At 36.0% G+C, this 247,354-nt stretch overlaps 1 protein-coding gene and 1 pseudogene across 1 annotated transcript; both read left to right on the top strand.

The window, feature by feature from the left end:
• The first annotated feature begins 14,374 nt into the window (after positions 1 to 14,374).
• LOC130542880 (transforming acidic coiled-coil-containing protein 3-like) lies at positions 14,375 to 32,427 on the top strand (annotated as a pseudogene).
• A 78,872-nt stretch (positions 32,428 to 111,299) lies between these two features.
• Positions 111,300 to 244,859, top strand: CNGB3 (cyclic nucleotide gated channel subunit beta 3). Its single transcript, XM_026495793.1, has 18 exons — positions 111,300 to 111,410; positions 114,833 to 114,914; positions 122,422 to 122,548; positions 161,312 to 161,466; positions 163,691 to 163,843; positions 164,801 to 165,009; positions 171,610 to 171,660; positions 176,771 to 176,857; positions 180,629 to 180,693; positions 181,435 to 181,557; positions 190,608 to 190,749; positions 194,344 to 194,503; positions 195,767 to 195,864; positions 215,373 to 215,456; positions 221,769 to 221,887; positions 241,928 to 242,074; positions 242,266 to 242,440; positions 244,599 to 244,859. The coding sequence occupies exons 1-18, from the start codon at positions 111,300 to 111,302 to the stop codon at positions 244,857 to 244,859; spliced, it is 2,349 nt and encodes a 782-aa protein (XP_026351578.1).
• Positions 244,860 to 247,354: the final 2,495 nt, after the last annotated feature.

Below are 247,354 nucleotides of genomic sequence, written 5' to 3'. Positions count from 1 at the left end.
GCCATATAGATAGGTCTTATTTTTTTATCCATTCTGACACCTTATGTCTTTTGATTGGAGCATTTTGTCCATTTACATTCAAAGTAATTATTGATAGATATGTTATTTATTGCCATTTTATTACTTGTTTCATCATTATTTCTGGAGATTTTTTCTGATCTTTTCTTATCTTTGTCACTTTTGGTCTCTCCTTTGCATGCAGAGAGTCCCCTTTAATATTTCTTGCAAGGCTGTTTTAGTAGTCATACACTCCTTTAGTTTTGTTTTTTTGTTGTTGTTGTTGTTTTTATTTTTTATTTTTTTGGTCTAGGAAACTCTTACTCTGAATGATAACCTTGCTGGACAGAGTATTCTTGGCTGCAGGTTTTTCCCAGTCAGCACATGACTCTCCCTGCTGGCTTGCCAAGTTTCTGTTGAGAAATCTCCAGCCAGCCTTATGGGTTTCCCCTTGTAATTTAAGGACTTCTTTTATCTTGCTGCTTTTAAGACTTTTTTTTCTTTATAACTATATTTTGCAAATTTAACTACGATATGTCTTAGTGTTGGCCTGCTTCTGTTGATTTTGATGGGAGCTTTCTGTGCCTCCTGGATTTGGATGTCTGTTTCCTTCCCAGATGAGGGAAGTTTTCTGCTATTATTTTTGAAATAAGTTTCCCGTCCCCTTTTCTCTCTCTTCTTCTGGGACTCCTATAATATGAATGCTATTATGTTTGATGGAGTCACTGCATTCCCTAGGTCTATTCTCATGTTCCATAATTCTTCTTTCTGTCTTGTTTAGCTTCATTATTTTCCATTATTTTGTCTTCTAGGTCACTAATTCATTCCTCTGCTTCTTCCAGCCTGCTGTTCAGGGCATCAAGCCAATCTTGTTTATTTCATTCTTCAGGACCCTTTGCTCAATTCATCCCACAAACAGAACTGGTTAACTATTAAATCGTCTTAAATACCCCAGAAATCAACTGAAGATTGACAGAACTAACTCCACAAGTGAAGGGAGAGAAGAGGCCACATCAAAGAAGGTAGGAAGTGTGGAGATGTGGTTTAGGGGAGAAACAGATTATGAGTGCTGCAGAGGGGAGGGAGCCATGGTTGCAGAGAAGGGTGAGAGAGAAAAAGAGAGAGAGAAGCACACAGTGGAACACAGAAGGAATACATTTCCCCAAAGCCATTGGCTTGGAAAACGACAGGGGCTGAATTTTGTAAGTCCTTAAAACCAGCAAGGCTTAAAGCCTGGAGTCTTAAAGGTCAGCAGCCTTGGCTGGGATAGAGCCTGGAGGACACTGCCTTGCTCCAGGAGAAAAGATAGGCAAACAACCCAGGGGCAGATAACATGGAGGCAGCGATCTGAAGAATGTCTGGGGCACACAGTGAGGAGATCATTCGCTCTTCTTGGAGGGCATCCCTGAGATGAAGCATTCATGGAGACACCCCTCCAGGAACAAAGTAGCTGGCTGATGCCATTTCCCTCACCCACCCCTGCAGCATAAACATAGAGCTACCTGCCAGAAGCAGAAGAGCATTGACACTGGCTGCTTAACTTGCTTACACTAACCTCCAGTCCCCTGTGCTCTGGCAGGATTGCCCTTCTCAGCCAAGCTTGCCTCAGTCCCAGTGCAGTGGGCTCCTCCCCCAGAAGACTGGCACAAGTTGGCCAAAACACAATAACAGAGCACACACAGCACACACCAGAGACACGCCCTGAAGCACCAGGCCTTGGGTACTACATGACCTCTTCTTCATAATGCCTTTACTTTCAGGAGCAGGACACATAGCTGGCTTTTCTAACAGAAAGAAGTCAGAGCCTTAAACAAAATGCCAAGACAGAGGAATTTATCCCAAATAAAAGAACGAGAAAAGGCCACAGCCAGAGATCTAAATGAAACAGATATAAGTAACATGCCTAATGGAGAATTTAAAGCAGCTATCATAAGGATACTCACTGGGCTTGAGAAATAATAGAAGACATCAATGAGACCCTTCCCAGACATTTAGGTGCTCCTCCATTAGGCTTCTATTGCATTTGCACAAAATTCCAACACAAAGCTTATGTTATTTCATCATGTATACTTCTCGCTGCAGTACTAGACTGATTCCTCCTTAAGAAAAGTACCTTGTCATCAGCACCTACTGTTTATTTAACCTTGTATCTACAAGGCAAAGCATAACTCCTGGGACATATTAAGGACTCAATAAACATCTACTGAATGATCAATTGATTAAATGATTGAATATTAGGAAGTAGAGAGTTAATCATTCAGCACTTCTGAATTATATTTAGTCCTTCTCTAGTCCATCTGAAGCTGACTGAAATAAATATCAGAAAGGAGACAGATGCAAAAATTCTGAAGAAAAAAAAAATCATTCTTCAACATACCTGAGTAGTAGATTATTCCTCTAAAATTTTCCTTTAAGAATTGCTTTACAGGTAAGTTAGGTATTTTGGAGGCTTATTAGGTAATCAGTACTATCTTCACTTTTCATAGAACGTGATTTACTTAATTATTTACTCATATTTACCCATTAATGACTCATGAATATGAGTCAGTAAGAAGAACAACAAATGTCCTGTCAGTAGAGTTCTCGGTTATAAGCAATAGAAATAAATTCTAATTTAAAATAAAAGCAATTGATGGGAAATGTATTAGGAAGATCACAACGGGAAGTGGGCAGGGGGCTAAGAGGCAACAAGGAAAGGCAGCAGAAACCAAAGAGCAGTTGTGAGCATATAACGTTCTGATTACTCCACTGTTACTTCAACTACTCTTCCATTCTGGCATTACTTGCTTGTATTTTAAAGTTCTCCAAGTGGCCAATCAACCTGGCTTAGGTTCACAAGCCCATCAGTTAGCAGGGCGAGGGAGGTCCTCAATACTTCTGCCTTCATAGGGGGAGACTATTACCAGTATTACCTCCCAACAAGAATACACATGATGAAGAGGGAAAATTCCACAAAACAAAGACAGGGTGCTGTTAAGAAAGGAAATTAATGTTAGCCAGTCAGAAAAGTTACAAATATTCCCCATGAATATGCATTATATTATATGCAAAGCTGTCTTCAAAAAACTGAAGAGACATCAAAGATAAACCAGATATGAATCCTGCCATTAAGAAACTTACAGTCACAGTTGCTTTAGAATCACACTAAATCACTATACCCTGAAAAAATGAGGTCAATATATTGGGTTGAACTGTATGTAATTACTAATATTCAATCATTTTTCACTTATAAAAATGGCAATTTAACACGAGTCAACCTAAAACTTAGGCTAACCAAAAATAAACCATTAAATTATCAAATCCTAAGAGTTCACAGGCAGCTTATCGTTTGTTTTTATCCCCATAACAATTCTTCTCAAATTTATAAAAAATAGCATAAATTGAATGTGCATTGAGTGTTTGACAGCACTAACCTCTATTTACCCAAACATTCACCTTTATTTCTTTTACCTAAGTACTAGGATTTCAGTAGTACCTGCAGACTCAAAACAAAATAATTTTGTGGCATGTTTTATATTTGACACTATTAAAATGAGTACATTTTAATGGGTGAAAATTAACATAGAGAATAGAAAGTAGACTATATGGCTAATGAGAATTAGCATTAGTCCAAGAGGAAAAAATTTTACAACCACTATATAAATAAATTGAATAGCTTTGAAGACAATTATCATGCAAAATGATTGTGCTAGATGCTCAAGTTAGAGTAATATATTCAGAATAATAAGCAAGAAATATTTCTTTTCAAGAAAAGTACATAACTATAAATAGGAGAACAAATAGGAATCCAAAACACAAAAGTATTGTGTTGTATCAGGGATTAGCAACCTTCTAAAATGTGCGCCAAAATTTCAAGCCCTACTCTTCAGGTTCTTCAGGATCATGGAGAAGACGGTTACCATGCCAACTTATTGTAACAATGTTTCCATGCCAACTCAAATGATAACTAGTAAAAAGGGTGTTATTTTTCCAATTCTCTCCTTAAGGTAGCTCCTTCAAGCAGTGAACAGTGAACTAATCAAGTGTGGGAAACGTACTTGAAGATGCCTGCCCTTCTCCAACCTCAGTGGTAAGACCAGATAAGTTTGACTCTGAATGAGTTTTAGGGATGTATTTGATGCTGCATAACTCTCTGATGTGATTCAGTATCGGATTTACTGAGCTACAGAGTATCATTGTGATTTGAAAGAATTAATGCAACTTCTCATATACTCAATTTATTCTCAGAAACTTTAAATTGGGAGTGGGGGGAGAGGAGAAAATTCCAAAAAATTTATATATTTATGCATTGGGTTGTAAATATTTTACAGTACTGAATTTCTTCTTTTTCAGTATTTTAAGGATGAACTTTGGGTTTGTGTCAAGAATCCCCAAGACCACACTTAGCCTTGATGATTTGCTAGAAAGATCACCAGACTCAGAAAATAAACTTACATTGATGGTTCATTATAGCAAAAAGATGTCAACTGACATCAGCAAAGGGAACAGGGTTATGGTGCAAACTCCAAGAGAAACCAGACACAAGTATCCAGGTATCCTCTCTCAGTGGAATCACATGGATACATTCAATTCTCCCAGCAAGTGTGTGAAAATGTGTGCCAAACACTGTCAACCGGAGAAGCTCACCTGAGCCTTAGAGTTCAAGGGGCTTAGTGGGGGCAGTAACATAGGCATGTGGTACTTGCTTGCGTGACTGACCTCAGCTACTTAGACTCCAGCCCCTCACAAAGCACAAGTGTTTATCATAAATCACATTGTTTACATAAATTAGATGATCAAACTGTTACCTCAAGGACTAGGGACTTATGCATACAAAAACACTTACCAGGCAAAATATTCCAAAAACTCAGAGCTCATCTCCCAAGAACTGATCAAGGGTCAGTCCTGAAGACAAGCTTTTCTTCTGAATGTGCAGAATTTGAGCAACCCTGGCCTTCTAAGTTAACCCTTTCTTGTTCACATGGCAGATTGTTAATAGTTCTATAAAATCTATCTCCTTTTCTTATACGGTAATAATTTTATCTGAGCACATAGCAAAACAGTTAGAAACTACATCTTCCATCCTTCATTGCAGCTACTCATGACCATGTGATTAAGTTCTCTACAATAGGTTTTATGTAAATCCCACCCTACTGCCTAAAGGAGATTTGCTTCCCTGGGGCTTTCTTTGTTTACTCATTCCTGTGTGAACAGATGATGGGTCAAAAACCCAGCTTCAACCTATGACCCAGAAATTCTGTAACATATTAAATAGCATATCACAAGAAATTCTCACACCTGTCCATAAGGGGACATACACAAAGATGTTCATCAAGCATTGTTTGAGGCAGCAGCAAACTGGAAGCAATCTAGTGTCTGTCACTGGAAGAACAAATAAGCCAAATATGGTAGATTCACACCAATTAGGGTGATACTCAAAATATGTAACACATTTCATAACACCAGCCCCAGCCAGTCAAAATGAGTATCAGCCTCAGCAGTAAAGCAGTGTCCTAGAGACCTCCCACTTCCACACCCCCCCAAAAAAGAGGGCTCCATGTTAACCCTGTAGATGCTGGATTGTGGACAGATCCAAAGATCTAGTGAAGGAGCCCTCAGGAAACCCTAAGTAGAGACTATTTAACAATCCACATAAAGTCATTTCTATATTTTAATAACTTTTATGAAGATACACACATATGTCTAAAAAACAGCTACACGGAGTACTAGGCATTGGTTAGAATAAGTAAACTACAGAGTCACGTTGCAACATAGATAAAAAATAAGAAATAAAATTAGATGCATAGAAGAAAACCATTTAAATTAAATATATTTGCACCAACAGTACTCATTTTATAAGAACACATAAACAAAAGACACAATTTATTTGCACTTATTACATGAGCAGAGGAAAATGGCAAAAGGAATGGGGACGAAGGGAAAAAAATAAACAAGAGGGGGCTTTTTGTAGATGAATGATGATAATATCCAAAATATTCCATTTACAACTAAACTTTCTCTGAGTCCAACAAATGCAGTCAGCCCCTCTCTACAAATTTCCTTGTGTTAATGAACTTATGCAAAAGAAAATAACTGGATCAAAAGAAAACTTCTGCCTAGATAACTTGTTTCTACCAAAAGCAAAAATTGTTTTTAAAACTTAGTTCATAGGACAGAGACAACTTATCAAGGAATTGATAATATTCTTGATTATTAAGAATCCCATCCCATCTTCTTTGTGGGACGAGTTTTAATGAAGATGGGATGGGATGAGTTTTAAATGATAGGTAAGATTTCAACTGAAGAACACAGGATTTCTGACAAAGAAAAGAACAAACAAAAAAAGCATATGGGTGGAAAGCCTGAGGTGATGGGAAGTGGGAATAAAATGAGAAAGCAAATAGGATGCACGAAAAAGAATAGTGAGAAATATAACTGTGAAAATAGGTTTCAAACCTTCCAGAATTAGAAGGGTTATGGATGCTAGGTAAAGAATTCTGAAGAAAATGAGAAGCAATTGAATTTTGTAGTTGTTGTTATTGTTATTAGCATGAGTATTACTTACGTATGGGGAGGGGGGCTGTGCTTTAGAAGAATTAATCCTGCAGCTTTGTTTAGAATAGCTCAAAGGGAGGGGTTCTAAAGCGGAAAAAAACAGTTTGAAGAGGTAGGATTTCAGAATCAGTCACCCCAAAATGTGTCACTTTTGCATACAGATCAGTTTGAACTGAAAACAATAAAAGCCCAAAAGACTCAGGAAGAAACTTTGACCTTCTCCCAACTGTCTAAAAGAATTTAGATAGAGAACCTACTCTAGGAAGAGAGCTATCACCGTAGATAAATACAGTATAATATTAACTAGAATAGTGGACAGAAAGAAATTAAGCAAAGTCTATTGGTTAAAATTCCTTTCTGTGTCCCATTGTTTCTGTATGGCCCAGCAAACATTTGTTTACCAAATATGAACTCCTTTTCATCTTCCTGTGATTTGCTTTCCTTCCCTTTGAAATCCCAGCCCACACCCCTTTCTTCTTAGTTTGGGATGACATATATATCTCATTTTGCCTGTCTTTGGAATCTCACTTTTATGGGATTCTCATATGTACAAAATTAAATTTGATTTTCTCCTGTTAATCTTTTTCATATCAATTTGATTCTTAGACCAACCAGAAGCTTGAAGGATACAGTAAAATTTTTCCTCCCCAGCAAAGACAATTACAATAATTCAGACACGAGATCATGAAAATTTCCTCCTGGACAGCACGATCAGAAAGAAGACAGACATGGGGGGGGTAGAATTGACTATTTGACTGGTTGGAAGAGAATTTTGAAGGTAAAGGAGTTGAAAGGACTCAGTTTTGATGTTTGAAAGATAGAAACTATTGTTTTTCCCAGAAATAAGAGATGGAGAACCACAATTATTATAGTAAAGGAAAAAAGAGAAAGAGAAAGGATATTAATTTTAGGTGTTTAAAAACCCTTAAGGGAAAGAATTTTTGATATGCAAAATGTGAGCATATTTCTAGGCCAAGTAAGAGGGAATGATTAAAGATGAAAATTCAAGACGGCAATATTTTAACATAAGGTCCTAAAGGAAAACCAAAAGAAAATCATGACCTTGGTAAGTAGTAAGGAAATGTCTTCCAGCCTGGCTAGATGAATATATAAAGAATTATATTTGTTCTTTTGTTATGGAAATGTCTCTGGTACCTTAAAAATTTTTTGTCTCCTTGCAACCTAGAAACAAGGTCACAGCCTAAACCTGCCATTATTTTCAAATAGTGAATTGTTAGAATGCTGAGGTGATTTCAAGGAGGACTGAGGCAGGACTACTGCCCAATCTTGATGGTTTGGTTATGCATTATGTGTGTACAAATCTAAGAGGAAGGTCTACAGACACTCCTACCTTGTTGAATGGCTATGCACTTTGATTTGGGAGGGAATCATGTACTCCCTCTAAGCAATAATTATTTCTAGCATAATTTGAATTTGGATAACAAAGTAAATTCTATCATCTTTTAACTGTTATTTACTCACTAAGAAACCTGAAATAGTTTTCCCCAATTTCACTGATAAACAACAACAGTACAATAATGGATATGCGGATATTATAAGTGAGAAATGAAATGAGATTTGCCATTCTAATCCAGAAGCATTTTTCACTTGAAAACAAATAAATTATTTGACATAGCTGGGGGATACATTTCAGAGAGTATAACTAGTACAACATGAAGATTTGCAACCATGATTCTAAAACTCATTAAATCTTTTATTTCTCTCAGGTACAAAAGTGATTTTATAATAAAAAACCATATTTCCCAAAGTGTTTAGAGATTTTAGAAGGTAATTTACACAAAAACTATTTTCAAAGGGAATTTTTTGCAAACAAAGTCATAAATTGATTATTTTAAGTCCCTCTCCATTCCCTCCTAATGGGCACATATAGTGACATCTGAAACACCAATGCGATATATTTTTCATTTTGTTCATTTTCACTTTGATGCTGTACTCCTCAGGAGTAAGTGATGAAGACTGTGAAGAGTAATGTGTTAAAGTTCCCATGATCACCTACAATCATTTGAAAATTTATTCTACTGAACAATTATTTCTTTCCTTCAAATTACCTCAAGGCCATAATTCTGAGCCAAGTATGTATTGAGCATGTGTTATTTGCCAGACATTGTGCTGTGTTAATTAATTATAGTCCTGTAGGTTTGGAATTATAATGATTACATGATATGGGGATAGGAGTTATCAACTTATTTTCATACTTCACAGATATTTTTTCTATCTCTATTCTACTCTGTAGGCTAAATTTCCATACCACTTTCCCCACAATTCAAATTCATCTTTCATATAACAGTAATATTTCCAAAACATAAATTTGATGATTTTTTTTCATGGCTTAAAATTCATCAGTAACTCTTTTTATCACATGGATTAAAGTCAAAACTCTTGATTTGCTTTCCAGGTTTATTTTTCACTCTTTCCACCTCCTTCTTCATCTTTTTCGTCTGGCCTTCCCTCTTCTTCTTCCTTCCACTCCCTTCCCCTCTTCCTCCCTGCTGCCTCCTCCTCCTTCACCTTCTTCTTCAACTTCTTCTTCCTTTTAAAACAAGGAGTTCCTCCTAGATTTTACAGTGTCCAGAGCAGTCAACGCACTTCCATGTCTCCATATCTTTTCTAACAGTCTCCTCTATCCAAGATTTTTTCCTTACCCCCATCTGTATCCCTGACTAGCACTACCTAATAACCCTCATCCTACCCTATACCTTACCTTAGGCTGGACTGGCAAAGATATATCTTCCTGTGAAGACTCATTTCAAGAATTTATCTCATAAAAACTTTCTTCTCAGGAAACTCCTACCACACTTCCAACCATTACCACTTGTATTCTGATATAATTATTATTTACCTTTACTTTCTTTATTTCTCTAATCAGATCTGTCTTATGGAATCTCTGAAATTCAATCACACTTGTCTTTTAGACTGTAATATCTTTAGAAGAGGGATAATATGAAGAAGACCTGGCTTATTGTAAGTGTTCAATAAATGTTAATTGAAATGAATAAATAAATACTAGATCTATCCTATTTAGAGTAGTCTATTCGTCCTAGGGACTAAATTTTTAACTTTGAAAGTAGAATAAATTTCCCTTTGATTTTTTTCCCCACTTTAAGAGATCTAGAGTGGTGATGTATTTATCACATAAAAAGATGCTATGGAAAGAGCAGTAAAATTCAGTGATTTGGAGTTGAAGTTCTGCAGTCTTATAAAACTGGATTTGACTCCTAGCTCAATGGTTTTCTGCCCATATAACATTGGGTATATTTTTAAACTCTTGAAGATTTTGTTTCCCCATCTCTTAAATAGGGATAATAAAAGCACCACTTTCACAAGGTTGCTGAAGGTTGAATGAAGATGAAGGTTGAGTAAGATGATGCATCTAAAGGCTGGCTACAGAAACTTGAACAGAGAAAGTACTAGTCAGTTTTAGCTATAGTTACATATTATCACTACTACCAGAGATACTAAAAATGGAATCCAATTTTAACTATCCAGCTCCAGCCTATTCTTCTGGTTAATTCATGCATTGCAAGCTGTGGTCTTCTCCTTTTTCTTCAACCTTAGTCACTTAACATAGGGACTTTCAGTGTCCAGAATACTTTCATGAGAGGCTATGTGATGAGAGCACAGCCACAACCATTGTGCTGTGGACAAGGGACAAAGCCTTTTAAGCAATCTTGTTAAAAATATTAGTAATCCTGGAACCTTAGTCACCATACTGATAAAGTGTATTCCATGACACTTTTCTGGAATATAGGATAAATGACTGGATGGATGCATAGCTCTGCTTTACTTTTTCTGAGTTAACTTTCTACTTGTGACACTCTGGAGGCTTTTGAATTTTTATTAAGGTGATAATGATTCTATGTTTTTAAAAAGGATGTGGTCTTGGGGCGCCTGGGTGGCGCAGTCATTGAGCATCTGCCTTCGACTCAGGGCGTGATCCCGGTGTTCTGGGATCGAGCCCCACATCAGGCTCCTCTGCTGGGAGCCTGCTTCTTCCTCTCCCACTCCCCTGCTTGTGTTCCCTCTCTCGCTGGCTGTCTCTTTCTGTCAAATAAATAAATAAAATCTTTTAAAAAAATTAAAATAAAAAAAAATAAATAAAAAGGATGTGGTCTTTATAAATCATATTTCATGACTTATTTCTGTTTTCTCTACTTCTCTTCCTCTGCATTGACTCTAAAGTCCATTTGTACACCTTACCATAACTGACCCACTCCCAAATAACCCCCATACAAAAATATATACCCCTAATAATTGAGGAGAAAAGTGGATTCACTTTTTGCTTTATTTCACGCACTTAAAAATACCTTTACATTAGATAATAGAGTTGATGATAATTATTTTTTAATCAAAAGATATTCAATTTCAAAATAGATTTTCCATGAAAATTAAGAAAAGCCAAAGGGTAATTAGAATTTCTTATTGCATTTCTATTACAGACTATTTCTGTCTTCATGTACCTGGATGTGATGCTCTTTAAGATCTGTTCGTTTATAGAAAAGTAATGAAAGTAATAAATAAAAATAGTCAAAGTAATAAATTTAAGAGTAAAAATCTAATATATGCCAACTGAATGTCTAAATTGTGACTTAGTGAGGCTCAAAATTCCCCCCAAATTTCATGTTTAGTAGCACTACAAAGGAAATTATAGTCTAAAGCTGACAAGTGTACTGTTGATACATTTTTTTAACTTAATAATTCAATATACCAGAGTGCTTTAAGAGATTAATCATTTCTACTTAATTTTATATGTGTAATTTCTTTTTTTATGACTGTGTTCAATTATTGTGTGGCAGCAATAAATATACTTTGGCTCAAAAGACCATCAAAAAGTTGCCAAAATTGGATGCTTTTAATATGAACAATTGCATTTTCTCATCCTCTTCCTGAATACTAAGCTATAAAACTTGAAAATGTTATTATAGGATATAAAAGAATTCTCGTAACTTCAGTGAATGTAGAGAGCAGAACAGGGCCTTATTCATAATATACGTTCAACAAAAGTGTATTAAATTGGATCTAGGTTTTCAAATATTTTGTTTTGAATAAAAATAACTAAATCATACATGAATTAACTCTTTATGCTGAATTCTAAAAACACAATTCCAGATGAGTTATTCACCTTGAAAATTCTCTACTGTAAGTATATTTACCTCATCCGCATACTAGGGGCAAAACCAACAGATACACAGTAGTTGCCCCTTATCTATAGGAGATATGTTTCAAGACACCCAGTAGATGTACTAAGGTAAAGAATGTAGGCATTGTGTTATAGCATGAGGCTACTACTGACCTTCTGGCCATATGCCTACAGTTGACTGCTGGTAACTGAGTCTATGAAAAGAGAAACCAGATAATGGGGGGACTACTGTATTCAAGTTCCTTTTTGTCTCCTGATAAAAAGGCATGAGAGGACTTTCGAACCACAGTAGTGTGCTAGAAAATTCTACTTTCCTTAGGAACTATGTAGATAACAGATATATCTCTGTCCCCAAGAAACAATACAAACTTAGTAACAAACCAGAAGAGAATAGATGGAGACTGAAGTGGACCTTCATGGTGCCAACTTATTTTAAGTCCAATTTTCTGCATTCCCAGGATCCCTTATACCTAAGGCATAACCATGTGGCCTAAATTTTGCCAATCAAATGTACCATATGGAGTTGGGTTTGTAATTTAGCAGTGAAAGACAGTTATAGTTTGTATAACCCATACATTAAAATGTGTAAGATTAATCACTTAAATTACAAAAAAAACTTTTGAAATCATGGCAAATAAATACCTTAAGCAAATGACAAAATGGATTAAAGTGTGCAATATATATGATAAATAAAACACTAATTTTTAATATTCAAAAGCTCACATTAATAAGACGAAAAGATAATATAAACAGATAATAGCCCTCTCCCACCCCCAAGTAAAAATGAAATTTTGAAAAGCCAATAAGCTCAGGGGAAAATGCTCAGCCTCATTCATACATAAAGAAAGTGAAATCAAAATAACGAGATACTATTTTTCATCTGTCACATTAGTAAAGATGTTAAAGTTTGATGATACCGAGTACAGACCAAGATATGGGAAGCAAGGGGCTTTCATTCACTATTGATAACAACGTAAATTAGCATGGCCTTTGGAGAGGAAATTTGGCAATATCTATCACAAACTTTAGCATATGTCAAAGCCATATCACCATTCCAATCCATTCACCAATCCACCACCAGCCATTCACCAATTCCAAGAATTTACCCAAAGATAATCTTGCAAAATTTCATGAAAATATCTAAAAGGATATTCACCACAAGATTACTTTCCATTAGCCAAAAAAAAGAAAAGAAAAAGAAAAATCTAAATTTTTAAAGTATGAAAGCATTTCTTAAAATAATGGTAATCCATGGAAAAGAACAGCCTGAAATCATTACAAAGAATGAATGTGATTTACAATTAGCATAAGAGATATTTCCAGGATTAAATATTAAACGAAAGGAAGCATAGTGCACATACAGCATTGTCTCTTTGGTAAGCATTTTAAAGGATATTCACTAGCTGGTTGCCTCTGGTGACAGACTGTACTTTAAGTTTTCAACCATACCTTGTATCACAGTTACTCTTCTGACACGTGACTTTGCCACACCACTATCAAGAGGTGGAGTCTAAACACCATAGCCCCCTCCTTGAATCTGTACTCCTTAAGTGATTTGCTGTTGAACAATACTGCAGTGTAACTGTGACTTCTGAGGCGCTGTCAGGAAAGACCATAAAACTTCCACCTGTCTCTAGCTATACTTGCTCTCCTATGACCCCTGTTCTGATGCTCTATCTCATTCTCTCTCTCTCAGTCTCACACACACACCAGAAAATCATACGCTGCAGAAAGAAAATGTGCCACCCAAGAACACAGCCAAGGCTATAAAGATGACTTTTCAGACATCTCTCCAGGAGCACAAAAACACAGGATTTTAAGCAGCAAACTTGAGGCTTGTTTGCTCTGGAAGACACCACTGGATTAGAAATTTTTCATCAAATCTGGACCCAGAAGGAGAACTAAAGTTCACCAAGGAAGTGCACACCAAAACAACCAAAGGAATTCTCCAGAAACCAGCAGTGACCAATGCGGACTCCCCTCCAGGGGATGTAAGACCGGCCTCCGAAGACAGGGGTTCCAGTGGGCCTGCCTGGTCTCCCCTGGCTGGCCTGGATCCCTCAAGCTTTCCCCAGACTCTGGGGAGTCTTGAAATCCAAGCGGCATCTCCAGGCGAATGTCTTGCAGCCCTGAGCAAGGCTTGGAGGAAAATATTCATATTCCTTAGAAAAGCATTACATCCACCTCCTTAATCCTATTAGACCTTACAGGGGTTGGAGCCCCAAGAAAGAACAGAGGACCCTGACAGGGCTGCTCCTGGAAGCTCACACCAGGTCTCTGTTTCTTAGGCCGGGGCCACTGAGGCCGCGCGCCTACCGGTGCTCTCCCTGATCCAGCGAGCGCAGACCTGCCCTGAGGACGCTTCTGGCCCTGGAACACCGCCCAGGAGGGCCCTCAGAAGGATGGGAGGGGCCACGTCTCCAAGTCCTCAGAAGAAAGAAGCCAACAGCCAAATGGCCACCTCTTCGAGGAGCAGGCCATAAGGCTAGAATTTGACTGCTTTGACCTCGCCGCCAGCAAAGAGCCACCCCCATCATGAAAACTGCAAAAGAGACCCTGCCTCAATCCACTGCCTCGAGGAAACGAGACGGCAGGCGAGGGAGGAAAAGGCCCCCTGAGGAGGTGGGCTAGGGTCCCGTTTCCGCTCCCCGGGGGATCTTACAAAACTGCAGTGGGACAAGCTGGATGACCCACACTTTAACCTGTCAGGAGGTGGTGGAGAAGGCGGGCCCCAAGGACGCCCCTAGTGCGGGCCAACCAGGCCTACGGTTGAGCAAACAGTGTGGTGACTGGAGCGGAAGAAGACTCACCTCCCAGCAAGTCGGTGCTTTCAGCCTCAGCGGATGGTACTTCCAGGGTGCAGACTGCTCTAGGGCCTCGGCAGCCACGGGCGAGGAGGGACCGCCAGTCTTCCCGCGCTGGGGCTCCCACCAGCCTTCCCGCCGAGAGCCGCACGCTGCGCGGGCTCAGCCGATGCCCCGCCTCCTCAGCGGGGGTCAGCGCTTGCCGCGCTGGGAAGGGATCAGCGCTTGCGGGGAACCCGCTGAGGTTCTAGGCACTAAGGCTGAGGTAGATAAACTGGAGCAGTTTGGGACTTCCTTGTTTAAAGAGTCGCCTTTGAAGAAACAGTCTTTATACCTCAAGGTCGACCCGCTCCCGAAGGACAGCCCTTAGAGACAGGCGTCGGTGGTGCCTGAGACAAGTAGCGCGCACCATGCGGTCGCACCTTTCTCAAGAACTTTCCTGAGGCAAAGCTGGTGGAATTTGATTACTTACAAGTTTCAAATCTTCCCGTGTGTCCTCCAACCCGTGTGTTCTCAGGCCTGGGAGTTTGGTGCTGCCCATGGTACCCATCGTGAACGAGCTGAAGTACAGCCAGAGGACCTGGACACAGCAGTGGAAGCGACACAAAAGGAGTACCCATTTCTGAAAAGCAAGTGTGAGGAGCTGCGCCTGAAGAACTTGAAGATGGCGGACAACACTGATGGGCTTGAGGGGATCCTGCACCAGGCATTAGAAGCGGCACAAAAACAAGGAATTTGCTAAAGCCGAAATCCAAAAGATTCTTCTTTTTCTTTCTTTTTTTTTTTTCTTTTTTTTTAAACCATTCAACCCGTACTTTACTTGGTGGTTTCTCATGAAAGATACATTTAAATGTGGTAAAGCGTGTGTGTTTCAGTTCGGGTGTCTGTACAAATCTGACTGGAAGGACCGTAAGGCTGTTACAGAAGCCTCTGCCGTGGTCTTGCAAAGACCCTCCCCTCGCATTCGGGAGATAGTTTCAGTCTCCAAATACTGCTGAGGTCATTCCTATGCCGAGTAAAACTTGTACCGCCTCTTTACCAAAGAAAATAGTCCTTCAATTTGAGCATTCGGAAACATGTCCAGAACAGCAGAAAACTTAAGGTAAACTTATTTTTTTTTTAAAGATTTTATTTATTTATTTGACCGAGATAGAGACAGCCAGCGAGAGAGGGAACACAAGCAGGGGGAGTGGGAGAGGAAGAAGCGGGCTCATAATGGAGGAGCCTGATGTGGGGCTCGATCCCACAACGCCGGGATTACGCCCTGAGCGGAAGGCAGACGCTTAACCGCTGTGCCACCCAGGCGCCCCTAAGGTAAACTTATTTTTAAACAGTATGTTAGTTACTTTTTTTTTTTGGCAAATCAATACCTCTATTTTTAATTCTTTTTTTTTTTTTCCCATTCCCAACTGCCTTTATTTGCTTACTGAAGTATAACTGACGTGACATTAGTTTCAGATGTATGTAATAGTTCAATATTCATATATATTGTAAAATGATCACCACCGTAAATACAGCTAACAACCATCACCATACACAGTTAATTTTTTTTCTTGTGATGAGAACTTTCTAGATCCACTCTCCTAGATAATTTCAAATATGCAGTGCAGTACTATAGTCACCATGCTGTACATTATATCCCCATTACTTATTTATTTCGTAAGTGGAAATTTGTACCTTTGGACCACGTTCACTCATTTCAGCCACCCACGTGCCCCTCTCTCAGGCAACCACCCATCTTTTCTCTATATCCATGAGCTCAGAGGTTATTTTTAGATTATATATAAAAATGAGATCATATGGTATTTATCTTTTTTCTGTCTGAATTATTTCATTTAGCATAATACCCTCATGTCCATCCATATTGTTGTGGATGGCAATATTTCATTATTTTCTATGGCTGAATAATATTCCATTACATATATATAAACACATTTTCTTTATCCATTCATCAAAGGACATTTTAGGTCGTTTTCATGCCACAGCTATTGTAAATAATGCTGCAGTGAACATAGGAGTACATATGTGTTTTCAAATTAGTGTTTCTGTTTTTGTCAGATAAATACCCAGAGTGGAATTGCTGGATTATATGGTAATTCTATTTTTTACTTTTTGAGGAAATCCTATACTATTTTAAATAGTGACTGCTCCAATTTACATTCCCAACAACAGTGCAAAAGTGCTCCCATTTCTCCACACCCTCACCAACACTTGTTATTTGTCTTTTTGGTAATAGCCATTCTAACAGGTGTGAAGTGATCTATGCTGGGGTTTTGATTTGCAGTTTCCTGATGATTAGTGATGTTGAGCATCTTTTCATGTACTGGTGGGTCATTTGTATGTCCCCTTTTGAAAAATGTCTGTTTACCTGCAAATACAGAGAACAAATTGAATGTTGCTAGAGGAGAGGGTGTCAGAGGATGGGTAAAATGGGTGAATGGGATTGGGAGTTATAGGCTTCCAGTTATGGAATGAAGAAGTCACGGGAATAAAAGCCATAGGGAATATAGTCAATGATACTGTAATAGCATTATATGGTGACAGATGGCAGCTACAGTTGTGATGAGCAGAGCATAACATAGAGAAGCTGAATCACTATGGTGTGCACCTTAAACTGATGTAACATTGTGTGTCAAATATACTTTAAAAAATTAAAAGAAGAAGAAAAGAAAAACGTCTATTCAGATACTCTGCCCATTTTTAATTGGATTATTTGGTTGTTGTTGTTGTTGACTTGTATGAGTTCTTTATATGTTTTGGATATTAGCCCCTTTTCAATATCTGATTTAAAAATATTTTCTCCTTTTCCATAGATTGCCTTTTCATTTTGTTGATGGTTTCCTTTGCTGCACAAAGCTTTTTTTAGCTTGATGCAACCCCACTTGTTTATTTGTTTTTTGTTGCCTTTGTTCTTGGTTCAAATCCAAAAAGCGTTGCCAACACTAATGTCAAGGAGCTTACTGCTTATGTTTTCTTCAATGAGATTTAAGGTTTCAGGTCTCATATTCAAGTTTTTAATGCATTTTAAGTTAATGTCTGTGTATGATGCAAAATAGTGGTCTCTTTTCATTCTTTTGCATGTGGCTATCCGGCTTTCCCATCACCATTTATTAAAAAGACTCTTTCCCCATTATATAATCTTGTCTCCTTTGTCACAAATTAATTGACCATATATGTTTGGGTTTGTTCCTGGGTTATCTATTCTGCATTGAATCTGCAGATTGCTTTGGGTAGTATGGGCATTTTAACAATATTTATTCTTCTAATCCATGAGCACAGAATGTCTTTCCATTTATTTGTGTCTTCAATTTCTTTCATCGATGTCTTATAATTTTCAGTTTACTGGTCTTTTCACCACCTTGGTTAAATTTATTGCCAAGTATTTTATTTGTTTTGATGAAATTGTAAATGGAATTGTTTTTTTAATTTTTCTGATAGTTCATTTGTAGTGTCTAGGAATGCTACAAATTTTTGTATGTTGATTTTGAATCTTTCCACTTTACTGAATGCATTTATTAGTTCCAACAATTTTTTTAGTGAAGTCTTTAGGTCTTCTCTATATTTAATATCATGTCATCTACAAATAGTGACAGTATTTCTTCTTCCTTTCCAATTTGGATGTCTTTTATTTGTTTTTCTTATATAATTGCTCTGGCTAGGAATATAAGTGGTTATACTGAAATAGTATTATGATCAAGAATGGGCATGCTTGTTTTGTTTCTGATCTTAGAGAAAAAGTTTTTAGCTTTTCACGGTTGAATATAATGTTAGCTGGGGGCGCCTGGGTGGCACAGCGGTTGGGCGTCTGCCTTCGGCTCAGGGCGTGATCCCGGCGTTGTGGGATCGAGCCCCACATCAGGCTCTTCCGCTGTGAGCCTGCTTCTTCCTCTCCCATTCCCCCTGCTTGTGTTCACTCTCTCGCTGGCTGTCTCTATCTCTGTAGAGTGAATAAATAAAATCTTTAAAAAAAAATAATAATAATGTTAGCTGTAAGCTTGTCATAAAAGGCCTTTACTATGCTGAGGTATGTTTTCTCTGTTCCCACTTTGTTGAGAGTTTTTATGAAAAATGGATTTTGAATTTTGGCAAATGCTTTTTCTGAATCTGTTGAGATAATCATATAATTTTTATCCTTCATTTTGTTAATGTGGTTTAGCACATTAATTGATTTGCAGATGTTGACCTTTCCTTGCATACTTGGAATAAATCCCACTTGATTATGCTCTATGATTCTTTCAATGTATTGTTGAATTTCACTTGCTGGTATTTAGTGGAGGGTTTTTGCAGCTATGTTCATCAGGGATATTGGCCTGTAATTTTCTTTTCTTGTGGAGTCCTTGTCTGGTTTCGTTTCAGGGTAATGCTGGCTTCATAAAATGAGTTTGAAAATTTTCCCTCCTCTTCTATGTTTTGGAAGGGTTTAAGAAGAATTGGTACTAATTCTCCTTTGAATGTTTGGTAGAATTCATCAGTGAAACTGTCTGATCCTAGACTTTTGCTTATTGGGAGGTTTTTGATTACTGATTCAATCTCCTTCCTAGTAATCAGTCTGTTCAGATTTTCTAGTTTTTCCATGATTCAGTCCTGGAAGGTTGTATGTTTCTAGGAATTAATCCATTTTCTCTAGGCTGCCCCATGTGTCGCAAGGTAATTGTTCATAGTACTCTTATGATTCTTTGTATTTCTTTGTTTGTTTTTGCAATTTTATTGAGATTTAATTGACATACAATACTGTGTAGTTTTTATTTTTTCATCATGATAAGTGTACTCATAAATCCCTATCACGTATTTCACCATCCCTCCCCAACCTGATTCTTTCTATTTCTGATACGAAATCTAACGTCTCCTCTTTCATATTTGATTTTATTTATTTGGTTCCTCTCTCTCTTTTTTTTCTTGGTGAGTCTAGCTTAAAGTTTATCTATTTTGTTTATCTTTTCAGAGAACTAGGTCTTAGGGCACCTGGGTGGCTCAGCCATTAAGCATCTGCCTTCAGCTCAGGTCATAATCCCAGGGTACTGGGATCAAGCCCCACATCGGGCTCCCTGCTTCGGCGGGAAGCCTGCTTCTCCCTTTCACACTCCCTTTGCTTGTGTTCCCTCTCTCACTATCTCTCTCTGTCAAATAAATAAACAAAATCTTAAAAAAAAAGAAGAACTAGGTCTTAGTTTCACTGATCTTTTCTGTTGTTTTGTTTTTTTAAGCCTCTATTGCATTTATTTCCACTCTGATATTTGTTATTTCCTTTTACTAACTTTGGGTTTACCTGTTATTTTTTTATAGTACCTCAGTACTATATCATTGTGGGTTCAGTTCCCAAAAAAGCAAATATCATGCTAAAGTCAGATGAATAATTTGTTTCCCAGTGTATATAAAATTTATGTTTACACTATACTGTAGACTATTAAGTAAGCAATATAATTATGTGTAAACACAATATTGTACATGCCTTAATTAAAAAACATTTTATTGCTAAAAATGCTAACCATCATCTAAGCTTTCAGTGAGTCATGATCTTTTTGCTGGTGGAGGGTCTTGCCCAGATGTTCATGGCTGCTGACTGATGGGGGTGCTGGTTGCTGAAGGTTGGATGACTTAAAATAAGACAACACTGAAGTTTGCCACATTGCATTAGCTCTTAACAAGTCAGACTTCCCTTTGAAGCTTTGAAGCCAGCCATTGACTTCTCCTCTCTAGCTATAAAAGTCCTAGCTGGTATCTACTTCCAATATATGGCTATTTCATCTACAATTGAAAATCTGTTGTTTGGAGTAGCTGCCTTCATTAGTTATCTTAGCTGGATCTTCTTGATAACTTGACACAGCTTCTACATCAATACTTGCTGCTTCACCTTGCTCTTTTATGTTATGGAGCTGACTTCTTTCCTTAAACCTCACAAACCAACTTCCATTGGCCTCACACTTTTTTTCTATAGCTTCCTCACCTCTCTTCAGCCTTCTTAAAATTGAATAGAGTTAGGGCCCTGCTCTGGACTAAGCTGTAGTTTAAGGAAATGTTGTGGTTGTTTTGATCTTCTAACCAGACCACTCAAACTTTCTCCATATCAGTGATAAGGCTGTTTTGCTTTCTCATCGTTCATGTGTTCACTGGAGTAGCATTTTTAATTTCCTTCAAGAACTTTTCCTTTGCATTTACAGCTTGGCTAACTGACCCAGGAGGTCTAGCTTTCAGCCTTTCTTGGCTTTCAACATGCCTTTCTCACTAAGTTTAATTATTCTTAGCTTTTAATTTCAAGTGAGAAACATGTGACTCTCCCTTTCATTTGAACACTTAGAGGCTATTGTAGGTTTATAAACTGGCCTAATTCCAGTATTGTTGTGTCACATGGAATAGGGAGGGCAAGAGATGGGGAAACAGCCAGATGGTGGAGCAATCAGAACAGACACAACATTTATCATGTTCGCTGTGTTATATGGGCACGGTTCATAACACCACAAAACAATTACAGTAGTAACACCAAAGATCACTGATATGATTACCATGACAAATATAATAATAATGAAAAAGTTTGAAATATTGTGAGAATTACCAAAACGTGACACAGAGACACAAAGTGAGCAAATGCTGTTAGCAAAATGCTACTGCTTGACACCAGGTTGCCAGAAAACTTCAATTTGTTAAAAACATAATATCTGCAAAGCCCAATGAAGTAAAGCACAATAGAACAAGGTATACCTGATGACAATGTATGGAGAACCACTGTCCACCTACATGTACTTTTTATAAAGCTTTCTTAAAGTAGATTTGCATTAATTATGCTTCAAACGCTTCAAATAAAAGGGTTCTAAAACAGAAACCATAGCAGTTCATTGGAAAAGTATTACAGAAGGTACAATACAGCAAATAAAAATTACGTTATAATAATTATTGAACTTTAGGAATAATCTGAAATGGTCTGCTGCTTTGGTATATTTAACATATGTGTATATATATACAGTCTGATATTCATTGTGCATTTTAAATGTTTTCTGCCATTGCTTTCTTTTTGTTTTTTTATTTATACTGTGATGCATTTGATGTGTTTGTTTCTGGTCATTGCTAGGTTATCCAGATAAATTTTGAAGAATTTGATCTGGAGATTGGCTATGATACCTTGACAATTGGTGATGGGGTGAAGTTGCAGACTCCAGGACAGTGCTCCAAATGTAAGTTCTTAGTGTTTCATTCTTGACTTCACCTCTCAGGTCTTTATGAAATTTAACCCTTTTTCTTCCATCAGTTCCTCCCACTACCACCAATAGAAGTATACAAACTTAGTTATCAGCTTACATATAGTATATTTATCAGTCCTTCCTCAATGAGGCTTAAGGTATTTGATCCAAACACAATTTCTTAGAATCCATTGCCAGGTAGGAGCCCACTGGAAATGGAAGCCTAGAGTGAAATTGCAGAGTGCTTGATTGGGTGTTGTTTTGGAAAACACTTTTGCCCCCACAGAATTAAAGGTACGCTGAAAAGGGGTACCTGGCTGGCTCAGTTGCTAGAGCATGAGACTCTTATTCGCCATGTTGGGTGTAGAGATGACTTAAAAATAAAATCTTTAAAAGAAAAAAGAAAAAAGGTAGACTGGAAATTCAAGTATAAATTTGATCCTAGAGACTCTGATACTGGTGGTGGGGGCTACTTACTCACTGGCAGCAAAATCATACCTAGCCATCAAGAACTGAAGTTGGGAGTTTTTCAGTGGTTTGACATTTGACATAGTTAGCAATGAACCGCTCTCAGAGCTGAGGTAATTAAAATATACTAAATATGGTTCTTAATGCAAACTAAAAGAGTGAACGTATTTGAAAAAAGGAAAATGTTAAGAACTTATTTACTGCCCAGTTCTTGGACTATTCATTCCAATAATCTGTATATGATAGTGGCATGAACAGATGTTACAGGGGGGCTATATTGTTTTCTCTGCTGTGTACCTCAAAAACTTAGAGTATGGTTTCTCTCAGAATTCCCTTCATAACTGTTGATGTGCAATTCAGGCTCTGTCAACCTGATTTTTGCATCACAGTTCCTGGTCCACTTTGTTAAAATGTAGAATTCTGGACCCCCTAAGAGACTTATTGAATCAGTATTTCTGGGCTTTGGAACCAAAAATCCACACATTTTTTATCTTTCTCTAATTTGATACAAATACCTAAAAATAGAGGAATTTTGATAATATTTGAATATTTTTCCACATTCCTTGACATTATACAATATATGAAAGATATTTACCCACTGGGATAAAGGATTGGGGAACAGAGTCAAAATCCATGAAATCAATTTTTTAAACTTATGGTTGACATACAATATTATATTAGATTCAGGTGTACAACATAGTAATTCAGTAATTCAATATATTACAAAGTGCTCACCAGGATAAATGTGGTTACCATCTGTCACTTGTTTATACCACCCGCTGCACTCCCTACACTGGCAACTACCAGCTTGCTCTTTATCTTTGTGAGTCTGTTTCTGTTGTGTTTCATACATTTGCTTTGTTTTTTAGTTTTCATGTATAAGTAAAATCATATGGTATTTGTCTTATTTATTCTGATTTATTTCATTTAGCATAATGCCCTCTGGGTTCACCCATGTTATTGTGAATAGCAAGATTTCATTCTTTTTTATGGCTGAGTAGTATTCCATTGTATATATACTACATTTTCTTTATCCATGGAGAACCTATGCCCTCTCTAAAGGGAGCAGAAGATAGTTCCAGCCAATTTTTGCTATGTGATAATCCAGGCCTAGGGTTGCCAGTTTGTCAAAAGAAACCACAAATTCAGATTTTTAATATGTAATTTTCAGTTATTTTAAACACTTCCCTAAAACAAGTAAAAAAAATCTGATCAAATTAGCTCTGTGGCTTGCAATTTTTAATACAATATTACAATATAATGAAATCCAAACAATCAGGTATAAAACCACAAGGAAGTCTAGGAGGAACTATAGATTAGTTTGGAAGCTATTAGTCCAGTATAGTGAAATATCTACTGGCTCATCATCCAGATAAAAATGATGAGCTTTTTTAGCGAGAGGAGGTGTTAAAAATGAAGTCACAAAACAATTTGAGTTACGTAACCAAACATGTAGAGCATGTAAAATACTAGCCCTTTTTATCCACCATACCTTAAGAAGCACAGAATGGAATTGTAGTTGGCTCAGAGATAGACAACTAGTTGTGGTTGAGCAATGATAATCCATGTTGCAGGGGGTGGAGAGAGGTTGAAATTGAAGTCAAGTGTGCATTAAAATAAGAAAGAAGAACAGGTTTGGAGGAGTTGTTATAGTTTTTGTTTTCATCCTGAAAAAATGAGAACTAAAAGGGAATACTATTGGGGCCTACTATGTATACATAAGGTAATAAATAAATTCCTAGAAAAATGAAATAATAACACACATAAATACAATCCCATTGTTTTTTCATTATAAAATTAACCAAACAAAATTTCTCTTTCAAATTGCCATAGAATTTTGAAAGACTTACTCCAGTTTCTATACTTAATCACATTGGAGGCTGGAAACTAGTCTAGAATCTCAAAGCATTAAGTGGGGTAGGATGCAGGTGCCAGCCAGGCACATCTCTGGGCAAGAGCTGAGCTACAGAAAAGTCAGAGGAGGACCTCTACAGGAAAGAGAGCAGGAAAGGGCCCTATCTTGCCCAGGTTTAAAAACAATATTATATAAGTGGCATGGTAAATTACCAAAAAAATTATTTTTAAAAACCCATTCGAAGGGAATTTATTCTTATTTATTTTTTAGTTTTAATTGCAGTATAATTAACATATAATTTATGTTAGTTTCAGGTATACAATATAGTGATTCAACAATTCTATATTTTACTCAGTATTTATCATGGTAAGTGTACTCATAATCCCCTTTACCTGTCTCACCCATCCCCCACAAACCTCCATTCTAGTTACCATCTGTTTGTTCTCTGTATGTAAAAGTCTGGGGGGTTTTTGTTTGTTTGTCTCTTTTATTCTTTGTTCATTTGTTTTGCTTCTTAAATTCCACATATGAGTGAAATCATATATTTGTCTTTCTCTGATTGACTTATTTCACTTAATATTATACTCTCTAGATCCATCCATGTTTTTGCAAATGACAAGATCTCACTCTTTTTGTGGCTCAGTAAAATTCCAGTGTGTGTGTGTGTGTGTGTGTGTGTGTGTGTGTGTATGTATCACAATCACATCTTCTTTATACATTCATCGGTTGATGGACACGTGTGTTGCTTTCATAATTTGGCTATTGTAAAAACTCCTGCAATAAACATAAGGTTGCATATATCTTTTTTAATTAGTGTTTTTTATATTCTCTGAGTAAATACCCCATAGTGGAATTACTGGATTATATGGTAATTCTATTTGTAAGTTTTTGAGGAACCTCCACATTGTTTTCCACAGTAGCTGAACCAGTTTGCCTTCCCACCAACAGTGCACAATTGTTCCTTTTTCTCCACATTCTCACCAACGTTTCTTGTGCCTTGTGTTTTTTATTTTAACCAGTCTGACAGGTGTGAGGGGATATCTCATTGTGCTTTTGATTTGCATTTCCCTGATGATGATGTTGAGCATCTTTTCATGTGTCTGTTGGCCATCTGTATGTCTTTCTTAGAGAAATCTGTTCGTGTCTGTTCATGTCTTCAGCCACTTTTAAATTGGATTATTTATTTTTTGAGTGTTGAGTTGTATAAGTTCTTTATGAATTTTGGATACTAACCCTTTATTGGATATGTCATTTGCAAATATCTTCTCCTATTCCGTAGGTTGTCTTTTTAGTATGGTTGATTGTTTCCCTCACTGTGACTATGCAGAAGCTTTTTATTTTGATGTAGTCCCAATTGTTTATTTTTGCTTTTGTTTCCCTGTCTCAGGATATATGTCTAGAAAAATGTTGCTGTGGCTAATGTCAGAGATATTACTGTCTGTGCTCTCTTCTAGGACTTTTATGGTTTCAGGTCTCACATTTACGTCTTTCATCCATTTTGAATTTATTTTTGTGTATGGTTTAAGAAAGTGGTCCAGGTACAGCATCTTGCTGTCCTGTTTTCCCCACACCATTTGTTGAAGAGACTGCCCTTTTCCTGTTGCATATTCTTGCCTCCTTTGTCAAAGATTAATTGACCATATAATAGTGGATTTATTTCTGGATTTTCTATTCTGTTCCATTGAGCTATGTGTCAGTTTTTGTGCCAGAAACATACTGTTTTGATTACTTCAGCTTTGTAGTATATCTTGAAACCCGGGATTGTGATACCTCCAGTTTCGTTCTTCTTTTTCAAGATTGCTTTGGCTATTTGGGGTCTTTTGTGGTTCCATACAAATTTAGGATTGTTTGTCCCAGTTCTATGACAAATGTTGGTATTTTGAAAGGGATTGCATTAAATCTGTAGATTGCTTTGGTAGTATGGACATTTTAACAGTATTTGTTCTCCAATCCATGAGCATGGAATATCTTTCCATTTGGTGTCATCTTCAGTTTATTTCATCAGTGTTTTATAGTTTTCAAAATACAGGTTTTTCACCTCAGTTAATTTTAGTCCAAGGTATTTTATTATTTTGGTGCAATTGCAAATGGGATTGTTTTCTTAATTTCTCTTTCTACTACTTCATTATTAGTTTATAGAAAGAAATGCAACAGATTTCTGAATATTGATTTTGTATACTGTGGCCTTACTGAATTCATTTATCAGTTCTAGTAGTTTTTTGTTGGAATCTTTAGAGTTTTCTGTATATGGTATTATGCTATCTGCAAACAGTGACAGTTATTTCTTCTTCTTACCAATTTGGATGCCTTTTATTTCTTTTTGTTGTCTGATTGCTCTAACTAGGACTTACAGTACTATGTTGAATAAAAGTGGTGATAAAGGACATCCTTGTCTTGTTTCTGTCCTTTGAGGAAAAACTCTCAGTTCTTCACTATTGAGTTTGGTGTCCATTGTGGATTTTTCATGTATGTTGAGGTGTGTTGTGATATGTTCCTTCTATTATGTTGAGGTATGTTCACTTTAAACCTACTTTGCTGAGAGTTTTTATCATGAATGGATGTTGTACTTCGTCAAGTGATTTTTCTGCATCTATTGAAATGATCATATGGTTTTATCCTTTCTCTTATTGACGTGATCTATCATGTTGATTGATTTATGATTATTGAATCACCCTTAAATCCCAGGACTACATCCCACTTGATTGTGAATGATTTTTTTAATGTATTGTTAGATTCAGGTTGCTAAATTTTGTTGAGGATTTTTGCATCTATGTTCATCAGAGATATTGGCCTGTAGTTCTCTTTTTTTGTGGTGTCCCTATCTGGTTTTGGTATCAGGGTAATGCTGGCCTTATAGAATGAATTTGGAAGTTTGGAATAGTTTGAGAAAAATAAATATTAACTCTTTTTAAAACGTTTGGTGGAATTCACCTGTGGAACCATCTGGTCCTGGACTTTTGTTTGTTGGGAGTTTTTTGATTACTGATCCAATTTGATTGCTAGTAAGTAGTCTGTCAAATTTTCTATTTCTTCCTGATTCAATTTTGGGAACTTATATATTTTAGGAATTTATCCATTTCTTCTAGTTTATCCAGTTTGTTGACATATAATTTTTTTTCATAATATACTGTCATAATCCTTTGTATTTCTCTGGTGTCAGTTCTCATTTGTGATTTTGTTTATTTGAGTCCTCTTTCTCTTTCTAATGAGTCTGGCTAAAGGTTTCTTAATTTTTTTGTGTGTGTTCCAAGAACCAGTTCCTGGTTTCATTGATTTGTTCTATTGTTTTTGGTTTCTATTTCATTTACTTCTGCTCTAATCCTTATTATTTCCTTCTTTCTACTGGCTTTGGGTTTTGTTTCTTCTTCTTTTTCCAGCTTCTTTAGGTACAAGGTTAGGTTGTTTATTTGAGATTTTTCTTGCTTCTTGAGGTAGACCTGTGTTGCTATAAACTTTTCTCTTAGAACAGCTTTTGTTGCATTCCCAAAGATTTTGGACCATTGTGTTTTCATTTTCATTTGTCTCCATGTATTGATTTCCTCTTTGATTTCTTGGTTGATCCATTCATTGTTTAGTAGCATGTTTATTTAACCTCCATATATTTGTGTCCTTTCCAGACTTTCTTCTTGTGGTTGATTCCTGGTATCAATTTTTTTGAAATTATTGAGACATGTTTTGACTTCACATATGATCTGTTCTGGAGAATGTTCCATGTGTACTTGAAAAGAATGTATATTCCACTATATTAGGATGAAATGTTCTGAATGTATCTGTTACATCCGTCTGGTCCAAAGTGTCATTCAAAGACACTCTTTCCCTATTGATTTTCTGTTTAGATGACCCATCCATTGATGTAAGTGGGGTGTTAAAGTCCCTCACAATTATCGTATTACTATCGATTACTTTATGTTTGTTATTAACTTTTATGTAACTGGTCCTCCTGTGTTGGTGCATATATATTTACAATCGTTATATCTTCTTGTTAGAGTGTTCCCTTTATGATTATGTAGTGTCCTTTGTCTCTTGTTACAGTCTGTTTAAAAGTCTATTTTATCCAAAGTAAGCATTGCTACCTTGGCTTTCTTTTCACTTCTATTTGCATGATAAATGCTTTTCCGTCCCTTCATTTTCAATAAGCATGTGTCCTTATGTCTGAAATGAGTCTCCGTAAGTAAAATATTAGATGGTCCTTGTTTTTTTTAATCCATCCATCATCCTGTGTCTCTTAATTGGAGCATTTAGTCCATTTACATTCAAAGTAATTATTGATTAGTACATACTTCTTGCCATTTTGCTGATTGTTTTATGGTTGTTTTTGTAGTTTTCTCTGTTCCTTTCTTCTCTTGTTCTCTTCTCTCATGGTTTTCTGGCATTCTTTAGTCATATACTTGGATTCCTTTCTATTTATTTTTTGCATATCTATTACCAGTTTTTGATTTGTGGTTACCTTTAGGTTTATACATAACATCTTATGTATACAGCATTCTATATTAGGTTGATGGTTGCTTAAGTCTGAGCCCATTTTGAAAGCACTAAATTTTTATTCCTCTTCCCCTCAGGTTTTAGGTATATGGTGCCACACTTTAAATCCTTTTATTTTGTGAATCCCTTGACTGATTTTTATAGATATACTTACTTTACTGCTTTTATGCTTCCTACTTTTCTTATTCCTGCGTATGGTCTTTCCTTTTCACTCAGAGTCCACTTTAGCTGTGCACTTTCTCCATGGGGATGTTTGTTGTACTATCTCTTTAAGAGTGGGGACTCAGTTTCCTAACACCCTCTGGCTCTCCAGAGCCATTTTTAAAGTTCCAGGTGTTAAGCCCCACTGACTGTAAGAACTCAGGAAGTTAGGCCCTCTGGTTTTCAAAGCCAAATGTCATGGGGATTTGTCTTCCCAGTGCAGGTCCCCTGTGCCTAGGAGGCCTGGTGCAGGATCTGCTCCTCTCCCATCTCTATGCATTCCTCCCTCCTGCAGACAGGGAGGGAGTTTGGCTCCCAGCCATGTCTCTTCCCTTAAAAGCCTATCTGTCATGGCCTCTTTTCTATATTTAGCTGTGGAGAGTCTGTTATACAAGTCTTCAGGTCTTCTTTTTTTGTTTATTTACTCTGATGTTGGTGTTATCCTGATATGTCCTTGGGACAGGGTGAGCCTAGGATCCTCCTACTCTGCCATCTTCCCCAGAAGTCCAAAGGGAATTTATTTTAAATAATGCTCAACAAGTAAAACTAGTCTCCATTTAGACATCTTATTTAGCAATCTGTTCTTTCATCTGCAAACTCCTTTCTGTGTTTTTCTTGTTTGATCCATGTGCTAGAGAATCATTTTGGGCACCAAAATTATTTTTTTAAATAAATTTATTTTAAAAGATCAAATTTTTGAAAGTCAGGAAACAGTAAAAAATGGAAAATATATTCATTTAACAGAAAGCCATATAATATCATCATATATGAAAGTATTCTATAAGAGGATGAATTCAGCCCATATTAAATTTTATAAGTCCTGATTAATTTAATAAACACAGAGTGTATCATTGTGATAAGTATTTAACCAGGTATGAAACATTCCAATCTATTCTATTTAGGTCATAGGACTGAATTAAGCATTGGAAAAAGATAATGTTTTTGTTTCTCATTTTCTCTCAGTATTTAGATTCTAAAAGATAAAATCAATTATTATATTCTAGTCCATAAAAAATGTAGTCCATAAAGTCATAGTATATTCAACAGCAAAATAATCCTCTAAAAAAGTATTAATTATAAAAGGTTGTTCAAAAATAACTCACACAGTTTGTTTCCCTGAAGTACAAAGCATATAGTTTTTGCAATTCAGTAATCAAAAATAATTTAAGTGTGCTACATCTCTTCATCTTGACATTTTGGCTCCAGAGAAACACTCATGAAAAAGTTATCAGCAATAAAATTATTAAGTAATAGGCAATGCACAATAATTGAGTATCACATACAGTACTAAGTTCTCCATGTTGTTTTATCAGATGAAAGTTCCTAAAATAATGTAAATTTAAGCTGTAAACTTAAATTCACCCTCAGAGATTTGTTGCTTCTGCGATTGCTTTCCCAGTATCCTTTGTCCATTTGTAGCATTTTCTCTCTCACTCTCATTCTTGTTCATTTTCTCTCCAATGGAGTTATTTGGAGGTCATTTCCCCCCATTTTGAAACAGTATGTTTCATTCCTGGCAACTTTGTGGTGGTGTGGTGACAGGCATCAATAGAGATCAGAATGTGAACTTGACCAGTTGATAATTCAGATAATGGATTTCAGCCATTATGCTATTATCTTTTAAAGGCTGTTACAAGAAATTTAACTTCTCACAGATTCTTTTCTATGTGCTATTTTCACACTTAAGCATAAATTCAACTGCTGTTGGAAATGGATATAATAAATTTGAGAGAACTAACTGTAATGATAGTGCAATTACTGGCATTGAATTCACGTCCAGCCCTCATTTCATCTGCAAAAAGAAGATGTTGATTTGTCCACTCTTGTCATCTTTGTAGCATCAAACTAAGATGATTAGAAATGCACTCTGTCAGGACACCTATGGGGCTCAGTCAGTTGGGCATCTGCCTTTGGCTCAGGTCATGATCCCGGGGTCCTGGGATTGGGTCCCACATAGGGCTCCTTGCTCAGCAGGGAGTCTGCTTCTCCCTCCTCCCCTCACCTCACTCGTGCTCTCTCTCACTCTCTGTCTCTCTCTCAAATAAATAAGCAAAATCTAAGAAAGAAAGAGAAAGAAAGAAAGAAAGAAAGAAAGAAAGAAAGAAAGAAACTCTGTCAAGCATGTGTTCTCTTTTCTTTTCCTGCCTTTCCTCTCATATTTTGTTGTTCCATTATTGGATCCATGGTAACACTGGAAAGAATAAGCAAAAACTTGCAAAATAACACATGAAAAAAGATGTCTTCCATTCCTAAGATACCCCTGGCAATTTTATTAGTATTCATTGATATTGGATGATATTATATTTGAACAAGCAAAAACTGGGGTGCCAGGCAAGGGTATAAACTCCTTTCTGGGAATCACTATTGCTCCAAGCTGTAGCAAGGCAGAGAGAGCAACCAAGGACTCTGTCCACTGGCCTCCATTACCCGAGAACACCTTCTTAGGCCCCTAGCTGAACGGCAAACCAGAAAAAACCTGCCCTCAAGCCAAAGCTCCGCGAGAAACAGATAGGCCTCTTTCATAGAAAGACAGATGCAGTGCCCTGGGGGTTAGTCTACCAAGAACTGTCTCTCCAAGTATTACAGTCTCATAGGATTCAGGATTCCCAAGTTCCTCTGGTCTCTAGAGCAGGGTGATTAAGGGGTGTCCTATGGGTGGCAAGCACAAAACCTAAGGCACAAGATGCATGTAAAAGCTCCCCACTGGGAGTTGCTGTTACTCTGGAGCACTGCAGAGGGAGAGCTTGAAGATCATACCCAACAACTAAAATGAACATATAGATGCCACTCACTAGGAGAAAGAAAAAAAATTTTTAATTTAAAAAGAGAAGATGGAGCTTGCCAGCTAGAGCACAAAGATGGCACCTACCAGCTGAAAAGAGGCAGAGGGGAAGCATATAGATGGTGCCCACAGGAACAAAGAGAAAAAAAGAAATGACACCCACTGAGTGAGGCAAAGTGAAAACATAGATGGAGTCAGTAGGCTCCTAGAATGTGTGCTAAATTAGATGCTTGCCCCTCAGGCCAACAATTTAATATTAGCAAATGAGCCTCATTTATGTATGGGCACCTCTTGATCAGCTGCTTCTATGCTGGGCCCTGGGGCAGGTGAGCCCAAGTGCACAAACCCATTAAGAGTCATTTATCAGGTTGTTATAGCTTTGTGGGTACCATGGATGTGAGCCTCAGTGGATTTCAAAGTTAGACGTTTTGGGGTTTCATGTCTCAGGTACAGGGGTGCCCAATGTGGAGTTCAATCTGCTTTGATGTGGAGCTTCTTTCATTTTCCAGATGTATAGGAGTTTCTCAGACAGGTTTTAGGGTTTTTTTCAGAGGAATTTGTTCCATATGTAGCTGCAGATTCAGTGTGTCCATGGGAACAGGTGTTCCCTGGATCCTTCTCCATCATCATTTTGAGCTAGAACCTCTCCAAATCCAAAAGGTACTTAAAGAAAAAGATGAACTGACTGCAGATGTAAACTCCATGGAAAAATTTTTCTCTGACCTCTTTAAGTGGTTTGAGAACAGAAGGAGGTAATCAAAGGCTTCCACATAAAGAATCACTGAAGATGTGTACTGAGGATTAAATAGTAAGAATTGAAAAGGAAGGCCAGAGATACCAAGTGCTAAATAAAGGCCCACACAGAAAAGAAACTCAAGCTGGCAAATGAGGACACCACTCAGTACTGGAGCAAGGCCCAAAATGAGGTTATGGCCTTCCAGGTGAGCCTGAAGAAGAAGGAGATGCACATCTAACTCTCTGAAGAAGACTAAAGAAACCAATGAGCTGACCACAATCTGTGACAACCTCATTTCCTAGATGAGAAGATCTGACATGGAAGTCCCTGATCAGTACCCATCCTCCCTCCTGTTTTTCTGTCTGCCTAACTCTGTTACAAGGGTTCATGTCCTTTCTTCTCTTAACCCCAACTTATTTTTAAACTAGATTGCTTTAAAAAGAAAACTAAATAAAGTTTCCTCTAAGTTAAAGAGAGAGAAAGAGAGGGCACTTCTGTGCAGGTGTTCTGGTCAACAGTCTCAGCTGAGACCTGCCTATGTGACATTCCAGCTCAGGTTCCTGAAACACGAATAGAGAAGTCTCCAGAATATTTCAGTCCCCAGCTTTTCAAATATTCCCAGCTGACACATTAGACAGTATGTAGACAAGCTTTTCTCACAGTGACTTCTCCGCATTCTTCATACACAGAACCAGTGAGCATGATAAAATGATAGTTGTTTTAAACCACAGAATTTTGGAGCAGTTATGCAATAGTAGATAACCAGAATGCTTCCCCAACATCCTTCTCCCATTTTTCATTTTCCAGATGTCCTCAGTTCATTTGGGTTCCATGTCATTTCGGATAACTGAGCTGTCCCCCAGCTCCAAGTGTGAAATATGTGATACAGGGTAATCCAATTGGCAGTGCTATTCCTCTAGCTACAGAGACTAGTTCACACAAGTGCACATGAATTAAGCCAGACTCTAATATTCAGGATGACTATTAAAAGTGTTGGAATTTTCTATAATAGGTGTTTTCCTTGTTGACAGTTTGGACTTCCTGGAGTTAATTTGTTTTTTCAATCACGAGGGAAACCAATCTGAAAATAAAGTCAATACATGGAAGAAAAGAGAGTTGAGAACCCCAAAAACTCAGACTTGGTGCCCTGATGACATCATTTTTAATTAAACTCTTCCCTTAAATTTGTTCTTCTGGATATTTTTGTTATATACTCTCCCTTTATTATTTAATCAAGTTTTGGTTGGGCTTTCTGTTGCTTGCAACCAAAAGCATTGTAAACCTTCTATGTAAAAACCTAAATTTTTTTCTGAAAAGAGTCATGGTAGTGGCTACCATGGATGAAAGAACTGAGAAGGAGGGAAGCTTTTATTTTTTATCTTATACCTTTTCGTACATTTGAATTATCTAACAATGTGCACCAATTACTTTTTTCCCCCACATCAACAGGAATCATCCAGATGGTGAAATAGGCCTTTTTTTTTGGTTTTGCTCATCATATTTTTCTGTATGATATCCAGCCATTTTCATATGATCCATAAGTTACTCCCTCCTATAACATAAAAAGGTATTGAGTTCTTACTATGCTGGGTAATTTCATATCTATTACCTCTTTTCACGCTCACAAAAAGTCCAGTGTTTAATCCCTACTATCTCCAGGCAGAGTAGGAAAATGAAGCTGAGAGCTATTCAGGAATTTGCCAAAGATGACAAAACAAGTTAAGTGGTAAAATTAGTATTTAGCTAGTGGTAAATCAAGGTCTGCCTAATACCATAGTCAATGCTTATACCTGCCTCACCATCAGTGATTCAAGTGCTTGTCTAACTAATATTTGAATATTCTATCCTAGGATAAACCTGTCAGCCTTTCTTCATGTTGAAAACCATCAAAAATTAGTTATCTCTCTGTTAATTTCACCTACTGAGAAAAGTTTTTTGGGGTTTTTTGGGTGGTTGTTTTTTTTCTGACTATGCTGAACAACCTAATCCCTCATCTGGGTAGTTTTCTTTTAAATATTTGAAGACAGTTATCATGGCCACCCTTAATAGTTCCCTACATGTCCCACCATATCCATGCTTACCCACAAATATATACATGCACGGCATATATATATATATACACACAAACACACCCAAAACATTCTTTCCCTAATATCTTTAAATTCTATCAGATCATCTATCCTTAAAGCTACCTTTTTCCATTTTCTCACCATTGTGATCCCACTATGTTGTATCCTCTCACCCTTTTAAAACTAAACAAGGCTGAGCACCTGGGTGGCTCAGTCAGTTAAGCGTCTGCCTTTGGCTCAGATCATGATCCTAGGGTCGTGGGATCGAGTCCTGCATTGGGCTCCCTGCTCAGCGGGGAGTCTGCTTCTCCCTCTGCCCCTCCCCTCTGCCTCTGCCCCTCCCACCTGTTTGTGCTCTCTCTGTTGCTCTCTCTCAAATAAATAAATAAAATCTTTAAAGAGAAAGAACTAAATAAAGTCTGCAAAGTGTAAGTGGTTTTCCCAAGGACACAGCGCTACCTATTGATTGAATACAGGAAGTCTGACTACTGGTTTCTTACGGATCAATACCAATATTCCTCATCAGGCACAGTCCACATAGTTCTTATTAATGGTATTTATGTGTATTTTTTCTCACTCAGACAGATAGATACATAGATAAGTAGGCAAACAGATCACTATTTTGATATCCTTTTAATATATTAGCAGCTTTGGATGAAAATCCAACTATAGAAGATTAGGATGAATATTTGAGGCCAGAGACTAAAAACTTAGAATGCTTACCAATGTGATAGAATAAATAACAATTGGGATTTTTTAAGTGCCATGACAGACATTTCAAAGAAACAGTGTATCTAAATCAGCCTGTATTTAGTTGTGAGTTGGAAACAATTCCTGGCTAAGAACATATGCCCAGTTTAGAATTATGCATTTCTCTTCCAGAGAGCATTTCACAAGAAAGTTTTAGCATTTCCATCGTCAGAGTCTATGAAAAAAATGGTATCTGGGAAAATTGCACAGATGCCAATAAAGAGGCAACAACATAAGCCCATATTCAGGCTCTGGCTCTGTGCAGAAAGAGAAATTGTGCATTGGAAAGAGACAGATCATCATATAACATCTACCTTAGCTCTCGCTTGCTCTCAACAATGCACATAATATAGTCCCATAGTACCCACCCTCCAACTTTCACTCCCCTTTCCTTGCAACCCACCTGCTTCCTACACATACCCTTTATAACCCTACAGACACACATCATATATGTATGGGAATTTTACCCACTCATCCACAACCATCTCTATGATCCCTAAATAGAAGTCTTCCTTCTATTTAACAATATAATGGTTATAATTTGCATTGTGTTCACTAAGTGTAATAAGAGAGGATTAACCAATGAAAGGACCAGGTGACCCCTCTTAATTATTTTTGCTTCTTTCTCTAGCCCTCCCTGATACACTGTCTATGGAATGAGGTCACAGGACAATGATATACATAATGCATTCCCTCAGACCATCCTCCTTTAAACAGACTTCCATTAGGAGATTCTGTCTTCCAGCTTTCTTCAGTCATCCGTACACCAGTCTTATTTCCTTATAAAGTCTTAAATCATTTCCTTTCAGTTTTTTTCCTTGATAGTATTCGAGGCTTCACTGCCTAAAAATAACAGATCATTATTCTGCTCCAATCCTTGATGTCTTGGTTATACTTTAAAAAATGCACTTAAAAATAGTTTATTAGCATGTGCCATAAAGAGTAATGTTCCTACTCTAATTGGTACTGCAGGGATTTTCCTCTTTCAGTCATTTAAAATATTACATCTTAAATATTCTTACTATGACTCTGAGCAGAAAAACTGTTTATCTCCAGATTATCCAGGGCCTACCTTATTTCCTACCCACGTCATTGCAAGAGTTGTGAACTTTGTCATCTCGTTAAGTATAAATTCTTTGTTTCATGGAAACATTTTCCTATAGTTGGTGATAATTAATAGGTTCCTTATATAAAGTACCATAAGCTTGTGTACATTACCCTGGAGTTACGCACAACTTCATAAAATCCCAGACATATGTGAAACTTACTTGAACATACTGACTACTTTACTTGGTCTTATTCTGACTCATAACATGTCATTGTTTACGTCAGAGTTCATAAATCTTACTTTATTTGGAAAAGGTGATTCATATACAAGTCTCAACTGATTGAATAAAAACAATATAGTAGAGAACAAAACTGCATGTGTTTTTGTTATATACATTTTCTTTTGATGGTAGTAAATTACTACAAATGGATTTTCATGTTTCAACTTAATAAATTGCAGCAGCCCATTATTGTGTACATTTAGACAAGGCTACTGTGAAACTATGAAACAGCCACATATTTTTGAGACCCCAAATAGTATGTATTAAGTTTAAACTCAGGAGAGTAATATTTGCCCATCTTTAACCCTGAAGCTTAGAACTTCACTTAGTTAAGCTTTCAGTTATATGCCCAATTAGTAAGAAGTAAACCCCATTCACCTAATATATACTGAGCATATACTATAAGAAAGACATCTATATAGAATATCTAATTGTGGTCTAAACAGACTATTAAGACTGACCGGGTAATTTTTTTTCACATAAATAGTCATTATTCCACACTTTCTTATGATTAGATCCTATCTGCTTGACCCTCTCATGTTTCTATTTCTAGAATCCTCTCAGTAATCAAAATACTATTAATAACAGAAGAGCTTAAATTGAGTCTTCCAAGATGAAGAGTACATTATTAGTGTCAAGTATAGAAAATTCTAGTATTGAATTGATTGAGAAAAATCTAAAACAAAGAATTTTAATCCATTAAAGTAAGGCCACAAGATTAAAGAAAAAGAAATTTTCAGTACAGGTATAAACATATGTGACAATACTGGACAGATGTTTAAATGTTAGGCTGCTTCCTTGAGCAGATGCATCATTCACTGTTCTATTTCAGTAAGCAGGGAACATCGTAATGAAATAAACAGACACATTTGGCAACAAGAGACCATCATTTTTATGAATTATATTTTTTGAAGATGGGACATTTTAAAGGACTTTGCTGCAATACATCATCGTACCTGGTGTAAATTTATTATGTGTTCTGTTTTTCAAAATTGACTAAATCAAATCAAGTTTCAGGGAGATGAAATGAACTTGATGAAAAGCTGTTTCTGAATCTTTGAAGGGGTTTCAGCTTTTTTTTTTATCAAGGCAAATCTGTCTTGTAGCATGTTAATGTAAATTATGGTAGTGAATGTCATATCTCCATCTGCTCCAACAATCTGTTAAAATACACAATTCTTTTCTAGGGAAAAGAGTTTATAATCTTTTAGCATATTGTTATCAATACCCCTCCTGAATAAAATACCTCTTGGCAAAATCTGTTCTTCACCAATGACCTAATTCCCTGTCCTGGCAGAATTTCTTGGTGATATCGCCAGAAGCATATAAATATTTCTTCTCTATTCCTAGAAAGAGTTTTATCAACTCTTGATAACACTCTCCATCCTGTGTGCATCCATCCACATCAATGCAGCAGACACTGCATTTAGAAATCACCATGGGAGCTAGTTCTTCAGAATATTCACTTTGGAAAACAGGGAAAGAAGTCAAAGGGAAAAACAGAGCCCTTAATCACAGCAAGCGTGGACTTAGAGCATCCTTGGAGTTTAGTTTCTGAAAGCACCAGCATTGGTTTGATAGAAAGAGCCCATCCCGAGAATTTAGGAGGTTTGGTGGCGCTGCTGCTTTCTACAGAGAGCTTGTACAAGTTACTTAACATTCAAAGTTTCATTTCCTTCATCTCTAATACCAGTATCTACATCAATGAACAAGTGAAATCTTTTGTGAGAGTACCTTATAAAGTTCTTTAGAGATATTAGTTATTTAATGTAAGACAACCATACTTCTCTTTTTCCTATTAACATTAGAGAATACAAATCTGTACATTATTTTCACATGCTGTGTTTTTAAGCCCTAATTTAAATTTCAAAAAATAAATAAAACATAGTAACTAGCATTTTAGAATATTAAATTGGAAGACATCTTTAGGAGCATTTAACTCCTTCATCTTAAAGAACTTTTTAAAAATGATTATCAGAAAAGTTAAATGCTTTGACACTGATCTTAGTGCAGTGATTATTTAAAATTGGGCTAAAATATCTTATTATAAAACTATATTAAGGTCAGAATGTTTTGCTTTTCATAAAAGAACACTTCATTGTATATACATTTGTATATTGCATTTATACTTACAGGTAATTTAAGATTTTACTGAGAAAATGTGTTGGGCTACTCAGGGTAAGACTCAGCTAGATGACACTGGGACTGGTACTGAGAAAAATAAACATACTGTCTGTCTTCAAGGTACTATATAAGGGGAAGAAAACAAATCAAAAATTACTGTTTCTTATAAAACTAAACATACTCTTACCATGCAATCCAGCAATCACAATCCTTTTTAATTTTCCAAAGAAGGTGAAAACTTATGTCCACAGAAGAACCTGCATACAAATGTTAATAGCAACTTTATTCAAACTTGGAATTTGGAAGCAACCAAGATGTCCTTTAGTGGATGAGTGGATAAATAAACTGTGGCCCATCCAGACAATGGAATGTTATTCAATACTAAATAGAAATGAGCTATCAAGCCATGAAAACAAGCCGTGAAACATGGAGGAAACTTAAAAGCATATTACTGTTTGAAACAAGTCAATCTGAAAAGACTACATACTATATGATATTAATTATATAATATCTGTAAGAGACAAAAGTATGGAGACAGGGAAAAGATCAGTAGTTGCTAGGTGTTAAGGAGGAAGGGGAGATTAATAGGCAGAGCACAAAGAATTTTTAGGGCAGTGAAACTACTCTGCATGATACAATAATGACAAATACATATCATTATACATTTGTCCAAACCCATAGAATGTACACCAGAAGTGAACCACAATGTAAACTATGGACTTCAAGTGATAATGACATGTCAGGGTAGGTTCACCAGTTGTAACGAATGCACCACTCTGGTGGAGGATGCTGATAATGGAGGAGTATTTGCATGTGTGGGCAGAGAATATGTAGGAAATCTCTGTACCATTGTTGTAAACCTAAAATTGCTCTTAAAAAATACTTTTAAAAAATCATAAGTCATGGGCACAGCAAGGACCATAATAAATATGTATAACACACTAAGGTTTACAAGAAGAGAAACAAATCACATCCCAATTTATTATTTCTCAACTATTAGTAACTGTTGACAACCCATTCCTTGTAGATTTGTGTAGAAGATTGTGTATATCCTTTCTTGTGGACCTAATTGGCCTTTGATTCACTTTTTAATGATCCTGAATATACGGATTTTTCAGGACAACTTCTCCTTTGAATTCTCTCTTCTCCCCCCCAGGTAGAAGTCACTGATGGCATTCTGGCCATATTACCATTACAGCATTTATCAATCACAGCATATGGCAACTATTGGTGTATTCATGTCTCCCCTCTAAACTGTGAGATCCATGAAAAGGGAAAAGATTGTCTTCTCTGGCTGGGGATTTCGTCATGCTGCCATCCCCTTCCTTGCTCTTTATGCAAATCGCATGGAGTCTGTAACCAAGAGACTCCAAGAAATGTTTGTCCAATCAATTTAAGTGCTTTAAAGTGACAGTGAAATGAAAGGGTTGAAACATGCCTTCTACAAAGAAACACAGTTTAATAATGAAAGTAGTCAAAGTTGCTCTTCTGTAGGAAGACAGTTTTGACTACATCGATCAGTGACTAAATTCCAAGCTTCCAACCCCTTCAAGCATTGTAGGAACAATGCCATAAACAGTGCACAAACTAACTGAAAATGGAACAAAGGAACTTGTAATTCAAAGTTAAAGTGAGGGGATGAGGAATTTTGTTCTCTTTGGGAAAATTAGACATACAGGTCTGTTTCTCTACATTGACTTAGTCAACAGTGTCACTCCCTATATTAGATTACACATCTCTTCATTGATTGCTACATGCCAACAACACCCTGAATTAAAATGAAAACAAAAAACCTTGAATTTGCAGATTAAACAATGATTTTTAAAGATTGAAAATTTTATATAGGAACAGACATCTCTCCAAAGAAGACATACAGATGACCAACACGCATATGAAAAGATGCTCAACATCACTCATCATCAGGGAAATGCAAATGAAACCCACAATGGGATATCACTACACACCTGTCAGAATGGCGAAAATCAAAAATTCAAGAAAGAAATAATGCAGAGGAAAAGGAGCTCTTGTGCATTGTGGGTGGCAATGCAAACTGGTGCAGCCACTGTGGAAAAGAGTATGGTGGTTCCTCAGAAAATTAAAAATAGAATTACCTTACCATCCAGGAATCACACTACTGAGTATTTACCCAAAGAATATAAAAACACTAATTCTAAGATATATATGCACCCTTGTGTTTCCTGCAGCATTATTTACAATAGCCAAACTGTGGAAGCAGCCCAAGTGTTCATCAACAGATGAATGAATAAAGAAAATGTGGTGTGTGTGTGTGTATATATATATAATGGAATATTATTCAGCCATAAAAAAGAATAAAATCTTACTATTTACAACAACATGGATGGATCTAGTGAGTATAATGATAAGCGAAATAAGCCAGTCAGAGAAAGAAAAATACCATATGATTCCACTCATTTGTGGAATTTATGAAACAAACGAACAAAGAAAAAAAGAGAGACAAACCAAAAAACAAACTCTTAACTATAGAAAACAAACAGATGGGGGGCACCTGGGTGGCACAGCGGTTAAAGCGTCTGCATTCAGCTCAGGGCATGATCCCAGCGTTATGGGATCGAGCCCCACATCAGGCTCCTCCGCTAGGAGCCTGCTTCTTCCTCTCCCGCTCCCCCTGCTTGTGTTCCCTCTCTAGCTGGCTGTCTCTATCTCTGTCGAATAAATAAATAAAATCTTAAAAAAAAAAAAAAAGAAAAGAAAACAAACAGATGGTTACCAGAGGGGAAGTGGGTGGGGGATGGGGAAAGTGGATGGAGGTGATTAAGAGCAAACTTATCTTGATGAGCACTGAGTGATATATGGAATTATTGAATCGTATATTGTATACCTGAAACTAATATAACTAACTGTATGTTAACTACACTAGAATTTATTAAAGTTATAAATAAATAAATACAAACTACTTTGAAAAATGAAATAAAAATTGAAAATTTTAAGAAGAAACATTAAAATATATTTTATTCTCACATTTCTATTAATAAAAATTTTAAAGACACTATAATATCAAGCCTTGAAAATATGCATTTTGGGAATTTGTTTATTGTTCATTTTAAGGACATTTTAAAAGTGTATTTGTCCGCAAATGCACATTATACTTTAAGAACAAGAGCTAACATGTAACATAAATATGGAAGATTTAAAAGAATACATTTTATAGGAAAAACTAGAAACATTACACATAAGCTATTGCAAGCTGTCATGAGGATGTATATATGGTTTTAGCTGCATTGCGAAAGCAAGGTTTTACTCAGAAAACATGATAGACCTGCCTGTGTTGTTGAGAAATGTGTGTCAATGAGCATTAAGAGACACTCTTGGAGATTTGCTGCACAACAAAGCACATAAGTGCACATTCATAAAGAAAAGCTTTCTGGCAACACATTATAAATCCTCTCCTAAACTTTTGATGTTTTCAGATACAGTATGGCTTTTTGATCTTTATCAAAAAAAAAAAAGTGCATTTTGAGTTCTGTGCCCCCAAACCCACCTAACTTGTATAATAAACTCTATTCATTTTAAAAAGCAAAAGAAAACACATTCTTGAAGTTCAGAGAATGTATCCCTCACTTATTCCTAGTTCTTTTGTGTTGATTATTCTTATATAAACTCTTCTCAGAAAAAGAAAAATTAGGATCATTCACATGTGATATTTAGAATTTTTAGAAAATAGGTATCAAAGTCTTTGCTTAAACTTGAATACAAATTTCACTTTTTAAATTCACTGACGGAAGACTCAGGAAAAAATTAAAAATCAAAAGAAATCATAAAATTTAAACCCTAAATAAATAACAATTTTAATCAACCATGACTGAATACCAAAGTGGGAAAAAAAAGAATTATTGCATTTTCCTCCATGTCCAGAAGTTCATGAAGGAATATTTTAATTGAGGTCAGAGAAAGTTTGAAAGCTGTGGCCTGACTACAGAAAACCCGTCTTTTCAGTTTCCTAAAATGTGAAGCTGGAGCCATTAACTGCATAGGCACTGATCCTCCTTGCTCAGGTACATATGGAGAGAAAGAAGAACTTCAGCATAACAGGGGCAACAGTCAATTTGAGCAGAATATCATCAACAAAATCACACCAAATTAGAGTTCATATTGTTTGCACTAACTGATATTTAGGAATTGAAGATGAGCTCAAGATAAATAACTCAAACAAAAAATTCTTTGGACTGCATACATACAATCTTATGGAATCAAGATGATTAAAGGAAATCTGAACAGAATGTAGTCTTTAAAAACAATGCCTGTTTCATCACAATTTTGCAGAATTGACCCAAATTACTCTGGATGGCTGTTTGGAATAGTTGTTGCCAATATGGACTGTATATGTAAAAATGTTATAATGTGCTTCCTGAGTTATTTTCTTATTTCAGAATTCCCAGGTTCACTGATTAACAGAAGCTAAAAAGCTAATCAAAATAATCTAAAATTTCCATTCCAAAAATATATGTAATAGACTGTTTTATGTTACACAAGCAGAGGATAGATATTAAAAGATGATAGATCAGATAGAGAGAGAGAGATATGGGAGGTATATATCACTCATAAATTTATTTTTTCTTGTTTCCATTTTTTTATTTTAATTCCAGTGTAGTGAACATACAGTGTTATATTAGTTTCAGGTATACAATATAGCGATTCAACAATTCCATGTATTACGCAGTGCTCATCAAGAGAAGTGTACTCTTAGTCCCCTTCACCTATTTCACCCATCCTCTTACCCACCTCCCCTCTAGTAACCATCTGTTTGTTCTCTATAGTTAAGAGTCTGGTTTTTTTTTTTGGTTTGTCTCTTTTTTTTCCTTTGTTCATTTGTTTTGTTTCTTAAATTCCACATATGAGTGAAATTATATGGTATTTGTCTTTCTGTGACTGTGTTATTTTGCTTAGCATTATACTCTTTAGATCCATCCATGTTGTTGCAAATGGTCAGATTTTATTCTTTTTATGGCTGAACAATATTCCATTGTGTGTGTATATATACACACATACATATCACATCTTCTTTATCCATTCATCTGATCTGTTAATGGACAGTTGGGATGGACTTAAATTTTTAAAAAATATCTAAAAACATATCAAGAAACATGTAGCAGGATATGAACATTCATCTTGTTTTAATATGAAAACTTAATTTTTCTTTTTATGTCTACTACATTGGAAAAATAAAGTAATTAATTTCTCCTCAACTCCTGACAGAGTTGAAAGCTTTTGCCTCTTTTGACCTCTAGTTTTCGTTTACTAATAATTCAAACTTAATGGGTTTTCAGTATCTATTGGAAAAAAATTTAAAGAGTATGAAAGGATTGGAGTGACAGAGGATTGGGGAAGGAAATTGTGACCAAGAAGGTATAAGGAATAGAATCTGAAGGGAAAATGAACAAGTTTACCTTTGGAGTTTACCAGGTGGGGCCCTGTGAATCACAGAATTCATCCCAGAGAAGTTGCCCAGAGTAAGAATGGCTACTACCAAAGAGGAGTCTAATCTTCTGGACCAAGAAACAGTTACCCTGTTTCAATTGCTCAGTCTTTACCTGTTACCCGTTTCTCAGTCAGAACCTCCCACCGCGTGCTCCCTCTGGATGTTCAACCATCAGTGCTCGAGAGCACTTCACTCTGTACATAAGCAATACCTCACTTATTGACTGCCCATTGGGTGACACTGTACATGACAAGACTTCATTTGGTTTCCTAATTATGCCATATGGCTAGCCACCTTTATGCCCTAAAACATTGTTAAACCCAAAAATGCAAGGGATCTGGAAACCTAGCCAAGTCTTCACACAGACACCAGGAGGGTCTTAACAAGCCCAATCTCTCCAAGCTGAGACATGATTATTGTTGCTACCTTTAACATATTGATGTGAAAATTAAATTAAATATCCTTTAAACTTTCCTTAATGAGACAGATGACACTTCAGGACTTTCCTCTCTCAGAGATTAATCAACACTTCCACAAATATATATTAACTACTTAGTTTCATTATGGCACCATAAAAGATGCTGGATAATACAAAATTGCTCCACTGAAAGATGAAAGACAACAAATACACTTGAGAATGTTAAACTGCACAAACCAGTTTATTATGTGTTAAATGACTACCACCAACTTAAAAAAAGTGCTGTTGAAGTTTAGAAAGCTTTATGGATTAGAGTATTCAAGATAGACTTGAGAAAATGATGGAATTTTAATTGGGCCTTGAAGAATAAATCATATTGGAGAAGGTAGAGAGAGGAAAAGGTTATTATAAGTTAAGAAAAGACAAGAATAGTTTGTCTCATCGTGAATCTAGATTGCATACCATTGAAAATAACTTAATAAAATAACTTAAATAACAAATAAAGGCTTCAAGCTGCAAGTCCAGTTGTATATCAGATGACTTCAAATGACTCTAATGAACTAATAATGAGTCATAATTGATCATCTACTATGGCCAGACATCATACAAGTCACCTACTTTTTGCCAAATATAGTGTTCACTACTCAGGACATACATGTGAACAAAGATAGCCACAGTTCCACCCCTGTAGCCACTGTGAAAAACAGTATGGAGTTTCTTCAAGAAATTAAAAATAGAAATACTGTACTATCCCCTATTCCACTACTGGGTATTTGCCCAAAGAAAATGAAAACACTAATTGAAAAAGACATGTGCACCCATATGTTTACCACAGCATTATTTACAATAGCCAAGATATGGAAGCACCTAACTGTCTACTTATCTACCAATAAATGAATGGATAAGGAAAAGTGGTACACACACACACACAGATACACACACACAGTGGAGTATTACTCAGTCATAAAAAAGAAGGAGATCTTTTCTGTTGTTGCAGATCTTGCCATTAGCAACAACATGGATGGACCTAGAGGGCATTATGCTAAGTAAAATAAATCAGACAGAGACAGACCTATACCATATGATTTCACTTATATGTGGAACCTAAAGAACAAAACAAATGAACAAACAAAACACACACAAACAAAAGCAGAAACAGAACCACAAATACAGAGAACAATTGGTGGTTGCCAGAGGAGAGGACAATGGGGACTGGAAAAAAAGGGTGATGGGGAGTGGGAGATACAGGCTTTCAGTTATAGAATAAATAAGTGATGGAGATGAAAAGCACAGCATAGGGAATATAGTCAGTGGTATTACAATAGCATTGTATGGTGACAGATGGTAGCTACAAGTGTGGTGAGCATGGCATAAGGTATAGACTCACTGTATATCTAAAACTAATGTAATATTGTGTGTCAACTACACTTCATTAAAAAAAAATACAGGTTCAGGTGAGACTGAGAAAAATCAATAACCTGTCACACCACTGAGAACAGAACAGAGAACATTTTAATTCAGGACCAAGTGACCCAAAGCTTCACATTCACTATAGAGCAGTGTCTTTTGTGGCAGTGGAAAAGTGACTGTACTTAAGGTAACAGAGGAGGAAAACGTTGGTTCCAAGGGTTTAAGGAATATAGACAGGAATTTCAGTTCAATGGGTTTCTGTACAAATGCCCCAAATCAGGCTGGCCTGCTTTTCAGATGGAAATTTAATCAAAGACTGAATTGCTGTATGCCTGGAGTACTGTAGGGAGAATACTTGCACTGGAGGTCCCTTTCAACTTTGGAAGTCAGTTAAACCATAATTTTCTTCTATGGGTAATATAATTACTGAACTAAGTAAACATTGATGATCCACACATAAAGAGATGTATAATAAAATTATTTTTAAAAATAATAAGGAATATGGCCTTTACTCTAAAAGGACTGGGTGTTTATCTAATATCATTGGTCTTTTTATTGATCATATTATTTCTAAAGTCTTCCAACCAATTCTTACCCGAAAGCTTTTTTGTTGATTATTCCACTTCAACATTATCAAATCACAGGGAAATTTGAAACATTTGGCTTCCTTAAGCAGTTTTTAAATGCTCAGCATAGTCTATATCAAATTAGTATTCAACATCATTTCTTCAAAACCTTAAATTAAGACTTGATTTTAATTACCTCTCAATTACATCTTGCACCACTCCTGTGAGTTAGCTATTTTGAAGGAAGTGAAGCTGCCTGGAAGAATTAGATTTTAAAATGCAATATGACAACTTTAGACTTAACTTCTGTTTCAATTATGAAATGGTTTTCCAAAACAAGACAACTTCATATAATGTTTTTATTGCATACCTATCACTTGCCACCTCAGATTTCCACATGTATCTGTGACTTTTTCAAACACAGTATATAGAAAACAGTAAGGAATCATTAGCTGTCAGATATATGCCCCACATAGAACTAGATAAAGTACAAGACACAAGGACCTCTGCATCACTGTTTATGTGTAGTTGCAAAGACCTCAAAATAGGAAAAAAAATCATAAATGTTACCCACTTAGATTTTTATGAATTTATAATTTGATCACCCCCTTTTAACTGGCTTCAAAATTTTTCCCAGTGAACAGAGTTTTCTATTACATTTAAACTTATTCTTAAAAAAATAAACTTATCCCTAATGAAGCAAACATGCAAAACAATAGTGAAAATAATGATGATGATGATAGTGATAACAGCTACCTACCATGTTCCAAGTACAGTTATAAGCATTTAATCCTCACAACAACTCTATGGGAAGATTCTATTGTTCTTCACTATCTTATAGATGAGGAAACTGAGGCACATAGATTTCATAACCAGTGAAAAATAGGACCCACATTCTAATTCTGGTAGTGGAGTCCCAAACTTATGTTTTAGGCAATTATGTTATTAATATCAGTATTTTCTGCCTTTGTCTTAGAAATAAACAGATGACTCCCTCACACCATGCCTCCAACTTTGAATAAAGAGGACTAACTTCTCTAAGATACAACGCTGTGCGTACACTGATGGTTTAATAAAGACAGACAACTAATCAGGGTATCATATTTGCAGAAAATAAAGCAAGAGATGTAGATAAGCAAGATCCATAGTGAACATGGAGCTTCTGATATTAAAACACTACTGAACCTTTCTCATCTTAGAAATTATCCAGAACAAGGAGGAAAAAAAAACCCTGAAACACAACACCTTATGTCTTAAAGTAGGAGATACCCAGGGATTAACAAAAACAGAGCACACAGGCTAGCTGTGGGAGCATCTCCAAAATGGCTTGTCATTAAAGGGAAGCTGGAAGTAGAGATGGATGAGGAATCACACAGGCGGGCTGTATTGTCAAGAAATAGTCTGTTGGTGAGACAGGAAGAAAGAGACACGATCATGAATAACCCTGTAGCTGCCAATTTAGATGACTGGTAGGAAGTAAAGACTATAAAATGCTTCACTCGCACACATGCTTATAACAAGAGCTTCTACCAATATAAAAGACCACCTTGGCACCTTTCTCTTACTAAATCTTGGAAAGTATGTAGTCCAAGTAGAACCCATCTCTTTGAACAAAATGAATAATAATATGCCAGGACCTTGTTCAAGATTTTTCCTATCATACCAAAAGAAAATAAGAGGAGTAAAAGAGCAAGAGAAATGAGTTAACTTCGCCAGTAAAATACCAGTAAGAAGCAAATGAAAATTGTAGTCATCAGTGTCACTGTGAATTTTTTAAAGATTTTTTTTTTTTTTTTGACAGAGAGAGAGCACAAGCAGGGAGAGCAGGAGAGGGAGAAGGAGGCTCCCTGCTAAGCAGGGAGCACAACACAGGGCTGGATCCCAGGACCCTGAGATCACGACCCAAGCTAAAGGCAGACACCCAACCTACAGAGCCACCCAGGCACCCCACCATAAATTTTTTAAATAAAAATTCAAACCAAAAAGACTTGAGCTCTGGGGAAAAATCATAGGAAAACAGAATAAGGTAAAACTTGCTGTGGCTGAACTTAGAAAGAAAGTGGGGAAAAAAACAGAAATGAGGTCCATGTGGGAAGTACACTTAGTAAATATTCTTGCAAACACAGTAATGGATATGGAAGGCAGGATAGGGAAAGGAAAGCAAAATGAGATGAAAATTAGTAAATTAAATCAATAGGGAAAACTATACATATGAAGGTGAAATGAAATTCCAATATATACAAAATTGATATTGATTTAAGAAAAGAAATCTATCATAACGGTAAGGAAAAATAAAAGATTTGGTTTAAGAAAATTACCCAGAAATTTGGAATTATTTATATCTAAAGCTTCACAGGACACTGAATATCTCAGGGCAAGGGTGGGGGGAATGCACACAAAAAGTCCAACACCAAAGCATCTCTTAGTTAAGCTCCTAATTTTCATTATCTTTTATGGTTGGGAGTGGGGGAAGGAGGAGTCATTAAATCTGAAAAATGCAATACTTATACTTGAAGCCTGAAAATAAGGAAAAGGATAAATGTAAAAATGAAGAAAAGTGTTACTATTAATTAAAATCAGGTATGGAAAGGAAAGATTCTAAGGTGAGAAAACGCAAAAATATAATTATTTTATCATTAATAAATCCTCCACTTAGAGAATTAAGTGTATTATATAAATTTGCAGTTAGAAATGTACCTATTAAAAGAAAATCACTAACTACAAATAAATAATTACAAATTAGAAATGACATAACACAAGAAAGCAGCAAAACAAATTTAATATTGCAAATTTCAAAAACAAACAAAAGTATAAAATATAAAAAAATACAATAATATGATAAAGTACAAAACACCAAACATATCTTTTATGGTAGTGGACAAAATTCACCTATTAATTTGACCATAGAGACCCCTAAAATAACTCAGGAGGTAGAAATAAAAAGGTAAAGAGGTATATACAAAACAAAATTTAAAAAAAAACAGATGTCAATTATTTTTATATGAAGCACACGTATACAAAAGCATAAACCACATGAAGAAACATGCTCTATAAGAAAATGCACAATCCACAGTGCAGAATTAATTATGATCAAATAACAAAGCACTAATATTTACAAAACAAAAAGTATACGATATATAAGGAGAAATAGCCAAATGCATTTGTAGGAGGAATATTAATTGACCTCTCCCGTCCTTGATACATGACGTAGACAAATAATAAGTAAAAATACAGGAATCCTAAAGAACATAATTGATAATGTAGCATGTGATCACTGTGTATTCAACCCTTACATCATGAAAAAAGAGAATATACCTACTTTCTACATGTCTGTGGAACATTAACATTTGTTCTTTAATAGGCAAAAAGAACTCAATAAGCTCCAAAAAGTAGAAAGAGTAAAGGTAACATACTTTTAATCACAAAACAATAAAACTAGAAATTAATAATAAACCAGAAAATAAAAACATACCCCCTGATTTTTAAAAAACTAAGTCAAAATGGAAATAAAAATAAACTGCAAGACATCTACAGAATAGTAATAAGGAAACTAACTTGTATTAGAAATTATGTGATAAAGCTATGGTGACAGGAAGATTCATAGCCTTAAATACTTATACTTGAAAAAAGGAAGAACAAAAATTAATAAATACCCAATTAAAGAACCTAGGCAAAAATTAAGCAAGGAAACAAACATAATGATACCAGAAGGAAAAAACTGATAAAAATTAAAATATAAATTAAAGGATTCCAAGAAGTAATTCTTTGGAGGGAGGCACCTTTTAGCAGGCTGTTAGATAAACTAATGAAGGAAGGAAAGAGAAAAAATAAATACAAAGGGCACACAAAAGCACAAAATGAGAATTTATTAACAGGAAGAAGACTCAAAGACAGGATTAGAGGCTACTTCCCTGTATTTGAAATCCTGTACAAAATGGATGATATTCTAGGGGCATATAAATTAGTGAAACTAGTCTCGATGTGGTATCTTCAGGATATTGGTAGTTGAGTGCATTCAATACCAAGTCACTAACATGCCTCACTTTTTAAGAAATCTAACAAGTTAATGTAGCACATGTTGCAGAGGCCCCATTCTAGAAGTTTACAAAGTAACCAGTCTCCAACACTAAACAGTTAGTTATCAGGCAAAATAATATTTCCAAGAAACAACCCTTAATTGTGCCAAAGACCCCAGCAGACATTCACCAGCATTTGAGGGAAGGATAAGACCTACAGATTATCTTGCTTTCCACCTTGCCACAAGATGCCAGTCAGTTTAGGCCAATTGTTCAGAATCTAAGAACTGTAAACTTAAATTCAATTGGGAAAAAGCTCTCAGCTGTTTAATTTAGGCCCTAAATATTTACCATGCTGTCGACACTTTGCATATTGTCACTTCTCTCAAAGAATGGTATTTGAAATATTAACGTTCTCTCATGACACTGGAGAAATTTACGATGGTGGCAGTTTCATCACCTGCTCTAATTTGAGGTTCCTTTCTTTCATAACCAGCACATGCACAATTTAATAAATTCTATTGCTCCTGGCAATAAGATTGTCAGGCAATGACAATTAAACCTAATACCTAACTAGTGCTTGGAAGGCATGAAAAATTCAGCTGCCTTATGGGTTTGCAGTTGAACATTTGTTATTTTTCCTTTTCCTTTGTCTGAATATGTTTTCCAGACCATTAGCAGAAATAGAGGGAGCTTACGCTATGGCAACCTGAACAACTGAAGAGTAAATACTAGATACCTCTGTTTTTATGAAAGAAACAAAATAATGTCTATTTCTACATGCTCAGTCTCAGCATCCCACTAATTTGCTTGTCATTCCTCACTTCTGTTCTCCTCAGCTCTTTCCTACACCAAAATCTTAGAATTTTAGAAGTGTAAAGTGTGTTCAGAGAACAAAGATAACATTGAAAAGAAGGGACCTATGGAAAAGCACAGAATGTAAGCTTCAGGAAGGTAGAGATTGTTGTCTGTTTCTTTCACTGGATAGTCACAATGCCTAGAACATCCCTGGTATATAGTAGGGGCTCAGTAAATATTTATTGAATTAATGAATAAAAATTGAGATGTTTGAAAAGAGTAGATGATAGAAATAAGGTGATTTCCAGTTCAACAAATTTCTCCCCAGCTCCAAACTAATCAAAGAGAGAAAGGAAATTATAAAGATTTCAAATCCTAAATGGTGTATTGCTAAAAATATTCACACTTGTAGCATAAATATTTGATTTAATATTTTATGGTATCATTGTAAGGCTGGTAGAGAAAATTCAAAAAGTGCCCCCACTATAACCAATGTTCCCCAAAAATATGTTTGGCTATTACTGAAAATTCATTTTTAATTTTATGGAAATTTAACATTCACCCTTATAGATAACCACAATTATCAGTGACCATAGGTCTTCCTTTAACTTGCTCTTTTTTCCCCTCAAGAAAATATTCTTTTTCTCTCAGTAGTGAAGAGAACTCAAGAAAGAAATGAACATTGGTAAAAATGTAACTATTTTCTGCCTATATCATTTTTCTTAAGCTTGTAATAAAACATCTTCATATTTCTTTTTTTAAAGATATTTCTAAGAACGGTAATTATATATGTAAACCTGCAGTATTATTTCAATGAAACAATGTGTTCACATTTATAAATATATATAAAATGGTTTTTTACAGTTTATAAATTATGTAAAAAACATATAGAAAATATATAGAAAAATATATAGAAAAATATTTCTAGGGCTGATAAAATTTCATTTTATCCAAGTGATGTTATTTCTTTGAATGACATGTTTACCATACTATGCTACATTTAACACAATATGTAAAGACACAATTATAAAAGTTGTTTCTAAGAATGTTAGTTGTACATATGAAAAAAATATATAACTTCTTCATAGTTTGTCCTTTAATACTATGTTGAACATTTACAACCTATTAATATGTTACTGACCATAATTTCAGTCTTTGATTCATTGTCTTTGATTACTACCAGGGAAAAATTTGTTGAGATTATATAGGAGTTAACATTAATTTTTTCTAGCCAATCTTCAGAGGTAACTTTAAAAAAGTAATCATCTTGCTAGATATATATATTTGGTTTATAAAAATGACCATTTTTTCTAAAAAATATCAATAGATGGAGTCTTGATAGCAATCTTCCATTGTTCCATATTCGTTTTAGTTGTAAGTTAATTCTTCTTATGTACCTTTTCAAGACTGATTTAAAGTTTTTTTTTTTTTTATTTTAACTCCAGTATAATTAACATACAGTGTTATATTACTTTCAGGTGTAATTTAGAATTTTTTTGAATGAAGCTTTAACTTTGAGCAAAACCTCCTCAAAATCTATACCATAAGAAATGTCCTGTTCTTTTCTTTAGTAGATTTGGGAAGGGCATGATTTTGGTCATAAAAAAGAAAAAAATATATTTTCCCCTTGTTTAATATTTGTCCTCATATGCTTTCTAAAAAGTTAATATAGATTAGATTTACTTTCATAGGCATAATGATTTATGAATGATAGAATTTAAAATTTTCCTAAATTGAACATCAAATGTCTTAAAACCAGTAAAGTCATGATTTCTTTGCCAAAATGAAGTTTTTTAAAAGGTCTTTTGTTTCATTACATAAGGTTTCTCGAATTAAGTCTGCCTATTCAAAATGCCTAAATTTGACCCATAGCATAATCATTTTTCCTTAAAATAAATGTTCAATTAAATAATATCTTTAATTGCTATCAATTTTTTATTTTCTATTTTTAGTATCCATATTTCCAAATTTTTGAGAATATATTATTTTTAATGAAAAAGTTGTAAGATTAATAAAATTAATGTGATGTCATTTATCTATTATGAATTAAATATAATAGATTTTAAATATAACTAAATATCAAATTGAAGTACTTTTAGAATTATAATTTCATCTGACATAAAGTGAAAAATAAGATAATTAGGATAAATTGAAATGTTTCAAATGGCTACTAAGTTCTTCTCAAACAATTCTTTAAAAACTAAAATTTTCTTCCTTGAAAGATGCAATTAAACAACTTTATTTTAAAGTGCCTATAAAGTTGGTTTGCAGTATATCCAAGATGTGGCCTTTGTAAATATCGTAAATTTTAGAAAATGATACATTGTTTAGTAACTAGTTTTAAAGTACTTGAAATTGTGAAAATAAACATTTCCAGAGGCAAAACAAGTAATGAAATAGAAGTTTTGGAAAGATGTTGCACACACAAACTGATTTATATCCAAATAAGAAAAAAATCTCTTACAACACAGGCTATGAAAAGCAGACTTTGGGATTATTTCTATTTTTTTTCATCACTACACACTAAGGCGAAAATATTTTTGTAACTTCTTTGTATTGCTGCTTGTATATAAATTATGCAACAGCTTAGAAAAAGGTGGAACCCAAATTCCTAAACTGGATCTATGAATACACAGAAAAAATTGAAGAAATATGTAAGAGATTTTTTTAAACAATCTAACTAGAAGTAAATTTTGAACTCAATTATTTTAGAAAAGTTCTTCAAATTGGGTTCTTTTTAATTATACAAATAGACTTTTACATCTGTGTTGCAACATAATATTGCCATCCAAAAAAATGACCTATGAAGCATGTAGTGAAAAATATATATGTACATAAGCAATATATTTAGAGCTAAATAAAAGTATTTTCTGACTTTTAGTAGGTTACGATATTAAGTATATATTACTATGTTATTGGAACTTTCAATATATCAGAAATACAGCAGATAATGTTCAATTAATACATGGTGAAAAATATTTCATATATAAATATTCTCCTAATCAGAAGAAACTAACCAACCAGAAGTCCAAATTTTCAAAAACTGTAGTAATTAAAAGAAAACATATAATACTCTATAATGCTACATAACTAGGATGTTAATAAATTGGATAAAATTAAGAGAAGACTTACTGAAAGTTTCAAGTCAAGGGTAAAAATCATTCCATAAAATTTATGTTTCAAAAAAATGAATACTTTCAGTTTGGACAAAGGAAGACCAAAAAGTTAATTTTAATAATTAATGATTAAAAAGAGCCTGATCAAAATGAGCAATACCCTTAAAGGAATAGGTAGAGTGATTGTTAACTTTTTCACCAAATTCTGATGTATTCAAGCCCCAGTAAACTCTCCCCCAGAGACTGAAAGAAAAAGCTTTTGAGGAAAGAGTTAATCAAGTGTCATATTGAAGAAACGATTTGCACCAAAATTTGATTCAATCTAAAAATTGATCAATAAGAATTTAGAGGCTAAATCTTTGTGGATTATTAAAGAAAGCAAGAAATGTTTGGAGCCAAATCTGAACTTCCTAATAAAAATAAAAAGAAAAAAGATAAAAAAAAATCCTCTCCAACAAAGTGTCTTTTTTAACAAACATCTGTCTTCTTTTAATAGTATCTTTTCTATTTACTAAGTTAGTTTTTATAAAGGATGAAATCAAAATATATCCCTAGTCACTGAATAGCCTTATCCACAACTATTAAGTAAGGTTCATAATTTTGAAAATATCACTTAAAATAAACACTTCAACCATAAGTTTTTAAAGGTTAGGGTCATGTACTTGGCACAGAGAAGGAGCTAAAGTTTAATTATAAAATATCTTATAAACCTACAGTTTCATTTCCCCATCCAAAACATCTAGACTTAAAATAATTTCTGCACAGCATTTATATATTATAAATTATTCTAAGTCTGTATCTAAAATATCTTTAATCTTTGGCTAAAAATATTTTTATGTAAATCTACCTCCTTTTTTAGTGTGCTTAAAAGGGAAATCTGATTCTGTTTACATAAATTCTCTTAGAGTCTGTTCTTCCAAGAAGGGCATCCCTACACAGCTATACTTTTTTTTTTTTCATCAGCAAATGTAAGGTAGGAAAAAAAAAATCGTGAGGTAGGTAGGTAAAGTATTGTAGAACTTACTTCTTCATTTGTATTTACAATTTTCATTTAGGTTTTTCTGATTAGCCTCTGGCAGCAGGATGTAAGTACCATGTGGTATAGATCATTTCTGTTTCCATATGATTCTTTTAACAAATGGTGCTCCTACTATTTCAAAACCATTTATTAATCCAGCTCAGTTATCCAAACTAATATATTTCTAGAACAAATATAGTAGACTCAAATTTTGGCCTTATGAGGTAAATCCAGATTTTTCCTGCTATTTCTAAAAATTAAACAACTAAAGATAAATGTTATTTTCATTCACAACTCTTCAATCATAAAATTTCCTTGCTGATCATGAAAAGGCTAACTCTCTTTTTTTTAAAAGATGCTCTTTGCTAATGGAAATCTGTAGAAAAATATAGCAATTCACAATTTCTACTTCTTGGGACTCCTCTGACAATGAACAGAGCTAGTATTTTTTTCCCTCCTCTTCTTACTACTTTAACCATTAATGAACTCACTATTAAAATAATGGGTTTTAAAAAAAATTAATTAGAAGTTAAGACTTGTTTCTTTCCTCCTTTTATGTATTTTTTCCTCTCTTCTATCTCTCTTTTTTCCTCTGTGCCCTCCTTAATCTTCTTTTCAATATGATGTATTGGTAAGAAGTTATTAAGTGATTAAATTGCAAAAGGTCATAGGTTTTGGTTGGTTTACAGAAAAGTTAATCATCATCCTTTTCCTCTCTCTTTTTTTCCCTGAAATAAACACACATAAATACACACAAACAATATATTGGTCAAGGTCCTAGCAGGAAACAGATGATACATTCAGAAAGTATAAATAGTCCTCAAAGGAACTCATTGCCTTATTGTAATATCAATGTATTAGGACAGATGGTAGCTACAATTGTGTTGAACATAACATAATGTATAAACTTGTCAAATCACTATGTTGTACACCTGAAACTAATATAGCAGTGTGTGTCAGCTACATTCAAATAAGAAAAAAAAAGGGAGGGACTCATTGACAGTATGCAGGCAGGGTTAAGGGAATCCAGGGACCAACCCAGAAGAAAACCATTATCCAAGGAGTTCTGAAAGAGTAAAAGGAGAATTCTTGTTATTTGAACTTGGTGAGATCTATTACCATACAAATAAGACTAATAGAAGCAATTTCCAATAGGGTAAAGGAAGAGATAGTCACAGACAGAGCTTCCATGGGATGAGAAAATGGGGTAAGGAGGAAATCAATACTCCAACCTTTCTCTTCCATTCTTCCAGTCTTGCCAATGGGAGACCATTGGCTAAACCAAATAAAAGCTACAGGGCAAAGGAGCTCAGAAGAGGTGGTACTTGGAGTTTAGTCTACAGGGATTCTAGGTCAGGTAGAGAAGAGTAGAAAGTCTTTAGACGAGAGGGGAAGGGCCAAATTCTAACACTCACCGACACACACATAAACTCACACACTACTTTTCCTGTTCTTATAGTTCATACATTCAATTCATAAGTTACCACAAGTTGGTGGAGAAATGGCTTGATATTTTAGAAAGGGTAAGAAAAGTTCCAGTTTTGTTTCAAATAGCAAGCTGTCATCAAATTCCATTTCTGTGATCCTTGTTCATTATCTAGGAATGTGAAATACCTTCCTTCTTGCATAGAGATGATCTGTGTTGCGGAAACATTTCCTTTGCTTAGGAGTTTTTAAAATACCATTCTACATTGATGGTTTAGTATCCCAGTGTCCAGGAAAATGGACATTTTACCAGTTATTCTTTACATCATTGTATTAATAACCACAGTTTTAGTAACTATCTTTTTTCCCAGGCAGCATATTTATAAATTTGCTTGTGTTACCTAATACAACATTTAAAACAGCTCTATGAGGGAAGAAGTAAGAATTTTTAGGACATATTTTTAGGAAAAAAAATTTAGGGAAGAATTGACATTCAGAGGTTAAGTAATTCTTCCAAGGTCATCGTGCTAGTAATGGTGGAGCAAATGATTCAAACTCCAAACTTTTCAATCCCAAAGCCTGTTTGTTCCTTAATATATTGCACCGCCTCTCCTTGGATCCCAATTTTTCTTCTTAGTTTACATTTTGATTTAAGAGGCCTAGCACTCAAACAACACCCAAATTGCACTGCGGCAAAGTGGAGGGTACGTTCTTAATATTAAAGCTCTTATTCAGAATAATCTCCATGTATACACTTTTACACATACTTACCAATTTACACAGAAAATCATTCACTCAAAACCCTTCACGAGCATATTAGCATAACAATATTCAATTTATTTTTTACCAAAGCAGTCATTCACAGAGTCAGTTTTTCTTAACAACTCGTATTATTAGGACTGCTTAGTTTATCTTATTGGAAAGTCCATTACTAGTTATGATAATAATCATTCACTGATAGTAATGACAAATGACGTACACCATTGAGAGAAAAGAGTATGGTTATAGGGAAGCCAGGTGGAAAGCTACTGCAAGGGTCTGGATTAGAGAGATGCTGATAATAGTAACAGAAAGGAAAGGATGAATATGAGCAGGGCTGGAGGTCCTGCTGTAAAGAGAAAATGTGGGGTCACTTGTTCAAAAAAGCAGAGGGAAATGGAACTAAAGTACAGTTAAGGTACTTAAGCATAAAACTTTTTCTTCTATAGTTTTTCTTTGAGTCTGGCATAGTTGTTTTTATTTATATGTGCCATAACTTTACATGCATTTAATACCCATAATAATCACAACTTTGATTATTCCAGGGTTTGTTTGGGGTTTTTTTGTTTTTGTTTTTGCTTTGTTTTGTTTTGTTTTTTGTTTTTAGGGGGTTTTTTGCCTTTTGCAAAAGACAATTTACTGAAGCTTTGGTCTGATGAAGAAGTCAATGCTATTTGCAACTGCTGGTTTCAATAGCCACTTGGAAACTCTTGTCTCTTTTCAGGAAACTTGTCTTTTAAAATATATTTCTTCTATATAATACCACTTAGTATTGCTATTTCTAGAAGGATTGTGGGTTATTTTATTCAAAGTAAAGGATAGATAGATTCAAAGTAAGTGAAAGATATATTCAAAGAATGATAGATAAGGCAAGGGTTGCATATGTATGTATTTCAAATTTAAACTTGGTACATTTTCCTTTCCTTATAAAGCACTTCTTAAATAATAAGTGAGAATTTCACAAGTATGTCTCATGAGTGAAATGAATTAGAAGAAATCCACACTTCACACTTGAAAAACCCCAGCTTATCTAACTGCACACTCCAATGAAGCTGATTTGAGTGGGGAGTTGTTTTTGAAGTTCATGGAAATATTTAGGGCAGAATGCCAAGTATAAAATATGTCCTAAGTTTCATCATTGGAGCCTAGACAATCAAACTAAAAATATTGGCAATTAATTACTTATTTATAGGGTGCTATTAAATTTTCTATATCCATGGTTACAAATTTTGAACTCAATTTCCCAGTCCATTGGAAGAGAGCCAGTTTGTTCTTTTATGGCATATGGATTGGGGCAGCAGGGGGATTGGGATAAAAGTGTTTCCCTCTCATGCAGTGATTTCTAAAACTTCTTCAATGATTATAGTAATGTGACTGAGTTGTAGGGAGAGGTTCATAGTAACAACTATAATGTTTCTGCCCAGATGTTCTCCCAGTTGCAGAGCTCTAAAATCAACTACAACCTAACATCAGTGGCAACTTAAGCAATTCTAAAAACTGGATAAAACTAAAAGGGCATAGTAAGAATCTGGAAAGCCTGCTGTCACCTTTAATTTATATTTTATTTTTCTAATAATAATGGTGATGATGAATGATAAGAATGATCATTTACTAAACACCTGACATGTGCTAGAGACATTGCTAGATGTTTTATTGTCTTATTTAATTTACATAACAATATTAAAAATTATATATATGATTCTGCAATGAAGATAGGGATGCTGAGGCTTAGAAAGGTTAAGAAAATTTTCAAAGTTGTGAAATGGAAGAGAAAGAAGACAGAGAGTCAGCAAAGTAGATCTTTGCAACCCTGGAGCCATATTGGCAAATTCTGATCCTCCCTCTGGCTGCTGAAATTTTGTACCGACTGTTCTCTTGGCCTAAAATATTCTCCAACCAACTTTTCCTACAGAGGAGTCTTTCTCATTGTTGAGAAATGTTTTTCGAGACAGAGTTCTTTCTTCACCTATGGTATCCTCTTCTGTTGTATCTAATCACCTTGCTTATTGTCCATGGTGTACTTATCAGAGTCTGTGATTATCTCAATTTTTTTTACTTGGGAAATGTCCATTTCTACCTCTTAAATGAAAGCTTCATGAAGCCTGGGACTTTACCTTTCTTTTTTCTCTTGTATTTCTAGAACTGAGCATACTTCTTGATACATAATAAATGCTCAGTAAATGTTTATTGAATGAATGACTGAGTCCTGACAGAAAAATATCTAAAAGTATGGATGGCCTTTAAAGCTAAGACAATGAAAGCCCCTACCCAGAATTTCAAACTCATAGGTTGTTCACATGCAAGGTAGGTGAAATACACAAAGTAAAGAGGATGGCTGAACAAAAAGCTGGGTTTTCTTGAACTACCCTGTCAACTAGCTTGATAATTATGGAAGTCAGTCTTCTGTTTGTAGGATTATCTAACCATGTATATGTGAGAGGAGAAGACTGAAGTTTCACACCACAAGAAAGATTTATTCATTGCATGAGCATTTATTCCCCAAAATGAAGCTCCCATGTCAGGCTGTATAGCAGTTGACCAGGTGAGTGAGTAGCAAGCAGAAATTCTTCTGCTCCCCTAGGCTCACTCCTACCCATATTTGGTCTCCCAGTTATAAGCCTCATGAGCTCACCTGTTTGAGCCATCACCCATATGATTCAATTCAGGATCGGGATACATTTAAAGAAGTATGATCCAAACAGGAAAATAATATTACTAACATTAATAATTAATAAAGCACAATTTCAGTCTCTACTCATGTCTTTCAAAGGGCATTAAAGGAATACAGGTCATATTCCACACTAATCCTTTTTATCCCCCCTTTTTTTCACCCTCCCTACACACTCCTGTTTATCAATCCCTCTCCCTACCCCAAATTTTCCTACTCTGTCTGCTACCTAGATCGCCTGTGTAGTGTTTACAAATACTGCTCCCTAACAATATGGGCCAGGGAAAGTGATAGACTATGATCAGGATAACGTCAGTGGATTGTATCCTATTTACAATTTATCACACCACAAAAGTACAATTTTCCTTCCAATAACAACAATGGAAGGATATTGTTTATTTCCCTCCCTATTTATAGATATCTGTATGGGTAATCCATTATCTTTTCTTGTGACTCCTTCCTAAAGCCACTAGGAAATGGTATTTTCTCTGGGAAATAAAACATGTTTAACTTCCACATGTTGATAGCATTGAAATGTGTAGATTATTAAATATTTGCAAAGGAAGGTAATAATCAAAGGCAAGAAAATAGTATTATTTCTAGAAAAAGAACTTTTACTTTCCCTCAAGTGTCAGTAGTTCTGTATTTGCTACCATAAAGGTTTTTGAGGTATGTGTCATATTTAGATAACTATCACTGGCACAAGCAAAGAAAAATCATACACCTATAAATTACAGGAGTAATCTATTTCAGAGTTCTGATCCCTAAAGCTAGTCTCTTCCCAAAGCAAATGGAATAGTTTTTTAAAATGATTTGCATTCACCATGCCTTCCTTTCAAAAATAAAATTCTTTCAAGCCAAGATATCTCCCTGAGGTGGGTTTTTGTCAGAGTATAGCCACAGCATTTCTTTATATGAAGAATTTTTCAAATGATCTAAATTCCATGTTCTCTCCTACAGGATATTCTGATAAATAATTCCTCAAACTACTCTTCTTGGAAAAATCAGAGCTGTATTTTGCATACCTGAGGTACATACTCAAACCACCAGATAAATAATGAGTAAAAGACGCAGGATGATTTTTTTTTAATTAATAGAATCTAAAATAGGGGCGCCTGGGTGGCACAGCGGTTAAGCGTCTGCCTTCGTTGGCTCAGGGCGTGATCCCGGCGTTATGGGATCGAGCCCCCACGTCAGGCTCTTCCGCTATGAGCCTGCTTCTTCCTCTCCCACTCCCCCTGCTTGTGTTCCCTCTCTCGCTGGCTGTCTCTCTCTGTCAAATAAATAAATAAAATCTTTAAAAAAAAGTAAAATCTAAAAAAATTGGTGAAAGTGAAGGAATTAAAAGCTTTGGAAATCCTTATGTACTGGATTGCCTTTAGAATGTTGGCACCATTTCTACCCACCTGCCCCATGCTGTCCTTGGTATTGAAGAAGCTAGAAGCCTGGAAGCTACAATTCCTCAAAATTCTTGTCAGCAGGGTTCCAAGTTAGAATGTGCCAGCCAGAAGGCACTTACCTGAGATTTGAGAGGCAAAAAGAGAGGCAGAAACCATACTCTTGTTTCTCCGTTGGAAGCAGACAAAACCACAGATTGATGGGCTTCAGCAAAAAGGATATTTTGCATGTGCCTCTGGGTGTTTCACCTAGCTCAGTTTTTGGAGGCAGCTATAAACATAACCAGTGTTTCCTATGATTCTGGAGACTTTCTGAAAACTACAACACCTGAGAGTAAATGGCACTATTCTGACTTTCATTTTTCCAACCCTGCCAGTGGTTTCAAAAACATCTCATTACCTTATTATCTAATTTAATTTATTGAATTAATTTAATTCACTTATCATCTAATTTATCGAATCCTTTTCTGCTTGAGGGATCTTGAGTGGTTTTGTTTTCCCAACCAAACTTTGGACAGTACATGCTATAATTTGCTAAGATGGTGTATAGCTTTTAGCAGATTTTATAAGATTGAAGAAAAATTAATGGAAATGTGTCCTTAATTTTATGATTTGATTAAGTCAGCTAATCTTGGGTAGCAGTATTATGTGTTCTATTGCTGGCTCAGTTGAAGTGCTACTCAAATACAAAGGTATTGGCACTTACTATATTCACTGTGCTCTTTTTTTCCTGCCAAATAAACAGAAAAAGGAGAAAATGTCATGGCTCTTGCCCTCCCGATGTACAAAAACTAATAAGGGAAGTAATAATAATATAAATTTAAAAAACAGTAACCAAAATAAAACAGAACATCCCATGTCAGAGAAAAGATGATTCACCTTTCCTCCTTTTCACCCATCGATCCCATTTCATCCCATCCTCTTTATTGGTAAATGAACTACGTGGCAGTCTCTAATGGAAGCTTTTAGTGGGATAGCAGGTTTTCTAAAGGCAAAGAGGAACAAGCCAAAGCACACAGAATAGGGTAAGAAAGTGGACTGGGAAAAAGAAAAAACAAAAACAAAAACAGATAAGTGGATTGAAATTCTTACCCTTGAAGTCTAAGAAAGCCCAAATGTTGCAAAATATCAGAATGGCATTAAACTGGGACTCTGGAAGCCTGATTTTGATCTCATTTCTGCTACTAAATTTGGTTTTTTATCACTGGCCCTTTTTGAGCCTTCAGCTTATTGTCAGTAAAATTATGGCTTGGATTTGATTATACCAAGATCCATTCCAGCTCTAACATTGAGGCATTAGAACAACAATCCATCTGGGGTGTGTGGGATCTTTCTCCCACTTCTTCCAATATTTTCGAGGCAGCCTCAGAATTCCCCTGGACACCTAGCAATGTCCCATTAAACGCTGATTTTTAAAGTCCAAAAAGACATGTCAGTTTTTATAATTCAGATATTGAGCTTTTGAATTATCACATGCAATCAAAAAGAATAAAAGAATAAATTATTTTTGTGCATCTGAGGCAAAATCATCCTGATCCACTGCATCTGATTCAGGAGGAAAACTCCCTCACTGCTACTCACTACCTTTTAAATGTACAGAAAGCAGGAAAGACATTTTTCAGAGTTCTCCCAGAGCTCCACCATGGGGATAAGGATTAACTCTATTTCCTTATAAAACATAGGAACATACCCTTATCTTTAAATATGCAACCATCTAAATTTGGGGACTTTTTCTTATGAATATTTAAGTAATCAGTAAGTAGTAGTAATCATTTTCATTTTATAATTAAAGTAGATGGGTCTTATTTTTAATTTAGGGTGGGTTTTTCCCCCTCTGTTAGGCAATCACAGCAATTCTTGATGAATGTGTTCTTTATCTGGTAAGAAACGTCTACCAAAATAAAAAGTCACTGCTTTGGAAAAAAAAATTTAGTGGATTAAATCATGCAAAAATTTTTGACTAGTATAATTAAGATGATGTATAATTTTTTTTTAATTTCTGTACTATGGATATACAAGCCAAAATATGTAATATTAGCATACACACCTGCATGAATTCAATTCAGTGCAAAATATAAGTATTAAATTGCCTTGCATTCATGAAAGAACCCATTCCTGAATCCAAGTCCACCTTCGCTTTTACTACATTTCCCACTCACTCCAATACCTGTTCTTGGGCACTCTACCTGCAAATTAAACATTTAAATAAATATACACTCTTAAAAAAAAGATTTTATTTATTTGAGAGAGAGAGAGTGAGCAAGAGAGAGCATAGCACAAGTGGGGGGAAAGGGCAGAGGGAGAGTGAGAAGCAGACTCCCTGCTGAGCAGGGAGACAGAGGAAGGGCTCAATCCTGGGACTCCATCCAGGATCAGGATCTGACCCCAAGGCAGACTGAGCCACCCAGGCACCCCTGTACTCTTTGTATATGCATCCATTCTAACCTGCAGCAGGAATTTGTCTTTACCTTAAAAAATAGTTGAGCAGATGAATTATTAATGACTTTTTTCTGTGCTGGGAACAGTTAGTTCTAAACTAACTGTTCTAAAAATCAGGACAATGGCCTCTGGAGTAGGCTGCAGTTTGTACTTAGAAGCAGATGATTGGTAGAGGGACTGTCAGTCCCTCCTACTCTTTGATTCTATGCCTGTTGGTTTGGCATGAAGGGGCTACTTCTTTCAGCACAATATTAAGTTCCATCATTTACTGTGTCTGCTATTCGGTGCTTATCACACCATATTGTACCTGTTGAATACCTTGTAATTGTTGAATACCTTATGCCTGTTGTACTCTTTGAGAACAGACACCACACCGAACACGTTTGTCTCCTCAACACTAGTATAGCTCTTTGCACATAGTGGTATTCTAGACTAAATAACTCTTCTTCATCAATATAAAGATTGCCTAAAATTTGGCTCAAAATAAACCACCCCATCTGTCACTGCTTTTTCTCTGCTTCCCTGAATTTCTCAAACATAGCATTTAAAATGAAGCATTTGTCAAGTCTTCCAGGCACAGGACATGAATTATTTTTGTTAACCGTCTCCCTATCACTAACAGTTATTGGATGGCAAGGAGTAGTTATGTTGGAGAGTTAAGGGACATGTACCTGAAAAGGTATATTAGAGTTAATACATGTCAAAAGCAATGATAAATTCATGTTCCCCCTGATCCTTTTGATTGGTTTTATCAAGTAGTTTCCTTGAAATATGTTGTGGAATTTGTTTTCTTTTTTCAATTATTTCACCAGTTCTTTTGGTATCATATATTCTGAATGAGATATAAAGTGACATCACAAAAAGGTCATGAATTTCAGAGTCCAAAATGCCTTGGGTCAACTCAGTCTCAGCCACTTACATCCATTCATTAAATATACTTCTGACCATCTGCTTGGCCCTGAGCTAATCATCAGGCAAATAATGATAACTAGAACATGATTCCTGTTTTCAAAAAGTTTGAAATCGGGACACCTGGGTAGCACAGTCGTTAGGCGTCTGCCTTAGGCTCAGGGCGTGATCCCGGAGTTCCGGGATCGAGTCCCACATCGGGCTCCTCTGCTGGGAGCCTGCTTCTTCCTCTCCCACTCCCCCTGCTTGTGTTCCCTCTCTAGCTGGGTATCTCTGTCAAATAAATAAATAAATAATCTTTAAAAAAAAAAGTTTGAAATCAAGAAGTGATAGGAGAGGCATAACAATGTAAAAGCAATACGTAGAGCTACAAAGGGAAAGCACATGAAATTTTAGAAACATACAGGAAGTGAGCTTAAATATGTGGGGAGCCGATGATGCAATATGTGGAATGTGCTTTGTAAACTAAAAGTTCCATGCAAAGATGAGTCATTGTACTTCTAGCCTTAGTTTAACATTAGTTTAAAAACATAGAACATGTTAAAGCGGAGGTGATCAGAAGAATCAGGAGATGGTGTAAATATCTTCCTTCGATCCTTGTATCCAAAAATTCTGAAGAGTATTTGAAAAACTTCCACTTTGTCTACAATATCTGCCGATGCTTACCAACCAGGGAGTCTCTAACTTTATTCAGAAACTATAGAGTACTAAATAAGTTATAAATATTATATCAAATACAAATTATTGAATAACTGGTTTGATTTACCTTAACAACCCAAATGAAATAGTTTAAGGCAGTAATTGACACTAATGTTTCCATTTATTTTCCAACAAAAAAAATTTTTTTTAATATCTGTGGAAGAAAATGAATTATAAAACACATATCAAATAAAATATTCTTCCTGAGAAAATGTTGTGTATAGCAATCAGGAGTCAGGTCAGAAATCCAGAAGCCAGTCTAGGTTCATGCAGAAATAAATTTAATAAAATGAATAAGAGGCTTACAAAAACCAGTTCAAGGGTTGGGGCAGCACAGGCCAGGGAAAACTTCTGCTGGTTTTCGGGGAATCACGAAGTACAAGCTTATAGACCACTACCACCACCACCAGTGAGCTCAGCTGCCTGAAGCCTCAAAGTAGGTGATTCACAGGAGGATGCTGGGAAACTGCTGGCAGGATTTCATATATGCCCATCTGCTGAAGCCCATGAACCTGCCTGCAGGAGCAATAATGGCTTCTGCTTCTCTTCTGCCTTCCAAATCTTGCACAAGAGCCTCTCATGGGTGAAATCTAATCCAGAACCCTGCTGGCACAGTCTCGGAAAAATGTTGTTACCAAGAATTCAGGGGAAAGGAGAGGAGGGGGAAAATGGTGCTGAGTTTCCATCAGACCATCTGGCACACATCTCTTAAATTTCAACACTCTCGCTTATTAAGAATAATTTTCCCAAGTTCATATTTTTAGTAATTTATAAAATTAGCCCTTGCCCTGTTTCTCATTCTGTGACACCCTATGAAGTTTATCCACATAAGTTACTCCCTTCTTTTCTCTCTTTCTGGACTTATTGGGGAGAAAAAAGAATAGTCAAGATAAAATTACATTTCCAGGGAATGCACCAGAATGGAAACAATATTTAAGTGCCCTAACAACCTGATCTAGACAAATTAATAAATGCTCAGTAAATTTTCCCTCTCCCATAATTTTATCCAGAAACTCCTAATAAAGCTTTCAATAATATTAAACTTCACTCAAATAAATAATTTGTTATGTTTAGAACAGTTAGTCAAATTTTAAAAATTGATAGCACACTGTAGTATATATTAACATTTAACATCCTATAGTAGTCATGAAAAATAAAAATACAATGTGAGATTAAACATGAGAAGGTGGCACAGTCGTTAAGCGTCTGTCTTCGGCTCAGGGCGTGATCCTGGAGGTCTGGGATTGAGCCCCACATCAGGCTTCTCCACTAGGAGCCTGCTTCTTCCTCTCCCACTCCCCCTGCTTGTGTTCCCTCTCTCTCTGGCTGTCTCTCTCTGTCAAATAAATAAATAAAATCTTAAAAAATAAATAAATAAACATGAGTAGGTGTTGCTTTCTAGAGCCACATTATCTAGATTCAGGCCCAGTTCTAATACTAATCATAGTGTCAGTTGACAAGTTATCTGGTCTCTCCAGGCCTCAGTTTTCTCATCTGCAATACTGAAAGGATGAAATGAGTTAATATCCTTAGAGTTTTAAGAACCATGCCTGGCTCATAGAAAGCCTTTGGTAAATGCTTCCTATGTGATTCACAGAAGCAAATTTGCCATATCTTTTCTTGGATCATTTCATTTAACAAAAATTTATTAACATTTCTATATGCCAGACACTTTTGTAGATCATGGTAATAAAATGGTATTGAAGATAAAGACTCTACCATTCTAAAATAGAAAAAAATTAAACAATAATATGTCAAGAGCAGTAAGCACTAGTTAGAAAAAATAAAACAGGTTAAGGGGATAAAAATCATGAAGGCTCTATTTCTAATGGAATCATCAGGAAGGCTTTTCAGAAAAGATAATATTTGATCAAGATTTAAATGAAGTAAGGAATTAGGCCATTCCAATATATATAGGTGAAGAATGTTCTGAAGCAGTAGCAAGTGCAGAGTCACTAAAGGAGGAATGTACTTGGTGTACTCAAGAAGCAACATATTGGTCAGTGTGGCTAGAGTAGTGTGAGTAGCAGGGAAAGAACTGGCAGATGAGGTTGGAGACACAGTCGGGCAAGGCCTGGTCAAGGATTATACAAGTGAGGCATCAGGGTGTAGGAACTTAAGAGGGAATACCAAAATGGCATCCCTAACCTCACCATAGTCCCTGACATCAGCCAAAGAAGCCAGATAATGCAGAATCTTCTAAGCCATTGTAAGACTTTCAGACTTTAAGTTCAAAGCCTTTACCAGGCCTACAATTTACTGCGTGGGTCTGGCTACTCCTCCAAAGATATCTTCTACTGCTATTCTTTGCACCCTCCATTCCAGTCACCCTGGCATTCCCCTAGATCTTCAAACATACCAACCACACTTCTACCTGCACTTCCTATTTTTCCTACATGAAGAGAGCCAGAGTTCACTCTCTTGCTTCCCTCAGGTCTCATTTCAAACATTATCTTCTGAGAAGTCTTCCCTCCATCCCATCTAAAATACCAGCTTCTTGCTTCTACTCTTATTCTCTATCCACTGCTCTGTTCTATTTTTCTCCATGGCAGTTACCACCATCAGATACTGTGTGTGTGTGTGTGTGTGTGTGTGTGTGTGTGTGTGTGTGTGTAATATATAATATATATATAGTATTTTGTTGCATTTTATTTATTTATATATATACTTATTTTATATTTTATATATGTGTGTGTGTATATATATATAGTATATATTGTATTTTAATTTGTTATGTATGAATCCCTCAATCCCCAATGTTAGCTTGTGGCGACACTTGGTCTGTTTTGTTCCCTGTGGTATCCCCAGTGCCCAGGACCTCCCTAGCACTTAGTAAGTGCACAGTATTTGTTCAGTGAAGCAATATGAAAGAGGAACTAAGCGACTATTTCAAAGCATGAAAAGATAACCAATGTGGCTAGACTCACTAGGAAGACCTGTTTGCTAGGATTAAAGGACATAGTCAACATAACTTGTTGAGGTACCCAGTCTATTCAATTGACAACAGATTATTTCAAGTCAGAATTAGTCTCAGACTTTCAGAATGAGGTCAAGTCAATAATGTAGTATATACTAGACATACACGAATATACTAGACTATATATAATCAGGCATACGTGAAAACAATGAGTCAGCCCCACCCCACCCCCACCCAAACCCACAAATGGGTTATGCAGGCCTGCTGTTTGGACTGGAAAACAAATAACATACTGGAGAGGGCAGTCTTTGCAGTTGGAAAGTTTAGATTTCATCTTGAATTCTGCCATACCTACCAGTGTGGTCAGCTAGGTCATCTTCCCTTCCTTCTTCCTTTCTTTTCTTTCCCTTCCTTCATTTGACTCCTATTTATGGAATGCTTACTTTGAACCAGGAATTTCGCTGGGTGCAAAGAGAGTGCATAGAGTGGGGAAGGGAAGGAACACTGAGCAGAGTGTTTGAAGGGAAGGGCATTGCATATTGAGAGAGAATAAGAAATGTCAGGAAAGCAGGAAAGAACAGAGCCTGTGCAAATTATAACTAGCAGGTCTCTATAACTGGCCCAATAACTTGTACTTCAGGAGTATATGTTCAGGTCCCAGAGAAAAAGAATATGAAAAGTGAGGAAAGAATGCTAACAGTTAAGGTGAAGGAATAGCAGGGGATATCCACAAGGGAAACAAGTACTTAACACTCAGAGAACAATGAGAACTAAGAGGTCATGTCAACAAGCAAGCAATTAGGGGGGGAAAGTAAGATAAAGAGTACAAATATACCCAGTAATGATTGGGCTGAAAAATACCCATCAGACAAGACAACTAAGAACTGCAGAAAAATAAAGGAAGCAGAAGTCAGATTACATTAAGGTGAGGGAGAAAGACACCAGATATCCTTGAGCAACAGTTAATTCATCTATTGAATATGGAAAAGAATACTCATCAGGTGGGATGCTGTGGTACCTGAAATAGAAATAGATGATAGATAGATGCATAGATAGATAGATAAGAGAGAAAGGGAAAAGAAAGAGGGGGGAGGAAGAGAAGAGGAGAGGAGAGATTATTGATTGTAGAAACACACAATTGGCACACAGATACCTAATATATAGAAATGTTAAACATATTATCCCTTATGGAGATTGAATTCACTTCAAAAATGCCATTGTTGGGGCACCTGGGTGGCTCGGTCAGTTAAATGTCTGCCTTCAGCTTGGGTCATGATCCCAGGGTCCTAGGATTGAGCCCCATGTTAGGCTCCCAACTCAGCAGGGACCCCTGCTTCTCCCTCTCCCCCTGCTCGTTCTCTCTTTCTCTCTCTCAGATAAACATAAAATAGTTTTTTAAATGCCATTGTTTTGACCCCATGCTCACCAAGTAATTTGTTTTAAGCCTCGGTTTATTTATACATTGGTCTGAACAAGGTGCCTCTTCATTCATTGCTGTATTTATTACCTTTAGTTTTCATTCCTATTGCCCTCACTTCTCATAGGTATCCAATCTAATATGGTTGATGATTATCTTTTTATTTGTATGTGTAAAACATGCAATGTCTTGGGGTGTCTGGGTGGCTCAGTCAGTGCCTGGGTGGCTGAGTCTGCCTTCGACTCAGGTCATGATCCCTGGGTCCTGGGATGGAGCGTGTCCGGCTTCCTGCTCAACGGGAAGCCTGCTTCTCCCTCTCACACTCCCCTTGCTTGTGTTCCCTCTCTCTCTCTCAATCTCTCAATCTCTCAATCTCTCTCTGTGTCAAATAAATATGCTCTCTCTCTTGCTCAGTCTGTCTCTCAAATAAATAAAATCTTAAAAAAAAAAAAGTATGCCTCAAAACCCAATGACTGGTATCCTTAATATGAAGGCCTTGTGAATACACTATTGAAGAAAGGCCATGTGATGATGGAGGCCAAGATAGGAGCATTGCAGCTATAAACCCAGTAATGTCAGGGATTTTTGGCAAACACCAACAGCCGGGAGAGAGGCATGGAACAGATTCTCCCTTAGAACATCCAGAGAGAACCACCTTGCTGATTTTGGCCTTGATTTTGGATTTCTGGCCTGCTGAACTGTAATAGAATAAGTTTCTGCTATTTTAAGCCACCCAGTTTGTGTTACTTTGTTATGCCAGCGCTAAGGAAGTAATACAGTAGATAATCACACTGTCTGTAAATAATGACAGTTGCATTTCTCTCCTACCCATCTTTACAATTCACTTATTTTGCTTTTGCTTTATTTATAGTATTTGTCAGAACATCCACTATTGTGTACAACAGTGGCAGTGATAATAGGAATCTTCATCTCATTCCTGATTAAGTATGCTTACAATAAGAATTTGGTATATAACCTCTCCAAATTAAAAAAATTCTCTTCTATTCCTTGTCTTCTAAGGATATTATAATAGAATTTATCGGTGTGTCATTCTGCAATTTTAAGATAGCTATGATTTGTTACCTTTGGTCAAGTAATGCATAAATTAAATTTTTAGATTTTTTTATATATTGAGACATTCATGTATTCCTAGATAAATTCTGCTTTGTACTGTATTATTTTTATATACTTTTGAGTTCAGATGGCTAAGGTTCACATCTGTATTTGTATTAAAATAGGCATTTTTCTTGTACTATTATTACCCAATTTTAGAATCAAGCTTAGTAACCTAACTATATAAGTAGGCTTGGCAAATTTTGCAACTTCTTATATTTCGGGGAAAAGTTATAAGTTTGGAATTAATTTCTTTTTGAAAGACGAGTAGAATTTTGGTCCAGGAGTCTTTGGGGTTTGATTCGTTTTGTTTTGTTTTGTTTTGTTTTGTTTTGTTTTGAGAGTAAATATATATTCATTATTTTTTGCCATGAAAGATAAGGAAATTAAAGCCATTTTATTACCTTACATTTTACCAGTAATCATTTGCTTAGTCCTTTAGCTTGCCCATTTGTGAATTCCTTTTTTTTTTCAGCAAGTTTTCTTTTTTATTTTTTCTGTTTCTTTGAATTTTTTTTAAATTTAAATTCTAGTTAGTTGACATACAGTTCAATATTGGTTGCAGGAATACAGTTCAGTGTTTCATCATTTACATGTGCTCATCATCGCAAGTGCCCTCCTTAATACCCATCACCCATCAATCCCATCCCCCTATCCACCTCCCTCCATGTTTGTTCTCTGTAGTTAAGAGTCTCTCATGATTTGTTTCCCTCTCTCTTCCCCCCACCCCAAGTGTTCGTCTGGGTCCAGGAGTCTTTGAATACCATTTCAATTTCTTTACATGTTTATTAGTTTATTCAATTTTTTATTTCTTCCACTTTTGTGGCATTTTATGTTTTTTTCAAATATATGTATGTATTTGAAATCTAATATTTAAATAATATATTTAAAATCCAATATGAAATGTATGAAGTTCATATTGGACTTTCAGTTGATTGGAATATAGCTACTTTAATATTCTTTTATTTTTTAATCTGTTGGATTATAACTTTTCCCTTTTCATTCTGTATTTTATTTGCTTGTCATTTTCTTTTTTTTTTTCCTGTATCAATCTTGCCAGAGGTCTTCATATCTTATTAATCATTTCAAAGGCCTGTTTTGGATTTAGTTAATCTTCACTATTATTCCTGATGGTGTTATTTTTGTACTGTATTTCACAGATCTCTGCCCTTTATTATTTCTTTCCTTCTTGCATATTCAAGTTTACTGTATCGCTCTATTTCTAACTTCATGAGTTGAACACTTAGCTGGTTTGTTTTTAATCTTTCTCATTTTCTGATAAAATTGTTAAAGTTATAAATCTCCCACTCCCTTGTGCTGATTTAGCTATTTCTTACAAGAGGGGGAAAAATGGTGTAATGTGTGTCTATGTGGAGCTTGTCTCTGGGCAAGAATGTGCCAGTGAAGGGCTGCCAGTATGCAAGACATCTCCCAGACCCTCATCATCAACAATCAAATATCATTAATGTAAAGTACAGCAGGACATGAACTAGGGAGTGGAAAAGTAAAAAAGAATTAGGGTTACCCATTCATGTTGGTGGATAAATGGGGAGAGAAGCAAGCTGGAGGCAAAACTGATACTGATTCTGTCTTCTAGATCCTAGGATTTTGGTCAATAGAGCCACTAGTTCTTACGGGATAGTTCTTCTTGTTATAGACTCAGTTAATTGTTTCATTGGTCTAGCTACTTTCTTTTCCTCCCATTCCATGATCTGCACATGTCTTCTGATTTCTAATGAGATTCAGTGAGCCCTTATTATATGCCAAGCCCTGTGTTAATCATTGGGGAAATAATATTGTAAGAGATTAATAGTCTTTGCCCTCATACTGTTAAGTCTGTAACATCTAGAGTACCAGCTATGCTTTCTTAAATATCTTATTTCTGAGAAAACATTTGAATTCTTATTAATTTTCCTGTATTCAAAAAAAGACTTTCTCTGTTCTTACAATAAGCCCTATAATGTTTTAAAGTTACATTGAATGGGATTCCTTCCCTCATAACTAAATGAATGGTTAAATGTTTTAATAGGGTAGGAAGTGCTAATTTGCTGAGTCAGGCAGCAGGTGGATCAGGGTGCTAGTTACTACAATAGAAAATATATAAAGAGCAGTGATTTGGGGGAAGAAAACTAGTTCAGGTTTTTACACTTGAGTTTGTGAGGGTTTTTTTTAAATGAAATCCAAATAGAAATGTATAAGTGCAGGTCATTAGATCTATAGGTCTCAACCTCAGAGGAAAAATTTAAGCTGGAGGACGAAACTTTGGAGTCACATTCCAATAGACATCCATTAAGGACATAGGAATGGATCCTCTCACCCAGGAGAACTATACAGAATAAGAGCACAGTGCCAACACTGTCTGTTCTTCCAGGCTAACAGTACTAGTACTCACTTTCCATTTCCTACAAACTTGATAGATGGCTAGTCAGTATTTATTGTGTCTCATCTCTTTCTGTGCTTCCTTCTGCCTTAAGCTAAATAAAATTGATGTATTGAAAGATCATCTGAATTCTATTTATCTCCAATTAAAGTGACTATATTGTTCAACTTCTTTTTAATATGCAAACTGAGCAATTTTTTTCTTGGTATTCCCAAATCTGCAATCCTCTGGCTTTTGTTTAGTTTACAGTGAATCTTTATTGAGGGCTTACTGTATGCCTAGCACTGTTCTAGATATTAGAAATATAGTAGCAAAAAAGGAAAAAACAGATAATGTCCCTGCTAGAGTGGAGCTTACATTCTCCCAATTTTCTGATCTGTCCTCCATTTAGTCTCTGGATTTGCTTCTTCATCAAAATGTAGATGTGATATATAGATCTTTCATCCTTTTTTTTCTTCTAACAACTTTGATTGCTAAACCAACTATCATTATATATTTCCAAATCTGCCTCTAGTTGTTACCTTGTTTCAAAATCTCTGGACCAAAGTCAAGCAAAAGCAATTAATTCTGTAAAGTATTTTACTATTTACAAAAAAAAAACACAAATATAATGAATATGATCATCCTTCTTTTAAAAATTAACAAACCGAGGTATAGTAACTTCCCTAAAGTAACATATATGTTAAGTGAAAGAGCCAAATAATAAGCATAAGTTTTCAGTCGTTAAAATCGGTGTTTGTACTATTATTCTATTTTAAACAGATTGCCTCATAAGAGTATCAAACTTAAAATATTTAAACCAAATGTATTAAATCCACCCTTTGGAATATTTCTCCTATGAACATCAGAGCCATTTTCATACCTTCTCCTCCCTCACACTACATAAAACTATATAAATTTCTTTAAATGTTCTACAGTCTTACATCTATTCCCGCTATCTGACTTCACTGACATTGTCCTTGTTCATGCCCTCATTACCTTTCTTGGTGCCACCCACTCATAGAAACAAACCCATCTAATCAATACCATCACTGCTTTCCCTACGAACAATGATACAGACTTTGTCACCATTTTCCTACCTTGCCCAAGATACACACCTCTATATCTTTGCCCAAGCTGACCTTTCATTTCTTCTTCAGGTATTCATTGAGCACCTATTATGTTCCAAGCCCTGCCTCCTAGGTGCTGGAGCTCAGATTGTAGTAATAGTCACTGCTGAAGTTTATTGAATGTTTATTTTGCGCAAATGTTATCCCACTAATCTTCCCCAAAAGCATATAAATTAGATAATATTACTACTGTTTTTCTATTCTTTAGATAAGAAACTGAGATTTTAAGAGTTTATGGGGTTGGACTATGTGGTCAGAACAGAAAAAGCCTAAATTTGAACCCTATCTGTCTAAATCTAACATCCTCACACTGAATCCTATGCTATAAAACCCCTCTCCCTAATACTCCTTTTATCTGCCTACTGGGAGTCTTGTCCTTCCTTAAAAATATGGCTCAAATCTTGACTAATCCAGGAAATCTTTCCTAATCAGAACCAAATTCATCTTATCCCCTTAATACTTCCAGAATACTTTCTTGTAATATTTCTCCATTATAAACTGCTTTTTATTAGTGTTTGCTATATCCACATGAGCATAACCCTAGTGCATAAATTATGAGGCCCTGCAGGAAAATGACCATGTTCTGTTTATATTTATATTAGAGCAAAAAGTTGAAGAATGTATGTATAGTATGGGCTAAATAGGTGGGAGAGTTTTAATACACACACACACACACACACACACACACACATCATGAAGAGCTTGCAAGAAGAATCCATACACTTTTAGATGCGGAAATATTTCACAGTATACTTAAATCCAGTCATTTCAAAATATGTTATTAAAATAACAGATGTAGGATATTTATCAAAACCAGAAATTATTATTTGGAGGAAAATAATCCTTCAATAAGTATGGAAGTTCAGAAAGGGAGGAAAAAAGCATTTTACCATTGACTTATGACATACCATAATTGCTATGGTATGAACTAGATATTTGCCAATAATTCCATATGATTATATTAGTTTCAAGATTGAACAGCTTTCAAAATCTGATCTTTATTCTTTGGTCCTAACACAATCTTCTCAAGTTTAAAGGTCAAGTTTAGAATGGTTAATAGCTTCAGATTACCCTAAGGAAGAAAACACACAGCAGGTATGTTTCAGAGTCTTGTCCAAGCCCAGGTGAGAATTTCAGGTTTGTGGCAAGAGTCCTTGGGGTTGATTTCCTTAAATCTGTATAAGTGGTAAAGAAGACTATCCCATCTTATATTATTGCTGTCATCACACTTTAACCTAAAAGTTGAGTACAACTTATTTTCTGGTGTGTCTTGTATACAGGCAACATACAATTAATCCCTGAACCCTTTTTTTCTCCACACTTTTTAATCCCTCATTTGTGTAAACACAATCCAATAATCAAAGTTCAAGGACTTGTTTTAGTAAGTTTCCATTTCATGGAAAATTGTTCAACATTAAGGAATTTGTTTAACCAATTTGTTAAATCCATACAATGTATATGGCATTGGAAATAAGGTTGTGGTCTAATATTTACTGACACAGAACAATGTTCATGACATGTTATTATTAAATGAAAAAGCAGTGAAGTATGGACAGTGTGACCTCAAGTATAGCTATTTATCAATAGATATCTATACTGATATCTACCCATATGAAGAGAGAAATTTAAAAACTCAAGTTTTTATAGCAATTGTCTCTAAAGAGGAGAATCCAAAATTAGTTATAGCCCTTTCTACTTGCCTATATTTCTTATATGCACATGTGTTTCTGTACTAAACATGCTTTTGAATTCACCTTACATACTGTTTATTTAAAAAGCCCTATTGCAAAGATGCCCACTTTGTGCCTTGTGAACAGCTATTTTTTTTAGATGTTAATTTAGTTCCAAATGAAACAGAAGTAAAAGTATGTTTTTGGCATTATGCCAAAATCTCAGAAAGGCCTAATGTCCCGTAACCTTGTAATTGTACAACAGAAATATTTTAAAGGCATCTTTCCAGAGGGCCAGGTGAATGCAGTAGTGTAACATTACACGTTAAGGTAAGCAAATGACATCTAAATAGGATCCCTGTGATACTCAGATAAGATCTCATCCAGTGTTTCAAAACAGTAACGATTTGGACTGAAATAAATCTGCCTAACTCTTTAATGAATATAATTACAATAAATCCACACTTTTCAAATTCTGAATTTCACATATCTTGATTTTTGTTGTTTCATTTTGTTTTGTTAATTTTTAACTATTCCAGTTCTGCTCTCTAAAATGTTTGCTATTCAAGTTCCACCTGAAACTAACTAATATGATTTTTATAGTGACAGGCTTTAAATATTCATGACAAAAGAACAGGAGTCTCAGTGTCAATGCAGAATAAAGAAGTATTGGCAAAGTTCAGACAACATGAGAGCTTAAAGGAATATATCTCTTTGATATCGTGGCACATTTCAGCTTCCCAAGAAGCTACAGGTTACTCAAGGTAGATGCAAGCAACCCATCTCTTATTTTCACTCTCTACTGAAAGAAAAAAACACAAATTTTTTCTTTCTTTGATGAATAAGAGCCCTGAGGCTTATAGAACCTTGTTCATAAAATGGGTATGGATTTTCCCCCAGTAATTGATTACTCTAAAAATAAAAATACCTGAAGAAAAAATTAATGATCAGGGATTATACATTCAATCTAAGAAAAATAATCTAGTAAATAGTGTAGGCATACCTTGGAGATACTGTAGTTTCAGTTCCAGACCACTACAATAAAGTGAATATCACAACAAAGTGAGACAAATTTCTGTTTCCCTATGTATAGAAAAGCTAAAATAAAACTACACGTTAGCCATTAAGTGTGCAATACTATTATGTCTTAAAACAATGTACATACCTTAATTTAAAAACACTTTATTGCTGAAATATGCTAAACATCATCTGAGCTTTCAGTGACTCGTAAACTTTTTGCTCCTAGAGGGTCTTGCCTGATGTTAATGACTACTAACTGATCAGGGTGGTGGTTGCTGAAGGTTAGGGTGTCTATGGCAATTTGCTAAAAGAAGGCAGCAATGAAGTTCACCACATTCTACCCACAGTAGAACTTCGTTCACAATTGGAGTCAGTTTTCTCAAACCCTGCCATTGCTTTATCAACTAAGCTTATGAAATATTCCAAATCCTTTGTTTTCATTTATATAATCTTCACAGTATAAAACACTTTCTCTACTCATCCATAAGAAGCAACTCCTCATCCACTCAACTTTTACCATGAGATTGCAGCAATTCAATCACATATTCAGGCTACACTCCTAATTCTAGTTCTCTTGCTATTTCTACCACTTCTGCAGTTACTTCCTCCACTGTAGTTTTAAACCCCTCAAAGTCATCGTGAGGGAATAGAGAATCAACTCTCAAACTCCTCTTCATGTTGATATTTTGACCTCTTCCAATGAATCAAGAATGTTTTTAATGGCATCTAGAATGGTAACTCCTTTCCAGAAGGTTTTCAGTTTACTTTGCCCAGATCCATCACAAGGATCATTAGTTATAGCAACTATAGCCTTATAAAATGTATTTCTCAAATAATGACTTTAGTAATAATAATCATAACAATAATAATGCAGTCAGAATTACTCCTTGATCCATGGGCTGCAGAATGGATGTTGTGTTAGCAGGCAAAAAAACATTAATTTCTTATTATACTTCTTCATTAGAGCTCTTGGATGACCAGGTACATTGTCAATGAGCAGTAGTATTTTGAAAGGAATCTGTCTAGTAGTTCTCAACAGTGGGCTTAAAATATTCAATAAACCATGCTGTAGGAGTGCCTGCATGGCTCAGTCGGTTAAGTGTCTGCCTTCGGCTCAGGTCATAATCCCAGGGCCCTGGGATTGAGCCCTGCATTGGGCTCCCTGCTCAGCCGGGAGCCTGCTTCTCTCTCTGCCTCTTCTCCCACCCCCCCGCTCATGCTCACACTTGCTCTCTCTCTCTCTCTCTCTCTCTCTCTCTCTGTGTCTGAAATAAATAAATAAAATCTTAAAAAAAAAAAAAAAACATGTTGTAGACAGATATGCCGTCATCCAGGCTTTGTTGTTCCATTTATAGAACATTGACAGAATAGACCTAACATAATTCTTAAGGGCTGTAGGATTTTTCAGAATGGTCTATGAGCACTGGCTTCAACTTAAAGTCACCAGCTACACTATCCCCTAACAGGAGAGTCAGCCTGTCCTTTTACAGTTTGAAGCTAGGCATTGACTTCTCCAATCTAGCTATGAAAGTCCTAGATGTCATCATCTTCCAATATATGGCTGTTTCATCTAACATTGAAAATATGTTGTTTGTGTAGCCACCTTCATTAATTATCTTAACTAGATCTTCTGGATAACTTACTATGTCTTCTATATCAATACTTTCTGTTTCACCTTGCACTTTTTTATTATAGACATATCTTCTTTCCTTAAACCCAGTTTCCTTAAACTACATTCATACTTTTCTTCTGCAGCTTCCTTGCTTCTCTCAACCTTCTTAGAATTGAAGAGAGTGAGGGCCCTGCTCTGAATTAGGCTGTGGTTTAAGGGAATGTTGTGGTTGGTTTGATCTTCTATCCAGACCACTCAAATTTTCTGCATATCAACAATAAAGCTGTTTTGATTTCTCATCATTCATGTGTTCACCAGAGTAACATTTTTAATTTCCTTTAAGAACTTGCTTTTGCATTCACAACTTAGCTAACTTTTTGGCATAAGTGGCCTAGGTTTCTATCTCAGCTTTTGACATGCCTTTCTCATTAAGATTAATCAACCCTATCATTTAAGTGAGAGACATGCAGTTCTTCCTTTCACTTAAACACTTAGAGGCCATTGCAGGGTTGCTGATTGGCCTAATTACAATATTATTGTGTCTCAGGGAATAGGGAAACCTCAGGAAAGGAAGAGAGATGGGGAAAGGATGGTCTGTGCAGCAATCAGAACACACCCAACATTTATTGATTCAGTTTGCCACCTTATATGGGCCTGGTTCATGGCACCCCAAAACAATTACAGTAGTAAGATCACAAATCACCATAACCAATATAATAATATGAAATATTTTGAAATATTGTGAGAATTACCAAAATATGACACAGAGACATGAAATGAGCAAATGCTGTTTGGAAATTGGCACCTATAGATTTTTTTTAAAGATTTTATTTATTTATTTGACAGAGAGAGACAGCCAGCGAGAGAGGGAACACAAGCAGGGGGAGTGGCAGAGGAAGAAGCAGGCTCCCAGTGGAGAAGCCTGATGTGGGGCTCGATCCCAGAACGCCGGGATCACGCCCTGAGCCTAAGGCAGACGCTTAACAACTGCGCCACCCAGGCGCCCCTGGCACCTATAGATTTGTTCTAAACAAGCTTGCCATAAACCTTCAATTTGTAAAGAAAGGAGTATCTATGAAGTACAATAAAGTAAGCCCAATAAAATGAGCTATGCTTGTATATGGGTTGCCTTTCAGCATGAATATTATACTAAAGATTTTGAAAGACATACTAAAGTTCAGAAGGATATATTTCCCATCAATACATGACTACAGGCTAAATTTGCCCAAAAATGTTACAGAATTTCAATGAGCAAGGCATTTGGTAAGACGTAGGGGGGAAAGATGACTGTATGAAAATTAAATATGGAGGCATTTAAGATCTGGAAACTTTCATGTGGATCAATTTGGATTGTCCTGTGTTCAATATTCCAACTCTTTAATACCTTAACTATATAATAGCCCCAAACTATTTGAGAATTTACCAGAAAAAAATATGGAGTGAGCAATGCAACAATTCTGAATTAGGCTAAATTTATATCCCTATTTTACTCCAGCCAAATTAATTTGACCAGGTGTTTACCTCTGACCTTGAACCCTGAGTCACTCTATGAGATTAACAACTGACAATACCTGATGGAATTGGTGACAATGCAAATATCAAATGTAAGAAGCTCACCCAAAGAGCCATGGAGAGTCTGGAGAAGTGAGACCTATGACTACAAGAATGTAGGGGAATTTGTTATTGCTGTTTTGAGGATGAATACTAAAAGAAATATTTTTACAAAATGAGATCACTGGCTCTGAAGACATAGGCTTGATCTATCATCCTGAAGTCTCCCCAGTTCTGTTGTCTATTCCTATCTCTGCAGAGTTCAAGAGCTCTCATCCTCTATACATAAGTCTAAACTTGTAATCTCAACCCCTTTACCATCTACTTTGTTTCAGGACAAAAGGAATGAAGAAGCAAAGGGTAGGAAAGACTCTAGTGTTTAACAAAATAATTGCTGTATTTCATTAAGCCTAAAGCATACTCATCTTGTTCATATTTTCATATCTCTGAAAGTGAGATATGTCATTTTATAAAAACTGTAGGCCAGGGATCATGAACTTAATTGTTCATTTGTTCATACTGTTATTGCTTCAACTGAATTATGTGTAGTATTGGTAGAAGTGTAATTATAAAGTGTCTTCAAAAAATTAGACTATAATTCATCCTTGAAGCTAAGTTATTATGTGTGCAGAAAGACATAAAAAAAAGAGAATTGGGAAAATGATTAAGTAAATAATCACTGTTGGAGAAATGATGGCAAGTCCATATTTTCTTGCAAAGGAACAACCATCAACGGTATAGCAATTAAGAAAAGAAGAATCCCACAAGTGGATAAAGCCATGATGCATGGTAATGCCTCTCTAACTTGAGTCACCTAGGGATCTTGTTAAACATGCAGATTCTGATTGAGTGAGTCAGGGGTGGGGCTAGAGACATTGCATTTCTTTTTTTTTTTTTTTTTAAGATTTCTTTTTTATTTATTTGACAGAGACACAGCAAGAGAGGGAACACAAGCAGGGGGAGTGGAAGGGGGAGAAGCAGGCTTCCAGCTGAGCAGGGAGCCCGATGTGGGGCTCGATCCCAAGACCCTGGGATCGTGACCTGAGCTGAAGGCAGATGCTTAATGACTGAGCCACCTAGGCGCCCTAGAGACATTACATTTCTAACAAGTTCCCAGGTGATGCTGTTGTTGCAAGGTGCTGAAGAATTATCTCTTCACATCACAAGCAATGCAAATGAAGGTAGGATTAATAGCTGATTCCCTCTAAATAAATGTAAAAAAATTCAAAGCAATGAGAGACTGGCATGATTAATCTGTATGTTGCATAGAACTACCAGGAGTCAGAAACTTCTTGCTGACTTTGAAGAGAAGACCTTACCTCCCAGCTACTAAGGATTCAATGGAGGAAAGAAGTGGAACTATGAGTATAGTCAATTAGGAAAAGACCAGAATCAAAACATATAAAATGGCTATCAGTAGAGAACTTTTTTTTTTATTTTATTTTTTATTATGTTCAGTTAGCCAGCATATAGTACATTATAAGGTTTTGATGTAGTGTTCAATGATTCATTAGTTGCATATAACACGCAGTGCAGTAGAGCATAAAAACTGCATAAAAATACTGCATCATCAGTGCTTTTGATGGCACTAATGGTGATATTGTATTGAAGACATGCCTGTCAATGGCTCTATTTTGAAAAGTGATTTAGAAGAATAGGGTTCTGTGTGTGAAGACATTTAAAATATTTTAATCAGTCTATCTTTCTATTTCCTTTTAGATATGGACAAGAGTGATTTAATATTTTTTTAATTTATGTTTAAGTGAGTCTTAAAGTATTTTTTTTCTATAAATATCAAGTAAATTCTAAGTGCTGTAGCATTATATCATAACAGGCAGAGTTTTTTTTGCCAGGCACTATAATATATTTTTTTTTCACTAATGATGGCCTGGATTTGATAAAACACAACAGAAGGCCAACATCTTACCTTCACAAGCAAACACACACACATTCACGCGTGCACATGCACAGGTACACAACATTAAAATTATACTTTTAAAATAAAATGAAAGTATAGGAATCAATATACAATAAATTAGAGTGATTTTCTATAAAAACAATAATATTTCACCCTAAAAAATCTGTAAATTGGTGCCTGGGGAGTCTGGTAAATTTCAGATTACATTCACTGAGATTAGTATATAGCCTCTGCAGACAAAGACTATTAAAATATATTATCAAATAAACTGTATTGTCTGTAACATAAAGAAAAAATATATTAACAAAAAGGAAATGATCAAGAGAAAGAATAAGAAGGGGTCTCTAAAGAGAAAGCATCCCAGACAATCCAGAGGAGGGCATATCCTGATTTTAGAAATAAGTACCCAATCCCTTTCACAAATACTCACCAAGTGAAGATGTAATAGACATTTTGATCATTCAATTTATTCCCCTTGGACTGGCTCCATGCTCACCAAGTATCCTTCTGATTATAATTTGTCTTTTCTTTTGCTGAAAGGAAAGAGAATTCACTCATACCAATGCAAATATTCCACTACCTAAAAGTTAGATATTTAAAATTATGAGTTAATAAAAACTCTGGACAACACACCAGTCCCTTAGGGATTTGGTTTGGTAAGAATGCCCACAGGATGTCACGTAAGGGCAAGCTTGAAGAATTAATTTCTGGGCCTGCAGAGCTGAGAACCAGACTCAGTAACGTGATGACCTTATCAAATAATGATTCTGACCTTGTCTAAGCTGCCAGCTGGCTTTCCAAGTGTTTACTTCCCTAACTGAAACAATTACTATAATTCACATAACAAAAAAAAATCAGAAAAGAAGTAGGAGACTAGATTTTATATACACCACTTCTTAACTCCTGATTTATTCCCCAGAAGTATTTTCTTAATCAAAATCTATTTTGTTTTCCAACATTTTAGGTTTATTAACCAAAATATTATAAGGATATTAGTAGATGGAAAATAACTCATAATTTCCATACAAGCTTTATTGAAGGAAAATGCAGAATAAAGCTTTACTATGCAGCCTTATCTAAACCAAATCCATTAGTGTGGACTTACAACGGACGTATTGAGAACTTATCTAATAATATAGGCAGATTAGATAGGTAAAATAGAGAAATAAATGTAAAATATAACATACCAATACTAGTTTTCAAAAAGGGTGAAAAAACATTTAGACAGTCTAATATTTAGCAACAATGACTTCCTGGGACGTACCCTAAGCTAATGAAATCAGGATTTCTGAGGGGTAAAGCCATATTTCATGCTTAAAAAATTTTTTTAATAAAAGCTCAGCTTGCAGAGTTTAAATAAAAGTGATGGGTGTACTCCAGACCTGCACGTAGTCCATCATTAGATGATACATTGATGAATAACTTTAAGGCTTAAGAGTTCCTCTTATGGATTCGTGAATCTCACTGCAACATGGGGATCAACAGCATAGACATGGAGCCACACTACCTGGATTCAGACCTCACTTCAGCCTTCCTGTGCCTCAGATGTACCTCATCTATAAAATAATAATACCTACCGCAGAAAGTGGTATGGAGATTAAATGAGCTCATATACATGTGTGTATGTGTATCTATACATATAGATATACATATACATCTATATGTATAGATACACACATGTGTATATATAGCATCTAGAACAGTCCCTGGCATGTGGTAAATGCCAAATAAACATTTGCTATTATTATCATCTCAACTGTGTATAACTCACAGGAGCCTTCTCTAGTGTCACAGTAGCATCTTGGCTCCTCTCAAAATGTCTCCATTGATCTCTGATCGTCCCAAAAGTAGCACATCGTAATCAAGGCTGTCAGCACCACTAGTTCATCCTACTTCCTCCTTGTAAGTTATCCCCTGCTCTGGCTTTTCCCTTGTCCATGTGCACCACCCACAAAACTGCTTATTTCTTCTTACTGCCTCACTCTGCCATTGCAGTTCATGACAACTGCACTGTCCTTACCTTGGATATGGGTGGACTGTATATTCTCAAGGTTAGCAAATTTATATGTGGAGTCATGCAGACTTTATTCCCTGGGTCCCAGCATAGTGCTGTTTGTTCCAGAGTCTGACAGATCCCCCTGCACAGAGTAGATTCTGTCCCTTCCAGTCAACCAGATGATCACCTCCACTTTTACACACATTCCCCATTTTCCTTTTTCTTTTTATTTTATTATTGGGGAGGGGAGGTAAGCTTTCCCTCAACCAAAATCTCTTCTTATTGTTAAAAAACAAAACCTATGCATCTGAACAAATTAGTTAACAAATGGCAAGTGTTATGGTTAGAGTGTGGAGATGGGGATTGATGTGATTTCTACATAGTAGAAGTCTAAGAATTTGAAAACTTTTCTTTTGTTAACATGTTATTTCATAATTATTATAACATTATAAATAATACCTAATAATAATACCTATTTTTTTATTATCTAGTTTTAATTTTATGAGAAAAAGTTGAGGGTAAGCAAACAAACCCTACCAAATGAATTTGACTAGGAATGGTGATTAATTTTGAAATTTCATTTAGATGGCTTCTCTAGGCAATCAAAGATCAGAACCCAGGAGCCACACAGGATTTAGCCATGCAGGAGCCACAAAAAACTGGGATACAAGGAGATTGTGCCCTTAGTATAAGAGTGAACTGTTAGAGAAAAGAACTGTTAGAGAAAAATATTATTTATGACACTTTAAAATGGTAAGGCAGACTTTATTGAAGGGAACTATTATAATAGATATAGGGGCTACTGCAGGGGGATTTTGCAGTAATGGAGAAAGATTGAGCACAACTCCAAATACAACGAGGAAAAGTGGGATTTTTATACCCAAGGAGCAGAGTAGCATCTTGGTAGGTAGAGAATAACTGATCTAACAAGAGTCTTGCTGAAGACTGTCCAGAGTGATCCCCCTGGGGACAGTGAAGGATGAGAAAGATGATCAGATATCCAGTATGGGGGATTCTGGCTAATCTGACTTAGAACCCTTGCTAAAATTGGGTTCTTGAGAACATGCCCACAGACAGCATGGTTGAAAAAGAACTCAGAAGAGCCTGACTGAAAATTGGTCAAGGAGAGTCTTTGTCAGTCTCAGAAGTGGAGCAGCTCATGTCTAGAACTTTTGTTCAAACTCCAGTCACTAGAATCATCCAAAGAACTCAAACTTTGAGCTTAGTTAGAATGGTCCAGGACAGATGCAAAGCAAAAGCAAATCCTTTCTAAAACAAGATAACTTCATCGGGTACTGAAATTATTCCTGCAAAGTATTGTTCAAATACAAGGAACAGCATACAGATAACCAAGAATAGCACAAAGATAATGAGAAAACTAGATTCCATGAGCAAGAAACAGCAAAACTGAGAAACAATAAACAGACCCACAAAGACTTCAGTCATGAACTATGTGTAGAAAATAGTTAGCAGAGCAGGCCTGACTGCTGTCTTTTGATAGTCCTGCTTACAGTGTTGGTTCTTGGCTGATGTCTGGGGATTTGGATTTCAGGAAGGTTTCCACCACCAATAATTGATTAGAGTACCCTACTGTGCCCACACTGTGCAAACAATATGGTTTATGCTGAACTCCTGTTCGCTCTGGGAGTCTGGGTATGTGCCATGCACAGAGTGCCCATGTGATCATCCCCCAATAAAAGCTCTGAATGATGTATCTCTAGTGAACCTCCCTAGTTGACAATGTTCCATATGTTGTCACAACTCATTGCTGGGGAGGTTAAACTCATCTTGTGTTTCTCTACTGGGAGAGATCCCTTGAAGCTTGCACTTATCTTCCTCTGGACCACCTCCGTGCACCTTTTCGCTTTGCTAATTTTGCTCTGCGTCCTTTCACTGTGAAAATCTTAGCCATGAATAGAAGTAGGTGATGAAACCTTAGAGTCCTCCTACGAAATCACTGAGCTGAGGGGTGGTCTTGGGGCCCTCCAACACAGACTATAGAACCCCTGTGCTCATAATGATAACAAAAATACAAATTTAAGGATATCTATAGGGAAAAGGGAAATATAAAAATCGACCTAGGAGACTTGAAAAAAGAATACTATTGAACTTCTTAAATTAAAATTCAATAAACAAAATTATAATGTTGGTGGTTCAGTTTAAACACAGATAAGACAGCTGAAAATGGAATTTGCAAACTGATGATGACACACTTAATTAGTTTTAAAACAAATATTTTCCACTTTAAAATCTTTGAAATTGTAGGCATTTTACATCAATGTGATAAGAAAACATTTTTCATAATTTATTTCTCTTAAAATCAATGGTGTCAGCCTGAAACTCATAGTTATATGTCAATCATATCTCAGTAAAAAAAATCAGTGGTGTCTGATTTGATGAGATACAGTAAGTCAAAAGAATTTATCTAGAATTCAATACAAGAAAAAATGAAATGGAAAATACAGAGAGAAGGAAACCTTGATTTTTTTAATGAGACGAATCAAAAGAGGCAAAAGAAAGAATAAAGCAAAACAGGAACAATACCAGAAAAGATATGGCTGGGAGTTTTCCAGACATGATGAAAATCACTATTAATTACCTATTGCTACATAACAAATTACCCTAAAATGTGGCTTAAACAACAAAATTTACTGTTTTTTCAAAAATAAGATCAGAAATCCAGAAGTGACTTAGATGGGTGATTCTAGCACAGTGCTTTACATGAGGTTGCAATTAAGACATCTGCTAGAGCTGGAGTCATCTGAAAGCTTGACTGGGCTAGAGGATCTCCTTCCAGAATCAGTAGCATGGCTGTTGGCAGGAAGTTTCAATTCCTCATCACATGGGCCTGTCAAAAGGGCTGCTCACAATATAGCACAATATGGCATTTTCCCCAGAGGAGATGATTCAAGAGAAAACAAGAGTGGGATGGAGAGAGGAGCCAAGACCTAATCTTGGAAGTGACATACAATGACTTCTGCCATGTTCTATTGGCTACATGAACCAATCCTGATAAATTTGGGAGGGGACTACATAAGGGCATGAATGCCAGCAGGCAGCAATCACTGGGATGTAGTCTGTTACAGACACTAATTCAGATTTAAGATGCCCAACAAATCTCATAATAAGAAATGAAAAGAAGTACATACCTAGACACCTCATGGTAAAGCTACAAAAAACAAATATGAGATAGAAAATCTTTAAAACAGGCAGAGAAAAAAGATTATCTTCAAAGGGGCAAACTTTAGAGTGAGAGGTGACTTTTCAACAGCAATATTAGAATCCATGGGATGATAATCTTTCAATCTGCCAAAATAATGTACCTAGAAAAACTTTCCTCAAGAATGTAGGTTAAATAAAGACATTTTTAAATAAGAAAATGAGAGGATTTGCCTCAGTAAACTATCATGAAAGAAATTTCAATAAAGGTACTTCAGGTGAAGAGAAAGTTATGTCAGATTACAGGTCTAAGATGCAGGAAGAAATGAAGGGCCAAATATGATGAATTGTGCATGTAAATCAGAAAGAACTTTGACTACATAAAATAATAATAAGACTAATGTTTCATTGGGCTTTAGCAAGAAGATAAGAGATCAAAAAATAACAACATTTATGTCATGAAGAGAGTAATTGAAGTTAAATGTTCTAAAGTCTTTGAGTTGTCTTAGAGAGGAGTGAAGGTATTATGTATTAAAGTTCGACAGATTAAAGATAAATGAAGGAATTTTTAAAGTAACCACAAAATGAATAGAAACAAGGTGGATATCATCCAAACCATTAGTGGGAGAAAAAAAGAAGTAATAAAAAATAGTTGTTAAAGAAGATAAGAAGGTGTATGGATATAATAAGGAGGAAGGGGTGATGGGAATAGTGAGAGACTTATAGGTAATAAGAGAGTACATTGCTTTTAGATAATTAAAAAACAATAATAAGGAAGACTAAAATGTAGTCTGCTTTTTATTCTCATTATACACTAACAATGCTAAATAATAATCTTCAGTACCACTTACCACCAGAACAGGCTGCTCCCACCACACCCCTTCTCCTTGGCAAAAATTAGTAAATGAATAAACAGAACAAGCAGGTCAAACGGCAGACCTGACTGCTGTCATTTTGTACATTTGGTGAGACGAGACATTTAAACCTATTATACTGATAATTTACATTAAATATAAATGCACTAAATGGTCCAGATAAAAACTATTAGACTGGCTAAAAAATAATATCCAACTACTGTATATGCTGTTTATAGAAGATGCATCCAAAACATGATACAGATAGTTGGAAATATGAAAAAGGAAAATATACACTATGCTAAGTAAAAACAGAAAAGAAAAAAAGCTAGTGCAGCAATATTAATATCAGGTAAAATATACTTTAAAGCAAAAGCATTAGCAGACATAGATGAAGATGCTAAGGAAAGTTTTTTAATTCACCAATAAGATAAAATTGTAATATGTCCGTACCTAATTAATATTGGATCAAAATATAGAAACCATAAATTAACAGATCTATGATGGCTAATAAGTCAACAATCACAGTAAGGGATTTTATGTATTTGGTTTTTTTTTAAGTAAGATATAGAAGATGTGAACATGGTTAACAAATTTGGCCTAATAGATGTATAGAATACTATGCTCAATAAATGAATATATGGTTTCATACAACATATCATTTTGTTTATATAATGTTCAAACACGGCAAAATTATGATTCAGAAATGCATACAAATGTGGGAAAACTAAAGAAAAATAGAAAAGGATTATGATAAAAGTCAGGAAAGTAGTTACTTCAGGTAGGATGGTGGAGGAATAGAGGGATATCTGGAAGGGACAAATGGGTGAGTGCCGGGAATGGCCAGCAATCCTTGTACCAATGGATGAAAAATTACTCCAGACTTTACTGTGAAAGACAGGAGAAGGCAAGGGGGTCAATGCTCAGAGACAAAAAACCTTTACTCTTCTTTCGTCTCACCTTTATTCATGCTTCAGAGTTATTATAAATCTTTATTACTCTGTCTCAAGCAAGTGATGTGTGGCAAGGGATCGTAACAGAAAATAGAAGAGTCTGATTACGGGAAAAATACAATGTGCTGATCAGCTTGTTCTACGAGTTCTGCTAAACATAGCTTTCTCTTGGATCACAGAGCGGCTGTTCGGGCTAGGAAAGCTTCCGGGGAAGGTAACTCCCCGCGGCATTCCTATGGCAGAGTGGTCATGCAGGCCTCAGTATTCCAAAGGCCTACGCCCTTCTCGGAAAACTTCCATCGCCCCCAGCGGCCTACATGTTACATTTTAAGCAAGCCTGGTATTATGGATGATTTCATGCTCTACATTAACCCCAAAAGGTGAGGTCTTCTGGGTTCTGCAGTGTTCTATTCAGAACACTGTCAGTGTTGATTCGGTTTTCATAGATATTTACTTTATAATTATGTGTCAAATTTTTATGCATGTATATATATACTTCACATATAAAAGTGATTTACATTAAAGAAGACAAGGAAATATGGAGGCCAAGAAAATATAAGTAACTTGCTAGAAAACAATACTTATTGAACTAGGATTATAACCTAGACATTTTCATTCCCAAACTCTTCTGCAAACTCTTTTTCTCTTACTTTCCTAAAGTAAAGCCATAAAAGTCTTTCCCCCAAAATCGAACTTTTTTTACAGTCTCCACCAGTCATTTTGTACAAAGTAGCCATATGAAAATGTGCCTACCTTCTCCTTGTTTGGCTTCAAGCAATTAATGAAATTAATAGCACATCTAAAGAAACTACACTTCAGACACAGAGGAGCAGACTGTGTGAAGGCAATTACCTGATCTGTCTCCCTTCTCCTATATATTTTTTTATCTTTATTTTTAATTGAAGTATAGTTGACATACAATATTATCTTAGTTTCAAGTGTACAGCATCATACAGCACTGGACAATTATATACCTTACAAAATGCTCACCACAATAAGTGTAATTACTGTCACTATACAAAGTCCCCTCTCCCGTATTGATTCCAAGTCCCTTCTATTTCTCAGAACCATCTATACTTACAAGCCAAAGTACCATATTAAAAAAAGATCAGATATTCTACCCAGTTGGAAAACTGATTAAAATTGTTCTTTTAGCTACAGATTAATGACTGTGTTTAAGACATACAAAGAGTTAAAATAATCTGCCAGCATAAAATCAGACTGAGGGGCAGAAAATTATTAGAGCAGATTATTAAAATTTTCTCTTTCTGTAGAACATAACACTATGATGAAATAAAGCAGGCTGAGTGAATAAGGTTGCTCGTCAAATTGTACCAAATAATTTTTATTTGGGTGTAAAAGAGAGCTCATCTATATATAGAATTTTATCTAAAAATTATTATATGGCAACCCCTTGTAGATGGTTCTTTCTTTTATTGTAACTAGAGGTTTTTTTTTTTAATAGGCCATTTAGGGGTGGAAGGAACCATTGATCATTGTAGAACTGTAACTAATAGTTAAGTTTCTAAAGTTTTCTGGGGCACCTAGATGGCTCAGTCATTAAGCCTCTGCCTGAGGCTCGGGTCATGATCCCAGGGTCATGGGATCCAGCTGGGCATTGGTCTCCCTGCTCATCGGGGAGTCTGCTTTTCCCTCTCCCTTTGCCCCTCCCCCTGCTTGTGCTCTGTCTCTTTCTCAAATAAATAAATAAAAAATCTTTAAAAAAAAAGATTCTAATATTTTATTAAAATAATCATGCCAGGGATGGCAAATTCTGGGCACTGAAGCCACAACCCCTCTCCTTCCAAACACAAGACAAATGCCACTTCTCTGCCCCAGAATCCTTCTCAAACAAGTACTCTGAGCAGCCACCATCCATCTATTGGAGTTAGCACAGGAGTGAAAACCTATTAAACAACTATTTAAATTTATCCCTTAAAGAACATGCCATGCAAAATAATGTGTAGAAATACAGAATGCTACTTCATTAAAATATTGTAGTATAAGAGTGTAGAAGAAAAAGCAGGGACTTTGGAGACTAAGTGCCCTGGGGATGAATCCTGGCTCCGTCCTTAATTTACCCATGGCTTTGGCAAACCACTCCTCCTCTTCAAAAAAAAAAAAAGGAATGATCATTGTTTTTGTAAAACAAGAAGAAGAAGAAGAAGAAGAAGAAGAAGAAGAAGAAGAAGAAGAAGAAGAAGAAAGAAAGAAAAAAAAGAAAGAAGGAAGGAAGGAAGGAAGGAAGGAAGGAAGGAAGGAAAGAAAGAAAGAAAGAAAGAAAGAAAGAAAGAAAGAAAGAAAGAAAGAAAGAAAGAAAGAAAGAAAGAAAGAAAGAAAATGATTTTTAAAGTCCAGAAACATAATAGGGGTTCATTACGTGGTGACTAGTACTCTTATAGTGAAAAGATCATAGATTCTTAATCAGGCAGACCTAAATTCAAATCCTGACTGTTCCTCTACTGTGAGTTTAGGTAAGTTATTTACTCTCCATCTGCTTCCTCATAGGCAAAAGAAAGAAAATAACTGCCTTGATGGGTTGTTTTGTAAGAATCAGTGCCAATATGTGGAAATTGCCTAGAAATTGGTCAAAGTGGGGCGCCTGGGTGGCTGTTGGTTAAGCATCTGCTTTCGGCTCAGGTCATGATCCCAGGGTCCTGGGATGAGTCCCACATTGGGCTCCCTGCGCAGCCAGAAGCCTGCTTCTCCCTCTCCCTCTGCCCGTCCCCCCTGTTCGTGTGTGTGCTCCTCTCTCTCTCTCACTCTTGCTCTCACTCTCAAATAAATAAATAAAAATCTTTTAAAAATAAATAAATAAATCGTTCAAAGCTTGACCAATGATAGTTTCTATTTTTCTAACATCCCTGTTGTTATTATAATTCTTCCCTCCTCTCCAAAATAAAAAAACAATATCAAAAATAATTGAGGGGATGGATGCCAAACTGTTGATGAGGTAAGGGTAAAGGTGGGGAGGGAGAGAGCTTGGAGAGCTCTCAATATCTACAATTGGTATTTAGGTATTGTTTGAATTTCCCAGCTCTTGATTTATATCTGAAATGAAAAAGTAGTATATATTAAAACTTTAAAAATATGAAAGCTTATTAACTTTATCCACAAAGAATTTTTCAAATATTGATTCAACCATAATAAAATAAAACTGCAAATGATTGGGACACAGCTTAGTGTTTGAGTGTTTGCCATCATTGTATTATTTTCATGTTACATTATTAGAGAAGTTAAAACCTCAACAAAATGTACACACACACACACACACACACACACACGCACTTTACCTAGATTGAGATGGGAACCTATCTTTAGTCCCTCTTTACTCCTAAATTTAGAACAAAGCATGATCTATATTTTGCTTATTTTAAAGTAATTCTTTTTTAAATTATCAAGATAGGTACTAATCATCATTTCTCATATTGTAGACCATGTTTTAGACAAAATTTTGAGACCTTCCTCATTATTCCCCAGCATTTCTTTAAAGAATAAAATTAATTAATTACATTAAATTGTAGCCCAAAACCGACCTGATGGCTTGTCAGCAACTTTGGAATGACTTCTTAAATAACCCAGGCTGGCTTTTCTTTCAACAACGAACTTTAGGCGCACCTAGGTGGCTCAGTCATTAAGTGTCGCCTTCGGCTCAGGTCGTGATCCCAGGGTCCTGGGATCAAGCCCCGCATCGGGCTCCCTGCTCAACGGGAAGCCTGCTTCTCCCTCTCCCACTCCCCCTGCTGGTGTTCCCTCTCTCACTGTGTCTCTCTCTATCCAATAAATAAATAAAATCTTTAAAAAAAAAACTTTAGTCTGTCCTTAACCCCACCTATACTGGAATTTAAATTTGAAGGGGAGGGATTTTAAAACTATATTTAAAGTATAAAGCCATATGGAATGTTCTGGATACATGTCCTCGCATTACATTCTTCCAAAATTTAGTGGAAATTGTTCCTGTTCCGTACATATAATAGCCATAGAAATGGTCATTTTGTGCACCATTACCTGCCCTCAAGGAATGGGTGTCTGCCAATGACAATTAGGTCAATCAGTGACCCAAAATTTTGGATCTGGAAATCACTCTGTCTCTAAGAGTCTGAATTATAACATATTGGCTTCCAGGTGTTGTTGGCAGCCAATTTCTGTTATGTAGACTGAGGAGCAAGAGAAAGAAAAACTTGTAAGATGTATAGATGAGACTCAGAGAAGATTGAGACTTTGAAGAACCCTGAGGGCAAGACAGCACTCTCCCTGGAATCTATGTGTCATTCCCATACCTCTTTAATAAGTTCCCCTTTGTGCTTAAATTAGTTTGAGTTGGGATTCTCTTACATGACATCAAAGGAACATTAACTAATATAAAAATGATAACAGTTCCTAATATACCCATAATAGGTTTATTTCCATTTTCTAAAATTTTCTGAAAACTTATTCCAGCCAGCCTTTCCTTTTGCTACTTAGTTTTTTAAATTGAAACTGTTATAAATTCCATAACTGGACTTGATAGTCTTACTTAACTACCTCTTTACAAATTACTTTGCGTAGGTGTTTTCTGCAAAGAAAGAAAGAAAGAAAGAAAAAGAAAAAAATATGTTTAGAAAAATGAATATATAAAGCAACTTGATGAATAGAAATTTTGATATAGATTACCAAAAAAATGCTGTTATTGTTTTCCTATCAAAAGGTAAAGTGTACCTTTCTATCTATTGAAACTGGGTTGAACATGTAACTTACACAATGGGATATTACCAAAAGTGTTACAAAAGACAGAAGAGAGCTTACATGTAGAGGCTTGATTTCTTGCTGAGACCACCATATAAAAGAGCCTAAACAAAGTAGAGAATGACAGGCCAAATGAAAGAGGATCAACAAAGCTAGGTCAACATCCCACCAACCACCAGACTATGAGTGGGGCCATCCTAAATCAACCAACTGCTAATGTCAACTGATGGGCCTGCTCACAACAGATGCATGAGATCAGCCAACATGGCCCACAAAATCATGATATAGATTAAATGGTTGTGGTTCTAAGGCACTAACTGTTAAGGTGATTTTTTTATGCAGTAATGGATAGCTAATGCAGAGATTTAAGCTGTTTTCCTTATAGTGCAAAAGAACAAATTCTAAAGGATTGACCAAGCTTCATTTAAATTCAGCTCAGTCTCTTAAAATTTACAATCCTCTTTCCCCTGCCTGGAATGCCCCCCCCGAACACCTTCATGCAGCTGAGCCCCTCCCTCCCTCACTCCCGACAAGTTTCTACTTAACCTTCAAAAATCAGCTTCTGGGAAACTTTCTGAAAACATCATGCAACAAATAAATAAATTGTTCCATCCTTTGTGCTATTCCTTCATAGTATACATACCTTTATTGTAGTATTAGTGTCATTGTGTATCTATTCCAACTTTCTTACTCTCTGTCTCCACTAGGATGTGAACCCCTCAAGTCCAGAACTTTGTCTGATTAATCCAGACCTAGAATGATGGCTCAAAGTAGAAAGCACTCAATGTAGATATAGATATAGCTCGTAGTACTTTATTGAATTATAATTAATATACAATAAAATACATAAATTATCAAATGTAGACTCCGTTACATTTTGACAAATATAATAGACCCATGTAAGCATCACCCATATCAAGGTATAGTAGTACATAGAGCATTCCCATCATTCCAGAAAGCTCCCTCCTGTTCCTTTCCAATCAGTTCTCCCCATACTCTCAAACCCACCCCACCACTTAGCATAGATTAGTTTTGTCTGTTTTATCACTTCATATAAATAAAAATCAATTTTGTATTATTTTTTGTCTGGCTTCTTTCTCTCAATACAATGGTTTTAGACTATATTCATGTTGTTGCATGTATCAGTTGTCTGTTCCTTTTGACAGCTTCCAAATATTCCTTTATATGAATAGGACACAATTTTAATTTTAAGTTTTTATTTAAGTTCCACTTAGTTAACATACAATATAATATTAATTTCAGATGTACAATTTAGTGATTCAACAATTCCATGCAACACCGGGTGCTCATCACAAGTGCCCTCCTTAATCCCCATCACCTATTTAACCTGTCTTCCGACCCACCTCCCCTCTGGTAACCATCAGTTTGTTCTTCATAGTTAAGAGTGTTTCTTGGTTTGCCTTTCTCTTTTTTTCCCTGTGTTCATCTGTTTTATTTCTTAAATTCCACATATGAGTGAGATCATATGATAATCATCTTTCTCTGCCTAACTTATTTCACTTAGCATAATACCCTCTAGTTCCATCCATGTCACTACAAATGGCAAGATTTCATTCTTTTTTATGGCTGAGTAATAATCCATTATATATGTTGTCTATATATGTATTATAAATAAATATATATTTTTTCTATGTTTCCTTCTCTGTGCAGAAGCTTTTTATTTTGATGTAATCCCAACAGTTCATTTTCACTTTTATCTCCCTTGCCTCAGCAGGCATATCTAGAAAAAATGTTAATACAGCCAAAGAAGTTATCACCTGTGCTCTCTTCTATGATTTTTATGGTTTCAGGTCTCACTAAGGTTAGATCTTTAATCCACTTTGAATTTTTGTTTATGGCATAAGAAAGTGGTCTAGTTTCCTTCTTCTGCATGTTGCTGTCCAGTTTTCTGAACATTTGTTTCAAAGACATTCTTCTGGGGCGCCTGGGTGGCTCAGTCATTAGGCGGCTGCCTTCGGCTCAGGGCATGGTCCCAGAGTCCTGGGATTGAGCCCCACATCAGGCTTCTCCGCTGGGAGCCTGCTTCCTCTCCCACTCCCTCTGCCTGTGTTCCCTCTCTCGTTGGCTGTCTCTCTCTCTCTGTCAAATAAATAAATAAAATCTTTAAAAAAAGAGAGAAAAAGAGATTCTTCTTCTCATTGGATAGTCTTTCCTGCTTTGTGGAAGATTAATTGGCCAAATAGTTGTGGGTTCATTTCTGGGTTTTCTAATCTGTTCTATTGATCTATGTGTCTATTTTTGTCCCAGTATTATACTGTTTTGATTACTGCAGCTTTGTAATATAACTTGAAGTCCAGAGTTGTGATGCCTCCAGCTTTGCTTTTCTTTTTCAAGGTTGCTTTGGCTATTAGGGTTCTTCTATGGTTCCATACAAATTTTAGGATTGTTTGTTCTAGCTCTGTGCAAAATGCTGTTGGTATTTTGATAAGGATTGCATTAAACGTGTAGATTGTTTTGGGTAGTATAATTTTAACTATCTTGATCATCAACATTTGGGTTGTTTCCAATTTTGAGCTAATTATGAATAAAGCTACTCTAAACATTACCATACAAGTCTTTATGTGGACATAAGCATTCATTTCTCTTGGGTCTGTTTCTAGGAGTGGAAATGTTGAGCCACAGAGTAGATATGTGTTAGCTACATTAGAAACTGACAAACAGTTTTCTAAAGTTGGTGTAATATTTACGTTCCCATCAGTAATGTGTAAGAATGTCCATTTGTTCCATAGCAATTCTGGTGAGTAGGCAATGGTATTTCATTGTGGTCTCAATATGTGTTTATAGAATAAGTTACTGGTCCTCCATAATAAATACTAAGCAAGTCTTGGTGAAAATAATGTTAAAATAATTACCCTGATATAACAACAAAAGTTAACAAGATTATCAACTAAGCAGTTTTGTGTGTGTGTGTGTGTGTGTGTGTGTGTGTGTATACACATAACATAACCTATTTTTAGCATTCTTGATATACAGTGCTCAATTTATGCTAATATAAATTTTTAACCTATTATTTATAATTATCATTAAAAGTTCTATTGTTAGGGCGCCTGAGTGACTCAGTCATTTGAGTGTTGGACTCTTGGTTTTGGCTCAGGTCACGATGCTGGGGCCTTGAGATCACGCCCTGTGTCAGGCTCTGTTCTCAGTAGGGAGCCTGCTTGAGGATTCTCTCCCTCTGCCCAGACCCACTCTCTCTTGAATAAATAAGTAAATGTTTCTATTGTCAATTATTTTTAAAGTTATAGATCACTATCATAAACATATCATTTAATTGTCAAAAGATTTTTATGGAAGGGGATACTAAAAAGAAGTCATGTCCTTTTTAGTATCTCCTTTTTATACACAACTTGTAGTATCCATACAGTTAGTAAGTGCTGGACTTTAATCTTCAATTCACGTTCTCTAATTTCAAATACTTTATTTTCCCTGATAAGTCAACTGGGCGTCTTTCTAATGATTCATGTTGATATATTTCAACTTCATTCAAATAATAAATATATTAAATATCAAAATATCTTAGAGAAAGTGAGCTCATTGTTATAGATTTCCATAATAATACAAATAAGTTTCTTTCTGGGACACCACCTAGGAACAGAGGATTGGATTAGTTCACATTCATAAATACTTTAGTTACAATTGTTCTGTGAAATCAGGAAGGGGCATAACAAAAACTTTACATAAGTGAAATTACATAGCTGGTAGTATACTACAGAGATATAGCTGGTAGTATACTACAGAAATATAGCTGGTAGTATACTACAGAAATAAAGTGAGGTGGAGAATTTAGAAAGTATGTTATGAATTAAATGCTATGAATTTAGAAAGTATTTATGAATTAAATGCAGTAATTTATCTCGGATAATATACATCCCCACAAGAAGATTCATTTAATAATTTATCATACAGATTTACTAGTAATGATCAAAATTTTCTATGTCTGACTATGTAGAGACAGTTTGCAACCACTTTTTAAAATTACATACTGTTTTAAATGTAAGCTATTTTCACTGAATATTCAAATTAAAATAGAGTTTAAGTTAAAATACATTTGCAAATCTTAGGTATAATTATGTAATTAATTAGGGTGTTTTTTAACCCTTCCCCATTAATATATTTAGCTATTTAACAGGACATATTGGATGTCTATGTATTACAAAGCATTGCGAGGACTCAAAATGGATGAATTATATTCCCTGCATCTAGATACTTAACACTATTCATCTGCATTCCTGTATTCTCCACTAAGCTGTGAGACAGAAGTCTCAATTTGTACATCTCCAGTGGTCATTAGATAAGCTCACAGAGCACTATAGTTTTGACATCAGAGTCCCAGCTTTGCAGTTTGTTAACTATGCAACTTTGGGCAAATTACTTGACTTCTTTAAGTTTCAGGTTTTTTTGTCTGAATATTGGGGCCAATAATGAAAACTGTCTGATAAGAAATTATGAGCAGTAGGTGAAATAATGCATATAATGTAACTGGCTTTCAATGTCTCTTATTATTATGTTTATAAAATCATCTAATGACTGAATAAGAATACATGAATCAACATATAGATGACCGTAAGCATAATATATGGCAATATCCAATAAATGATATATGAGTGACAAAACAATATTTGAAAAATTCTTGACCTCCAAACTCAACTGTAAGCATAAGAGAGTCAGTGTAGGATTTAGACTTGTACTACCTGAGAGATTTGATTAAACTTTTCCAAAATATTAATTTGACAAGGATATATAAAGTTGACGATGTCATCCTATGGAAAGATAAACTGGTACTTTTTTAAACTGTCAAGATTATGAAAGACAGGAAAAGACAGACTCATTCCAGATAGAAAGACACTTCTGAAGAGTCATGACAATTAAAAGCAACACATGATCCCTTATTGGATCCTGGATCAAAAAGGGAAAAGGGACATGGCTGAGAAAATTTAAATAGAGTATGTGGATTGAATTGAATGTCATATCATATATGTTGAATCCCTGATTTGGAGGTTTGAGTGGCAGCCATATAAGAGAATGTCCTTGTTTGGGAAACACACGTTGGAATACTTCGGAGTGATAGAGCATCGTGTTTGCAGCTTGCTCTCAAATGGTTCAGGAAATGACTAATGATAATTAGCATATATAGAGAGAGACAGTGAGACAGAGAGGGAACAAATGTGGTAAAATGTGATCCTACTGGGGAATCTTAATGAAGCAGATACTGATTTCTTTGAAGTGTTTTTGTAACTTTCCTGTAAATTTTAAATTATTTCAAAATAAGTTACTTCTTAAAATTTCTAACAAGTGCATTAGTATGTTCATCATCAGAGATATTTATAAATCAATTTCAGAACTAAATTCAATGAGGGGCGCCTGGGTGGCTCAGTCATTAAGCGTCTGCCTTCGACTCAGGGATTGATCCCAGCGGTCTGGGATCGAACCCCACATCGGGCTCCTCTGCTGGGAGCCTGCTTCTTCCTCTCCCACTCCTCCTGCTTGTGTTCTCTCTCTCGCTGGCTGTCTCTCTCTCTGTTAAATAAATAAAATATTAAAAAAAAAAAAAAAGGAAGGTGCTGTGACCACCACCCTCCTTTAAAAAAAAAAAAGAATAAATTCAATGAAACCAGTAACTTTGATATTACAGAAAAATATGGACAACATTGCTCAAAACATCTGCTCTGCTGGACTCCTCAATGTCTTTTGGGGGTGGGTTTCTGCCTCCCCCCACACATGTGGACTAGGCATCTGGACTCCAAATGCATTGCTTGCAGCTTCTTCTAGCTAACCCAGAAGTTATTACAACAGTAAAGCATTCTCTAAGTTTTTAGATATGGTGGCGAAATGAGATTAAAGAAGAAAGTATAAGGAGCAGAAGTTGTAAAGAAAGAATCCAAGAAACAAGCAACTAGTTCATATAATAAGTATAAGAGAGGAAATAAAGAAATGATAATGCCTTCAGCAAAACAGCAATTTCGGAAGAGCTACTAGATTGGTAGTAAAGAAGATAAATTTATTTTTAAGTAGGTTGATCATAAAATAATTACAAGACATTCCAAATTAAACATCCAGCAGGCTGTAGGAAACTTGAGGCTAAAACCCAAGGATGAAATAGATTCTGGCTTCTAAATAAAGAACTAATAATAATTCTCAGATTTTCAATTTCTATATTTTACATTCGTCTCTCAACCTAAGAGATCAACAAGGTTTTCACCATTGGCAAATTTGAGTGTTGAAAAGTAATAACATTCTCATGTTGGGTCAAGGATTAATATATTTGCCTCATATATATGGGCTTTTATTGTTGAGATAACCAACAACTATTATTGATAAACCAAAAATCACTTTGATTAGGTTGGATGTATTTTTTATTAGAACCAAGAACAATCTATAATAGCTCAGAAATTCCTAAAATATTAGGTTCAGATCATCGATAAATTTAGAATATAGAAAAAAAATCCAGTTAAAAGTGGCTTAGCTAGAAAGCTAATTATATATAGACAATCTTCTTTACAAATCATACCGTTAATCTCCTTATATAACAGATCATGAGGTTTAATTAACTGAAGTGCTTTCAGTTAGCTCACTAGATGATAAAAAATAAACAAATAAACAATGCTAGTCCATAATTGGAAGCAAATACTGAAGCAGGCTAATCAACTTTTCAAAATAATGTAAAAGAATGAGGAAACTTCCCATGGTTACCCCGTCCATATTCACGTAACAGATCCATCATGACCTGATTACTGTTTATAATATACTAACATAAGGATTTTTTCAAAACATTTATTCTATTAGTAACAGTCTAAACCAATATAGCATTCATTAGTCACAGATGCCACTAGTTATTAACAATTTCCTGAAGGCATTTTTACCCTTAATATCTGTTACATTCACTGCTCATGCATTTTAATTATAAATTAAAATCAATGCAAATATTATAATCAGAGAAACAGAGAACATTTCTAAATGAAACACTATATTTAAAATCACTTTAGTTTTAGAAATTCTTCATATTAGCTGAGTTGTATTACATCTAGTCACATTACACCTGCAAGTGACTGAAAAAAAAAATCTAAATACTCTAAATTTGTCATAAAATCACGCTGGCAAATATTTCTAGAGTGTTATACATATTGTATGATGGAAAATTTCCTCTAAGTATACATTGCTATAAATCCACTTTGTAAGACCATTAAATATTCAATGTCATCAAGTCAAGAAAAATGAATATATTTGGAAGTCTCTTTGGATATTTTTTTGAACTTAGTGTTTTGCTAATCCTACAAAAATGAAAGGAACATAAAATCAGTGTCCTTGGTCCCTTTTGGAAATGATATGTACTATGACATATTTACTATAAAGAAAATCATGTATATATTTCATATTTATTGTTAATATTCAACAACAGTTTAACAAATCTTTGTTACATGGCTACTAAGGCACTATGCTAACCACATTAACTGTCATTTACTATAATACCTTAATTAACTGGATGTTGTTTCTGTGTCTGGAATGTCCTGCCTTTCCACATCTACTCAGTGAATTCCTCCCTTCAGATCTATCATGAGCATTAACTCCTCTGTGGAGCTTTACTCTCCATTTACTGTCTACTCACACTTAGGCAGACTTGGTCACCTACTCTTTGGTGCTAATACAACTTTACTCGCTTCCACTATAGAAGTTAAATTGTGATTGCGGGGTTTTTTTTGAAGATTATTTATTTATTTGAGAGAGAGAGAGAGCGCGCCCACAAGTGGGGGTGGGGGAAGAGGGAGAGAGAGAAGCAGACTCTCCGCTGAGCAGGGAGGCTGCTGCAGGGCTCCATCCCAGGAAACTGAGATCATGACCTGAGCCAAAGTCAGATGCTTAACTGACTGAACCACCCAGGTACCCCAAATTGTGATTGTTTATACATCTTCTCTCTCAAGAATGTGAATGTATCCAGGATAGGCACCATGTGTTGGTCATCTCTACATACCCCACAACAGCAAGAAAAGCACCTGAAACATAGTAAGAGCTCAAATGTTTACAGCTCCAAAACATTATATGCTTTAGTAAGCAGAGTATTTTAAATTTTAGTGCTCTCCAGAAACACAACTTGTTTTATTCAATTAATTAATTAATAAATATTTGTTGAGCACTAAACTTACATAGGATACTTTTTATAAGTCATATATTCAATTGCTTATGTAATTGTTCCCAAATCCTTAAGAGTTTGTTACTCTAGCTTCCGTTTTACAGAGGAGAACTAAAACTGGGTTCACAGGTAACCTGACAACATGCCCAGTGCTTTTTCCTCTAAAGTCTTACAGCTGAAAAAAAATGCTCATAATTTATCTACTTTCCTGCCTTACTGAGTTGAATATAATGTGCTCAATTCAGTGAATTCTTCAGGAATTAGCCAGCGTTCAGGCTTATTATCAGTTTATTCTCTCCTCCAAAAGTAGAACTCCCCCTGACAAAACCTGGGGGAAAAACCAACTTCAGGTTTGTTTGAAGTTATTGCTTGAGATTATCTACTATGAACCAGTTGTTCTTTTTATAACTCAGTAGTTTCTCTTATTGAAATAATCCAATATTCAGATTAAATGTAATTCAGAGGAATCTCAGAGAATTATTTAAATGTCACTTTCTTTAGGAGATGTAGGAAAAAGTATAACCTTTAGTTTGTTTCCAGTAGTCTGCCAGATAAAAAGAACTTTCCAGCCCATGCCCCCTCCCAGAAGCAGAGAAGATCATGATTTGAGAATTACTAGAAAGACTTCCCCCTCCAAAATCACCTGCCAATGGCAATGTCTGAAATCCCACCACTAAAGTTCCTTCAAAGGAAGTTAGCATTTCTCAAACTTGATTCCTATTAATTAGAAATTTTATTATGTATCCTCCAGCAGTTACTTGAATAATTTCATAGGAATGATGTAGAAATATGTTCAAGCCTGAAACTAGATATAAACTAACTTATACCTTTTATATACCATAAAACTAAAATCTATTTGTAAACCTAACGTAAAACAAAAATCAGTAAGATTAAAGCAAACAACATTAGTCTACCCCACTCCCAGCCTAAAACAAAGTCTTGTATACAATGACTACTGATTTAAAAAAATGAGGCCATAACATCTCTATTCCTTCAGGGAGGTTTTCTCCACTTCTTACATTCTGCCTCTACCATAGAGAACCTCTTTACTCTTTTTTTTCTTCTTTTTGTAGAGAAAGAGTGAGTGTGCATGCTGGGGGGCCATGCCTAGGGGGAAGAAGGAGAGAAAGAATCCCAAGGAGGCTCCACACCCAGTGCAAAGCCTGTAGTGGGGCTCAATCCCACGATCCTGAGATTATGACCCGAGCCAAAATCAAGAGTTGCACACCCAACCAACTGAGCCACCCAAATGCCCCCAAGAACCTTTTTACTTTTAATCCATAGCTAAGATATGGTCTGAACCATCATGCTCTCAACATTCATTCAGTCATGGGGTAACTAGAATATGCACAAGGGATATGAAGGTGGCCAGAGTATAGCCTCTGCCTGAAGGAGCTTCTTACACTCTGAAAGGAAAAGCAGATCTAGAAATGTTTATAAAATGAGAAATGATAAAGTGGGGATGTGTGTATGACACAAGATACAATAGGAGCAACAAAGAAGGGAGAAAATATTTGCAAATGATACATCTGATGAAGGGTTAGTGTCCAAAATATATAAAGAACTTACACAACTCAACACCAAAAAATACAAATAATCCAATTTAAAAATGGGCAGAAGAAATAAACAGATATTTCTCCAAAGAAGACATCCAGATGCCCAAGAGAAACATGAAAAGATGCTCAACATCACTATATAAACACCTTCTGAAACAAGGAGAAAAAAGGCAGGAGAAGGAAATGCCCAGCTTAAACTAAATAGACAAGAAGTGGAACAGCATTACAGACAGGCTAATAGTGCATATAAGCAAAGATAGGAATGGGGTAAGGAAAAGCAGAGTAATTCAAGTTACCATAAATAATTCATTATGGCAAAAGCCGAGAGTGGCAAAAGCTGAGAAGTAGACGTTACAGGTGAAACCTGAGATGTAGACAAGAGTTGATCATGAAGAGCCTGGAATGTCATGGTTAGGAGTTTAGATGTTATGCCATTTAAAGCAGGAGTTTAGAAGCTTAACTGACTCAGCAGAAGGAGTTGCTGAAGGCTTTCAGTTAGACATATGATCAGATTTATATTGAAGAATGATTGCTTTTACATGGTAGTGTTTAACACACACTATTGCAGAAATGTAGGAACTTTATACAAAAAATTTAGAGTGCTCTTGATGAAATTCCAGTACCCACTTCACGCAGAGTAAGAAACCCTCTTCTTTCCCTTGTCTTCTTGCTGGCTGGAGAGATCCTCTAACACAACAACACAGAATCACAGAATTTAGAGTTAGAAGGAAACTTAACTATTACTTTGCCCGATCGTATCATTTCCAGGATAAGGCAAGAGATTTGACTTATCGCACACATCTATTCAGTGGAAAAGAAAGAGCCAAAAATTTATGTCTCTCATTCCAGAATTCTTTCCAGTTGTCCATTTTCTGAACTTTGAGACCACTGATACAAAGTGAAAGTATTCATCTGTAATTTTAATGCCTGTGTTAATACCATTCTATTGACATAAAGTAAGTTGTTGGAGGAATTTTAAATAAGTTATAAAGGTGCATGAATTAAAATCTATAACACTTTTCTTTTGACCTAAGGGTTGAGTTGTCAAAGCAGACTTCCCAGAATCATAAAGTTTACCTAATACCAAACTTTGTTAATTATTCAATGGATACTGGTCACCATCAGGCATAGCCATTTTTTGGGAAAACTCAAAACCACCAGACACAGCATCCCAAACTCTTTGTTTTCTCCTGCAGTAGGCACATTTTGACTTTGGATGTATAAGGAGTCTTTGAGTATTGTATTCAAAAGCATTTCTCACAAAAGGAAAATGGCTTGATGTGAGGACATTTCCATTTCATACTCCCTCTCCCTCCCCCAATCACCAACTGGCCATGTCACATAAACTTATAAATTCCAGGTTTATTTGTAACAAGCAATCTAGAGAGACCAAAACTGTCCTACTAAACACATTTCATATATAGAAACTCTCTGGTATCTTTCCACTAGTAAATTCTATGAGCAGGTTTACAAGGAAGTCTGATGAGGCCATTTACTCCTCTCAGGGTCCCAGGAAGGGAGGGAATTAGTCGCAAGTCTGCTGCCTAAGTTAAAAATGTAATCAACTATAGGATTAGAAGATTATCTGAGAAATTCCTAAAATGATTACATGTATATTTAATATTTCATTCAGAATTATTTCTGAAGCAACAATGTGACCAAAAAGAAAACTCTGTCTTTTAAGACAAAGAATACCCATTTTTTTAACAAAAATAAATAATTTTGTATTTCCAGGATATACAAGTCAAATCATACAGCCTATCAAGTTATTTATAATGTAAGGTTTTTTTAATTAAATGACTGAATCTAAAATTAAAGCTTCTAATTTCTTTTAAAAATCGGTAGGGGACTTGTGATTTTGGTAATATGGAAAACTGAATTAAAATTCATCCTTGACAAGTACTTAAATTTTTTTTCTCCATTCACTCTAGCAAATATACTTTGAAATGCATAACCAGCATCTAAGGAAATCCCCAGTTTTCAAAAATACAGAGAGAAGAAGTATTTAATGAGTTAACTCAGCCTCCCTGGGTGTAGGGGATGTGGAGGGTAGTCTTGGTGCTCAAAGGCTTCGGTTTTCATTGGAAAGTGCACAAAATAAGTGGTCCCTTTAAAAACAAAATAAAAACAAAGACAAGATCCCCTTAAAAGAACTGCATCCTTGGTGAACTGACAAAAAAAATTCATCCAACAGCCCAGAATATTAAGAAAGTTTATCTAGGCTCTGGGTAGGAAAATAAAGTTCCCTTAAGTTTTTTTTTTTAATTGAGGCAAAATTGGTATATAACATTTCATAACTTTCAGATGTACAACATTATAATTCAATATCTGTATGCACTACAATGTGATCACCACCAAAAGCCTAGTTATCATTGATCACCATACGGTTGACCCCCTTCACCCTTTTCATCCACCCTCAAACCTCCTTCCCCTCTGGTACCATCAATCTGTTCTCTGTATCTATGAGTTTGTTTTTGTATTGTTCTTTTCATTTGTTTGTTTCTCCTTAGCAATTCTTTTAATTTTTTGAAGATTTTATTTATTTATTTGACAGAAAGAGAAAGAGCACAAGCAGGGGAAGTGGCAGGCAGAGAAAGAGGGAGAAGCAGGCTCCCCATTGAGCAAAGAGCCCGATGCAGGGCTCGATCCCAAGACCCTCAATCCCAGGACCCTGGGATCATGACTTGAGGCAAAGGGAGAAGCTTAACTGACTCAGCCACCCAGGCGCCCCATCCCCTTAACAATTCTTAATGTTGAAACTGTGCCTCACAGGTTTCAGATTCAAATTTACATACACAGAAAAAGTAGAATAAGCAGATTTTTTAGCAATGTAGAAATAACCAACAGAAATAACTATAGTTAACAATACTGTATTGTGTACTTGAAAGTTGCTATGAGAGTAGAACTTAAATGCTCTCACCATTACAACAACCAAATGGTATTAATGTGAGGTGAAGGATGCTTTAACTAATATTATTGCAGTAAATGTTTCACAATACATACATTTATCAAATTATTGTACTGTACACCTTAAACTTGTACAGTGTTATATGCCAATTATATATCAATAAAGTTGGGAAAAAATAAGTTTTAGTTAATTTCTGAAATAAGGCAAATTAAGGAATAAGCTTCCACCAATAATTAGTGCTGGACATTGACAATTCCTTCTCAAAATATTCAAGTATTTTTATGCTCCAACTACAGTCATGGATTTTTTATTTTAAGGTAACATTTTTGCATTTATAGAAAAAGTTTATATTACCCAGGAAAAACAGGTAAAATTTAATTAATTCATTAAATTTTTCCAGATTCTAATGTTTCAGGTGTCCTTGGAACTCAGTGTAGCAAGCAACTTCACTTTATATATTTTCATATAACACCCAGTGCACCATGCAATATACACAAATAATGAATCATGGAACATTACATCAAAAACTAAGGATATACTGTATGGTGACTAACATAACAAAATAAAAATTATTATAATAAAAAATAAATAAATAAATAAAAGTATTTTCAGAACATGGAAAGGGCACTTTCTATTATGTAAATTACTTTAATTTTAAGAGAGCAGAACAAATTTCTGTAAGTGACATTCATTTTAGCATTTTTTTTAAATGTTCAATATTTTTTAAAAAGCTAACCGGTTAAAGTATAATATCATGATGTGATATTGTGTATTGTAAAAGGACATTGAATCCTGACTGTTCAACTGGGTCTTTGAGATGTTTGTCAAGAAGAATCTATTGAAGATAAGAATTGGTTGTTCACAGATATTTGTATGTTTAAACCTACAAGAGATGGATTGTGAAGAATAACTTAGTTTATGATGAAAAGTAGCCATTTCAATGCTCTTATTGCTATTATTGGATGGCACATAGAGTAAAAATGTGCAGACAACCAGGGATTATCTTGTTTCCTCATCCCTCCAATTGATAATTGTCTATATTTTAATAATCAAAATGTCATTAAGGTCTTACATTGGGGTATCCCTGCATCTACTGGATATGTCACTACCAGGATGGAAATGAGAGATCCATGACTCTCCTAGAGACTATGATTGCCACCTTTCTTTTCTACCCTCTGCTTTGACCGTAGAATTCCAAAAAGGAGATGAGGTCTTCACCAAAATTTCATAGACCTCCAATGTAATCATTGATGAAATGTCCCTCAAACAAATTTTTGAGTTTTTTGGAAAGTGATTTTGGCTAACAGTCAAATTGTGAAAGAAATAATAGGATATTCTACATTTCTGGCTAAAATGGTATAGATGCAATGAAAAGATCCAGCATTAGGTGACAAGGTGATACCAGAAGTGGCATAGCAAAAGGTTCTGATGATAAAGACCTTTCCATCTATCTTTTGGGGAAAAGACACAGATGCAGAAAAACATTTAGTGAATGAAGCAACATATCATGGTGCTATGTATTGAAGACACATGTAAATGTAAATGCTGCAGGTATAATATATTTAATTAGGTCTGACTTAGATACAAGTGAGAACTAAGTTGTCAGGTATCTTAAAGGGCTTTCAATTAAATTCTGATCAGCAGAGGAGGCATCACAACTCTGGATTTCAAGTTATATTACAAAGCTGCAGTAATCAAAACAGTATGATACTGGGACAAAAATAGACACATAGATCAATAGAACAGATTAGAAAACCCAGAAATGAACCCACAGCTATTTAGCCAATTAATCTTCCACAAAGCAGGAAAGAATATCCAATGGGAGGGGCGCCTGGGTGGCGCAGTCGTTAAGCATCTGCCTTCAGCTCAGGGCATGATCCCAGCGTTCAGGGATCAAGCCCCACATCAGGCTCCTCCGCTAGGAGCCTGCTTTTTCCTCTCCCACTCCCCCTGCTTGTGTTCCCTCTGTCCCTGGCTGTCTCTGTCAAATAAATAAATAAAATCTTTAAAAAAAAAAAAGACTATCCAATGGGAAAAAGAATGTCTCTTGAACAGATGGTTTTCAGAAAACTGGACAACAACATGCAGAAGAATGAAACTAGACCACCTTCTAACACCGTAAACAAATATTCAAAGTGGATTAAAGATCTTACTGTGAGACCTGAAAGCATAAAAATCCTAGAAGAGAGCACAGGCAATAACTTCTTTGACATTGGCCATATCAACATTTTTCTAGATATGCCTCCTGAGGCAAGGGAGATAAAAGTAAAAATGAACTGTTGGGACCACACCAAAACAAAAAGCTTATGCACAGTGAAGGAAACAATCAACAATCTGAAAAATGGTTAATATCTAAAATATGTAAAGAACCTATAAAACTCAGCACCCAGAAAATGAATAATCCAGTTAAAAAATGGGCAGAAGACATGAATAGACATTTTTCAAAGAAGACATCCAGATGGCCAACAGACACATGAAAAGATGCTCAACATCACTCATCATTAGGGAAATGCAAATCAAAACTATAATGAGATGTCAATTCACACCTGTCAGAACGGCTAAAATCAACAGCACAAGAAAAGACAGGTATTGGCGAGGATGCAGAAAAAGGGGAACTATCTTGCACTGTTGGTGGGAATATAAACTGGTGCAGCCACTCTGGAAAACAATATGGAGCTTCCTCAAAAAGTTAAAAATAGAACTACCCACCCATCTAGCAATTGCATTACTGGATATATACCCAAAGAACACAAAAATTCTAATTCAAAGCGATGCATGCATCCTGATATTTATAGCAGCATTATCTACAATAGCCAAATAATGGAAACAGTGCAGGTGTCCCTTGACTGACGAATGGATAAAGAAGATGTGGTACACACACACACACACACACACACACACACACACACACACACACTGTAATATTATATTGCTCAGCCATAAAAAAGAATGAAGTCTTGCCATTTGCAATGACATGGATAGAGCTAGAGAATTATGCTAAGCAAAATAAGTCAGTCAAAGAAAGAAAAATACCATATAATTTCACTCCTATGTGGAATTTAAGAAGCAAAACAAATGAACAAAGGGACAAAAAAAGAGAGAGAGAGGCAAACCAGGAAACAAACTCAGGTATCAAGAACAAACTGATGGTTACTAGAGGGTAGGTGGGTGGGGGGATGGATTAAATGGATGACAGGGATTAAGGAGTGCACTTGTTGTGATGAGCACTGGGTGTTGTATGGGTGTTGAATTGCTATATTGTGCACCTGAGACTAATAGTACACGGTATGTTAACTAACTGGAATTTAAATAAAAATTTAAAAAAAAATTTTTAATTTTATTTAGCAGAGACTTGAGTTTGTATTCTATATAAAGGTGATGTGGGAATAAAATAAGTCTCCTCCTTCAAAAGGTTTAACTTTATTGGTTCAGAAAAAAGTATCCATGGTGCAGTAAAATATTTTTTAACAATTTATGAAATCAATAATCCAATGGAATTATCTAGGCTTATAAAACTAGAAATCACATATGTAACTTATATGATATTCCAGTGATTTGTGAGAAAACTGTAAACTTGTAAGAAGTTTTAGAACAAATTGCTTCTGAGCAATGAAATACATATCCTCTAAACTGTTTTTATCAAATATACTGTCTCTGTTACGGGTTGAATTATATTTTCTCAAAAATTCATATTGAAGTCCTAATCCCCAGGACCTCAGAATATGACTGCATTTGAGTTAGGGTCTTTAAAGAGGTAATTAAGTTATAATAAGCTCATTGAGGTGGGCCTTAATCTAGTATGACTGGCATCCTTTAAGAAGAAGGAATTGGGACACAAACCTGACCAAGGTGAAGACAAAGTGAAGACACAGGGAGAAGATAGCCCTCTACAAGCCAAAGAGACTTAGAGTATTTCCCTCCCTCGTGACCCTCAGAAGAAACCAACCTTACTGACACTTTGATCTAGGACATTAATAATTCTTCCAAAACTGTGATAAATAAATGTCTGTTGTTTAAGTCACCCAGTCTGTGGTAATTTGCTGTGGCAACCCTAGCAAACTAACATACTCTTTGCTTAATTCTAATATAATCATTATTATGAATCTGAGATGAACATTTAGGCTATTGGGAATGCAAAGCCTCATTTTCTCATTTTCCACTATGGTTTCTAAGAGTTCCATTAATCTGATCAATTAATAAAGCACTTATGAAAAAAACACCAGAAGGACAGAAAAAGGAAAAAAAAATAGTTGTCTCATGGTGTAGGGCCAGAGAGGGGAACTTTGGGGGAATGAACTGTTCCTTATATTAAAAGTCCTTATGCACATAGTATTTTTTAATTATTTTCATGTTACTTTGATTAAATTAGATAGATGGAGATGGGTAGGTGGGTAATTAGAAAAGAAAAATAAATAAACCAATGGGCAATGTGATCACGTTTAAACAATTCAAATCAACAATGAAGTTTTGTTTAATCCTCCACTTATAAACTATTCTCAGGGGCATTTTGACTCTTTAAAGTTCATAAGCAGAATTCAAATCACCCAAGCAAAAGTAATTGGCTGCTTTTAAGCCAAAGCCCTGACTAGCTACAGCGTTGCCTCTAGGAATTAACGAGAACAAAATCCCGATTAAACAACTAATTGGCTTGTCTACTAATGAAAAGAAAAACAAAGTACGTTGCTGTACCTTGAGACAAAGTCGTAAAAACAGAAGTTTTCAGAACCACCTCAGAGAAAATGCTTAAATCGTTGACAATAAAATCCAACAAGGTGAAGCCTAGCGAAGGGAACGATGAGAATAAACGAGGTCCTGACCCAAGCAATCAGCTTCAGCAATCCAAAAGACAGGTATGCTACATTCCTAAATCAGTCTTGATTATCATCATTTTTTGTCTAGTGATGGATTTTTGTCCAGTGTTTTAATATATACTTTGGTGTGTAAGATTGCTTTGCTGTTTCACCTGCTACCATTTGGGTCATGCTATTTGTCTTTGGAGTTTTATCCACATTGTTTTATATATACTAGATATATTTGCTTTATTTTTTGTATATTTGCTTTAAAACAGATTAATAAATGTTTAGAAGACTACATTAGGAGTTGGAAAAGCCAAGTAAGACTTCTCATTGCTGATTTACATTTCTACATAATCTAAAATGAAATAATTTCTCAACTATTAAATAGGCTATATGAATTAGTTTAAACAAAGAATGTCAAGCATCCTGGCTGTGGTAAACTACAGTTTAACAGTAAGTGCTCTAGACTAGGAGTTCTTGAAAAGGGAACAGTTTTGCCACCCAGGACAATTGACAATGTATGGAGTTATTTTTGGTTGTCACAGCTCAGGGGTAGAGAAGTTACTTGCATCTAGTGAGTACAGACCAGAGATGCTGCTAGACATCCTAGAATGTACAGGGCAGCCCTTCACAATATAGAATTATCCAGTTCAAAATTTCAATACTGCCGAAGTGGAGGAACCCTGCTCTAGATAAGTATTTTTCATAAGTTCTAGGTCTACTCATCTGTAAAATGAAGATAATACCTGCTTCGTAGCCTTGTTGTATAAACTAGAGACAGTATATCTAAAGTGCATAGTAGAACCTTCCCAAATGGCTATTATTATTATTATTATAAGTAATTTGTGTTTATATGACAGATTTAAGTTCAAAGTGATAATTATATGATCAATATTCACTTACAACTATCTATAGAACAATTTTCATAAATTACTGACTAGATTTACCTTAAAGTGTTACGTAAGATTTTTAGAGCAATAATTATCTTCCCATCTAAAAGAATTGGATGAAAGATGTCAAGCACAAGCAGGAGAGTACCTCAGGGACTAAAAAGCATGGTCTAATGATTCAGGTTTAAATGAGCCTAGAGTATAGAAAACACCAAGATTACTTAGCATTGGCCCTGGAAAATTTGCCTTTCATTTCTGATTAACATTGACTGTGTTTGCAATGGAGAGCAGATACGGAGGATGTGCTTAACAATGCTTCATGAGAGTGCCCTTGACTTCTTTCTAATTCTCATTCTAAAATAAATAATCCTACACTTTGAAATTATTTATATGTTTAAAAACTCATGGGATATCACAAATATTGAACTGGGTATTTTCCTTCAGCTAGTCTTGTGATTCTTGCTGGGAAAGTCACTACAATGATATCTAACCCCTGCCTATCATGATTATTTTTCAACAGAGCACATAAAAATAACTAATACATTATTCTCTCAGAGAAAGTAATAGCTAACAATAATTACTATGTGCCAGGCAAGGTGCTGTCCTCTTCCGTACTATTGTATTAAATCTTCAGAATAACCATGAGACCTGTTATAATTTGCTGCTTACACACAGCTAACAACTGGCAAAGCTTGGACTGGAACCCCGTTCTGACTTCAGCACCTGAGGGCAAATCTCTAGGCTATACTTCTTCAGAACAAATGAATATTAGTTGAATCAACTTTCTAAATACTCTACTTGCAGGATAAAGGAATGTTAGCGAGAAGGCAAAAAGAACAAAAACTCCTTATAGAGTTTTCTTTCCTTCAGAAACAATAATACTGGAGAAGTACTAGAAACAAGTAGAACAATTCTTGTGTATATCCCATAACATTCCGACGGTACTAATTTATGGATGTTAACATGAATTCTTCTGGCATCACATTGTATCTTAAAAGGCATATTCTGGGAAATTATTTGTGTCTACTCTTTAGATTAATAACACGTTGGCAGAGGAAGTAGTTATTCTCTAGTTTCAAATATGCTAAATATTAAAAATGACAGAAAGTTAAAACCATTTTTTATCCACAGAATATAATGTTTTAAAATGGCATTTAAACAAGTTTCTGAAATACAAATAGATGATTTGAGGCCTATAGGAAGATATTCAGGAATGAATAAATCAATTTGCATTGTTCTTTTAAAGTGTCATTTAAAGGGTTAGTTCTCAACCAAAATATCATAGGTGACTTCCATTTGTCAATAACCAATAAATCAAAATCTGTAAACTCAGACTAATCCAGAATAAGACACCATTCACATAAATCTACATTTGTATACATAAAAAGGCTATGATGAAAATTGTTTGAATAGCATCATAATATAATGTAAAAGTACTTAATTGAATTCAGAAGGCTTTACCAGTACTTCATAATATATCCAGGGATCCATATCTTTGTAGCTACTTAATCAATTTCCTACTCAATAACATAAGAATAATAGTAGCTGTCTTGCCGAACACATATGGTTACTGTCAGTCTTAAATTAAATCATCTGATTAATTTATTTTCCAGTTTAAAATGTTCCTGACATACAGTGCCTATAAGTAATGTCAAACTCCACATCAAGGCTTATGAGACTCTCAAGGCCCTTGTCCCTGCCTATTTAGCTAGGCTTATTTTCTCATACTCTTTCCCACTAAACCACTTCTACTTTAGTCTCCCCCAACCTGTATAAGAGTCACACCTTGAAGTTTTGGTCAACAGGCATGCTCTGCCTGGAATATTTTCCATGCCCTGTTCATCCAAAAAAAAAAAAAAAATCTTGATTTGTAATAGTCTTCTCCCTTTCCTTCTACTCCAGTGGAATTGACCACACCATATTTATGCCCTGTTCTATCCTCTACAGACATTGTCTCATCACCTATAACACTTCCTTGCATTTACATTTTTGTGTGTTTGTTTCCCCTACTAGACTGTGAACAGCTTGGAAGCCAACATTTCTGTGTTCTAACCTTATACCTTATTTCACTCTGTCCCCATAGGAACATCCTCAGATATACACTGACCACATCCAGTGAGACATACATACATTTCAAAGGAAAGCTTAGATGCTCAGACAAATGACGAGGTAAAGGCAAATGAAGTTTAAGAGAAGAATAGAGCTCTGAATTAAGAAACCAGACCACTTTCCTCTCTCCATCACTTTAAGTTCTACTACTAAAGACATAGACCAGGACCAATACTAGGGCTGTGGGGAGTGAAGACTGAAATTGGGAGGAACATGTGCCAGGGAGATGCAGCAGCCACACTGACAAAAGGAGAGTACCTGAGGCCAGCAAGCTGTGAAGGTCAGGGCTGATTATCCAATAGTAGAGCCAAGAGTATTCATTTAAGTACAAGAATTATCATTTGTAGTATACCTGAAACAAATGATAAACTTTAATGATTGGCCTGATCACTGAATGAAAAACTCTGTGTTTTATTTTACATTTAAATTTATTTTATGTAAATACGTGGTGTATAATCTTTATTTTGTTTCTTAAAGAGAGAAAACAAAAGTGAAAAGAAATCTCTCCAAACCAAGATGACTCCCGTCACATTTGAAGAGTCACACACCAAAATACAAGGTCAGAACCCAATCTATTGGGAAAAAAATCTATAAAGTAATGCATATCTCTCTGAAATGTGTTACCTTGACTAGGTGAATCACCTGGTAAATCATACCTGAGTTACCTTAAAGATCTGAATGTTTATAAAAACATTATTTCTTCATTCAGTCACTTACTCAATAGATGCATTTTTGTTACCTACTATGTGCCAGGCATTGGTCTATGGACTGGAGACACAGTAGCAAACAGTATGGGCCAAGTCTGTGTTAACATAGGCATATAATGAACAATATAATTTCAGATAAATGTTAAAAAATGAAATTGATGTGTATTGTACATGTTTAAGGTTTCAATGCTCAGACCTCTGCTCTTCTTCCTTTAAACTCTCTCCATTAGAAATCGCATCTATTCCTAAGGCTACCATAACTCATCCCTGTATCAGTGATTCCATAGCAGATCCAATTCCTTTTTTAAGACCCTATCCAATATTTTCTGAGTAACCACTGGACATATACACCTGTATGTTCTGCTACCATTCTGTTTTACTATGAGTTATTTTATAATAGCGATGGTTTCAAATCAACAGTTCTTCTCACATAAAAATACAACCTTAATGGTATGAAACCAAGGATCACATCTTTGGGATGACAAGTTTATTCTTATCCTTGTTATACTTTTTTCAAAGTGTATTTGTAAGCTTAATTTTTCATAGCTGGTAATAAAAACTCTTGTGGAAGCTTCATTTAACAGAGAAGCTTTTTGAGTGGAAAGGAAAAAAATAGTTTCATTTAAATCTGCAGACTTAGCATGTCTTCAAAGGCTTTAATAGGAATAACAGTTATATTTAAGATATTTTGTTTTGAAAAAGCAAAATTATTAGTGTTTAAAGATAGTCTTTTATATGTGCTTGGTATTTTTATATTCTTCACTTCAAAACATGCAGGTGCAATGTCACAATATCTGCAGATGTTGATTTCTGATTATAGAACTCTTATCTTCTGCAGAGCTGGTTTAATTTTTATCCGCCATGGAAATGAAGAACATGATACATTTTGGATTCAAATAAAAAATAACTTTCTAAAGTCCTCTTTTGATTATAATCATCTTTTTGGGCTTCCACTTCACTTATAGTACATTAAATCCTTCTTTAAAAAATGTTTTGGTACCAGTAGAGGATATGTAAATGACTTCTCCAATAGTTTATGATACTGTAAGGTGACTTAGTGTGGAAATGGATCAGAGTTAGGTGCCCATAGCTAGTATGGTATGGTAGGTTGAATAATGGCTCCTCAAAGACATCCATACTGTGATCCCTAAAAACTATGAATTTGTTACATGAGGGGGAAAAATGCTGATGTTATTAAGTTAAGGATCGTGGTATGGGAAGATTATCCAGAAGGCCTCAATATAATCAAGGGGTTCTTATAGGAAGAAGGCAGGAGGGTCAAAGGCAGAAGAAGATGGGGTGATGCAATCTGAATATGGAGAAAGGGACACACACCAAGGAACACAGGCAGCCTCTGTAAGCTGAAGAACAAACCAGTGTTGTTCTAAGCCTTTCAGCTTGTTTGCTACAGCAAGAGAAAACTAATCTATATGGCTTTAAAATACCCTGTACTTCAACTAATGAATCATCGAGCCTTACATCGGAAACCGGGGATGTACTGTATGGTGACTAACATAATATAATAAAATAAAAAAAATAAAAAATAAAAAAATAAAATACCCTGTACTTAAAAAAGTAACAAAAAAGACATAAGAAATTGAGTTTTGCTTCAATCAATAACATAAATTCAGTATATCGGAAGTATATTGTACTAGAAAGAGCACTGGTTTTGGAGTTCGACACGCTTGGATTCAAATTATATCTCTACCACTTAATAGCTTTGAGTGGCCTTAGTCAAGATAGTTGACATCTCTGAGTCTCAGTTTGCTTGTCTATAAAATAAGGATAATACTGTCATCAATCTTCTAGGTTGTGGGTACAAATTAAATTAGTTAATACATGTAGAACATTTAGCACGGAGGTTGATAAATTCCAACGTTGAGAGAAGTCAGATAATGTAAATGAGGATCATGCATGCCCTGTCTAAAAAGGCCAGAGGCCACTCAGCCAACCAATCACTGCCATGTGGGGATGAGAGGCAAGTGCTGCCAAACATTGAGAGAGACTGCAAATACAGATTTTAATTTGAAATCTCCCAATTTTTAAATGTCGACTTTTTAAAATGTTTGAATACTCTCTTCTTAAATCACTGAAATAAAAACTGACTGCAGCATTTCTCTCTGCAGTCTACCCTGGACTGCTCTCACTCCCATCTACTCATTTCCCAGTCTAAATTCCAGAGAGAATGGTCTGACTGACTTAGATAACAAACATCATTCCCACTGGGCACAGCCTATAACCCAAATCACCAGCCAGCTGTGGACTGACCACCTTCTTTAGGTCAGGTGCCCATCTGTGTGCACAATCAATAACCATTCCTGTGTATAATACAGAACAGAGCTGTCTTGCTAAAGATGAAGAGGCAAGGAGAGCTGATCAGCTAGGAGAAGTTAAGCATAGAGATTATTCTTTGTTTTAAATATCAAACAGAAGACCACACTCTTAACTGCAAAACTTCCTCAGTTTCCGCCTATTTTATAAACTGAAAAGAAACTCAAGCTAATGTGGATTGGATGTTTTTTATTTTTATTTTTAATTTTTCTGATAAAATGCCATATATTTTATAGTTTGCATGATTTAAATATATCTGCACAATTCAATTAAATCAAACTATGCTTTTAGGCTTTTTTTCTGCTACAGAATATAGCTATTTGTAAGAAGTTGCATTCTGGTTTCCTGATTCCTGAAACACTGTTAAGTAAATAAAATCTCCTGCATGTCTCATATGTGTCAATACTGTGCAGATCTGAAAGAGTTAATATATTTTTTTTTAAAAAAAGATAATTTACCCCAGTCGGGCTAGTGGAACACTTTGTGTTTATATTACATTTTTCTTAAATGGAGTCTTTATCTAATCCTCACAGAAATCCCCATGACACAAGTATTTCTCATTTTATGGATGAGGAAACTATTATAGAAAAGCACCTTATCCATAGTCACCCAGAGAATTAGTGATGTAAGGATTAGAGTTCTGTGTTTAGTACCCAACACCACTAACTCACCACACTCCTTAATCCATGGACATAAAATGTATTTTCTAGATAATTAATCCCAGTTCAAAAGTACCTGAAACTAAGCATGACATTAAGAGAGGACAGGATCCTTCATCCTGACACAGTACCAAAGCTACCTTAGATGGATCTGTATTTTTTGTTTGTTGATTTATTCATTACTTTACTTGTGATGATGTATCTTAAATTTTTTTTAAAAAACTGCCTAAATATAAAAATCCTTTCAGGACTTTCTGGCACTTAACGCTGACTAGAGGACTTCTAACCTCTGACCCAATGCAAGGACTCCGTCTTACCTCCCTTAATGCAGTCTCCAGCATCTGCTTGCATACCTTTCGCTGCCTCACAAAGCCATATGTTTCACTATTAGACAAGTTTAGTTGTTAGAATGTTTGGGATTTTGTCTGTCTGTTTTGTAAATCCCATTGATGGATCTTTCTTCTGCCTTCTGGTATATATGAACTAAGTCTTTTCTATGCAACAGCTCTGCAAAGAATTTGAAATAACTGCTATGTCTCTAGTTGGTCTTTGGTACTTTAGCTAAAGACCCCAAGTTCCTTAACCATTCCTTATGAGATGGTTTCCGGAACTCTCACCTACTCTGATTTCTTCTCCTCTGGATTTTTTATAGTTTTCATGAGCATTTCTAATGTACAGTATTACATTTTTCAAATTCTGTGGCATGTTAGGGCATTCCTTCAGGTTCCATTTTATACGTGTCACTATAACATTTGTCAGCTTCCTCCATGCCATTTGACAATCCACAAAGATATCATAAAATTTCAAGTATGGTCAAATTGCTATAATTAAAATTATTGTAAGAACACTATATATTCCAGTAACTACAAAATTAAACACAGGCTGAGTCAAAAATACAATCTTGAGAACCAGAGAATAATCATAAATTATACACTCTTAAAACTGTGTTATTCATCATTTTATTCCAAACGTTCATTCATTAAGATGAAAATGATAGTGTCATTTATGCATGTAATCAAAGTACTTAGGCTTAGTTTTTGTTAATTCACCTAACACCTGATTACTCAGATATTGTTGGTATCTAATAAAAGGAGGTTTGTTTTTGAGACAGAACCCACAATGTATTTGGGGTTTTAAGAGTTAGAAATCCAACCAAATGATATTATCACCCACATCAAACATTCCAACAAATGAAAGCATTTTCAAGTCTTTTCCTTTTTATATCCATCTAAAAAAAGCCAACTGAACCAACACCTGTCTAATTCACAACCTTATTCCCAATTAGGGAACCCAATTAGGTTCTTTGGATTCCTCCTTTTCCAGCAATTATTTAGTGCCACTGATAAAATGTGGAAGGTTAATGGCTTTCTGCATCACTTATTTCCTCACTTGAAGACAGAAGCAGATGTTTCACACCTGCACAGGTCTCTACAATGCGCTGCTACAAGGGGGCCAAACAGTCTGAAACGGTATTACGGAGGTCCAGGGTGAGACGCTGCCAGGCCAAAGACAGAATCAGCCAGGTGTGTGGAGGGCAAATTCAATACTCATTCTTGCACATCCAATAAAAGCAACCATATCAGAACACTTTAATTCCAGATTTTTCTATCTGCCGTGGGCACACATTCCAGGGCAGAATTTGACTAAGTGTACTGATGAGATCTGGCAATTGCTACACGATGTGCAAAGAGCACAGTTGGCAGAAAAGATATACACTATTCATTTGGGCAGCCACAAAAGAGGGAATCCTGCTGTCCATGTGTGAAGCTGGGGAAAACTACAGTGTGAGGTTGACAAAAATTCACCCAGATGCCAGACCAAGATTTGCAGTGTATTTTAGATTTCTTTCGTGATGAGGATGATGCAAACAATCTGACCATCTGTTCCCACAAACAAATAACATGCTGCATGGATAAAAAGACACCCACACTGACTATAGTTGACAGTGATCCTTTTGTTTTAAGTTCTCATGAGTATGTTTAAAGTTGTTCTGCTTTGAATCCAAGAATGGGCAATAACTGGTTTCTTATCTTCACCAACGAGCTGTGATTAAGGATTTATTTTGTAATTAAAATGCTTATCCACAAAGCAAATTAGGCTGGAATTAATTTTTAAATAGCCAACACTTGCCATAGTAAAGGCAGTGTCATTTTAGAAGGGGTTGGTAATGTCTAGAAAAGATCTGGTAAGGTACAAGGATCTAATTAGAGTTAGTTTAATCCAAATGTTATGATGATAAACAGAAATTCCTTATTAGAAGGGAAGAAAAGAACTGTTACAGAATAGTCAGTCATTTAATTGGTACTAGCAGAAAAGTAATACTGTAAATGTAATGCATATGCTATAGCTTGAATGAGTAATGGAAGTATGTGATGCAGCTTATATTCACATGCTTTTATAAGAAATGGTCAATAAAAGCCTCTTAAGAAATACTCTGTTTTACAGATTCTGCTTGTTTTATATATTTAGGAGGGATTTTTTTATGATTCTTTTTCTCTTATTTCATGCTCTATTTCAATACTAATTTAGGGGCAGGGATGCAAGTGCTCCTAGAAAAATATGTGAACACAATGGTTCATAACCCTTTTTTGGCCCAGACTTCTTTGAGGAGCTCATGTTAACCTTAAATCCTCTCCATGTAAAAAATGTATATGCATCATACAGTCTCAAAAGTTCCAGTCCATGAGTGTACTAGACATCTGTGGCCAGAGGTTAAGAACTCTGCTTTAAAAGATCTTAAAGTAATTACCCCAGTGTTTGTAGACATAGGAAAAAAATTTGGCTGTCACTTTCCTAGGCAGCAATGTAGTATAATGTTAGAGATCTGAAAAATGATTTTTTTTTTTTTTTTTTGGTTAAGGAGAAATGGGAAAATATGGCTTGACCCAAATACATAGGGAAAATAGGTTCTTCTCTCTTATTTCTACCAAAAGCCTCTTAGTACAAAATGACATATTGAAAATGCAATTTTTTTACTCTGAAATCTGTTCAATACTGATAAGCTCACTAGTGTACCACATGTGCTTGTATAAAAGGGACCCTATCCTGCACTCTCAGTAAGATTCCATACACGTGGAAACATTTCATCTGGAATATAGTCTTTAGACACAGACTCCAAGGACATGATTATAGTAATGGTCCTTTGTATCCTAAGTAAAGTTAGGAATTTGGAGGTTTTTCATTTAAAGCTACTACTGTGGTTTCTATCTTTTAGCTAAAATTACTATAGTTCCTAAATAAATGTACGTAGGAGATACATAATGAAGAAACTTGTTTTCGGAAATCCAGAGGTTTAAGCTTTCTTAGTCATAGACTTTTTAAAACTCTCAGTAGTGAGTCCATTTTATGATTCCCTTTATTCCTGAAACATGTTCCTGAAAAGTTTTGTACACTGGAAGATTTTAGATGGATCATAGGAATTTTCATATTAAAGGACTTACATGGTAAAAACTTTTGTGAAAGTGAGTGATCACACCCATGATTTATCATTTTTGTGAATCCAGATTTTCAATACGGGATTGGCTTAAGTTTTTTCAATTATAGTTTATTACAAAAAATAAAAGTTACGATTTGAGCATTGATTCTAATTTCCTAAGCACAGTGCATCCAATTAAAAATAAATTAGAAACTGTGGACAATGAATAACTATTAAATTTTGTTCATTCTATTTCTTTGCTCCTTCTATATTTTCCTTTTACATTAGGCCATTTACTTTCATTAAAATCTTCTCTATAATCCAAATACTTACCAGTGAATTGATTATTCTCTTTGTACACTACAATTTAAACTATATTAATTAGAAATTGTATTTGTAGGCTTGAAGGGAAAATTTTAATTTTTGGACTGAAAATTAAGCTAATACATATTAGCTTGCATTGCTTATTCAAAAAGGATGTCATAGCTAAAGATGGTCAAACCAAAAACAAAAATTGGTTTCACTAAAAAATTAGAATGCAAAATTCTAAAATAATGTCAATGATATCACTTCTGCCTGTTTTATTTTTCTGAATTTTATGAGACTTCAGTTTCAGCCACAAATTATGAATAATACTTTGCAGAACTGAAAAGGGCCTTTTGAATGATTATTCCTTATTAATCTCAGCTTTGCTAGTTTCTAAGAGAAATATGCTATATGAACCTTTTGTTACATAATACACCAACTCTAAGTATACTTTTTATGAGCCTGAAGATATCTACAAGGTAACTTCTCCTGCATAAGGTCCTACTTTGTTTTAGCAGAAATCCTAGAGGAGGCATTCCTAAGACTGTTTTAGAGAAGCAAGCAGCGTCTCTGTAATTTATGCTGTCCAATATGGCTTATCAAGAGTGGCATATATTCTTCTGTGTATATGTTGTTTCCTTTCCATAGATGAAATCTCCGAGAAAAATTCGCTCAAAGATCTGACCACAAACCCTGACCATCAAAATCTGACAGAATCAAAAGGAATACTTCCAGAGCAGAAAGAAATGGAAACTGGGAAAGAAGTCGTAGTCAGGTAAGAATCCAATAAAACACATAATACACGTTAGATATATTGCTCAGCCTGCACTGAAGAAATCAAATGCTTATTCCCTACTTTAGCTGAGCAAAGGTCAGGACAACAGTAGTCACATAACACAGAGGAACTGGCTGGAAGTTAAAGCTGGTTTCTTCTATCCAGTTCACTCTTCCTTACTAGCTAGTCCTGGCCACTAACCAGGATCTCTAGGCAGCTGTTTGGCTATAGGCCAAATCACACTAGCAAAAACATGGCAGTCACATGCCTGAGTCATTAATATCATCATGGAAACAGCCTACATATTTACTAGGCATGAATTTTAAAAAGAAGGAATTGAAGACAACATATGATTCTTCTCCGAGTTCACAAAGAAAGTCATTCCAATTCTGTAAATATTTTATTGTTTAATTATTATTTCCTTTCATCTTCTAAAGAAAGTGTGGCATGATAACCAAGAATAATTACAGAAACAGGTAATCTGTATGCCACTGAAGGAATACAGTTTTATAAACATTTTCCACAAAATTATTGGAAATATCACAAAAGAGATGACAATTTCAATGTGAATCAGTGAATCCACAATAAAACACAACTAGGAGCCCCTTCATTTTGCCACTTCTTGGCATGCTATTATGTGCCCGCTGATCCAATTTGAATTGCTTAATTATAGTTAATATAATTGCAATAGGCTTATGAAACAATAAAAGCATACTCTTATTTAACAGGCAAAAAGAGTTGTCATTTAAAAAGAAATTAGAAGTTATCTATTCCTCCCCCCAAATCCCTCTCCGCACTTCTTTCTCAGCAGCTCCTCCACTGTTAAATGATGTGCTGCCAATAGGAGTTATAGTGATAATCTACAACCCAATGTATTGCAGGATGAACGATAGGCATCAGAAAGAGAAAGTGCATTTTCAGTAAATACAAATTTGGCTATATATAAAATTAAACAAGAGCTCACTCTACCACATGCATACATGTAAAAAGCTGTTTGACAAAAATTAAACCTGACATACTATTTAGGTAGAAAGAGTTTAAACATGAAACTCTGGGACAAAGACTAAAATCTTACAACTGAGCTAAGTAATTATTTATATTATTTGTATAACTATTGGTATTTATAGAATGATTTGCAGTAATTTTAGGTCATTATTATCTTTACAGATAAGCAGCCAAGGCACAAGGAGGTTAATTAGTTTGCCTATAGTAATAGGGTCAGCTCAGCCAAGATTGGACTGCACAAGACTCAAATTCCTCAGTGGAACTTTTTCCTCCCTCTCATCAATACACTTACTTTAATCAACGGCTTAAACTTCTGAACCAATCTCTATTTCTACCATTTATTTTAATATACTTTATTTTTTGTAATAACCAATGGTGATAGGTATGTTTTCAAAGGACTGAAGTAAAAGCCATAGCTAACATTTTAGGGATATATTCCTCTTAACCCAAATCCATTTCCAGTATTGTACTTTTCTGAAATATGAAAATGGAAAACTTTCAATTACCCAGAAAGTGGGTCAATCAGCATATCTCAAAAACACAAAACTCCTTGACATTACCTCTAAGACCATGCCTGGTCTGTCTCTTCCCCTACCTTCCTTTCCCTCTACTCCAGTCACACTGGCCCTATTTCAGTCTCTTGTACCTGTGAATTGATTTTTCTCTGGAATAATTGATTATTCTTTCTGCAATATAGGCAGCAAAGTGGCTTGAGAATTATTGACAAACTGAGTACATCCAAATTAGCTTAAAACTCTTACTTTATTGTTAGATGGCTGGTCACACTTTTCCCCAAGAATGAGTGAAAAACAGCTGCATTGAAGGAGCAACTTTAAAGGGTCACTAGAAGTTCCAGTGTCACTTTTGACTAATATGGGAATCCTAATGTCCCAATACCATGTACAACTTACCAAGGCCTTCCTGTTTTGATTTCATAGGCATTAATAGTATCATATCTAGAATCCTAGACAGCAGGGTTTTTATACATCACTAGAAAATATCAATTATAAAATAACTTCCAATTGACAGTGCTATTTCACAGTACTCTCAATGAGTAAAGATCACTTTGGTATTTGCAGTTATTAAAAATCAACGTCTTTAACCTTGAGCAAGCCAGGTTTTAAAAAGTTTCTTTTTTCTAGAAAAACATTAAGGATTTGATTGATTGCAGGCAATAGATGCTTGTGCGTGGCTGCTTCTCACCTCAATTTTTGAATTTGCAAAAAGTTATTTATAAATAAAATTTAAAGTAGATTTCTTGCTTTAAGTGCATTTACATTATCTTCTGCCTTAAGCCCTGTATTGAATAGGGATTATGTGTCCAGGCTGATCAATAAATATTGAAGAGAATGCATGTCATAGATTTTGTTGTCTCTGTGTGTGAAGCACAGTTTGATATTATTGATTATACCTTTAATTTCTGTCATATTCAGAAGATGGGCAGAGATGGATACCAAGAGAACTAACAGTATATATATACTGTACTATGTATACTATAGTATATATAGTAAATCTGTAGGTATATATTATATAACAGATTTTTATGTAAAGAATTGGATCACATGATTATGGAGGCTGAGAAGTCCCAATATCTTCAGTCAGCAAAGCTAGAGGCCCAAGAGAGGAAATGGTGTAGTTCTAGCCTGAATATGAAGGCCTAAGAACCAGAACTGCAGGTGTAGTTCCAGTGCAAAAGCTGGCTGACTTACGACCAAGAAAGAACCAAAGTTTCAGTTTGAGTCTGAGGGCAAAAAGAGGTCATGTCCCAACCTGCAAACTGGAAGAGATTTCTAAACATAACCCAACTATGCTGGCAAGCCAATCGTGGACTTACAGTTCCCAGATCTGTAAGAAATAAATTTCTGTTGTTTACATAGCACCCAGTCCCTAATACTTTGTTACAGCAGCCTGAACTAAGACATCACCAACCCAGCCCCAAACTCTTTAACATAGAACCTTTGTAATGTTCCCTTGTGACAAGGGTCTCAAATGTTGTTTTGTAAGGATAAAAGAGTATAGATATGCGTTTAAGCCAAATTCAGATATTATGTCTATTTAGCTATTTATATAAACACAAAAAGGTGAGTAAAGTTTATATTATTATTATAAAGATGTAAATTCATAAAATAAAAATCACTTCTGTGATTTTTTTCATCCAGCCTTCAATAAGATTCTAAATAAAACCTAAAACTAATTTTCTAGCCATAGTAATAATATTTATCTCAAATACATGTCAGCCCAGGAGGAGATATTTTTCAAGATATCCAAGTATTACATGTCCACAGTTCTGGCTGGAATCCGTTTATATTAAACTAGCTTTCTTTCTTTTATCCTTTCTTTTTATATCCTTTCACAACATTTTCTAAATTGTCTATCCAGGGAAAAGAAATTCTTTGCAAATCTTCCCTGAAAAAAAGCAACCAATTCATTATCTTGTCAGATGAATCATTTAGCTTCTGAAAGACATGAGGTTCACCCCTGGAAGGTCCCATTGATGCTATTTGTCCATTACCAAGAAAAACGGCCTGTTTCTGGCATTCCATCTCAGCACATTCTTATTTTTTAATATAAAAAAGTATATTTTGATGGACACTAATGAATAGCAAGCAAAAGAAGATGTGTTTTGCCTGGAAACATCAAATAGCTATGTCTGGTAAAGGAGACAGAGTTGAATGGCTGATAGGTTAAGTGGTTAAATGATGAACAAGCAAGTGAGTGAAACGTTCAGAGTCCGTGACTGGGATGCACTGCAAGACTGACTTTTACAGTGTAGTATATGACTCTTCATCACCATTGCTACCCATAATGCCAAGAAGGAAGGTTATTTCTATGAATAGTCTTCTTTGTTCATAATAGCAATCAGTCTCTATTTGGGTGGTTTTAAAATAGGCAATCATTTCACAGCAGGAACAATGAGGACAGAATAGAATTCAGAATCTTATCAGCACTCATAAACACTGCCGTTTGTTGTCTTGTAGCTAGAAAAAGCAAGAATCACTGCAGTAAAGATGCTTAAAAATCCATATGTGATTTTATAGTTGAAATAGAAAAGGAACGTCAGCTATCGAGTTTACCAAAATAAAATACAATTTATACTTGAATAATTTAAAAGCTTGTAAAAAAAGGAAGTCAGTTACATATTTACCAAGTTTATGTAATGCATAATAAAAATGATGCACTATTACTTTAAGCCCCAAATTAAAATTTTCCTCTGTGGTAAGAAATACCTTTATATTTAAGCATTGTAGACACTTTTAAAAACAGATTGGCATCTGTTTTAATAATGATTGCTAGCTACTATTTCCTAGCAATATGGCAGACTAAACATTTATAGAAAATTCTATGGGGAGACTATAATTAAAAATACTAGATAAAATATAAAACCTACATTTGAATTCATGCCTGAGCTTGTGGGAAATAATTCTATTGTTAGAAAGTTTCATGGATTGGTGTTTACTCTGAGAATTTATTCCAAACTTTTATGGCCGAGATCTGAGTTAAAATGTTTAATCAATGAGACAAAACCTGGGGTTAAACTACATATGAGGACAGGTTGGAGACTCCTCCATAAAACTAGAATTCTAAAGGGTAACTCACTGGAAGGTAAACTATCCTCCAGAGAGAAATAGTCTTTGTTTTTGTCCTGGCTCTGAGTGGAGAAAAAGGAAAGAAATTTTAAATGGGGAGAGGAAAAGAGAGAGAAAAGAAGAGGAGAGGAGAGAAGGAAGGGGAGGGGACAAAAAGGAAGGAAAGGAAGAGAAAGAAAGGGAAGGAAAGAAAAAGAATTCTTAGCCATAAGCATTATTCAAATACATCTGGAACCAGAATTCCTGTGACATCTGTATCCTAGAAAAAAAGATTGAGGCTAAAATAAAATATTTTAAATGGTTAGGTTTAAGAACTGACATATCTGCCAAAAACAACAACAAAATTTGGAAGGAAATAGTCTTTAAAACTATGTCTCAAAGTATCCACACAGATAAAGTTCTAATGAACATGAATTCACTATCAACAAGATACATGAGGAAACAAATCACTGTGAACAATACAGCAGAAACAATAAACTTCAACATTAGACTTTTAATATTTGCAGATGGTAAAATGATCAAAAACAGCACATAAAATAATGGCATCATTTGGGGTATATTGGGGCACCTGGGTGGCTCAGTCAGTTGAGCTTCCCACTCTTGGTTTCTGCTCAGGTCATGATCTCATGGGTAGTGAGATCGAGCCCCAAATCAGGCTCCAAGCTCAGTAGGGAGTCTGCTTCTCCCTCTCCCTCTGCCCCTCCCCCCACTCTCACTCTCTCTTTTTAAAATAGATATATAAATCTTTTAAAAATAAGTGTATTAAATATATTTAAAGAAATGGATGAGAAGATTGAAAATACGGCAAGGGAACAAGAAATTGTCAGAAAAGCAAGGCATTTTTGCAATTGAACTAAGCAGAACATGCAGAAATGAAAAATATAATCCCTAAAATTAGGAAGTCAGTGAGCCAGACAGATTAGACAAAGTCGAAGAGTCAGTAAAGTGGATGATAGATCTGAGGAAATCACTAGAACTGTACCATGGAGAGAAAAAGATGGAAAAATATAAGAGAGAGATTAAGAAGCAGGGAGGGAGCGTGAGAAGGCACAAAATGCATATAGTCAGAATTCTAGGAGATAATAAATCAAATGGTGGAGAATCCATATTCAAAGAGGGAATACAACTGAAGAAAGACAGTAATGTTCAGATTCTGTAAACCAAATGAATATAAATCAGCATAAATAAAATTAATTAATCCTAAATATATTCTAGTAAAATTAAATAGTAAAATTAAAAGTGCAAAAGACAAAAAAAAATGTATTTAACTTAGCCAGAAAGAAAATACAGACTACCTAAAATAGGAGAAGTAAACTAATATCTGACTTCTCAACAGTAACAATGAAAACCAGTAGACAGTAGAATGACTTTATCAAGATTCTAAAAGTAATCTAGAATTCTATACCTGGCAAATTATTCAAAAATAAGGGTAAAATATAGATATTTTCAGTCCAACAAAAATGAAGGGAGTTTAGAAAAATTTCGTGTACTGCAGAGAAAAGAAAAATGATCTAAGAAGGAAAGACTCGAATTGGATTAGTCAAGTATCAATCAGGAAAAAAGAGTTTATTCTAAATATTTCAAGATGAAAGAAATTAAATACAAGAAATGTGGTAGTGTAAAAATTGTTGTAAGGAAGTGTGGAAGAGCAAAGTTCAAAGGTGGAGATTCCAACACGGAAATTAGGTAAGTGCAGAAAGCAGCAGCCACAGCTTCCCCATGAATTCAAAACTGGAGACTAGCAGTAGAAAATAGAGTCCGAACAAGGTTCAAGAAGCAACTGATGCTTCTGGGGAAGTATGCTCTAGTTTTCTGCCAGATAAAAACTGAATTGTGCTTTCCTTTCAACTTCCAAATCTCCTACAAATGTCTGTCATTGGTGGAATCTAAATCAGAACGCTCCTGACAAGGAATTCTCAATAATAAGGTTCTCAGGCTTTCAGCCACTCTCAGTAACATGAGAGAATGTAAAAAGGAACAGAAATGCTATTGCCTGAAAATAAACTATCCAGCACAGAGATTCAAAAAGTGAGCAAAGAAAATGCAAGCATGTGGATAAATAGAAAAAGTTATACCATAAAATAATCATAATAATGTCTAAATTGGGGGTAAAAAATTGTGATAGAATTAACTATACCCTCTACAGTGAGGTGATTGGCATACAACAGAATTAAGAGTTTGACTAATTTTAGAACTTCTTAATTAAATGTATATGTTAAAACATTTTGAAAAAACCTAAATTAGTTGAAGCAAAGTATTTAACCTCCATATGCTAAATTTATATGGTTTTAGTACCAAAGATAGTAGATGAGAGAGAGAGAAAGGACACAAGCAATTCTTTCAATTAGAAAATGAAATTGAGGGGGCGCCTGGGTAGCGCAGTCGTTAAAGCGTCTGCCTTTGGCTCAGGGCGTGATCCTGGCGTACCGGGATCGAGTCCCACATCAGGCTCCTCTGCTATGAGCCTGCTTCTTCCTCTCCCACTCCCCCTGCTGTGTTCCCTCTCTCGCTGGCTGTCTCTCTCTGTCAAATAAATAAATAAAATCTTTAAAAAAAAAAAAATGAAATTGATAATTCCATACTCCTAGAGAGAGTGATTTTAAAATACTTCTTTTTGTTTATTAATAGAGCAAATATTTTAAAAGTCATTAAAGATATGCTGTCTTTGAACAACACAATTAACAAATTAAATCTAAAGGACATTTACAGAACCCTTATATCCATTCTTTAGTAACTATTTCTTCAGTAACTGAAGAATGCAGCTGCTTTAAGTTTACATAAAACATTACAAAAATTCATGAGATACTATGCCAAGGTACACTTTCAAATCTTCCAGGAGCTCTTTAAAAATACAAATGTTTGCATTCTATCCCCAGTAATTCTGACTTCATTGGTCTGGAGTGGGTCCCAGACATTAGTATGTCTGAAAACCTCCTCAGGTGATTCTATTATATATCCGGGATAGAGATACTATTCACTAGAATATGAAGTTGGTCTCACAAATTTTAAAGATTTTATATCATATTGAGTATATTTTCTAACCACATTGCAAAGTTAGAAGTTAACTTAAAAAAATAAAATTTGAAGAAAAATCTCACATAATTAAAATTTGAATCACCCTTTTAAGTGACCTCCGGGTCAACAAAGAAGTCATGAGTGAAATAAGAAAATACTCAGGAATGGGTTGCCTGAGTAGTACAGTTGGTTAAGCGACTGACTCTTGGTTTTGGCTGAAGTTGTGATCTCAAGGTCCTTAGATCAGGCCCTGTGATGGGCTCCGCGCTCAGCCTGAATCTGTTTAAGACTCTCTCTCTCCTGGGGTGCCTGGGTGGCTCAGTCAGTCAGGCATCTGCCTTCTGCTCAGATCATGATCCCAGGGTCCTGGGATCTAGCCCCACATTGGGCTCCCTGCTCAGGAGGGAGTATGCCTCTCGTTCCCCATCTGCCTCTCTCCCTGTTCACTCTCTCTCTCTCACTCATGTTCTCTCCCTTAAATAAATAAATAAATAAAATCTTTTTTTTCATTTTAACTTTATTTTTCTTTAACTTTATTTTAACTTTATTTCTTTTAATTTTTATTATGATATGTTAGTCACCATACAGTACATCATTAGCTTTTGATATAGTGTTCCATGATTCATTGTTTGTGTATAACACCCAGTGCTCCATGCAATTTGTGCCCTTCTTAATACCTTTCACCAGGCTAGCCCATCTCCCCACTCCCCCTCCCCTCTAAAACCCTCAGTTTGTTTCCTGGAGTCCATAGTCTCTCATGGTTCATCTCCCCTTCTGATTCCCCCCCCCTTCATTTTTCCCTTCCTTCTCCTAAAGATCTCCCTACTATTCCTTATGTTCCACAAATAAGTGAAAGCATATGATGATTGTCTTTCTCTGCTTGACTTATTTCACTTAGCATAATCTCCTCCAGTTCCATCCATGTTGATGCAAATGTTGGGTAATCATCCGTTCTGATGGCTGAGTAATATTCCATTGCATATATGGACCACATCTTCTTTATCCATTCATCTGTTGAAGGGCATCTTGGCTCCTTCTACAGTTTGGCTATTGTGGACATTGCTGCTATAAACATTGGAGTGTATATGGCCCTTCTCTTCACTACATCTGTATCTTTGGGGTGTCAGGTATTTTTGTTTTGCTTTTCTATTTTGGGCTTTTTCCTTTTTCTTTATTTTTTTAACTAGAAAATTTGATTATAAAGTTCACTTGGAAGAAAAAACAAAAATGGCCAGGAAGACCCTGAAAAATAATAGTAATAGAGGTAGCATTAGTTCTACCAGATGCTAAAATCTTTTTTAAATCTCTGTAATTAAAAAAAAAAGTGTGGTATTGGCACATGAATAGATAAACCAATAGAATAGAATAGAAGATACAGACATAGATTTAACTGCATGTAAAAATGTAGTTTCTGATAAAGTCAGTATCTAAAATCAGCACAAAAATGATAGATTTAAATAAGTGATATTAGAGTAACTGGATAGTCCTATGGAAAAAAACTAAAATTGGATCTGTCCCTCATGCTACACATGAGGATAAAAAAGACTTTGCATTTTTTAAAAAAAATCATAAGCAAAAGAAAAAAAATCTAAATATCCATTGCTACTTTCTGGGGGGATTAATCATTTTATTTTGGGATTGATGACAGGCATTTAAATTTTGTTTTGCATTAAGATACTTTAAGATTGTTAATGACTCAATCAACTTGATATCTTTGTGGTATGTCACTACCTTAATTTCATTTTCCTCTTTTCAAAATGTAATACCAAAAGTACAATGTACTTAATTAATAGTATAGAGTAAACCAATACATCATGTAATCCCAGGAGTAAAACAATGATCCTGATACTCAGTACGGTGCACTCTGAAGGTCCATCTTTACCTCAAGAAAAAAAAGTGATTATTAGCAGTGTATATATAAGCATATATTATAAATAATATTCATATATTATGCATATATTATGCAAATACATATAAGTGTATATTTGGTGGTGAATTACTTGCTAGAGATTCCATCTGTGCTTTCTACTCTAAAGTCATTAATAATGCTGCCAGAAATGAGATATGGTATGCCAAGATGAAACAGGCTAGTATCAGAAACAGCAAGAGTAATTTACTGATAGGTGGTTAGACATGAGTCAGCAGACAAAAGACAAAAATTTTGTGAGTATGCATAATAGCCTTGAGAGAGGAACAAGACTACAGACACAGTTTGTGGTCCTGTTTTAAATTATTTTCACAATTTATCATGGAGAGACAACAAATTAGTTGCCTGTTACCATAGAAAACCAGAGCAGATAAAACTTGTGTCTACTTTCTTCTTCTTGGCATAGAAAGAAGGAAATTAGACAATCTTATATTGTTTTATGACACCTAAGTTATGACTGCTTAAAAATGGGTATTCATTTTTACCTAGCAAAATGAAGGGAACCATAGGATGATTGATGCATTGATTGAAATTTTTGAAAATTTGCAAGTGGACAAATTCTGATTACTAGGAAGAAAGGAAGGCCCATGAATAAAAAACACTGCAGATATGGAAACAAGTCAAGCCTAACGATAAAAGAGACAGGAGAGAAGGGGCTAGTGAGGTGAACTTGAGTACACCTAGAGTTTCTTCCTTACTACAAAGAGCCAATTTGAGAGTTGCCACGTGGAAAAGTGCGTCCAATGATGCCAGTATCATCTGATGTTGTTTTTTTTCCCCAGAAAACCCCAAATTCTAGAAGTCCATACCTTGAATACTACCAAAATAAATTGAAATTCTTTTGAACTATAGGCCATAAAAACACAGCTATAGGTAATCGGTTTACCGTCTCTGCTTGGAAATAGTAGATTGGTTCTAAACAAGGTCACTGTTAAAAAATATAATTCCATCATAGAATTAGAAGTGTGGTCTATAGGAAAAACATTCATTAATGCTGTTTCCAGTGTAAAGCACTTAATAAAGGATAGAATCAAAACTATAAGAAGAATATTTTGTGTCTTTAACAAATTTATTGCATTTATTTCAAGTACTGTTTTTATTGTTAATTTTTGGATTTGGGTTTATATTGTAGTCTTTTTTAGATATTTTATTTTATGTATCTCTGTCTGACATAATTTAATAAGCAGTCTTCCATGTGACTAGCATGTTTTTGTAGCCAATCTCTTTAATGCATTTATAATAGTTCGAATATGCATCAATAGCAAGAGCTTAGAAAAGTGGTTTGATTGATTCTGTTTGAAAGTTAATTGACTGATGGAGGCTGGAAGATCTGCTTAAAATAGGTAAAATGGAAGCTCCCCATTGAGAGAGAATAAATGGAAGACTCACTGTGTTTCTTAAAATCTTTATCCCCTTGGGAAGAAGAAAGGGATTTGTCTACCTGGACTGGCATTAGCAGGAGGCAAGAACAAAATGAGGGGAAAGGAGTAGAGACTGAGGGGATGATACCTCCCTACCAGATGACAGCAGCAGACAAAAGAGTTGAAAGAAAAGAAAGAGATTTCCACCTAGTGAGAGAGAGTTTCAGGCATGGGAAGTGGCAAAACTGGCACATTGATTTGCAGCATATAGATTTTCAAGAAGCAGCAAAAACGCCATGCGGGTGAGTTAAGAGAAGCAACCTAAAGTAAGCTGGCCTGTGGGGGGAGTCAGGATGGGGAAGCTTATCAGACTCTCCCATACTTTCTTCTCCTTTTCTGAGCAAGGAAGGGCCTTGAATGTTTCGCATGTCAGCAAACAAAGGTATGCCTTACGTATTTACTAGAGTGAGGCAATTGCCAGAAGGACAATTTTATCTCAAAATTTTATCTCAAATGTTTAGCACAGGATCTAGCATCTAGCAAAGATAACTGCTTTGTGAATAAAACATTGTGGTTTTCTCTACTTCAAGTAGATTCCTGGAAGGGGAATCACAAAGTGAAATACATACGTATGTTTCAATTCTGATGGAATTTTTATGAGTACAGTTTTTGCCTTAAAATTGTCCACATTTTAAATATAGGAATCTTTTCAAATATGTCTCTCTTTCCTACCCATGAAATGCTTAACCGTTCTTCCTTAAATGGAAGGTAATGTTTTTATTTATTGTTATCTTCTAGCATCCCATAGTGCCTGGACAGTTTGTTAGATAATATAGTAAAACGTGAAACTGAGGGTTTAAGTGTCTAATAATTCTATACCAATAAATGTTCACCCTAATGCTGCTGAGACAAGTAACAGTCTAACAACTAGTTTGTGTGCCAGCTGTCAGCTAGGTAAATTGTTTCTACGCATTCTGATGATTCATTTCATTGTGGTTGTTGATATGCAATTGTTCACCCGTGCCTTTATTTGAGCATCCAGCTCACAGAAACAGGACTCTTTGAGCACAGCCAAGCACTAGTTATTGTAAGACATTGACAGACATAGAGTAACAACTATGTTTTATAGGAAAAAGCAGCAAGGGGATAAGTTGACAAAATAAGAGCGATCAGAAGAGAAATTCCACATCTCTTCCACCACCAACTGTAACAGGTGTCAGGGTCTGTATCTGTAGCCATTTATTCAGCCTTTGCTCTTATCACAACATACGAGCTGAACATATTTGTATCTAAGGCCAACTCCTTCACTTTGTGCTCATCCCCTTTCCTCTACTCACTGACATATCTCCCAACAATTACTTCCTTTCTCTTCTGCAACATCTGATTTTTTTCTTTCTGTTGGATTATTTTTATAAGCATATAAACATGTTGTGGCATTCCTCACATTTAAATAATAGCAACAAAATGCCTCCCTTAGCTCCAACATGAGCAGCCAGCTATTGTCCTATTTCTCTTCCTGCCTTTACAGCAAATCTCAGTTACCCATACTCATTTTTTCTACTTCTTCTCCTCCCATGTTCTCTTGAACCTGTAATCAGAATTTGATTCCTTCATTCCAATAGCTTTTACCTACTTTTATGAAAGTTTTTACTGGTTTTGTCCACCTTTACCAAAGTCAACAATGCCCTTTACACTGCCAAAGCCAATGGCCATTTGTTAGCTCTACTTTTTTCGAACCATTGGCAGCAATCCACAGTTGATCCCTCACTCCATCCTTGAGACACTCTCTTCATTTGGCTTCCCAGGTACCATTTTCTCTGACTGATGCCCTATCTCACTGGCCTCTTTTCTCCATCTCCCAGCCTCTAAACTTTGAAGACTGCAAGCCCAATCTTCAGGCCCCTTCTCTGCTCTACCTACATACCCTTAGTATCTAATTTTATCTGGTACGATGACTTCAAGCAACACTGACACGCTGATGACTCCCAAATCTATAGTTTTAGTCCAATCTCTCTCCAGAACACCAATTTGAATTCCAATTGCCTACTTAATATCTCTACTTCAGTGTCTATTTAGACATGTCAAAATGTACATGTCCAAAATCAACTCTTAATTTTTTTCACCTTTTCCAAACCTGTTCCTCCTGAAGCCTTCATTATGTTAGTATAAGGCATCTTCATTCTTCCATTTGCTCATGCCAAAAATTCACCTGTTCTTTCTCTTATGCACTACAGCCAATCCAGTAGCAAATTATGTTGGCTCTTTCTTTGGGGTATAATCAGAATTTTATCACATCTCAGCACATCCACTACTACCCTAGTCATTCATCTCTTAGTAGCTGTTACAATATCCTCCTAACCATTCACCTAGCTTCTATTCTTTGTCCCTCTATGGTTTATATTCAACACAGTAGCCCAGGTGATGATGTTAAAATGTAAATCATCCCTTTCTCCTCCAGATCCTCTAATGGTTTCCCATACAACATTGAGTAAAAGCTGAAGTTTCCACAATGGCCCACAGGGCTCAACAGTATCTGCCTCACAGGCTACCCCTGCTTCTCTGACCCTAGATCCCACCACTTTACCCTCTCTCTGTGGCCCAACCACACCAGAACAATCTTTCCTCAGATATCTACATAACTTCCTCCTTACTTCTTTCAGTGTTTCTTCTTAAATGTCACTTTATTGGAGGGGCCTCCCCTAACCACTATAGAAAATAGCAGTCCGTTTCACTCTCCATCTCCCTTACCCTGATTTGTCTTTCTCTGTAGCATTTATCATCACCTGACATACTCTGTATTTTTAAAATGTGTATATTTCTACCTACCCCTTATAAAGGTTGTAAGTTACTTGAGGGAAAGGCTTCATTATGTTTACTTCTAAATTTATAAATATATGCTAAATGACTGAATGGGATCTCCAAATTATATAATTTTGGAGGGAAGCTACGGTTTTTCCCATGAATTTGTGACTTCATTTTAAATTCATAAATTTAAAATATTATAAAGTTAATTTATGTAGCTGCATATCTTTTTCTATTAATATATTTGATTAAATTCCATGTCTTATTTCACAATTGTTTTTATCACAAAATACCACCAAGTCTTTTCCAAAGGCTCATAGCAAATTCACAATTTAATGTGCTTTTAAGCTCTTTGGGGTCAATAACAAAATTGAACCCTCATGCTTTAACTGATTCCACAAGTATAAGTGTATGAAATAGAAGTTACACATTCGATTTCCTCTCTGCAATTGTTGGTTTCACTTGCAATCATTCTAATGACTCATGTGATAACCAGATTTGGAGAAAGCACTGTAATCAGGAGGTGATTGCACTAGGTGTTTACCTCAGAGTCTAGGACGTGATTTAAGACTTGAGTGAAAGGAAAACGATGGTTTAAATCTGGACTTCAGTAGGCATCAGGCCACATAACGAAAGCACCAAACAGTGGAACACAGTAAGCCTTCTATTCAGTGCAAAGCTAATTGAAGAAAGGTTTTGCTTCCCCCAAAAATTAATATACAAATGGTGGCCACATGGAAGGGCTCTCAAGACTGTTGCACTTTTACCCACTTGGAACTCAGTGCAGTGCTTTTCTCGCACTAATGAGCAATGCCTTTACTCACATGCTTTTAAAATTAGAATCAGAGGTATTTTTTAAAGTAATGAATGTTTTGCTTAAACCATACCAACATGTGTTTTGAAAGGAACTGGAAATGTAACATATGGTTCACGTAGACTTAAATAGGCCTTGTTCAGACATTAATCTGAGAAGAGGGGCTGTTTGCCTAGTCGGCCTCCTTAGGCAGAGTGATCTTTACTCAATCAATCCAATCTCCTTATATCAGATATTTGATTTTCATAGGACCTAAAAAAGTACTGCATTCCCTATTTATAAAGACAAGTTTAAAAACATTCACTGAGGAATATAAACCACAATATGAAAGGAACTTCTTATTCTGATTCTTAACAACTAATTTTATAAGAAACTACAATTAAAATAACAAACTTAGATCTGTTAGTGTAGGACCTCTAGGACCTCAGTAAAGAAAATTCTCAAATTAATAATCTTCCTCATCAGTGACTGGGTGAAATGTAGCCAGGTATAACAACAAGTTTCTGTCTTGGTTTCTACGGATCAGCATCTGGTTCTGCATCACCCACTGTTCCTATTCCCTATCTCACTATGTCCATCCCATTTGGATCTACTCCACGCTTAGAGGCAAATACAAATTTAGCAGCCCCAGCAACTTATCTTCTCACTGCCCACCCTGAGACCAAAGCCTCCAACACCATGTGTAAACTATATGTGGCTCCATCCCAGAAGCTCAAAGTATAACTCTTCTCTGAATCCTTATGTATTCACATTGGGTATGTCCCTGATATCCAGTCTTTTCCTCAGTATTTGGATTTGATTTTTGTTTTGTTTTGTTTTGTATGTAGCACCTCTTCTACTTGCAACCAGAAAAGGTTTTCTGCTTTTAAGGGCTTACATGATTAAATTGGGCCCCACTGGGATAATCTCCCATTTTAAAGTATATAACCTGCAAAGTTCTTTTTGCTATTAACATAACATATCCACAGGTTCCAAAGATAAGAGTGTGGACATCTTTGGAGGGGCCACCTTTTACTTTTATTCACACCTGAGGTTTATTCAATCTGAAAAATTTAAATAGTTACTGACCCATAGTGTAATTTTGGCAGATAAATTCAGCAAAAGACTGAACAAAACTTGAACAATAAAAATAAAAACTTCCCAAGACTTGAGTTTTAATTGGCCAAAGGAAAAAGCTGCCTACTCACTGACATAAATACATATGAGAATTCTACTCAAAGTGAAATATTGGCAAAGGACTTCAGCAGATAATTAGAATTCTTAGGCAATTCTCTCCTTCCGAGATGCTTTTTGAAAAGTGTGGGGAGGGGCTTATTGCCTGTGGATAGCTTTAAATGCTTGGACATGGCCTAATTTAACTTAATTCCAAATTTAATTTTTAACTCTAACCTGTCCTTAAAGGTAGCTGCTAATACCACGTTCTAGTTCCAGGGTTGCCAGTGAACCCTGAATGAAAGAGAACTACTACCTCCCTGCCATTTTCTCATACAGATGACCCCCCATATTGAAAAGCAAAGATGGCGTTTTGAAAGTCACTCATGGTTTTTAAACTCCCAATATTAAAAATAACACTTAGATGCAAGGTAGGCCTATGGAATACAATTTACTTAGAACAGAGCTGCTTGAAAAGAACTATAGAACTAATCTGTGAGAAATTGTATTCTGAGTTCCAGTTTGGAACACATCACAGCTATAGTGCCCCTGACGTGGAGCTCACTGTGTCAACTCCCACAATGGATCAAATCAGCTAGAGATCAATCTGCTAGAGAGAAACCTCCAAGTCCTTGATGTGGTTTCCAAAGCCTGGGCACAAAGTCTTTCAGAGCAATGCCCACAAGGAAGTGGCAAAAGCTACAAGGCTTTGGAGATGAGGAGCTGCATGAGGCAGAACTTGTCACATAGGCAGCCTAGTCTCTAGTGATTTACATCTTTCTATTCTTCTCAACCAGCACTTTCCACTGGCTCCATCAGTGCCTTATAGCTAAGTTTTCAGCATCCCTTGCTAACAATATAGAAAAATGCAGTCTAATGGATTTTTCTTCCCCCTCTGTCCCTATCATAAACACAATCCTTTAATAATTTGCAATAAGTTTTGACTTATAGAAACAATATGAAATATTATTTTTATAGTGTTTTTTGTTTTTCATAGTATATTTTACATCTGTCCACTGTGGCAAATTTGAACAACTAGCATAAAAGGAAAGTAAAAATCATTCATAATCCAACACTCAGATATATTTTTCGACTCACTCTTTGTTGAATGAGTGAATCATAGGGTAAGACCAGAACGAGGCTTTACTTAGTTGTACAAGCTCCACGGCAGTATGCAACAGTCTGCTCAGCACTGGCTCCTACTGTGCATAGACTGCTGAACCAAAGCATGGATTAAGTTAAGAAAAAGAGGAACAGCAGCAGTCAGTCACAACAAAACTTGAACTTGGTTCAGAGCTGCCTTTGAGCCCTGTCAAGTTTTGTAGCCATAAACATGCACTTACACTGCCCTCTAGTGCCCTCCCACTAGATGTAATGCAGCAGTATACATTATTGAAATAATTGTAAAGCTGAAAAGAGATCAAAGGGAAACAATGACCAAGGGGTAGAAGAAATGATAGAAAAGAAATTCAGTTGTGTACACTCATTTAATTCCTATAATGGAAAAATAAATTATCAGAAAGCTCTTATTTTCTTCTTCCCAGCCTATCCCCGTCCCCATCTCTCCTTACCAATACAATACACACGTTTTCCATTCTGCCCATGCCTGCAAGTGAAAGGGAATGGATCTCTGTAATAAAACTATGAGTTAAGAATTTTATATTATTTGTAAATATTTGGATATATGTGACAGATAAATTAGGCTTGCTTGAAATAGGAATCTGATTAATAGGAAAAGAAGAACACAGCAAAGGAAAATAAAGATGACATCATAAATCACAAGAAAATGAAAGATTATTCAAAGAATTATATTAGGTGGTGAACTATTTGAAAAAAAAAGAGTATGTTTGGGTCCTCTCATCAGGCCAAGGAGCCAAGTAGATTTCAGGCAAAAGAAACTTCAAACAAAATTAATTTTTGAAAATTTAAATTAATCTTTATCAAATACATGAAGAACTGTCTGAGCTAGAAAATGTGGTAATTCAACTAAACAAAAATTAAAACTTCTTTCTATGTTAAATAAACAAAAATGTTTGCATATATATAACATATGAAATGTTCATACAAAGAGATAAGAAAAAGAATATAACCTCAAACCAGCAATTAACAAGTGAAAAGAGTGACTTACAAGTAAATGTGAAACCATTCACCTGCAGAGTAACCAAAATCTGCTAATTAAAATTATATGCCATTGTTCCGCCTACCAAATTAGCAGAAATGTTGTTAGATGAATTTCCAATATAGAAAAGACAGGGTAAAATAGACATTCTCAAAATTTTATGACTCACCCTTAGAAAAACAATCAACATGTATCAGAATTCTTAGAAGTAGCCATACCCCAGAATATTCAGTGCTACCATTTAGGGGAATTTATTTTAAGGAAATGTCCTTAAATCTGTAAAAAGCTTCATGGTCAAAGATGATATTGCAAGATTATCTGTAATAATACAAAATGTATAAGCATCTTAAATGATAGAAGAATATGGAGAAGCCTTACAAATTGCACTACTGCAGATGGGATTACAGAATCACTGATCTTCTCAGCCCTCAAAGATAATAACAGGGTCTGTCTCCATGACCAGACCGCCAGAGCAGTTGCCACTGGCCTCAAGCTTCATCTATTCACCTCAGCCTGTCTTAAAAATACTCATTTTCCAGGGGCGCCTGGGTAGCGCAGTCGTTAAGCGTCTGCCTTCGGCTCAGGGCGTGATCCCAGCGTTCTGGGATCGAGCCCCACATCAGGCTCCTCCACTAGGAGGCTGCTTCTTCCTCTCCCACTCCCCCTGCTTGTGTTCCCTCTCTCGCTGGCTGTCTCTCTGTCAAATAAATAAATAAAATCTTAAAAAAAAAAAAATACTCATTTTCCAGTGTGCCATGATATGAAAAAAGATTAGAAAGAATTTTACAGTATATACATTAAATATGGTTATTATGTAACCATTAAAATGTTTACAAGGAAATTCTAATTTTATAAAAATGTTATATTATTAATAATAAAAAGGAGAATAGAGATTTGTACATATCACCTAATCTCAAATGTTTTTCAACCTGTATACAGAACAAGAATTTAAATAATACACCAAAATGTTAATAATGATTTTCTTTCACTAGTATACCTAAAACTCCAATTGTTTTTTCTTCATTTTTCTGTATTTTCTGAGTCCTCAATAATAACTTATGTAGTTATTTCTAACAATTAAAAATAATTTAAGGTTTTTAACTGTAAAATACATAACAAGGAATACAAAAAATACTGCAGGGGAATGACCATTTCCAACTGATTATCTATTGAATAATTTTTTTTTAAATCTACCATGAAATGGCATGATAGCAATTGTCCAGTAAGAGAGCGATTTTAGATAATACACTATTATACTATGATCTTCTTATTTTTCCAGTCTTTTAAATTACCTCAAGAAGTCAACAGAGGATCTATCCTGAAAGACTGGATAAGTACCTATCTAGACACAGTGCAGAAAGTATTCTTATTTAAGTAGAATTGGATTAGAAGACTCTGAGATGTCCTTCAAAGCTTACCTTCTGCACCTGAAATACATCTAGGGCTCTAACACTAAGAATAATCCATAATTTATAAAAATTAGTAGATATGGTCTACATGGCCATACATGTATAAATATAAAATTAATAAATAGTAATAAGTATTTATTTATAAATATAATAATTTCTAAATAAATAATAAAAATTTATTAAAAGTATGGATTATTCTTAGTGTTAGAGCCCTAGATGTATTTCAGGAAATGCTTCAACATTGAAATAAATGAAATCCCATGAATTCTATAATAGTACCAATGTTGACATATTTTGTCATTTTAGACTTAAAATTTGAAGTTCCAGTTGCACTCTGTTTCCTTCCACTTGCCAGAGACTTTTCTATAGCCAGTGAACATCTGAATCTAAAAGAAAAGAGGGATAGATATTCTGTGCATAAACTATGATTTAGATAATTATTAGCTCATGGCTGGTAAAGTGGAAAAAATTCATTTTCGTAGATTATGAAAATATAAAAAAAATGAAGCATTCTTTCCAGGCTGAGGAGGCAGGGATTTTAGTAGAGCCTAGGATTCAATATTTGAAATATTTTTTTATATTTTAAATTACATTGAAAATGACAATTATCTGGAAGCTAATAATCCAGATTTGGAAACACTCCTTCACTTTTAGTATACCAATCCATCTACTTTGAGGCTTTACTGGTTTTGAGTTGTACCATAACCTGAAGGCTTTGGAGGTGGGGAGAGAAAAAGAACTAGAATTTAAACAATTTAATCTTGTTAATTTAACTGAGAGTTTTTTGTAAATAGAAAATAGCATTAAAGATATGTCCTACACTAAGAAAAATTTCCAGAATTTTTACTACAACTACTTGTTGAAGTTGAAACTAGCTGAAAATATTTATTCATGGAAATTCTCTAGTGGTAAATTTCCATATGGTCCGTTAAATGGTGCTGAGTATGTAAGTGTTTGAAAATGGCAAACAATATACTTTAATAATTTCCAAGATGTTATATAAATGTCCTAGACGGAGCTGAGTTAATCACTGACAAATTTTTTAAAATAGCACAAAGAATTTCAGATGATTATATTAAAGTGAAATAATTCTGTAAAAATATATATATATTGCTTCTCATAGAATATTGCTCTTATTCTGTAGTAATTAGTTATGGAAATGCTTAGACCTCCTTTTTTTGAAGATGAAATAAAAATTTATAGCAATTAAGTGTCTTTGTATTACAAAAGCAAGAAATTGAACATGTTAAAAAATTTTGTGAATATCTTGCTATTTTATTTGGCTTCATTTGGATTGAAAGGGAAAAGGAAGAAGGAAGGAAGGAAGGAAGGAAGAAAGGAAGGAAGGAAGGAAGGAAGGAAAGGAGGGAGGAAGGGAAGGTCATGAGAATTGTACAAGAAAATACCCCATAACAGAAAAACTCCAACAACCCTATAAATTTAGCAAAAGAGATTTAACAAAATGAGATTTGAAAATATGGAAAATTAAATTCTATCCAAACTCACAGCAGTTTTCAAACAATGAAAGACTTGAAAGCTTTCAGTAGTTCTTCCTTTTATTGATTGTTGTGGAGGTGAGGACAACCTGAGTTGTCCTGAGTAAGCATCATATATAATATTCAATAAGAATCAATAAGTATTAATAAATGGTCTATCAAAAATGGTACTCACATACAGTATTTTGACATTCAGTAGTCTTAATTCTGCTGTTTATTTGTAAAATAAGAGCCAATTAATTTATAATTAAATTATTAATAATTATACCAGTATAAGATAATGAAGATTATTTTTAAATTCTGTTACAATTTCTAATATGAGAAAATGTATTAATTTTCAAAGAGGAGTATGATTTAGAATTTGGAAACTGGATCACACAGTTTTACATGAATCCCTGGCAGAAATCTAGAATGGATTGTTAAACATGATTTTTGAGCACTTAGAAAATAAAATGGTGACCTCTAGGTAGCAAATGGAGGTTGCTAGTAAAGAAGTCCAGTTAACCTCATTTTAGAGAAGAATTTGACAATCTCAACTTTTGTGTGTGTGTGTGACTAGGATAAAGCCATAGATGACAGAAATCCCAAACCTATAAATGAAACAAAATAAGATAGGAAAGGCAATATATTTGTTATGGGTCAAAAGAAAAATAAATTGGAATAATAGGTTAATGGCACTAACAGATGGCAGTAAGAGAACTTGATTCTATTCTTCATTTGTCCACTTATCATTCTTTTAGACTTGGACAAATCTCTCAATTTGCTAGAACCTCAGTGTCCTCACTGAAAAGGAGGATACTTGCATTCGAGCAGCCTTATTCATGGGGTTATAAGAATCAAATGGGATGAGAAAAGTATAGCATAGGGACTATAGTCAATAATATTATAATAACATTGTATGTTGACAGATGGTGACTACACTTACTGAGGTTAGCACTGAGTAATGTACAGAATAGTCAAATCACTATGTTGTACACCTGAAACTATAACATTGTAGGCCAACTATTCTTCAATAACAACAACAAAAAAAAAAAAAACGGTAAAACTCTTTTGAAACCATGAAATGCAATTCAAGTATTTTTGAAATATATCAGAGATGTAGAGTTCCAAATAAAAATTTAAAGTATTAAATCGCTTGACTATAGACTGAGAGAGAGCCACATAGAAATTGCTGGGAGACTCAGTTGAGGAAAATGACTCAATATGAGTCAACTATTTTAAAACAAAAATAATAGTCACAATAACATAGTAGCAGAATGCATAGTACCACTCTTATTTGTGTTAATTAAAACATATCTGTAGTATTGTTTGCTTCTTGGTGTCACTTCTTAAAAGGAATTCTGACAAAATAGAATGCTTCCTGAGAAAGGTGCCCACAATGATGATGAAGGGGTGTCAATATCATGTCATATGAAAACATCCTCAATAATATGGTATCTTAGCAAATAGAGACTCCTGATGGGAAGGAAATGATGATTGTCTTCAGATACATTTGTCCACTATATGGAAGATGGGTTAGATTTGTCCTGTGTAGTTTCAGAAAACAAACTGAGGATCAGTGTATGAAATTTGCCTTACTTTAGTTCACAATAAAATTTTCCCAGTTAAGAGAATGAAAAGACAAACCACAGACTGGAAGAAAATATTTCCAAACACACATCTGATAAAGAATTTTTATCCAAAATATATAAAGAATTCCTAAAACTCAATAACAACAAGCCAACAACCTCATTATCCAAAACAAACAAAAAAGGGTAAAAGATCTGAGCGGACACTTCACCAAAGAAAATATACAAATGGAAAATAAGGATACACTTGACATCATCGGTCATTGGGAACTGCAAATTAAAACAAAGAGATGTCACTATACATCTATTGAATGGCAACACCAATGCTTCCAAGGATGTAGAGCAATAGGAACTCTCCATCACTGTTGGTGGGAACACAAAATGGTACACACTGTGGAAGACTGTACAGGAGTTTCTTACAAAACTAAACATAGTCTAACCATACAATACAGCAAGAACACTCCTAAGTATTTACTCAAATGAATTGAAAACTTATGTCTACACAAAACCCTGCATACAGAGATTTATGGTAGCTTTATTCATAATTGCAAAGAATTGGAAGCAACTAAGATGTCTTTCAATAAGTGAATGGATAAATAAACTGTGTATATCTACAAAATGGAATATTATTCAGTGATAGAAAGATATCAAGCCACAAAAAGACATAGAGGGAAACTTTAATTCGTTTTGCTAAGAAACCAGTCTGAAAACGCTACTATATAATGTTATAATTCTATATAATTCTAACTATATAATTCTAACTATATGAAATTCTAGAAGACAAACTATAGGGACCTTAAAAAGGTCAGTGGTTGCCAAGAATTCAGGGGAGGGAGGGAGAGATGAATAGGTGGAACATGGAATTTTAGGACAATAACTCTATTCTGTATGATATTATAATGATGGACTCATATTAATATGCATTTCTCAAAACCTACAGAACTGTATAACACAAAAATTAAATCCTAATGTAAACGATGGACTTTACTTACTAATAATGAATCGCATTTCATTCATCAATTGTAACAAATGTACCACACTAATGCTAATGCACACTAATAGAGGAAAATGTGGGTTGGGGTGGGCGTAGATATATAGAAGCAGCTCTCTGTACTTCCTGTTCAATTTGTCTCTAAACCTAAAACTGCTCTAAAAAGTGACTTGGAAAAATAATAATAAAGTCTGTACACTTTTTACTTGTCTTCCTAGTAATGAAAGCTACTCATGTATCAAATGGGCTGCTTGCAATGACAACAATTACTATACTTGAGAAAGTTCAAAGAGAAGTTAAATGACCATCTTTCCTGCATGAGGTAGACTTCTTTCTTAGAGTGGAATGTTATACTACATGACCCCTAAAAGACCCATTATATCTCTTTAATCCATTAGAAATGGTCAAGGTGCAGCTTCCATCAAATTACTTTGTTTTGCTTCTCACTGCTTCTAAAGCCATCAGGAATGTATATATTTCCACCACTCACTCTCACTCATAACTCTAACAGTAGTGGGAGGGAAGAGTTGTTTGTATGTTTGTGATAGCAAAACGATGCTCCCTTTCCGGAAACACCACAAAGTGCCTTGTTTTCAGCCGCAGGTATGAATCACTCATATTCTAGTGGAATTGATCTGTTTGGTTATGATACAATGCATTTTTTAAGGTAAGAATTACCTTAAAACTTGATTCATGAATAAGATGCTTCTCATATTCCATACCCAAGGTTAAGCATCTGGCTCTATGAAGAGCAAGAGTTCCTAAGATGTGAAAAGAATAATATTTGCTAGCTCTTTTTTCCCAGCAATATGTGAACTTTACTATATCTTAACAGTTGAGGTGTTACCCTTTGAAAATCTACTAAACATACACAGACATTTTCTCCAGAAAAATATATATGCACATCTTAAAAATTACATGCAATTTCAGGGGTTCGTGGAATTTCTGAAACCAATAGAACTGTTAGGTAGTCCATGAACCCTGAGTTAAGAACCCCTACAGGAGCATATTCAATACATGACCTGATAGTTCCCATCTCTATACCTTTACTCACACTGTTTCTTCCACTAATATGCCCTCCCACCTGCCTTCTGCTGGTCCACCAATTCTATTTGACCTCATTATAATAACCAACTTTACATCTAAATACCAACCAGAACATTCCTCCTCTGGTCCTCTCTTTAACTCCCATGAGACCCAAACTCGTTCCTATCCCCCGTGTTCCTTCTCCCTCTCTTACCCCCATACTTTCCTCCATTATTTAAACCCACAGACCCATCACAATCTCAAACCTATTTGCTTTGTGAAGCCCTGCCTGACAGTTCCTTCCTTATCACTCATTGTGAATATCACACAATTCTGTAAATGTGTTAACATTCATAGGGTTTTTTAATTTTGATAATAAATTATTAAGAAGAAGTAATGTGGCTTACCTTCTTAGTATATCCAAATACCTCTCTCGTAACAGGTACCCCATAAACACTTGATCACTTCTCCTTGGCATTTAGCACACTATAATTTAATATAATACAATAATGTTACAAAATCAGTAATAATTAGTTACTAGTTGAGTAAATGAATCAATGGTGGATTATTTTTTAAAATAATTGATGTGAAATTCATTCACATAACATAAAATTAACCATTTTAAAGAGAACAATTTAGTAGCATTTAGTACCTTCACAATGTTATTCAACTCCTCTCTCTAGTTTCAAAACATTTCTATCACTTTAAAGTAAAATCGTTTACCCACTAAACAGTTTCTCCCCATTCACTTCTCCCATAAGCTTCTGACAGCCGCCGATCCATGTTCTGTCTCATCTATTCTTAATATTTCATCTAAATGGAGTCATGCAATATGTGATTTTTTGTGACTGGTTTCTTCTACTCTGCATAATGTTTTCAAGGTTCACCCCTGTTGTGGCATGTATCAGTACTTCATTCTTTTTTATGGCTGAATGATATTCTATTGTATGTATATACTATATTTGTTTATCCATTCATCTACTGATGGACAGTTTGGCTATTTCCATCTTCAGGCTATTGTAAATAGGATTATTATATATACTTGTACATGTACTTGTTTAAATACCTGTTTTCCATTATTTTGGGTATATACCTAAAGGTGGAATTGTAAGACTATAAAATAATTCTGTGGCTAACTTTAGGAGGCCCTGCCAAAGTGTTTTCCACAGCCCCTGAACCACCTTATATTCCCAATAATGTACAAGGTATAAGGGTTCTTATTTCTCCACAACCTTGCCAACATCTATTTTCCACTTTTTTTTTACTATATACATCCTACTGTGTATTAAGCGGTACCTCTGGTGAGTGGCTTTTAAAATAGTGGGCTGTTTTGAACACATTTGTAACACCTACAGAGGTGAATTTACTATGAGGCTAATAAACCTTATGTTTCAGAATCCGCCACTGAAGACTGTGTTGAAATTGAATTCATAATTTTTTATTATTTTTCTTTAAAAGAGACCTATAAATTACAAAAGTTTCCAGCCTCACAAAACTTGAATTTCCCCTCCACACAAGTAAATAAGAATATCTACTATTCATGAGTATAACAGAAATATGCCCATCTCCAGCGATGGTGGTGTATTCTTTTGCTTCCAGTGTCACCATGCTTAACTTAAAGGCTTTATGACAAATATCACCTGAGTAACAAATTTAAGAACCTAGTATTCCAGGTAGCATGGCAGGAACCATAATAATTCCAGCCACTTATTAATTGCAGGACACCCTGAGTCCAGGTTATTGCTAGAAAGCCAAACATAAATTTGTGTTTCCAAAAGAGTACATACATAATTCTTCTAACAATTACCTCTTCTCAAATATTAAATTAAAAAGAACAAAGCCATAGAGTGTCTGCAATATTTTTAAGCTATACGGTCTTTTACTTTACTTTTTGCAGTTTGCTTGTAGTCAAAAGGATGATTCTGTCACGTTCACTAACAGAAATCAAGATGCAAGTGCAAATTTATATGACTATTGATGTCCCTGATTTACATAAAAATCTGTGATACACATTCAGAATCTGTACTGACTACAAATAGATCAAATAGTGAGCTCCCTCAACCGTGCCCACATGATTTATGAGTAAGTTTTACCATTATGTGCTATTATGCCCTTCAGAAACTAGGTTATTTGAATTGAATATTCAGTGTAATACAGTATGTGACAGACTATACAAATTATTTGCACAAGACATGGTAAGTAATTTTGACCGTAAAATTTAATGATAATGTTCATCAGGAGAGTGGCCTGCCTCTCTCAAAAGGCTTGGAAATTTATGTTATAGTACCATATGGTGTTCTTGATTTTCCTCCTGAAGATTCAAGTGTTTTTCCATCTTTTATCATAATTGTATCCTGTGAAAATTATTAGCTTTACCTTGCATGTAAGTAAACTAAGTTTAAGTCACTGTCATTCAATTTTAACAAATTCACCTTCCAGCATGTATTGCTAAAGTAGGACCTGAATGAATAGATTCTCACTCATTTGTGTTCCAAATACCTTAAATATTCTCTACTTTTTAAGATAAGATGTTCACTGTCAGACTAGTTTGGCTTTTTAAAATCAAAATACTCACCTATTAAAAATCAACAAACACTGGGTTCTAATTATTTCCAGTTTTCTCTTCTATAGCTTTGTCATAATTTGTTTATAACCTTCTGTCACCTATTTTCATGCATGGCTTCTCAATCAGACAGGCTGGGCCTCAGTTCATCTGAAAAGAGATATAATAAAGCCCATCTCACTGAGTTTTGTAAGAATCATATATTAACACAGCTAGCATTCAAGGAAAGTGAAGACTTTCTGCCCTTCCCTCAAGAAGAGAAAAAGCATACCTAAGCCAAGGAAAAAGTGCAGTTTCTACCAACATTTTACAGATTTAAGCTTGCAAGACTACTATTAATGGAACAATGTTTCTCATACTTTAATGTGCATACCTGATCTGAAGAGCTTGTCAAAACGGAGATTCTGTTTTAAAAGTTCTGGGGCAGGGCTTGATGTTCTGCATTTCTGACAAGCTCAGGAGATGCTGATTCCACAGGTCTGCAGACCAGTCTTCTGAGTAACAAGGTTATAGAACTCCATGTTTCTACTGAAATATGCTGAACTTAACTAAGCAGGTAGATGGTGTTTTTCAGGTGATGATGAGGGTTTTTTTTTTAATTTGGGGTAATCATAGATTTATACACAGTTGTAAGAAATTATATAGAAAGCTCCCACATACCCTTTAACCAATGGTAATATCTTACAAGACTGTAATACAATGTTAAAACCAAGATATTAACAGAGATAATCCACTGATCTTATTCGATTTCTCCAGTTTTCCTTGTATTCTTTTGTGGATTCGTGTGTGTTTTATGTAATATTATTGTGTGTGTAGATTCATATCACCACTGTCAAGATACAAAACAGTTCCATCAAGGATTTCTCCTGGAAAGGATTTGCCCTTTTATAACCACATGGATCTCATTCCCTATCCCAACCTTGTCCCCTCCCTTCCTCCTGACAATCACTAATGTGTTCTCTATCTCTATAATTTTGTCATTTCAAGGATGTTATATAAATGGAATCATAAATGGTATTTAACCTTTAGATATTGGCTTTTAATCAGTATACTTTCCTAGAGAATCATTCAAGTTATTTTGTGCATCAGTAATTCATTCCTTTTTCTTTTTCTGAGTAGTATTCTATTATATGGCTGAACCATAGTTCAGCCATTCAGTCATTGAAGGACATCTGAGTTGTTTCCAGTATTGAGTTATTACAAATAAAGTTGCTATGAACATCTGTGAAAAGGTTTTTGTATGAGCACAAGTTTTTAGTTCTCTGGGATAAATGTCCAACCTATCAAATGATAATTGGATCATATAATTATATATTTAGTTTTATAAGAAACTGCCAAACTGTTTTCCAGAGTGACTGTACTATTTTATATCCTAACCAGCAAAGTATGAGTGATCCATTTCTCCATATCCTTGTCAGCATTTGGTGAGGTCACCATTTTTTATTTTAGCCATTCTGATTGGTGTGTGCTGATATCTCGTTGTGGTTTTAATTAGCATTTCCTAATGGCCAATGACACTACACTTCTTTTCATGTGCCTATTTGCCATTTGCATATCCTCTTCTATGAAATGACTGTTCATGTCTTTTGCTCACTTTATAATCAAATTTTTTTATATTTAAAATATATTTATTTTACAGAGAGAGAGAGAGCATGCACACATACACTTGCATGCAAGTTGGGGGAGGGGCAGAGGTAGAGAATCTTCAAGCAGACTCCCTGCTGAGTTTGAAGCCCAATGTGGGGCTCAATCTCAAGAGCCTGAGATCATGACCTGAGCCAAAACCTGAGTGGGATGCTCAACCAACTGAGTCACCCAGGTGCCCCAAATTATTTTTATTTTTTGCTGTCAAGTTTTAGTGTTATTTATATATTCTAGATACTAGATTTTTGTTGGGTATGTTGTTTGAAAATATTTTCTCCCATGGTGTTGCTTATCTTTTCATCCTTCTAATAAGATCTTTTCGTAGAGCAAAAGTTTTTAATTTTGATTAGGTGTAATTTTTCGGTTTTTCATTTTATAGATTATGCTCTTGGTATCAAATTTAAGAACTCTTTGCCTAGCCCCAGATCCAGAAGAGTTTCTTCTACTTTTTCTAAAAAGTTTTATAATTTTATGTTTTATACTTAACCTTTTGATCCATTTTGAGTTAATTTTTGTATAAAGTCTGAGATTTAGGTTGAAGTTCACTTTTTTGCCTTAGATGTCCAGTTGCTCTAGCACCATTTGTCAAAAGGGCTATCCTTCCTCCTTTGAAGTGCTTTTGCGCTTTTGTCAAAAATCAGTTGGTGGGGGCGCCTGGGTGGCACAGCGGTTAAGCGTCTGCCTTCAGCTCAGGGCGTGATCCCGGTGTTGTGGGATCGAGCCCCATATCAGGCTCCTCCACTATGAGCCTGCTTCTTCCTCTCCCACTCCCCCTGCTTGTGTTCCCTCTCTCGCTGGCTGTCTCTATCTCTGTCAAATAAATAAAATCTTTAAAAAAAAAAAAAATCAGTTGGTGTGTTTTTAATGATGGTGTGAATGTCCTACAGGTCTGTCCCCAGCAGTACATAACTGACAGCAATCAAAACTATGGCAGTGTCCCAGTCAGTATAAATTCCTTTATGAAAATATAATTACTAACAGAGAAGGAAAGCTATTATGGTCTGCTTACATCTTAAAGAAAGTCCCAATGTAGAGCCAAGCTACTAGCACTGTTCTCAGTCACTGAGTTTCAGCAGTTATCTGCAACGTGTAATTTCATCTTGCTTTTCACTAACCTATTTCTAATAGACAGTTCATTCTTTTATTTAGTAGTTTAAAAGTCAAAATTATTTAAATTTTATCCACATTCCTAGTCACCTTCTTGAACATGTTTAATTTGGCTCTTCAGTGCTTCAGATCAATTTGATGTCTCTTCCCAGCATTAAGAAGGAAAAGAAGAAGCCATGAATTTGGCACTTAGAATATCCCTTAAATATATGCACTGTTCTCTCCTTTATGTCAACATCAAACTGAATATTCATTGGCCATTATTTCTTTATTAGATACTGTTAATTCTCCACCTGGAATATAAATGTCTCTCTCTGCTTTCAGAGAAGAGAAGCTGTGCAAATATTTTCCAGTAAAGGAAATGTATTCCTGCTAAACATTTACTACTCACTCACTCTTAAGTAGAATATACCCAAGAACTTTGCCCTTTCAGACACTGAACCTCCTAATTTCTAGAGGGGCAGGGACTGGGAGCCTGGTGCCCTAGGGTTCTAAGAGCTAACCACAATCACATACAGGCCATCAGAGTATACACTTCTATTTTGCAGTCTTCTACCCATTGTGCAGAACTGTGACCTAACTATGTGCTGATGATTAGCCCTCTGACTTCTCCTCCTTTTCCTGGTCTGATTTCCTTACTATAACTGGTTTCTCTGAGTCTCTCCTGTGATTTTGCTTTATCAATTCAGTCTTGGTTTCCCTCTTTCTACAAATTACCTCTCTTCACATTTGAATCATTGAATTAATCCAAATGGAACCCCTTCCTGCCAAGAGATTTCTACATACATCTCCACTGGCATCACTTTAAAAGAAACCAATCTCTGCTCTGAATCATGAGATTCTGCTTCTGTCTCCAGGCCACGGCCACACATACTGCTGCCAAGGCAATGACAAATCTGCCTCAGGGTAACTGACATTTGTTTGGGGGAGTTGAAATAGTTCCACATCCCCTTGTCACATCTGCTTCTTGCTATGCACTGTCTCATTCCTAATTTTCTCATAGCAGGAGAAATTGCTAATCTAGTCAGAAACCAGGACATTGATCTGCTATGTTTTAGTAGTGATTGGGATTCCTGTGCCTTAAAGGCAAGAAACCAGGCCCTCATCCTTTCCCGGGTTTTTTTCCTCTTCTATGCAATAAACCCATCTGGGCATGGATTACTTCTTAGGGAAGATTTCCACTCAAGGTGGGTAGGTCAGACCCACAGTCTGACCTAAGAAATAGTGTATTTCTCTTCACCACCCAAACTTAGATTCAGGGAAAGATTTTAGAATCTACTTTAGCCTCAAGGCCTAAACTGAATTTCTCAACAGAGATTTTGCCAGAGGTCGACATCCTCTACTAGCTAAAATCCCAACTCCTTCATCTTCTTCCTCTTTTTAAACCTTTTACCTTTTAAATTATATTCCTAATGTCAAAGGAAGAGGCCACCATGCAATACCTGACACAAAAATTGAATTTCTTGCTTGCTAAGCTAGACAGAGCAGTACTTGGAGTAAAGCGAAAAGCTGATTTTGTATAGGGTTTGGCAGCATGGAGTTCAAGGAAAATGCATTTTCCCTTAGAAATCTTGAGATGCTGCTTTATTAGCTTCTAGTATCCATTAGTGCCAATGAGAAATCTGATGCTGATCTAATGCTTCTTTATTTATAGGAATATTTTTTCCACCTCTAGAAGATCTCAACACTTCTCTATTTAATTTTAGCATTCTGAGATTTATAATGGTGTGCTGTTTGTGTTTTCTCTTATTTCACTTGCATTTGGTGACCTTTTTTAATCTGAAGACTTGCATATTTCTTCAGTTGTGAAAATATTTTTCTCTCTAATAACTTTCTTTTTATTGCTTTTATTTTTGGTTGTTTGTTTTTTTTTTTTTTTTTGGATGATCAAACTCTTTATCTCCAAGTTTCTAATTGATTATCTTCCCAAATAACCTATTCCGAATAAATATCTATTAAAATACATATCCTCTCTTATCTCTAGTTTTTAAAAGATTTTATTTCTTTATTTGAGAGAGAGCGTGCACACGAGCAGGGGGTAGGGGCAGAGGAAGAGAGAGAAGCAGGCTCCCCACTGAGCAGGGAGTCCATATGGAACCCAGAGATCATGACGTGAGCCAAAGGCAGATGCTTAACTGACTGAACCACCCAGGCACCCCTCTTTATCTCTATTTTTAATTATTGTCTGTTTTATTCATTTCCTCAGATATTAGTTTTTGTTTGTTTACTTTAGTGCTTCTTTTTTTTTTTTCTTTTTTTTTTTTTAAAGATTTTATTTATTTATTCGACAGAGATAGAGACAGCCAGCGAGAGAGGGAACACAAGCAGGGGGAGTGGGAGAGGAAGAAGCAGGCTCATAGCAGAGGAGCCTGATGTGGGGGCTCGATCCCAGAACGCTGGGATCACGCCCTGAGCCGAAGGCAGATGCTTAACCGCTGTGCCACCCAGGCGCCCCTACTTTAGTGCTTCTGATAAAGTTGATTTTGCACAATTGTTTGGTAATTCTTGGCCTATGTGATCATCTTTGTACTTGAAATTCCCCATAACTTATGTAGACCAGTAGTGTACAAGAAGGGAACAATAGGAGTGGTCTACCTCGGAGGTGGAAGTATTTTATTATCAACATTGTTCAGGATTATCAGATTACTAAAGTGATAATTAAAAAGAGACCAACTTTCAGTCATTTATAGCTTTTATTAAATTGACTATAGCCAATACCCCCCCTTTACACCCTGCACCTGGAGAAAATCATTCCCACTCAACCTCCTCTTATTCTACCTCCTCACCTCACTCCACCATGTGGTAAGCCATTGCTGTAGATTCTGTTCCATTTACAATATTCTTTCTACAGTCATTGTGGGAAAGAACACATTGCCAAGAAGTGTACCACTAACTCATTGTCTCGACAGAGTCCCCCAGTTCTTATTCTTGCCATTCACCTGGGTTACAGCTCTGCTTTTCCAGCCCAAATCCCATCTCACTGCCACACCCTGGAGGAGTGGCTTCTGCTAGTGTTTTGGTCAGTGTTTTACTTCATTAACAGTAACAACAGCAATGCAGTGCACATCGTAATTTGTAAGAATTAAACGAGTTAACATCTGAACCCATGTGCTTTCTGTCTTTAAGAAACTTCTCAAATTTCTTGTTTTCTAGCTAGCACTTTCCTTTTTGTTTTCCAGTATTGTAGATGTTTTAAATCTTTTCTTTTGTCATTTCTAGACATTTATGGCATTCAGCCTATTATCTTGATTTAATTTTTCATCTGCTTCTTAAAATAGTGTTACCACTTTTTTTCTAGACACATATGCGTTCTGGAATAGTCTATTCAGGCTGCCATAACAAAATACCACAGACTGGGTGATTTTAAAAAAAAACTTTATTTTCTCACAATTCTGGAGGCTGGAAATCGAGATCAAAGTGCTTGTCACAGTTTCTGATAAGACCTCTCTTCCTGGCTTACAGATGGCTGCCTTCTCACTGTCTTCACATGCCTTTCTTCTATGCATGCACAGAAAGAAAGCCCTCTTCTTCTAAGGACACCAGTCCTGTTGGATTAAGTCCTAACCTTTATGGCCCCATTTAACTTTAATTACGTTTCTAAAGGCCCTATCTCCAAATACAGTCACATTGGAGGATAGGGCATCAATGTATGAATTTGCGGTGGGGGGGGGGACGACACAATTCAGTCCATGGTACATTCTAATCAATCAGTTTGTAAATTAAAAAACCCCAGCAATTACTCAGAAGAAGCTAAGTAAGAATAAATCTAAGGGCATATGTAAAATGAAAGAGAGGACTTTAACTAAAGAATCTTTAAAGTCAGGGAGCCTGGTTGGCTCAGTTGGTAGAGCATGTGACTCTTGATCTCAGGGTCATGAGTTTCAGCCCTACATTGGGTGTAGAGATTACTTAAAAATTTTTTTTTAAAGAATCTTTGAAGTCAGTATAGGACATGTTATCTTTCCTGAAGCAAAGTAAGTGCATAATAAATATCATTAAATAAGTGAATGAGGCATTCAAAATTTTGCACCTTAAAACTTTCCCGAGACACCATGTTTCAGGAACATTTTGTGAGCACATCGTTTGACACTTTCAGGCTGCTATTATATGGAAAAAATGATAAAAACATAGTTGTTGCTCACTTTATTCTCAAAAAATACCTGAAATCACCAGAAAATTTAACATGTTTATTAACATGAAATATATTAGCATTATGATTATTTTATGTTTATATTGATATGTATATTCATTCTCTTTCCTAATAGGTTAAGATTTGGAAAGGATTGCTATTAGGCATGTTGGTGTTTGTGTATGTTGATGTGTATGCATATATGTGTACATATGGGTCTTATGGACATAAATGTATAACCTATGTGATAATATTTTTTATAATTTATTTTACTTTAGTCTTAAAATATTGTTTAACTTTTAACAAAGTTAAACTATACTATACTAATGGGCCATTACAATGTGATTCACTAACAATAAAAATAAATTTCTTGGATACAACTTCCAGCACTTAGAGATTAACAGAAGAAAAGATCTAGAGAGTGAATGGCTGGCAGGGATTTAGAAATAAACTTTGGAGTCACAGATGCATTGTAGCGTATTCTAGACAGATCAAGAATTTAAGTTAGGAAATTGTGCATCATAACATCCATATGTACATTTCCATATGTAGAAACTAATGTGTACAAACAATACCATATGCACAAGTGAAATGTGATAAACAACTCAAAATTTTCACAGCATTCAGAGGTGAATATGAGAAGGGAGCCAAGTAAGACTTGGTTGAGTTACAACTATACTAGCCCAAATTTGCTTAAAATTTGTAGGTTTTATGGTCAACCACAAGATACATTGGTAATCATCAGAATTTTATACTAATTTCAAGTATTTTCATTCTGAAATTTACTCCTATAAAAATGTCCAGTTATTCAAAGCAGGTTTCTTTTCTTCAAATGTAACTTTTGAGAACAACTGTCTGAATTTGTCATTAATTACTGAGAAAACATAACAAAAGAAAAAAGACCTGCTCCTCTCTCCCCCCATATCTTCCCGAATTGGAATATAATATTCTTTGTCCAGTCCCTATCTTCAACAAGACATGTGTAATGGTTTTAAAGGACATTGATCAACTGGAATTTTTAAAGAGTTAAGTCATTGAAAAATGAATTTAATTCTTAATTAAGCATTAAGAAGAATCTGGTTAAGTTTGCAAAACCCAAAGTTTATTCAAGATTTTACTAGAGAGAATAAATATCACTTCTAACTGAGCTTAGGAAATAATGAATGGAAATCTAAAATACCACTTCGTGAACAAAGGCAGAGCCTGTGCACTTTTACAAAATACTTGTGAAGACAAAAATGACAAAATTTGCAGTTTGTGTGCAGCATGAGACACCACTGACCTCCCTTTCCAAACTCTTAGCTTCCCTGATTTTTGTGACATTTTTCTTTCTCAGATCTACTTCTCTAATTGCTACTTCCCAGTTCCTTATCTTATGCTACTCCTTAAATGTCAGCAAATTACAAGGTTTGACCTCCCAATCTTTTCTTGTTCTATGCAGGCTCTTACCAGTAATCTGATCCACTGTATAATTTCTACCATTGCCTCTAGAAAGGTGATCACTCATTCAACATCCCCATCAAGCTCAGTCCTCACTGCTGAATTCCAAACCCAAATTCTCAACTGCCTGCTGTACAGAATGCATTTTAAAAGAATTTGATTCTTCATTCACAGACAGATACTGAATTGAATGTATTTATAGTTACCTTACAATTTAGGCCTCCATCTGAGTTGGCCATGCAACATCACAGTCACCCACTTTGCTAACTTCTCACGGCTGCCACAACGAATTACCATAAACTGAGTGTAAGCATTTAAAACAACAGAAATTTATCCCCTCACAGTTCTATAGGCTAGAAGCCCAAAATCCAGGTGCCTGCGAATTTGGTCCTTCTGAAAACCTGATGGAGAATCTGTTCCACACCCTTGTCCTAGCTTCTACTGGCTGCCAGCAAACCTTGGTGTTTCTGGATTTGTGGATGCATCACCCCAATCTCTGCCTCCATTGTCACATGGTGTTCTCCCTGTGTGTCACCTCCCTGCCTTCGCTTGGCCTTCCTGTAAAGATATCAACCATCGAGGTGCCTGGGTGGCACAGTCAGTTAAGTGTCTGCCTTCAGCTCAGGTCATGATCCCAGGGTCCTAGGATCAAGCCCTGCATCGGACTCCTGCTCAGCAGAGTCTGCTTCTCCCTCTTCCACTGCCCTCCCCGCCCCCAGCTTGCGTGCACGCACATGCTCTCTCTCTCAGTAACTCTCTATCAAATAAATAAATGAAATCTTAAAAAAAAAAAAAGATACCAGTCATTAGATTAAGGGCCCACCCAACTTCAGTATGACTTCATCTTAACTTAGTTACGTTTGTAAAGACCTTATTTTCAAGTAAGATCACAATCTGAGGCTCCAATTGGAAATGAATTTTGGCAGAATGCTATTCACTGTAGTCCACTGACCAAACCTGAAATTTCCATTGTTGTATTAACCCATATATTTTAATTCAGCTCTCTCCTTTCTTCAACTCAGACTTCCTCTACACCACAACTAATTGTCATCTTTCTTTTTTCCATTATTTTTTTTAAAGTATAGGTAATAATGTCGCCCTTCTGCTTAGAATCTTGCTCTGCTTCCCCATTGGTCTCAACTGACCTTTCAAACCAAATCATAGGTGATTTGGGATTTTATGTTAAAATGTTTGAGCCTTTAAATAGTATTCCACAGAGTAGCAACTGATACACTTTTTCTCCAGCTGTATCCTTTGCCTTAATATTTTCCCTTTACATTATCAATCAAAGTGCCATTCATCTTTCACTGTGAACTCATCCCTGACTGCAACCATTCATTTTACTTCGTCAAAAGAAGTCATCCCTTTGTGTTATATTAAAGCAACAAGTTTAAGCTAGAGAACGTGTATCACTGAGTGCATGTGAAAACTTTCCTAGGTCTTAATAAACACAGATAGTTTTAAAAGAATCATTTCAGGGGCGCCTGGGTGGCACAGCGGTTAAGCGTCTGCCTTCGGCTCAGGGCGTGATCCCAGCGTTCTGGGATCGAGCCCCACATCAGGCTCCTCCGCTATGAGCCTGCTTCTTCCTCTCCCACTCCCTCTGCTTGTGTTCCCTCTCTCGCTGGCTGTCTCTGTCTCTGTCGAGTAAATAAATAAAAAATCTTTAAAAAAAATAAAAAATAAAATAAAAAATAAAAGAATCATTTCAAGATCCACATCTTACTTAGGTACTCCTTCTTAAAATTGATATCCCAAGTACACCCACAGACCACAACTTTCTCTTTCCTATCTCCCCTTTCACAATGGCTTTTTTCCTGTTTTGCAAAAGGAAGGCCTACTTCTAACCCATCCCAATATTACTATGATGCATTTGCCCTGGAGTGCAAAAGCTCCTGCAACCCCAAACACAAGAAGAATTGTCAAATATGTAATTTTTTTTGTTTATATCTCTGATTGAATTTCAAGAAATGAGGACTACTGTGATAATATCATTTCTTTCATCAGCTCTTTTTTTAAATTAGTGTTCTCTATACTCTTCTCAAAAAAATTGAAACAGGAATAAATGTCATTCTAACAACTAATTTTTAGTTCTTCCATAGATACATAAACAAATTTTAAAAGCCTCACTCATTGCGATAATAGAATTTCAATAAGACTGTCCTTCTAGTTTTCTTTACTAAAATCTATAAGATGTATACATATTTATGTAAAATATGGTTCATCAAGGAATTATGAGGAATAGTTCTTTTAAAATTACAGTTAGTAATTTGAACAAGAAATATCAAATATCATTCAAATGAAGCATAGTTACATGAGGCATATCCATTGCTTCTCTCTTCTACCCTCATTTGGTTTTTTTATCTCGTGAAAATACATGTTTCTTCTCTATTTGCCTTTTTTCGTTCAGTCACAAAATTACCTCAAGAAAAAATACATTCATAGCTTCTGCATATATGTAGGTGAGGGAGAAGATGGACAAGGATTACTCAATATGAGAAGCTAGGGAAAAAAAGATGAAAAAATGACATATTAATGCTCAGCTAATACAAAAAGAAAAATATATAGTTGTTGAAATATAGCTATGCATTTGAAATCTAGGCATGCTTTCTAATATAATTTTCAGCATTTTAATCATGAGGTAGGTTTGCACAGTAAAAACTAGTGTGATTAAATGTCAATTATATGGTCAATTAGGGCTTATCGATGATTCAGGAAAAGAAAAAAACATGTTCCTTAGGTCTTAAGGCTTGAATTAGACATTTTGACAGTGTGAATATTTGACTTTTCAGTTAATGATCCACCAGCTCTCAACTTCACTTTTTATAGATTTTTTTAGTGCACTGAGGCACATCACATAAGGTCGAAGAAAAGGTTGAAAGTAGTGAGTTTATTTATTCAATAAGCATTTATTAAAGCCTACCTTGTCCTAGGTCTTGTGGAGTATAAAGAAAACAAAGTTTCTGACCTTGAGAACTTCAGTCCATGGTGATGTCATCTACATTCATCTCTTCAAACATCCCAAATACACTGATGATCACCAAGGTTTTGTCGCCAGAACTCTATTTTCAAATGTCTCCTCCGTAACAAACTTCTGACTTTCTGCTCTGTCACCAGCTGGAGAAACTCTCTGCTTTTAAAGGGCTTATCTGATTACATCAGGCCCATTTGTCTAGACTTCTTACCTTAAAGTCTACTGAGCCATATAACACAAACTAATTATGAGAGTAAAATCCACCATATTTATTGTCTCCAGGATTATGCAAGACAAGTACACTAACGGGCCACCTTAGAACTCTGCCTACTATGCCAGAATAAAGTTTCTTTTTTTTCTTCTAATGATATAATTTAATGCAGAATCCTAGTCATCAAGATCTAATATGGTCAAGAATGGACAATTGTTATTTGTGGATTCTAATATTTCATTGACAGATCTGTATTCCATCAGTACTATTTCCATCAAACTTAATTTTTGAATTGTTCTATTCAGTTGCAAAAAAGAGCAGTTAATAGTGCAGGATCTATAAGAAGGGTGAAAAAACTTAATCTCTTCCCTGTATTTACCTCTTCATGGACCCATCTCTATCACTACTTTTTTCCTCATTTAGTCCAAAAAGCAAACCACTTGGAGCCTCTGTTATAAATGAGTATGCTGATGCCCAGCTACACAACTTGGTGAAAAGGATGCGTCAAAGAACAATGCTCTACAAGAAAAAGTTGGCAGAAGGAGATATATCCTCACCTGAAACCAGCCCCCAAACTGGTAAGCATTGTTACCTCAAAGTACTGGAAAGAAAGAAGTTATGAGGGGGCATGCATTTTGCAAATGTCTTAGTTTGGGTTCCCCCAAGAGCAGACCCTGAGACAATGATTTAGGTGCAAATAGTTTACACTGAGGGTGATACAGGAAGGTGAGCGCAGACAAGAGAGATGGAGACAGGAGTTAAAACAATAAAGATGTATTAATGAGAGGACTTCTTCTGTGGGCCCTCAGACTTGATCCAGCTAAAACACTGTGTGGATCACACTTAAGAATTCCCCTGAGAAACTTTCCCACAGTTTCCGACAGTGGTTGCATCAATTAACATTCCCACCAGCAGTGCACGAGGATTCCCTTTTCTCCACATCCTTGCCAACACTTGCTATTTCTTGTCTTTTTGGTGCTAGCCATTTTGACTGGCATGAGGTGATATCTCATTGTGGTTTTGATTTGCATTTCCCTGATGCTGAGTGATGTGAAGCATCTTTTCATGTGTCTGTTGACCATCTGTATGTCTTCTTTGGAAAAATTGTCTATTCAAGTCTTCTGCCCATTTTTTAATTGGATTGTTTGGGGTTTTTTGGTGTTGAGTTGTGTAAGTTCTTTACATATTTTAAAGAAAGTGGCTGGGGTATCAATCCACCAACTCCTGTTTTCCATTAGTTAGGGGTTACTGTTGGGACATGTTGCTAACTCTCCAGCACTTTAAGCAAACCATCTGAGAAAAAACCCTGAGGGAGACAGACACAGGGAGCCTGCTGCACAGGACCTTTAGGCCCATGGTATATGAGCAAAGCAACAGCAATATTTGCTATAGCAAATTTTATTGTAAATATTAATTAAGAATACCCCTGATAGGGGCACCTCGTACCTCAGTAAATTAATATTGTCTGCCTTCGGCTCAGGTCATGATCCCAGGGTTCTGGGATCAAGCCATGCATTGGGCTCCCTGCTCAGCAGAAGTCTGCTTCTCCCTTTCCTGCTCCACCTGCTTGTGGGCATGTACACTCTCTTTCTCTCTCTGTCAAATAAATAAATAAAATCTTTTTTTAAAAAATACCCCTGATATACAAAGCACTTATTATAAAAATACAAGAACACTACCTGAACACAGAACATAGCAAAGAACATCAACAAACTAATCAAATTGCAGAGTGGGGCAATTATCAACCTCCCTAATAATTGCAGAAATGTGTTTATGAAAAATTAATAAGTGCAATAAAGCAGAGCACAGAAGTGATATATATTATGATTACATCATTGTAAAAATATTTATATATGTATAATAAAAATAGAAGAAAGTTTGGTTGTTAAATAACAGTTAAAAATCAAGCTGTTAATTATATAGGATGAAGCTGAGGGCTTCTTTATAAGTCTGTATAAAGTAAGTTGGATTTTTAAAATACACTATGTATTATATAGTAGTTTCCCTTTTAAAAGAAGAGGCTATAATAAATCAGTCATTATATTTTGATAATATAAGTTGAAAAAATATTTTTAGCTTTATCTACAACTTGAAATATATGTGTGAGACTAAAGAAGCATGAAACTAAAACCTGTGCCATGATGTACACTTGTAGTGTTTCTTTTCAATGTAAATCTAAAGGACTGACTTTATTTTGCTACAAAATATGTAAGAATTAAGCTTGTATTTAAAATGTCCTATTTGTGGGGTGCCTGGCTGGCTCAGTCAGTAGAGCATGTGACTCTTGATCTTGGGGTTGTGAGTTTGAGCCCCACCTTGGGTGTAGAAATTATTTTTTTAATTTTTTTTACTTATTTGAGAGAAATAGAGAGCACACACCAGCTGGGGAAGAGGCAGAGAGAGAGAGAGTAAAGCAGGCTCCCCGCTGAGCAGGGAGCCCGATGCAGGGCTCAATCCCAGGACCCTGGGATCATGACCTGAGCTGAAGGCAGACACTTAACCAACTGAGCCCCCCAGGCACCCCTAGAGATTACTTTAAATTAATTAACTAAAATATCCTATTTGTAACACCTTTGGGATAATTTACTAGGAAGCTTTAAATCTGCTGTTTATTTCCAAATTCCAGTGTTTTCATTACCTGGATATTGTCATTAATGTCACTATTTTCAATGTCATAACATCCCTTATCTATCTATATTGAGAAGGGAAGATTCTGAAATATTCTGACTTTAAGAAATCCAAGCTATTTCTCATTAAGCTAACCAACCTCTTTAAAATGTGTTCTTTTTTCCCCCTGTAAAGCAAAGCCCACAGCTGTACCATCAACACAAGAAAGCAATGCTAAGCTAAAAGAAGAACATAACTACCACATATTGTGTTTTAAATTCCAGAAGATGCCTCTGACAGAGTACCTAAAACGAATTAGACTTCCAAGAAGCATAGATTCATACACAGGTACCATCAAAGGGTAGACTATCCCAGGGGGAGGGCTAGCTATTACCAAGAATCCCTGTAACCCAAAATCACAGATGGCTTCCATTTCTCCCTAGCCCTCATTCTGAATCTATCTAGAAAGCAGAATTTAAACTATATTAAATATGCAATGGATTGTTTGCCCCTCTCTGATGAAGGCAAGAGATAAAAATATTCCTGCCTGTGTTTAAAGGGCATGCCAGTATAATGTGGAATAAAGTAAATGTATAACCATTGAAATAGATAAATGATTGATTGATTGATAGATAAAAATAAATAAGTAAGAGGCAGTCCAAGGTCTATGCTGCCCATAATTACTTTTGAAAAGAAAGCCCCAAAGCATTCAGTGATATGTACACTGACACCCTTCCCCCAAAAAGTCATTATGAAGTGTCTGTCTTCGTCCATGCCTTCATATTGTTAATTATTCTAACTGAAAAAATCCCTTCCTATGACCTCCCTTGGGCAGAAGAAAGCAGTGTGTGAAAGGACATGGATTGCTTTAAAGGGCTCATTCTCTGCCCTCTCCAGTTCAGCCATACTTCTTTGGCAAGATGAGGCTTTTGTCCACCTGCCCTGGGTGATCCTGCAACTTAACTACTGATGTACAAAAGGCCCGCTGCTGCAGTTAGCCAAACAGGACATCTCTGACTTCCCTGGGTCTTTTCTTCCTTGATCCATATAGCACAGTTACCTATGGGGACAGACACAGAATGGCCACTTCTTGTCAGGAGAAGAAGGCCTCTCTCCAATGTCAGAAGAGCTGATAAGATCACTCAACATCTCTTGTAAAGCACAGTTTTTTCCACTGTAGAGTCAGAATTTTAATAGAACCTCTTATAGCAATTTGCTTATCTCCAGAGGACAGTGCTCCAACATTATCAAACTAAGCTAGAGAATTATTTTAATGCTTGTTACATGTCACTTGGATTTTTCTAGATCGACTCTATCTCCTATGGCTCTTGCTTGTCACCATTGCCTATAACTGGAACTGCTGGCTTATACCACTGCGTCTCGTCTTTCCATATCAAACACCGGACAACACACACTACTGGTTTATTACAGACATCATATGTGATATCATCTACCTTTGTGATTTGCTATTAATCCAGCCCAGACTCCAGTTTATAAAAGGAGGAGACATAATAGTAAGTGGGGATGGGGAAAAGCAGAAACTGACAAATATCCAATTGGACTACAAAAATAATTTTACAACACTATTTAAAGTCTGATTGACTATCTCTGCCTGTATGAGTCTTTAACCACTGGAAACCACCAATATAGTAATAATAATAATAATAATAATAATAATAATAACAACAACAAAACCACCATTGAGCACTCACTATGTGCAGGGGACCATGTGTCTCCCTGTGCTTTAGTTTCCTCATCTTAAAAATAATAATAACAATAGTACCTTCACAGTGTTGATGGAAAGACTAAATGAACTGATGCCTGGAACTGTGTTGAGTGTCTAATGAGTGCATATTAAATGTTAGCTATAATTATTATTCCAGTTACTTTCTTTACAATGCCTCACTAAATCCTTTCAGTCACTCTATAAGAAAGATATTATTATCAACCCCATATACAGAAGAGAAAACTGAGGCTTGGAGAGGGTAGGTGATATGCTCAAGGCACAAAGCTGGACAGCAGCTGAGGCAGGATTCAAATCCAGACCTTGACTCCAACACCCATGCTCATTCCAGCTACACCATGTTGGTTCATGTTGGCTAGTTTTTCAGAATTTGATTATATGTGAGAGTAGAAAGATAAAACCAGGTCTGAAATGTCAAAACCATATATGTATTTTACCTAAATAATGTATAAAAACGTGTAAATTATATATGCAAAAAGAAGTGATTTAAATTATTTTTATATTTATATTTAAGTGATTAAATATTTCTCTAGTAATCGTGCCTCAAATAGTCTGTGAGGCAGTTGTTTTCCACCACATTGCAATCTGCCATTCACCTCAATATTTTTTTAGAATAAAGCAGGTAATATATCACTCCTAAGGGTCTACTCAACTTCCTCGGGAGACAACCTGGTGTTGTGAGAAAACACTAGGCTATAAGATTTTTAGGACACAAACTGTACCTTGTTTGTCATTGTATAGTCAGCACTGAGCACAGGACCTGTACATAGTACAGAAAACAAGTCCAAGGTCTTAGGTTGTGACACTTTGGGAAAACCTAATTTGAAAAGAAAAGAAAAACTGTCACGACCCTTTTAATCAGTGTAGATTCACTGCACTGTCCAATATAGTGGCCACTAGCGAAATGTGTCTATTCAAATTTAAATTTTAATTAAGATTAAATAACATTAAAAATTCATGTTTCTCAGCCACACTATCAATATTTCCAGTGCCCAATAATCACATTTGGCTAGAGGCTACCATATCAGAGAGCACAGAATATTTCCACCATTGCAAAATGTGCTATTAGATAGTGTTATAACAAGGAGCCATCAAGATCTTCACTGAGATAGCCAAACCGTAAGTAGGAAATCACACACCCTGCAGACAGGTGCAAATCACAAGCACATAAAACACACCTGCGGTTTTGTGATTTTTAAAACTAAAATGGTATCTACTGGCCTCTCTTCTATTCACTCTTCCACTTTCCAGTTTATCACATCCCAATTCTCACCATCAAATGCACTGGCCTACTTCAGAAACTACCATTCTTACCCTTAGAAGAAAGTATTTTCTCCTGATAAGTGATCTTATCAGCTTCTCAGTGTTGAGAGAATTTCATAAGCAATCCAGTCAATCTAACAGAAGAATATGTTTTCACAAGCAAATACCCAAATCTTAAAGCTTCTACTCCTCAGCCCCTTCCCCAGCTAACTAGAAGGGTGCTCCCTTTCCAACTGATGCCCACTGTCATATCCTCTTCATAATCTCAGTGGGAATTGCACAGAATAGACCCTGCAATGGATCTGTCACAGTAGGAAGCAAAGACTGAGGGAATACATGGCACCTTGGGTTCATACATATTTTTGAAGAATAAATGTGGGTTCCTTAATTTCCTGAATGTTTTCTTTTGAACCTGCAGACAATCTTAAAATATCGAAAAGCTGAAAGGAGTAGTTTTGGTTATTGTTTTCTTTTAGAAAAAAAAATTTATTTACTGAAGAAATCCTATTATTTGAAAGCTTTACTAGAAAGAAATTCTAAAGGCAAGAGCTATAGATGTAGGAAGAACCTATTCAAAATATTCTATATGTGGACTTCAGAGCACTAGTCAGCTCACCAGGACTATTCCCAGAGCTCACTGGCAGCTTGATGAATGATGATGATGGTATACAAATAAGAAGTAAACAACACACAAAAAAAGAGCACTAATTTCAACCTCCATTAGATGCACAAGGGGGGAGAAAATCAATGTTTGACAAATGGAAAATGACAAACTCAGTAAGGGGAGACTTATTTTCAATTTTCTAAGAGGTCTTTACACACAACGGAGTGTTAAGAACAAGAAAAATAACCAATAAAAACACACTCAACGGGCTCTATTTAAAATGCATTATCACAAACTACAAATACAGAGCAGGAACTAATTGCTTTGTTTGTTCAAAGGAAGTTTAATGGTTTCTTTAATTTAGAATAGGTAGTGTTAGCCTTTGAAACTTGATTACATTTTGGTAAGAAGACTATGCAAGTCAAGTACCCAAACTGAAGGTCTGACTACATTTAGCTATCTATGCTACTTTTGGTACATTGCCAAATTGTTCATTCACTCATTCACTCATTCATTCATTCATTCAACAAACATTTATTAAATATTTATAGTTGCCAGGTATTTCAGGGCTGGACAATGGAAATATTATTTCCCCCAAGGCCTTGGAAAACAGATTGAAGTGCTAAAGGCCACAATAGAGGAAATTAGGAGGGTTTACAGGTGTTACACAGTATTTATTTGCAATATCTTTCTTCTGAAAATGGTGCTACACAAATAGAGAACAGAATTTTGTATCAAAGACCAACAAAAGAGTTTCTTATCTGTAATTTCCTGTATAGACAGCAGAAATAGAGCTGAAAATGACAATGAGGACTACTGAGATATGAGACTCATATCCACAACACTGCCAAACCTTCCCATCACAACAATTCATGGAAATGCTCAGTGCCACCTGGTGACAATGTCAATCAGACCTGACGTTATAGTCAACCACTTTTGGCACTTAATCTTCTGTTACTGTTTATAAACTGACCTGAAGAAAATTAACCACTCCCTTCTCTGTGCTCTGTAAACTTTATTCATACTTCTGTTATTTAATTGTTAAATAACAATTGGGCTAATTATGATGTAATAGAAACAAACAGACCAGGGTCAAATTCCATCTCTGAAATTTACTAATAGCATTACTTGAAGAAAATAAATTTACCTTTTCATGAAATACTATCTTTTCATCCATAAAATGGGAATTACAGTACTCACCTCATAAACCTATTGTGAAGATTAAATAAGACAATGTGTACACGGAGGCCAGAGTCTGGAATCTAGAAGATGTACAGTAAGTTGTTGAATGAATCAAATGAATGAATATCCAAACATTTAACCTCTCCTAATGTCTCCTCTTTGTATCTGTAGCTCTCCTTCTTACCTGATAATAAGTTTCTTGAGTGTAAGGACAGTATCCAATTCATTTCCCTCTCTATCTTAGGAACTCAAAGAGTATATTCAAGAAACGTTTGAAGGAATGAATAAATGGCAATCTTCATTCAAGGATCTTCTTTCCTTGAGTAATTATTTAATCTGCATTGTAGTTGTTTCAGATGATATTATTATTTTTGAAACACATCCATCTGTTCTATATGAAATTATGAAGTTTCTATGAATTATTTATCAGAAGAGGTAAATATAATCATACCGGGTAGAGCTTCTTCAAAAACTATCTTTTGGAAGAGGATTTAGGTGCAGTCAGCATATCCTCTCTAAAGTAACCCTCCCCTGAAGAAATGTTGCCTGCATAATGATAAGGCTTAAAAAGAGAAATAATTAAATAGGGTAACATTTTTAAATAAGTGCTTAATTGTTACCAGTAAGCATACTGATCATCATAAAACTAATGATGCCAAATTTATTTAGCATTCCAAAGAAGAGAGATTTTAGAATCACTACATGCATTTTCATCTAATCAAAAAGTTTTCATTTCATTTACGTTTATTCAATCATAGGATCATAGACAAGCCTGAAAGTAAAGGGATAAAAGTGCTAAAAACATTCTTCCAGGGTTGGAGGAGAGGGTGGTATTTTAACTTTGTAGCACTTAAAATGTATCTGTCAGTCCCAGATAAGCTTTGAAGGAGCTGACTGATTTTACTCAAGCTTGGTACATGATTCAACTTAAACTTCTATCTATGCCTACCTGTGCCTCAGTAAGCCATTGAGTTTCACAGTAAAAATCATTAGATGAGCATGTCTTATATATCTTCTAATACATTTATGTAAGATTTAGTATATATGTATGGGAAAAATTATAGCCAAAAAAATGTGGGGGGAGCACAAATTGGGGAGTTGGCTAACCAGGATTTAACACTGCTCAGCAGTAGTTTAAAACTTCTGAATTTGGATAGTCTGGATGATAACTGTTAGAAAACACTGCTTCTATGTGTCCAAGTTATAAAACTTCAGCCAACTCATTAATAGCACAAAAACAGTTCCTCCCCACCTGTAACTAAAATCTAAGAATGTAAATCCAATATTAGCATTAATTCTTTTAGGACTGAATGGTAACAAATGTCTCTTAATCTATCACTTATCACATATTTATTGGGCACCTACTATGTGTTAGATAATGCTTGCATTAGAAACTGGAAAAACAAGACAAAGATATGGACCTTACCCTCAAGTAATTCAGCATATGAAAGACAGACAAAAGAAGAATGGTAAGGTTTGCAATGGGAGTCATGACAGAGGCAAGCCCTATGGGTTATGAGGCACAGAGAAAACCATGTGAAGGAGAGGACACCTGGTCCAAATCTTGTTGAATGAATTTCAGTAATTTGCACACCTCCACCTCCACTAAAAAAGGAACAAAACATATGTTCTAAGCTCTGAAAACAGCATAGGCAAAGTCATGAAAGTGAGAAACTCTGATGCTGAATAAAGTGAATGTGGGATGCTGCAGGAGGCGAGTGAGACAGAGAAAGTAGAGCCTTTGTAGACCATGAAAGGGAGCTTGTGTTTTTTTTTTAAGTCATGTGGAGTCAGAGGTTTTCACATAAATGGTGATTGTTAAGTAATCTGATTTAGTGTGATCATCTAGCTGCCATTATAGAATGGATCGAGGGGAACAAGACTTAAGGCAAAGAGACCCATGCCAAGAGGAGAGAATGGACATGAGGAAATTGTACTGTCTGCTGGCTAATTTAATGTAATAATAAAAAATAATAATAAAATTGTAGGAAGAAGAATCAGTAGAATTGGTTGCTGGTTCAATGAGGGCTGAGGGAGAATGAGTTGTCTAGGATCACTGACCAGTATAGATGAGGATGCTCATAGGATTACTCAAGAGGAGGATGGGGTGGGGGTAGGAAGATGGTTAGGCTAGTGGGGGATGGAGAATTATGATGAATTCAGGTTCTGTGTAGATTAAATTTGAGATAAGCAGAATTGCTAAGTGAAGACAATAGGCAGTTGTCCAGGTCAACAGCTCCAGAAAGCAACATTAGATGGCAGTAGATATTTGAAACCATATAAGTGGATGAAATTTTCTAGGAAGCAAATATAAAGAGGAAGAGAAGAGAGCTGAGTCCTGGGGAATGTTGACATTTAAAGAGCTAACCCTAGAATCAAAAAAGGACACCAAAAAGTTAGAACTGAAGAAGTAAACCAAAAATGGCATTTCAGAGTCTTTAGAAAGAAAAAGTTTCAAGAACAAATATACTCCCAAATGTTAACACTTCAAAAAGTTTTATTCATCACTTTATTCCTTTATCTATTCATCTACTCAACAAGTATTTATTGGGTCCCTAATATATTCTAGCCGCTAACTATGTACAGTTGCTAAGCAAAGTCAACTCTGTCCTGAGATAGATTACCATTTAATGGAATAAACTGAATTTAAATAAATGAATCAAGAAATGTACATGTGATTTCAAAACATGGTGAATGCCATAAAAGAATGCCAAGTACTATAAAGGATTCCTTGGGTGTGATCATGAGGAGGTTGTTGGTGGCTTTCACATTGGTAGTCTTAATGGAATAAGAAAAGTGAGCAAAGGTCAAATTGCCACTAAATTGCCACAGGTTGAGGAATAAATATGAGGGAAGGATTCATTTTTTTTTTAAAGATTTTATTTATTTATTTGACAGAGATAGAGACAGCCAGCGAGAGAGGGAACACAAGCAGGGGGAGTGGGAGAGGAAGAAGCAGGCTCATAGCGGAGGAGCCTGATGTGGGGCTCGATCCCATAACGCTGGGATCACACCCTGAGCCAAAGGCAGACGCTTAACCGCTGTGCCACCCAGGCACCCCTGAGGGAAGGATTCAGAATAAAGCAATGTAGACAACTTTCTTAGGAAGCTTGAGTATGACAAATAATAGATCGATAGCAAAAAGAAAACAAACAACAAGGACGATTTTATTCTGTTTAAAGAAATGAGAAGATAGAGCATATTTATTGGCTGAAGTTACAAGAAACCAGTAGAGAGAAATAACTATAAATATTTATTAAAGTGAAAAATAATTGATGAAATTGGGTAAAATTAATATAAAATATAAATATAACATTTCAGGTGGATTCAAATGAGTTAAAGAGACACTACAGAAGTTCTACAAAGTTTCAGGTAGGTGACTTACAGTTTCAAAATTGTTCAAATAATCCATTACTATTTTGATTTTAAGTCACATTTATAAATTTCTTTTTTTTATTTGCTTCCTTTTTGAATCATAGCCTTTGTAAAAAAAGTGTACAAATGAAGTTCTACTAGGCAAAGGCAAGCCTGAAGTTTTTGCTTTTCAAACATTACATGATACACTTCCATGAATGTGCAAATGTGGAATTCAACACATGGATCTTGATCAAGCACAGCAAAATGTTAGTGCCCACATTTAAATTCTGATTAAAACATCAGTAAAGGAGTATGGAGTATACTTTGTCTTGTCCATACAGAATGCTAGCCTCCAATTCATGCCACATGATGATATAAAGTCTATCAAATTTTTTCTGCTCTTATTTCTTTCTTGTTCATATAAACAAGATAAAAAACAAAAAGGAGCAATTATTTAAATAACATGGCACCTTTCTTTCCTCAAATAGCAATATAATTGTATGTTTTTTTCATTCATAATCATTTGTTCCTTTTTGCTTGTTTAATTACTATAGATTTATATTTTTTTATTATGTTCAGTTAGCCACTGTATAGTACATCATTAGTTTTGATGTAGTGTTTAATGATTCATTAGCTACGTATAACACCCGGTGCTCATCACAACATGTGCCCTCCTTAATACCCATCACCCTGTTGCTCCCTCGGCCCAACCCCTTCCCCTCTGAAATCCTCAGTCTGGTTCCCGGGATCCATAGTCTCTCATGGTTCATCTCCCTCTCTGATTTCTCCCCCTTCAGATTTCCCTGCCTTCCCCTATGGTGCTCCATGCTATTGCTTATGTTCCACATATGAGTGAAAGCATATGATGATTGTCTTTCTCTGCTTGACTTACTTCACTTAGCATAATCCCCTCCAGTTCCATCCATGTTGATCCAAATGGTGGGTATTCATCCTTTCTGATGGTTGAATAATATTCTACTGTATATATCACAGTATATACCACATCTGTATATACCACATCTTCTTTATCCATTCATCTGTTGAAGGGCATCTTGGCTTCTTCCACAGTTTGGCTATTGTGGACATGGCTGCTATGAACATTGCGGTGCATGTGCCCCTTCTTTTCACTACATCTGTATCTTTGGGGTAAATACCTAGTAGTACAATTGCTGGGTCATAAGGTAGCTCTATTTTAAACATCTTGAGGAACTTCCATACTGTTTTCCAGAGTGGCTGTACCAGCTTGCATTCCCACCAACAGTGTAAGAGGGTTACCCTTTCTCTGCATCCTCACCAACATTTGTTGTTTCCCATTTTGTTAATTTTTGCCATTCTAATTGGTGTAAGGTGGTATCTCACTGTGGTTTTGATTTGCATTTCCCTGATGGCTAGTGATGTTGAACATTTTTTCATGTGTCTGTTAGCCATTTGTATGTCTTTTTTGGAGAAGTGTCTGTTCATGTCGTCTGCCCATTTTTTGACTGGGTTATTTGTTTTTTGAGTGTTGAGTTTGAGAAGTTTTTTATATATCTTGGATATCAGCCCTTTATCTCTAATGTCATTTGCAAATATCTTCTCCCATTCCGTGGGCTGCCTCTGTTTTGTTGACAGTTTCCTTTACTGTGCAGAAGTTTTTATCTTGATGAAGTCCCAAAAGTTCATTTTTGCTTTTGTTTCACTTGTCTTTGGAGACGTGTCTTGAAAGAAGTTACCGTGGCCGATGTCGAAGAGGTTACTGCCTATCTTCTCCTCTGGGATTTTGATGGATTCCTATCTCACATTGAGGTCTTTAATCCATTTTGAGTTTATCTTTGTGTATGGTGTAAGGGAATAGTCCAGTTTCATTCTTCTATATGTAACTGTCCAATTTTTCCAGCACCACTTATTGAAGAGACTGTCTTTTTTCCATTGGGTATTTTTTCCTGATTTATCAAAGCTTAGTTGACCATAGAGTTGAGGGTTCTTTTCTGGAGTCTCTGTTCTGTTCCATTGGTCTATGTGTCTGTTTTTGTGCCAATACCATGCTATCTTCAGGATTACAACTTTGTAATACAGCTTCAAGTCAGGCGACATGATGCCCCCAGCTTTATTTTTCTTTTTCATCATTCTCTTGGCTATTCAGGGTCTTTTTGGTTCCATACAAATTTTAGGTTGGTTTGTTTTGGCCCTTTCAAAAAGTCAAACTCTCCCTCTTTGCAGATGACATGATACTTTATGTGGAAAACCCAAAAGATTCCACCCCCAAATTACTAGAACTCACACAGCAATTCAGCAATGTGGCAGGATACAAAATCAATGCACAGAAATCAGTAGCTTTTCTATACACTAACAATGTAACTGTAGAAAGAGAAATTAAGGAATCTATTCCATTCACAATAGCAACAAACACCATAAGATACCTAGGAATAAACATAACCAAAGAGGTAAAGGATCTATACTCAAGAAACTATAGAACACTTACGAAAAAAATTGAGCAAGACACAAAAAGATGGAAAAACATTCCATGTTCATGGATTGGAAGAATAAACACTGTTAAAATGTCTATCCTGCCCACAGCAATTTACACTTTCAATGCCATCCCTATTAAAATACCACTGGCATTTTATTTGTTCCTTTTATTTGTTCCTCCTAACTCTGAGATATAGACAGAGATTTGGGAGTTATCCAAGGTTACCTAATATGTCTAGGTGAACTCCTACCTCTCATTTCAAGAACAACACTTTTGTGTCCTCAAATTTTGTGTAACAATACAAAGCTGCAGTTAGGTGCCAAATTGTCCCCCACTGGTGATCTATGGTGATTAAAATCTCTTTCAATTTGTTTTCATCGTCAACTAATTTTCTTTTTAAAAATTGCCACATACTTAGACATATTCATAATCTACACTACTTTGATGAACTCCACAAGAGGATGACTATTCTTTTTAAGTGTCACAAAACTTATTCCAAACTCTTAATCACTTTCTTGAATTTGAACAAGTGCAAATTAACTCATATATTTAATTTGGGTTTATAAATATAAAATTTTACATTTATTTAATTGTGGTCACTCTTTTTGAATTCCCTTAGCACATCCTGCTTCTCTATAACATTGCATTATAGCTATTTTTGTGTCCCATTATTCCACTATTAGACTGTTAACTTCTTGTGGACAGAAACAATATTTTACCCTATTTCAACCTCAACATGTTTTGCAAAATGCCTTGTACAGAGTTCAGTATTTTTTTTAAGATTTTTATTTATTTATTTGACAGAGAGAGACAGCCAGCAAGAAAGGGAACACAAGCAGGGGGAGTGGGAGAGGAAGAAGCAGGGCCCTAGCGGAGGAGCCTGATGTGGGGCTCGATCCCAGAACGCTGGGATCACACCCTGAGCCAAAGGCAGATGCTTAACGACTGCACCACCCAGGTGCCCCCAGAGTTCAGTATTGGTCAGTTCTTACTTAATTCAATTTTCTACAATCCGATGAGAAATAAATCATCTTTATCTAACAAATAACACATTAATGTGTTAATATCAAACATGACTAATGACTGCATAGAGAATTCAAGTGGGCAGTTGAGCAATTGGATAGAGAACAAGTAAAAAGACCACAATTCTGACACATTAGTTCTAATAAATTTATTTCAAAGATTAAAAAAAGATTATTTTGATTTGAGCCAGAAAACATGAGTACTACAGTAGCACTAGACAAGTCAACAGAGCTCTTGCTCTCTTACTTACTTTATTTTAGTAACTGTGCTGTATACCTCTTAACTTGTTACAAACTCAATATCTGTAAGGTAAAATTAATGAGGTTTGAGGATATGATGTAATTTATAAACCAGTACTTTCAGCAAGGACTTTGTTTATAATAACCAATATGGTTAATTCAAACCGTAAGTTTCATTTCTTTTCAATAGCATGAAGATTTTCTGAAATTCTGGTACATAATTAATTACCTCAACTTTCCCTTTTAATACGTATGGTCTTAGAAAGCTCTTAACTGCTCTTAAATGTCTTAAATACATTAAATGTTTTTTAAATGTTTCAAAACCATGTAAAAATTAGTGAAAATGAATAAATGAATAAAAATGAATAATTATCTTACATAAAAGAATTTCTTACTGTCATCACTGCAATCAAGAAAGTATACAAGTGATGCTGCCATTTCACAACTACCTGGGTAACAGAAAACCAGAATAATTAAATACATGACAAATTTTAAAATATTCTTTTAGCTATAATAGTACTTTCAGTACCTTCTCCTATTAGAGTTACTGATTAATTGTAAATGGGACTGATTCCTTTCCTCTCTCTTAGCCTGCACAGTGTCTAGTAGATAGATTTCATAGCAGTTTATTGTTAGCAGTATCATCCCAAATGGAGAGAAATAGAAAGAACTGAGGCATCTGGGTGAACCACCAACAATATAATCAGCCCTGAATACTGGAGAATAGGCTGAACCATAAAAATATACAACTGTGGGGTGCCTGGGTGGCTCAGTCGGTTAAGCAATTAAGCATTTGCCTTTGGCTCAGGTCATGATCCCAGGGTCCTGGGATCGAGCCACAAATCGGGCTCCCTGCTCCACAGGAAGGCTTCTTCTCCCTCTCCCCCTACCTGCTGCTCTCCCTGCTTGGGTGCATACTCTCTCTCTCTCTCTTTCTCTCTCTCTCTCTGTCAAATCAATAAATAAAATCTTTAAAAATATATATATACAACTGCAATTAATGTGCGATGGTCTCAAATAAAATCAAGAGTAGACTTGACTTTCAGTCCACGAGCACCACGTTTAAAATGTATTTAAACATTATTAAAATGTATTTTAACATTAGTAGCCATGCCATCTCTGAAGCGTATGTGACAACTCAACAAAAATTACAGAAAATGCATTGCCTAAAGAGAGCTCAGATGCATCAAGGTAAAAATGAAGTACGTTGGAAGAAGCCTATAAAATATTTTTCTTATTTTCATGGTGTGAATATACCTTTCAGTGGCAACAGACATACTACTGAAGGCAATTTTATATTAAACAACAAATAATTCATGGTGCCTGGTCAGCTTATGTATGCATTGGTATAAGTCAATCCATGTCCAAAGAAGCACATAAGCACAATATGATTGTGAATGTGTTTTTCCAACAGTTGGATGTTGCATCAGTAATGCCATTTGATGTTTTCTACCTCTTCTTTGGGTTTAATCCAATATTTAGGACAAATAGGATATTAAAGGTAAGATAACTATATTTAATTTTCTTTTTATAATAACAGAAATCTTGAAATGATGTAAAATGTCCTAAAAGTATAATATTTTAATTTTTTCCAAACTGTCCATTTTTCTGCCCTCATCAATACTATGAATTTTTTTAAAAAAGAGAAAACATCATTGTTTCTACTGATGGAAGTTGCTCTTGATTGTTTTATTCTATATCTCACAAGAGATATTTTTATAATCTAATATAGCAATGCCTTTATACTTCTAAATACAACTATAATCACAAGTGAATCTTTCATAATCTTACATAGTGATCTTTCATAATCATATTCTTTCCCATTTGTCCTTTTTCATTAGACAGTCACTGAATGCTTGGAACACAGGCAATAAAACGAAAGTTAGAGTTGATTACCTCTAAGTTATCTTACTCATCTAAAATTCTATAATTCTAAAAAAAAGCTGCAAAAACTTTTACATAACAAAATTATTTACATATTTGGATACAACTCAAATATCCACCAACAGGGAGCTAGTTAAACTAATTGCAGGACATCTATATGATAGAAAACTTTGTAACACAAGAAATTAATAAATAAAAAGGAAGTTTTCTATGAACTTTCTATGAACCAAACAAGAAGACCTTTAAGATAAATTGCTAATTAAAAAAAAAGCTAATTACAGAATAGTTTATACAAACAATACTAACTTCTGTATAACACAAAGGGGAAAATATTCCATGTCTTTGTATTTACATAAACAATGGAAAATTACCAAAAAATTTTAATAAAAATGGTTAACAAAGGTGGGGATGGGTGACAGGAGGGAAAATCAGAATATGGGCAGGAGTGGGAGCAAGACTTTTAAAGGCATATATTTCCTATTGTTTTTGAACTATGTGAAGGCATTACCTATTCAAAAAGATTCTAAGACAGTACATTTTATAACTCATAGCTTCATCTGGCACCTAAAACAAACCTGAGGACAGTCAGGACGTGAAATTTCACTGTCTTTAACAATAACAACAATAACGTATTTCCAAAGACAACTTTGTAAAAGGAACACCAAAAATTTTATAAATTTTAGGTGGCTATCTCTCTCACACATTGGGAAGACAACACAACATAACCTGGAGACACAGTGGAACCTGACAACAGCAAAAATAGCAGCAACCAAAAAAAAAAAAAAAAAAAGGCAACTGCTCTTTTGTTGGATATGTACTTGGGGCTGCATACTTTGTTAAACTTAATATTTATAATTTCATTTATTCCTTTAAATAACTTCATTTTAGAGATGAGGAAAATGAGAACAGGGTGGAAAAATGTGCATTCTATCACATATTTTTCTGACTTCCAATTCTTTACTATAATCAGATTGGCAAATAAACCTCAAGCCGAAGGGGCTTTCGTTCCATGCCCACGGTTTTTTCAAGTTCAAAGGGACTTTACCCTATATTTTCACACACTTAAGACAACTCTAGAGACTTCTGGTTTGCCCTTGGAATGTGAGTCTAAATTGGAGCAGAACTTAACTTTCCAAGCAGCTTAGTCTGTAGGCCATCCCTCATCAAATTAATAGTCTCACATGAAAAGTTTTCAGAGGTTCCTGCTCAGAGATAACCAACTTTCCAGGAAGACTCAGGTTCCTATAGATTTGGGAGTTTGTTTGGCATTATAATAAAAACTTACAAAACGCCAACTCTTCACACCTCCTCTCTATATCTCTAAGGTGTCCGAAGACTCTCTATATTCAGTAGCTTTTTTAAATATAGAATATCCTGAAAGTCAACATTGATCTTGTTTTCATAGCCCCATAGTCCAGTCATTTCACATGTAAGTGTGTCATTTTAATGCACAGTTCTCTAGGAAAATTTTCATTTATCTGTCTCCAAATTGTATATGAGAAAACAAATTAAAAATATAAATTTGCTCTACAGTGAACACTTAAGCCAAACTTAGAAACACCTTTGTGCAAATTTCTATTAAGAGCACGATAAGAGGCACCTGGGTAGCTCAGTCTGCTAAGCATCCAACTCTTTTTTTTTAAGGTAGTATTATTATTTTTTTAAATATTTTATTTATTTGTCAGAGAGAGAGAGTGTGAGCGAGCACAAGTGGGGGGAGGGGCAGAGGGACAAGCAGGCTCCAAGCTGAGGAAAGAGCCCAATGTGGGACTTGATCCCAGGAGCCTGGGATCATGACCTGAGTCGAAGGCAGACAGACGCTTAACTGACTGAGCCACCTAGGCGTCCCTAAGCATCTGAGTCTTGATTTTGGCACAGGTCATTGATCTCATGAGTCATGAGATGGAGCCCCATGTCAGGCTTCTCACTCAGCGGGGATTCTGCTTGAGATTCTCTCCCTCTGCTCTTCCCCCCCACTCATGCTTGATCTCTCTCTGCCTCTCTCTCTCTGAAGTAATTAGATAATTAAAAAAAACACAATAAACAAATCACTACAAATTGAAATTATCTCAATCTGAACATTTGAGGGATTTTTCCTCCTTAGGAATTCTGGAAAAACAAATAATTTGTGTATATTTCTAGGTAAATAGTGATTACTATTAAATTTTTTTTAATTTCAAATGTTCTATTACAGACATATTTACAATGGATGAATTTTGAAGTAAATAAACTGTGAACTAAATAATCTTCAATAGTCCTTCATATCTGTAAGATTCTTTGAGTCTAAGCACATTAAATAATTAAATATACTAATTCTTGTATGGACACAACTCCTTTAGGAGGCATGTTCTCTTACTGTTCTCATTTTACAGATGAGGAAATCAAGGTACAGATATAGTTAGTGACTTTTCCAAAGTTGCACAATTAGTAAATGGCAGAGGTGAGATTGGCATTTGGCTCTGAATTTCATGCTCTTACTCTTGTCTTAGACTACATACAGTAATGAAAGAGGAAGTGGGGGTGGAAGTGCATGTAGGTTGTAGGAACTAAGATAGAAATAGATGTAAGCAGGAAAAGCCCTTAAGGGAAATAGCAACTCTGGATTAGATGCATATAAACTCATTGTATCTCTTTCAACAAGGTCAAGAATAGCTAACTACTGCTAATATTACCGGACTTTAAATTTTGTTGAAATAAATACACATTTAATGCAACTTGCTTAAAAATAAAGCTAATATTGGGGCGCCTGGGTGGCTCAGTCGTTAAGCATCTGCCTTCAGCTCAGGGCGTGGTCCTGGAATCCTGGGATCGAGCCCCACATCGGGCTTCTCCGCTGAGAGCCTGCTTCTTCCTCTCCTGCTCCCCCTGCCTGTGTTCGCTCTCTCGCTGGCTGTCTCTCTCTCTGTCAAATGAATAAATAAAATCTTTTAAAAAAATAAAGCTAGTGTTGAGCAATAGGACTTAACACTTATTTATAACTTCAATGGATTATATTATACTTTTCCTATTTTACTTATGTCTTGGGTGGAATGCAATTTTAATTATTGTAAAATAAGATTCTACTAGATGCTTTAAAAAGAAAAAGGGAAGAAGTGTTTTTAGGCTTGATTTTCAACAAGCATTACAAACAAGACTATAACTAGAGAGTAGAAATAAAATAAAGCAAGAAGCCCTGGGAGTTTGACACCATTCTAAAATGTACTGGGCAGAGGAAAATAAGACTAAACAGACCCTAGTTTGTTTGTTTGTTTGTTTGTTTGTTTGTTTGTTTTAGAAACTAATGAATTATTTTCAGTAACGAATAAAATTTATTTTATATAGTTTTATTTAAATAGATGTATTTAAAACTAACACACTTTTGGATTTCTTTTGTTTGTTTTCTACATAGTACACTTCATTTTTTGAGTTTAATCATCACCTAGAGTCTATAATGGACAAAGCATATATCTACAGGTAAAGTAAACTCAGTATACTTCTGGGGGTGGCAGAGAAAGCAATGGCACCATAGTTTAGCCAGCATTTGAAAAGAATATGATATCCCTGCCAAAGAAAACAGAATAACCTCAGAATTTTGGCTATGTAAAATACAGGCTTATGTTCTAAAACAGACTTGAATATTTTGAAGTGAGATAAAAGTATGAAAATCATATTAGATTTTAGAAGAACCCAGAACTAAAAATAGAATGTATTACCTGCTCCAGTCAGAACAAGTACAGATAAGCATGCTCCTTCACAGGCTGACTTTGCATCTCTCTCATGACAATTCATTCTAATCCGAATTTCATTCATTTGCTGTCCTGAGCTTCACTTGCACAGAGACTTCTAGTCACTATTAATCGTAGCATAAAGTCCCATGAGCTTTTCAGAGATACCCAGTTAAATCAGTGTAGCGTATTTTATGGGACTCAAAGTGGAGAGGTGACGCCTGAGGCATGTCTTTCAGGGGGTTGATTCATACCATCTGTGAAAAGAGAGGAAGGTTTTTTTTTTTACACTCTGTCAGTCCCAGTCAAGACACTGCAGTTAGAAAACATGCAATGGCACCATCATTTTATACTGTACTAATGAGAGTTAACAGTTCACAAATTTAAAGCAAGGAGATTCAGTGGAGACTTTAAGGAAAAGAAAATGTTAAAATAGGCTGTATTCCAGAAACAACATGAATCCCTACTTTGCATTTATTCTCCTTGGCAGAGTCATTCGAACAACTGGATACTTGCTGTTTACTCTGCACATTAATGCCTGTATTTATTACTGGGCTTCCGACTATGAAGGAATTGGAACTACCAAATGGGTGTATAATGGTGAAGGAAACAAGTAAGTTTTAATTTGAAGGAAATCTTTATGGATTCTTCTTAACTTTTGTTCAGTGTGTGGGTTTTCTTAAGCCAGAGTTTTGAAACTGTAAGTCACAACCCATTAATGGCCAGAAAACGTTTTTAGTAGATCAGTTTGTTTTTAAGTGAAAGAGAGTGAAGTAAAAGAGAATAGAATAGAAAATATCAGTCTGTCATACCTAGTAGATGTGTATGTGTGTGTGTATCCTGGATTGACTTAAGAAATGTATTTCTTGCTCTGGATTATGATCAAAAATGTTTGAAAGCATCTGCTTTAGACAACTGAGTGGTAAGGTAACTTTTAATAACTCCAACACTGATTGTTAGTAATGAACAATGTTAATTATTTGGAGGGCAGGTGCAGTAGTTAATTAGTTTACCACTGAAGGGTTTTATGGGTTTATGAGTCAGCTATAACCACTAACTCAATTAAACACTTACAGAGTAACAAGAATCATAACTTAAACTTGACAATTAGATATGCAAGTATCACAGGAATAAAAGAAATCATTTGAAAAATTTAGAGCAGTAGAATTGTGACTCAATAATAGCAACTGGGTTATTTAATAGTGAGATTTCCTTTTGGTAGATACAAGGGCCTGGCATAAAGTAGACTCCCCTAACTTTCTGCCCCAATGAAATGACATTGAGCGTATTATAAGCCAATGTCCTTAATGGAAAAGGGCAGGTCCCAGCATGACTTTGAAGAGCAACTCACTGTAGCCTTGGGAAGGAAAGCAATTAAAGGATAGAGCAAAGAGAGTGAAAATACATCACAAAATTACACACTACCTAGAGTGAGCAGGATGTGTGTGAGGGATTATAACAACATTTTTTGAACTTTTAACCAGAACTGATTTTAGAAATTTGAAGTCAGAAGACCCACTGATTGGGAAAACATGCACATATACGTACACACACACAGGATATCTATTCCTGGAAAAAAATTTTTTTTAATTGGTGAGAGGCTTTTTTTTTTTTAAGATTTTATTTATTTATTTGACAGAGAGAGACAGCCAGCAAGAGAGGGAACACAAACAGGGGGAGTGGGAGAGGAAGAAACAGGCTCCCAGCAGAAGAGGGAGCCTGATGCAGGGCTTGATCCCAAGACCCCGGGATCATTCCCTGAGCCAAAGGCAGACACTTAACAACTGAGCCACCCAGGCGCCCCTATTCCTGGAAAGTTTATAACCAAATCTATAAGTAATTCCCTTTAGAATGTGTATTAACTTAAGCATATATTTAGTTTGGCATAAATAATTAATTGATATAGAAAACTGAGTGAGGCACCCACTATATTAAATAATGTCTAAAAGTGAGCATGTAATCGAACATCATTAGATGCCTCAGTCTGATGACCGTTCTTATCAAATTAGCAAAATAATAGGGTTGCATCAAAATGCCTTCCAGAAAAAGTGGAGCTACTTCTCTGTTCACACCTGATGCCTCTCTAGAGCATTTCTGGAGAATATATCTTGTTCCCAGGGCCTAGAACATTGCTAATTATATAAAAGACACTTAATATATGTTACTTATTCAAAGAAGACAGGAAGAAAGAGAGCAAGAGAGTAAGGAAAAAAGGAAGGAATGATCAGATCTGTGTTATAACAAGAAAAAAAGAAATTAGCTTCAACCCCTAAGAAACTTAAGCTAACGTGTGCTTATATTTTAGACTTCTAATTCCCACTCTAATGAAGACCAGATATTCAAAGTGCCCCAACTCTAAAGTACAAAATAAATTACTCGTAATTTTTGTCATAAAATGACTTGTCATACATTTCTAAATAAATTACAATAAAGTAGTTTTCAATGATTACTGAATTCTCTAGAAAGTAAAAAGAGTTTCCAAACTCTAAAAAGACAAATGTGTATACTAAAGCTGGAGCAGAGTCATGCAATAGCCACTAAGGAACAGAAATAAAGAAGATAACTTCTTACTCAGCAGGAGAAAAAAAAAAGAAGAAGAATGAGAAAACTAAAATTAAAAAAAAAAAATTCAACCAGTCCAAAAAAAGCAAAAAAAAAAAGTTAAAAAAAAAAGAAAAGAAGTTATGGGGAGAAATCTAGAAAATAGAAAACAGAAAGGGAAGACAAATTGAAAGCACAAAATAAGATAGTAGAAACAACTTAAAATATATCAATAAGCACAATTAATTAGTATGGACTAAATTCACCAATTTAAAGAGATTGTCAATTAATATTAGTCAAATTTTAAAACAAAAATTATTGTAGATAAAAAGAAGATCACCATATAATGGTAAAAGTTTCAATTCACCATCAGTATATCCCAATTCTAAATGTGTATGCACTAATAAAATACTTATAATAAGTCAGAGACAGTCATAAAGCAAAAATTAATTAAAAGAAGAGAAATTGACAAATACACCATCAAAGTGTGAGATATCAACTCACAACTATTGATTGACAAAGCCACCAAAACACTTACTGGAGCTATAAAAGATTTGAGAACCCAATTAACAAACTTGATTTATGTTTCTAGTTTTTATTTAAATTCTAGTCAGTTCACATATAGTGTTCTATTAGTATCAGGAGTAGAATTCAGTGATTCATCACTTACATATAACACCCAGTGCTCATCACAAGTGTCCTCCTTAATACTCATCACCCATTTAACCCATCCTCTTGCCCACCCCACCCCCCAGTTTGTTCTCTGTAGTTAAGAGTCTCTTTTATGGTTTGCCTCTCTCTCTCTTTTGTCGCCTATGTTCACCTATTTTGTTTCTTAATTTCCACATGGTATTTGCCTTTTCTGACTGACTTATTTTGCTTAGCATAATACATTCTAGCTCCAACCACGTCATTGCAAATGGCAAGATTTCATTCTTTTTCATGGCTGAGTAATATTCATATATATTCATATAATATTCATATATATATTGTAGTTAAGGTTATTCATTATATATATGTGTATGTCTATGTAACACTTCTTCTTTATCCATTTATCAGTCGATGGACATCTGGGCACTTCCCATAATTTGGCTATTGTTGATAATGCTGTTGTAAACATATAAACATCGGGGTGTACATGCCCCTTCAAATCAGTATTTTTGTAAACTTTGGGTAATACCTGGTAATGCAATTGCTAGATTGGAGTGTAGTTCTGCATTTAACTTTTTGAGGAACCTCTCCATGCTGTGTTCCAGAATGGCTGCACCAGTTTGCATTCCCACCAAAAGTGTAAGAGGGTTCCCTTTTCTCTGCAACCTTGCCAACATCCGTTGTTTCCTGTGTTGTTAATTTTAGCCATTTTGACAGGTGTGAGCTGGTATCTCATTATAGTTTTGATTTGTATTTCCCTGATGATGAGTGATGTTGAGCATCTCTTTACATGTCTGTTGACCATCTGGATGTCTCCTTTGGATAAACACCTATTCACGTCTTCTGCCCATTTCTTAAATGGATTATTTGTTTTTGAGTGTCAAGTTTGATAAGTTCTTTATAGACTTTGGATACTAACTCTTTATCAGATATGTAATTTGCATATACCTTTTCTCATTCCAAAGGTTGCCTTTTAGTTTTGTTTTGGTTTTTGTTTGCAGTAACTTTTTAAAACAAGCTTGATTTAACAGATAAAAATAGCACCTTGCACCCAAGAATTAGAAGCCACCCACTCTTTTTAATCACTCATGGAAAATTATAAAAAGTGGTTATTTTCTTGCCAAAAGTCAAGTTTCAATACATTTCACAGCATTGGTATCATACAGCCCACATTCTCTGATTATAAAGATAAGAATTACTCCATGGCTGTGCTCTGCTCATTGAGACAGAAGGTGTCTCATTCAAAACCTAAGGATAATCCTATTACCAGCTGTCAGGGGCACAGGTTGCTATTCTTACAAAGAAATTGCCTTTTTATATATATTATATATGTTTTATACATATTTATTTAAGCAGCATTTTTATATATTTTAAGATAATTTGCATATGACAGTTATACTTACTTTTCCTCAAAGTTTTTAAACACCACCTTCTATTACTATGCCCCTTCTATTACTTCATATTACTCTTTGACTTCATAAGCCCAAAGTGTTTTTTACTTAACCCTTGTGATGGTGTCTGATGATCTATAAAGTGAAGGTTGCTTATGAGGTCACTGCACTTATATACTTTGCCTCATTAGAATTAGGCAGCAAATTGTGGGTCATAAGTGGAGTATTGTGAACATTTAAAATAAGAGTCAAATTTAATGCTATTCCATTAATCCTCACCAGAATAACAATATCTGTTCACTTTAATAGAAGACAAGGAGTCATTTTCTTTTATATTGAATAGATGGCATCCTTTATTCAACTGCGAAATTTGACAAAGAAGGAGAAGGCTTGGCTCAAAAGAAAAACATAAGTAGTTAAGGTTATTTGGTACCCAGAAATATCCCCAACATACCTTTGTTCTTTGTCCATATATACCACAGTTACTTATTTATGGACGTAAAGTTCCCAATGTCCACAAATGTCTTAACAAATCCTTAGCCCCAATCCCTAACATACAGATCTTCAAATGAAAGAGTAAAAAAAAGTAAGCAAAGCTGTCATGGGAATCAGTGCTTTAGACAGGGTGAGGAAGGAATCAAAATTACTATACCTGAATGTTAGGGAAATTTAGGACAACTTACCCCCCTTCATTCTACACATGAAAATGATGAGACCAAGGTATTGGCAGAAGGAGGAAGAAAGAGAAGAAAAGAGAAGAAAAGGAAAGAAGAAAGAAAGAGAGAGAGAGAGAGAAAGAAAGAAAGAAAGAAAGAAAGAAAGAAAGAAAGAAAGAAAGAAAAAGAACTGAATAGAGGGAGAAAGGAAGAAAGGAAGAAAAGGGGAGGGAGGGAGGAAGAAAGGAAAGAAAAGAGAAGTCTTTACACTAGACACTACACACCCTTTGGGTATAACAAAACACACCAGAACAGCAGTGAGTTCAGTGGACCAGAAAGGAGATGAAAGGCTTCTGGCAGCACAACAGGGAGGAGTCTGCAAGGAGACTCCACAGATGTGCTCACAGATGCACTCTTCCAATGTTCTTATTTCAGTAAGTCTAGGTGTGCATAACCATTCACTTCTTCTTTCATATCATTCAATAAGTATTATTAAATTCCTATTGTGCCGGGTCCACAAATACCTGTCTTTGTGGAACTTACCTTCTACTGAGACCATTCTCCCTGATAGCCAGTACCTCCAGTGACAAATTTATAGAAATGTGGGACTAAGGTGGATAGCAGTAGTTAAGAAGGTCCATACACAAACTATTAAATTAGATACTTTAAAAAGTTGCATGTCCCACTGTACATCCACCACAATGGCTAAAAATCAAGTGTTAGAGTAAGAACATGAAGCAACTGGAACTCTCATACATTGTTGGAGGGAATGCAAAATGAAAACCATTTTAGGAAAAGATCTGACAGTTTCTTTTACAATTAAACATACAACTTACATGTTGCATGATAAGTCAGTAGATTCTACACCTGAAACTAATGCTATGCTGTATGTTAACTAACTGGAATTTAAATAAAAACTTGAAAAAAAAACCATGTTACAAACAAAGTCAAACCTAAATATTTACCCAAGAAAAATAAAAATATATGTCTATTAAAAACTTATATAAGTACATTCAAGAATGTTTATTCATAACAACTAAAAACTTGAGACGGCTTGGTGTTCATACATAGGAGAAAAAACAAACTGTGCTATATTCATGCAATGGATTCCACTCAGCAGTAAAAAAGCAAAAACTGCTCTTACACACAACAACATGAATAAATTTCAAAATCATTATTCTGAGTGAAAGACATCTTACAGAAAAGTGTACCTATGGTATGATTTCATTTATGTGAAATTCTAAAACAGGCAAAACTCATCTCTGGTAGAAACGTCAGAAGAGTGGTTGCCTCTGGGAAAAGGAATGAGGGAACTTTCTAGAGAGATGGAAATGTTCTCTATCTAGATAAGTGTTTGGGTTACACAGATATATACATTTCTCAAAATTCATCAAATAATATACTTAAGATTTTGTGCTTTTATTGTATTTTTGAAATTTAAAAATAACTCTATACAAATATTGAACTATGGTTACTATGTTTATTCTGAAGCAATGTATTTAGAAGGAAGTGCCTTACTATCTGCAAATTACTTTGAAATGTATCCAAAAAATAAGGCATAAAAGAAAATAAGATGGATTGCTGAATGGAAAATTGGAGGGATATGTGACAACGTAGGTAGAGTAAAATTTTCATAGTAGAATCTACGTGTTCACTATAGAAGATGGGTGTTCACTATAAAGTTCTTTCAATTCTTCTGTTTGAAATTTTTTATTAAAAAATGTTTGGGGGAAAGTTTCATGTCCTGTTTGTTTCACAGAAGAATTTCTATTTTCACACTAAATGTTTTTTATGGTTTTATGTCAAATTCTGCCTTACTGCTCTAACTTGGAACTGTATATATACAGTTAGATACTTCATGTATTAAATCTGCCAGATAGAATCTCCTTGAAAAGATCTATCTGCCTGGCCTGTTAATAATAGAGGTGGACACACTTGACTAATTAAGCTAATCCTAGAAAAATCAATAAGATGCCATCTAACTAAATTGCAAATCTTACCTTTGGTTGTGCATGTCTGAGTGTATAAGACATGACTGAAAAAAGATCCAAAAACAAACCTCAAAGCATTAGGGCAGAAAACTTCCAATTAACATAGCAGACTATTTTGTACACAAAAAAATAGTTCAAGGCTAACCCTTCAGATTCAAATGATCAATGCCTATATTTCACATTTGATTGTTATTTTCTAACATCCATATATTCGAAAATGAGAGAAAGTAATTCATATTTGTTCCTGCTAACACTGCAGTGACTTTGAAGGAGACAGTAACGCAACATTTGTGATGGAGTTAGCCATGTAGGGAGAGAGTCTAGTCCCTGTCCCACTCTTGGTTAGTATTGTGTTCAATATATTTCCGTAATTTAAAGAGACCCACAGGTCCTAGACCTGTGACCAAACTAAATCAGGTAATAGGAAATTATAAATTGGAATTCGAAAAGTTAAAATGCAATCCATAAAATTAATTCTATACTTCTTCAAGGTGGTTCTCTTTGACATCAGTTCACTATAATATTAGCAAGTCCAAAGAAATCTGCCAGAAAAAATTACAGAGTGGTAATATTTTTATTCTCTTGGCACAGTGGTTTCAAACCTTCCCAAAGAGTTAATTATTTTTCTGTTCCTATATCTACCAGGTTAAAAAAAAAAAAACTCATGTCCTTCAAAAGGTATTGAATTTCAAAATAGTGATTTCTTTCTAGATCTGTTTTTGAATATTGACTTTAACTATAGTTTGATTCTTTGTAAGCCTCCAACTCCCTACTGTTTGAAGATCTGAAAACTAAACTTTTTCACAAGAAAAAGACCACCCTTGTTCAAAGACTAATACATAATTACTTGAAGTGCAAATATTTACGTGGCACACCTAGACAATAAATAAAAGCCAGACCAGGGCCAGAATTCTGTAAAAAAGTACTGTTTTTCTGTCTACCCTAGAAACTAGAATTGCTAGTTGGAACCCACTAAGTCCAGTGCCTCCCTGCAACAATATATGGAGATGTTGTGTATGTACAGCAAATTTTTCTTTAACGATTCAGTAGGAATGCCTGATTCAGGCCCTGTTATCAGAGTTATATGGAATATATCAAGTAGTATACCTCATCATGCACAAAAATTACAATAAATGTACAATGAGGTTGTAATACCAACTTTCGTTCCCACCTTACTATGGACTCTATGAAACCCTTAACCAAATGTAGCTAAGTCAATCTTATATGTTGTCCTAATCTTTATCCTATTCTTTTCTACTGCCTTGATTTCTAATTCTCTTCCTACCTGGGCTATAATGATCCCAGTCTCTCCACTTGCAATTGTTCAAGTTAAGTACAGAATCTTTACCAAGTATATTTCTAAACTTAATTATTATGTTAATCTAAATTTCTAGATAAATTACCTATTCTACCCAAGAGAAATTTCCCTTCTAAGATTAAGGTCACTGTGCCTCTGTCTCTGTTATGGTTACATATTCAATAATTTAATAAGTGTGGGTAGAAAAGAGAGAGGAGGAATATATCTGCTGCATTTTCTATCAGTAAAAGCAATTGTATCTAAACTATAAAGGTTCTCCTATCTGTATAAATATCCTTGATCTCACAAATCACTAGTGTGGTAGTTTAAAGATGCCCTCAAATTCTTTGCTGCTCCTATCATTGTAAGGATTCTATAAAAAGTACTGCTATCCTTTCCCTCAACTCTGTTGACAAGAGATTAAGACATTATGGAACTTCTAAGTTATAAGAAAGCTTATAGCTACTGTCTGAGCTACTACAGCCACCATGTAAGAAGCCCGTCTACCCTGAGACTGCCATGCAATGAGGAAGCTCAAGCTAATCATATTGCAAGGCTGCTTGAAAGGAGGATACCCAGCCAATCCCAGCCATTCTAACCATTCCACCCAAGGCTCAGACATATGAGAGAAGAAGATACCTTGGGCATTGCAAACAGATATAATATGTAGAACAGAGGAACCCAGTCAACAGTTAGAATCAAAGCCCCAGACATTAGGCCTCAATAAGTCTGCCCAACTATCTCCAGTCATTAAAGTCACCCCAGCTGAGGGTCTACTCATCATGGAGCATAGATGAGCCATCTCTGCCGGCTTTACACAAATACCCAACCCATGAATTTATGAGTCCTAATAAAATAGTTGTTTTGTACCTCTAAATTTTAGGGTGATTTGTTTTGCAGCCAGAGATAGGCAGAACAGCTAGCAAACACCTCCATGGGACTAATTGTTTAGTCATTTCACAATATTTATCAAGAAGTTTATGTTAGTACACATGGTATTTGCTAATGTTTCCTACAGAAAGAAAATCATGATTAGGAGGAAATGTGTTATAATTTAGTTGTAATCTATACTCCCACACATAGTGGTATTTTAATGTAATAGTAAAAAGCAAAATGTATATATTTTCTTTTCACAGGTATCTGAGATGTTATTACTGGGCCGTTCGAACTTTAATTACCATTGGGGGCCTTCCAGAACCACAAACATCATTTGAAATTGCTTTTCAACTGTTGAATTTTTTTTCTGGAGTTTTTGTGTTCTCCAGCTTAATTGGTCAGGTAAATGGAGATGTGAATCCCTAGATACATAATGCTGCTATTTTTGGAAGGCTAGTAAGGCTTCATATATTTACAGAAGAAAAATCAAAATCCATCGAGTGCTTTCTTTTCTTTTTTTTTTACTAATGTTCATCTATTTTAATGAATTGGAGGAGGATGTGAATGAGCCAACATTGCCTTTCAATTTTTAAACTGTTAAATCTATCAGAAGACCTATCCACAATGAGTGTCAGGTTAGACTCAGATAAAGTCAGGTTTCTAAATCGACTTCTTGGAATTTCCTGAAAAACCTTTAAAATCTCCCTTCTTTAATTAAACTTCAAATATTGTCATAAAGTCCCTAGATTAAAACAAACTTCACAGGTCACTTAAACCAGAGGCTACCAAATGCCATCTAAATCAATTTAATTAACAAGTCATTGGTTCATAAATGTTTATTATGGCATCTCTTTGTCTTTATTATCAAGGAATCACAGTCTAGTAAGAAAGTAAAACAATTGCAAATAGCTATTGCAAGGTAGTTGGCATTTGCAAGGCATAGAGCCCAATATCTTTGTGGATTCCCAGATTCACAAGAAATAAAAAGGTGGACAGCATAGCATTCTTAGAAGGTATGCTTCCTTGGAAGGTACTTCACATACCATATGTTTGAGAACAAAGAAGTCATGTTGAGATTCATATCCTGGGTAAAGTTAGGCAAAATCACAAAATGACTATTCCTACCAGGTAAATCATTAGTTCTTATCACACTCACTGTGGTATGAATAAATCCCATGCTTTAACAAAATTTAGCAATAGAAGCTATTTTTATAACATTTGAGGCTGACCACAAATAGTCAAAACTCAAATCCTACATCCATGAATATCAGGGCCTGCTATCCATGGTGAGTACCAAAGGAAAGTTTGAAAGCTCTATATTAGTTCAGAATAGGGAAGCTTCCCAGAAGAATGTATTTGCAACATCTTTAAAAAAAAATCCAATAGTTTAGACAATCAATCAGAAACAGTGTGTGAAAGATGGCAATGATAAAACGTAAGTGTGTTTAAGGAAATAGGAAGAATACCAGAATGACTAGAGTGAAGGATGCTTGTAAATAGGTTAGAGATGTACCAAAGGACAAAATATTTTAAGGCACTCTCAGTGGAGTTGTTTGCTATCTCTAGAAATTAGCTAATTCTGGGAAGGATAGTACCAGATATCAAAGCATCAAAATACAGAAAATTTAAAAATATAGTTAAAGAGATAAATAGGGATTTGGCAACTCCAGCCTGAGCATGGTAACGGAGTGGAGAGAAAGATTATAAAGGAAACTCTAGAAAATATTTAGGTTTGGGAAGAACACACAAGCAGTTAAAAACTATAAGTACAAAATATCATAATCTTAATGGCTTAGTCATTGCATCAACAATGATTGAAAATAGAAAGCTGGTTTAGAGAGAAATGCAATTAATTTGAACATAAATAGCAAATTTCTTATTATTCCATAGTTTCTCATAAAATCTGTGTGAGGTAGCCACATTCCCTTCAATGTTGTCTCACATTTATAAATGAGGCAACTCCAGTTTAAAGAGATTAAGAGGCATCCCTAATGCCTACATGTAATTTACAGTTGTATGATACAACCATATAATATCGATAGTAATAGTAAAATTTAACATGTATTTAGTACTTACTATGTCCAAGGTAATGTCTACAGGATTAAAAATTATATCTAGCTCCTGTTCAATTTTCTTACTACTCTAAATGTAGTCTTTGGACTAACAGCAGAAGAGTCACTTAGGAAACTCAAATTTCAGGCCTCACCCCAGAACTATGGAGTCAGAATCTGCAGTTTAACAAGATCTTTAGGTGATTTATATGCACATGAAAGTCTAAGAAGTGTTGCTTTACACACCACATCACATCTTCCTTTACATTGAATTTGAGGTTCCAACAGGAACAGAAAGAAATATTGGGCCACTGAAAATGTAGTACTAGAGCCTCCCCCCCACACACACACTGCAAAAAAGAGTGAGACAGGAGATACAGGTTTGTGCCTTAAACTCTCATAATGAATACAAGATGCTGAGGAAAACAATTAAAAACAAAAGAGGGACTGGGACACAATCTCCACTTATTCAAAATTCCCACATATAACCACACCAAGTACTACACCCTGGACCTGATCATCACATTTTAACTACAATATTCTATTTTCTGATACAACTCATAGAGACTGACATTTTTGCCCCCTAATGTGAACACATCATGGAGCACATGTCTTCTTCACCAATGCTACCAAAACCCAGTGTTGCTGAACGAGAGCACATAAACTATTCAGATTACTTTCACTATAATTTCTGGGCCCTCAACATTGATCAATAATGCTCTTAATTATCTTTGGCTCCCAATTTAAAACTCTATTAAATCTCCCAACCCAACCCCTAATATTCCAATTCTCATGGCCTTAGGGGACTTGGTAATGTTTTCCATCTGTCAAGAATGGCTTGTATAAAGGAGATCTAGTAACTAAGGTTGTTGAAGAATATTTGGAATAGCCCCAAGAAGTAAGTCAGGGACTGAAATAGATGTATCCAGTTTGACTATCTGCATAGCTCCTCAGCAGAGACTTTTGATAAGAAGAAAAACCAATATATTGACTCTAAAAATATAAACTGAGGAAGGCACCACAATAAAAGAGCCATTTGAGGTAGACCTCAAAGAATGAATAGTTTTTCTATAAGCAGAAAAGGCTCAGCTACTAGAATGAATGAGCAAAGTCTCAAGAATGTAAAAGTGAGACCCTGGTTTTCCTCCGTATTATAAACCCACAGTCAAAGCAAATTTACAACCACTTGCTTCCCTGTATGTGAGAGGAAGAGTCAAGCTATATATCTTTTTTGTGCTGAGACCTTAAAGATCAGCTTTTAACCTAGAGTGGGTTTTTATGGCTGAGTTATAAACATCCAAGAACTAAAACCTGACAGTTCCTTAAGTATTGTCACAGCAGTAGATGATGCTTCAGTAATTTCAGCACATTTCAACTTCCGCTGAATACTGTGCCTTAAGCATGATGAGATTTGATTTTATCTGTCTAAACAACACAAAGGGAAGTACAGAGGTTGCAATTTCATGATGAATTGAGTCTATATAGCCAGCCACACTGGATAATCTATGAAGGATGCTTTCAAAGTGAGACGCACAAAAATGGACCAGACATTCTGCCAGGTAATTGCTCAACTTTCTTTGTACATCCCTTGAATAAGCACAAGCTGTATAATTTTTAAAATATCAACTAACATCTCTGCAGTAATATGCAAGTTGGCAAAGAAAATTGTATGCAGTCACATACATTATGTGACTGAATCCTCACAAAAAGGTCAAATGGTTAGAAAGACAGGTCCTACTGTTGTCCTAATGGGGTCAGAGGGAGGATATGATTTGCCCAGTGATTTATGTAAATGGTTGAAATTAAGAGTTAATATCAGCGTGTTAAAAATCAAGTAGTACATTCAAGTGGAATGTCTCTCATAAAAACTCTTAATTCAACCGGGCTTTTAGTAACTCTTGCAGTTCCTCGGCCAGGTGTGGAGTGACCATATTTGTGGTTTTAGATGCAAGATGTAATTGGGGCAGCTACAGCCAATCAGAACTACTTCCGAATCAGCATGGATCAGACCATTTCCTACATGAACACTTACTCCATTCCTAAGAGTGTGCAGAATCGTGTTCGGACTTGGTATGAATATACATGGGACTCTCAAAGAATGCTAGGTAAGCAAGGCAAATTAACAACTAAATCCCTGTATAGCATGTCCATATAATGCAAGTTCTATAAGTTAGAAGCAGAGACTACTTGGATTTGAAAGAAATATTGGAAAACAACTAAATGATCTTTAGAGTATTAGTTTAATACCATGGGATTTTTTTTTTTTTTACATATCCAGACATAACTTACCAGTTATGTAAATTCTGGGAAAGCATCCACAGCTATTCCTGAGGACATGTCAAGTGAGGAAGAGCAGCAAAAGGAGCAGTAACAGGTTCCGTCCTTCTCTCTAACTGTAGATACTGCTCCAACTCCTTGGTTTAGGAGGGAACTAAGGACAAACAGTCCTTGGAACCAAGGAATTATGTTTTTATAGAAAGGATTTTCATATTTAGAATCAATATTAGAATCAAAATAAGGATATATAAATTCTTTTTTTTCCTAAATGGTTGTAAGAAAACATCAAAAACAATCAACTCTCAGAAATTTGTACTATACTATAGACTAAGAATGGGCAGGTTTGTTTATGGAACATTTTATCAGCCTGAAGTCTTGTCATTAAATTCACATACAGAAAAATCTTTAATGTATTCACATTCTTCATTGAGTTAATAAGCAAGTAAATAACAATAATTTGAATTTACTCAACACATTTCTTTTAGATTTTTAGATTTTTTAGATTCCATTCCCAACCGAGCCATCTACCAATTATGCACAATTGAACAAGTCACTTACAACCTCTCTGAGCTTCAGTTCTTTTTTTGTTTCTTCTTTCCACAAGACAAGAATGAGAACACTTGCCCTTCGGGTTGTCACAAGGGTCAAATAAAATAGTGACAGAGCTCAGTAAGCTTTCAAATGCCATGTGGTACTCATTATAACTGGCCATCCCCAGGATGGTAGAGCTGGAATCCGCAGAATCAAAAGACAAGAACTAGATCCTTTTTCCATCAGGTTGTTCACTCACCAGCCGTTGTCTCATGATGACTAAACTTTACATCTAAAGTTTCAGTAAACACGACGCCCTGAAGCTATTCGGAGCTATTATTTCATAAATAGTTAAAATACTTCTTTTCTCCATGAAAGTGATAGTGTGATTGTGATACATATGTATGTCCAATAGAAGTAATAAAAATATAGAATTTGAGGCAACTATTTATAAAAAGAGTTGGCACTTTGTTTCCTTAATTTTTAAGAATTTTCTTGTACTTTGGTGATTTTTTAATTAATTATTCTGCTTGTGGGTTCATATATTTGTCTTTGCAAAGATGAGTCCGATCTGCTCTGCACCCTGCCTATCACCATGCAGTTAGCCCTCACCGTGGATGTGAACCTCAGTATCATCAGCAAAGTCGAGTTGTTCAAGGCGAGTGCTTTTACAATGAATGCAAAAACACTGTATCAATTTCTCCTAAAGTCTAAGCTCTTGCTGTATATGGCATTTTTTATTTTTCTTGCCTTATGTTTTAACAAAATCAACCATAGAATTTATGTGGAGTTAGAGTCAAATAAACTGTGGGTCTCTCTTCAGGAGATGACTTATCCTTTAGAAGCCACTCTTTCCTAATTGGTGTCAGATAAGAGTTCTTCAGACTCTTCCTGAATTAATTTAAGTACAATTAAACTGTACAGCTTTATGTCTTTGCTACTATGCATGCCATTTCCCATTTATGAATGTACCTTGGCAATGTGTGACAAACCCTAAATTAGCTCTGGATTGGTCTGACAATCAGAGAATTGTGCCTAACCATGTCTTCTATTACTAACATTTTGGATTTAGGTTTTTAGATGGCCAAATTCAAATTTAGAGCCTTTTTTTTTTTTTAGAAAAAATGCATAACAGAAATTTTTTACTTTTTGAATGTTTTTAATTTTACTACCCTCACCTCTTCTTAATGCAGTGTACTGCATGTAAGTTTTTCTCATTAACATTTAATTCTGTGTGTAGCATTCACCGATTCATCTATTTAATTATCTGTTCATTCTCTTCATTCAGTAGATATTTATTAAGTTCCTACTATGTTTCAGGTGTCATTTTAGCCACTGGGAATACAACAGTTGAAAAAAATACTCTCACACATAGAGCTTAAATCCAAAAAGAGGGGGATGAAAAATAAATATGAAACATGTTTGGAGGTGATAATGCTATGAACAAAATTAAACAGTCTAAGGAGGATGAGAATGGTACTGGTCAAAAAAGGCTGCTCTAATGAAACACAACTGAGTGTTTAAGCAGAGGACTGCAAGAGGCAAGGAAGTGAGCCATGCAGATATTGGAAAAGGGAAGGGAAAGGTGGACAGAAGGGCAATATTACAGGAGGATAGACAAGATGAAGCCCTGAGTCGGGAACATCCTGAAGAAGCCAGAATAGCTGTAACAAAGGTAGGGTGATGGGAAGCAAAATGGTCAGAGGACAGTAAAATAAAGGGAGGCTGGGGCACCAGTGTGGCTTAGTCGGTTGAGCTTCCAACTCTTGATTTCAGCTCAGGTTTTTATCACAGGTTCGTGGGATTAAGCCTTGTGTCAGGCTCTATACTCAGCACAGGGTCTGCTTGTCCCTCTCCCACCCCCTCTGCCCCTACTCCTGCCCAAGCTCGTGCTCGCTCGCTCTCTTTCTCTCAAATAATTTTTTTTTAAAAAAAGAAAGAAAAAGGGAGGCTGGGACATCCAGGTGGCTCAGTTGGTTAAGTATCTGACTCTTGATATCAGCTCAAGTCTCAATCTCAGGGTTGTGAGTTCAACCACCCTACTGGGCTCCGTGCTGGGTGTGGAAAAGAAAGTGGGGGGGGGAGAAGGAAGAGAAGGAGGGAGGGGAGAGAGTGGAAGGAAGGAAGGATGGGGGTGGGAGGAAGGGAGACAAGCAGGAGGCAAATTAATGGAGGATCTTGGAGGCTGTAGGATAAACCCTGGATTGTACTGTGAGATGCAAAAACCAGTGAATATCTTAAGCAGAAGATGGCTTATTTAAGATCAGTTTGAAGGGATCATCCCTCTTATAATGTGTAGAATAGACCATGGAAGCAAATGTGAACAGCAGAGAGACCAAATAGTGGTTACTGCAACTGTCCATAGAAGAGATGATTGTGACCAGATGCAGAGTAATAGGAACATAGTTGTTAAGAAGTGGCCAAATATTGGATATATTTAAAGGAAGAGGCCAAAGTTTTTGCTGTTGATCGTGTGAAGGGAGAGGGAGAGAGAGAGAGAGAGAGAGAGAGAGAGAGAGAGAAAGGAATCAAAGCTGATTCCATGGATTTAAGCCTGAGGAACAGGAAGAACAAAGATACCACTTAAAAATAAGAAGTTTTAGAGTAAGTGTAGGGAGAGGTTGAGAGAAACAGACTCTGTTTTGGGATATGTTTATTTGAAGTGGGAGTTAGACCTGCAGATGAAATGTCATGTAGGCAGTTTGATGAATAATCTGAGTTCAGGGGAGATGTCCAAGCTGGAGTAATACATTTGGGCATATTAACACATTGATGTATTTTAAGCCATGGGACTGGATGTGATCCTCTAGGATGAAAGTGAAGACAGAAAAGAAGATGTAATCTAGACAGAAAGATATGCCTTGAAAATACATAAAACCATTGAAGACAAGATGAAGAAGCAGAAGCAGTATGGTAAAATGGTTGGGCAGAGTCACTCCCAGTGTTAGGTTCATCCCTGGCTCCATAGGATACTAGTGTTAGGTCAGTATCCTAGGACTCTTTTCTTGATACATCCTGTTCTAGATTTCCAACCAGATTTTGATGAAGATATGAACCATGTGATTTTCAAATTGGCAGATGACACAAAGTGAAAAGGAATGGTTTTAAAATGTGTTAGATTACAAAACTTAAAAATAACTGAATATTTTAAACAATAAGCAAAGTCAAGATTAACTTCAACAGCATAAAACTGAAGTTCCAAATTTGTGTCTAAAATTGAAATATTACAAATATAAAAAGAACCACAATTAGTTTTATAACAATTTTTTTACACCTGGATGTTTTTGCTGACCTCAAACTCTATATGAATCAACAGAGTAATGTATTATAATGCCCTAAATTTTAACATAATTTGGTTTTCTTGATTATTTCAACTATATCTGGATTAACATATCACATTGCAAATAACCAGTTGTAAGAACTTTTGTAAGGTAGGTAAGCCAAGGGAGTAAGAGGTAGGAGTTGAATAGTGGACCAAGGAAATAGTAAAAAGATGATTTTTTTAAAACACTTTATTTATTTAAGAGAGAGAGTGAGCAAGAGAGAGAGCATGAACTGGGGGAGGGACAGAGGGAGAGGGAGAAGCAGGTTCCCCACTGAGCAGGGAGTCTGATGTGGGGCTTGATCCCAGGACCCTGGGATCATGACCTGAGCCAAAGGCAGTTGCTTAGCTTAACTGACTGAGCCACCCAGGTGCCCTAGTAAAAGGATGATCTCATAAATAAAATCATTTTATGATAATACAAATCAAATGAATGATTGCTTCTAGTGGGGAGTAGCAATGAAAATATTGAATAGAAGAGGCATAAAGGGACCTCCCAGGGTGATAGAAATTTTTTTTTTATCTTGCTAAGGTAATTACGGTGTATGCATTTGTCAAAATTGACCCAACTTCTCTTAAAATGTGTATTTTTCACTTCATATAAACTATTTTTCCATTAAAAAAAAAAAAGAATGGCCTCAAAAGAAAACGTGTAGATGCTGAGGATATTTAGTTATAGGAAAAAATAAATCAAGAGGAGCAGAAGTTCATGTATTAAAATTGGTTATATGGACAAGGAATGAGACTTACTCTATATATGAAGTAGAAAATAAGTAGGTATGGAATCTTTCTAAATTTATGTCTGTGAAGGCAATCAGTAGTTTATACAAATTTGTTATTTTTCTTAAGGAGAAAATAGGCTGAGTAGTGATCCTACACCCTTACCTCATAAATTATACCCAATTAACTCTTATGTTGCTTCTGAATCAATTACATACATTCACAGAGTGTCACCTATGCACTCAGGCTGAATGCACAATGGAGAGAACATTTGAGGTATGTATGCCCGAAGGATGCTTAGGAGTCTACAGGGTGAGAAGGTGAAGGCTCCTGGGCAGGAACCTTCTTATGACTTATTATTACAAGTGTGGGAAATTATAACCTGTTCATGGGATGAGAGGAGTTTCCTTATGACAAGAGCATGGGGTGATAACCAAAGACGAATCTAGAAAGGTCAGTTGAAGCCAGGCTGTGTAGTGTGGGCCCAATTCTGTAAGCAAAGGAAGCGGGAAAGGAGGAAATTCACAGTGTAGATTTCAGTTTTACAAAGACAAAAAATGGAACTGCACTGAATAGACCAGAATATCCAAGGGTAACAAAGGATGACTGCCAGCTGTCAAAAACCTCCTTATTTTGAGTTCTTCCTGAAAATGAATCTTCCATATCTTTAAAAGGCAGGCAGACAGGAAGACAGAGAGAAAGAGAAAAAACAGAGAGATATGGCACCAAGATTGGAGGCAGGCAGGCATGTTTTGTGTCTTTCCAATCTTCAGGATTAGGGGAAATAAAAGGTACTTGAAAATCATTTAACTTACAAAGATTTATTTTAAGATGCCCTAAAGAATATTTTAGGTTTGTATCTTGGGCCTTCAGTCAAAAATTTCACAAGGACTTTTCTCCATTTTGTAAATTTTAGAATGGATACAGACGTAGTAGAATTTGTTTGCAATGCAGGACTAGAGAATGAGTCTATGCTAAATAACCTTGCTTCAGTTTTTTCAAAAGACATATATCTGTTCCTTTAATTTTGTATTACATTCAATTTTTTTTAAAAACTACAACTGCTCTCTCACACTCTAAAAAATAAATGAATAAATCTTTAAAAAGGGGGAGAGAGGATGCCTGGGTGGCTCAGTCAGTTGAGCGTTCAGCTTTTGGTTTCAGCTCAGGTCATGATCTCATGTGTCATGGGGTCAAGCCCCTCATTGGGTTCTGTGCTCAGCAGGAAGTCTGCTTGAGATTCTCTCCCTTCATCTCCATTTGCCCTTCCCCTTACTGGTACACACACACTCTCTCTCTTTCTAAAAAATAAATGAATAAATCTTTTTAAAAAGGGGGAGAGAGGATGCCTGGGTGGCTCAGTCAGTTGAGCGTACAGCTTTTTGGTTTCAGCTCAGGTCATGATCTCATGTGTCATGGGGTCAAGCCCCTCATTGGGTTCTGTGCTCAGCAGGAAGTCTGCTTGAGATTCTCTCCCTTCATCTCCATTTGCCCTTCCCCTTACTGGTACACACACACTCTCTCTCTTTCTAAAAAATAAATGAATAAATCTTTATTAAAAATTCAAAAATAAAAATAAATTAAAACTGCAAAAAGCACACTGTGCTTATATTCCTTTCCTTTTAGCCTTGTGAAATTTGTTTATATAATAGTGGAACAATGGCTGTTGTAATGCTTCAGCAAAAGTAATATAATGCTGCAGTATCATAAATTATAATATGAACAATGTCCCATGAAAGTTGTCCATACTATACTTGATCCTTCAATCCTGATACTGCCACCATAAACCTTGCTATACCCAATTCTTAATGGCCTCTACATTAGTCAGGGTGGTCCAGAGAAATAGAACCAATAAGATATACACATATATAAAGAGAAAGAGACATTTGTTTTAAGAAATTGGCTAATGTAATTATCAGGGCTGGCAAGTTCAAAATCTGCAGGGCAGGAGGGAGTTAAGATGGTGGAGAAGTAGGGGACCCCTTTTTCAGCCAGTCCCCTGAGTCGAGTTGGATAAGTACCAGACCATCCTGAACATCCACAGAATCAGCATGAGACGCAGGAAGATACATCTGGATCTCTACAAATGAACATCTCCAGCGCTGAGTATTGAGGTACGAAGCGGGGAGCCATGAAACCGGGCACAGATATCAGAAGATAAATGGAAGGGGGTGGGAGCTGCGACGTTTGGGCGCTGGGAAGCGGTAGCCACCTGCATGGGGAGCGGGTGGACTCGAGGACCGGCACCCGCGAGAGAGCAGACTGAGACCGTGAGCCAGGGAACGAGCGCATCCTGACTGAAATGGAGCTCCGGTGTGCTCACTGGAACCAGACTGAGACCGGGAGCTCTGGAGCGCACGGGGCGGCTGGTGGCTGGCAGCTGGCGGTGTTAGAAACAGAAAGGACAGAGATGCCCCAGCCCTGGAATTGAGGGCTGGGACGCTGGGTGTGGGGCACACATCCTGGGATGCTGCAGGGTTGAGCAGCACCAACAGAAACAGAGTTAAAGTGGCCAGAACATCAGTGGAGAACATCCGCAAGCCCTCTGTTCTGAGACAGAGGCTGAGATTCGGCTCCTGCTGCTCTGACTCTCAGAAGAGGCACAGCAAACCTCCAGGGAAAGCCCCCAGAGTACAAAAGCCTGGAGATACTGGCTCACAGTGTGCCCATCCCCATCCCCCACGCAGGGGACATGGAGACTCTACCCAAACAGGGTTGCCTGAGTATCAGCACGGCAGGCCCCTCCTCCAGAAGGCAGGCTGAAAAATCAAGAAGCCCACATCCCTAAAATCCCTATAAAACAAGTGCGCACTGCCTGGGTCCTGGTCAATAATTTGGGCTCTGGGACAACCCCGCAACCACTCCTCATCAGAATGACGAGAAGGAGAAATCCCCCCGGGCAAAGAAAAGACAATGAGTCTGTGGCCTCTGCCACAGAACTAATGGATATGGATATAACCAAATTATCAGAAATGGAATTCAGAGTAATAATGGTCAAGATGATGTGTAGACTTGAAAAAAGTATTAATGAAAATGTTAATGAGAATATAGAATCTCTAAGGGCAGAAATGAGAGTGAATCTGGCAGAAATTAAAAATTCTATGAGCCAAATGCAGGCAAAACTAGAGGCTCTGACAGCCAGGGTGAATGAGGCAGAAAAACGTATCAGCGAATCGGAGGCTGGGTTAGTAGAAGAGAAAGCTAAAATAGAATCTGGACTCAAAAAAATCCATTCTCAAGAATGTAGGTTACGGGAGATTACTGACTCAATGAAATGTTCCAATGTCAGAATCATCGGCATCCCCGAGGGGGTGGAGAAAAACAGAGGTCTAGAAGATATATTTGAACAAATTGTAGCTGAAAACTTCCCTAATCTAGCAAGGGAAACAAACATTCGTGTCCAAGAGGCAGAGAGGACCCCTCCCAAGCTCAACCATGACAAACCTACGCCGTGTTACGTAATACTGCAATTCACAAATATTAGATCCGAGGATACAGTATTGAAAGCGGCCAGGGCAAAGAAATTTCTCACGTACCAAGGCAAAGGTATCAGAATTATGTCAGACCTGTCTACACAGAACTGGAATGAGAGAAAGGGTTGGGGGGGCATTTTTAAAGCTCTTTCAGAGAAAAACATGCAGCCAAGTTTCCTTATCCAGCAAGGCTATCATTCAGAATTGATGGAGAAATAAAGACCTTCCAGAATCACCATTCATTGACCAATTTCATAACCATGAAACCAGCCCTACAGGAGATATTAAGGGGGGTTCTATAAAGGTAAAAAGGCCCCAAGAGTGATACAGAACAGAAAGTCCACAATCAATAGAAACAGACTTTACTGGCAACATGGCATCATTAAAATCATATCTCTCAATATTCTGTCTCAATGTAAATGGCCTAAATGCTCCCATAATGCCACAGGGTTGCATATTGGATAAAAAGACATGACCCATCCATTTGCTGTCTACAAGAGACTCATTTTGAACCTAAAGATATATTCAGACTGAAAGTAAAGGGATGGAATACCATCTTTCACGACAATGGACCTCAAAAGAAAGCTGGGGTAGCAATTCTCATATCAGACAGATTGGATTTTAAACTAAAGACTATAGTTAGAGACACAGAAGAGCACTATATTATTCTTAAAGGATGTATCCAGCAAGCGGATATGACAATTATAAATATATATGCCCCCAACAGGGGAGCAGCAAGATACACAAGCCAACTCTTAACCAGAATAAAGAGACATATAGATAAAAATATGTTAATAGTAGGGGACCGCAACACTCCACTATCAGAAATAGACAGAGCAGAAAATTGACAAAGAAACATGGGCTTTCAATGCCATACTCGATGAGTTGGACCTCATAAATATATATAGAACACTACACCCCAGAACCAAAGAATACTCATTCTATTCTAATGCCCATGGAACATTCTCAAGAATAGACCATGTTCTGGGACACAAAACAGGTCTCAACCGATACCAAAAGATTGAAATTATCCCCTGCATATTCTCAGACCACAACGCCTTGAAATTGGAACTCAACCACAAGGAAAAATTTGGAAGAAACTCAAACACTTGGAGACTAAGAACCATCCTGCTCAGGAATGATTCAACAAACCAGGAAATCAAAAATCAATTTAAACAATTTATGTAGACCAACGAGAATGAAAACACAGTGGTCCAAAACCTATGGGATACTGCAAAGGCAGTCCTAAGGGGGAAATACATAGCCATCCAAGCCTCACTCAAAAGAATAGAAAAATCTAAAATGCAGTTTTTATATTCTCACCTCAAGAAGCTGGAACGGCAACAGAGGGACAGGCCTAATCCACTCACAAGGAAGCAGTTGACCAAGATTAGAGCAGAAATCAATGAATTAGAAACCAGGAGTACAGTAGAGCAGATCAACAGAACTAGAAGCTGGTTCTTTGAGAGAATCAATAAAATTGACAGACCACTGGCAAGACTTATCCAAAAGAATAGAGAAAGGACCCAAATTAATAGAATTATGAATGAAAAAGGAGAGGTCACAACCAACACCAATGAAATTGGACGGATTATTAGAAACTTTTATCAACAGCTTTATGCCAATAAATTAAGCAATCTGGAAGAGATGGAGGCCTTCCTGGAAACCTATAAACTACCAAGACTGAAACAGGAAGAAATTGATTTCTTAAACAGGCCAATTAATTATGAAGAGATTGAGTCAGTGATAAACAACCTTCCAAATAACAAAACTCCAGGCCCAGATGGTTTTCCTGGGGAATTCTACCAAACATTCAAAGAAGAAATAATACCTATTCTCCTAAAGCTATTTCAAAAAATAGAAACAGAAGGAAAGCTACCAAACTCATTCTATGAGGCCAATATTACCTTGATCCCCAAACCAGGCAAAGACCCCATCAAAAAGGAGAATTACAGACCGATTTCCCTAATAAATATGGACGCCAAAATCCTCAACAAGATCCTGGCTAATAGAATCCAACAGTACATTAAAAGGATTATCCATCATGACCAAGTGGGATTCATCCCTGGGATGCAAGGGTGGTTCAACATTCGCAAATCAATCAGTGTCTTAGATTATATCCAAAAAGAAAAATTCAAAAATCATATGATTCTCTCAATAGATGCAGAAAAAGCATTTGACAAAACACAGCATCCTATCCTGATTAAAACCCTTCAGAGTGTAGGGATAGAGGGTACATTCCTCAAACTCATAAAAACCATCTATGAAAAGCCTACAGCAAATATCATTCTCAATGGGGAAAAGCTGAAAGCCTTTCCCTTAAGATCAGAACACGACAAGGATGTCCACTCTCGCCACTATTATTCAACATAGTACTAGAAGTCCTTGCAACAGCAATCAGACAACAAAAAGGGATAAAACGTATCCAAATCGGCAGAGAAGAAGTCAAACTGTCTCTCTTTGCAGATGACATGATACTCTATATGGAAAATCCAAAAGAATCCACTCCCAAACTATTAGAAGTTATAGAGCAATTCAGTAATGTGGCGGGATACAAAATCAATGCTCAGAAATCAGTTGCATTTCTATACACGAATAATGAGACTGAAGAAAGAGAAATTAGGGAATCCATCCCATTTACAATAGCACCAAAAACCATACATTACCTTGGAATTAACTTAACCAGAGATGTAAAGGATCTATATTCTAGAAACTATAAATCACTCTAGAAAGACATTGAAGAAGGAACAAAAAGATGGAAAAATATTCCATGCTCATGGATCGGAAGAACTAACATAGTTAAAATGTCCATGTTACCCAAGTAAGGAGGGCACATATTGCATGGTGCACTGGGTGTTATACACAACTAATGAATCATCGAGCCTTACATCGAAAACCGGGGATGTACTGTACGGTGACTAACATAATATAATAAAAAATCATTATAAAAAAAATGTCCATGCTACCCAGAGCAATCTACACTTTCAGTGCTATCCTGATCAAAATACCGATGACATTTTTCAAAGAACTGGAACAAATAGTCCTTAAATTTGTATGGAAGCAGAAAAGGCCCCGAATCGCCAAGGAACTGTTGAAAAGGAAAAACAAAGCTGGGGGCATCACAATGCCGGATTTTGAGCTGTACTACAAAGCTGTGATCACAAAGACAGAATGGTACTGGCACAAAAACAGACACATAGACCAATGGAACAGAATAGAGAACCCAGAAATGGACCCTCGACTCTTTGGGCAACTCATCTTTGATAAAGCAGGAAAAAACATCTGGTGGAAAAAAGACAGTCTCTTCAATAAATTGTGCTGGGAAAATTGGACAGCTACATGCAAAAGAATGAAACTTGACCACTCTCTCACACCATACACAAAAATAAACTCCAAATGGATGAAAGACCTCGATGTGAGACAGGAATCCATCAAAATCCTAGAGGAGAACATAGGCAGCAACCTCTACGACATCAGCCAAAGCAACCTTTTTCATGACACATCTCCAAAGGCAAGAGAAACAAAAGATAAAATGAACTTGTGGGACTTCATCAAGATAAAAAGCTTCTGCACAGTCAAGGAAACAGTCAAAAAAACTAAGAGGCATCCCACGGAATGGGAGAATATATTTGCAAATGATACTACAGATAAAAGACTGCTATCCAAGATCTACAAAGAACTTCTCAAACTCAATACACAAGAAACAAATAAAAAAAACAAAAAATGGGCAGAAGATATGAACAGACACTTTTCCAATGATGACATACAAATGGCTAACAGACACATGAGAAAATGTTCAAAATCATTAGCCATCAGGGAAATTCAAATCAAAACCACACTAAGATACCACCTTACACCAGTTAGAATGGCAAAAATTGACAAGGCAAGAAACAACAATTGCTGGAGAGGATGTGGAGAAAGGGGATCCCTCCTACATTGTTGGTGGGAATGCAAGTTGGTACAGCCACTCTAGAAAACAGTGTGGAGGTCCCTTAAATGTTAAAAATTGAGCTACCCTATGATCCAGCCATTGCACTACTGGGTGTTTACCCCAAAGATACAGACGTAGTGAAGAGAAGGGCCATATGCACCCCAATGTTCATAGCAACATTGTCCACAATAGCTAAATCGTGGAAGGAGCCGAGATGCCCTTCCACGGATGACTGGATTAAGAAATTGTGGTCCATATATACAATGGAATATTACTCAGCTATCAGAAAGAACGAATTCTCAACATTTGCTGCAACATGGATGGCACTGGAGGAGATAATGCTAAGTGAAATAAGTCAAGCAGAGAAAGGCAATTATATGATTTCTCTCATCTATGGAACATAAGAACTAGGAAGATCGGTAGGGGAAGAAAGGGATAAAGAAAGGGGGGGTAATCAGAAGGGGGAATGAAGCATGAGAGACTATGGACTCTGAGAAACAAACTGAGGGCTTCAGAGGGGAGGGGGGTGGGGGAATGGGATAGGCTGGTGATGGGTAGTAAGGAGGGCACGTATTGCATGGTGCACTGGGTGTTATAGGCAACTAATGAATCATCGAACTTTACATCAAAAACCAGGGATGTACTGTATGGTGACTAACATAATATAATAAAAAAAAAATTTTTTTTAAATCTACAGGGCAAGCCAACAGGCTAGAGACCCTGAGAAGAGTGAATGTTGCATCTCAAACCCAAAGCAGTTTGGAAACATAATTCTCTCTTGTCAGAGTACTTCAGGGTTTGTTTGTTTGTTTGTTTGTTTGTTTGTTTCCTCTTAAGGCCTTCAACTGATTGAATAAGGCCCACCCACATAATGGAGTGTTTCCTTGCTTTACTCAAAGTCTAATAACTTAAATATTAACCTCATCTAAAAAATACCTTCACAGTAACATTTAGACTTATGTTTAACTAAATACCTAAGAAGGCTGTAGCCTAGCCAAGTTAACCCAAAATTGACCATCACAGACCCCAAGCACTGCTGGATTTATACAGAATATAATTAAGTCAAAAGTAAGAAACCAAGCTATTGCTAATGCCAAATTTGAAAATTGATAAATGCATCCTCTCAAAAATAATAACTGTTGTTTATTATTATTCTCACTATGTACTACACTGTATTATCTGCTTCAATACCTTCTCTCGATTCTCACAGCAAACCTCTAACAAAAGTTTTATTAGTATCCCCATTTTACAGAAAGTGCAAACTACTTACCTGATTGAGGCCATACATCTCAAAGCAGTGGGACAGGGTATGAGCACAGGTTTTTCTTACTACACAGTCTATGAACTTAACCACTCTACGATGCTATTTTTCAATTCCCCACCAGCCCTATCTGGACGAATGATAAGATGTTGAGCAACCAGAGAAGTTTTCCTAGGATCAAAAAACAATGCTAGCTCAAGGCCATTCCTTACCAGTTTTCACAGAATTAGTATTAGCACATCAGTTTCACACCCAGAAAGCTAAATTCACACACAATTTGCTATTCTCCTACTAAGACAACACCCTAAATCTCATGTGGTTCTTTTCTTTCTCAGTCAAAAGCAGAATTAGAGTCGCAGGATTTTACTAAAATTTTTCTTCAATCAATTGTGGTTAATTAGTAAGATTTGCTGCTTCTACATGGGGTTTCAAGAGCTTCTAAAGAGCTTAAGGATGAATAATCATATTATAATATTTTTTAAGTTTTTCCACAAAAAAATGGCTCTCTTCCTTGTAGATTGCATGATGTTACAGCCCAAGCTCAAGTATTAAGCTAATAAGGAACAATTCATTTCTATAAAACTGAGCAGTTTTCTCTACTTTCTGATAATCGATTATTTTGATTTCAATTTTTAAATATCATTTATGAAATCAAATGCTAGGGAAATCACATTTTGCCTCTACCACTAAATTACCAGAGACGGGAGAGAATTTAGTAAAAGTTCTATTTTGCCACCTAGTGGTCAGAATTTAAATCTCATCCCTTAGAAACTGAAAAAGAGCTTAACAGGTAACCAGGGATCCAGATACCAAAATGAGAATGTAGGCATGACCAGTCTATCAAGGAAAGCACAGTGTTTCTCGCTATTTGCTGCTCCAGGAAAAATGCAGAACAGATCCCAAACAGGACACCTCACTGGGACCTGTGACTCATTGTGATTATGTGGCAAGTGAAGCCTGGAGAGGTTTTGACTTCAGTGGTAGGAAAGATGAAGGGTGGGGGTGACAAACTATGTGAGTGACAGACTGAGTCAGGAATGGAATGGAAATGACATAATTATTTCTACTAGTCACACATGATCCCCCACTAGTAACACCCTAATCAGATATGCCATTACATTTTCTCTGAAAGTTTTCAAATCAGAGCATTACAGTAAGACTTACTACATTTCATTTTAATTACCTTTATTTTTACCTGGTGGTATCAGTAATAAGGTACTGTTGCTAGATTTTTTAAAGTATTTTGAACAATGAGCTTATGACCCAGATGAACTCCATTCAGCTACACACCCTGAACAGTTACTCTGACTAAAGTGTGAGGCACTCCAGATGCTGCACCCATATAGTCCCTGCTCTCCAGTGCTTCCCAATAAGGCAGGGAAATTCTAAATAATAATATCCTTGGTTGTGTGATGATTATGTGACTCAAAACATGTAAAGTGTTTATATCAACACCTGCCACATAGTAAATTCTGTTGTTATTATCACCATATTACTAACTAGAAAATAAAACTAATTCAATCACACAGGAGTTTCTACACTGGTAAAATCAGGTTCTTCGTGTGGCCCTGCTTGAACCTATTTTCAAGATGGATTAGATTCATCCACAGGGTTGTGACTTCCCACTTTATGTGATACTGAAGCTCCCAGAAAAATAGAATTATTGTCAGTTCTCAAGGAAAGCTTGATGGACATAACTTTTACGAATGTTTGCAAATATTGAGCATAGGGTTGTGTCCAACATCACTTAGAACTCAATAAATTATGACATAATAACTTGCAAATTATTTATCACATTTGACTTCGCTGCTCCTGATAGCTACCAATCAGTAGCACGACTGGCATAGTCAATAGCATGGGCAACTGAATTCAGAATTCTCTGCTCTACACATACCCCCCATCACTTGTTAATAGAAGTGGAGTTTAAGATGGGATAAAGCATTTCCTTTTATAATAAATAAGGCTGAGTTGGGAAAATCCCTGAAGACTATTGTTTATACTTTAGGGACACCTAAAAGTCACAGTGAATTATAAATTACTGATAATATCTTAAGTTCTGTTTCAAAGAAGTTAAGCAGGAATAAACCTAGAAATGGAGAAATCCTGCAGGACTGAGAAGGTAATCATTACAAAAATAAATTTTACCAGGTTTTCAGTTCTGTTCAGAGCTTGGCATTATTAAAAGAACTTTCTAGGTACAGGAACCACCATCTAATCTATATGTTAGGTTTTGATTTAAATAAAAATAGAGGGGTGCCTGGGTGGCTCAGGTGGTTGAGCGTCTGCCTCTTGGTTTCAGCTCAAGTCATGATCTCATGGATTGTGGAATGAAGCCCCCCCAACTCCCCCATCAGGGGTCTGTGCGTGGGGAGGAGTCTCCTTGACATTCTCTCTCCCTGCCGTTCCCCCAGCTCTCACGCATTCTCTTTCTCTCTAAAATAAATAAGTGTATCTCTAAAAATAGTAATAATAATAAAATAAAAATAGAATTTCTCTATTTCTGTTAAAATCTCTAGAATCTGTATTCACATCTGTAATATAGCACTGAATTTCCCATTGCTGAAAATGGAGTAATATCTGACAACTTCATTTTATGCATTACCCCATATTTACTTAGTGCCTAGCATGCCCCAAACATTGGTGAGACATTGAGGGCACAGAAGTGAAGAATACACAGATCTTGCCCTCAGTTGTTCAGAATGCAGATTTAAAAGACAACAATACACACACTCTGGTGATTCCCTTTCTGTGACATCTATTGCATGTGTGACCTTAGGGAAGTAGTCAAAAGACTTCCTAAGTTTCCATTCCCTCATCTAAAAACCAGGAGTGATAATACATTAATTAATGCCAGGCATCACAGGAAGGTTGAAAGAATAAAACAGGTAAAGATAAGAAAATAGTAAAATTTGGGGTGCCTGGGTGGCACAGCGGTTAAGCGTCTGCCTTCAGCTCATGGCGTGATCCCGGCATTATGGGATCGAGCCCCACATCAGGCTCCTCCGCTATGAGCCTGCTTCTTTCTCTCCCACTCCCCCTGCTTGTGTTCCCTCTCTCGCTGGCTGTCTCTATCTCTGTCGAATAAATAAATAAAATCTTTTTTAAAAAAAGAAAAGAAAATAGTAAAATTTAATACAAATGTTATTAATATAATGTTAATGTTGATACTTATACAGGTACTCTCACTTTATTTTTAAAAAGGACATTTATGAAACAATGACTGTGCTCTGACCTTCTGAAAATCAAAAACTTTCCTGATGCCCTCTATAAAAGAAATGGAGCTGCATTACGAAGAAAAAACACTAGCCCTGGGATGTAATTCTTTTTAATCACACAATAGTGGAACAAAGTGTATCTCAAGAAAAGAATTATTTTCGAGGGGTGGAGGGTGGAGATAATTGTTATCAGACTCATAAACTATAGCAACTTCGTAATGCGAACTTCATTCACAAAGCCTAAGTACAGATGAGAAGAACCTAGTTCTAGATCACAGTTGCCCCAAGGCCAGTGGCTCCTGTCCATAAAACAATTAGGGTACAGAAACACTTAATTGATAAAACTTAAACTGTAAGTTTTTATTACATACAGCTACTATGTTGCATTTACATAAATTGATACATATTCTATGCAAATGTGTTCATAAAAATTCATATTTATAACAGTTCAGATTTTTTCTCTGAGGAAATCCAAGCTCTAAGCTAAAAGTTATTCATGTAGGCACTTGCACATTTCTACTGAGGAAAGCAATAATTGTTTGCTTATCTATTTTAGAGCTCATCTCCTAGTTTGGTCTAACACTTTCACATATTGGGTTTCCTTTATTAGTGCTTTCTGCCAGTAAGCTAACCTAAAGGTAGAAGAGAAAAGATGAAATGTGTTCTTCCTCAAAGGGCATTCTGTTCCTACAAACGATCTTGAGGTGTGTGTTTTACTTCATTTTCATTGAAATTAATAAAAGTCAAACTGACATCTCGTCAGTTCTTCTCCCCAGTTTCATTCTCTCACCCTGCCCAGAGGGGGCCACTAAGATGATTTCAAAGGTATCCTTCCAGTCCTCATTTTTGTAATTTCAGTTTATATCTATACAGGCATCAATGACTATTTTGTGTAGTGTTTTCATAGCTGGAGCCATATTGATTATATTCTACATCTTGTTTTTTTGTGCAGCCCAATTTTTTTGTCAAGTTCAATCATATCTATATGCAGAGAAAGATCTGATTTATTTATTTTAACCACTCTATGGTATTACAACCTACAAATATTCAACATTTTTATCTGTCCACAGATTGACATGTTGTTTCCATTTTTTTTGGTACTGAAAACAATACTGCCACACACATCTCTGTGTATTTATAGAACAAGAATTACAGTCATAGGAAAACATTAAAATCATTAATAACTCCTATGAATACAATTTAATACACTTGGGAATTTTCATCAAAGTTCATTTCAATAGGAATTGTTCAAGGAATGAAAACTTTATTTTGGCCCACAATTATAATTAGGATTGTAAAAATTAATGCCCAAAAAATCAAATTGCATAAATGTAAATGGGTTTTTTTTTTTTACTCTTCTGTTTCAGATCATTTACAGTGTTATTCTTCTCTATGGATATGAATGATTGAGAGTTAGCTTTATCACAATACTATTCCAAACATGTTTATGCTTAAGAACTTCCAAGTGTATTTCTAATGAATTTTCTCTAAAACATCAAGAACATGAACTTTCTTTAGTGAGGGAGATCCTAAGATTGATCCGAAGTTTATTTGTGTTTTTTAAGAGTTCTGAGTGATCAGAACACAAATTTCCAAAATGAAATTACTCTGACCCAATTACAGCTTTAAGAGAAATCAGGCACTGTAATATTAGCCATCAGAAAGAAGGAATACTTACCGTTTACATCAGTGTGGATGGAAATGGAGGGTATTATGTTAAGCAAAATTAGTCAATCAAAGAAAGACAATTATCATAGGGTTTCACTCATATGTGGAATATAAGAAACAGGGCAGAGGACCATAGGGGAAGGGAGGGAAAACTGAATGGGAAGTCATCAGAGAGGGAGAAAAACCATGAGAGACTCTTAACTATAGGAAACAAACTGAGAGTTGCTGGAGGTGAGGTGGGTGGGAGATGGGGTAGTCAAGTGATGGGCATTAAAAAGGGCATGTGATGTGGTAAGCAATGGATGTTATACGCAACTAATAAATTATTGAACACTACATTCTGAAGGTAATCATGTACTATAAGTTGGCAAATTGAATTTAAATTTAAAAAAAGAAATCAGTCACATAATGGGGCGCCTGGGTGGCTCAGTCAGTTAAGCATCCCACTCTTGATTTCAGCTAGGGTCGTGATCTCAAGGTCATGAGACTGAGCCCCGAGTTGGGCTCTGCACTCAGCACAGGAGTCTGCTTGCTCATGCCCACATTCTCTCTCTCTCTCCCCCTCCAAAATAAATAAATAAAATCTAAAAAAAAAAAAAAAAGAAAAGAAAAAGAAATCAGGCACATGAGCCATATATTTAGAGAATTTTTACTAAAAACAAAATAACCACAATTTTTAGAAAGAAATTGTTTGTCATTTGCTTTAGCAAGTATGATAACCTATGAGACACAGTAGGAATAAAACAAATATAAATAAAAATTATATACCTTGCACAAAACAAATATATAGCAAGAAAAGAAAAAGTAAATTTTCCTTTACCTAAAAGGATCTTTCCGTGTTTTTGCAAATACAAATCATATTCATCTTCAACGGACTCCAATTGTGTTATCTACATGAGCAACTTCTTGGTGCTTCCCCCTCTCCTGTTCCCATTCCCAGAAAGTAGTAACTCCATCTCCTCTTCAAAGTTTTATGGATATTTAACTGGAATGTCTTATGACATGATTCACTTCTACCATCAATTACAGCTTTTCTGTTTACTTGAAACATCATCCCAACTAATTTACTCTCTTTCATCTTTCATAGCTCCAAGGGCATGTACAAAGGCTTGCTCATAGCAGCTTTTCATCAATATTTGTTGGGCTATATTAAGAAGGTATTCCTGTCAGCCTTGGCCTTTTTTTTCTATGCTGGATAACCAAAAGCTATACTTTCTCACATAAATTTTTAAAATTCTGACTTCAAGTTCATTTGAATGTTCCTTACCAATGGCTACATGAAGATACTTCAATCATAAATCATTAACTTTCCTTATCAGTCAAGCATCCCTGAAGTCTAAATTTCAGATGGATCTAGGTCAAGTGTTTGCTATGGAAATCATTACAGAAAACTGGTGATTGCTGAATGATTATCCAATCCACAAATTGGGAGCATGCCCTTTGTGTCTCCTCCGCCTTCCTCTGCTCCTGACTATGATTAGTTCTCCACAAAACAGTAATTCCCCTAAGGGATGGGAAGGACCAACCACAAAAGGAAGGCAGCTACATGTTAGCAGCTCTGAGAGAAAAATAAAATATTTGGTGAAAGCAAAAAATTCCAAATCACTATGTAAAGTAACATTTTTGAAGCATTTGTCAATTTTTCTTTAGCCTATTATATAGATAAATTATTATTCTTTGGGCACAACACAAATATACACACATATTCTAACAAATCAGATGTGTCTCTTACACTATTAAAGTGGATATGAACATCATTCATTCAACAGATATTACTTTTATATCTATTATGTATAGTTACTCTGCTTTTAAGAAGATAATAAATAAGCTGGTAAAGAAAGACATACGAGCTTGGAAAGTTAAATAATAATATCAAACAGCAGTATGAAAGGTGTTATAAAAAAGCAACATATTCAGATTTTTATTTTGGTCTAGGTCAGTCTTAATACTAATAATTATTATCACTATTCTGTTACCATAATCATTTAATAGCTATCATTAATTAAACACTATGTTGAGTTTTACATGAGTAAAATTTTACCATTATGAAATCTACCCTTTTAACTCCCACTTAACCGATTAGGAAACCTTCCATGGGGCGCCTGGGTGGCACAGGCCTTAATCGTCTGCCTTTGGCTCAGGGCGTGATCCCAGCGTTCTGGGATCGAGCCCCACATCAGGCTCCTCCGCTAGGAGCCTGCTTCTTCCTCTCCCACTCCCCCTGCTTGTGTTCACTCTCTTGCTGGCTGTCTCACTCTGTCAAATAAATAAATAAAATCTTTAAAAAAAGAAAAAAAAGAAAAAAGATAACCTTCTATAATACTGGTAGTGGAGACAGGATTAAAACCCAAATCTGTCTGACCAGGATCCAAAGTCTTGTATTCACATTATAGGTTTGTGGGGTTTTTTCCTAAATTTTGGGACAAAACAAGTCCATATTGGCAATTAATATTTTAGTGTTAACACAAACAACTTTTATTACTATTTATTTTCATGTCATTTTAAATTATTTGGAATGTTGTCTTTGTAGCTGTGCCTATAAGAATTATTTTTCTCTTTGTTATTTTTTTCTTTAGGGTTGTGATACACAGATGATTTATGACATGTTGCTAAGATTGAAATCCACTGTTTATTTACCTGGTGACTTTGTCTGCAAAAAGGTGAGTGCGTGCTATCTTTTGAATACACAATAAATAAGTACATTTAAGAAGTTCAGATATAGGTCAAGAGCATAGTTTAAATAGAATTTCCAGGGTGAATTCCATAGAATAGAAATAATTATGACACATAGTTTTGTAAAAGAATAATCAACTCTGAGTTCAAAATGGAACAAGACAATATAGATTTCATTATCTATAGGATATAAGTGTGGGAAGTCTGAAAAGTTTTTTTGTATAAATGTAAATCATCACTCGTCACACCCCATTAATGCCAAATATTTAAAGTGGAGAAAAAAGTTATAGAAGTGAAAGGTGGTTCTGCCCTTTTTATGTCTTCAGCAAGCTATCAGTTACCTCCATTTAGCTCACCCAATTAATGGATAATTAATGCCACATTCTTTCCAATTTAACTGCAATTTTTATGATTATAAAAGTAATACATGCTCATTATTTTTAAAATGGAAAACACATAAAAGCATAAAGATGAAAATTCCACTACCCAGAATAACCACTACTCATATATTGCAACTTATTTTTTATACTGATTGGTGGATAGATAAAGCTTGTTTTATAAAATTGACATACTGTATTTATGTTTTGTCATGTAACTATATATCATATGAACATTTTATTTACTATTCAGTAATCTTCTACAACCTCATTTTTAAAGATGTATAATATTATGGTCTATGAATATACAATAATTTTCTTTTTTTATAGTGTATCTCTTTATTTAGATCTTTTCTTTTTGAATATATGATAATTTTCAAATGTTTGCTATTATAAATAACTTTACAATGAACATTTTTGCACATCTCTGATTTCTAACTTAAGGTAGGAGAGAAGGAATGCTAACCTTGGGTTTTATATCTTGAGAGACTAAATCAGTAGTGAAGTCAATAATCAGAATAAAAAGTAGAGGAAGATGAGCAGTTTAAAGAAATGAGAAATGATCCCAAACCTTGGGGAGTTCACAAGCAAGTAAGGGTGAGAAGCACTTATTATCATTCCAAAATAATGTGTTAGGTGCTATGGTAAATGTAAGCACAAACTGTTATAGGACATGGAGTAAGGACACTTGTCCCACTGGGGTGCTGGCAAGACTTCCTGAAGAAGATGCTATTCAAACCAAGTCTTAAAAAGTGAATTTACAGGGGCATTTGGGTGGCTCAGTCAGTTAAGTGCCTTTTTTTTTCTTTTTTTTTTTTTGACAGAGAGAGAGAGCATGCATGCACAAGCAGGAGGAGTGCTAGAGGGAGAGGGAGAAGCAGACTCTCGGCTGAGCAGGGAGCCAGAAGTGGGAGTTGATCCCAGGACCCTAGGATCATGACCTGAGCCAAAGGCAGCCTCTTAAATGACTGAGCCAGCCAGGCACCCCAAATGTCTAACTCTTGATCTCAGCTCAGGTCTTGATATCAGGTTCATGGTTTCAAGCCCCACATTAGGCTGGGCATGGAGGCTACTTAAAAAAAAAGAGAGAGAGCCAAAAAAATGAATCTACATGAACCAAGAAAAAGAAGAAACAGGCATTCCAGATAAAGGAAAGAATTAGCATGCTCTAAGGCAGAAAGAAACTCTCTGCAGAGGAAGTTCAGAAGACTACAATAAGTCAAAAGTTAGAACATTTTAGCATCACTTATTCAAAAAAAGTCAATATTTTTTAGTTCTATGGCCAGGCACTGTGCTGAGTACTGGGTGTAACCGACCAACAGTGAGCAAAAAAAGATGGTTCTCGTCCTCCAAGGGCTTACAATCTAGTGCAAGGTATTCAATTCACAGTGTACATCAGAATCACCTAAAATTAGAAGTCTGGGATCCATCCCCAGCAATTCAATGGGTTAGGGTCAGCTCACATACCAATATTTTTTAAAAGCTCCCAGATAACTCTAAAATGCAGCCAAAGTTGAGAATCACTGGCCTGGTGGAAGAGAAAAACAATAAACAAATGAAATTAAATAAATACATAACTCCAAAATGTGCTAACTTCTACAAAGGAAAAATAGAATTCACTAGGGAAACGTGTTCTGGCAATGGCACTTATTTAGATTTGGGGCTTGAGAAGGGGGGAGGTTGTCAGGTTGTCAGCCATGACCTTTATAAAATATAAAGAGAACTATTTCTTTAGTAATAAGTTGGAGAGGACAGCATTTTAGATGAAGACTTGGAGCCATGAGCTAGGATAGAGCTTGGCATATTTACAGAATGGAAGCAAGTGATCAACTGGGATTATGGTGTAAAACAAGGTCAAGAGTATAAAGTATTTCAACATCTGGGTGGAGACAACTGGTGCACAGGTAGAAATCAGTCTAGTTTGTGAGAGAAGATAGAACTAGAGGTAAAACAAACATATGGAAACCAGCTTCATTAGAAGTTCAAGAAAGGTAAAAAGAAGAGGGCCAAGGCCTGTAACTTTGGAAAATACCATTATTTATGGAGGAGGTCAAGGAAGAAGAATCAGAGAAGGAGCTATCAGAGGTAAAGGAGGAAAAACGGAGGAGAGATTGTGACATAATAGAAACCAAGAATATGCAATCCCACACAAATTAGTCTAAGTTAAAAGTAGAAAGGTTGGTGATATGAAGTCATTTTCATTGAAATGGGAAATACAAACCACAGGTCAGTTTAAGGACCCCTTTAGGGCAGTGGTACATTTGGAATGACATGGCCTTAATGCACCAAAATGGCCTTTCAATTTGTTCCAATAACAGCAGGGACTGGAAATTGAGATAACTCATAGAAACTTTAACACCCATGCCCCTAAGCAGTTCAAATTTGCTTAACAAAGTGTGAAATCCAGAGTAGATACAGCCTTCTCATTTCTAATTCCTTCCTCTAATATATCCAGCACTCCATAATAAAAACACATCAGTGAACACAGGTGAAGGAAGGAAAGGAATAAGTAGGGAAAATAGCAGAAATGAGAAGGCATGAGACTACCTGCCACATTTCTTTGCTTTTGTTTGTAAGAAAGGTGGATTTAATTCATAGTAGATATTGACAGAGATGAAAAGTTGTTAAATTCAGCTTTGTTTTTGCTTATCATTTCCACAAATCACTGTAGGAAACAGGAAAGAAAAAACTCATATTCTATTGGCAGTTACCTTAATAATTGAAGACATGTCAGGGCTCGGGATGAAGTTTGCTGACGTGCCTAATCTTCAAGATGACTCCCAAATATACTGAGTGGGTAGCTTGAACCATTTCAAAGAATACTTGGGAATTTTCCCGGAATTAATTGCAAGAATTAATTTGAGTGTCAGAATGCCCCTTCTGAAGAATATATCCTTCTACACAGGAACCCTGAAAATTTGAAGTGCTCTCTCACTAAGTGTTACCTCACTCTACAGGAAGCTCTTGCATTTCTACACTTTCTCCAAATTAGTACATAAACCAACCACAAAAGCTTAGTTTGATCTTATTTTGCACATGCTGTCAGACCTTGTTCTCTAAGGAATGTCTACTTTATCTGAATTCTAATTAAACTTGCAGGAAAGGCTTAAATTAGCCTAGAAATATGCAAGAAATCGTGGAAGTTTTGGTTCGTTGATTATGCCAGATCTCCTTGGAAAATTATTGAAATGATCATTAAAAAATAATTAAACGTGCTGAACTATATTTAAGTGCCCATTACATACTTCTACCTCCAGTCAGTTGTAATAACTGCCTTTGAAAAATCATTCCAGTTCCTTGAGAATTACTTCATGCAAAGAATAAGGAGTATAGCCCTGTCGTAATCATTACTTCCTGGAGTATCTCTTGGAAAACTAATATTCAGACACCTTTCCTTTTTTTTTTTTTTAAATAATTCATAGCTATTTTATTGGTTTTTAAGAAATTGGTGTTGATACTGGATTTATCATTAGATATGATCTATCTGTATATATTCTATAGAGTCAGGTGACATAGGTGCTGCTAGTTTTAATGCTATCATCTGCCAACCTTGTAAATTTGCTCAAGACACTTAACTTTTCAAGCCTCTACTACCAATTTTTAAATATCTTTGACCTCACTGGGATTTTTGCAAGAATTAAATGAGTTAAGATCCCTGAAAATGCTTTACAATTATAAGGTAGCATGTTCTGATGGAACAAATGCAGGTATTAAAATAAGGAGCAATGTAAATATCAGATATTATTATGATTTTTAAAAGTACTATGCAAATGTAAGATGTTATTAACATTGATATTATGGAAACAACTGTAATAAGATCCATCTGTCTTGGAATTTCTACTTTGATCCATGTTTGAGAATAAATGCATGCTTAATATTCTGTACAATGCAAAATTTAAATATACTTCTCGCATTGCATAGTTAGGAGATTCTAGGCTTCCTTTTGCTTCTAGTTACTGTAATGGAGCTTTGACTAGTCAGCTGTGCTGATCTGTGCCTTTATTTTTCTTTCTGTAAAATGGAAATAATAGTGCTTACTTTATTTTCTTCATAAAAGTAATGGGAAGATAAAATGAGGAATTCAGTGTCACAGATGTTAACTAAGAGGTAGAACCTGAAAACTTTAAATTCAACCTAACAATTATAATATGATAAGAATTAATGGTCAGGAAGGGCAAACAACCGGGGTGCCTTGGAGGCTCAGTTGGCTGAGTGTCTCGCTCTTGGTTTCGGCTCAGGTCATGATCTCATGGGTCACGAGATCAAGCGCCATATGGGCTTCTGCACTCAGCAGGGTGTCTGCTTGAGATTCTCTCCCTCTGCCCCTCCCTCAATTATACTCGAACTCTCTATCTCTCTAAAATAAATAAATCTTTTTTAAAAAGGGAAGTGGAAGGAAAACAAACCTTGGTATTAAAGGACTTCAAAACTTCCCAGAAAATGGTTTAACTGTATTTCCCTCATTCATAAATGAGTGCCTATATCATAAGCCTATGCTCAGCACTGGAACAAAATAAACATTGTCTCAGCCATCATAGAGCATAAACTAAAATCAACATTGTTTAATCCCGAGTTAATTTTAATGTATTCTAATCTTTTGAAAATATGGCTAACAGGAATATTTAATGAATTTAAATAAGCCAGTCCCCTCCTGAACCAAGTAAGTAAATTTATTGTGTTCATGCTATTATTTTATACCTCGGGGTGATCGAGACACAATTTACTAAGACTTATAGGTGTTATTATCCAAATAGTTTGCCTAGTGTTATGCAAACCAGCTTATTTAGAATTTAACAGCTTTTCTTGACCCAATTGCAATTTAGGTCCATTGTAAAACATATTTATTCTTTTTGGATCTTGGAGTGAGAAGAGATGTCCAAAGGGTCCCACAACCACCCATTAGTTTGGTGATTTACATGATTCAACATAAAGTTATATTCATGGCTTAAGTTTTATTATAGCAAGGCAAACAGTGTAGGAACAGGAAGAAAAAGTTACACATAGGCAAAGAATAGAAAAATCAGGTGCAGGCTTCCTAAGTCCTACTTCTGGGAGGGTCATAAGGATACATTTTTCTCTCTGGCTGTAGACCTAAAGACAAAGACAAAATGTCTCCACCTAGGGAAGCCCATCAGAGTCTTGAGGTCAAATTTGTTAAATGGTGCTGGTCACATAGCTACATGACTAGCCGTGATTCAGACTCCAAACCAGATACCAAATACGCATCATAAATCTTTGTGTTTACATTAAACAATGTTGACAGCCTGGTATATCTTGCTATACTGCCCCAGGCATACAGAATAACACTATTAACCAGTTACTATGTGAATATTCCAGGAGTTCAGTTCTCTTGGCTTGAACAAGCATCATTGCCCTGGCTCCAAGAGTCCCCAGAGATAAGCAAGACTGAGTAAAACAACCTGATGCATTAACACTTTCCTTTCAATATGGAACAAGAATAATAGCTTAAAGGTCTCCTGTACTCCAATTACTAAACTCAGACCTCAGTGTTATAGGCAGAAGAGTGGAGTTGGCCTTCAAATGGCTGTAGCCTATGCTCTTTTGATACACCAAGCACCTTCTTCAAAGCATATCAGTGACCACCAAAGCCAGGGTGACTATGCTTACAACCAATTATTTCCTCTACCCATACCTGTCCCTGAAACAATGTGCTGACTGAAACATTTTCACCTGTCCAGTGGTGGCATACAGTGCTTACATGTTGGGAAGTATCACTTTCCTAGTAATTTCCTTTCATATAATACATCCATAACTACCTTAAGTCTTAAGATAATTACTTTTACATTGATATTGTGTTCTTTATTTATATTTATTCTTCTGGAACAGTTTATATTTCTTAATTTGGGGCATAATTGTCAAGAGTAAAGTGACTACCATTTTCTCTTTATATTTGGTACACAGGGAGAAATCGGCAAGGAAATGTATATCATCAAGCAAGGAGAAGTCCAAGTTCTTGGAGGTTCTGATGGTGCTCAAGTTCTGGTTACTCTGAAAGCTGGAGCAGTGTTTGGAGAAATCAGGTATCTTAAAGATACATCATAAGTATTAAAGTCTATTATTTGTCATAAAAGAAAAATCTTAGCTCAAAAATAAATAAGCTTCCTGCTCAAATTTGGCAAAGGTTTGATTGTTCTGAGAGCACTGGTAAAAAAAAAAGGATTTTCACATTTCTATTTATCCCTTCTTCCCCCAAAGACCTAACTCATTCAGCTCCTTAGACCCAGGGCCTAGTCAGTCCCTGGCATAAGGTAGATACTCAGTATATGTTGAATATGTATATATGTGAATGAATGAATGATGAAAGAAGAGTTGGGAGAATTAGTTGTCAGATTGTTGGAAAACTTAAATGTCAGGCTAAGAGAGCAATTTTGAGTAAGCCAAGGAGTGAGCAACAACCAGATTTTACAAGTCTTTTAGGCCATGGTACAGAATTTGTATTTTATTCTAAAGACAAATGGATGCCAGTGAAGGATTTTAGGCAAAAGTGATACAATTTGAATTATGATTTTAAATGACCTCTCCAACAGCTATGTGGAGAAAAGACAGTAGAAGAGCAAGCATAAAATAGAGGAAACCAATTAAGAGTCAGTTGTAGCAGTTCAAGTGAAAGATGATGGAGTCTTGAACTAGGATGCTGGCTCTGAAAGGGAAGAGAAGGGTGTGCTGTCAGGCAGTTATTGATATATCAATTTCAGAATTGAGAAAATTGAAACTTTAAGGCACCAATTATCTTGTCCAGGATAACATAGCTAATAAGTGGAAGGGACAACATTTAAACCTGAGTTTTGTGGATCAGGGTCCAGTGATCTTTCCACCATACTACAGAAGAATGATGTTCATCCAATCTTTGACTTCATAGCTGCTAAGAAATTATCTTCAGGGTTTGAGAGATATGGATAATTTCAGATGACTTCATATTAGTATAACAAAGATTTCCATAGAATGTTGAAGCATGTTATTTCTCTATTGATAATGTGGCCTCACTTTTTAAATTTTTTTCTCCTTGCTTAAAACAGAGTGGACACTCCTGTGAGGGTCCTGTTTTGGGGAAATGATGGAAACACTTCTCAGAATGTCCAAGACTTTAATTCTTCGCCTATTTTCTATTGCTTCCTTACTGGGAGTCCTTGCAAAAGTGATTTAATATTTTTTTAAAGATTTTATTTATTCATTTGAGAGCGAGAGCGAGAGAGAACACGAGCGGGGGAGGGGGAGGGGGCAGAGAGAGAAGCAGACTCCCCGCTGAGCAAGGATCCCAATGTGGGGCTCTATCCCAGGAATCCAGGATCGTGACCCGAGTCAAAGACAGTTGCTCAACTGACTGAGCCACCCAGGTGCCCCATGATTTAATATTTTAGTAACTTAATAACCACTGTAATCTTCAAGGTCATAAAACATGCAACAGTCAGAAATTAATTAGCTGACCTCTCCCAAGGGTTGAGTGCTCCCTGAAGAATAAAGCTTTATAAATATAAGTATGTTAATTGCTGATACTATCATCACAGGAGGAAATACTCTAGGAATAGAATCCAGGTGCTGCTGAGCTGCAATCGAAAAGAATCTTAGATTCTTAACAGTAACTTCTCAAATAAATCTCCTATTACCCATTTGGTTTCTAAGGCCAAATTGAAACCAGTAGACCCAGCAAGCTCTATGCTTGCCCAAAAGTCTGGTTGATTCAAGCAAAAGGGAGATTTTTGCCTTGATTCTCTTCTTGGCTATGGTTGAGGAGAAACAGGATGTGTCTGGCTCTTCCCAGATATCCACAGGCTTCATATGTCCACAGCTGTCGTATGCCCCTGGAGCTCTAGTTATTTATTCCAGTGATGAGGCATGACTGCCAAACATCTAGATACTGGAAAGATCTGGTGATCATGTTTACTACTCAAAAATGCTTTGACCTTTGTTAAAATGAGCTACATCCAGCACTATCATATAGCTTTTTAAAGAAGGTTCTTTTTTCTGAGGAAATAAATAAGAAAGAAAAGAATGAGGGCTTGCAAAGACATTATATATTAATCTGAAAGAGCAAAGCCCTGACTAAAATATAAATTTACAACCTGTCATGGAGAAAACCCAGACCACACTTCTAACTAATATCTGAAGAGTGTAGAAACCCCATTTTTAATAGAGAAGCCTAGGGTCTGCCAAGGGATGGTCTTATAGTAGTTCTGACTCCATTGTTTTCCTTACACATATACTAAGTGCCAAGTCTTATTCACCATATGTATTTAACCACTTCCTATCTCCCTTCTGCATCTCACCATTCTTTGAACACATCTGAACTTCTACCATTGATATTGCTGTTGTGATTTCAATAGAATTCCCTACTGGTTTCATATCTCTTTGGAATGTTCTCCCTCTGGAAAATATCTACTCACTGTTCAAGGCTCAATTCATGGGTCAGTTTTCTGAAGCCATCTCTAACCACCCCCAAAATAACAGTTACTCCCTGTTCTATGCTTCCATACTATTTTATTTACAACTTTACTACAGTAGTTACCACTGATTTATATTTAATTTGTTCAGATGGATCTTTCCAACAGATGAAGTTATTAAAATATAAGAACTAGAATTTTCCATCTTCGTGTCATCTGCAGCTACATAAAAATAATACAATAGGCCAATGACATCACCAAGGTGGCAACATAAGTTCTTCCCCACTTTGCTCCTTCTCACAAGCACAATTAACAACTATTAGAAAACAAGACACTACTGAGAGAATCCTAGAACACGTGGGTGTGGCTGAGGTGCCCCCTGCACCACAGAGACCAAAAGACTGCATTAGAAGGGTAGAAGAAGTGACTACACAGTGACCATATTGCCCCTCCCCAAGACCAGCATAGCACCATACAGAGAGGTCTCCCCTGAGCCTCCAGTTTCTCCAGTATGAAAAGAGAACCCAAGAGGGACAACCATCCCCCTCAAGCATTGTGGGAGCCCATACTCTGATATTTCACCACAGGGGTGACAGGAGAATCTATGTCTCAACCACTGGGAATCTCACTGTGATGGAGAAGAGAGGAGAGGCTTGCAATGGCCGGCAAGTGGATCTTAACAGACTAAGTTCATACCTGGCATGCCCAGGTAGTCATCCCAACCAACAACTTTGCAGAACCAAATCAGGAATGCACTCTGACCAGGGAACTCAGCAAAGTGTGGATCTGTCTGATTCTGATCTTCAAACAAGGTGGTTTGCAGACCTTAGAGCCCCGTTTGCCCTCATCCAGACAAGGAGCTAAATCAGCCCCACCCACTGTGGAGAGTTTTCTGGCCCCATCTGACCAGAAGGGCTAGCAACAACTCCTGGAAACAGTGCGAGCCAGTGGCACTCAAGCCAAGAAGCAGGCAGGCAGAGCTGAACGCCCCCAGAAAACCCAGTACTGGACATGGAGCATTCCCATGATGTGCACAGGCAGGGGGATTAATTCATAGTCAAGGCTAAGAGTAGCTCTTGTCAACCACAGAACCTGTTTAGGAAATTTAGAAGAGCCTATAACAGTCCCTTTCTCTCTCACTCAGGCAAGGGAGCTAAGACATAGCCCCACCTGCTGTGGAGACTGCCTTCTGGACCCATCTGACCAGTAAGGGGTGGTGACAACTCCTAGAAACTATGCTGGCCCAGTGGCACTGAAGCTACTTAATCAAGGTAGGCAGGCAGAGCTGATAGTTTGCAAAGCAAAGCCAGTGGCCCTGTTCAGTCAGGGAACTTGGGGTGCAGGTTGGCTTGAGTTAGCAAACAATGAGCTTTACCTGCTTTAGAGCTGCTTTTCCCACTGTGCGCAGGTAAGGAATCTAATTTACACCCCTCCTCATCGCTGACTACAACCTTTAGCCTATCCAGCTAAGGAACCTAACCAAAGCACACAGGAAGCTACATAGCCCATTCAACTGCCCTCTGTATAGTGACACTTGAACAGGGAGTACAGCCCACAGCTTCCCCCATCTAATGAGAAAAATCAGTGGCCTCACCTAACCAAGGAATTCAGTACACACTCTGGCCTGATTTAGGTCCCCAAACAACAAGCTGAGTCCCATCCTGCTACATCAGGGAAGCTCATGTATAGCCCCATCTACTACTGAATAGTGTACCCAGTCTAGACCATCTAGTAAGCCTGACCAGAAAATCCAGGCAACCAGTAAGCCTGTCCTCCAGCCTCACTTCAATAGTAAACTAAGCCAGCAGTCCTATCCGGCTGTTCTCAGCCAATGGCAAGATAACCCATCTCCACCCTTAGAATTTGAACAGTTGCATCACATAAAAATTGACTGTAATAGCAGGCCACACCTGCTACTGCCACACCAAGGACATACCAACAGAGACCCAGAAACCCAAACTGAACTGACTGGTGAAGAACTGTCCCTGCCCAAGCAAACCTGTGAAGTCAGGAATTGGAGCCCAATTATTCAGATGTGCAGATAATAATGTAAAAAATCAAGGATCATGAAAAATAAGGCAAATATGAGAACACCAAAGAAAATTAATAAAGCTCCATAACTGACTCTAAGGAAATAGAGATCTATGAACTGTCAGACAAAGAATTCAAAATTCTCCTCTTAGGGAAGTTCAAGGAAATACAAGGAAACACGGACGGACAATTGAACAAAATTAGGAAAACAATTTATAAACAAAATAAGAAGTTCAACCAAAGATGTGTGGGGATGTGTCATCAGGAGTTCTTGAGATCCCTGGACATTCTGTCTCTCCCTGGTCTCACTGCACTAAATCTATGCCCCTTTCTCGACTTGACCTCACTTGGTTACATCAAGTAAGGAGAAGTAATAGTCATCTCTGCATATAAAAAACTAGAACCTTTTGGGACACCTGAGTTGCTCAGTCAGTTAAGCATCTGCCTTCAGCTCAGGTCATGATCCCAGGGTCCTGGGACGGAGTCCCACATTGGCCTCCTTGCTCAGCTGCCTTTCCCTCTAGTTGTGCTCTCTATATATATATCTCTCTCTATCTGACAAGTAAATAAATAAAAATCTTAAAAAAAACCCTAGAACCTTTCTAAATGCCCACCAAGAGGACATTAAATACCCTAAATTGTGTTGCAGCTTTTAATGGAAAATATGGAACCCTCAAAAATAATGCTATGGTCGGGGCACCTGGTTGGCTCAGTTGGTGGAGTGTGTGACTCTGGGTCTCAAGGTTGTGAGTTCGAGTCCCACATTAGGTGCAGAGATTACTTAAAAATAAAATCTTAAAAAAAAAAGTTCAACCAAAGAAATATAATGATCAAAATATGTATATATATAATGCAAGAGTTGAAAAGCACAATAATTGAACTGAAGAATTCAATAGATAGTTTCAAAAATAGACTCAACCACACAGAAGAATCAGTGATCTGTAGCATAAGACTCTGGAAATTACCCAGAGGAGGAAAAAGAAAAAAGAATGAAAAAAGTGAAAAAGGCCTACAGGAATTATGGGATACAATGATGTCTTGATACATTAACCCTTCATCATTATATAATGACTTTCTTTGTCTCTTTTTACCATTTTTAACTTAAAGTCTATTTTGTTTAATATAAATATAGCTACACTAACTCAAAACAGTATCTGCAATCCCACGTTCATAGCAGCATTATTTACAATAGCTAAGAAATGAAAATAACCTAAGTATCTAATGATGGATAATTGGATAAAGAAGTTGTATTCAGGGGCACCTGGGTGGCTCAGTCGATTAAGCATCTGTCTTCAGCTCCAGTCATAATCCCAGGGTCCTGGGATCCTACCCACATCAGGCTCCCTCCTCAGTGGGGAGCCTGCTTCTCCCTCTCCCTCTGCCACTCCCCCTTCTTGTGCTCTATCACTCTCTCAAATAAATAAATAAATAAAATATTTTTTAAAAAAAAGTTGTATTCATATATATATGGATATCTGTATATATATTAATATTATTCAGCCATAAGAAATCCTGCTATTTGCAACATATGGATGGACCCTGAAGGCATTATGCTAGGCGAAATAGGTCAGACAGAGAAAGAAAAATACCATATGATCTCAGTTATATGTAGAATCTTAAAAAGAAAGAAGAAAGAAAGAGAGAGAGAAGAAGAAAGAAAGAAAGAAAGAAAGAAAGAAAGAAAGAAAGAAAGAAAGAAAGAAAGAAAGAAGCATTCATAAAAAAAGCTTGTGGTTACCAAAAGCAGAGGATAGGGGGTAGGGGGAATTGGAGGAAGATGGTCAAAAGGTACAAACTTCCAGTTATAAGATGAATAGGTACTAGGGTTGTAATGTACAACATGATGACTATAGCTAACACTGCTGTATGATAGATAGGAAAGTTAAGAGTAAATTCTAAGAGCTCCCATCACAAGACAAATTTTTTCCTTTTTTCCTTTTTTCTTTCTTTTCTTTTTATTGTACTTGTATGAACAGATGAATGTTAGTTAAACTTACTGTAGTACCACCTTATGATATATATAAATCAAATCATCATGCAGTGATTAAATTTATACAGTGATACATGTCAATTGTTTCTCAATAAAACTGGAATAAAAAACTATACAATAAATATTGATTTTCATTGATATCCCACCTCCTTTCAAAAATAATTTGTAGGTGTATTCAGTAATTTTTAGTTAATTAGTTCATTGTGATTTATAAAAAACAACTGAAATTTATATCCAGGACCCCTTACAACATAATGTGAAGTGCCTCAAAGAAGGCCACACATGACATGGTAAACGAGAATGGCCAAAAAGAAACAATTGCCTCCCTAAAGAGCCTTACAAACACATGAGACAAGGAAACGAAAGATTCCAATACCAGGTGATGAAATGTATGGATTACATCCAACGATGGAGTATACACAGGATGTTATGGAGTACAAGGCTTCAAAATGACCAGTGTATCCCTTGGATTTGGCAACTTGAGCTTATTTGGGAACTGAAGGAAGACATTTCAGTGCTTCAAATGGCACATGCAGACAATAATGTGTGCACAAAGATCATTCCTGGTAGTCCCTACTGTAGGATATGTAAAGGATTATTCACATAATGCCTATAGTGGTTGCATGGTGGCCCCCACAAAGATATATCCATGCCCTAACCTCTGGAACCTATGAATGTAACCTTACTTGGGGAAAAAAAAAAAAGGCTCTTTACAGATATAAATAAGTTAAGGATCTCAAGACAAGATTATTCTTAATTACCTGGATGAGCGCTATATCTAATGACAAGTATCCTCACATGAAACAGAAGAGGAAAAGACACACAGACACAGGGGGAAGAGGAAAAGGCCATCTGAAGACTGAGGCAGAAATTGGAATTATGTAGTCACAGCCAAGAATTCCTAGAGCCACCAGAAGTTGAAAGAGGCAAGAAAAAATTCTTCCCCAGATTCTTTGGAGGGAGCCCAGCCTTGCCAACACCTTGATTTTAGACTGGCCTCCAGAATTATGAGAGAATGCATTTCTATTGTTGTAAGTCACTGGTTATGTGGAAGTTTGTTAAAGCAGCCCTAGGAAATTTAACTTTAAATTGATAACTTTAAAATTTTTACTGGGGAAAAAAAAAAGGTATGCTTAACATCTCCCTCTACTCACCCTACATGGCCAGTGCACTTCTGAGACCTATCAATCTTACCTCCTTGATATGTCTCCAATCATTTGCATCTTACCATCTCCATTGCTCCTTCTTTGGTCCAAACCACCTCCACCATTCACTGGACAACTGCAATGGCCTACTCCTCATTTCCCACTTCTATATCTATATCTTTTGCAGTCCAGTCTCCACTCTGCAGCCAGAGGGATCTTTTGGAAACACAGATATGATCGTGTCCCTGCCCTTCTTCTTAAAACAATTTAATGCTTTTATGCTGTTTTTAGGAATTAAGAACAAAGTTCTTATCCTGGCCTACAAGGTCCTATAGAAGTTAGCCACTGCCCACCTCTTTATTTCACATTGCACCCCACTCCCATGCTCTCTTTAATTCAAACTTCAGTTCCCTGAATATGCCACATGCCATATGGCCATAGGGAGTTTTTCACACATGCTGTTACCTCTGTCTGGACACTTTCCCATCTCCTTTACTTAATCTCAGCTTCTTCCAGAACTTCCTATATTCTCCACTTAAGGGACCTCCCAGTTCTCCTTGCTATATGCTCTGGTCAGACTATATTCCTTTCTTTCTGAGAACTTATTTTTGTAATTATGCCCTCTTTGGTGCTTTTATTTCTTTGATATCTTTCTTCCTCACTAAATTGTGGGCACCAGGACTACTGTGTATGGCTGTTCCAGTTGTGCTCTGCATCAAGATAACTAGTGAAGGGCCATATTCCACTCCTGAGTCATGATCCCTCCCTGCTATTGTGCTCTTCTTCACACACAGGTACTCTTTACTTTGCAAATGGGAGCATTTTTCTGGCCAAGCTTTGCACCCACAGGACTGCATGTGCCAGAGAAGCTACATTTTTCTATTTTGCACAAAGACATCGGTTTCCAGGGACGGTAGCAGACACATTTGGTTTGTTCTGCACACAATTCCCAACCCTTAGGGCAGTGCCTGGCCTTCATAGTGGCTAATAGTTATTCAGTAAATAAGTGAATGTAATTATCTATCTTTGCAAATGTACTAATAGACATTCATTTTTGTCATGAATATGCATATTCAGCTTTGTGCCCTTTCAGTCAGTTTTTATTATTAAGAATAGCACTGCTGTGTTTATCTTTATAAAATTACTTTGTTTTTATTTCTTTGAGGTTTATTCCCAAAAGTGAAATAACTAGGTCAAAAGGTAGAAACATTTCTATAACTCTTGTAATATATGGGCAGATTATTTTCCAAAAAAATTGAATCAATTTATAATACAACACGCAATGTATAGCTATTTTTCCTTAACATCACTGGCTTTACTTTATTATTCTCATTGGTTTTGCATTCTAATAGGTTGCTTTAATTTGCATTTCTCTAAATAGTGCCTGGAAAATAATAGGCCTGCAATAAATATTTTCTAAATGAATTAATTTTCTATGGACCTATTTATTTTCATAAATATGATCATTTATTTACCTTCTGTATTTCTTTTTTCATCATCCTTTTTTCATCATAGATAGCAGGTTATTGAGTAGAATTTAGGCATTGATGTATTCTTATATATTTTAGATAGTGTGGTTTTCATTTAAAATATTTAAATTCTGACATTTCATTAGTTTTATTGGTCAGATCCCCCATTCTGAGAATGCTTTTTTGATATTTACCTTGTATCATAGTGAAAAGCCCAAAATTTTTGAAAAATAACTTTAAACCTCTATTTTCCCTCCACACCATGTTTGCCTATTTCTCCTGAACACTCAGTTTTTAAAATAGGAGTACCAGACCATTTTAGACCATTTTAATTCCATATTCTTACCCTTCATCAGAATAATTCGGTTATCCCTTACGGCCCCCTCAACCCGGTGCCCCCGCACCCTCGTGTCCCTGAGCTGCACTCAACCACTTTTCCTAAAGACAGAAAGAGTAGTTCCATTAGAAACATGAGCAGGGGTAAGATATTTTGATTAATATTGAGAAAGAAAATTCTTCATTTTTATTTTTTATCTCAAACCTGTAAACACTACCTGTATTAAAAATATGTATTTGTATTTTCACTATGTCCTTTTGTAAACCATCTCTTGATTGTGTAGCACCTTTTTGTTTAGAGCAAAAAGCATACCTCTTCTAAGTTTCACAGTATTCCTGTAAACAACTATATTATCCGTACCATTGTTAAAACATGTATCCAAATATCCTAAGGACAGCTCCTAAGGTAACTTTGTCCAATGTCTCTAATTCTATGAAAATCAAGGTTCCTCACCACCATTTGGAACAGCAGGGAGGGAGTCAAGATTCTAACAGTCAGACTTTGGCATAGCTTATATGCCAGCCTAACTGGCTTCCTCCCTTATTTTTTCTAATGTCCACAGGCAAGTAAATATGTATCATTAAAATAATGCCAGTGACTTCATTGGCAGCACTAGAGTTCAAGTGGAAAGCAAAGTTCTCTTGATTAGTCAGCTCTGGTCTTACATTTGAATTTAAACAATGAAACTCATAGTATTTGTTTTTGAATAAGTCGCTTCACTGATTCTGGACCTCAGTTATTATGTCAGTAGGTGTAGGTAAGAACCTACATCACCAGATTGACATGGTCATTAATACATGTCATAGTTAGCTGTTTTGACTCCAAAGAAACCCTTAATAAGCTAGTATATAGGTTGTTTGATATGGTATTTTCTAACCAGAGTATCAATAACAAAGTATTCTCCTGAGCATTTGAAAGTATATAGGTAAACAGGGCATGGAATAAAATGTACATGTTATTCTTTTTTCCTCTCCACATCCTTAGAATTTTTACCTGGATTCTTCACTGTTCATTCACTTCCTCTGAGGCTAGTTCAACTCTATTATCAAGACCTGCTAGGGGAAAAAGGGCTTTGTGTTTTGTATCTATGAAATCTGAACTCTCTAACTCTGATGAAAGTCCACATATACAGATTTTTCTCAAACTATTAAAAAAGAAACCCATGAAATTCTAGGTTAACATGTGTTTGCCTTGCAGTAGTTTTATGAATATCAAAGTATCTGCAAAGAGCAAGCATTTTGGGCAGTGGTGTCGCTAGAACATCCTCTGATATTTGCTCACCTACAAAAGTTTTGTTAGAATTTATTTTTAGTGAAATGGTAAAAATTTTCAAGCAATGAAGTGTTTTCCAATAACACTGAAAAGGATAAAAGACTATCTCAGAAAAAGGCTACATGGGTGATCTAACCTCCTGCCCTCTAAATATAATCCACTTGGAAATTTGCTTAATGAGAACAGACATTTGAAGTTTTAATGTCTCACTCAGCATTGGATGTGATACTCTTTCGATCGACAGTATTCAGAGACAGTTTTATTTCTATTCTAGGAAATGTTTTTTCTACGTGGAAAAAAATGCTTTTAAACTAGAAATATCTTTATTTTAGGAAACATTCTCATTTTTTACATTTAAAGCATTTGCCATTTGGGTTTTTTAAAAAAAGATTTATTAATTTATTTTAGAGAGAAAGAGTGCGAGCCAGGGGAGAGGCAGAGAGAATCTCAAGCAGACTACCCGCTAGCACAGAGCCTGATCTCCTTATGATCCTGAGATTACGACCTGCGCCAAAATGTAAGAGTCAGATGCTTAACAGACGGAGTCAACCAGGCACCCTGTATCTACCATTTTGAACTGCATTTACCTGTTTAAGAAATCTGTATGGGTTTGCATCCCAATTTCACAACTTAGTAGCTGTGTGACTCTGAGGAAGTTACTCAGCTGAGACTTCATTTCTTCAACAGTCAAAATGGATTAATAATAATATATAACTATCCCATAGAATTGGAAAACGTTATATGTATAAATACATAAAAAAAGGACTTAGAGGGTGTTTGGGCAGCTCAGTTGGGAAAGCGTCAGACTTTGGGTTCAGCTCAGGTCATGATCTCAGGGTTGTGAAATTGAGTCCCACATCAGACTCTGCACTCAGCACGGAGTCTGCTTGAGATTCTCTCTCTCTACCTCTCCCTCTGCTCTTCCCCCACTCACACTCTCTCATTCACTCTCTCTTTCTCCAAAATAAATAAAATCTTAAAAAATAAAACTTAGAAAAATACCTGACTCATAGTAAGCACTCAAAAATATTAGCTAGTAATATTACTATATTTGCTAGTCTGACAATCCTCACCCACACACATCCCACTCCTAGAATATAAGCAGTTTATGGGCAGATGTTAATCATCTTTATAGCCTGAACTTGGCATCATGTCTAGCTCATTATGGAGTAAGGTATTTCTACACACTCCTAATTTATCTCTAATTTCTTTTTTTTCTTCTTTTCAGTTTATACAGTGAATTCCTTATATTCTCCCACATGACAGGCTTCTAAGGCATAATGTTTTGTACAATATCAAACTCATATAGAAACACTATTTATTAAAAGTCCAGCTGAGAAAGGCAATGTTTAAGGGGGATTATTTTTTCTCCGAATATTCTAGGTACAACAAAGAGAGGGCAAGTTACCTGGAACGCATCATACTGATTCCCCTCCTCACCTACAGAATTATTCTTACTGAACTGGACATTGGAGTGACACACAGCCTTTAATGAGGACCATATCACAGTTTTAGAAAATTTATTTTTGTATCTATCATAAAAATAATGAAGATGGTATTCACCATTTACACATGGTCTCTTGACTAAGCCCTTCAGGAGACATGTTTATCGTCCTTAAAGCTAAGAATTCATCCATTTTTGAGGTATAAAAGACTAAGAGTCAAATTTGAAGCCCTTATAGTAAAGTTCGCATTTTTGCAAATCCCATTTATGTCTCCATTCTTGTTTTTCTTTTGCCCTTCCATTCAATTTATGCCCAATTTATACCCCTCTGCCTTCTAGTTATCTGTGTGAATGCTTTCTGGATACACTAGCTCTGCTAAAAAGGGCTGTGCAGGCTGTGTACTGCACAAGCCTAGGGAGCTCCAGTCACATAGTCTATGTATGCAGTGCACAATTTATGATGCCATATGTGGCAACTCTGGAAAAAAGCTCAGAATGAATGACTGACAGGGACCATATAAATATTTTAGCTCTCTGTGATTTATACATATCACATACTTCTATATTACATATATGTATATTATATATGCGTAATGTGTGTATATATGTATATGTTTATATACACACATATATGATCTTCATCTCACCACTTATTCCTCATAACTGATTTCACTCATTTATCCACACGCTAGTGCTATGTATAGTACCACCAGTACTATGATGGTTAATTTTTTTTTTAAGATTTTATTTATTTATTCGACAGAGATAGAGACAGCCAGCGAGAGAGGGAACACAAGCAGAGGGAGTGGGAGAGGAAGAAGCAGGCTCATAGCGGAGGAGCCTGATGTGGGGCTCGATCCCATAACGCCGGGATCACGCCCTGAGCCGAAGGCAGACGCTTAACCGCTGTGCCACCCAGGCGCCCCTATGATGGTTAATTTTATGTGTCAACTTGACTGGGCTAAGAGATGCCCAGATAGCTGATACAACATTATTTCTGGGTGTGTCTGTGAGGGTGTTTAGGGAAGAGATTAGCATTTGAATAGACCAAGTGAAGAAGATCACCCTCACCAACGCAGGTAGGATCATCCAATCCATTGAGGTACTGAAAAGGTGAAGGAAAGGCTAATTTGCTCTCTCTGCTTGAGCTGACACATCCTTCTTCTCTGGCCATCAGACATCAACACTCTTGGTTCTTGGGCTTTGAGACCCAGACCTGGATTTACACTATTAGCTTCCCCCTAATCCCCCCCTCAGTCCAGTGACACCCATCAGCATTCCTGGGTCTCCAGCTTGCAGATGGCAGATTGTAGGACTTAAGAGTCTCCATAACAATTCCCATAATAAATCTCCTCTTATGTATATATCTGTATATATCCTATTTGTTCTGTTTTTCTGGAGAACCCCAGGTAATACAGTTATATTTATTATTACTTGTTACATTTACATACCACAAATCAGGGTTTAAAATTTCTCAGCCAAGAATTGTACCTAATAGCGCCTTCTTCATAATTAAATATCAGGAGTCTATAAACACCTATTTCTCCCTAAAGATAATCACATACTTATAGTAGGTAGTAAAAGATGGTCTTGTTTCCTAAAAGAGTGATTAAGTAACCTGCTTAGAAATGCACATAATAAATGGTAGAGGTATCTGGTTCCAAAATCTGTATTCTTTCCACAAAACCATACCAGGCTTCAATAATTCTTCTTTTGCCCTACTTTAACTCACTGCACTGAATACATGGTAGGTGCTTAATAAATACTTACATGATTGATGTGAAAATCAAAAATGTCTTTAAGTTATTGTCTAAGGTCACAGCACACAGAGGTGGATCTAGAATTAGAATCCATCCATTCCTTTCTTTCCTGGGCCATTGCTCTGTTCACTGTTTCTTGACCTGCAGACACTTATCATTAACCTTAACTATTTATCCTCTAGTACGTGCTTTCAGAAACTGTATGGGGTCGGGAATATTTAGGGATCTTCTTACTAAGCTGTTTAATGCATGAAACTTTCCATTGGTGGAATGCTGGAGAAGCATTTTGTGGACAGAAGAAAAAAAAAAAGAGGCTATTTTAAACGTTGCTGAGAGAGTTTGGGCAAAATCCATCTGGCAAACAGACTATTTCTTCCGTTCAAAAACTCATCAAGCACTCTAAACGTGTAACCTGTAGGCAAGTTTAATTAAAGCTTGAGAAATCTCAAAATAACCTGACATTTAAATATGTTATTTCCATTCTGCTCTCATTGTCTGACACACACAGAGACATTCTTAGGCCCAAATTAAGCTCCCCAGTGCCATCTAGCCCTGCCTAACTACTGGATTAACCTGTGCACAAGGCAACAGAAATGTAAAGGAAATAGGCTCATTCTATCATTGTCCTTCAAATACCAACATCCATTTCATAGAAAGACAAGTAAGAACATAGATAGGAAGTAAATGGATGGATAGATAGATAGGCAGGTAAATGAGGTAAAATTCATTTCTCTTCCTTAAAAAAAAAAAAGAAGAAGAAGGTGAAAGCAAAGCTTGTCTTGTGAAGAACCTCAGGAAAGGACTAAAGAATAAGTTTTTGGGGGGTGCCTGGGTGGCTCAGCAGTTAAACGTCTGACTCTTGATTTCGGCTCAGGTCATGATCTCAGCGTCATGAGACTGAGCCCTGTGATGGGCTCTGAGCTGGACGTGGAGCCTGCTTAAGATTCTCCCTCTCCTTCTGTCTCTCTGCCCCTTTCTCTGGAAGGAAAGGAAGGAAAGGAAGGAAGGAAGGAAGGAAGGAAGGAAGGAAGGAAGGAAGGAAGGAAGGAAGGGAGGGAAAGGAAGAAAGAGAGAGAAAGAAAGAAAGAAAGGGAAAGAAAGAGAAACAAAAAGTGTTTTTGTCATGGAACAAGAAATTTAAAATGTGAAATCACCAAACAAAGTAAGTAGGCATTAACATGGTCAACATTTATGGATTCCAAATACCTGCTTTCTGTCTTGAGGGAGTAATTCCATTTTTAAGCAGCCTGGATAGTCCTGGACCTAAGTTTAATGAGAAGTGCAGGTAAGGGGCCCTGTTTGGTTCCTTAAGGTGGCCTAACATTAGGATTTTTTCATCTTTTTTTCCTGCCTTCTCTGGTTTCAACTGAGCATTTAACTCTCCTCTCTTAGCATGTCAATTATACTTCTTTTAAAGATATTTTAGTGGTACCCCTAGAGTTTGTGACATACATTTTTTTTTTAATTTTATTTATTTATTCGACAGAGATAGAGACAGCCAGCAAGAGAGGGAACACAAGCAGGGGGAGTGGGAGAGGAAGAAGCAGGCTCACAGCAGAAGAGCCTGATGTGGGGCTCGATCCCATAACGCCGGGATCACGCCCTGAGCCGAAGGCAGACGCTTAACCGCTGTGCCACCCAGGCGCCCCTGTGACATACATTTTAAACTAATCCAAGACTACCTTCACTGAACACAACCTTCAGAGCAGGAGCCTTACCCAGAATTCCCAGTTCTTCCCTAGCAGCCCTTAAGACATTGATGTCATTCATTTCATTTATCCATTTGCTATAATCACCCAAAGCACTGGCTACTTTATTATTTAAAGTTATTTTTTATATCAATTAAGAATAAGAAAAACAAAGATTTTAGTTTTAGTTTACCTCTATTTATTCCTTCTCCAATGTCCTTCCCCTTTTTATGTAGACCTGAGTTTCTAACCTACATTATTTTCTTTCTTCCTGCAGAACTTTTTTCAACATTTTTGCAGAGTAGGTGGACTAATGTTGAATTCCCTCTGCTTTTATTTCTCTAAGAAAATCTTTGTCCTTTTTCACCTTGGAAGGGTAATTTCACTGTACATAGAATTCTAGCTTGATGATTTTGTTTCTTTTTTTTTTTTACTATTTTTATTTTTATTGAAATACATAATTGGCATATAATATTGTGTATGTTTTAGGTGTACAACATATTGGTTTTAGAAATTCATATATATTGCAATACGATTACTACCACTGCATTAGCTAACTTCTATCATGTCACATAATTATAATTTCTTCTTTGTAGTGAGAACAATTATGATCTAATCTGTTAGGAACTTCAACACTATGTTTCGCTCACCTCTCTTCTTACTTGCATGAACTTCTTACTTCTCATGAAAAGTCTACTGATTATTATCCTTGTTCCTCTTATAGGTGTTATGTCCCAATCTAAACCTATCAATAATCAATGTTGTGGTTGGACTGGCCCTTGTGGTTTTTATTAAGATTGTGATACCAGGGTGACTGGGTGGCTCGGTTGGTTAAGTGTCTGCCTTCAGCTCAGGTCATGATCTCAGGCCTACTTCTCCCTTTCCCTCTACCACTCCCCCTGCTTGTATTCTCTCACTGTCTCTCTCTCTGTCAAATAAATAAAATCTTAAAAAAAAAAAAACCAAAAACAAAGATTGTAAGATGCCCTTTAGCAACAACCATCAGGAAACCTTGAAAAAATACAGATTTATTACTTACAAGACCTCAAAAATTACACAGCACACCTGGGGCCACACAGGAAGGTCACAGAGAGAGAAAGAGTGCACAGGCCTGGGGTTCTGCTTTTATTGGGGTTGAGAATGGGGCATAGGATTTTGTGGGCTCACTCTTTATTGGTGAATTTAAAACATAAGAGCATGAATTTAAAGTATGGGAAGTGAAAAAAACAAGCAGCCCAATGGTCAGTTATCAACCAAGATCTCTAAAACAAAGGAGCCTCGGTGGGGGAAGGCAACCTTGGCTCTTTATATAATTGGGTGGCTGGCAACGTGTTTAGTTAAGATAGACATCTTTGAAATGGATGCCTCTTTGAAATGGCAATCAAGCTCAGGTCAGGCACTTGGATTTCAAACAAAGGAATAAAACACAACTGTCAGGGGCATTTGTTGTGTGTGGTAGTCTCTGAGCTTCCTGGATCTGTGGTTTAGCATCTGTCATTAATTTTGTAAACTTCTTGGCCATGATTACTTCAAGTATTTTTTCTAGTATTAGAAAATGGTGTATGCTATGTATATATTTTATGTATATGTACACACAAAAGATATATACCTATTTATACTTTTTGAAATTGTCCTAAAGTTTTTGATGTTTGTGAACAGGTTATTGGGGTTTTTTCATTCTTTTTTGTCTCTTCGCATTTTAGTTTGGAAACTTTCTACTGACCTGTCTTCAAGCTCATCTATTTTCTTGGCCATGTGCAATCCACTGATGAGCCCAGCAAAGTCATTCTTCATTTCTGTTACAGTGTTTTTGATTTCTAATCTTTCCTTTTGAATTTGTCTTAGAAATTCTCTCTCTCGCCTCTTACATTTCCCATCCAAATATTCCTTTATGATGTCTACTTTTTCCATTAGATCCCTTAACACATTAATCATAGTCATTTCACATTCTCTGAGAGTTCCAATGTCTGTGTCATATCTCAGTCTGGTTCTAATGCTTTCTTTGTCTTGTTAGGCTGTGTTTTTCTTATTTTTTTTAGTGTGCTTTATAATTTTTTGTTGGAAGCTGTACATGATGTAATCAGTAATAGGAACTGAGGTTGATAGGTCTTTATTTAGTGTGAGGTTTTATGTTAATCTGGCTAGGAGTTGAACTGTGTTTAATGTTTGCTGCAGCTCTAGGTGCCAGAACTTCCAAATTTCTCTAAAATGCCCTTGTTTCTATCTCCCCTTTTGACTTTGGCCTTCCATAAGCACAATTCCTCAGAGAAAGTCTGCAACCTGCAGCTATAATCCACTGTTATTATACAAGAACCCCATTGGTACAATGGTAAGATATGAGGGAGATCTATAATCTTATAATTAAATCTCAGTCTTTTAGTGGATCTCTGCCCTGGGATGTGACATTTACAAGTGTTTCTTAGCTCCCCATTCTCCCTTGGGTAAGACAGGAAAGCAAAAGGGGTCTGAGGTGGGAGAAACACTTTTCCTTCATGTGGAATAGGGTTCTGGTAGTCTTTTTTCCTAGATAGCAGCCCTTTGTTATGGAGAACAAATAAGCTCTGGGTGTATTTTATGATGATTAATCATCCCCTTCCACTGCCAGAACCACAAGCAGATCTTTCTTGGCTGTTAACCTTGAGAAAGTGGTAGAGTTCCTCAAGGATAAACCCATACAGGTATCAGTTTCCCCATAATTGTGACCCCCAAGAGTTTCTCAATAATCCACTCTCAACCTAATAGTTTGTCAAAATTACCATTTAAATGTTTGTACCACTTATATCTCCAGGGCTTCTGTTCCAAGTAAGTAGGTCTGGCTGTGGCTTTCTGGATTCCCCTATCTCTCCACATTTGGGTGGGAGTTTACCCTGCAACCTCTGTTCTCTGATAGAGCCAAGAAGAGTTATTGGTTTCCAGTTTGTTCAGCTTTTTTTGGAAGTAAGAACAAAAATGATAACTTCTAAGCTCTTCACATGTGAGAGCTGAAACCCTATATTAGTTTCTTATGAATTAACAGCCGGTCATAATGTTCCCTTTTCTGCAACAGTCAGAGAAGAACATATTGTCTAATACAAATCTTCAGGCATAGGATCCATGCAACTTCTCACACATCATTGCCCCTAAAGGCAAGGCTGTGAAAGTATGAACATTCCTATTGCCAAGTTGCTTTCTCTGTCCTTTCTACCCCTAGAGATAGCGTTTTTATTAATGTGAGCCTTCTCTTTCTCTTTCTCTCTCTCTCTCTCTCACGCACACACACACACACACAAAGGAATAAAAACACAACTATTTTTTCCTAACTGGTTGACTCCAAGAGATTAAATCTATTGTGTTATCTTTGTAAGGCAGGGTCTGTAGTGTTTTTTTTTTTTTTAACATTTACATTTGTTTTTCCTTGTCTTGGTTTTAAATATCAATCTTTATTTTCCAGATTATTGGTGAATGATATAATTTTTAACCATTTTTTTACTCATTTGTGTGTTCATTTATTTACCAACTACCTTTTGGTCACTTCCCAAATACAAATATGCCTAGTTATGTGTCTGAGACATATATATATATATATATATATATATATGTCTCAGACATATATAAAGCCCAGAATTCACTGACATTTCAAATAGGAAGTTGTATGTGAATGACTATACTACAGAGCAGTTTACAATATTGAGAAACCAGATGATTTGGGAGTTAAGTAGGAGAAGAGATTGGATTCACCAGATATAACCAGGACATCATTAAGATTTGATGTCAGAGCTGTATCAGACAGGGCCCAGGCAGAAAACAGAAGGTACACTCAAACAAGGTAATGAAGAAGACTTTACTAAATGAATTATTGACTGAAGTCAATAGAAGGAAATTGGAAGAAAAATCTAAGTATATCCAACAAGGAACGGTGATGCATCCTGAAGCTAGCAACAGCAAGGGGGCTTTTCTACAGCTAGGCCTAAACAGGACAAGGGGAGGGCATGCTACCAGAACCAAGAAAGAGTTGTGGGAGTCATACTTCTAAAAAGATGACCACCTGTCAAGAACTATGGATTTGGGTAGAGAACTGTAGCTACTGCTAACCTAAGGCCTAGCAAGGAATGAACAGGGGAATAAATGCTCCAACACCAAACTCCTCCTGCTTTCCAGCTTCTTACTGGTAGTTCCCATTGGCTGCACTCAAATAAAGGTCAGAGGACAAGCCTACAGAGGTCAGTTTTCTGGGGAGCAAAGAGGATGGGGAAGATGAACAGTGAATCTAGAGGAGCAAATAGAGGCTACCCAGTCCAAGGAGACTGTGAGCTTCTGGAATCTGGGATGGAGAATCTCATGGGGCATTGATGACTACAAGTCCTTCATTTGACAAAACGTGTTGGAAACTGTTGCTACTTCCATCACCACCACATGTAACTTCCTCTACACAATCACCTGAAATCTCACCTTCACCTCTCCAGAGCAGTATACATGGTTAAAATATTTGATATCTATTTTTTTTTTAAAAATCTTGGTGGAAAAAGAGTGAAACTGGTGGCAAAGATTCACTTTTCTCCTCTTACAGCCTTCTAGCAGCAAGAGGAGGAAATCGTCGAACTGCCAATGTGGTAGCCCATGGGTTTGCCAATCTTTTAACGCTGGACAAAAAGACTCTCCAACAAATTCTAGTGCATTATCCAGATTCTGAAAAGCTCCTCATGAAGAAAGCCAGGTATGACCTTTAAAACCCTATCAGAGTCTAGGCAGTGATCAACTTTCTCCATGAGATGCTTTTAACAAACAACTGTTTATGCAAGTATCCATTGAAAACTTCACAGATTTGGAGAAATGTTAGTGTCTCTGGTAGGTTTTTCCAGAATTCTTATGGTACTATCTAAATTAGCCTTTCTCTTCTATCCACAGTGTGCTTCTGAAGAAGAAGGCTCCAGCCACAGAGGCAACTCCTCCAAGAAAAGGACTTGCCTTTCTCTTCCCACCAAAACAAGAGACACCTAAAATGTTTAAAGCCCTCCTGGGAGGCACAGGAAAAGCCGGACTTACAAGACTACTCAAATTGAAGAGAGAACAAGCCATTCAGGTAATAAGACAGAGTGGATGGAGGGCTGTAACAGACCACTGGACTAAGTATACCCAGACAAGCTCCTACTTTAATTCCATTTCAGACACTGGGATAGATTGAATTCATCTAATGTGAATAATTACTACTTTATGTATAGCATTTATTGTTATCTAAACTGTATCCTCATATTGCATTACATTTAATCCTCATGGTTTATTATAGATGCTTTTAATACATGTGTATATACAAATACATTCAACTCTCATTATTTGTATATTCTGTATATTTGCATATCTACCTACTCACAGAAATTTCTTTATGAACCCAAAATCAGTGCTCAACGTGGTCATTCACAAACATACATATGTGCAGAACAATGACAAATTTAAGTTGCCCAATGCACATGTTCCCAGCTGAAGTTGAACAAGAAGACACTCTACCTTCTTATTTCAGTTCTCACACTGTAAACAAGTGACTTTTCATGGTCTATTTAAGTGCTATGTTTTTCTCATTTTTGTACTGCATAGAACTGAAGTGCTCTCTAGTGTTCTTAAGCACAAAAATGCTCTGATGTGCCTTACAGAGAAAAGACATGTGTTAGATAAGCTTCATTCAAGCATGAGTTAGTGTTGTTGGCCATGAGTTCAATATAATGAATCAACAATATATATTAAATAAATGTCTTTAAACAGAAATACACATAAAACAAGATTATGTATTGATTTGTTGACAAAAATTTGGCCAGAGGCTCATAGGAACCAAATCCTGCATTATCCCTAGGAGCAATGGTTCAGTATTTGCTAATGCTGTGTTTGTGGCAGCTTTATATAATGAAACTACCAGAATAATGAGAATCAATTGCATATATATAAGCATACATATACACCTGTAAATATATAACACATTTTACCAATGAGCAAATAAACATTTTCACAAATATTCAATCACTTATATATCACAAATGTTAATAGCCAAAAATAACTTCGTAGATTTCATCCAAGCCCTTCTTGTTATAGATGAAGAAACTGAGCTCCAGATCAACTTATTTGGATAAGATCACAAAAAGTGACAGAGCAAAAACTATTACCCAGGTACTCAGACTGCTAGGCCTCACTGAGCTGCCTCCCAATTCCTAGAAATTTCAAGATACTCAAATGTTATGGTTTTTCTCTCTTGATTTTCATATTTCTTTGATTCTTATCATAAGCCTATGAGTGCAGATATTAAAAACAGAGCGGGGATTCAGGTTTTCTGAATCTATTCATGTTATCTCCAAAACTGTAAGAAATGGGTGGCTGTGGATCTCTCAGAAGATTGTTAAGCAAATGTTATAAATCAGTCACACTCAAGAGACTAAAACTTGCCTCTTCCTTTTCACACACAAATACTACGGTGAAAATTAAGAATACAGTATAAACCAAATGCCTCATTTAATCAGCAGAGAAATAATAATTTATGTAAAAGACTAATGGGGCAAAGAAATATAGGTCATTGTGTTAAATAAGTTTCTCAGCTTTACATGTGCACATTCATACCTTGTACAAACCTCTCTTAAACTGACCTGAAGCATCATCAGTAAAGAGCATAGTATGTTTTTTGCTATGAAATTTCTACAGATGATACTAAACATAGTAGTTTCTAAAACCATATAGTTCAAGCACCTGTGGGACAAATGGAAAAGATTATATGAGGAAAGAGAGTTGAGTTTTTCTCAGAGGTTCTCCCATGAGCTTATGCACCAGGAAAATCATACTTTCTGTAGTATTTTTATGGCATTTGGTTAACACTTTTTTTATTAGAAAATAAATATTTAAAATTTCATCTTCATCAAATAAATAAGTACATATTTTTAAAGCAAAAGCAAGGAATCCTGAGCACTAAGTCTAATAATTCAGAGAGTATGAGGACCAATGGGAAAAGAATTCCTTGTCAGGGACAAAAATGCAATCCAGAATTATGCTGCTAAGTCAAATGTGACCGCTCAGCCTCATTCTTCAGTACATTAGAAAGCTGTCAAATGATAGTAAAATGCAAGACAGACATGATTCCCACACTGACTTAATTCAGACAGTCTTTGTCTTAGGTAGTGATCCTTAGCCATTGTATATTAATCAAAAGGCTCCAATGTCCTTTATTATTATCTCAAAACCAATTCTTTGTTAACTGCTTCTTCCAGAAAACAAGTGAAAATTCCGAAGAAGGAGAGGGTAAAGGAAGAGAATATGAAAATAAAGGAAGAGAGCCATCAGAGAAAACACAGGACAGCTCTGAATGTAGAGCAAATTCTATTACAGCAGAGGAAATGCCCCAGTCAATTAGAAGGGCAGCTTTACCCAGAGGAACTACTCGTCAATCCCTCATCATCAGCATGGCTCCTTCTGCAGAGACCGGGGAAGAGGTTCTGATGATTGAAGTCAAACAAAAGGCTAAGCAATAAATGTTTGATTATCTTTAGATGTAATCTAGCTAATTCCCAAAGAGATTGTACCCAGGATTATAGCTTAAATTAATGAGGGGAAAGACCTTGCTGGGACCCTTGAGAAACCACAGACAAATCCCTAGCTTAGTTTCTAGGACTTATCTGAGAGTATGATCTTATACAGTAGTAAGAAGATTATTTCAAAACCATCCCTATTCTCTGTTGTCATTAGCTTTGTGCAATTGGTATTTCTCCTAATTTTATATAGTAGGGTTTTTTCTTCCATTCTTCCTTGATGTTTCTTCCATCCATTTTTATTAGTTTGGTCTTGGCCCTGAAGTGATTCACTTACCTTTTCAGTTTGTGTGTGTGTGTTAAAGTCTTGCACGGCACTGCTAGTCTTGGTTAAACGTCCTTTGTGTATGAATATTACTTCTCACGTGTAGGGAATTATGAGATTTTAATAAAATGTCGAAAGTAAAATATCAGGTGATTTCCATTCAAACAAGGGTGCTGAGTCACTCAACTATCAAATCAACCCAGCAGCTGGGACTGAAGGGAAGCAGAGATAATGGAGTCTATGGATGTGAAATCTGACTTGCAGAAAACTCCCCTAAAGAGGAATATTGGTCAATGGTCCCAACAAACACATGGGGGAAAAACATATTGTAGCAACATGTTGGAAAAAATCATTCCCTTTGCTAAAGAAACAAACTTATATTTTCGCTCTACCAACTTGAAAGGCAGCAATCTACCTAACTCATCTGGCTCCACAGACTCAGACTGGAGGAATCCAATGGTACCCATCTTTTTATAGGCTAAAGTGACATTTCTCAGGGTCTTCCTCAAGCATTTGCTTCAAACGGTGCCAGACCTGAGCTTCTTATTGTTTGCAGCTTTAGTAAAAAGTGATGAGGTTAGGAAGGCAGACTGTACACATGTCAGATTGACATATCCCTACAATTTGCAGAACCTACATGTACAGCTGTTTACAAAATCTCCAAGTTAATTAAGTGCACTTTAGGAAGTTGTCCTCATGAATCAGCTAACATTAGCATAATTACTAAAGTCTCATGCTGTGAGGAGACTAAAAAAGCCAGGCTGATGTCGGAAGTAATAATACATATAGAATTCCATTCTAATAAATGCCATTAGTGTATAACATTAAGTTCTGTATAATAAGGCTATTCCCAAGTCCCAGAGATGGTCATTGTAACAACACTTTGCTGAGAGGGTTTTAACAAATCATATTAGCCAAAAAGACTACAATATAGATGCATTCAGCAAACCATGCATAAATCGATCGCTATAATAAAATGTATCATTTGGTTGAGTCACCGTTTTTGAGTATAGTGTTTGAGTATCATAAAAACATGGCAAGTTTTACAAAAGGTTAGTGTTTTTCAGGAGTTGAGGGAATGGAGAGGATTTGTTAACTGGTGTTTGCTTGATTAATGGGAGTTTGTGTGTGGAAAGAATGATTAGAAAAGACAGAAAATGTAGAAAAAAGGCTAATAATAGGGAAAAAGTAACGGAAAAAATCTTGAATATGTGAATAATATGTTCTTGCCCTACATCCTATAAAGAAATTAAAATATCACACCTTTGCAATTTATGTTCTTCCCCTGTTGCTTATATTCCCTCCCAGACTATTCCTATTTTAGATAATATCATCTCCATTTTCCCAGTAACCAGAATGCCTTTCCATTGCTTATTTAGTACCACCAAATCCTTTTTTCTTTCTTAAATATTTCTAATTGTCCTTTCTTTTTCAGTTCCAACACTACACCTTGGTACATATTTTCTGTTCAATTCAAATAAACATTCACTTTTTACTTACAATCTCTACTAATCACTGAATACCTTCTCAATCCTTTTGTCAAGAGAAAAATCAGATCTTTCTAAACTACCGCTGTCAGTCCATTCAGGCTGTCACAACAAAATACCACAGACTGGGTAGCTTATAAACAACAGAAATTTGTTTCTCACAGTTCTGGAGGCTGGGAAGTCCAGGATCATGGCCCAATATGATAAAGTTAGGGCCTTCCTACTGGTTCATAGCAGACTCCTTCTCACTGTGTTCTCACATGGTGGAAAGGGCAAGGAATGCCCCTGAAGCCTCTTTTACCAAGGCACTAATCTCATTCGTGAGGACAGAGCACCTGCCAGAGGTCCCACCTCCTAAGACTTTCATCTTTGGAGTTAGAATTTCTATATGTCAGTTGGGGCAGGGGAGGGGAACACCACATTCAAATCATAGCAACCCCTTTTGACCATGTTACTCTACTCAGGGACCTACTAGTCCCTCCTACCAATTAAATCTTATTTATCCAAATTTAATTACCACTACCCGAAACATACCCTCCATTGACTCTGGTCTTCCTGCTTTTTCTGGACTACCACTTACCTTTCTTCCTCTGGCATTTGTCCCTGCTGCCTGCCACAGTATGGAATGTTGTCTCTCCTCCATCACTTACCTCTTCCCTATACTTCCAAATCTCTCCCAGTTGCCT

This window comes from Ursus arctos, unplaced genomic scaffold (genome assembly GCF_023065955.2).
Source record: "Ursus arctos isolate Adak ecotype North America unplaced genomic scaffold, UrsArc2.0 scaffold_6, whole genome shotgun sequence".
In the NCBI taxonomy this organism is placed as follows: Eukaryota; Metazoa; Chordata; class Mammalia; order Carnivora; family Ursidae; genus Ursus; species Ursus arctos.
Note: the sequence above shows the minus strand (reverse complement) of the source record. Positions and strands in the feature narration are given on the sequence as shown.

Excerpts from the sequence above, each read along its gene's own strand:
- CNGB3 (XM_026495793.1), top strand. The coding sequence starts at position 111,300 with ATGCTTAAATCGTTGACAATAAAATCCAACAAGGTGAAGCCTAGCGAA. Across the intron at positions 195,865-215,372 it reads GCAAAGTCGAGTTGTTCAAG|GGTTGTGATACACAGATGAT; the intron begins GCGAGTGCTTTT and ends TTTTTTCTTTAG. Across the intron at positions 242,075-242,265 it reads CTCCTCATGAAGAAAGCCAG|TGTGCTTCTGAAGAAGAAGG; the intron begins GTATGACCTTTA and ends TTCTATCCACAG.